Source organism: Synchiropus splendidus, chromosome 2 (assembly GCF_027744825.2).
Source record: "Synchiropus splendidus isolate RoL2022-P1 chromosome 2, RoL_Sspl_1.0, whole genome shotgun sequence".
Taxonomy (NCBI): domain Eukaryota; kingdom Metazoa; phylum Chordata; class Actinopteri; order Syngnathiformes; family Callionymidae; genus Synchiropus; species Synchiropus splendidus.
Genome location: NC_071335.1, coordinates 30119042 through 30366440, shown reverse-complemented (window position 1 = coordinate 30366440; position 247399 = coordinate 30119042). Strand labels below are relative to the sequence as shown.

At 43.1% G+C, this 247399-nt stretch overlaps 9 protein-coding genes and 2 non-coding genes across 24 annotated transcripts; 7 read left to right on the top strand and 4 right to left on the bottom strand.

The window, feature by feature from the left end:
* Positions 1-25666: 25666 nt before the first annotated feature.
* Positions 25667-30866, bottom strand: LOC128753541 (bestrophin-2-like). The gene is made up of 10 exons (XM_053855325.1): positions 30748-30866; positions 29677-29887; positions 29516-29610; positions 28217-28450; positions 27371-27525; positions 27130-27207; positions 26880-27032; positions 26655-26735; positions 26397-26551; positions 25667-26327 (listed from the first exon to the last, which is right to left on the bottom strand). The coding sequence occupies exons 2-10, from the start codon at positions 29826-29828 to the stop codon at positions 25667-25669; spliced, it is 1764 nt and encodes a 587-aa protein (XP_053711300.1). The 5' UTR covers positions 29829-29887; positions 30748-30866.
* Positions 30867-32210: 1344 nt separating this feature from the next.
* On the bottom strand, positions 32211-35997 carry LOC128754292 (ATPase GET3). Its single transcript, XM_053856801.1, has 7 exons — positions 35800-35997; positions 35127-35274; positions 34852-35000; positions 34112-34262; positions 33924-34031; positions 32633-32830; positions 32211-32561 (listed from the first exon to the last, which is right to left on the bottom strand). Exons 1-7 carry the CDS (start codon positions 35940-35942, stop codon positions 32436-32438), a joined length of 1023 nt encoding a protein of 340 aa, XP_053712776.1. The 5' UTR covers positions 35943-35997; the 3' UTR covers positions 32211-32435.
* A 928-nt stretch (positions 35998-36925) lies between these two features.
* Positions 36926-43019, bottom strand: LOC128754999 (target of Myb1 membrane trafficking protein-like). The gene is made up of 15 exons (XM_053858079.1): positions 42854-43019; positions 41584-41668; positions 40603-40681; positions 40218-40367; positions 39925-40059; positions 39731-39865; positions 39519-39635; positions 39324-39457; positions 39211-39253; positions 39012-39147; positions 38424-38490; positions 37864-37939; positions 37718-37777; positions 37605-37644; positions 36926-37530 (listed from the first exon to the last, which is right to left on the bottom strand). The coding sequence occupies exons 1-15, from the start codon at positions 42924-42926 to the stop codon at positions 37397-37399; spliced, it is 1464 nt and encodes a 487-aa protein (XP_053714054.1). The 5' UTR covers positions 42927-43019; the 3' UTR covers positions 36926-37396.
* A 2344-nt stretch (positions 43020-45363) lies between these two features.
* On the top strand, positions 45364-87316 carry LOC128754998 (G protein-coupled receptor kinase 6-like). Of its 5 annotated transcripts, XM_053858076.1 has the most exons (17): positions 50671-50711; positions 52150-52224; positions 61238-61333; positions 66155-66267; positions 67069-67146; positions 67962-68062; positions 72773-72865; positions 73718-73781; positions 74546-74686; positions 80211-80401; positions 81459-81496; positions 81580-81669; positions 81748-81956; positions 82736-82873; positions 84148-84285; positions 84595-84726; positions 85290-87316. In XM_053858076.1, the coding sequence occupies exons 2-17, from the start codon at positions 52179-52181 to the stop codon at positions 85344-85346; spliced, it is 1725 nt and encodes a 574-aa protein (XP_053714051.1). In that variant the 5' UTR covers positions 50671-50711; positions 52150-52178; the 3' UTR covers positions 85347-87316. The 5 variants fall into 5 exon arrangements, with proteins under 5 accessions (XP_053714049.1, XP_053714053.1, XP_053714051.1 ...); XM_053858074.1 differs by lacking the exons at positions 50671-50711; positions 52150-52224 and adding an exon at positions 45364-45756; XM_053858078.1 differs by lacking the exon at positions 52150-52224 and having other exon boundaries at positions 50599-50711.
* Positions 87317-88546: 1230 nt separating this feature from the next.
* Positions 88547-114261, top strand: LOC128754997 (huntingtin-like). Of its 8 annotated transcripts, none has more exons than XM_053858066.1 (68): positions 88547-88873; positions 90193-90276; positions 90431-90551; positions 90622-90681; positions 90793-90872; positions 90955-91093; positions 91168-91309; positions 91623-91801; positions 91935-92139; positions 92337-92381; positions 93058-93135; positions 93218-93606; positions 93755-93943; positions 94523-94652; positions 95197-95312; positions 95531-95642; positions 95835-95972; positions 96288-96446; positions 96607-96704; positions 96784-96923; positions 97423-97486; positions 97557-97657; positions 98208-98354; positions 98436-98556; positions 98633-98778; positions 98846-99030; positions 99101-99324; positions 99432-99558; positions 99733-99857; positions 99921-100031; positions 100101-100178; positions 100765-100988; positions 101056-101134; positions 101208-101369; positions 101438-101493; positions 101947-102095; positions 102171-102307; positions 102383-102499; positions 102635-102757; positions 102825-103084; positions 103296-103438; positions 103515-103743; positions 103807-103948; positions 104033-104212; positions 104287-104463; positions 104590-104666; positions 104731-104866; positions 104940-105062; positions 105138-105345; positions 105541-105686; positions 106037-106214; positions 106291-106386; positions 106463-106647; positions 106731-106857; positions 107215-107318; positions 107396-107550; positions 107638-107777; positions 107856-107941; positions 108014-108144; positions 108211-108343; positions 108635-108790; positions 108853-109043; positions 109605-109719; positions 109799-110012; positions 111033-111252; positions 111353-111515; positions 112238-112398; positions 112492-114261. In XM_053858066.1, the coding sequence occupies exons 1-68, from the start codon at positions 88776-88778 to the stop codon at positions 112703-112705; spliced, it is 9768 nt and encodes a 3255-aa protein (XP_053714041.1). In that variant the 5' UTR covers positions 88547-88775; the 3' UTR covers positions 112706-114261. The 8 variants fall into 8 exon arrangements, with proteins under 8 accessions (XP_053714041.1, XP_053714043.1, XP_053714039.1 ...); XM_053858068.1 differs by having other exon boundaries at positions 90428-90551; positions 111144-111252; XM_053858064.1 differs by having other exon boundaries at positions 90428-90551.
* Positions 97853-97983, top strand: LOC128755090 (small Cajal body-specific RNA 14). Its single transcript, XR_008414031.1, has one exon. It is a non-coding gene; the product is annotated as a small Cajal body-specific RNA 14 (non-coding RNA).
* On the top strand, positions 100209-100338 carry LOC128755093 (small Cajal body-specific RNA 14). The gene has a single exon (XR_008414034.1). It is a non-coding gene; the product is annotated as a small Cajal body-specific RNA 14 (non-coding RNA).
* A 908-nt stretch (positions 114262-115169) lies between the features above and the next one.
* Positions 115170-154824, top strand: LOC128754431 (regulator of G-protein signaling 12-like). 3 transcript variants are annotated; one of them, XM_053857040.1, is made up of 19 exons: positions 115170-115330; positions 116531-117725; positions 117955-118188; positions 118343-119293; positions 123472-123591; positions 137974-137995; positions 143908-144077; positions 144820-144912; positions 144996-145139; positions 146220-146402; positions 146465-146615; positions 147674-147768; positions 147904-148107; positions 148472-148545; positions 148620-148746; positions 148876-148972; positions 149040-149095; positions 150115-150274; positions 150535-154824. In XM_053857040.1, exons 2-19 carry the CDS (start codon positions 116670-116672, stop codon positions 151101-151103), a joined length of 4506 nt encoding a protein of 1501 aa, XP_053713015.1. In that variant the 5' UTR covers positions 115170-115330; positions 116531-116669; the 3' UTR covers positions 151104-154824. The 3 variants fall into 3 exon arrangements, with proteins under 3 accessions (XP_053713015.1, XP_053713017.1, XP_053713016.1); XM_053857041.1 differs by lacking the exon at positions 115170-115330 and adding an exon at positions 115692-116018; XM_053857042.1 differs by lacking the exon at positions 150115-150274 and having other exon boundaries at positions 150535-150756.
* A 332-nt stretch (positions 154825-155156) lies between these two features.
* Positions 155157-173490, top strand: LOC128753540 (protein Dok-7-like). The gene is made up of 13 exons (XM_053855324.1): positions 155157-156572; positions 156664-156709; positions 157115-157203; positions 157486-157636; positions 158904-159104; positions 162978-163097; positions 165698-165808; positions 166247-167031; positions 168917-168976; positions 169898-169943; positions 170009-170122; positions 170601-170714; positions 170786-173490. Exons 1-13 carry the CDS (start codon positions 156519-156521, stop codon positions 170845-170847), a joined length of 1953 nt encoding a protein of 650 aa, XP_053711299.1. The 5' UTR covers positions 155157-156518; the 3' UTR covers positions 170848-173490.
* On the bottom strand, positions 173220-179591 carry LOC128754183 (alpha-2-macroglobulin receptor-associated protein-like). The gene is made up of 8 exons (XM_053856622.1): positions 179341-179591; positions 178351-178495; positions 176926-177056; positions 176407-176527; positions 175593-175748; positions 174614-174696; positions 173810-173986; positions 173220-173675 (listed from the first exon to the last, which is right to left on the bottom strand). Exons 1-8 carry the CDS (start codon positions 179497-179499, stop codon positions 173610-173612), a joined length of 1038 nt encoding a protein of 345 aa, XP_053712597.1. The 5' UTR covers positions 179500-179591; the 3' UTR covers positions 173220-173609.
* A 57122-nt stretch (positions 179592-236713) lies between these two features.
* Positions 236714-239756, top strand: LOC128754082 (alpha-2C adrenergic receptor-like). Its single transcript, XM_053856415.1, has one exon. The coding sequence runs from the start codon at positions 237058-237060 to the stop codon at positions 238384-238386; it is 1329 nt and encodes a 442-aa protein (XP_053712390.1). The 5' UTR covers positions 236714-237057; the 3' UTR covers positions 238387-239756.
* The last annotated feature ends 7643 nt before the right edge of the window (positions 239757-247399 follow it).

Here is a 247399-nt window from a genome sequence, read left to right as displayed (position 1 = left end):
GACACAGTCTATCAGCATCTTCCTTTGACACGCACCCCGACCACGGTCACACTGGACAGGTGGCGTTGACCCAGAAGCCATCACTGTCCAAAACTAAGCCCTCAAAACTCAACCTTATTATTCCAATATTTTGACTGAACGTCGTGTTTCTAACACTGAGCATCATCTCCTGCCATCAAATTTCACTCTTCCCACTCAAAAACGTGGTGTGATGGATCCATTCAAACAGCTAAACCTTTAAGTGTTTGTTCTTTCTTATAATTCTAAAACAAATACCACATATGCAAAAATTCTCTCAGCAATCACTGACCACATTTACGGGACGCCTCTCCCTTCAAGTGTGTGGTAAATTAGCCAGATTCCTTTTTCCGTGAAATAGACATCTGTTTGATGCGCCGCAGCTTGTTTTTGATGACTCTCTTCACCGGCTTCTGCGTTGTATTTTCCTCCATATTATGGTCAATGGAGTTGACTTCAAACACCTCATACGTGCAATTCTGTCACGCTGTTTGAGTGCCAGCGTGATTCAGGTTGACAGAAGGATGAAGAGCAGAAGCGAGGAAAAGGGGAAAATTACATCACAAAAGAATGGAGGTGCAGTCATGTGGAAGGGGATAGGAAAGGCGACTACTTAGTGGTTATAGGAAGGAAAGGAGCCTGGACCGTTGGAGTCGGAGGCTGTCGAAGACACTGGACGTTGAAACATTTTATGGCCTTCTTACTCTGTTCTTATTTAAACTGCAGTCACAAAGGGGAACTAAGATGAGTTTATTTTTAATCATTTATCTGTTGCTTCTGAGAATCGACTTTCTCAACAAGTTTCAAGACAGAACTCTACTTCTGCTCCACTGCCTGTGACAACAATTGAGCTACTTTTGTCTCATGTTTGCCCTTAATCTAACTGCTTCCAATGCACGTATGCATGGAATTGTGATCATAAAGATCGTAATGTAAATGAATAATCCACAACAGATTCAGATTCACGGTGAGGACCAGCTCTCTTAAAGGCAGGTTCGACCAGTCCACATTGGTGGTGGTTTTTTGGCTCAATTGAAAGCAAATGTGTGAACACGCAATGCAAACTGACTTCTGCGTCATCCTCAAAGTGGAAAGTCCACCTGACAATTGTCAATATTTGGCGCCCTAGGAGTGAGAATGTATTCAGTCCAGAGAACCCTGTCAAGGCCCTCTCCACTGGGTGTCTGGTTTCTCTCTCAGTATATGGGTCCGTGTCGAACCATTTGAGACAGCTTCCCAGGTTTTCCCTCAATGAGGTGTACAGGGCATGTCCAACTGGTCGGAAGACCCGGGTCAGACCCAGGACATGGTGGAAACATCATGTCTCGCTTGACCAGAGGAGGCCAAGCTATCCCTCCAGAGTGACCTCAGATAAGCAGAAGAAAGCAGCTGATAAACAGGTCTCTTCTTCTTTTACTAGAACTGTAATAAAAACAGACAGTTTCCTTAATAATAGTTAACAGGAGTTAACATGAGTCAATAGAAGAGCCCTGTGCGATGCGTTTGCAGCTTCCCTTTTCGAATGATCATGAATCTGATGTCTCTCTCTCTCACCATGTGTTTACCTTCCTTCATCTCTCTCGCCTCCCTCTACTGCTTTCACAGTTTATTCCGGGACTAAACATTGTCCGGCCTCAATAAATGAACCAGAACTAAGTCCCATCCGAGTCCAGGGCAAGGTCTTGGCTGGAAGCTCGATGACCTGGAAGCGGCCTGTAGGTGTGGTGAGTCAGGTAGGGGCGTTTGAAAGCTGGCTGTCCCCTGGAGGAGAGAACAGCTCACTCCCTCACACACACACACACCCCACATAAAGTCAGCAGAGCGTTACAGGCCCTCCTTTAAGTGTGTGTGGGTCACTTGGATTCACACTAACAAGCAGTCAATATTCAACTCTTTTAACTGAACCCCGCCACCCCCTCCCTTCACTGAAAATCCCCTTATTCCATGTCCTCCCGCTCATTGTTATTTGGCTGCCTGTGGGAAAGCGAGCCTCTTTATGCATGTAATCGTTTTAATGAAGGCATGTTTAATCAGCATATTCTTGCTCGGTAGCTCCAAGATAGTGCCAAGGCGCCTCCTAGCAACAAGAGACCTTTAGCACAAGACAGGATGATTGCTGCGGCCAAATGAGTGTGGCAGGAAAAGACGGTCGGACCTAGCTGTCCCCTCTGGCTGACGCGACGCATATGGAGCTGTCCTTCCCGCTTCTCCTCCGTTCCGACGGATGCCTGGCCTCTGCTCTGTGATCACAAAAAAAGAGGCAAATATCAAAGAGTGGCGGCTTCAGCGAGAGCTAATCTGATTAAACATGCCTGTTTATTTTAGCGGCGCTTAACGTTGCTCTTGGGTGGTGATCCAAACGTTGGGGCCAAATGAAGAGATAAAAATAAGGTTGGAATTGACTCCCCACATTGCTCTGTCGTGTATTGTTCGGGTTGAATGTCACCACATTTTCCAAAAAGGTATCACAGCCTCTTGGCGGAACCAATGGTAAACATGTCTAGTATGAGTCTCGTATTCCCAGCATGAGATCCAAAACTCTCATGAGATGTTGCTGTCTTTAAGTGGAAAATTTTAAGGAGAAAGAAAACAAGTGGTGCCACATTCTGACAATGACTTTATTCAGTTGGCTCTTGTGTAACTGCTACAACTATGTCCGATGGCATGAAAGTGTGTCTGGCCTGTGATTTGTTTGAGGCAACAATGCGTCTTGGCAATAAAGCCAGCAGCGTTTCAAACCTCAGGCAAACTCTGAGCACTGCCATCTCCACGGTCCATATAAACGGGCGTGAAGGTTTGCTTTATGGTAAAAGCAATTTCAGCGACGTGACCTTGGGTTTATCACTGCATTATTGCAGCAAATAAAACGGAAGTGGAAAGTGCCAGAATGTCCGTGTCCCAGGCTGTGATGAGTGAAGTGACTGAGGTGAGTAAGAGGACAAGACTCTTTAGAAAAGCACCCAAACAAGCCTTGTCAAGTGAGTGTGGTGCTCATCCACGGAGTTAAATAAACTTCTGGTGACTAAACTCTTGCTCACTTTGGTGTGACATCATCGCGCGGCTGGTGACGTTGATTCTGATGAGCTCGGCAGAAAGGGAATACACTTGATCTGATATCTGGAGATTTTCTTTGACTTCTTTGGCTCTGTGGCAAGAGCTCTGCTGAAAATAGGAGAAGTGATTGTGTTAGATAGCAGGGTCGGGTGTGGTGGGGTTGGGCACAAGTTTTCATTTCCTCTCTACGTTGCTGCAACACTGTGTGTGTGTATACCTGGTTTAACCTCACTGAAGGCAACCAGTTATTGACAAAACACCTCCTTGTGGGGACCTTATGTCTCATTTTGAGGATGAAGACTTCAAAATAACTCGGTCACAATAATTAGGTTTCAGTTTGGTTCAGAGTCCTGGTTAAGTTTAGCCATTTGTTGTGGTTGGTTAGGTTTAGGTGAGAGGCTGGGGCAACGAGAGGTCCCCACAAGGCTAGAGATACAAACATGTCGGTGTAGCATTACCCTCAGTGAGGTACTTTATTCCATTAAAGGCTGACAAAATATATCATAAGATTTCGAAACCTACAAAGTCTCTAAAGACAGGTTGCTGGGGCAGCAGCACAAGCAAAGAGGCCCAGAGCTCCGTCTCTCCAGAAGCCGACTACGGTATAATCTCTTTCCTGTGTCTGCCCTGGGACCATTTGGGCATTTCTGGGAGTGTTCATTTTAACTGCAAATTTCAATTTAGTCTTATTAGTTGAAATCTTTCTCTTGTTTGAGTCGGCTAATTCAGTTGTGATCTTAGTCAACATAATGTATCTCTGGACTTTCCAGTCTTTGGCATCGACCCCCAACCTTTCATGGTATAATGTTCTCATTGTCCATTATGGGCAACAGGAGTGTCACAATATAGGCTGCCTATAAATGAATATTTTTAATCTCGATTAATTAATTATTTTAACTGTTCTGAATGTAACTTAAATCATGACTTAATTTGCGATTAATTGTGTGTTAACTCTTCTTTCGGAATTATAAAAGACAATATCAAAATATTGTTCAAGTGGTTGAAATAAATAACTTTTCTCTCTTATAATAAAAAAAGTAAACGCATATTCATTTCAATAACAAAACTCAAATACTGTATGTTTGCAACACAGAAAATATGTTTTGACAGCACACCATGAAAAACAGTAAAGAAAAATACATTCGACCAAGTCGACCAAGTATTCGTCATAGTCCATCATTGTCTGTGTCAACTCAACTAACTGTTCAGTGAAAAAAAGTTTGTTGAGAATGACAATATCTTTTGTCACAGTCTTCATCAACGAAAAAAGCGGTGCGACGGTACTTTGTCTTGTTGAAGGAGAATGAGCTATGAAATAAAGACTATGCGTTTTTATAATGTAGCCATTAGCCCAACTGCTGGTCAGCTCAAGCTCTCTTCCCAAAAGTGCAATGAGATTCATCTATGTGAAACTATTTTTTTACACATCTATATCAGTAAATGCAGGTGGCACCTCACTATTGGATCAGACGGGAGTCACTGCCAACACCAAACATGCCGAGTAACGGCTAAATTCGAACTTAAAATGCCCGTCGACGTGTCTGCAGTGTTGCGACATGTCCTGCATACCCTCTGTTTCTTCCTCCATTTCAAGTCGGAGCCTGATATTGATTGATTTACTGTATCTCAATGAAAGACAAGCAATGTTCTCGCACGGTCTTGTGTAAATATCTCCTCCACAGCATTCCTTCGCCAGCTACATGCCGTGACCTGCTGGAAATACTTGGAGTGTTCCGTTAATCATAGTGAAATCATGGCAGTGGACTCGATTTGTTTACTCAGGTCGCAGACGAAAAACAGTGGTGAGAGTTTGAGGTCAAAGCTGCTCATCAGTTTCCAAGCAGGTCATTTAAATGAATGTTGGTCTACTTGAGCAACGCTGACACAACTCGAGTAGTAGATCAAGAGGGTGCTGATGGGGACAGGAGGCAAGAAGTCATGGTAAACCCCCTAAAATGTCCCTTGTTTTATATGTCAGGCAACATGAAGAAATATTTGTATGAGCAGCAGGTGCAGAGAATCAGACGGGTTCAAGTTTCATTTGAATGAAGTTGCTCTTCTTGTCAATACAGACGCTGTAAACTTTCCGCACTGTTAGCAACTGCCAGCTGCTCAGTGCGTGTGTTTATAAGAAGTGCGGTGCGGTTGGTGTCGAGCGCACCGCTGACAGTGGAGACGAAACTGTGTAGGTGCCCCAAGTTCGCCCCGATTCTCCCTCAGACTCAGCACTTCTGGCCACGATCGTTTACAGGAATGATAGAAATGAACTGTGAGATCTGTGAGACAGCGTTTCCTTTTAAAAATGAAGGTACGAACATCGTATGTGACAGGAAGCGTGACTGACCACAAACCACACAGCCACTTCTACGACATCCATTCATCAGAAATTCGCTATCATTTGGCACTAACGGCCTTCTTGTTTGTGACTCATCCATGAGTTGGAAAATGATTATTAGTAATATTTATGCCTCCATAACACGTCCTTCTTTTTTATTTTCCATAAAAAAGCCATTTCTACTTCAAGCCTCTATTTCCACAGTGTTACTACCCACTACTTTAACTTATATAACATTTAAAAACATAAATAAATTATATCTAAATTATTATTATTATTATTGTTATTATTATTATTATTATTATTATTATTATTATTATACGTGATAATATATGAATAACCACAACAATAGTTGTTAATATCATCATCTATTTCAGCAGACAAGGCGATTCAAAATGGCGGTACAGAATTGTGCACCTGACTACAAGACCACCGTTACTCCACACCGCGGACTCTGATCTGAGATCTGCTGATAAACTGATAATCTAACTGCCTGCATGAGTGTAGTCATTTTACTAATTAACCTATTTCCACAATTACTCATTCGCACCATCAGAAACGTTGTCAGGGCAAGTCAACAGTCAACAATATTTACCAGAAGTTTTCTCATACTCGCTTACACGCGCAGGGATCTTTGAGGCGCGGAGGTTTTCTTCATAATAAAAGCCCAGCGGGGCAAGTTTTGGTGTCTTGCTTCACAGCTATGAGAAGTGTCGACGTGTTTACCAGCAAGTTGTGAAAGCTGGCAATTTCTCGCGCACTGTTGTGTAACAGTACGTTTTTACAAGTCAATGTAAGTGTCACTCATGCTGTCACACGACTTTCTGCAAGATGCTTTTTGGAAAAAAAGGGAGCTGACCAGCGAGGTGAGAGACGCATTCCACACAGGTGGGGAACGGCAGTGAAGTCTTGGTGTTTGAGGAAAGAAGCTGCTCTAAAAGTAAAAATGTCAGTCTGTGATGTTTATAGAAAGGACTTTTCCAGGTTTGCGCTACAGTTCAGGCCCAATGAGTGAGGAGATCTTCCACCACACGTAGTGTTATTCTATTTATTCATTACGTTTTGCCAATAAAGTTCCCCTTGACTGACAACAAATCATTTCTCCCTACATTCCCTTCTTACTAACAGCCACAGCTTCTGTAAATCGCTGTGTAGTCACTTCCTCAACTGACCATGTGGTCAGTCAGGAGCACGTGAGATGCCTCATTGCAATGGGTCAACAATGAACATAAAGTCTGTACTGCTAATGGCAAACATCAGAGACGATTCACAACTAGCATGGCCAGCGATAGCAACTTGGGATGTCGCAAACTGAAGGTCACCATGTGGCAGATCCTGGTGTTTGTTGGCATTGGCGTTTGCTGTTCACATGAACAAGAAGAAAGTAGTTTCTTCATGGAAAAAAAGACTTAGAATGTGGGATTTATCTTAACAATAACATAGAAGCATGTGCGTGTGGAAACACTTTTCTTTTTCATGATAAAATTGCAGTGATGATGAAACTTCATTTAAATTTTAAATTTAAAAATTTGATCCCAGATTTTGGAGCAATCTAATGTGGATTGGCAACTTCATTGGGACTGTTTGTTGGTGTAGACCATGGTTGGTTGTTCACATAATGAAGAAAGCAGCACTGCAAAGACACATAAGAGTCCAAGGGACACGTTTCGTACCCTGTGAAAAGTGGGATGCACATATGTATATGAAGCTGACTTCATTGTTCACTCTCTGTTGCCTACTGCATCAGTGGAGGTGACACTGCAGTTCACAAACTGAATAATTTTGGTGAAAAATTTGGTCTTTGTGGCCTCCCCGGGCCTGGTCACAGTTTGTTACTCCACCTGCAGCATCCATCTGTGAGGGCCCTCCGACACCGTGGCTCAAGGTGCAAAGACAACCTACTCACTGACAGAACCCCGAAACCCTTCTTCAATCTTGGTGATGTCGCTGCCTCATTCACTGACAAAACCTGGGGGAAAGTCAGAGACGGTGTCGCTCCACTTCAGCGCTCTCTCGGCATCAGAGGACAAGTGTCTAATGTTGAACATTTAGGGGGGTTCCCTCTGAGCTCTAGAATCCTCCAGAGAGCATCTTCTCTGATTGGGAAACCTTAAAAACAGTGTCACTGAATGAGATTGCAAGAATAGCTTGAGGTCATTCCACGAAAACCTGTGCCATTTACACTTTGCATTAAAAAAAACATGAACGCTTAGACCAAAAATCGCCACAACGTCCTGTACAGGTGAGGCACAAGGGGAGGACAAGAATCATGCAATTCTCCTTCTGTTTAAAAAAATGTTGGTATAACAGCTACGACATAATTTTAGTAATAATATGAACAGAATTACTGTTTACAGAACTGAAGTTCTGAATTTGGGGGCTACGGTGGGACCTTCTGGACAAGGAGAAACTGGTCTCTTCTTGGAAAAAAAAAGTGATATTTATTTTAACAATGACATTGAAGCATGTCCGTGAATGTCAAATGGCTTTTAAGACAGTTTTCTTTTTCATATTCATGATAAAATTGCAGTGACAATGAAACTTAATTTAAAACAGGCTTAAATTTGACCCCAGATTTTGGGGAATTCCAATGTGGTATGACAACATCATTGAGGCTGGAAAAACAAGGTGGAAAAGTGCCACTGTTGAGCCACTCCACTTTCCTTTTATCAGCAGTTCATAGATAGACAACCACTCGCACAGACTCATGGAGAGTTTAGAGTCACTTATCTAATCGAAGTTTTTGCACTGTGGGAGGAAACCTGAGTGCCCAGAGGAAACCCATGGGGAGAACATAGATGTGCACATGCTCCCACCTGCGTTTGTGATGGACGTCAATAAAAGTAAGTGAATTGCCATCAGTATTTTGTACCAAGTTATGATCCCTTTTCCAATGCACACATTAATAACTAAATACGTCCAGACAGCTGAGTTGGTGATCCTCCTGTCAACAACCCCAGCTTCATCTGGAAATGCCAGCGCAGGACTCCCCCCTCCCGTCATTTACAAGTGGGGGAGTAGAGAAGCAAGCGCAGCTTCCCAAGCTCAAGCTTAGCAGAAGTGTGGAAGGGCAGGGATCTCCAGAAGACTCGAAAACAGTCACCGTATTTGACTGAGCTGGTCATGCTACACAGACCGGTTTAATATAAATGTCTTTTGTCGCGCTTGAGAAGAGCAGAAGTGAAACTGAGCAGGGGGAGATCGATGAGTCATTAGTCACCAATACTCAAAAAAAAAAAATCCCCCTGTTCTGTGATCTCACATGTGAATTACAGAGAAGAGGCTTCGAGGTGTCAGGTGTGAGAGTAGACAGGCGTAACAGGGCCGGGTCGTGGGATCGTTCAGCACAAGTCCCGCCTCTCGCCACTTAAATACACAGAGACAAGCAGCCGGCGTGTTTTCACTCAGCCAAACCGCAGCCAACTCAAATCTCACCGGCAGCGAAACGGTTAATTTGCACTTCATGATCACTCTTCCTCCTCGCTGGGTGTTGTTTCTGGCAGGTTCCTGTGTCAACGTCCAACAAGAGGTGTGGGACGGCACCGGAGGAACGCCCGTCTTCCCTCACGCAGCAGCCCTTGTTTACATGTGTTTGTTAGGTTTGCTTCACGTGTCCTCGGGCTGTTATCCTTCGTACACATTCTTGGCATAAGCAATTGTTTTATAATTCCAGCCTGGAGCGGCACTTGACCCTTGTTTCTGCTGCTACATGTGCAAACACAGACATGGAGGAGGAAGAACGATTACGATGATACATTTACAGCTGCGGCCTGTGAAATCGATGTCAGACAAAACCCTTGAGTTCTCCATCACCATTGACAGCAACAGAGTTTCTAAAGCGTTAAAGACAAAATGCTAACTAAGTTTGATCTATTTGAGGCTGGAACGAAAAGTTGTCATTCGATCAGAGTTTATGCTGATAAGTGGACATTATCTGACCTTGTGTTTCGCTCTAACCTTGACCAAACTATGGATATAACTGCACATTCTGTGAAAACAGGAACCCTCAGTTGCTTCCAGTTGTTGTGGCTTCCCGGAGCATAGACATTCACTTGGAGCAGCTGCCACTGGCACCTGAACAGGGCTGAAACTCCCACCACCACGTATCTCTGTCGAACTGACCTGGGCAAAGTGCGGCCCGGGGGCCGTATGCGGCTTTTTACCTGTGTTTGTGCGGCCCTCATGAGGTCCGACTAAAACTATACAACTGATAAGTAGTCATGTTTTGTCCGGTTTCTTTTTTACCATTACTATTTCAACAGTATTTCAGATACAGTGAGTATTTTTTGTTCCTTTAAATATACTGAAAGAAAATTGAAAATATTTTTAAAATTAATTTAATTTTAATATTTCATTGATATTTGTGCTATAGTTTTATTATTATTTATATTCGACTGAAATTGCGTATTAAATGGAATATTTTTATAGGTTTCATGCCTTATTTGCACTTCTTCCAATATCCAATTGAATCTTTAATGGTTCATTTTGTCTTTGTTCACTTAAGATTTTTTTTTGTCAGGTTTCTTAGTCATCGCAGACTTTCTTTTGGCATGGCGGCCCCTTATAACAGTCACAGTTTATAATGTGGACCTTTAGGAAGTGTAACTGCCCACCTCTGATGTAGGAGCTCTGTTCCTCTGTGTTTTGTCACCAAACTTAGGCACCATCCTTGTGTCCGAAGGTCTGTTCCAAAGCTTCCTTTGTTTCACAACACAGTGTCGCGTAAGGCATTTCTCCAACATCCACCACGAAGAGCAGCCTCACAACTGAGTTCTCTGCTCCGGCTCTTGAAACATCGTGCTTCTGACCTGCTCCAGGTTGGTTTTGGGAAGGTTTTACTCAGCAGTGGTTCAATGTAAAGCTGCTCAGGACACTGAAGGTTTGGAAAATGTGTGTACCTTATATAAACTACCTCCTAAGCTCAACACTGATTGTCCATCTCCAACATGTTCAAGTGTTTTCTTGAAACCCGTGAATGAAATGTCATGTTGATTTAGCGCTCAGGTGTGGTCTGAAGGCTGATTTCAGAACAATGAAATTGCCTGGAGGCTAAAAATGTTTGCCTGTCGGGAGCGTTGCGAATGTGATGATGTGTTTTAACCATTCGCTGCTTCAATCCTCCAACTGAATTTTCAACAAAAGCTGCCACAGATGAAAACATTAAGAGTTGTTTTGCAATGCTGCAAGACAAAGATGCCAAAGTTGGGACTAGACAGTGTGTCCCATTTCAGATCAGCAGATTTTCCTCTCGCACCAGTGTTAGTCTTTTATTTACCACCCTCGGCATCGCCACATCAATTACCAAAACCAAGTGGGAGAAGGCGCAGCACACGTGCACCCTGGAATAGCTTCGGTGACGCACCCCTCTGGTCACACAGCGCCAGCTCAGTGGGCCTTTTCACGACTCTGTTTCACCATCTTTCCACCTTCTCCTGCTGAAGCCCTTCCACTTCTCTCCTCCTTATGTTCCAACAACACTTCGCCCACAACACAAGAGCATGTTTGCACAAGAGATCAGCATTAGTAACACAACTTACAAGCTATGTCAGGTTTATTTTTACAGGCAGTAAAATCCCACACGGGAGCGATGACTTCACTGGCGCTCTGATTAGTGCTTCGACGTGAGGAGTGGGTGTGGGGGTGGGAGGCTCAGCCAAAATCTCTTCCCCTCGCACCGCTCCCAGGCATCTACAGCCTACATCCAAACACAAAAACAACAAGCTTAAAAATAATGGCAATAAATTAGATGGGATTTGTTACTATGAATTCATTAAAAAAAACTCAGCAAAGACAGTTTTATGAATTATGACATCCTTTACTTAAACAATTTGGAGTACCGGATGAAAAGTGGGTCACATGTCGCCTCCTCAGTGTTGGCGGTTTTGAGCAGCATTTTTTTTTTTGGTTGGAATCTGTATTTTAATTAAATAAACCAACGTCTGCAGGAGCTCGACCACTGGAGTTTGTGGCGTGTGAGTGAGTGTGGGGGCGTGTGTATCCGCATGTGCGGGTTTATGACTCGATCTGAGTCACGGCCAGGCCCCCCAGTGCCCAGCCGGGGCAAAGAAGTGTGTTTGTGTGTTTATATATATGTGTGTGTGTGTGTGTGTGTGTGTGTGTGCTTGACCCAAAACGAACGCCTGATTCTAATGACTCAAAAACATGACTTTGTCCCAAACTGACTTCTTTATCTTGTTCAAAGTCAAATGTTTTGTGATTTCTTTCTCTGACAAAAGTGTCTTTCCGAAATGAGCATTGAAGCCATTGGTAGTACGGCAGTACTAGTGTGGGTGTCCTCTGGGCACTCAGGTTTACTCCCACTGTCGAGAAGAAGGTGCTAATTGAAACTGGTCAGAGGTGTTAGTGTGTGTGAGAGAGTTCCACCTAGGGCCCTGTACACACACACACACACACATATATATATATATATATATATATATATATATATATATATATATATATATATATATATATATATATATATATATATATATATATATATATATATATATTCTTGTTTACCTTCATATATATTTTACCTTCTTCATCATGCATTACAATTTCAATTCTAAATACAAATATATTTTCTTGTCTCTCCAAATTTATTAACAGAAGAAATTGAAATAAATACCTTAAAAGTGTGTCATGGTTATATGTATATGTTTCCCTGAAGTCCTGAGACAAAAATATTCAAATATTTCTGATTTATATTGACGATATAGAGTAAGGAGTAAAGTGTATATAGAATTAAATAACATGTTATCAAAAACATATTTTAGTAATATAATGTCTGGGCATAACATTTTCTCACTTATAATGTTTAAGTAACAAAATGTAAGTTACTTTTAAGACTAGTTTCTTTAGTCCTCGTGTCTTTGGACAGCGGGAGGAAACCAGAGGAAGCCCTCACTAGAAATGGAAAACGCTGAAATGACCCTAACCAAAGCCTGGAGTCATCTCAAGCTGGACATGCAGCACTGACTACACCACTGCGCTGCCTCCAAATACACAATAGAGTAAGACAATGCGGAACCTTGATGTCTGACAAACATTCATGTCTACATACAGAAATATATGAGACCTGAAGCATCAGAGCAGCAGTGGGGATGATGAGTCATCATTATTCTCTAAGATCCAGTGGTACTTGGCTGTGAAAAGCTTTTGCGAGGGAGTTTCCAGACCATTAAAGCCGGGGTTCTCAACGTCCGAGCTGAAGTCGAGGACCCTCACGGTCGTGTCGCGTCACCATCGGAATGCTTCTTTCAAATTAGTCACAGTCCTCCTTGGACTCTGGAATCTTTTCAATTCAGCGTCAATTCAGAAACGTTATTCTTGTATCATTCGCTCCTTACGTCGATGCAGGAGAGTCGTGAAATCACTTATCCATCACACTGGTTCATTGTCGTCATTGACTGAGTCAGTGTGTGAGGGAAACCGCTGAAGAAAGTGAGGGATTGTTGTTTTCCACTGTTTCAAAGCAAAAAAGATTCCTGGCATCATCGTGGTCAATTACACACACAGCGTTTCCCAATATGGGTCGGAACACTGTGATTAAATGTTTGATCAACGCCAGCAGCTCTTGCCAAGGCAGTTAAAGAAGGTAATGAGGAGGTATTGGTGAGTGAGGCTTATTGAGCTCTCACCACAGTGTGTGTAAGGCATCACAGAAGGTGTGTGAAGACAAACAGTCCACTCACAGGACTCAGGGAGGGTATTTGCTCCACGTAGAGACGGTGGAAAATGAAGCGTCTGGAACTAAAAAGGGGGCCGTTTCAAAGTGTTCCAGTGACTCACCGCTCCTTCTCCTGACTTTACGGGAAGGGAATGTGTTTTTGATTTTTCAGGATGTTTGATTCCCTCCTTCTGAGGAGGGTTGGTCGATATTTCTGTGTCTGCTGGTGTCTAAAGTCTAAACTTCGGGTGAGATAGACTAAATTATATCGGTGAGTAACAGCTCGAGTCTGAAATTATTATTATGTTTTTAGCCTCTGTAGAACCAGGTGCCAAAAGTAGCGCTGAAAGTAAAGACATTTTGCTGCAACAGTGCGTCTTAGCTATAAATATATCACTGAATGGAGCCACTTTTTGAGGCATGAGCAGCAGAGCTGAGTATCTGGGTTGTACCCTTTGAAGCTAAATCAAATCAAAGACCTTATTCCGCTGTTTTTATTGACCTTTGCTTTGAGCTTCTGCCAACCCCTGGCCATGTTGCGGTGATGAGTAGGTGCCGACGACCTGCCTCTCAATGGACGACCAAGCCTTACCATCACAGGCAAACGTGTAAGGAAAAGGAAACAATATGTTCCGTTCTATATGGTGTAACCAGAGGCCGTCTATCTATGCCTCTATATTTGGTAGCAGAAAGGTATGGCCTGACTGGGATGACATGCCACATTAGTGCGCAACCTTGCTGCTATCCACAAGAGGAGCAGGTGCCATGTGGGTCCTCCACATGGCACGGCGCCCCCTCTTGGTAAATATAATTGTTTAAATTTACAGTAAGACTTGTTTCAGCACATTGTAAACAAGACTTGATCCAAAAACTTTTTTTGGCTATTTGAAACAGAAAGAATGATGGATGTATTTTAGCTTTTTATCACCAAAGCCATTCGATGTAATGGTATCATGATGATGTTTATACAATCATCTACCAGAGTGTATTTCATTTATTGACTCACTTGCCTTTACATCCAACATTTTTTAGCATCATGGTCTTCTTGTCATGCCCTGGAAATACAATGGCTCAGCGCCATTCAACCTCAAAACTGAAGTGTTGGCACCAAAACAGGGTGACAAGCAACTGGAGAATCTGAATGTGGCAGGAGAAGTGGATGCACCCTTTAGCACCAATTCTTCTCATGCAGTGTATTTCAGTCGACAGGACATGTTTCCAGCCTGAGCCTCTTTCTGTTGACTCATAACAATATAATACTGTGTAAATGTGTCCGACTCTTGACAAAGGTTTATATGTTTCACCTTGTTTTCTCCTAACTTTCTTCTAGTTTGTCTCACATGCCTTCAAACATCAAAGAGCAGAATGTGCCTGTGGTCTGGTGCTCTTGCAGTCGCTCAGAGGAGGCGAGGGAGTTCGGCTTTCAGAAAAAACACTGAAACCACACAGATGTGCCGACACGTAGGTACGTGACAGCGTGAGGTGGTAGTCTTTTGAGGGGCAAAACACCCTCCACATAACCTAGTACCTTTTCCAGTTGATCCGAAAGTCGCACTGCAACGTACAGAGAAACTTCAAATGTGTCACAACGGTGATGTGCCTTTTGCCGCCACAAATTTGAAGGCATAAACATGAAGCACTACTTGCTAAAGGCCTTTCAAATTGTCGCCCAGAATCGTGGGGCAGACTTTAACTATAGTTCAGTGAGAAACGGTATCCACCACCAGTCTTTTCCAGTGACTTGTCAAGTAAATTAAGATATACTTGGTGCAGGTTTGAACAACGAGGCAGGGTTCCAGCACAAGAGGGGTAACCAATTCAGAGGTCAAGTCATGAAAATGTAGTGGCAAAAAAACTAAAAGGAAAACGTTGATAGACGAAGGAGCCATTAAAGCAGGTGGTGCTGCTAAAACGCTGTTTGTTTTGGGAGAAAAAGATACTTGCAGAAGTGCAAAACATGCAGATGAAGATGGTCTTTTACATAGAACGTTTCCCCTCGGGTTGTTTATATGGCACTTATTTACAGTGTTCTGCAACACGGTGAACAAACATGCATTTGCAAACACAAATATGGAAATACAAAAACCTAACATGAAATAAAAATCCATCATTCCATGTATATTTGAGCGGCCCTGTCCAAACTAGGGCTTGCATGTGTTCAAATAGCCAGTGTCAACAGCACTGGCCTAATGCAAACAGATGCTTTTGTTGCCGTGTGTTACGTTTCTGATGTCGGACTGGTTTAGAATTGTTGCTGAAGAAGAGATCAAGAGAAGAAAATTGGGTCTCACTGAGGGCTGTGAGGGTGGATGAACTTCCTTAATACCTGACATCATGATGTGATGGAAGATTGATAGTGTTCCACTGTTTTATCGGACACAACCGGTCTCTTCCTTCAGGAGAGCAGAATATTTGTTGCATGGTGAACGTGGCCATTTTTTTAAATGATGTTATGGTGAACAAGGTCATTTTTGAAAATGTTGTAACTTTTCACTTTAACTGAGTTTATTGACCTGAGTTCATTGGTGTTTGCCTCGAAGGCCACAGCCTGGGAAGCAACTGCTAATAGCCTCCCAAATGGGCTTGCCTCAGAAATTACAACTTTCATACTATTTTAGGTACGAAAATGCGGTTTTAGGCCCAATATCTAATTGAAAAATTGATTCCCGATACTGAGTGAAATATTGTGTGATAAAATCTGTGATATATCCCCCCTTTCAAAGACCAGTGCCATCCAGCAGAGACTCAAATCTCTCTGTGTAAAGGGAGCCAGGTCACCTTCAGTCCGGGTGAGGTTTAAAGCCGACCACATGGTCAGAACTAAAGCTCTGGGGAGACCCTTGGCTCAGAGTCCAGTCATCTTTCATGACACTATTTAAAATTCTTGAACTAGTTTTAGTCGCCATTCTCCCCGCTCTCTTTTCACTCTTAGTAGTAGTGAGAGAAGTACTACGAAGCAGTGCACTCATCTCCGGAGAGCTCGCTCTTGGCAGTAATGGCTGTCTTGTTGCTGTTGTCAATCAAAACCAGACGGGCTTCCTTGGAAACTTGGCCTATTTGTGTTAGTCTTGAGTTGGGTTTTTCCAGCCTGAGGTGGCTATTTTGGGCAGATAAATACAATGCTGAGTGTGTGTGTGTGTGTGTGTGTGTGTGAGGGGTGAGATCACCACTTCGAGCTCCTGCACAACAAAACAACAGGCAAGACAAAACAGGACGATTGGAAGTGGAAAAAAGTAAAGACCGTTGCTGCCTGCCCTGAGGCCCGATATCGAGAGATGGCGTGCCCCGCGAAGCCCGGGTCTTCGGTCCAACAATTTCCTAGTGAAGTAATACTTGTAATTGAGAGTCTCTGATAGCAAACAGACATCTGTAATAACACAGCAGAGCATGTTGATTGGTTGTTTATGTGAGAGTCTGGGGAAAAAACTGTTCATGAGTTCAGTGATTTTTGGGCCTCGGACAGCTCACTCACTTTTATTTATCTGTCTGTCTGACTGCCTCAGTGTTTGTCTGTGTGTCTGTGTTTTGACACTGGGAATGACTTACACTGCACTTTGTCTGATCTACGAGCGCGGGATGTGAGTGGGTGTGTGTTGTCACGTACACTCATGTCTGGCTGTCTATATTTGTGTGTGTGTGTGTGTGTGTGTGTGTGTGAGAGAGAGAGAGTGTGTGTGTGAGAAACCTTTTATTGCCTTGCGGTTGTCTGCGGTTCCAGCCAGGTGTGGCAGTGGTCAGACGTGCGATTGGCTGTGCTCGCAGGTATGACACCTCTGTGAACTCCAGACAACAACAGAGCGTCTCTCCTTTCGCCCAACACTCGTACGTGCCGCAGGTTTGAGCGGAACATTCATCGCAATGACCAGCGTTTTTATTTTTACATGTATTTTACTGAGTATTTGACTTATTCATGAGTAACCAACCAAGCTATACATGTTGGTAGACTTCTATGTGTTGTCTTTACAACAGAGAGACTCGCGTCAATCGAACGGCCGCATCAGAAATTTGCGTGCGACTCACATGCAGCTGGAGTTTCTTAAGGAGCGAGTGGGTGTTGTGCAGTAAAATGAGGTCATCATTTCTGGTGATTTATGTGACACATACTATTAGTTACACTATTCTGACTTCGCCAATGTCTTGGCTGACGGCATGAATAATGCATGTCCCCACACAAACATGACATCCTCCCTCTAATGCCTTTTTTTAAAAGTTTGCTTCATTATTACTGACCGCTGTCATCATGAGGTAAGGGGTTGTTTATAAGTTCGCCCCACTTTTCTCCCCTCTGCCAGCCTCTATGCTGCGCCACGTGTGAGCGCGGTTTAGTGTGTGCAGATGTGTGTCTCAGGCAATTTTTTGATGGTGACCGCCGAACTAAACTGTTGCGAGTCCAACACTGAGACGTGCATCTGTCCTACAGATGACTAATGGTCATGGACGGGTGGCAGATCGCAGCCCAGATGTGCTTTTGACAGCCAGACATTTCACCCCGTAAGAAGCTCCGAGTCAAGCTGGAGGACGGCAGTTTTCCTCAGCAAGGTCAATGTGGCCAGCAGACCGGCACGAGCAAAGGGGGCCGCATGACTGGGAGAGGGTTCGGAGGCAGGGGAAGGAGGCGGGGGTAGGAGGACAGTCCTTACTGTCAGCCTCCATCAGGGACCCCGATGGTGACATGGAAGGAGGCAAGGAGGGAGAATAATGGGAGGAGGAGTAGAGGTCAGGGCCGCGAGGCGCCACTTAAACAAGTACCCTTGTTTGTTGCTCCCCAAACCATCTGTCCTCGAAGCAGATGTGCGGCCCTGCAACTGGAGGAGTGGTGATGTCACGGTGGAATTCTCTCAGTTTGCCTGCTCAAATTTGATAACATTTTTCAAGATGTCACATGCCTGATCTGGCATGTTTCAAATGTAGAAACTCCTGTTCCACAGGAGATGTGACGGCAAACCAACTTCAGCATGGCATGTTTTTCTGCTCAGTGGTCGCACACAAGTCAAGTGGTGAAAATTACGGAGCCTCTCATTCAGTCTTTGTTTTGTCACTTCTGTTCTGTGGCAAGTCAGTGACTGCAAAAAATAAATAAATAACCAAAAGAACAGAGCAAGGCATCATTTGAAGTTGCCATCGTGCACATAATTCTGATCTCATGAAAACTTGTAAAATCCAACTAAATTTGCAGGTTGTTTTGCATGTTTAAAATCTCAAAGTTATTCCTTACTTTTCATAACATAAAGTCAATAATGTAAGGATCAGTACAAAGTGGAACCCGAGTGCGTGTGGCTCCCTGGAGCTCAGACAGCCCTGGACAGGGGGACGTGCACCACTTGCATAGCCACACTAGGCACCAGCCCCTTTTCCCTGCCAGAGAAAAGTGGCCCCGCTGTCGCCCGTTCTTTCCCTTCGTTTTTAAAATACAGAGAGAAATATTCTGTAGTGTTTCAGCAATCCCCTGAGTCCACGGTTTGTCCCCCTATAATAGCTTTACTAAATGCAGCACCAGATGGAAATGAATCCATCTCTCCCAATTCTCCTTTGTGGCTGGCAGCTTAAAATATAAAAATATAATAAAACAATAAATAGGAGAAAAAAAGAAAAACAGTGGCGTACTATATATATATATATATATATATATATATATATATATATATATATATATATATATATATATGTGCGACTCATGCTTGTCATTACTTCTCTCTCTCTCTACATATATATATATATATATATATATGTAGTAATGACAAAGAGCCAATCACAGTTTTTAATGAAGAAATGTTGGAACTTATTTAACAGCAATTTAAGATTGTGATGAGTCAAGCATTAACTGCACCACACTTACGTATAATTACAGTCTCTGCTAGACGGGGAAAATAACACACCTTCTCCGTGTGGAAACAGATTTTAACAAGGCAAACATGTTTTGCGGCAACAGTTGTGGACGGTGTAAACACGAGCGGGTCATTTTGCTGACAGAGGAATGGCTAGCGAGAGGGCGGCGGAACGATCAGCAAGGATCAGTTATCGGTTTCTAAAAACCTCCATAAATAGCAAAAGCCCAGAAATATTGAGCTCTAAATCAACAGTGCAATGGTAGTGGCGAACCAATTCACTGTCGAGAATAAATTCATTTTTGCCAACAGGTGGACTGTGAATGCTACATAGCGTTCTTGCAATGCCATGTTTTCTGTGCTCATAAAGGTGCTCATAAATGTCCCCTTTTTCGATCAAGTAACCATATAAATACATTTCAATACAGGAGTGTTCATACTTGTTTGAGAATGGATCTTTATTCTCACAGAATGTTATACAAAATGCAGCTAACAGCATCATTTTTAATTCTCCTTACTCCTTACATGGGTCACATGATCTCAACTGGTTTACCAGCATAAATACATACAATATCCCTTTCAAAAACTGCATCCGTATTCTGTCACGAGTTCCATATTTTTGTCTTGGCTCCCTCTTAAATCATCCCAGATTAAAATGATTTGGATATTAGCTTTGAAAGTAAAACACATACACACATTTCTGTGTATATATCAGGTGTTAAGGTGTTACTTGTGTACAAATAAGACTCTCAGGGTCTTCATATCAAAGACTTTCCTCCTCCACCCCCGGCTGTTCACTGCTGCCAACACGGGGATCCACTTAGCCCGTGGCCCCCGTAAAATCAGATTTAAATATTAGCGCTTTGGAAGCACATCTGACACTGTTTGTTTATTAGTTAAATATATCACTTGGCTCAAGTGGTTTTACCTGAACTGGATGCCAATCCGGTCGTGAGACACATCCAATTGTCACACAGGGTTTGGTGGAGTCACACATACACACACATCTTAGTGAGGACATACATTGCTTTCTCCAGCCTCTCATCCTTAACTTAACCATACGAAACACATGGCCAACCTTAACCAAGACTCTGAACCAAACAGAAAACCAATTATAATGACCCAGTTGTTTTGAAGTTTTCACCCTCAAAACTCTACGCGGACCTCATAAAGCAAAATGTCCTGATAACATCAGTGCCCTCTCAAAGATTGGCCCCCACAAGACCATTAATAGATGTACACCCCTGCACCATCGCGTCTTTGTACTGCGGCGTGTCCTTGTGTCTGTAAGAAGTCGTCCATTCATTATGAATCTGATAAGAGTTGAAGAAGTTATTTAAACAAACCCTAATCAGTGACACGGAACCAAAATACGCCAGTGTGTCTGATAGGCAGATACAACCAGTCAGTTCACATGCACATGAACTAGAACTAGACAAACAAGTCCTGTACTCTCCCAGAACAAGGGTGTGGTGGACACGGAGAGCGTGCACACATACAAGCACAAGCACCCCTCCATACACACACACACACACACACACACCCCAGGGCAAAAATGGAAGTGCATTGTGTTCAGTGAGAATAAACAGTGCGTGTTTACTTGATTGTGTTTGACGCAGTGCTCAAATATTGAGCAAACATGCACTAGGACTCTTGAGGAGTTTGTGTGAAGTGTGTTTTTGAGGGGAAAAAAAAACACAGTCAACATTAGCTGACTTTAACATACTCTTTTCCTTTGACAGTTGTTGTTCCCAGGGCTCCCCAAGCTTGAAGTGGGGTTTGGATCCCCAACACAGGTGAGTGCTCCATCACAATCGTGTAAGTCAGTTCCCTGCCTTCTGTACTGAAAGAGGAGCTGCCTATGTTGCTGACTCGGCTGCCATCTGTCATCACCGTGAAGCCCTCTCACACTGAGAGTGAGAGTCTGTGTGAGAAAATGTCAGGAATGAACTGTAAATAAACTCGAGAAGTGAAAGTGAGGCTCAGTGGGGCTGGACTGGTGAAAAATTGAAACCATTTTTTTTGTAGTTTTGTGTTTTTGTGTGTCTAACGGTAGTATCATTCCCTAGTACTAATATTTGCCTGGATTCATTTTGGCGACAAGTTCTTTAAGAATCAACCGGAAACCTTTTATTTCAAAAAGGGCTGTCAATAGTTTCAAAATGAACTTGTGATTAATCGCAAATTAATGCATTGATCAAACTGCATAGTTAACGGTACATTTAGAAAAGATTCAAAGTGTGAATAATTGGCGATTAATCACTAGTTAACTTTATTAACAACCCTAATTTCTTCCTACATTGGGCCGATCCATCACACAGGCCTCTCTGACTGTTTCAATCTGCAGCACTGAAACTCTGCCGACATTATCATTGTGGTGATAATAATAAACAACAATTAACAATTCTTGCTTTGTATCTGCAGATGAAAGGGGCTTTTATATTGACACGCACACACAGGTTTGTCACCCTCTTTGTTGGGCCCGCTCTTTGGTTTCCCCCAGCTCTATCCCCTGAACCTAACCCTCCAATACAAATGGCTAACCTTAACCAGGACTCTGAACCAAATGTACACCATATTATTTTTACCTGTTTGTAAGACTTTGGCCCCACAAGGAGTTGTGTTCCCCAAAATCGGTCCTCACCAGGACAGATAAGCATAAACACGCACACAGGCTCACACACTAACTGGCATTTACGTAACCCCGTCCCACCTCGAGAGCGAAAGCCACTGCCCTGAAAACGGAACATTTCCCACGCCTCCTTTATCTTCAATGTCCATCGCACAAACAGAACCATCAAAACAACATGCAGATGAGAGACTCATCACTCGCCACACAAGACTTCCAGAGAAACCCAGTCGCTCTTCTCTGAATCCCTCCTCCACACTTGTGTTTTCACACTTAATGACGAATTTGAAAACCACGTTTCCTGTCAAGTCTAATGACAGACTGAAGCTCTAACGTCTATCTTCAAACCAGGAACGCTTCAGACCAAATTCGATACGTGAAGTGACCAGCAGAAGTGCGCTGCTGGAAAGTGGTTGCGTTGCTTTTGCTTTTGTTTTCATGTACCTGATGTACGCACAAAACTTTATTGTTCATAAAAATATATATAAGACTTTTAATATGTGCAATAATAAAGGGAGCATAGACTGTAGTTCAGAACATCGAGTTCTGTAAAAACACCATCCAATACGTTTGACCCGTTCAAGACAACACAAGATCACCCACCCTGCCTTTGATACAAGAATATTAGTGCCACCGTTTCTTGTTGCTAATGGTGGAAGAAACAGAGATCTGAATGATCAGCTGCCCCAACATAAAACATTTCGATAGGCTCAGTCTGATTCCCACAGTACGTTTCTCATATGTGTCCATTTTCTGTCGCAACACTGAATCCTTCCTAAACTCAACTGAAGTCAGCACGAAAATGAAACTCATTCAGCCACGAGAGGCACACGGCTTCACTTCCTTTGTTTGAGAGGCCAGTCATGGTAATTCTCAGCATGCCATCTTGCTCACAGGCTCATGAAGCGGAACATGAAAATGACTCTCCAAGCAACATTTGGAAGTGACTTCATTCAACCCTCTGTGTGAGGCGCAGTAGCAGAAATCAGGTTCACCAGGTGGCAGAAACCTGCAAATGCAGGTGGCACTTCATTTGCTGTCTGCCACATGAGGAAACGAAGGAGCGAGGGCACACAGATGTAGATGTAGATGTAGATCATAAATCTGGCTTCAAGTTTTATGATTATGACAAAAAAATCGATTGCAGAAAATATATAATAATGTTTTTTTTAATGCATTGTATATTTTAGTATCATATCAAATCACATGCACAAAATAAATTTGGATTTTTAAATGACAAAGTACAAAAAAATTATAATATTTTTAATTCTAATTGACTTGTGACATAGAAACTATATTTTTGATATGTCAACTCTTAAAACTGTGGTAATCTAGAGCTGCCAAATCAGAAATATTCAGCTCATTGTGCTAGGTCAGTAAACTAGCAAGTGGAGATTTTAAATGCCAGAATTTAAGCAAAACAAAACTTTTCTATTTGTTACATGGAAAAGATGGTGGTTGGTTATACTGACCCACCTCAGCTGTGTGTTGAGATGCCTGGTGTTATTATTCGCTGGTGAATTTCTTTCATCATTTAACCGTATTTAGTAGTTGGTTAGAAACGTTATGTGTGACCCCTGATAAAAAGATAAAAGCCCGGCAGTAAATGTGCCCCAGTCAGCAGGACGCCTCTTCAACGGGGACCAGGATCAGCTGAACCATCAGCGACTCTCCACATTGTCCCGTTCGACTCCACAGACCAGGAGCAGCAAGGCAGGTCAGAGGGCTATTGCGGTTGGAATTCACTCCGTTTGGAATGTCGGACAAGAAGAGTGACAATAGTGGTGGAGCCCTGACTCTGGAGGTAAAACTGTCAGACCTTTGAAAATGTGGATTCTCAGTTTTTATTTCTGTTTTCATTTAAGGGAGGTGACTCAAAATCCAAATGGGAAGAGGAGGAAGAAAAGCTTCTGATAGCATGGCAGAGCATGGTGAGACACTTCCTACATTAAGAGGATGTTCTTCCAAGTTCAAAGTTCAGACACAAGCCTTTTTGAAATGTGCCTGCAGGAAACTCATGCACTTATGGAAATCATACAAAATCCACTTACAAAGGACACAAATCCATGACAGGAACTTTACTTATGCAAACATTTGCTGTATAAGAGAGGTGTGTTTTTCCAATAAATCTCCATCTTACGTCCCTATATAGGGAATCGTCTTCTGCGTATAGAAGGGCACCGTTGAGATTTTTTTCTCTTAATCTTGTTCATATAGATCTTGGTATTTCTCCTATTATTTGCTGCCTCTTTCTATTATTTATTGCACTTTAAATGCGGTCACGATTCTGGTCATATTTTTACCCAATGTGATTGCCATTCATCTATTTTATTTAAATCATTCAAATATATTTTCAAGCATTTGAAATTGTATTGATTGGGTGGATCTCAACTGGACAGTAGAAGGCAGTCCTCGCAAACACAACACACACGTACACAATAAGAATAGCAGTTTCAACTCAGCTCACCAGATTCAGATGATAATCCAGGCTAAGATCAATTGTTCCTGGTTCCACTTTGAACATTTCATGATTTATTTTTTTTTTAGATAAGCAATAAGCGGCACATAACCTCCTACCCAGATATATATATATATATATATATATATATATATATATATATATATATATATATATATATATATATATATATATATATATATATATATATCGTGAAGACGAAGCTGGGACTGTTTATTGTAATTCACGTGTGGTTTTCTTCAGTTGTTTGTCTGTTTGACACCAGTCTCCTCGGCAGATCATAGATCAACAAATAAACACGTTTTCCTCTCACAGACACAGCCTCAGCACCATTTCACTCAGTGGTCCAGGACCCGGGGTCAGAACCATTCCTTCCTGTCGAGGCAGAGACTGTCCACCAAGCCCAGGAAACCATCCGGGAATCCACCTCCATCTCGCTTCAAACTTCGGGACTCGTCGTTCTGGACGGAGAATCACTTCGCATCCGATTATGCTTAGAAGGGCTGGTAGTGCGCTATCGCCCCCTGCTGGACACATTTGGAACTCTTCGATAAATCATGCTCTTCGGTGAATCACCCACCTTGTTATCTGCTCCAGCACCTGGACTGGACTCAGATGTCCATAAGAACCGATGTAGAAGCTCTTGAGGGAAAATGTGACGCTCACCTGAATCAGCAATTTCTCCATAAACTCCATAATAAATCCTTATTAGTGGAATACGTTAACCCTGACTTAAGTATTAAGCACAATTTTATTTTATTTTTTTTAGATTAAACCATTATAAACAATTTCCCAATGCATATCTGAAAAAAAAAGACATAGCTAAGTGTCTTAGATATTTGTTTTTAAATCTGTATATCTTGAGATGGTTGCAAATTGAATAATTGATTCTGCACAAAAAAAAGGAAATATTTAGACTAATATTTAGGCTAATAAGTACAGTACATGGAAAGTAATGGTACTTACACAACAGGCTGTGAGCTCTAATCAGAATCACATGTTTACTGAAACGAGGACTTTCTGATTTTATAATATGACGACTGCAACTTTTTGTTCAAGTGACTCACCAACATTTCTGATCACTTCTGACTATCTTAGTCTGGAGTGCGCTATCTGGTGGAGACATATGATCATTGCAGGGAAAGGTGGTCAGAGCACAAATAAGCAGCGGTGCATGGCATTCATTTTCAAAAATTCGTTTCGATAGTTTTTTTTTCCCGAAGGTCGGAGAGTTTGATTTTCCGTCCCAGTTTCTGCACATCCAGTCATGTCACCAGTTCCGGGTAAAACAGCCAGAAATGAGACATTTTTAATTTTTAAAACACAACATACAAGCACATCACTGCAATGAAGCAACTGTTGGTGACAAAATATGAATGTGACCGGCGTTTTGAAGGGTTCACTCCCTGCGGCAGGCCTCTTCTTCTTGTCTCCCCCGTGTCTTACAGCGTTGCTGCCACCTGCTGTCTTGTTGATCTCATTGCACACATATTATATAAATACAATACACTTAGGGCAATTATTTATGGTTTAAAAAATAGTTTAAAAGTGTGTTATTATGTTGTTTTAACAAACAAAGGGTCCTGTTGCATATACACCACCCACCACCATCACTTCATCAAGACGTGGCTCAGAGTTTACATTGGTTTCTCTCCTAGGTCCCGGTGAACTCTGACCCCATGCTGACGCTGCGGAAACGTTGAGGCCTGTCGTACGAGGGCACGGTCAGGAAGGTCATTCTGTTTTTCCCAAAAGGTGGTTTGGGGAACGTGGGCGCAGTTCTACCCTGGGTGATAATGGGCTGGGAGCTGCAGTGCTCCAGACTGGACTGGTCTCCAGGGTGGAACAGGAAAGCTGAGTGTGGTCGAGGGGGAGGAGGAAGCAGAGACACCAGAGACTGAGCCTCTTCGTTTTGACTCTGATCGTCTGCATCTTTCTGCTGGTCGCTCCTCTCCTGATCCAGCCCGAACTGAATCTCCAGAAGCGGCGTTCTGCTGCTCTTCTCCTCTCTGAAGCTGCACATGGTGCTCTGAGTGTCCTGCCCCAGGCCGGACGGCAGAGAGCCTCCTTTGCCGATCTTGCCGCTGTCGTTGTCCTCCTCATCGCTGCTGCATTGGTCGTTGCTCGGAGTGTGGTGGAGCCTCTGGAGCTGAGCGGAGGTCCGACGAAGAGCTCCACCCATCAGACCGGTGGGAGAGGGGGCCACGTTGAGGAGCCGGTTGAAGAGGGCCATGTTTGGGTGACGACTGCGCGACTCCTCCAGATTCTCAGCGATGTCCTCCAGAGGCTGGAAGTGCATCTCCTCCTTAGGAATCCTGAATCCAAAACAGGGAGCGCTCTTCAAACAGCTCCTCTGAAGTGAGACAAACCATCTAGTCACTCACGCCATGTCGAACGTTGAGCCCTGGAAAGACGGTTTGCGGAGGACGAAGAGCGTCGCCGCCGTGTAGGGTGGTCTGGGATTGGAGTCGTTCCAGTAGCGGTCTCGCTCCATCATGGGCAGGTCGCCGTACATCTCATCCACCGCCATCATTGACACCTGCGGAGAGTTGATGGGGAGAATTCACTCTCTTGGAAAAACAAATGCACAAAAACAAGATCACCGAGGCAAAATATAGTTTTTATGAATATCATGGAGAAACCTGAAAGTTGCGGTCGATCAGCCAGTTTGTCTCAAAATCGTCGTCATCTTCTCCAAACGGGTTGATCAGCTGCTCTGCGACCTTCAGAAAGAGACGTGAACTTTATTCTTGGTCTAGTTATGATGGTGGTTAGGGTTTGCTGTATGTTGCAGTACAAATATGAGGAAGTAAATAATCTGTAACATTTAAAAATAAATATATATACGATGGCGATGAAGTAAAAACCTTGAGCCAGCCAGCGTAGAAGAAGAACTGCAACAGAGTGAAGATGGGCACATACAGGTCCAGGTCATGACCTGGGTAGCCTTGACTCGGGTCCAGAAACTGGCGCCCGATCAGACAGACCAGGAAGAAGCTGTACACAGCCAGGGTCACAACCTTCACAGAAGAACAACTCGTTTTACTTTCTCTTTCTTTCAAATGGATTGAAGTAGCTCACCCACACTTAACAACAGAAACATGTCACTCATCTCACCTGAGTGTAGACCAGAGGAACACTGATCATATCGTAGTGAAACAGCATGCTGCATTTGCCTCTGAACGCATTAACTTCCTGTTCACACACAACAACAGATTATTCAACAACAAGTGTGTGTGTGTGTGTGTGTGTGTGTGTGTGTGTGTGTGTGTGTGTGTGTGTGTGTGTGTGTGTGTGTGTGTGTGTGTGTGTGTGTGTGTGTGTGTGTGTGTGTGTGAGAGAGAGAGAGAGAGCTCACCTCCAGCAGCAGCTTGAGTGTGTGGTCGTCTTTGATCCGGCCCTCACAGCGGGCCACGGCAGCCAGGTTGGTGAACCAGACACAGGGGATCCAGTACTTGTTGTAGGGAGAGTGGAGGCCCTCAAACTTCTTCCGCTCCTCTCTTGTCATGAAGCCTGCACGACATTTTTAATTAGCCCACTAACAAGCTCAGGAGTCACATTACATTTGATTCATCCAGTCATTAACACGTGGAAGCCAATTTACTCCTCCAAGAGGTCGAGTGTGGGCCACTGCGAAAGTGAAGCTCAGACTTACCACCGGAGATGTTCCACAGGGCTCAGTCTTGGGCCCTATAGACTTGATATTTTATCTGTCACAAAGATTTTAGTGACATTTGTGTTGTGTTGTCTTGTTTTTGCCTTATGTTCTAGTTTTTGTGAATATACATTTTGTATTATTTACTATTATTGTTTAATGCATTTATTTTATAACTGGATAATATACACTGTTGTTCACTTGCACCACTTGATTATTTTTCCTGTTATCTGTAATCTGGACTTCGTCTTCTCTTGCGCAGCTGCAACACGTACATTTCTCCTCCGTGGAATAAATAAAGCGTGTCTAATCTAATCTAATCGAATTTAGTCTAATAGTTGAACTTAAGCAATACATGCTCTTGCTTGTGCCTCATCCTGACTCAGGCAGATAAGTTGCGCCTTTATCAGCGCTCATGATGTGCGGTCCCAGTGACGCGTTCAAGAACAAAAAACAACACATGCTGTGGCGTGGAACGGAGTAGTGAAGCGCTTTATACTGAATAAAAAATGTGAAATCCTTTCATCTACCAGGCAGCTCACTACTCACCCGCCTCCACCACGTGGTCCATGGTGGGGAAGCGTTTGAAGACGGCTGTGCTGACCGACCGAAGGATGAGCAGGGCTGACAGACTTGCGTAGCGCATCATGGTGCGTCGCAGCAGGCGACCCCGCTCGTCGTTGCCTTGGAGACCGCCAGACAAGACGCACATGAGCTGGTCAGGGAGCGGGATGCTGGTGTACTGGCTCCACCAGCGGTTCACCACCAAGGTCACATAAAAGCCTGAAGAAGAAACAGACTTGCATCAACAGATCAATGCCGACCTGAACTGAGCAGTGGTGGAGCCCTGTCCCACCCCGGGTCTCCCTCCGATCTCATTAAGGAGGGCTAGACCACAGCAGGGGTTTGATGCACAGTGGGTGCAGGTTTTTGTTCCAACTAAACAAGCACACACAGTTTAACCAATCAGGTTTCAGCTGAAACAAGCTGCACCAGACTGGTTGCGATCTTCAGGCACCTGATTGATGAGAAGGTGAATGAACAAAAACCTGCACCCACCCTTTGTGGAAACGTTTGGTGACCACTGCTCTCCATAGCAAGATAAAAAAAAGTATAGTTGTCCACCAGAGGTCAGCTCGATGAAGGAATTTTCATTTGTGTTGTTTGTTTCAGTGTTTGTCGAAGACCATCGTCTGGTTCAAAACAGTTGGATGTCTCCATCATATCTGGCTTAAATGACCTTGGGAAGGGCACTTTCAACATCCCTGGTAATGACCAAGATTCTAACTTGGTTTCAGCTCTCCAAAGTCTCTCCCAAGACCCCAAACCTCTGTGCCAATTACGTTCAGGTTTTGTCTCGACCTGACCCTGAGTCTTGACCTGGTCCATACATTTGAATTGGCCATGCTGAGAGCTAACCTCCTAAACAAATCCAGAGCCCTTAAAGCTGTATATTGTCTTTTTTTCTTTTTTTAATGTCTTCACCTCATCTTCAACTTCCAAAGATGGCGGTCAATATTTGTTTTGATATGGGACACCATCCTTTGAGAGTCCTGAGTCTACACTCTTTCTCTTGTGGTCCAAAATATTTCCCAGCTTTCACAGTCTAACAAAAATAATCACAAATCTTAGCCCCACTCTCTACTTAAAGAATTTGGTAGAACTTGTAAGAGTGGCGGTCTTGCCTTGCTGTACCCTACATATATTGGATATTCATTGGTTGAGACCTGGACATCCGCTTGGTGGGGGGTCTGACTGAGTGGATCCCGTCCCCCAGCTGACACCCAGATGAACAGAACTCTGAGCCTGCCCTCATCATCTCCACTGAGGTGGGATGCCAAAACGTACCCAACACAAAGGACATGGGGATGAGGCTGGCGTAGTGGTTGCAATAAATGGCCAGCTTCTCAAAATACCTCTTCTGAGCATCCTGGAGGAAGAACCTGCATTAAAAAAGAAAAGAAAGAAGTTACTCAATCCAACTTAGTTGATTCTTGGAGGTGCAGTACCTGTAGGTGAGGCTGATGGCGCTATACATGGCAAAGAAAGCCAGGAACTCTTTGTACAACACCTTGTATATGCTTCCTTTCCAGGCCAGTAGCAGCTTGGAGAACCCACAGAAGCGAGCGTTGGCGACTCGGGCTGTGTAAGTGACGGTCATTGGGGACAGGCAGTGGACCGACCAACATGAAAGAGTTCTAGTCACCCTTCAGCTGACCCCTGCAAGCGAGAGTACACAGTAGAGTCGAGCCATCATGCTCTGAATCAACGTCCTCTCAGGGAAAACAACTTAAAAAGTTTCTGTCTTGACTCGTGTCACCAGCACTGACCGGCACTTGACCTATTAAAGTTGCATCGCACCCGACTCGGTGGCCAGATTTAGCTCTGTCTTGGCATCAAGTCAAGATGAGTTTTGACATCCTCAAAGATTTAACAATGAAGCAAAGTCAACTACTAGTACAACTACACATTCTCATTTTGGTTGTCTCAAACCACACGTTTCTTTCTTAACCCCTTGGAGACTCTTTGAAGATGTACTGTGGTCTGAATTTCCTAATCTTTATTTCGCACAGTTGATGTGGATGTATAGGCAAATTAGTTTTGTCTTGGTCCTTTTCTCACATCTTTTCTCACATCTTTGTCCCTTCCTACAGAATGATATTCTTGCTGACACTTTTAAGTCTTAACTAGTTGACATCCAAAATATTGCTACCTTGCCTACTCCTTATAACAAAGCGAACTTGACAAGATGACAACCTAAGTACTATAAAGGAACAGTTCTCCAAAACCCATTGCACAACACTTATACCATCTAATTACTGTGTTTTACAAACTTTGTCACAATTGTTTTTGACAGAGTCAGTGGTCTGAATAACTTTGACAGACGGTTGGCCCCCAGGCCGTACTTTGTTCACACCTGCTTTAAATTGGCATCAGTCATCTAAACACTTGAGCCGGGCTCAGCGCCAGTTTAAAAAACTTTTAAAGTTTCTTAGCAGCAGAAAATAATGATTGAAGTCCCTCACGGAAGTTTACCCGAAATGCGTGTGAAAAGACTGGGCGTTTGCAGTTGGCCCTACCTGTCCTCAGCGACGAACGAGCAGATGCCTCAGTGCGCCTCCGTGCGTAATTGGCACCGTGTCTCCATGTCCCCACGCAGCAGCGCGTCCCTCTTCTCCGTGTGGATGTTCGCCACTGGTGTCCGGCTGAGCAGCGCGCAACACTGATCCGCGTCAGCTCGGTTAAGTGTGGGCAGCATGGCAGTAATCCTCGGAGCCTCCGCGGTGCGTCCGTGGTCAGTGCGCCCCGGGGTAAATCCCCAAAGCGAGGAGGAGGAGGAGCTCGTTAGCGCGGCCCCCGACCGGGACGAGTGGCTCCGTGATGAACCGATACCGACAGATCGCAGTGGACTGGACTGGACACGGGAAAATTATAAAACACGAGCAACTAGACCGTGGATAACTTTCAAGTCATAATAAACTATAAGCAAAACAGGATGGAGAATCGTACGAGCGCAATGGAACTGCAACAGAGCCAAGCGGCTTCGCTGTCAAAATTGTTTTTTGTCAAAGTCAACATTACTGCGCAGGTTTCATTCATTTCCAGACTGTCATATACTCTGCATTAAACTGAAGCAAAAGTCAAGTAAAAGCCCAAATGATGAGCGTTGACTAATTATTTGATTATAATAAATAAACATTGAACTTTTTCGTTATAACAACGATCAAAAAATAGATATAGAAATGTTGAAATTTGACATTCAAATTTTGCTCATATTGTGAAGAACGATCTGGGCTACTAAAAACTATGGTGTAAAAAAAACACAATAATAGAATACATTTGAATTTTTTAGTTCAAAATGTGAGTACGTGATCAATGAAAGAGAAATTCATATTTTCATTCCTTATTTTGGACTCATTCCATCCATGTGGACGAGTGCCTGTCCCAGCTCAGGGATGAGCAGTCCAACAAAGCACACGAGAAGACATCAGTCTTCTTCATTCAACTTTTGAAGGCAGATATAAAGTAAACATAAAATAAAATAATTCCAGGAAATCTTCCATAAAGTAGAAGAAAAAAAATAGAGACAATCATGAAGAGAAAACAAACAGGAGAAGATGGACATAATGACACATAAAACATGTGCCAAAACGGAAAGCGCAGTGAAATAATGACCACAAGAAGGGTGCAGCTGAGAAGTTTTATTCACACCGGTGACATCAGAAAAAGACTGTAAAACTCAATGAGCAATGATGGATGATGCCTTATTTACTTCAATTCCAGGTAAAATTCTGCTGAGGAAGTCCACTCAGTGGTCTCGCAACATTCAATAGATTTGCAATCAAAAGTTCTCCAATTAAGGCTACTAAAATCAATCAACGGCGTGTTACTGTATCACAACTCGGCAAACAGGTTAATGTCAATATGAGAACTGATTTGAAACAAGCAGGCGAAGGAACGGAGCAGTGTCAAGAGTAATGAGAGGAGTTGTATGATCCTGCCCAGCCCAGATCGCATGATGGTCATGTGACCCACACTGAAGCATGGTGGAGGTGTTTTATTGCCGTTATGTTGTCAGGAAAAGTATTCTTTTGAAACCTGTACAATTTATCAAGGATACTTGTCCGGGTGTCCGCACAGGTTTGCAAACATTAAATACATGATGATGAAGGATGAGGTGTTATCGCAGAGCTTAAATGCTTTAAAGATATATGAGTGGAGGTTTTCAGGAAGGGATAAGAAAGAGCAAGAGGGGGATGAGTAATCACTAATTCGGGGGTTTATAGGGGTCCAGAAGTTGCTTCGAGAATGTGTTGACTTTGTCTGCACCTCGAACTTCGTGCGGCAGTAGCGGCAGCTTGACTATGTGGAAATCTTCGTACAGGTCCTCCATCTGTTGGGTGTACAGACACGATCAGCATCACACCGACTGAGCAGGAGAAACAGAACCAACGGCCCACGCACCTGGTCCAGATACTTGGACTGGATTTTGTGGCGGGCTTCGCACATTTTACACGGCCTCTCTGTGTCAGGGAAAACCAGTTGGTTGACGATGATGTTGTGGGTGTCAATTCGACATTTGGCCAGTTCCTGGATCAACCGCTCCGTTTCGTACAAGGAGAGGAACTCTGCGATGCACACGCAGATGAAGGTGGTCTGGTCCTGAAGGGGAGCGGAAAAGGAGGATGAAGAGGTTTCAAACTTGACACTTGTCAACCAACAAAACAAGATCATTGTCCTGGAAGTTATAGATCTTAACTGAACCTACCCAGCCCCAAACAAAAGCGACTAGATGATCACAATAACCATGAAACATGTATTTCACTACTTTACATTGAGACTATTACGACGTTATGTCCTCTTGCATCCAAATGCAAACGGATTCAGACTGACAGGAGAGACTTTCACGTCCATGATGTGCATACATGGAGGAACTATCTTTGTGTATCCAACGCTGTTTGCATATATACATCCCAGAGGGCGTCAGAACGTCCTTGAAGTTATGTCACAGAAAGAGCTCAATGCCACATTCAATGATTATTATAAAGGGTTTGATGCTAAGTGTCAAAGTAAGCGACTAAATTTGACACACAAAAAAATATATATACACTGTAGCTATAAAATGTAGCTACAAAATGCCATTTTCAAATGAGAGTAAACCAAAAACGTTTTTAACAATTTAATCTGAGTTACACAATTTTTAAGTTGAGTGAACTAAAAAAAACAATACATTTATTGATTTAGTGACATGAATATCATAACACCTCACCTATTGCCCTATATGTTGAAGTGGCTAAAGAATGTAACTATTCACGTTTGTGCTCCATCACAGAGCCACTATAATCTGAGACCAGTAGATGGTAATGAAGTGCACAAAATCCACTGCCACATATGCTGGATGTATATTGGAGCTGGTCACCTACATGGGAGAATATTTTCTTATTTTAATGCTTTAGGCACCATTTTTTTGTCAAGAAAATATTGGACTACGATATCAGTATAACAAAAGGCTGTAACTTGAAGGCGTACAGAAGGATCTTCAGTGTGACTGAAAGTGAAGGAAGTACGTTCACTCATCTAATTTGAATATTATGACGCCACCCGGTGGTAGCCATAGCGTATTACACAATTTTGCAACTGGTGCCCAAAGGGTTAAGACTGTTTTGCTCTCTTAGCAGAACTTTTTTTAAGCACATGAGGACAGGTGTACATGAGTCAGAGACATATCCAGGATGAGTGGACGTGTGAGTCTTACCGGGTCCTTGAACTGCTCACTGACAGAGCGGATGACCGGCAGAGTCTCCTCCAGCTTTGATGCCAGCTGATCTGCATTCATGTCACCCAAGCCCAGCATGTTGCACATCTGGATACAATAAATGACATGAGAATAACTAAGAAACGGAATGATGTTATTTCTACACACACAATTCTTTTCTTCCTCACCTGAGAGATAAATGGACTTATCTGGTTCTTGATCTGCATGAGGCGACCGAGGCCACGTTCCACGATAGTCGGGAAGTTGAGCAGTCGCAGTGTATGACCAGTGGGGGCAGTATCGAACACCACCACAGAGAAGTTCATTCCCTTCACCAACCTGAGAGACAACTTTTTTGAAATTCCATAAACCATGGCAGTTTTAATCGCATAATTGCCATTTTTTTAATTCTTTGGTCACGGAATCTCATATTAAGTCTCCTCAGATCAAACCAACATGCTAAATTATTGTATTTATTGAGTTATATTCAGTTAAAGTTCACTTTAGACAACAGAAATCAGTAGCCGCTTTTACAGTATTGACGGCTCTAAAATAGAAAACCCCAGAGCATTAAGAAGCTTAACCGATGGTGCTGTTAATGAAAACAAAGTGATACAATGCAGCATTTTTTTTCTACATGTGATCCCCAAACCTCGTCACACTCCCTCCCAAATGAGATGCTGATGCACAAACTTCTTCTTTTCCCTACATTCTACAGCATGTTGAGCTAACATTTCAATACACTAAAACTGTAAATCACGCTTCAAACATGGAAGAGCACAATAGTGCTTCTTTAAACGATTAATGGTGTGACTTTAAACTTGACTCAAACCTAGCCTTTCATGTAAAGTTATCTACCAAAAAAGTGGGAGTCAATTTAGAATTACTGAATAGAACAGAGGGTGAATTGAGTAAAAACTGGGCCAACCTCATGACTTCGGCGTAGCTCATCGCTTCATCGATGCCCGGAAAGGCGCTCATGGCCTCCTGCATCATTTTTTTGCCCATGCTAAGCATGTTGTCCTCCTCAAAGAACTCATCGGGCAGCTCTGCCACTCCCAGACTTGGGTCGATCTCCTGCAATTTTAAATAAAACCTTTTAGTAATATGCTGCACAAAGGAAAGGCAGTGTAAAATACAGTTCTCCAATGCTTTTTACACAAAGTCAATGCTAGTAAATGCATTTTGCGGGAACACACTCACCATGGCAAAGAGGTTGTCATAGCCCTTGACTTTTGTAGGCACCTTAGAAAACTTTTGGTCAAAAGCATCAGAGATGTTATGAGCTGGATCTGTCGAAATAATGAGGACACTCTCTCTGACAGCAGCAAGCTGGACAGCTAAACTGCAACTGAGGAAAAGTAGACACAAACGTTTGTTATTATAAACTGTTGCAAAGGTACAATTCACTATATTTAAGATAAAACAGATACAGGAGGTCTTAGGTTCTTAGTGCAATTTTGACACTTATTCTCTTCTTGAAAACCATAAAATCTAACAATTGAAATTACTTAAAAATCCAAACACACAGTGTGCATTAATATTTCCAGAAAATCCTCCATTTTGTTGAAAGCAGCCACAACATTCATCTGTTGACAGCTAAATGCTACTTGGCTTGCTGTGACACTATTTTTGTCATATTTAACGAACGTTACCAACAAAATTGTAACCGTTTGACGGATAACATCGGTTCTTCACAAACCTGAATATTAAAGATCCTATCAATGTACTCTTGGAAGTCGCAAACGTGTATGACAGGTGGCTAACGCACGTTAGCACCGCTTAGCAACTGCCTGTCATTTGAATGTGTCAGCACTAGCTCTGCAGGCTAGCGGCATAGCATTTAAGGCTAACGAGAGTGTTCTCGCGAACCCACCTGCACGTAGTTTTCCCAACACCACCTTTCCCACCGACAAAAATCCATTTCAACGACTTCTGCTCGATGATATTCTTCAGGGTCGGTTCTAGCGGTTCAACATCAGGCGCATCTTCGAACTCATCGTCCAGATGAGCGCTCATCTTGTATGTGTACGGTCTGTAACGTAGAGACTGCTTACTTCACTGCATGTCGGAATTTTGAGTTGCCCCAGTGTGACGTCTTTACCGGGTGACAACAGAAAGAAAACACTGAGACATTCACTGAAGCTCGGTATTTTTAAATGTTACAATAACGCTTCAATGAAGCAACAAGAACAAGTTTAAATGGTGTTTTCTTTCGTTCACATTTTAAAACAGCAGTTGCAATGTACACAAATACAAACGCAGCTAAAATTGTAGATACTTTTTAGCCTGGTACAGGTTTTGTCATTCAAAAAGCCAAGGTAGCCAAAGCAAAGGTTGATTTAATTTGAAAAGTGAAACAGTCAATGCTTTTCAATGCAGCATATGTAAATAGCAACACAAACTTTGAACACAGTCCATCCCACTGGAAAAGGAACAACGTCTCTCTTTTCCTGATTTCTTGCAGCGAGTCTGCCTCAGCCACTGGGGCCAGAATGTCAGGCCCAAGTCGACCCATTGGAAACTTAGTGCACAGGTAGTGAAGTCCATCAGCCAAGCTTGGAATGAGCTAGTAACATGGCAACGATCCAAAATCCCTATGTGCTGTTAAGTTCTCAAGGTGCTGTTGCTGTGATTTGGCCCACTGTCTAATCACGGCAGAAGCAATGGATGTCTCTCTGGTCCAAGACCCAGAGATCTCACCTGGCTGATCCAAAGACATCCAGAAGAAGTCAAAGGATGATGCCAGAATCCAAAGGAGGCGTGATCCGTGTCGATGTTTTGGTTCAAGCGTTTTTAAAAGCTCCTAACGTGGCAGCAGAGGGAGAGGACGAATTGGTGGAGAGAGACTGCAAGAAGAAAGAAGAAACCTTTTCTCCTTTCTTTAAAATTCACCTGTAATTTCACATATGAATGAAGACATTGAATAGCTGTAATAGATACTTAACTGTGTGTTGAGATTACTGACATTGATAGAAAAAAAGCAAACATTGGAGAAAACAGCGTATTTTATTTGTGTAAAAAAACAAGCATGGTTCTCAGTGGGTGAAGGGGTGGTGGGAGTTCAAGCATCTTCGGGTGTTGTTCAGGAGTGATGGAAGGATGCAGCGTGAGGTTGACTATCAGTCATGAGGACCGTGGTAAAGGAAATTTTCTCGATCAACATTCCATTGGAGACGGCCCTGGGGCTAACCTGGGACACACAGGAGGGTCAAAGTCTCTTATTTGACCCGGAAACACCTCACCCAAGGGGATCTGGGCCTCTTTCCTTTGAGTGCTGCCCCGTGACCGGACATGGGATAGGCAGATGACAGATGACGGACAGATGACATTACATTACTCAAACTGTTTATCAATCTTGTTTTGTAATTCATAAAAACAGTGACATAACATGCAGCAATACCAACATTCACTAGTTGCGTGTGTGGGAGGGGCCTAATTCAACTAGATTGATTTTGTGGGGGATTCTCAGCTCAGAGTGAAAAAAGCTGGTCATTTGTTTGATCCTGCTGCCGGTTGGACTGCGATGACGTTCTGGACGTAGGAGGACAGTTGCTACGGGGCACCTGGTCTGTCTTCGCCTCATCTTTCAAAAACCTTTCAAACTCTTGAAAAGACAACGGCAGATATTGGTAAAGCAAGTATTATTTTTTAAACAGGTCCTTTAATCGTAGCACCAACCTTGGCTTGACATTCCCTCTGAAACAGCAGACTGGTCTTGCTGCGTTTTCAAGCACACAAACACAAAAATAAATCAATAATATCAAGACTAAAATTTTGATTAAAGATCTCACCTGGTCAGAGGAGAGCCATCTGTCAAGGTCGTTTTGCACAGAGTTCTTCTCTTGTGATGTCTAATGAAGGACAAATGCTTCCATCATTTTTTCCATTCAAATTATTTATTTATTAAGTAACATAATTTATATGGTTTGATACGTACACTTCCGATGACATGCAGCTTTGAATCAAGCGCTCCAGCGAGACCCTCGACAGCACCAGGGTCTTCATATTTCACACTAGAAATTCAAAGGAAATAATAAAGAATGAATACTTGGCTGGACCCTCAAGATGTAGCAATAGTTGTAGCAGCGGTAGCAGCAACACATCAGAGTCATTGGTTTGGAAGCAAAGCTTATGGCCACGTGCTACAGCATGTACATGTCATGGTTATTGCCTGCAATAATGGCAGTAAAACAGATAATTACCGCTGCCGATCACAACGATATTACCTCCAAGATAAGTTTAGATTTCAACTTGAAATGGGAAAACTTAAATGTGACTTAATTTTGGAGGTGTTCTGTCAATTCATTGGGATTTGTGCCTGTTGTAAATATTCATATTCAACTAGTTCATGAGTGGGACAATAATATTGGGTTAAAAAAAATCACAGTGTGGATGGAAATGCGAGACTTGGCGGAGGCCGGCTCTGTCCTGGTTCCCTTCTATGTCCTCCTATTCATGCACACTCTGTAGTCTGTCGCCTAATGTCTCAGACCTCACCTCCTCCTCTGCTCAGCCAGCGAGCTTCCTCTGGTTTGGGCAAACATATCAAACTCCTCTTCAGCTTCTGCAAAAAGGAAAGAATTACATGAGATTAAGATTCCACGCCCCTGCATAGTGTCAGATGTAAAACTGACATGGCCATGGCCAGTTCTGAAAACCAAAAGCTCCCCTGGAAATGGTGCTGGTTCCACAATTTGCACCTGTTAACTAGCTGTTCAACCTGATGTTCTAGAAATAAGCGACAAATCACTGCAGCATCTTCAGTGATGAAGTTTTGGTTGCCAAGGAGCTAACTCCAAGAGAAGCTCAGGGAAGAAGGAGAAGTTCAGACTAGACTCGAAGTTCCTCTGTGTCGAGACGCCTCCTGGTTGTGTTCTTGGCTATTCGCACTGAGGCTCAGAGGCAGGACACACTGGAAGGATTACACCTCACAATTGGTCTCTATATTTCACTAAGACAGCTCAACAAGTTTTAGCGAAATCTGGGCCTCCTGCAGCCCTCCAACCCAACTTGGGAAAAAAAACCCCAATGTATTATAGCTGCATAATCCTTCTTGTATTGGTACACATGAGCAGTTGTACTTACTGTGGTTAGCAGGCTGTGTAGGACTGCTCCACAGGCTCACAGCCGGTTGGCTGCAGGTGGGGATGACAGCCGGCTGATTGAGCGTTGGTGGTTCAGGGTTCAGTTCAATAAGGTTCAATCTGTCCATGGGATTTGGCTGAAATTAAACAAACCAGTGTAAAATCTCCCATCATTATGTTAAATGCATAATCTTCAATACCTCTGGAGTGTTTGTGAGATGGGCCTTGTTCTGCCTGTCAAACCTTTCAAAAAAAGACACACAGGTGTTTTTTAAAAACCCATCATCGACCTCTAAAATCCTTCAGCGGTCACCTCTCATATCGGATAAAAGCATTGTTCAGGTCGTCGTTGATCACCAGTAGCTCCTCTATGAAGCTTTCGTCCACCAGCTGAGGGATCAGCTCCACCACCCGTGTCTGCATGTTCTTACACACTGAGTACAACTGCTGCTTGTCGAGACAGGGAGATCATCAGCAAGGCAAAAACCACCACGCGACACAAATTCACCTGGAGAAGTTCAGTGTCGTCCGCCCCACTCTTCCCCGGTTTCAGCTCATTTAGCATCTCTGACATGACAGTGAGGTTTCCCTTCACGAGTGCCAGCTCACTCCGCAACTTCTGCTCCTGCAATCAACCAACTTTACTGTTTGAAGGTCATGAAATCCATTATCCAGTCACTAAAAAGACTCTCTTACTGCTTTACTACTTTGTGGTCATACCTGTTCTACTGATAGTGTGACCGGTCCATCGTTGCTCTGGACTGGTGGTGAGGAAATGGGAGCGGGCTCACGTGATGGTGGTTGTGATTGGCCAACGCCAGGGCTTGTCTCCTGAATCTCGTTTTCTGGAACACTCTGAACAATAAAGGGAATTATGCTCCTGCTCAACATGTCACTTTGTCTGTCTGGCTCACCCTGCTGGGAGTGTGTATGGGTGAGAGAGCATCCAGGTCTGTCATGGGGAACTCCAGCCCTCGTTTCCTCAGGTCATCGTATACATACACCACTCCTACTAGAGACGGAACGCTGCGAAACGCATCTGCCCATGACTGAGAACAGCACAGAGGACAAGAAGAGTCAATACGCAGAACAGAAATTCACAAAGTCCTGCAGCTGTTTCTGAGATGATAAATGTGTGTGGCATGACAGAGAGGTCAGGGAGCACAATGACTACTTTATACACAGGCTTCTGCAGGCGACAACAGACCTGTATGAGACTGAGCACTCTGTCGTGGAGGGCTGTGGGGGGGTTGTATTTAGGCAATATGGAACGGACTAAAACCCCTTCAACAAACTCCCGTGATGTCACTAGCACATGAAAGCGGTGACCACAGTTCTTCACACAGGCTTCCAGAACCTGCAGGACAGAGTTCCAACAGTTGATGACATCTTCCTTGTGCATTGACTATTAATACAGTAGATATCTTGGTTTGGAACTGTGAGCTTTATCCTGAACAAAATGTTCTGTACGTACTAAATACTTTTGTGTAATTTAAGTAAACAAAAACTCATCACATTTTTTCATTTGATATTGAACATCATTCTGCATTAAAGGTTTTCAATGCAGCAAAAATCTTGAGATATTTACTCACAGTGAGAGCCAGCATTATCTCTCTGAAGTTCTTGCTGCCAACTATTCTCCTCTTAATAGCTTTAACAGCATCCATTGGCCTGGAAGATACGAAACCGCAACAGTCAGCACAGATTTGCTGAATCTTATTTTGGCTTCAAATAGCACTAACAGTCAGTCTTTATAGGACATTGATGTTAAGATTTTTTTGTTTTTAGTTAAAAAAAAATAAAATTAAGTAATTTGCAATTTTGGTTTTCTATATGTGTAACAACCATTCTTATTCGAGCGTTCACTTTTTGTGACACAGTTTACATGCAGCCTCAGACAGATATTGATTTAGGAGATGCTTATCAGTCAAAAAAAAACATTTGAAATAATCATTCATAGTCAGGTAGTCATGTGAAAGGCTGTATGACACACACTTCGAAGTGAGGTTCAATATAGTATTCATTTTTAAGGTGACATACCAATTTAAAAAAAAAATATATATATATACATATATATATATATTTTTCAACTGTACTGATTACACGTTGGTTTTTGAAGCAATAAAATCTAATAGCAATAAACTATTTTGTGTATGTTTTTGTTAATTTTTAGTGTCAAAAATATGAAGCAAAAATAGTCAAACAAGAACCCAAGAAATCATCATATTCTTTTTAAATGAATTTAAAAAAAAAAAAGAAATAGCAAAATGTATTGTAAATTTGAGTATTAAAACAATTCCCCCAAATACAATTCTAGAAATCGACTAAAAAAAGTTTTTAAAAATGTGTCCCGACCTTTAAACAGAAAATGCAACAAATCTATCATGAAAGTAGATATGAAGTTCATGTCCAAATTCAACATTCAAACCATGGACTCAGGTAGGCCTGTCCATCACGTCGATGCCTTCATGAGACATTACTGCCACCATCAAAGCGAGTCGCAGCATCTATTCATTATTTAATATTTACATTTCTGATTCTTCATTTTACAGAAAGGAGGCCGGTTTTCTTACCCCTCATCTGTCTCGTTGATAATGTCACATATCTCCATGTTCAGACCCCAGTCCTCTGACTGCAGGTAGCTGCTGGTTGCTCTCTCTGTAACATAAGTCATGGGATTAATAAAGCAGCAAAAAAGCCTGAGGGTTGCGGGGCGAGGGGTGGCTATTGAAAGTGTCTCACAAGGATGTCTCTACATGTCGACAAGGCACCATCCGTGAGCAAGACTCAGTGCTTTGATTCCTAAAAATCTTGTTCTCAGGTGCGATCATCAGACTGCAGACAGCAAATGTTGCTATACTAGGCAGCTCCACATTTTCATCTTCGTAATCACAGTATGCAGTAGAATCTAGAAGGTGTTTCACCTCGAGGTGTTAGGCTTGGGTTGTCAGGTAGGCGAAGAAATAGTGGACTGGTGTGAATTATATCAAGTTTGACATGTTTGACCTTGGGAGAATCTGCAATTTGATCCATCTACAATCTATAACACAAATACCATGGCTTTTTCTGGCGACCAAAATATCTATGTGCTGGTGTTTTTTTTTTTTAATCGTTGAATGAATTCTGTAACAGGTGAAATCATAAATGAGGAAGTTCTTCAAATGATCCACCTATGTGTGGAAACTTCATGATAAATCAGTGTTATTCATCAAGAAAGAACACCAGCAGTGGGAGCTTAACGTTAACCCACAAGTGGCATTAATCCAAACACGGAATTCCTGCACTCAAAGGTTCTCAATAATCTCATTCCTCCGCACTCCCTGCATCACTCACACATTGTGGTTCTTTCATGTGACTGTCAGCTGCTTCTGCGCTCATTGTTTTGCAGCCTGTTTGAGAACCTGGAAGTGAAGGACTTAAACGCAGGCCTCAGTGCAGCAGTCGTCCAGTTAAGCACACCGTTTCCCCCTATCCATTAGTTATGCTAATCACGAAAAATAAAGTTTTTACAGTTACTTTAGTAACTTTAGCTTAGCATCCAATATTAAGGAAGTGCACACTGGATCCACACAGCAGCCCAAATAACGATCCTGTTTGGCTAAATAAACTGTCAATCACGGCAAGGCAGCCAATCACCGATAAAAGAAAGTTGAGCCCGCAAGCAGCGTTTATCTGCTCACGCTTGGAGTTTTGTCAACATTGAAGTCCATTCGTACTATGCGCGTCATTTATTTCAAAGGCTTTGTTTGTTCCTAAAATCCTAGACGGATATGTTCAAGGCAATGACAACAGTGGAGTGATTCTCCCATGCAGTGGTCAATCCCTCAGACAGATGTGACTCACCGATTCTCTGGCCGACAGGCGTGGAGAAGGCATTCCCAAGAAGAAACTCTATTTTCTCCCCTAAAGAAAACATCCCGGTAAATCTCGGGTGAGTCTTTATCTCGCCGGTATTACGTTTTTCACTCCGCTGGGGCGGAAACTGCGAGGCTTCCTGTTGCTCTATTTTTCTGACTGGTCATGTGAACGCAAGCGCGCGCGCACACACACAGTTAAACCGCTGGTATCAGCTGAGGCAAACAGGGCAGTGTTTAGTTCATGAGGTCCTGCAACTTGCCTTTCGTTTTCATGTGATCACAGATCCCGCAGTCTCCAAATGAATTTATAAGAATAAAGCTTTAAAGTATAGTGTTTAACAAGCGTATTAAAAACTGTAGTCACACTAATACAAGTGGTAACGTTTATTTCGGTTAAATTACTGACAAAAAGGCACTTTTTCATTGTTCGCCATCTAGTGTCTGAACCTAAGCCTGCAAGACTATATAAATTCACATAATCCAACCAGCCTTTTGTTGTTATGATCATTCTAAACGTGCTCTTGTGGGGTGCCTATGGCCTTCGGAGATCAGCAGCTATAACATGTGTTGCATGAAAGGTGATCGACAAGCGATTAGCACAGTAACTGAATAATTCCGTTGACTGCAATGTCATGTATCACCCTTTAATAAGTGGTTGAAAGAAGGTTCACATAGTTCATCTGAGTTCATGAATCCATGCCGAGAGATTCTGTAATAATAGATTTGACCTCTAGATGGAAGTATTCAGTTGGTTACATCTTAATGCAAGTTATACACTTGTACATTTCAATCTCTTTCACCAGTTTGAATGATCTCGTTATTGATGTATGTGCAAGCGGACATCCTGTGAATTCGGATGTACTATGCATAAAAAAAGCAAAGGAGCTAAAATTATATTATAAAAAATGATAGTTTTCAAGTGGCATTGAAATACCAAATAAATATGACTAAAAAATATTTGAGAAAGCGATTTTTACAAACAAGTCTGAAACTGAAACCTGAATAAACATCCTATTAACATCCTACTGTGTGGCCTTATGTTGTTTTACGCTGATGTCCAGTAGATGACCGAGTGCCATAGAGACATGAATTCAAATAATGACATCACTGAGCTCTCGACTTTTTTCTTAAGTGGAGAAGTGGACATCAGTTGAATTGTTCAAATCATTATACTAATTCAATTCTTGTTACATTAGAACTCAACTTTCTCAATCGCAAATCATGGGTTCTGGATGTTGAATTTAATTAACAAAGTTTTGTTTTGCTAATAACTGAGCTCAGCTCCAGACGGTTCATGTGGCAGGACATCCTTCATAATGACAAATTACAGACTAGACAAATGAAACTTGAGTAACTCAGCAAAGACAAATGTTTGCTCAGAAAGTTTGTGTGCATCTCTTTATTTGCTGGGTAGTGATAGGTGCGGTTGTAAGCCAGTTTATTGAGAAATATTTGTGATAAAATCAGGCACCGCAGATATAGTTCCTTCACTCTGGGTGGCATAGCCCAAAATACTAACATGATCCCTACTCCTTGCTATATATATATATATATATATATATATATATATATATATATATATATATATATATATATATATATATATATAGTGTCTGTTTTAATTTCTTTCTTTTGTGTCTGAGTTTTCACATTTTCATGTTTAGTTTTTGCTTTTTTACTTTTCAACATGTTTACTGTGTTATAGTTGACATTAAAGAACAACATATCACATGTTGACAATTTAAAATGAAACGACTGCTTGGTTATACTGATATACATTAGTACAATATACAAAGTAGGAATACTTAGTAGCTACTAAATAACTACTATTAATATTATTATGTTCAAGACAGTTTGATGAATTGGAAATTAATGGATCATTTAAATGGAATTAGACCAAACAAATATGCAGATATTTAAGAGGAAACAATATTTTAGTTGATGTTTTAAGTAGCTGTATATGTAACAGTAACATACCACACAACACAAACACCATGTAGAGTGTATACATACATGTTAACACAACCACTGTTTGGAAAACTAGGGACAAGTGACATAAAAACTACTCTGCTGTGTCAAGTGAGAAGCAAGAAATGTTGACTAAGGTGTTTGCATTGTAACGATAATGAGACCATTTGCAATTTATCGGAGATTGAAATAAATTCAAGGAATTCCTATGAATACCACTAGATGTCACTGTTGGGTCTGACTTTGAAGCAACGGACGCTTCTTTTTAAGTACATTTACTACTAATTCGTGCTCATCATCAACTTGTGGAGAATTGACTTGCGCTAACGCAGCGCTTGAAATTTTATTTGAATACATTTGTGATTCCTGGAAGCCGCGCACATGCGCAAATGCTCCTTTCAGTGCCATCAAACCCAAATGTTTTGGGACTCATGCAGTGTGTGCTGCCATTTGTCCCTGTTGGTTTGCCATAAAAAAACATGGCGAAACGAAATAGGCCATGGTGCGGATCGTGCGGGTTTCCCTGACAGGTCCCTCCTACTCTCGCTGCTCCGTCGTGCAGAGGAGGGGCTGAGGACGAGGAAGCCGAAGCAGGAAGGAAGGCAGGCGTAAGGCTCGGGAGGGCAGGCTGTGAATGCTAACAAGCCCCGTTTCGGTGGCTCCGATGGTCGGCTGCTTTCACTAAACATCTTCCAATGAAGAGAACCGGGCCGCGCAGTTAGACAGCGACTATGCGCCAGCGCCGCTGTCACCCAACGCGCACGCAGCTGCCTCACTCTTCGGCACGTTTGATCCAGCATTGAGAAAAATTAGCGTCGTTTTCCTCCGAGTGAAATGCGTCCTTACTGCTTGGGACTTGTATTGTGACAATGGAGATTGAAAATATCGTCGCCAACACGGTTCTGCTGAAGGCAAGAGAAGGTAAGCGGAGCCGAAAGTCAAGAGAAATGCAGTGCGGGTTTTTTTTTCTTCCTCTCAGCCACCTCAACGATACGGACGAGCCCTGACTGGCGTCTGTCCTTGCCGCGTTCCTTCTCCTGTCAGGTTAATAGTGACTGGGAAAATGGTAGATGTCTTCATTTCTCAACATCTGCTCGGATCGGTGGCTCCCTCCCGGTCAGCAGGCAGGTTAACATCACGAAGGCCCGGCTGGTGGGGCCAAACAACGCAGGGAGTGTTTGCAGCATCGCGGTGCATTGCATTAAAGGACGGTCGAACCATTTCCCACAGACTGTTTTAATCACCTTCTCAACACGCCATGATGTGTTTTTTTCCCCCTCAAAGGGCCGCTTTGCTCATTATTCAGTGTTTGCTTTTTCATCTGTCCTTCAAGCGCTCTGGTTCTTACCCTTTAGCTCGCCTGTTATTTGATACATTTGTGGTGCACATGGCGGTTTTTGAGGGGGGGGGGGGGACACGGAGGTATATTTTCTTGATCTGGAGTTGGAGGTGTGTTTGAAGGCCCCGACTCTGCAGCCCCAGAGAGAGAGCGCTGCTGAGCGGCCCGGTGATCCCGCAGCAGCAGCTGCTCTACCTGGAGCCAGAGGCGAGGTGATGTTTCCAGCAGCTGCAGGCTTTTTTGCCGCAATGTGCCTGCGCTCGGATAGAGCACTGGTGTAAATGTACCTTATCTTCCTGTAGGTCTCCAGGGAGTCAGTCGAATTTACTTCTCAGCAAACTCACCCCTGCTACTCGCAGGTCCAGACTTCATCATTTGGATTCTTTATTTTCCAAAACGGCTCAATGTGTGGAAAAGTAGCGTTGGTTATTCATTGCCATGCTGAGTCAATTTCATAAATGCAACAGCTTCAGAACAGGATTCCTTTTGATGGTGCTTCTATCTTCTCTACCTGTGCTTCACCCATTCATCACCAAGTAGTCCATCTTTAATGTTGTTGTTTGTCCACTGCAAGAAATACCCTAGTTTTGGACATAACATGATCAGTGTGACCTATTAGAGTGTCCCCCATGTATATTTTTATTGCATGTCTGGTGGTACCCACCAGAAAGAAACAATCAGAATACGTAAATAGGGCATGCTATTTATTATTGATGTTATCCGATTTGGACCTTTGGATTGCTGCCTTTCGTCTAGAAAAATCAAGGACGCTGACTGAGCTGTATTAGCAATCATTTCTCATGCTGTCAATAAGTATTTGTAAAGTGCTTCATCTGACATTGGCGAAAATGTTCACACTGAGCTGTTGTCTGTAAATGTTTAAGTCAATTGTTGCAGTTTTTGGCCGAAAACATCAATCTGAAATCATATTATCATTTAAAAATTATTTCAAAACAAAAAAATGTAATCAGTCTTCCATAATAGTGTTACATTTATGTCTTGATAAAATATAAAATTCACAGCTGTGCAACTTGCGTCCCACTGGAGTTGGAGTCGTGCCTGCTCCTCGGAGGGTATCTAGTTTTCTCACATTTTCTATTAAGGACCCTGTGCTCCTCTATGGATGGCTCTGATTCTACCTGACAACCGAAATGGGCAAGGTAGAGAAAGAGGAGGGTAGTTCTTCCTTTCCCTTCTCTTTCCAGGATTCATTGAAAATACAGAGCACGTGTTCCATAATAATACAATAAGAGATGCTTCATTTCCATGTCAAAAACAGGACAAATCTGTGTTTCAATGGGCTCTGCGTCACAGTGAAGTAGCCTGCTGCGAAGATACCATAATATTCCTGCGAGTGTTATTAGCCACAAACTTGCATTGCTGCTGTGCGGCACAGAGGCTTAAAAACGAAATATTTATTGATTTCTGAATGTAAAATTCCAGGCTGAATTATTGCATATTTTTGAGGGTTGAAACACATTTAGTGACTTTGTCATTTTATGGTGTTTTTTCTGTACATTTCGTTTTCCCTAGTAGTGCTGGACTGCAAAACCAAAAAGTGGTGTTCCAGCAGTCTCAAAGCTGTTATAAAGCTATTCCTCGATTATACATTATCAGTTACATATCAGAACTGCGAAGCAGAAGCCATCATAGATCCTCGACAGGTCTGTGTGAGGACACTCAATCTCTGAAATGATTTTGCCTTAAAATTTAACTGACAGAAGGTGTTCTTGTGACTTTGTATGGCACATAAACTACTTTGTATAAAGAGTACTGTAATTTACGGACTATGAGCCGCTACTTTTTTCTCGCGGTCTGAGCCATGCAGCTTATACTACAGCGCGGCTAATATACGGAGGCAATTAAATCGATGAAATCATAGGCTTTTTATTTACCCTTGAAGCACTCAAAATGCGCTGTTTTCCCCTGCGTGTCCGCTGCTCTGTCAACGGGGTTGATCTCCTGGAGGTCTGGAATCGAGAAGCAGCCGCTGAGACCGACTGTGGTGTCGGAACTTCTGGCACACAAGTAAAAACTGTGCATTTTGAGGGCTTTAGTTGTGAATAAAAGATGTGAGACGTCTCAAGCGTTCAGCTCAAAAGTCCAACACATGAAAACAAGCGAGTTGGGTTTTGGCCACTGACATGATCCCGACTGGAGAGCTGCACCTTGTCTCAGGAAACTCTCTACAGGGGGTGAGCTTATCGCCTCAGGCGACTCTGTGCTAGATGCCGGAAACTACGTGTACAGCACGACTCCACGCAAATATGATAAAAGCCGGCCAATAAAGGGTCTGAAGCAACTTTGTAAACTCCCGAAACACTGAGGTGTGCAGCCAGGAGCTGCAGGACACTGGTGCTGTGGAGGAGCGCAGTGGTCACCTGACTATTCATTGATCATCTCCGATGTCTGGATCTGTGCTTCACTGATTAAAACCTCGACTGTCAGTAATCTCACTCACTGTGTTCAACTTGTTGTGAGAGCAGTGTGGCTATATCAAGATGCTCCGTATTGTTTCCGCTAATTCCTCAGCCTCGATGCTGGACCCCGTTTTCTAGTTTTGAAAAACATTTTTACTGCCAGGTGCACCCTGACTTTTCTACAGCACAGCGCCTTATGTATGAACAAGATATATTTTCCTTCTTAAATTTAGTGGGTGTGGCTAATATTTCCGGTGCGCTCTATAGTCCGGAAATTATGGTAAGTAATATGTATAAATATACAAAGGCTTCCAAAATGCTCTAGGTTTGTATTGTGGTCCTTTCTACCTAATCAGATACCATCTCATCTTTTACATGAACTTACAGAACTACCAGTACCGTTCATTTCCACCACGTGGATGAGTGATGACATTTGTCCAAAACATCAGGAGGGTTGCTTGACATGTGTGTTAAAAGATATCTTGCATTAGGCAGTATTGATGCGGCTGTTAATATTTTAGAATGAATTTGGATGACTTCCGTCTGCATAGTCAAGATAAAGGTGTGTGGTGACTTCTGGAACTGAAAGCTATGCTTGATTGTCAGTTTTACTGCTGGGAATGTACAAAATTGAGCTGGCTGAGAATAACATTCTTGGTATACAGAACCTACTCTTGCAAGGTATTGTTGCATTAAAATAAGAGGGTTTTATTTTTTTGCTGCAAGAGCACAAACATAAATCGCTAGTCGCTGCTAAATAGTTCCTCTCTGGGATCATGACCTTTACCACTAAGAAAGTCAGTTGTCTTTGTATTATTTATGGCTCTTACGCCAGTTAAAAATAAACCCCCTTTGGCTATTAATTTGCGACTTTAAGCTACAATGTGGTCTCATTTGAGTTGCGTCTGTCCACTCAGAGACGTGTGTTTGCACCTGTCACTCGGTGGTGATGTTGGTTGTTAACATTTTGTCACTGTTGAAACAAACTTTGCCAGTCTGTCATTGCTTTCACACTTGACTAGTTGACTTAGCTGAGTCAACGCAGGCTGCGGGTCATGTCAAGGATTTGTTAGCAACAACAAGCCGACTACTCCCGACATGAAGTGTTGTTTCCAAAGACTGCATGATTTCATGCTTGTGATGATCATTCTGTTTTGCACGAGTGATAGAATGTTTATACACAGGGTCATAATGGACTGTACTTCAGGAGCATAATCGATTAGAAGCTATTAGATCTTTCGCTCCATTTCATTCTAATCAATGATTCTGCGAACAGATGGTGTTTTATCTTTCAATCTCCTAAGACTCTCAAATAAATCCTTAAGTACTGCTTTTATGGTCACATGAATAGATGACACGAGTGTCAGAAATAGAGACACATCCTGCCTATCTTGACCCGTAAGTTCAGGAGGGCAAAAACTGTCAAAATAAATGTGGAATTGATGAGTTTTGAAAATTGTAGTTCTTCCTGCCTGAACTGTGCAGCACACTAAGCGTCTGCCAATACGTCTGTTGTCCAGTGTTTGACTTAACTATCTTGAAGTGGTATTGATACCTGAAAATCAAATATCTTCGGTTTGCCGATCGGAACTCTCGGAATTCTTGCCACCTCTTGCAGGTAATGGCACTTTTGCGTGAACTGATTTGCACATGATTCAATATAAATTTAGTCCATAGGAAATCAGCTGTGCATTTTATTGATTTCAATTTTAAATGCAAGGAAAAAAAACACTCCAGAAACACGAGCTTCAGTTATCCACCATTGCGTTTTCTATCATGTGACCTTAATTGAAATAATGTGAATGGAGTTGTGAGGCTGCAAATATTTACTATCTTTTGCCAGCAGCTTGTGATGCTGCTTTATTGCGTCATCACTTTTTTTGTCACCCTCAATAGTGAAACTGAATGTTCAGAAGAGACGTGCATATCTGGGTGTGGCAAGGGTAACAGTCGAACAACAAGAGGTGAACTCAAACGACTTCACACCGAGTACTCATGATTGAGTTTCAACTTTGGCAGATCGTCTTGAGCAGGTCGATAGGCTGAAGTGGAGCGGTTGCAGTGTGTCTGGCTGGTTAGGTTTCTCCAATGACAAGATTTAGGTGTGACTTTATAGAGTGAGTAATTTATTTTTTTTCTTCACTGCTGCGTTCAGATCAAACAAGCTGTATTGATCCAATGTTTGTGTCTTTTAGCGTTATCTCACAGTTGTTTGTTTACACAAACACAGTCTCTTAGCTTTCATAACGTGTTTGCTCATGACTCTTTTGTGAGGAGAATGTCCACATAACCCTCCCTATTTTAAGCATTGTTTTCAGCAAGTGTCCCAAAATGTCAATATCCAACATGCAAACAGCACTGCAGACAAATTTCCGCAGGCGAGGCGATTGCTTTTCAGTTCTGTGGAAAAAACTTAAAGCATACCCAGAATTTATTCTCACTGTAAATTCATTCTATTCTATTCTATATTGGAGAACGTCTGTCTGTTGTTTTTTTTTTTTTCTTTTGAAAGGCATGGCATTTGTTTCTAGCGATGCACCTATACCAGTTTTTCCCAAAATGAGTAATATACAAGTACTTGCATTTGAGTCCAAGTACTCATGCTATTACACATAATATTACTTCGTTTGTTTTGTTTTTTTTTCCCCATGTATATCGTTATTTGAACAACATTCCTTAGGATGTTTTTTGTGTACATGAATGAAGGTCACAAGTTTCACTGTAGTACAAACAGAATTTGCCATCATAAATTGACATTCAAAAACTCCACGCTGCCTCAAAGTGGTATCGATTTCATGGTATTAGTGTGCATTCTATGAGAACTGAAGTCCCTATGTGTGTGCCCGATGGGACAACCAAAAACCTGTACCCAACTGAGCCTTCTGCTCTCTACTCTGCACAGCTGATGCCCAATCCAAAAGTTAAATTCGTCCTTCTTTGAAGATTTAGTCGTTAACCAGAAAAGTTCAGTCCACTCATGTTGTGTTACTACACTGTTGAGATGCTGATGCCAGGCCGTCAGATCCAGTGCCAAAAGCCAAGGTGCATTGTCTATTTCAAAATTCTCATTTCTTAAAGGCAGAAATTGTAGACATGAATCCGTTCATGTGATGAAACTGGATCTGTATTCGAGGCAGGCTGAGCACCTTTGATGCTAAATTAGACTGAGGGCGACCCCCGATTGTAACTCTGCAGATAAGTGAGTCTCATAGTCTGGAGTCAGACGTGAATAAGATAAGATTGGGGAAGCAGTAAAGAAGGTGTAAATATTGACTGACTTGTGTGCATTTCTAAATGAGAGTGGAAGCCAGGGTTTTTCACTTTTAATTGAATATGAAGTTATGATTAGTCATGCCTCTCTGAAGGAAGAAAGACCTCCTTGCTGAGGAAAAAAATCCCAGGGAAAACCCTGAAGAGGTTCTGCCGCGTCAATTCTGCTTCGATGACTGACTTCATTTTAAGATGGATTTTATTGCAAATGAAGCTGCATCCTGTGATTACTGCCTGCTGCGTGTATTTAGAATTCTTATAGCAATATCATGTCATTAAATCCAGTCTCCGAAGTGGAGTTCACACCTTTTGGAATGTATTGTTCGAACATCACAACTATGGAGCCTCTCGCTGCAAAAGGTAAGGATCTAGTAAGCCACTTCTGCTTGTAATAACTCTTTGTTCCTCATAAGTCTGATTCTGATCCAGGCGTTGGTGTTTTGGTTTTCACGCATAAAATGAGCTCTGGCGCGGATGTTAATGCATGGGTGTATTTGGCACAAAGACATTGATTCATTGTCACCAGTGATTGACTGTTCAATTAATTCCTGCATAAACTAAATTACTAGTCGAGCTGGTCGCCACTGTCTCCCACTCTGGTCGCAGTTTTACATGGGTTTTAGCTGAGGAGCTTTGTTGCTCATCTTTCTGCTCGGCTATAGTTTATAGTGTAACAGCCGTATCAAGGTGTCGAGTCAGGTATTGGGACTGAAATGTACAGTGGCCTTTTTACATTATAATAGGTACATTTTTATCTTGATAAACTGCATATGTGAAGTAGCACTCATTTCAGAAATTGCACCTCTCACAAAAAAAACAAACAAAAAAACAAAAAGAAGGGCTTACTGGTCATAGGCGAATAGTATTAGAGTACAGAACAGAAATAATTGCACAAGCAGTGAAAATGTCTTCCATAGACGAAACACATGCCTTTGATTGTTCAACCAAAGCTCAAACTGGAGTGTCCTATAGTCTATTATCAAGTGTTAATATTGCACATTGCACAGCCAACCCTGACACTTAAAGTTTATTATTTTATAGCTGAATCACACTTTTATCCAAGGATGTTTTTAAGCCTCACAGGTTACTTATTCTTCACAAGGGAAGCCGTTTAAATACATCTCTGGCACAACATATTGGCTTGTGCGGAGCTACATGAAGCTGTGGCTAAATGATTAATCTTGTATCGACTACATGGTAAATCATCTGCGTTATCATCAATCACGACTGCTCTGTTCAACTGCCAGTTAAATTTTTAACTTGTGGTAGTCGACCCAAAGCCATGCTACTTGCTTGATATTTTCAACAGTCAGTAAATCTCTCTTCATTTCTCTACGTATTCCTTTCCATCGCCAGTCTTGTGCATCATCCAGTGTTCCCACTGAGAACAACGATACGCATAAGCTGTTATTGTGACTCACTTTTCACTACATGTCGACAAAAACAACAGAAAAGACCGATTATGCTGGTTGAAACCTGCCGTTGCCCCAACTACGCTCACACGAAACCCTGTGTTATGAACCTCATTGGTTGTCTTCCTCTTCTCTTTCCTGGTCTCTCTGTCACCTGCCTCTCCTCTCCATGTGTCCAAACCATCTGCCCCCTCTAACCTTGTCTCCAAACCTCGCCACATGAGCTGTTCCTCTGATGCACTCATCTTTAACCTTGCCCTTCCTGGTCATTCCCAATGTAATCCTCACCATCTTCATCTGTACCACATCTTTCTCTCCTTCTTGTCTTTGAATTTCCAGGGTGTCCATCTCGACACTGTCCTATGAAACCGTCGCTACTATTCCGTCACAGATCATCCCTGTCGCTGTCTTGAATTTCACACAACAGATTGTCACTTGTACTTGGAGCTCCCTCTGCTCTTTGCCTCATCTCCTCCATTTATCAAATTGCATGGTAGCAGGTCCTGTCAGACCACTTGTGTGGGTTTTCCTGTGACGTTAGCCAGCGTTGCTTTATTAGTTTGTGGTCACTGCCAGACTAACACTTGTTGTCATCACTCTGGGGTGTTTCCTCCAGCTGAGCTCTATAAAACACATTGCTTTGTGACTGCCCCTTGATGTGGAACTCATTTTACAGTCATTACACCCACAATTGGGCACTGTGCTGAGAACCAGTGAGATGCATATGCATGGCACCAGCAACGGTGGTTAGTTGGATGGCTGGGACATTCATTAGTACATTTTCTTGGCAAGCTGCTGAGGGATGAAGAAGCGCTTTTCTTGTAGATCATCAGGACCTTGTTTTGACTGTCTTATAAAATATCTGCAGGTGATAGTCGTCGCCTGTTTATTCAAAATATACTGCAGATTTTCATTTTGCGTCATTCTGTATTGAATGAAAAAACAAACTGAAAACTGTAAAGTTAAAGCTAATGGATCATCACAACAACATGCTTACATGTTGATGCACTGAAGGTTTCCTCACATGACTGCATGCTAGGGCTCGCACCAATAATTATTTCGACCAGTCACCCACCACCTAAAGGATTGGTGAAGTTATCTGCCTACAACATGCCTTGATTGTAGTGTAGTAAATTGACTAAGTACTATATATTCTGTATAGAACATGTTTGTAAATTGTTGTTTAAACTTGTACTTCTTGGTGTTGAATGTTTTTCAGACTTTTTATTTGAATTTTAATTGCTCCAATGTGTCCTTTGTGGGATGCCTCTATACTTACTTGCCTTGGGTCGCTATGGTTCCGTAGCCTCGGACATTTCTCCTCTTACAGTGGATTGTGTTGAGAGACAGAATGTCTCTCAGTGTTGTAGGGTTATCCAGTACTATCATGGTACTTGCAGTCAGAAAACAAACATTGTCTTCCACAGATCACTAACCCTAAACTGACCTTAAAATGATAGTGTGCATGTGGGTGATGGACATACCAGGCAAAAGAGGAGGAAGTCGAGCAGTGGGGTTAGTGGATGTGGTGACATGATGAGGCGAGATGTGCTTTGGGAAAGAGCGCAAGAAGGAACTACCTGCACCACAGGAGATCCAGATTTAAATATCAAGTCCTATTAGTGGTGTGGCCACCAAATCCATGAGACATAGCATATAGCTCAGTCTGATCTGGGAATTATTACAATGGTAGATGGGAAGCAAACCTCAGAAACCTCAACACCTAATCCGTTCTGACCTTTGGCTTACTGTGTGGCTTTATTGCCTCTAAGCACAGAGGTCTTCCTAGTGCAGTCATTTGGTTAGTTTTGGCAAGTGTGCTTTTGTTTTACTTTATTGGGACATTAGATACAAATGAATGGTGCTAACTGTGGTATAATAAGTTCAACAGTAAAAAGACACTTGTGAAATAGTTAATACACAAAAGGATGCATCAACAAACAGCTGTAAAGCTGTGTACTTCTGGTCTTTACTCAACTAAGTAGGTGTTTACCTGTCACCTTCAGTTTATTGTACTGTTGAGAGTCAATTCAATGGCTGATAATGTGATTGTGGTTTTTCTGTTGGTGGTCACGTGTGTGTTGGCTAACTTCATCTAAAGATTATGACTTATCTGAATGATTTTACATCTATCCCTCCGAGCCTCAAACTCTGTGTGACCTGTGCTGTGTCATGCTGACTCAAGACCACGTTATACTGCAGGAAGAAATGGGCTATCGAGGAATCGATCAGGCGCAGCACGATGAGGGGCCTGTGTAGTCGGTGAAGGTGGGAGCGGAAAGAAACGTGAAGATTCAAGAGCAGCGTTTCCCTCTTTGTCTTCCAGACTGACCACAAGTAGATTACTTTGTTCAAACATCCAGCCATTGCTTTCAATAGAGAGCAGAGATACTTGCAGCTAATGTTTTTCTTATCAAGGCTGGTCGGCCAATCACACGCTGTACACTGTAGAGCCACTGGAAATGCTGCAGGCCATTCATTCATCAGGGATAAATTGTGTTTTGCCAGCATGTGTATTTGTGCTCGTATTACAATAGTGCTAAACTAAGTTCTACCCGGTCTCATTTCCTTCCATTTAAGCCGTGTACTCTGGCGCAGGGAAGCTCCTGTTCAAAGCAAGATTTTTTTTCCTGCGCTGGCAGTCGTCTGTCTGACCAAGACTACATCGCCAAACATATCTGAAGGGCTGGATTGCAAGGGGTCATATCTTGTGTGAAGAAGTGTGTTCTTCATTGCCCCTCGCTTGGGGCTTAGAAGAAGAGTGCTGAAGTGTTTTCTGCTGTCACACTCCCAATAAAATAACCATCAAAGGAAGTAATACCTGATGTTTATCAACTTCACAGCCTCCACCATTACAGTATACTATTCTACCATCACCGCATTGATTGACAATGTGAAAACTTACGGCATGCTTTAAATATCCTTCATTAATTACGCACTCCAGAGATGTGCCTAACTGTTACACACTTGATCACTCTTGCACTGAGAACTTGGTCTCAGCTCTGCATTCTTTGTCATACCCCGTCAGGTAGGAGTGACTCTCTATTTGATCCCTATCATGGACTGACCACCTCTCCCTCTAAAGTAATTTCAGTTTAAATAAAATAGTGTGAGTCTGCGCACTTCTGATTATTTACTTTGTGTCGCAGTGTAAGCGCGGCCTCCTCTCCTCTTTGGCGGCCGCTGACTAGTCAGCCTGTGGCATATGTTCGTCAGATGGAAGAGTGTCTCTTCACATATGATGATGTGAAATGGCCACAAGACGTAAGGGATGTGGAAAGCTGAGAGTCGCAGTGAGAAGTTGTCACTGCTTCTGATTCAGTGTTTTGAAGAAAAAAAAAATCGTGCTATGGGCTTCTTTGGGAATGCATTCCTGGACGTATAGCTCGTGTTTATTCTGTGTCAGTTCTTAATCCATCATCTGAGAAAGAAAAATAAACAGTGTTCAGAACTTGGAATTTATATTTATTTATACTTGTTCAAGCAATTTACCAAGCTCAATTTTCTGTATATTTTTATTATAATTATTGTTATTATTATTGTCCAGTATTTATGACAACTTACAGCATGGAATTAGCAGCGTAAAATGAATTGTATCTAAAAAAAAAATTGAATCTAAAAAATATAATTAAAAAAGACGCTATTATACAATTTAGTTTCGAGCACAATTTTTCCTTAAATTTGTTAAGATGATGATTTTATTATTAGATTACAGTTTTTGGGCTGTTCATTGATTTGTGGAAAGCTTTTTTTATTGGTTCTTAAAATAAAGCAAGGTAGAATGTAAATAAAATTACAATTTACAGAATGAACACTGATATAGTGTTTGGAGCCTTTATCATTCTACATGTCTGAAAAGTATCTGCGTCTCTCCATATTATATCGAGGGCTCTGGTTCTGCATTACTTGCTGGTTGCTAATACTCCACGACTTTCGTCAGCTTTGCTTGACCTGCATACTGCAATCCTCTGTAGCTGTCTACCAATGCCACACTAACACGTGTTTCTCACAGTCCAAAAAATACATCGTAAGATTACAGACTGTTTTACAGACTTCATCTCTCTCAGATCCGCAGCGGTCCGTCTCTTCATATATCTGGCCGGAATGCGTGACTTCAGTTCCGCAAGCAACGGTCTGCAGTCGTCATGAGGTTTCATTCTGTATTTTCCGGTGAAAACCTGCTGACAACCACCACGATCATTTCCACCTCTGTGATGCGTTACGCGTTATCCGCTTGTTTTGATGTTTCACTTCATTTTAACACGTTTGATCATGTGAGATTCCATCTTTAAAAAAAGAGGCCATTTTTTGGAAGGTGTGGCAGCTCTCATTTAAGCCGTGTCGGTGGGAAGTATTTTTAGTCAGTAAGTTTGATTCACAGTCATAAGTCACAGTCTGAGTCATTATAAAGAATTAGTGGAGGGAACATAACATCAAGTGAATGGGAGAACATCTGTACCAACTTCCCTCCACCTGTGGTGGGCTTCTGGGCCCTTCATAGTCCAGGGAAAATCCATGTTCTGTGACAGACCCGGAGATCTTACCCGCTGTGAAGACAGAAATCCCGGCATACAATGTAATTTACTTTTGTAACAAAAGGCATGGCACTTATATTTTGATCGTTGTGGGAACCTTGGGATGAGTCCCATCACATGACATGCGAGATTAGCTATGCTGATATAATTGGGAAACATGAAGACATAATGTTCTGTATGTAATTGGCATGGTGTGTTGGTCACATGGCCCTCATTTCAACATGTAAAATGGAAATTTACTCAAGAGCTGGTCGAGGTCACGGAGTAAAATGGAGCACTGAACTCCGACATGGTGGGCTAAAGTTGGAAATGCTGTTGTCCGTTTGTGTAATAAGATGATCAGATGGGATAACTGCATTCTGAAATCAATTAGAATTAGAACATACTGTCTTCTGCAAACCAAGTTAAGTCACTGCAGTAAACGGAGTTGGAATGTTTCGCCTTTTGACATCTCACTGTCTTCAACCAGCTGGCCATGTTGCGAGGTCATGCAGTTATCATGGCTGTTGGAGATAGTGGGAGAGAAGTTGACAGGAAGCAGGCCAGATCAGGGGTCAGCATGTATGTGAGGCCAGACTGTGCCATTGTAATCTCTTGGACCCCTTATCTGAGGAAACTATTCCTGGAACATAATTTCTCATGAGCAACCGGACAGTCGTCCACCGACGGCATGTGCACGGATCTCAAAGATCCAGCGCGATGATCTCAGTGCTGGCTTCTGTGAAAATGCTGTGAAGTCAGTGTTTATGGAGGGCTCCGTTCTGTTGGAGAGCAGAACCAAAGTAAAATAAATACTTGCTCCATCCTGTCTGCATTAAGAGCCTGCACACATGGCTTTGACGTCAGACTGACATTAAACAGGGTGGGGAGGCCTTGTTACAGTGTGCACGTGCACCCGCCAAGTTTGTCCTCGCGTGTTTTCCTGATTCTCTACCTTTGTCGTTCTGGGACTGTTTTTACCCTGCTGAGTCTGAACAGCTGGTGATGTAGTTGATGTGCGACTATTTTAAGTTGAGTTTTTGGTCAAGGATTAACCATTTTGCGGCCACCATATTGTGCGATATAGCTCAAAGAAATGCAGTTTATGTCTTGTGTTTATGTCTTATTATTGCTATCCATTACACTGGTGGGTCTAGACTTTTCTCTAGAGGTGGCAGAGCCTTTTCTATCAGGGCTTCTCAACTCAAGAACAGTCTGAGAGAGGATTCAAAACACAAGGTGTACCTCCACCATGAAATCTCTGCTAAAACTCACTTCTATCGGCTTGCATTTATGTAAATATCCTCCTACATGTCTTCAGTAGCGCACTAAGGGTTGAGCTGTCCTCACCTTCATGGTCATGCAAGTGCAAACATCCTGTTCATGTTGTTTTGCCTGTACAGCACTTTGTGAACACTGTACATAAACATGCTTGATAAATAAAACGTTATTATATTATCATTGTTTAGTCGCTCAGGTTTTTAAAACCCAATGCATTTTGAGTATAGAATCCTGTTAAATCATTGATTTCTGGAAAATATTTTGAATAGTAAATCACCATGAGACGGCCAACACTCTGGAATGATCAAACACAATAAGTCATAATACATGAGTGATGCTGCTGAGGGTAGATTGAGGATGTGTGTCTGCGTGCTGCATGTCAGCCCATAATTTTTGGTCCCTAAGCTATTATTCCTTCACACCTTGTTGACAATCATGATTTGACGTTTTAGCTTACAGTATGTAGAACATTGAAACACTATCTGAAAGAGGAGGCTGCTTGGCTGTTATTATGTAGCCCTTCTGCACTGAGACCGCCCATATTTGGAGCAGATTTACAGGTGTAGCACCGCCTTATGGTTAGGGAGTTATGCAGGCTCCTCTGTGAAATAGTTCATGGAGGGTGAGCGCAAAAAAAAAAAGCCTCCTGAGAGCAAAAAATACGAAGTTTCCACTAAGGTATGTGATCTACATAAATATTAGCAGTAATAATTGTTGAACTCTGTTTCACTTCACAGTTCACTGAGGAGGAGTGAGTGTTGCAGCATGATATATTGAATCTTCATGACGTTGGAAAACAAGTTTGCTTTATTTAGAAGCCTACTTTGGGTTTGTTGTGTCACATTTCTTTGTGTGAATGTCACTGAAAGCTGTGCTTTGACTTGACATTTAGAATGGGAAGACCACTGGGCTGTGCAGTCCTACCTGGACCGGCTAAACATGGTTGGCGTTGCTCTTTTCATTTGATTGTTAAAAGAGTTAACGTTTGTATGCAAATATGTAGAGTTCATATTTCATATTTAGCAACTCATTCAAGGCATTTTAGTTTTTCGCATGTAGTGAAGTTGACTATCTCAGTTGTTTCACATCTCATAGTATTGTTGAATGACATGTATTGACACATGAAATGTACACACTTGCACAGCTTTATTGCATGAAAATCACATGTTCTAAGTTCAGTGGTAAAAGTAGAGAATGAATGAATCAGCAATTCAGAGAATGGACTTCAGACTGTGATCAAGATTTTTCATTTGAAACTGCATTCTGTTTTCTATTTTAGTTGTTGTTGTTGTTTCCCAAATCAATTCAATTCACAATATTTCAGTCAATTTATACCCATTTTACCACTTACAGTAGGAAAATCATGTTGTATAATAAATAATTCAGATGAATCAATCTTTTTTTCTTTTTAACACCTTCCCTAGTTTGATGTCACCTAACAAACCTCAGTGAATGGCCCTTTGACCCGTTGATGATAAACATTTGTGGCCCTGTAAGATGGCAAGATGACGCCAATGACTACACAGAACAAAACCATAAGTAGTAAGACCAACTGCAGCTGTGGTATCTGGTCATCGTTTGGTCCTCTGTTATGGGCCTGTCAGGAGTTGTGGCTAGAAATAACCGAAGATTCAGACGCAGACACGAGTGTTCTTAAGATTTCTGTCTGCCTCCAGTAGTAATCGTCACTCTACCTCTGTCTGTTTCCCTTCCTCTCCTCATATGACGCCCTCTCCACTTCCTACTCCCCTCACCCTCAGCAGGGTTGCTGGAGTTGTAGCTACTATTGAGCAGGTCTACATGCCTCATGTTGCGTTCCCCGAGTCACAATCACTTTGAACTTCTGTGGAAGGTCATCTCAATAACAGTTAGTCAAAGCAATGCATAACAGTGATCTTAAATCCTACAAAAAGGAAGAAGTGGCTGCTGTTGTTGCCTGAAAGTATCCTGTGATCTTTAAAGCGGACATTCTTCACCACATGCTCTGTCATGACACATGAGGGCGACTGATGAGACGAGCCAGCTGGCCGTGACACTGGTCACAGCAATGTCAACATACTCACACATGCACGCCCATTCTTGGCTCAATGACTTGCTCTTGCTTTTTAAAAGGCCAGGTGGTGAATGTGCGTCCCAATAATGGTCCGGTGTGGTCTGTCATTTCAGGTGGAGGAGGGAAGAGGAACGGTCGCAGTAAGAAATGGAAGGAGATGCTCAAACTCCCCCACATCAGCCAGTGTGAGGAGCTGCGCCGCACTATCGGTAAGAAAGTGGGCAACGCCACCATTTGTGCGTGCGAGCGCGTAGCAGAAAGATAAAGTGCCATGCTGCGCGTCGGGGTGGGTCCGGCTGCTGTAGGAAGTTCAGATTGGACTTCCTTCCTATTTCTACCCGTCTCCACCCGCCGTTACAAGCAGGGGACAGGAAACTGTGCATAAGTGTGTGTGTGTGAGTCTGACTTGGGGAATCTGTTTGAACAGGCATTTAAAACACACTTCTTCCACGCCGAATCAGTATTTCCTCCTGTTCCAGGTTTATCATCAGGTTGATGGGAGTGGGTCTGATCCAGCACTGCAACCACACTACTCTCTGTGCTACACTTGTGTATATGTGTGTGTAGGTGTCTTTGGTGTGTAATAGTGCGTCAGAGCCTTCTCTGCCAGAGATTGCTGTGCTGCCCTCCCCCACATTCTCTTCCTCCTGACTTTCAATCTCTTTACCTCCCCCTCCCACCATCCATCGCTTCGCTGTCTTCTACTTTGTAGAGAGAATAATGAAGGTTTTACTTTACAGAAAGAATGCGAAGCGTGTCTCATGTGTATGCTAGCCTTATTGTGCGCTGATTATACAAAAGTGAATTTGATCACACTGCTGTTTTTTCAAAGCTGTTGACCAATAGTGGGGCCGGAGGTTTCGTCCTTCATTTTCCAGTATTGTCTTGTCATGCATGTGACGCCATCATGGTTCTGTCAACAGTTGGCGGAAGAACACATTTTTCTTGTCTTGCCTTCCCATGATTGTGTTGTCACATTCCAGTCTTTTGTGCCGACGAGTTTCTCTGCAATTGCGCCTTATCCGTCAGTATTTCAGTCAATGTCCCACGTCACTATTTCTTAACTGATCAGTGAGGCCGATCATGATCAGGCTTGTCACAATTGTGACAGTGCTTTCTTCTGTCAATATCTGTGGCATGTACTTCAGTACTGACTGAGTACACAGAGAAGGAAACCTGTGTATTGGCAGCGATCTTGCGATACAATATGTATCCCGCTACAGCAGTGGTTATACGATAAATTGAGACATATTGCAATACTGTAAATTCAGTAATATATTTTTATATTTGTCAGCAGGATGTGGATTTTAAGGGGGGAAATCAGATAATGCAGTACATTATTATGTGCATGAACTAGTCATGAACTAGTCCAGTTAAATTTCACTTTCCCTTCAACCAAATACCTCCAGTGTGGAGAAAGAAAATGTTACTTGTCTAAAATGCATGTCACAATTCTGCAGCATGTCCATGTATTAATGTATTATAAAATGTAATATATCCGACTTAAAATATCAAGACATACATCTTCAGTAAACCACTGCTTAGTACTGTTCACGGCTGTGGGGAACCTACCCCAGCGGTCATTGAGCGAGAGGCAGGAATACTCCATGGACAGGTTGCCATTCTATTCCGCGATATTTGAGTATATCGATATTTGCTTAAACCCCTGTTATTTTCAGCCATCACGGATTATTTGGCCAATCGACTTCTGTGATGTGCTTGCTCTCCATCCAATTGCTTTTCTGTGTTTTTTGTGTATATAAGATCAATAAATTAGTTAAAACAGTACGAGTGACTAAGTGGTTATTGGTTGCATTCACTGTCACAATGTGTCACCTCTAAACATGAATTTACCTTTTAAAGTTGCTGCTGCGACGACACACGCACAGACCTTATCTGAGAATTTTTTTTCTTGGCGCTTGCAGTAACAGCAATAATGTGAGTATTTCTTTGGCATATTTCGTGTATTCAAACTGCTTCTGTTTCAGGGAAGATTTTAAATGCATTTCAATAAAACGGGTTGTGACGCAATTTCATTATTGTTGAAAATTGAATATTGTCATCCACATCTGAGGTTTGATTCCATGTTATTAAAATGGCTAATGGTTAACTAAACAGACCTTTAACGAATTAGTCTAATATTCTCTGCAGCCTTATCTCATGCCGCTGCAACATCATGTAAACATGTCATTTATTGCACTTAACCAGACTGATACGGGATGTTCACCAAGTGTGTGGTCCAACATGTTGACTCAATAATGTAGTCTGTTTATGGCTTCCAAATTTAAGTGTTTTGGATTGCCTCCAGCAGAAGCCAAAGCTTGAAATGTGCTACACTCAGATCAGCTTTCAGTGTCTGCTACTGAAGCCAAAAACTGTCGTGATTGATGAGAATGTGAGGAAAAGTATAACTTGGTGGGATGGAAGCTTAAATTTGGGCAGCCTTCTCCACCTTAACCAAGGGTAGGTTCAGGTGAGGGAGACTGAAAGAAGAAGCTCTGGAAATGCAATATTGCATAAAGTCAAGACAATCTCAGGAGCCGCTATGGACTCTGAGAAGATCTGCTGGGAATTTTCAAAGAGAAATGCTTGGCTAAAAGGCTCCCTGTGTGACACAGCAAAACAGTAGTTTATGATTTTACTATGTCTTTATGGCTCCTAGTTCATGATACGGTCCATGCAGTCAAACATGTTATCAAGTACAGGGATACAGTGTGGCCAAGCATGAAGAGGAAGTTCCGTAAAGAAGAGAGTAGCCGGGAGAGCTGCTGAGGAAAATTGGATTTACTCTTGGAAGTTGTCTGGGAGCTGTCTTCATGTCAACATTTTCATCCATCGTATCCTCCACTCGCAAATGTTTGCACCTGTGTGTGCGGGAGCCTGTGTGTTTTGTCATCTTACAGTCAGCTTGCAATGAAAAATGTTGTGGGGCCTGATCCAAACTTGGGAACAGAAGACAAAAATACTCAAGCTATGTATTTGTATCCTCGTGTTTTCATTGAACAATTCCGATCCGTTTTGCCACATTTTGATCAAACATTGACACAGATGGGCTGATTTGTTTATCCTCCAGTAAGGGGAAACTGAAGAATAAATTCCAATTGTGGTTTCCACCAATATTTTGAATCAGTGGATATTAAAAAGATTGCTGAATAGAAACAAAGGTTTTGAAATTTTTGTCTTTGTCATTAATATAATTTGCTCATCATTCAATATTCATTGTTCTATCCGTTTTAATTGACCAGCTTGTTCAAGTGAAAGTGCTTCATGTAAACATGTCCCAATTGGGCTTCCGTATGAAATTTGGATAGGATCAAGAGGGGCGTTAAACGCTAATCTATGTCGGCGTCCATCTTTATGTCTGATCGTCAGTTGGTGTCTGGGTTGGTTTTCATGTCATTGTTCATGTCAATCCTCATCACATGACCAGTAACTTTATTCGCAACGAACACGAGTCCTCCGGCACCGTCTGTCCCTGTGACTGATGTAGTATGTGCAGCTGCTGTACTTGCAATGTGGACAACAAAAGCTCCAGAAACACTTGCAACGCTAGTGTTGATTTGAATTTATTCAACAAAATTCTGATACTGGACTTGTATAATGTTCTATGCTGGGCGGTGTTGGTCGGTTACGGATGATGGTTTGTTTACAAATGGATCGAGGATGTTGCACGGTGAAAGAGTCTGTTCTACGCTTCCCGCTATTTACACACAGCTTACCGCTACTGCACATGTCAACAGTGGTTGGGTGTGTTCGGATTAAATACTCGCCGTGTGAAGATGCTCATCTGAATTGGATGGCATGTTTTCGTGTCATCTCCGATCAGAAGACATTGATTCAGACTGAGAGAGACAGGACTAGAAGAATGCGATTTTATTGCTGCGTTCGAATCATCAGTCATCTGTCGGTTGTTCAAGCTAGTTCATACCTCCACCGCATGGTGAGTTGTTGTGACCAAATATAATTGCCCTACCTTTATTTATCTATATAATTTGGTCCTTTTTTTTTTATTTATTTATTTTTTTTTGGAAATTCCCAGATGTCCCCGATGACATGGCAACAACGCAGCAAACCTACTTGTCACAGAACACCACCAAAATCCAGGTTTTCCACTCCCAACTGATCATCAAAGTTTCATTGAAATAATTTGATATTGTAACCAGTGACACTGTTTACATAACCTTTACTTTAAATCAAGACTGATGCCAGACTTTTTACAGCAGTGAAACAAAACAGCAGATGTCGACTTGAAAACAACAGTGAAAAGATAAAATGATTGAAAGAGTAGGACAGTGTTTGTCTGAGCGCGGAACCTTGCATATATATCGTCTGCAAAAGCCTTGAGAACTTGGTCGTGACACCAGTGAAAGCAAACATGGCTGGGGGCCTTTGGGCAGCGTATGAGAGGATGCTTTTCCAGAGCAAAGGGAACTGGTGGGTGTAGTAAGGCCAAGTGCAGCATGAGTAGCTTGCATCTAATCTCACGTTCTTCTGTTAGTCGAAGGACCAGCATTGTGTGCTCCATATAACCAGGAACTCCTTGAATCCGTCAGCAGCAATGTTAGTGGAAACAACAGAATTTCCTCAGAATTTTGTTCAGAATTTTCCTCTGAGGGAGCCACGCTCCCTCATGCTCATTGGCTAGCGACTTTGCATCATGCCTATTTACAAGTGGCAGCGTCCAAATCTGACATTCACCAATCAGACATACAGTATTATGGTTTTTCCTTTCTCTGTTTGTATGCTGCAGTGTGCTGACTGGTCCGAATCCATGCTTCTCACACAGCCCTCACGTTTGAACTTCATAATTTCCTTCAAAATTCATCTAATCAGCATTTGTAGTTTGTGCAAAATACTACTGGAGAGAACCATCTGTCGACGATATTTATGTCGTAAATGTTCTCTATTACAGCTTTACCAGGTGTCTAAAACCAAGATGGTTAACCACTGAGTAGGTGTTATGTGATTCACAGCGCATACTCTAACTCACCCCTTCCTCTCACTCCCTGTTTCCTTCTCTCTCTTTTCAGAGCGCGACTACACCAGTCTCTGTGAGAAGCAGCCCATTGGTCGGCTCTTATTCCGTCAGTACTGTGACACCAGGCCGGAGCTGAAGCGTTGCATTGATTTCATGGACGCTGTGGTAAGATGATAAAGCAGCCAGCTCTTCGATGACCTCATCTTTCATCTTCTGTGGCCTGAGCATGACCCGCCAGAGTGATCGATACGGATTGAGGAAAATGGGGGGCCAAAGTCATGACTTGCGGTTGTGTTCTTGGTAATGGCAGTGGGTGGAGTCGATGTAGGAGGGGCAAATAGCTACATAGACAGACTGTCAGGGGAAAGCCCCCCACCCCCATCCCGCGCCCTCCCTCCCTCCCTTCCTTCATGAGATCAAGCCCACGTCAGAGGCAGGTCCCCTGGGTGAGAAGGCAAACACAGGCCCAAGCTTGTGTCTTGGCCCCTGGAGGTATGTGAGCATGGAAAACCAGGCTAATCATACCTCTTAAAAAGTCACTGACTTTCTGTCTGTCTGAGCGTGTTAAACAGAGCCGCAAAAATCTGGGGCTGTCGGTAACATTGATCACTCTTATGGGACTTGTAATCCAACCAGTGCATTGCCTCGTTTCGCTCGACAAAACATTCCAAGCAGGCAAACTCCAGGTGACCTCTGTGCTTGCACACCAGCAATTAGAAAGTTGTCGACTCTGTTTGAACTGTCAGTTTTAGGAGCTGTAGATGCGCAGGAATTTCTCAGTGTCACTTAATAAATCACGTGTCTCTCTTCACCCTGTGTCCTCAAACAGCCCCAGTGAATCCCTTCATGCTCTTTTTTAAGAAACAAACATGGCCTCTTTATCCCTCTTTCTGATCTACTAACCTCTCTAGTGTTTGTCACAGCTGCTCTATGTCATGCTTCCTCACACTTGTGCTCCTCTGACAGGCCATGTACCAGCTAGCGCCTGATGAGAAGAGGAGAGACTGTGGGCTGAATGTTTTAGACACATACTTTAACAATGGGGTAAGATCTTGGACTTCTCTGCCTTCATATGCCCATGCTTTCCAGTAGCTGCTGTGGCTCAATGTTTTATATTGTATTTGGCTTCTAACATAGGCATTCGACATTGTTATTGGCCTGGTTAGTGTTGAGTTAATAAAATTATGATTCTTCTCGTGATGGGAGTCATTTGAATTGTTGACGTTCTATTGCATGTGTCGCTATACCAGGTCTCTGCTGGAACATAGATCAACTGCCTTGTTTACAAGCAAGCAGTGTTGGTGAGACGAGAATGCTATTCCTCCGAAACAAAGTGACAAACAGGACCACATGCAGGTTTTATTTGACAAAATACTGTTACTGAGGAGATGACAATGCTAACAATGTTAGCTATAGGGTCTCACATTGTCCACCGCAAGAGGTCATAACTGAAGCACCATATCAGTATGATTATTGTTGACCAAAGTTAAGCCACGCTTTGTGCCATCCATTAGTGCTCCATTAATGTTTCTCGCAGACTTCTGATGAACCAAAAACAGGATCTAAAATTACAATTTCTGTTGCCGGAACGCCATCATTACTATATATATTTTATGTTTAACGTCAAATATTAATGCTGCTCTTCTAGCTCCATGAAAATGAGTCTAAGTGAATCTAAAATTTGATTTTCGATGCCTAGCCTTATTCGTTTGTATTATGTAAGTTGTTTGTACTGATCTATCTTGAACAGTAATCTGCCGGATAAATCTACTTACCGCTAATGATTTTATTGCTTTGAATCACTTGACTATCGCTGTTATGTGCCCTCACTGACCTGCTAATTCTCTCAAACCCACCAGTCGGCAGCCCATCTGCCCGACATTCCCCAGGATGTGATGGCCGGGTGCCGGGAGCGGCTGGAGCAGAGTCCATGTAAGGAGCTCTTCAACGACTGCACCAAGTAAGTTTCTGCCTTCGGCAGACCCTTTTATTGTCTGCTTTACTTGAAATGCCGCCGGCCCAACCTTCGTCACTGCTTTTTAGTTTTCAATAGACGTGGACCAGTTTAGAGATTTTGAGTCCATCAGTAAATGTGTTACAGAGGAGGCTGTGTGGAGCGTTGTATATGTGCTGTCTGTAGTGGTGATGAGGCAGCTGGCAGCTGGCAAGCTCTGTTACACACCACACAGACGAGCAAATGAACTTGGATGAAAAAAAAAGAGAAAAAAAGCAGAGAGGGCATCCGGAACGCTGGCAAGAAAACAACAGCGACCTCAGTGTTCACCGCATACGCACACACACAAATATATATTGACAAACGCACACCTGCAGGTGTTTCTTTTTCCTCCTCCAAGAGCCAAAAGAAGCAAACAGGACAGCGATTATAACCTCATATACCTTGTATTGTGTCAAGTTTGTGGAGTCTGGTTCATTCCCAGTGAATAGTCGTGCTCTGCTGTACAATGGTTTCTGCTTTTGTTCAGTCCATTTTAGTGGAATTGATTTTGAAGTGGGATAGATGACAATCATTTGGATCCAAAGGGAAGAATGATGACTGTGAAACCCTTCAAATACTAAATCAAATAAACTAGTTTCACTGTTAAGAATAGTCATGAGAAGTAAGTTGTGGTGAACTAACAAAATGGAGCCAACACTCTCAAAGAAACAATGGAAACCTTGAGTGGGTATTTATTCCTCAATTTTCCCCTTTCATTTTTGCCATTGAAACAAGATGCCTGTTGTACAGTACATGTGAAGTGGTCATGTTGCAAGAGATTTTTTCCACACTGAACCTGTCCCATCTCAGATCAGTTCCAATGAAACGTGGCTCAAGCTTGGACCATGCATTTGGAGAAGTACATGTATTAGTTTCCTATACGTTAGGTGTGAAGAATGCTATTGTATTTGAGGCACTTTTGTTTTGTCACTTGGTCGTCATGTTTTTCCATTCTAAACTCACCAAGCCAGAATGTGTGGCGACTTCAATCTGTTTCAAGTGAGTTTTTGGTTTCACAGATGTTGTCTGGAAAAGACAAGGGGAGCATTTGAATCACTTCTTCTGGGAAAACTGGAATCTGATGGAATGAATTAAGGGGGAAAACTGTTCTCAGGCTCTGCTCGTGTTTTCGCCTTGTGGTCGGTGATGAGGTCCCTTTCGCTGAGAGGAATGAATAAAATGTTGAGAAAAGATTGTAATAGGGAAGTTTGATCATTTCTGCTGCAATAGGTTTTTACTGCTTTTTTAAAAGTTTCAAAAATGTTTGTTTGTAGAGGATAATTCTGTAGGAAATGTGGCTGTGAAGGAAAGGGAAATAAAAACGTTGCGTCTTGGCAGGTCATGTATTCCCACACAGAATAATATACACTGGTGTGTTCCTGTTGCTTTAGCGGTCCAAGATATTTTTTTAGATGGGATTCCCATTTGTGCTGGCATAACGCCGTCCTTCCACGTTATTCGTTGCGTAACACTCCTTGACATATTTTATTCCGATGCAAAGTAGTGATTCAGGTTTAGTTTTTGATGAGGTAGTGGTACAGGCGGTAACGTGACTTTGGCACCCACCAACAGAAACACATTGAGGTTTTCCTTTGCAGCAGCAGTGGAACATGCAGTTATGTCATGCCCAAAATATCGTACATTTCAAATCCACCATAGTTTACTGTGCACTGTCAACACAGAATTTTTGTGACGGTTTCTCTCTCTGCTTTTGGTTTAGGTTTCTAATATCTCAGTTAAAACTTTGAAAGTACGACATAATTTTACAGTGGATATGTTTAATTTATTGTATTGAAGGAGGCCCGGCTGGTTTCGACACATAGATCCTAGAGACAAGGGATATGTTGGATGAAGGATGTTAGAGATGGCGCGAACAAAGGTGAAAGTAGAAGAGGAGTACAGCCAGTTATGTTCATGGATGTGAAGATAGGTGTGACAAGGGCGGGTGATCAAACTTGCTGATCTGTCGGAGTGCAACATTTAGTGTTACACCAGTTTTTTTTTAAGGTGTAATATTTTTTAAATTTCTGTGTTGTTATAATAATAGTTGACATCTTTATTGTAGGCAGTAGTGCTAACAATATTTACAAAGGGGCGGTGTAAACGTCTGGCCAAAGACCAGCTGAGGATGGATATTTTTATGGATGGATGGATTTTTATGGATATTTTATTTATTGTTATGTCTACACATTTAATCCATTTGTTCTCCACGGCACATGCTCACTGGTGGCGGCTTGGGCGACAGGTCAGCGTTCACCATGGTCATCAAAAGATTAAGATACGTCACTTATTCTCAGAACATTTGATCAATGAAAAATTGTTTGAATCTGCAACCTACTTGCTGTACGGTAAAAAGGAGTATCCCTGCTAATGCGTGTTCACTCCCAAAGTAAAAGGGCGATCTCACCGGACAGCTGAAAGAAGTGAGCCAGCGAATTATTTCCTGGAACTATTGTATGTCAGCACACCCCTGTGCATGTAGTCTGTTAAGCCCATGAGAAACCCACTACAGTGTACCCTATCAACAACATTGGTAATGATGATAAAGAAGGTGGGTGAGTCTATGTGCTCTGTAATATTGGTAAAATGTTAGAATTGTCTTTTCTTGAGGATATCATTCAATAACATTTTATTTTGGGTAGTTGTGTTTGGAGTTCCTGGTGTCTCACCATGGTTGGGAGGGATTCTTCTGCAACCCGCCGATCCGTCAGATGGACGTTTCAGTCATGTGCACGGCACCTGGGTCTTTGCGATGACATAACTAGGTTTTCATTCACAGCGCAGCAGACCGCCTCATCCCTCCTGCTGCCTCTCTCACTGGAAAATTGCTGCTCTCCAGTCCAAGAACAACCGACCCTGTCCTGCTCCTCAGCTCGTCACTCTCTAGCTTTGCTTCAAGAAAATCTCTTGGCTGACTGTGATCATCAACAAAAAATTTAAGGGTGAAGAAGGAAATTTGGCTGGTTTAAATACACATTCCGTCATTGGTTTCGTGAAGCTGTGATACAGTACATGTGTGGCCTCCCTCAGCAATGTTTGATGCCTTCCTTTTTCAAATATGATGTGATGAAAGCTGATCATTCACGTGTACACTCTGCATTTATGCCAGCGCTTCCCTTGCCATCACATTTAGAGGGGAACTGAATTGTACTGAATTAAGTTTTGGCCAAAAGAAACGAAAATGAAATTGTGACGTTCTTAGCAATGCCCAGCTCTACATTCCAGTCTCATTAGAAGATTTACCTTTGTTGTCAAATTGGGCTAGATGAAATTATTATAGATCAAAATTGCGGTCAGGATTGTTGGTTATGAATTTTTGCAAGGTAAAACAAAATATCTATATTTTCTTGTCTTTACTGAAAAAAGTGTGAACAAATCTAAATGCTAATTGGAATAAAATATGAGTAACTATGAGAAAATTAAATGGGGAATAATGATGCTATCACGGAGTGCATTCACCAAGTGCAACTCAATGGAGACAGAAGAAAGAAAACTAGTATTTCTCCCAACATTTTGAGTTAATGGGACCATTTAGAATATGCAAGTGTGTATGTGGCTAATAATGTGTTACAAAAGTCGTACAAGCGGGTTTGGTTTTCACGTTGTTGTCAGGAATGTGTAATGTTGGTGAATGTTGTTTGATTTTATAAACAATCAAAACTTAAATGTGACCTTTGCTCACTGTCTCTTGGTGAAGTGAATCTCAACCTGTCCGAGTGCAGCTTGTATCGTCTATGTCAGGTACTTTGACCCCAAAGAGGTGATGGTGTTTCGGTCAACGTCTGAAGTCAAAGTAGTTTTAAAGGTCACAAACAACGTCTCAGACGGATGACTTTTTCAGAAGACGAGCCTTGCCCCGACTCTTCCCATTTCAGAAGCTTTTAATATTTTATGGGATGCCAATGGAGCACTCAAGTGACTTTCGTTTTATACTGTGCTTCACAAATTTCAGTTCTGTTCAAGCACAAAGAAGCACCTTGGCTAGTGATCTACGTTTTGTTTAGTCTCTGTGGTCATCGGTCAGAGGTTGCATAGCATGTATTGACTCATAGTGACAGCTAACAGCTATTATATCACCTTAATCTGATCCGATAAGTTGGTTCCACGGCCCGGTCTTCTGTGGGTTTGCTCGTGGTTGTGGCTCATTCCTTTTCCCTATATTTATTGGTCATCAGTTTTTGGGCAGAGATTCATGAAATTCATAGAAGTTTGGTGTGATGCAGGACTGAACAGAACCAAAACCACTTTGAATCAACAGTCAGTTACGTTGCATGTATGTGGAGCAAGAGTTCATCCTTTCACGGATTTAGGTTACAGCCGCTACCGTCCGTGTGCTTCCGTGGAAAACTTTGATTTGGATTGTAGTGTTATCATTCATCATGGAAAAGGGAAATGGAGTGACCGTTGTGTCTTCACCAGACAAACGTGAACATGTCAGATACAGTCAGTCACATGTTCTGCCTGAACGCCTCCACTGTGGAATAACCAGTTTCCCCAAATCCCCTGTTTCCTCCTTGAGCGACACGGAATGTCTCTGTTCAAAGACTCACATGTTCCGTGACAAAAGTTGAGCTGTAGATTTTAAGAATATGAAAGGCATCTTTCCACTGTAGGTCTTACTATCCTTGTTATGTGTTCGTGAAAATAACCACGTCTCAATGTCTGTCCCTGCAGAATAGTTCGTGATTATCTGAGTGGAGCTCCATTTTCCTCCTACCAAGAGTCCATGTACTTCTCTCGCTTTCTGCAGTGGAAATGGTTGGAGAGGTGGGTGGTGTCTGCAGATTACACACTTGATAATGTGAACATGCAAACGATTCCTCTGATAATATACTGCAGGAATGTTCTTGGTGGAGGATTAGTCAGGCTACTTCTCAGGATGTTCAACAGAATGCACCAGTAGCACTATGTTAGGAAAATACTAATGATCTCGGTGACTCTGTTCCTTTTTTTTTAAATCTAGTGAAAACAGCCCTTTGTTTATTGGGACAAGTTGAAACAAGTAGGGGAGATTGTGGATGGAAAGAAATGCTCATGTTTTATTTAAAAAAATATATAGAGGGAGACAAAATGAAACAATGAAGAATAAATAAATAAATAAATGAATATCTCGCCCAAATTGGAGAGTAAAATGGGTGGAGCGGGCTGCTCAGAGCAAAATACAGTCGTGCACAACCGTCAACTGTGGTTATTTTACACTTTTAACATGTGGTTAAAATTTTGCTTAAAATTTGCATTGACTTTAAAGGTAAGTGATAGCTGTCACAAAAGTACCTATAGCCAACTGATGCTCTGTCCGTAAGAAATGGATGGTAACTCGAGTAACTCAGAAATGTCTTCTTGGCCTTCTCTCAACCACTGGTCTTTTCTCAGAGAATCAAATAGATAGTTGATAGTTGTCTCCTGCTTTTCTCTTGAGAGCAGAAACGAGTCTTGGGAATGAAACTAAAGACTGCTTTCTCTTAAGTTCAATTCTTCAGGCAACTGGTGACCAAAACCTATTACTAAATCACTTCTCCTCTGATCCTGATGCCATCAGGACCGTTGAAAGTACTGAGAGTATAATTTATTCCTCTTCATTTTTATTACAGGGCTCATTTTTCTTTTATGTCCCCACAGGCAACCAGTAACCAAAAATACCTTCAGACATTACAGAGTACTAGGAAAAGGTGGATTTGGTGAGGTGAGTGTCTTTTTTGCTGTTATCATTTCCTTCATTCACATAATTGATGCTTTGTTTTTGGTGAGCGACATCGCTTGAATTTTGTTGGTCTTACCCTGCTCAATCATGTCAATATTTAAAACCTGTACACATTATCACAAAGAATTTACTTTTTACATAGGTACCTGTATGAAAAGAAATAAAAGAAATAATAGTTTTATTGGTGCAGTGTTGCAACAGGTGGCCTTGGAATGTCAACATAGTTGACTATCATCAGCTTTTAAATTAGTCACAGGAGGTTTCATTAGTCAGCTTGTCGTGAGGTCATCGTTCTCTTCGCAGTAAGAGTCGATATGGCGGAGACTCTGTGACCTTTGCGACCCAAAAAAGTAAGGGACCATTTTATAAAGGACATATCAAAGGACACCTTTCACACCACATTTTGAGCTTTTAAAATTCATATGTATAGTTTCAAAATGTTTACCACTATAGTAGTGTTTACCACACTAAACACATTCGAGTTTGTCAACCCGTACATTGACTAGCCAACTGATATTTTCTACTTGTAGAAGAGTGGAATGGCGAAATGACTGATTCACTTGGGGAAAAAGTAAAAACACATGACATGGTGTTCATCTTTATTTCAGAAAACTGCCCCCAAAAACTTACACCAGACAAAGGCAAAAGTAAAAAAACTTTCCCTTCTTGGGGCTACTAACTTCATAGGTTTGTGTTGCCTTTTTTTTGTCATGAAATCAAGTCTGTTTTTTGTTTTTTGTCCCAAGGTTTGTGCCTGCCAAGTACGTGCCACCGGTAAGATGTACGCCTGTAAAAAGCTGGAAAAAAAACGAGTGAAGAAGAGAAAAGGTGAAGCAATGGCACTGAACGAAAAACGCATTTTAGAAAAAGTTAACAGTAGTTTTGTAGTAAGTACTACTTTTTTTATTCACTCTCTTTCTTGCATGTGTGTTGCTGAGCTTTCATTTAACCATTTTGGACTATGCATTATTTCATGGGTGGGTTGTGGTAAGAGGTGTACCCTCACATCTTTATGGTTCACGTCTGTGGGGATTTGTATGTTCTGCTCGTGCTTGTGTGGGTTTCTACCGGGCACTCCGGTGTCCTCCCACAGTCCAAAAACACATGGAATCTGTCCCTGTGTGTGTAAGGGTGATTGTCTGTCTATATGTGTGTCCTATCCAGGTGTTTCCACTGTTGTTTGTAAGTTGCCTGGTTTGAAATGTGTTAAAAGAAAATGTGCTCAAACAAAGCTGTTTCTTTCCCGCTCTGTCCTTCTTTCAACTGTCGAAAAGGGAAGTCGGTGGGGAGCATAGTGGGCAAGTGGTTAGTCCAGAAGGGTTTACAGGTTTTATCCAAGCACTCTGGTTTCCTCCCACGGTGAAGAAAATATTCTTCGCAGCAGACTTCGAATCTAGCAAATGATCGCATTGAACAGCATATATTCTTAGGTCTTGTGTTTTCATGATCTCGGCGACACAGTCATCTTGTAAAATATATGACCAGTCTTCTTCAATTTCTAGAGTGTTGGAAGGTGTTTGGAAAGGGACTCGACCAAAGCTCCTCACTGATCTCGATTTGAGCAGCCTTCTCTGCCAAGGTCATTGTTTTGTTCCAAGTGTTCCTATACTGCCCCCATTTTATTTCCTGCTCTGTGCATCCATGACTGAAGAGGTCTCTTGTAGTGGAAGGAACCTCTACTGGAAGCCACTCACCATATAGTTGCTCTGGAGTGTCAGTTGCCCCAGTGTCAGTCGCTCCAGTCCATTTTTTTTCTTCATGAGGAAGAAATAAATATACACATGTTTATACACTGAACTATAAGTTGTGTTTTTGGGGCCAATTTATTTTACAAAATCTGTTTCATCAAATGGTAACACCACGAAGGTCCTCCCACAAAGTCCTTCTTATTTATAATTCCCAATGTTTATTTGTAATTGGCCAATTGAAAAGCGAGCCAAATTAGAAACAAGTAAGCAAAGGTAGAAATGTCGGTCTTCAGGTGTCCGGTGGAGTTTTTTTTATGAGGATGTTTCTCTCTGGATTGTTTTCCACAGTTCCAATAATCACAATCATCATGTTCATTTGCTATGATTGTTTTCCTGTTGCCATGCTCCATGCCAGAAATCTTCTGAATCTGTGGTGGGACGGAATCGGGCTGCATCACATACGTAATGTGATGTTTACGCCTTTTGTCATGCCGTTCTGTGTGAAGTAACGTCTATAGAAGTCGCACGTGGGTATAAGAAAAAAAACAAAAATAATAATCATCCAGAAAACACGGAACTTGATACATCACAAACTATGAATATGGTTAAACTACCAACAAGTTACAGCAAACTATGTAGTTCACAGTTAACAGTTAACACTGTTCCTACGTACAAGAGTAGGCATTAAAAGTAATTCAATTCAAGATGAAGTCGTGCTTGGACCCCACCCTTTCCCATTAAGAAAATGATCATGCCACCGTTCCGCTGTGATTCAGTCTCTTCATTGTCCAGATGTTCGCGGCTAACTTTCCGATGAAGTGTTCTATAAATCATCTTCTTGAAGGGCGGTGTTTCCTTCCATGCCAGTTAATGTCGAGACCTTTTCAGATGATCGCCCATTACCGGGTGAGAAGATATGTTAGCGGAAGAGTTGATGGCCTCAAATTAAGCTGTCGCTCATGTTCATTGGCGTCAGTTCAGTAATAAGGTAAGTGTGCCCCAATAAAAGGGCCGTTGTGGTATATGGGCTGCACACATTGTGGATGCTGCTGGACGTGGTGGAGCAGCGGGTGCCAAACCTAGACACTCACCTGCCTGCAGTTGCTGGCTGGAGAACCAGCAGACTGAAGAGAAACAAGCACGTTCATGGCTCAGTATCGGGGGAGGAGGTGAATGGTTGCTGTGTTGGGTTTGAGTGACAACGTTGGCTAGTTTTTTTTTTTGCCGTATGATACGATTTTTGCTGTGATTTAGAATTTAAAAATCCCAGCAAACAAAAAAGCCTCTGTTCCCAGATGTGTGGCAGGCTTTTTAGCTAACATTTTCATCCTAACTTAAGTTATTAATGCTAAAGTAGCCCAAAAAGTCCAAAATACACCTCAGATTTAATGACTTTCAGTACATTTTACATTTAAACAACTGTTTCAAATTAGCTGCATTTTCTTCCATAACAGCGCTGTTCCGTGCGACATCAACCAATCAAATGAGTGTTGAATTTATTTATGTGAAATTACTGTGGAGAAACATCCTTGTGACAATACATGCACTATTGATAGGACATTTAGGACGGCGTGCTGAAGAAGTGAGCCACTGAAAATACTCCTCCTTATTTAAAGGCCAAGAGTTAGTTTTATAGACGACTGTTTAAAGTTTAGAACTTGGCTGTATTTTCATCCTGTCATCATCATCAGACATTTCACCAAGAACGTCACACTTCCATGTTGCCAGTGTTGTGACTCATGAGACATGGATAACCGCAAGATTTCGCCAGTAAACAAATATGGCACCTGCAATGGCCAAGGTACGGCTGCAAAAAAAACGAAATTACAAAGCGGAAACGCCCTTTTCACTACGCACTAGGAGTCGGGCATTATGCGAGCACTAATAATAGGATGTTTAGGGCGTCCTGCTGAAAAAGCGACCTAGAATTCGTCATGTTTTTCAGTTTAAGTTTGCCCAGACACCCCTCTGCCTGGGAGCCTGAATTTTTACCATTTTATTAAAGCTTCTCTCAAAATGCGGAATATAAATGGTGAAGCACAGATGCAAATCCTTTATTAAAGGGGCGTTAAATTTCCCTTATGTGGCTCGTGACTCCTCTCCAAGGAAGCTGGAAAACAACTCAAAACAGGAGCCAAAAAGAAATCTTTGAGTCTGTATTGTTTTGTGACGAAACGTCTGCTGCATCTACTCTAATGCACCTGAACTAGTAATTGAGGTACACATGTTGTGGTTTCTGCTTTTCTCGGCGTGCGCGATTATCCATCGCACTGAGTAAATATTTACCTGCTCAGAGCTTTAGTATTTATGTTCTGCACACCCTGTTGGACTGCAGGAGCCTGGAGCTCAGTGTTCTGTACTATGTGAAGGATTAGTTGTGGCGGCGTGAGTTATCTTGTGCTTCCCTCTTTTGTGTGAGTCAAGACGGTGGTTAGCTCATGAACACACAAACACACACACACACAGCAATTGAGTCGGTGTGGGTTTCCTACGGAACCTCAGACTCGGGTCTCTTGTCACCTGGGACAGGCACATGATTCTGTGTGTTCGCGCTGTGCGCTACAGACAAATGTGATGACTCTTCATGCGCCTCTCTACCTACAAGAGCTGCTCTGTTGCCTAGCAACACTGACCAAACAGCAGCAGCATCGAGAAGAGTCGAGTACTCTCCCGAAACCCCTCATCGCTTGCTCTTGCTATCGTTCTTTACCTTCCTCAAATGGAGTAGGCTATAAAAGCTCTCTGGATTTGGTGTTTTATTTTAAACTTGCTGGCAAATGGCAACTGTGGAGCACATTTAAGACCATTTCAGCAAGTGATTTGTCCATGTTTGACATGGAAATTAAACACTGTGTTTCATAGAAGTTAGTATTAAAGTTGTTGTGTTTTCTGTTTATTGTTTACTATTTTTTTCTCCAAAACTTCTTACTCTTCAGCAAAGAATTTGTTCTGTATTTGGTCTGCATAGAGCTAAATATGAATGCATTTCAATGTATTCTTTTTCAGTTGTGCTGTTATTTGGGGGAGGGAAAGAAGGAACGCAAGACTGACACACTTGAGTAATTTGTAATTCTTTCGTGGTGAGGAAAGAGCTGAGCCAAGGTTCTATGCTCACCTGTGGTCTTCAGGAATGCAAGCAGCCAAAATGCGTTCAGGATGTCTGGGTTTACCTGCGGAGCAGATTGAAAAAAAGCTACTTTTTGGTGGTCCTGTTCTGATGCTTCTCTCTCTCTCTCTACTCACCCCTCTCTATTTGTCCTGGAGGAAAGTGTGGGCATCTGTTACTGACAACTCGGCATGAACGATTTTTTTTTTCTTTTCAAATTGCGATGTAATAGAATCTCATTGCAAATGCTGCAATGTGAAAAACAAAAACTCCTTGGTAGAAAATCTGGCAACCCACTTCACCATAAATCTGCCAACCTGCTCCACCAATTATACGTGCTGCACTCACTTCGGCAGGAACGGTTTAACTACAGACAAAGATCATCTGTCTGACCCATCTCTGTGTCACTTTTCCCTGTAGTCTTTGGTGTCAACCATGGCAGGCTCAGTTGTTGTGGCGGCGACAACTCTGTTAAGTGTGATTAAAAGTCTGCATACAATGTTGAACTTTGAAAAGTTACCCGATCCACTCTGCTTTCCATCCCTGCTGGAGCGATCCATCATACTCTATGTTAACGTGGAACCCATTCTAGACGTGGAATGAAATAGAATCCCTGTGCATCAGAGTTTTGGGGGTGGGGGTGTCCCTCAACACAGTGACCATGGTTGGGTTTATACTTTTTTTCATGTGTTTTTTTTCCCTTTCTCTGACTTAATTTAAGTTAATGATAATAATACTGCATGTTTACTTTAAGTAAATATTCCAAAGTGATTAAAGGCTTTTCTTTGTACAGCTATATAGTTAAGTAAAGTTACCCTATTCATATAAATGTATGCATCCATTTATGTCATAATGTGTAGGCTCGTCTTCCAGGGAAGTGCTGGTGATGTTGTGTTGGTTTATTGCTTGAGTTAATAATTCCACACAGGTAATATTGCAAAATGATCAATGTTCATTTCACTTCAGTGTTACCAACAATCCAATATTGGATTGAGTGGTACTCAAAGGATGAGTGGTTGGTTTCCTCCAAAGTTATTGAAGTGACAGGCACTTTGATTTACTGTGGGTGATATTTTAGTTAATTCAGTTACAGTGCCCTGAAGTACATTTTTGGAAAGTACTTGACTCATATGCATTACTAAATAATGCATTTGCTTTAATGTCTATTTTAGTCAATACATCGAACAGCAGCAAGACATCAATAAAGGGGGAATGCTTTGCTGATACATCTGAGTTAACCATCAATATTGGTCAAATAAACCCCTGGATTTCCCTGAGTCTTCTGATTTGCCTGACAAGCTTGTGGGGTCCAGTTGCTGCAGTTATTGACCTCATTTTTTTTATGAGTTTGACTCTCGCTAAAGAATTTGTCTCACGTCATAACAACCTTCTCTGCTCCGCTGGTGGTCGAGGTCTGTAGCAGATGGGTTTCCTCTTTGTGGCGGAAACATCCTGCTAAAACACAAACTCTCATAATTCAACAAGAGGAGGTAGAGGGAAGAAGAAAATAGATGAACGGTGGGACACAGGAGAAAGACATGGTTTACTTTTATTCTCTCACATTGCTTAATAATGATAATCCCTCCTAACAAAACCTCATTTCTCCTTTTTCTCCAGGTTAGTTTAGCTTATGCCTATGAGACCAAGGATGCGCTGTGCCTGGTGTTAACCATTATGAATGGCGGCGACTTAAAATTTCATATCTACAACATGGGCAACTCAGGCTTTGACGAACAGAGGGCCATTTTCTATGCTGCTGAGATCTGCTGTGGCCTTGAGGACCTGCACCGTGAGAGGATAGTCTACAGGTGAGCTGCCTGGGCGGCTAAGACCAGACATTTATCTTTGTCCTCAAATGTAATCTCAGCGACCTTCTTTTTTCCCGGGACTGTTTAGTGTTAGTGAGACGACAACTGGGTGAAAGTGTGGTCAAAAAGAATGCAGTGTTTGTCCTTGAGAGCATGTGGATGCAGCTACTGTACATCTGTGGCTGTTCTGAAATGTTTAAATACACGCGTCATCGCAGGGATTAAATGAAATACAAAGACGATGCAAAACTGTTGTTGAACCTGTGGCTCTCCGGAGCGTAGAGAGTAAAACTGATCACATTGGAATCTTTCTGACAATTGTATTTTGTGCAACTGAAAAAGTTTTTTTTATTTTATTTTTTTTTATTGTTAGTCTTTTTATTTGTGTTTTAGGAGTATTTCTTGTACCTTAAAATTTAAATGTAAGAGACACATCTTTAAATACAATATGTTTTAAATGAAATAAGATGCAACATGTGACTTTGATTGATGATTTTAAAAGCTGTCTTTTTGCGAGGTATTTCCTTCCATATCTTGTATTAATTTATTTTGACAGTCAAAAATCCTGTTAAAATGAACATTCAGCACTTCAAATGGCCAACATTGATATTGGTAGCTTATAGTTTATGCATTTGAGGCTGAGCAAAATTCAGCAAAAATGTTGACAACTTTAACAATTATCATGCACGAGAGGTCAAGAAGAAAACCTATGCTGGAGTTTGCTATTCTTCCGGCACCTTCCGAGCCTGCATCTCTAAATTGTTGGGCATCAGCCAGACATTTTGAGGGCGCGCATGTGCTAAGCTAAGCAACAGATTGAGAGTGAGTAGCGTGACAAATGAGTGCAAAAACACACTCACAACAGAAAGAAACAAGATGAAAGCTGGTTTTGTGTGCCTTAAACTACATTATTGATAGGTTTGTTTTTCACCCAGACCCCACAATCAGCTGGAGGTGCGACCGCACGCTTTGTTTGGACGATTTCAAACACTGCTGATAAATGAGTTGGAGGTGTAAACTAAATTTGATACACGGTTGTCCGTCTAATTTTTTCCAGAGATTTGAAACCTGAAAACATTCTTCTGGATGATCGCGGTAAGCCTTTAAAAATCAGTTGCATTAGACCGTCTCCTGATACGATCTTGCTTAGTGTTTGTCGTCTGGTTTTTATTGTGCAGGACATATCCGGATTTCGGACCTGGGACTTGCCGTACAAATCCCAGAAGGAGAGACGATACGAGGGCGAGTGGGTACAGTCGGCTACATGGGTATGAACCTGAGCGTGTCTTACTGTAAACAGGGCGCATGTCTCTGTTGCTGACTCCCTGCGGGTCTGCTCCGCTCAGCTCCGGAGGTGATACAGAACGAAAGCTACACGTTCAGCCCGGACTGGTGGGGGCTGGGTTGCCTCATCTTCGAGATGATCCAAGGGCAGTCGCCGTTCCGTAAGCGCAAGGAGCGGGTGAAGAGGGAGGAAGTGGACAGACGAGTGCGAGAGGATCAGGAGGAATATTCTGACAAATTCTCAGAGGAGGCCAAGGACATCTGCAGACAGGTGAGTGTGGCGTGATAGTTGAAGACTATGTCTAATCTCATATATCTGCAAGCAAACTCGTGACTCCTCACTTCCTACATCAGATACCGCCCCATGGTTAGATTGTGCTGGATTATCACAAATTAGGGGAGGTGCTTCATGGAAGCTCTGAGGGGTTCAGAGTAATTTTACTGTATGTGACTCACGTCACTTGGAGTTGCTTGAGAAACGTCCACCAACTCTTTCCTGGGGATGTAACACAGAGATTCTGGAGAGAAGTATACCCTCAATGGGCTTTTGTCTTGAATGCTGGGTCATTCCAGGTGCAGTTTAGGAAAACTAATAGTTTAACTTTGCTTACAATTTATGAAACTACTGTTTCAGTGCACTGCAAAGTCAGGGGAGGGAGAAGAGCCTGGGCTTTTGCCTGTAAGGGAATTGGACGTTTATTTTTGTGACGCTGTGGAACATTTTGACCTGAAGTTCAGCTGTATCAAAGACTCCCAGGGGAGAGGAGGAGAGAGGGAAAGCAACCAGAACAAGAATTTCAGCGAGAAATCAGGGCAAACTGGACACTCTGCGATGTTACTATCCAAGTCCAGAAATAGATGACTGATGGCACTTTAAAGATTTGAACCCTTAATCTAAGGTCAGAGGAACAACAGCAGGGAGCGCTGTGATGTCAGAAATATGTGTTTCAGAATGATAAAATAATCATAAAACTTTATGTACACAGCGCTGTTTAGAACGCTGTTCACAAATTCTCAATACTTAACCTCTCCACCTTTTTATCCTGTCAGCTTCTAGCAAAGGATCCCAAGAACCGACTTGGCTGTCAAGGTCACGGGGCCACAGAGGTCAAGCAGCACCCCATTTTCCGAAACATCAACTTCAAACGGTTGGAGGCCAACATGCTGGACCCGCCCTTCAGCCCTGATGTAGGAACAGCATGCATAAAATAAACATCCTTACTTACACACACACACACGCAAAACATTCTCAGTTTGAACCTTGAAAAACAGACAAGCTGACATTTAGCCGTTACACAAACCAAATTCCTAAGTAAATAATTCTTGTTCAAACATTTGTCTTCCTTATGGACTAAAACTTGAATAGTTTTTATCTGCTCTACTCTTCGTCAGGTGTTCAAACAATGATCATTACCGCCTCCAAGGTTTTGTTTAGTCTGTGTTGAAAAATAACTTAAACAGTTGAAATAGAATAAATTATTTTTGGGAATGATCCAGATCATATTTTAGCCTTCAATTCAGGCATGCAGTACACAAGATGTACAGACTTTCATGGGCTTCATACTCCCTGGAGGTCGAGAGATGAGACTTCAGCACTCTCACCACTGTGGCCTGGGTGCGATGGTGCGTCTGCACGTCAAGTTTTAGTCGTTTAAAGGATTTTTTATTGGTGAAGGTTTGCACTTTGTGAGTGATTTTCTAGTCTCTGAGATGATGACCATTGTAGCTTATTGTGGTTTATGGCTGCCACCATAATTACAGGTTGTGTGACAAACAAACGTCAACAGTGCAGCTGCTAAAAGTTTAGCGTCCACACCTTGACGTCTTTTCAATAAGATTCTGTTTCAAATGCTTGTATTGGACTAAATGGTGGGTGACTGTGTGAAACAGGTCATTGGCACCTCCTTGCTGGAGATGCGGCTGGGTGGAACTATAAAATAAAAAGCTATAAAAAAATAGCACTCAACCATCATCATCAGGTGGTCATAATGATTTTATGCACATATGTAGGTCAATAGGGACAGTTTGCTTGCTTTATTGATGTAGTTGTGGGCCACATAGTTGCACCAAAACACCCCGAATGATGCACCATAAAGCAGTGTCTGAAAGGTGGAACAGCTTAACCTGTTTGAAGTTGTTCACCTGGTAGTTATAAGCCACTTTAGAATTGTGATGATAGACAGATTGTCATTTTTAATTACATATTAATTTAATTACATATATTTGACAGCTGTTCTAGGTGATTATGATGTCAAAGTTCATTGCCGTGGGTGACATGAATACATTTGAAATTTTGATTTAAAACTTGTTTCTACGATGGCCATGCGTTATTAGTAAGAATGTTTTGTATGTGCAATAATCACAAGTGGCACAAAATCTAAGAGACTTTCATTGATGATTGCTAAGTCTTGGTACTAAGTGCCTGTTGGTGATTTTTCTCCTCTTGTCTTCGTGTATTCCAGCCACGAGCCGTTTACTGTAAAGACGTCCTGGATATTGAGCAGTTCTCCACAGTCAAAGGGGTGAACCTTGACCCCACAGATGACGACTTCTACCACAAGTTTGTCACAGGCAGTGTCTCCATCCCCTGGCAGAACGAGGTATTGCAGGTCGTAAATTGTGTCCACGTTACTTAGATCGATTACATCGATTTAACAGCTTGCCGAAGACTTAAAAAGTGATTATTTCGTGTTGAATGGAAAGATTTGACTCTCTCCAATCTACTTGAGGACACGTTTGGATTCCAACATGCAGCACATGTGGATTTGGAAGTTCAGAATCATTATTATAAGTACAATCAGAGCAAAATAATATGCAGAGATTCTGACTCGTTTTCATGTTGAATAGATGGAGAGGTGATCTGTTGAGAGTGAGAGAGGTTTGTAACCTTTCACCTGTTCTCTTCCTAGATGATCGAGATGGAATGCTTCAAAGAAATCAATGTCTACGAAACAGATGGAACACTCTGCCCAGACCTGGACATGAACCGGCCGAACCCTCCACCAAAGAGAGGCTTCTTCTACCGCCTCTTCAGAAGAGAGGCAAGTTCTAGTGCTCCGGCAACTGTCCGAGGGGGTGGGGGCTAAGGTACTTCCTCTCTTTTCTCTCCCTGCCTGCCAAAGTGTGAACATCACACAGGGAATCCTGCTGCATGTCAACCTTCACCTCATTCTCTTCCCTCTACTGTCCTCTGCCAGTTTCAGTTTCCTCCATCCTTGCTGCTTCCACGCTGATGTCTGTCCATGCGGTCCACAGTTGTGCCTCGATGAAGTTCTCTAGATGATTTTGAAAGAACTTTCCTGAAACTGTATCTCTAATAAAACAAATGATGACTCTATCAATACAGCAAGGTTTTAGGCTGGAACCCAACATCAGGTTAGAGATTAAGGGTGGGAATGTTGACTGCTCAAAAGAGACTGGTGTTGATAGCCGACTTCACATGTCGCCGGATGGTGACAGACCAGCTGCCACTGGAGCAAGTCTGTGACTTCATTTCTAACACTGAATCGCTTAATAGCATGTGGCGCTTTAAGTGGGCCAAAGTTTTCCAAAGTCTTGCAGCAGGTCCGATGAATGCTCACGGACCACGTCTGACTCTCCACAGGTGTGTTTCAAGAGCGGCTACAGCGACGATGAGACGGAAGAGCCCTCGCGACTTTGAACCACTCCCTCCACCTGTTTCTGCTCCCACAAACTCCAGCCGAGTGCAAATCTTAGAAACTCAGTGAATGTTGACCTGTATTTATGAGCTGTATTAAAAGTGTATTATAATTCAAGAAAAAAGTGAGTTTAAAGATTTTGTACATTTGTACTTGAATTTATGTCTAGATGTATATTTTCACTAAAGGTTGTATTGTACAAAAAGCCATAAAAGTACCACTTGAATGCATACATGACTTTTTTTTCTGTTTTTTACATTTCTTGTCTTTTTTTTTCCTTCTTTTTGGGGGTGGGGAGGTTTTTTTTTAAGAAGCACAGTAATTGTCTTTTTTTTATGTAGCATACTGCATTTTGTCTGTTTTTGCTTTCGATTTGGTCACTGTGACTTCGCACATCTGTCCCATGGTAGCCCCCTCTACAGGGTTGATATGAATCAGATGGAAAGTAAATCCATTCTGTCCATTGCTGCTCCACCTGTTCTCTTTTTCTTTTTTTGTGAAAGCCTGGCCTGTAATTGCATCTGAAAAAGCCCCATTATTTTGTATTAGTTGTACACAGCCGGTCAGTCACATCATGGAGGTATATATATATATATATATATATATATATATATATATATATATATATATATATATATAATCCTGTTGTTTTAAATGTCTGTTACAGTTTCCACTCATGCAGGGACTCTTTCCATTGTCCAGCAATTCTTTCAAAATTTAGTCTGTCAAAGTTGACACTAGTTGACAAGAGTGAAAATGTTGGGAACGCCGCCACTTTGAAATCAAATTCTGCTCAACACCTTTAAATCTCAAGATGAGCTTATGGATGAGAAGAACCAGGCGCTGTGTACAAGAGCACCTGCCCACCTGTAGGACCATTTTTTTTCACCGCCATTGTTTTGCTTGCCTTCTATATGAGATTAGGGTTGGTCCTGATCAGTGCTTTTTTTTTCTCTGTTTCTGCGGCAGTTTAAGCTATTTGACTTAGAGGAAGTCACTGTTTACTCCCCTCACATGTTTTTAATGCTGTGAATACCCAGTCTGGACATGTGTACATAGTAAAGTTAGGAATCAAGTTCTTCTTTTCTCCAAAACCTTCTCAAGTGTCTGCCTTGGTCTGTTGGGTCGTCATGTTTGAACTTGAATGTCACTCCGCTGAAGTTCTCTCGTATGCATGTGTGAGATGGTACACATCGTTTCCCATCCAGCCCAGAGCTCTTCTTGCAAACATGATTTCCTGTTGCACATTCCTTCGCCCAGATCAGGAATCGATCATCTTGCTTTCGCCGACTTGATTTCTCAGTGTCTTTTTAATTTCACTCTCAGGCACATTTTGGAAGCGGAGTTTTCTTGCCTTTGTAGATTTTAGTCTTTTAGCCTCAAAATCCTTGTAAATGATGTTAACATGTAACTAAGCTCAAACCCTTTGCAAAGAAGCCGTTTGTCACGCCTGTTTATTACCCTACAGCATCTATCTTTTTCCTTCATTGCACTATGGTGTGTTTTGACAATGACCAGAGGTAGTGTCTTCTTAACCTTTTGCCAATGATACCAAAAGCAACACTTAGTGAATCAAATGTTTATTAGCGAGGAACGACTGACAGCCTTTATTGTGCCAACTTCATTTGTGACATCACACTTTTGCTCCTTCCGTCCATTCTCCGATTTTATTTAACATTGAGGAACTTGGACTTGCAGTTTTTGAATGTCCGCACTAAGTGCATTGTAACACCTAAAATGAAATACATATGTCTTATTACTCAAGCATGTATTGATTTGTAATATTTCAGGTTCCTTGTATATGTAAATGATGACCTACTAGTGCCAACATATCTCACTGGTATCTGAAGACAACTTAATCAATGGTGAAATGACCAGTGGAGCGAGCCCTGTTTGAATACTTCATTTTTCATTTGACTGTGTGTCAGGCGGTGACAGGAACCTGCTGTAGAGGACAAAAAAAAAAAAAGAATTTATATCCGATGAATCCTGAATAAATCGGTTTAATCTCCCCACTTGGGATTAAAGCAGGCCTTTGCTGCCAAACTTGACACTGAGAATGATAAAAATTCTTCTTATTCAAACGGGGGCCTGGGACCTCTTGATTTCTTTACTTTTTTTTTTTTTTTTTTTTTTTTTTGTACCTGTACAGTCATGTCGTTCAACCACTGCAGTCATTGTTTATTCTTGTACAAGTTGTATCACTGGTTGTTGTACCATATCTGACATTTGTAATTATGAAATAATACACTGCCATTTGTATAAAAACAGTTGTCTGCCGACTTTTTTAAACATCAGGTCAGCTTCAGAAACCGACTCCATTTTGGAGCCTGTGGGCGGCTGTTATACCTGAGTGTCTTCTGGATAACTGAGTTCCTCACCCTGACCAAGCTTGAAAGGAAAGATTCATGAGCTTGTTCTTTTAGTCTCTGTCCATTATTTGTCCGTAGGAGACGGTAGAAGACGTTCCACCCTTTTCTAACTGAGCATCATGGCTTTTGAGTTAGAGGAGCCGATTTACATCCCAGGTGCTTCACATTTGGCATGGTATTTTCCACTGAGAACTGAGGGTCTCGGGCTGAAGGGGCCATCGTCACCACATCATCTATAAGAAGCAGTGAGATCCTGGGGCCACCAAACCAAGATTCTCTCCACCCTGCTCCATTAATAAAGTGAGCAGAACTGGTGTCAAAGGTCAGCGACTCATGACTACGAGGACCAAACTCCGACACCGGTCCAATGGGTCGTGAATTTCCTGTATTAAAATACTTCTGGAGCACCTCCAATTCGGTAGTCTTCAAGTTCACAAAACACAAACAAAAGCAAGGTGATGCAGACAGTTGTTACAAAAAATATACTTAAAATAAATATGCTTAAAAATATTTATGTTCTTGCCGAATAAATTATATGAGGAAATTCCACAAAATCTTCTTAAGTCAATTAAACGTCTTTTAATTGACTTAAATCCATGTGAAATCAACCGTTATTCGAAATAAATGAAGACATAGAAAGTATGGTATATATGGTGACGAGTAGTTTTTACCCGTCCATCAACAGCAGTCTTGTGACAGCAACGCCATGGGAGGAGAGGTCAAATGACGAACAGCTATTGGCCTCGTCTCTTGTCCATCAAATTAAATACCGTCTTCTCATTGGCTCTCCTGCCACGCACGCCTATCGCTGCGTTGTTGTCACCCTTATCACTTCCTGGTGTGGTTCCTCGGGCTGCATCAAATATGTCATCGATTTACGTTTTTAGTTATGTATTTTATCCAGGCTAATTCCATAAAAGAGTAGCGCATCTGTTGTACGATAGATAGACAGCCTGGCCAGGGGTGGTAGTTGTAGCGAGAGGTGCGAGCTCTCTCGTCACACCACCACAAGCTTATATTGTAAATATCAGGCAGCCGAGCAAAGCTTTGCATGCTAAAATGGCCACCATGGAGAAATTGATGAAGGCCTTTGAGTCTCTGAAGTCGTTTCAGCAACAGCAGGGACCACCGACCGCCGAGGAGATTGTCCAGAAACAGTAAGACATTTTTATACGGCAGCCATGCGGATGCAGAACGGGACGTGGAGCCTAGCTCACGGCTAGGTTTCAGTTAGCTGCAGTCCCGTGCTGCTAACTGTGGCTGCAGCCTGTTTGAGATAGTGTACTGATGCAGGATTCTCTCGATTTGAGGACCACACAGGTCTCCCCTTCGTCATCCTCCCTTTAGCATAACGCTACGAAGTGACCCATTACGCGTGCTTGAAAGGCATTCACCATATAAGTGGGATCCCAGAGATGCTGGCATCGCAAGCAAAAATAAAGAACCATTTAAGCCTAGTAATGAACTGCCCTCTGTAATGCAGCACAAGCAACTTTGTGTCACTAAAAAAAAGAGTATTAAATTCTGTTGAGGCTCCTTTCAGCAAGGCATTGGGTTTATGCTGACTGATAGCAGTTGTGTGTTTAATAATTTATATATGTGGTGGCTATTTATGTTCTGCTATGTAAAAGCTGCAGCACTAACCAGATCTCTGTAGTCTATCTATTTTAATACCTAGAATACGGTAGCAGCGGGAAGATACCTATTTCCATAAATTTCCATTCCATCACACGTTTTGAGTACACATCTTGATGCTTTCAATCTGCAACGTAAATAATCATAAAATCATAGCAGTAAATGAGAATATGTGTCCAAACTTTGACTAGTAGTATACATCAATCTTCCATGTCACTAAATCTAGCTATCTAAACTCTGACTTATGACACAAAAGACGCTGAGCTTTATCCTGGAAGTACAAAGATTCACTTTCCCACCTTCCTCAAATTGCCATCCTTCTAAATTAATGTTTAAATTATTGGAACTTTCTCGGTTCATTATTATCACCAAAAATAAGAAATGCAGCTTGTTGAGCTCCAAAGTTGAAATGCTATATTTGTTCATGTCAACATGCGCCGCAGGCAAACTAGTCTTTGGTGGGCTTCAATGTAGTATTGCGGTTACTTTTGAACCATCTATACACATTTTAATTCTCATTGGCCAATTACGTTGTTAACTAGTTTTGGCCAAGAAGAAATCAAAGGGGTGACCTCATCTGTGATGATGTGTCTGTTGGTGCAGGCCGTAGTTGCCACCATCGTGGTGATGAACATTTGACCCTCATCAGTTCCATTTAAAATGACATCCCACCTGCAAATAGGATGATTTATATGTTGACAAAAGTAAAGATGACAACAAAAAAATTGTGCAACGTTTTGGAGTTATCTGTCAGTTGATGTCTTCTGTGAAGTGTCTTCCTTGACATGATACACTTGTTATTTTATACTTGTTCATTGATCTTATTCTATTTTTGTGTTAGGAAAAAGGAACTGGCAACCACCAAGAAAGACCGTGTGACCCATTGCCTAACAATATGTGAAAACATTGTGGCACAGTCATTGAGGTGTGTATTTAACTAATGTCAAATTTGATGTGAATGTTTCTTAAAATATTCCTTTTACAATTGCTGTGAGTTTGCAAAGTAACATTTATTTACTGAGTTACTTCTATTGATGATTTAAGTTTCTAACTTTGAGTTTTGTTGTCGTTGAAAGCAGGACATCTCCAGAGTTTCAGAAACTGCTGGGCATTGCCATGGAGATGTTTCTGCTCTGCAGTGATGACAGTGAGTCAGATGTCCGGATGGTTGCTGATGAGTGCCTAAACAAAATTATCAAAGTAAGAATGGATTTTTATGAACTTAAAGTGTTTTGAAAGTCATATTTAACAAAGATGAAATTACATTTAGGCACTGATGGACTCCAACTTGCCTCGACTGCAGCTGGAACTTTACAAAGAAATTAAAAAGGTAATACAAAAGTGCTTATAGCATTTAAGCAGATGTTTTTACGTTTATTCCTCACTGACAAGAATTATCACTGACTGTCTTTGTCTTCCCATCTCCCCGTTTTTATTTTAGAATGGTGCCTCTCGCAGTTTGAGGGCTGCTTTGTGGAGGTTTGCTGAGCTGGCCCACCTCATCAGACCTCAGAAATGCAGGTGCCAACATGCACACATCTTCTTTCGAAGGAATTGTTTGTGTTATTTAATTCCCTTTCGTTAAACCTACCTTATGTTTCAGGCCCTACCTGGTCAATCTGTTGCCGTGCCTCACCAGAATCACCAAGCGACAGGAGGAGATGGTGCAGGAGACTCTGGCTACCGCAATTCCAAAGATTATGACAGCACTTGGAAACTTTGCCAATGATGGCGAGATTAAGGTGTGAACGATTTTCTTTCTTTTTAATCATTGAACTCTTTTTTTAAGAAATGTATTTTCTTTATTTTTATTCAGGTGTTGCTGAGATCCTTTGTATCCAACCTGAAGTCCAGCTCCCCCACCATTAGACGGACGGCAGCCAGCTCAGCTGTCAGCGTGTGTCAACACTCGAGACGCGCCACCTACTTCTACACCTGGCTGCTGAATGTGCTTCTTGGTCTGTAGCTCATAAAATTATCCCTTTTTAATTTAAAAGTAAATATATAACTTCCTGTTGGTTTCAGAGTTTAGTTGGGTTCAAAACTTGAATGCTTTTTTTATGTGGACATGCGTCAGAAAATAAGTTTTACAGGCATACGTTAAGGGCAACAATTTTCCAATTTGAAGGTCACAGCTGCAGTCTTTGTCTGAGATTTTCTGTCTGCATGTGCCCTTCCCTGCGTATCCCCCTCCTCTTGCCCTAAATTGCTGGGTTTGTTTTTGCCTGGGAAGCTGCACTAGTGTCTGACTGTCTTCATGTCCTGTTTTAGGTCTGGTGGTCCCAGTTGATGATGAGCACCCCAGTCATCTTATCCTTGGAGTGCTCTTAACCCTTCGCTATCTGATGCCTCTGCTACAGCAGCAGGTCAACACCACAAGTCTCAAAGGAAGTTTTGGGGTCACTAAGAAGGAGGCAGACGTGCAGCCAACACCTGAACTTCTTTTACAGGTGAAATAGAATTTTTCCAGATTATACAGTTTCTTCTGATAGTGCTTTATGACAACTTACATTCATGGTCTTATGTAACCTTTTACACGCAAGATGAAGGCATTTTATGTGAAAACCCTGTCTCTGTTTGGAGGTGTACGAGCTGACGCTACACTACACGCAGCACTGGGATCACAATGTAGTGACTGCGGCTCTAGAGCTACTGCAGCAGACATTCAGAACTCCTCCACCAGAGCTTCTCCACATGCTCATCTCCACCGGCACCATTCCAAACGCCACCATCTTTCGGCAAGACGCAGAGAGCAGAGGACGCTCCAGCAGCATCCTCGACCTCATAGGTAATCAGCCGCGAACAAAACCACTTTATTTCATGATCATCAACTTCTCTTGGCTTTTGCTCAGATTTTCTGCTCCTTTTGCTGACTCATATTTGTGTCTGTCAATAACTCAGTAACAGCACGAGGCTGTGATCCCTCCGCTTTGTTTTCGCCCTCACCCTTTCGCTTTGTTTCCTGTTTCCTGCTCTTTGCCACAGGGGGAGGGTCTTCCTGCAGTCCACTAATACTCAGGAAGCAGAGAGGTGACTAGTCTCTTTTCTATATTGACCTGCAGCCCAAGTCCAATTTATTGGAATCATTTTAATGAGATGTACTTGAAAGTTAAGCAGCTGTTGTGTACCATGTACCTCCATGGTGAACTTTAATATGGTTTCTGTTGACAGTAGGCACATATTTACAAGTAAGCTTTTCATTGGAATTAATTATTTCTAAGACGTGATAACCATATTTCCAAATGAAAGTTCTCTGGCTGCACTGTTTCTGCACACAAGGTTGCAAGGGTTATTTCCATTTGAAGAGGATGTGATTAGAAGTGTTGATAACTGAATGCTAGCTTCAGCTTCCGTCTCATGTCTGCTATTTTGTGGCTCTTCTGCAGACTTGCCTCCATGTCTCCCCATGTTGTGTGTGGCTCTGAAGTCACGTACTGATTCTTGTCCTTTTTCATGTTTTGGTTATTAAAAGTTCAATATGTCTTTCTATAGCACTATTACTCGACATATTTTGTCAAAGCACTTTACAAAAAGCAATTGCATGCACGACTGGAATGAAATGGAGTTCAAGAATTGATTTTAATTTTCCAGACCTGACCTATTAAAATGTATTTTGCAAATCATAAAACAATTTTCATTAATGGGTTCAGACCAGCTGTAGCAATAGCTTCTCCTTTATTGTTTCTCACTGTTGTTGTTCATGCAGGGAAGATGCTCTCTGGGGAAGAAGATGGTTTGGAGGATGACCCTGAGAAAAATGAGGTTACAACTGGACAGTTCACTGGTAAACAGTAACTTTTCTTAGTGTTGCTGCCATTTAGTTGAAGATACTGGCGTTTACAAGCTTTGTGTTGTTTTCTCTCCAGCATCAGTTGTTGCTGACGGTTCCTCTGTAGCTCAAGTGGACATCATCACAGAACAGCCTCGCTCATCCCAGCACACTCTGCAACCGGGTGACTCTGTTGACCTGAGTGCCTCCTCGGACCAAGGTGGTGGTGGTGCGACTTCAGCCTCCGACACCCCTGAATCGCCCAATGACAATGAGGAGGAAATGTTGAGTCAGAGCTCCAGTGGCGGAGCCAACATCACTCCTGAAACAGCTGACTACACTACACCTGAGAATGTGACCCCTGATGGAGGACCCTTAGGAGACATGCTTGGAGCTAATGATCCCTCGCTACCACCCAGTGACTCCTCCCAGACCACAACAGAGGGTCCCGACTCGGCTATCACCCCCTCAGATGTCGCAGAGCTGGTCAGTGTTTTAACCCAGATTTTTCAATTTCTATTATCACTTTAACTGCGAGCTGTCCATGGCAAACCTTTGTTTTCAAGGTGCTGTCTGTTCTAACAATCTTCATCTGTTGTCTTATTCGCTTTTCATCCTCACCCTCCTTGCTCAGCCACAGTCACGTACTCCATTGCCACAGGTGATTGAGCCGTCCCCTCCATCTCCAACATCCACTGAAGGTCCCGATGCTGCAGAAAGCGATTCTTCTGTCTACATAGCTTCCTCTTCTTCGTCCTCTTCTTTCTCTTTTTCCTCCTCTTCTTCCTTCTCTGCCACGACTTCATCTAACACTAGCGACAAGGTCAGCAGACTGGACCCTGCAGGAAGAGCTTGCTTTTCTGTCGTCCCTGCTTTCCTGCTTGTTTCCTTATGTTTCCATCCGGTTATGTTTGTTAATAGCCGATGCCCCTGCAATTCTCAAGTGGATCCATTTTTGCACCTTTCACAACCCAATAATAAAAAAAAAAAACGTCTCATTCAGAAAGAATACCAAGCATGACATCAACCCATACCCTTTTCATCCCTGAAGAATTTTCCCAAATATTTAGAGACTGGTGGCTAAGTCTCATCAATCTCTGCCATACTCAACAGAGTAGGTACTTGTTAACAGATTCACATGACTGTTCCAGCTTCCTCCAATGATCTGATATGAAGTGATTCATGACGATCACTTGGGATCCAAAGTGTCCTTTTATATTGGATTGTGAAGAACACAAGGAGAACTGCTCATGGCTGTGTTTCTTCCCTGTTGCAGTTGATTTGCTGCCACATTTTGCAAACAGACTAGCATGGTGAACCTTGTATGTGGAAATGTTGTTGGAAGTGGTTTTGTCTTGGCATATTTGTTAAATAAAGCTCTGCTTGTATTTATGTTCACAAGGTGCTGGATGGCAGTGAGAGTCAGTATTCTGGGATGCAGATCGGAACACTGCAGGATGAAGAGGAGGAAGGTGCAGCCCCACTAACCCAGGAAGAATCCACAGACCCGTCATTCCTCCAGTCAGCCCTTGGTGTGTTTGTTTACAAAGCATTAGTATTTTGGCTTCCAAATCAGTGGTTTGTTTTCTGAGATGTGGGACCACTTGACCAAAATCCAAAGCGTCTTTCTTTTCCAAAACACAGTAATGGCTCTCATTGATAATTCCACAATAATGCCAAGTTACTTGACTTGGAGGTTCTGTCAAATTAACAAAAAATAGGCATGTTGTTCAGCAAGCTTTGCAGCAATCAGACATTGAACATTATCTAGAATGTTGCTGCTGGTTAATGAGTGAATCGGGTGTCATGTAAGTGAGAGCTGCTGATTAATTTCCTGGTGGTGTTGACACAGTTATTTTCATAAATAACATGAGCATTTCTAATCAAGCCGCTTGTGTTAATTGGTGTTATATTGCTTTGGTTGACTGATATATTTCGTAGGAGATGGTAGCAGAAAGAAATGCAGTTGCAAAAACAGTGCTTACTGACCAATAATTGCCAAAATAAAACTTATTTGTTATATAAATCTATCTACTGCCAAATCCTAAAAATATTTCATTCTTTCTTTTGGTGCAGCTTTGAGCAAACCTCACCTTTTTGAGAACAGAGGTCACAACAGGCAGGGTTCGGATAGCAGTGTAGACCGCTTCATACCAAAGGACGAACCAGCCGAACCAGAACCAGACAATAAGGTAAAAACACACTTTTAGCTGATTTTATGGCAAGACAGATGTGTAGTTATGAGGAAACCTGCTGCGCCTCACCAATGTCCAGTACAGAGCCTGGGTCACCTCCATTTGCTGAAGACTGAGGTCATGTGGCATGGACACAGCCTTACTTGGGCCTTTTGTTCTTTGGCATGAACTTGACCAAAAGTGTTGTCTTTTTTTACTTATTTTGTTTTCCCCAGCCGTCTCGCATAAAGGGTCCAATTGGACACTACACTGACCAGGGAGTGGAGCCACTGGTTCATTGTGTGCGGCTTCTTGCTGCCTCCTTCCTGTTGACGGGACAAAAAAATGGTAAGATGAGTAACAGAATAAGTTAAAGCAATGAAAGGGACACAATCATTATTCGTGACTAGGCCCTACAGGAGGAAATGCAGAAATTCTGCAGTCATGCTACAGGTGTTTTAGGGAATATCATGCAGGATTTTGTGTTCAATTTTGCACAGCTGTCTGGTTTACAGTTGTCTTGTTGTGATATTTCACCAGGTCTAATCCCTGACAAGGAGGTCCGAGTGAGTGTGAAGGCCCTGGCGGTCAGCTGCATCGGTGCAGCAGGAGCCCTGCACCCTGAAGCTTTCTTCAACCCGCTTTATTTGGAGCCGCTGGACGGCATTCCTGTCGAAGGTATGCTGCAATAAAACAAATGGGCATAGAGGAATTTTCAACCTTTTCTTTTGTAAATATCACACTAAACTCGCACAGATTCTGAAGCGCTATAGTGGGTTCTGCTTCTGTTTGCTGCCAAGTTTTCTTTAGATGATTTGCACACATACGTGGTGTGGAATGCAGCTTTTTCAAAAGCTGGTGCACACTCTCGCGGTTAGAAATCAGAATTGGTCCTGGTTTTGTAAGACCTTTTATTGAAGTGCTCAAATGTTGACCAGGTGTTCACCTCAAACACACCAAGCTCTATTAACACCAACGTATTGGTTGTTTCAGAGCAACAATATGTGAGTGATGTTCTGGGACTTGTTGAACATGGGGACCCCCAAATCAGAGGGGCTACAGCCATCCTGTGCGGAGCCATCATCCAGGCAGCGCTCACCAAAAGCCGATACAACATTCACAGCTGGCAGGCCAGCGTGCAAAGTGCAACAGGTTGGTTTCTTTTCTTTTGGCTACCATCTACAAAGCAGCCAAGGAGCTACAATATGGTTGCTGGGGAACATTTTTTTTAAACACAAGCATTGTTTATGTGGAAATGTCATATGTTTGATGCCTTCTACAGTAATTTACTCTTATTTCTGCTGGATTCTAGGTAACTCTTTGTCCCTGGTGGATTTGGTACCATTGCTCCAGAAAACCCTCCACGATGAATGCTCAGTCACCTGCAAGTTGGCTTGCTCTGCAGTCCGGGTAAAACAGTCCCAAACATTCAATGGAAGGTTTACTGGAGACATTTGAGTCGTCTTAACGTTTGTCTCCGACCTTTTAGCACTGCATCATGACTCTGTGTAGCAGCACCCTCAGTGAGATTGGCTTGCAGCTGCTCATTGACCTGCTGTCTTTGCGGAACTCATCCTATTGGCTAGTCCGGACTGAACTATTGGAGACCCTGGCTGAGATGGATTTCCGGTACAGAGATTTTTTTTTTTTGCTGGAATATTTCAAGGATCATTTTGCTATTGTTGCTTTCTCCTCCTCCATTTGTCTGTGGTTTGATGTTTGAAACATACATTCTCAGACACCAGAATGATATTTGAATTTCACTTATACTACAGTGGATTAAAATGGGGTTTGCAAATCTGTGATTAAGAATAGTGTTTATGTTGGGCATCTTGATCCTCAGGTTTTTGCTCCAACCAATCAAGCACACATGGTTTAGCCAGTCATTTGTCTACTGAAACAAACAGCACCAGATTCTCGGTCAACTGATTACGGCCTTCAGATATCTGATTGGTTCAACCATGTGCACCAGATTGGCTGGAACAAAAGCCTGCACCACCCACCCCTTAAAGAATCCAGTTGAGGAACACTGGTGTTTGTGCTTCTTAAACTGCTGACTGTTTGCTTTTCAAAAAATTAATATTTTTACTTTTTCTTTGGCAATTGAAACCTCTTGTCTATCTTTTAGGTTAGTTAGCTTTTTAGAAAGAAGAACAGAGAATCTACACAAAGGAGAGCATCACTACACCGGGGTAAAGTCTTATTTCATCTGCTTTTGATGTCTTTTCTTCCATTTGTGTGCTTAAACTTTTCTCTCAACAGCGTCTTCAGCTGCAAGACAGAGTTCTAAATAATGTGGTCATTCAACTGCTGGGGGACGATGACCCCAGAGTCCGCCATGTTGCAGCTTCAGTCGTCAGCAGGTACTATATTGTCCCGCATGTGATGGTTACCTTTTTCATGCCTTTGGCTTCTTTACTTTCCCTGCTGCCCTCGAGTATCAAGAAAATAAATGCCACATAAGAATAGGGGAATTTGTCTCACTTCTACTGTGTAAATCTGAGTAAAAAGAAATCCTAGGTAACCAATAAAAAGTTTATTTTTGAGGCGATAGTTGTGTGTGGTTTCATTTCTGGTTGCAGCACTGAGCAGTGTGCTGCATCCACTCAACTGCACACAGAGTGAAACTGGTTCCTGCCGACAGGAACCCAAAAGGCATCGGGTGTCCTGTGCGATGGTTCCGTACATGCTTTCAAGCTGTGAGGCAATGCATAAACAGTTCTGTTTACTTGTTCTTTACTTTACACTTCTCTACTTCTTTACTGCTTCCGTTTACTATATGAATTTGAATTTGTTTGCTTCTTACTTCGATTTGCCTTTGAACATGCAATGGATTGGGGTAAAAATCTTGAGGGTGTAAGCACAGTTATCTGCTGCTTTAATATTGTTTTTTCTCTTCTCATCTCGCTTAAGGCTGGTTTCCAGGTTGTTCTATGACTGTGACCAGGGTCAAGCCGACCCAGTGGTGGCCATTGCCCGGGACCAGAGCTCGGTCTACCTGCAACTGCTCATGCATGAGGCACAACCGCCCTTTCAGTTTACAGTCAGCACTATCACAAGGTGCATTTATAGAAGGAGCTCATTAGTTAAACACACATATTGATACCACTCATTTTAAGACATTTTTTGTGTCACTGCCAGAACCTACAGAGGTTACAAATTGTCCAACACTGTACCTGACGTCACTTTGGAGAACAACTTGTCCCGTGTTGTGGCTGCCGTCTCCCACGCACTTACATCATCTACTTCAAAAGCCCTGACAGTAAGTCAGTCGAGCAGAACGTGCGGGATGCAGGTGAACCTTATTTATGCTCTTAATCTGTGTGTTCTTGCTGCAGTTTGGTTGCTGTGAGGCCCTGTGCCTCCTGGCGTCGAATTACCCAGTATGCACTTGGAGCACAGGCTGGCACTGTGGCTATTTCAGCTCTAGTAGCAGCTTTTCTTCCCGCACCAGCTTCAACCGCAGTAGAGGCAGAACTCACAGGTTTGTGGATGCACGATTGTGATCATCAGCCTCTAATTTTATAACTGATTTTCTGTGTGGTCTACAGTCTTTCACAGTCAAGCAATCCTGCAGCCTCCATTTCCACCACCTCTTCTACACCTGACATTGATCGAAGGACTCTTACTGTGGGAATGGCCAACATGGTTCTGTCTTTACTTTCATCTGCCTGGTTTCCACTGGATCTCTCTGCACATCAAGATGCTTTGCTGCTGTGTGGCAACTTACTTGCTGGTCAGTGACTATTATCCCAGTTTACTGCTATCTATTGCAGCTTAATATTGACACTCTTTCATATGTGCAGCTGTAGCACCGAAATGCATGAGAAACCCATGGACAGGAGATGAAGAAGGGAGCAGTGGCACCACAAACTCCAGTGGAGGGCTGAATAAGATGGAGGAACCGTGGGCAGCTCTGTCGGAGCGCAGCCTGGTGGCCATGCTGGACCAGCTCTTCTCACACTTGTTCAAGACCCTAAATATCTGTGCTCATGTGTTGGATGACAATCAACCAGGACCAGCAGTGAAGGTATGTTATGAGGTTTGAGCATAATAGTTTTCCTCTGTGGAAGCATTATGTTCTTTTTTCTCTGTTTATTTTGCTGATCAAATGCCCTTGCTTTCCTCTTTCCTCAGGCCACTCTCCCTTCTCTGACTAACCCCCCTTCCCTCAGTCCTATTCGACGAAAAGGAAAAGAGAAGGATTCTAATGAGCCCAGTGTCGCCCCCTTGAGTCCAAAGAAAAGCAACGAGGTCAACACAGGTACATGCTGAGATGAATACTAGAGGAAACTATGCTCAGCTGTGTGTTAATAGTTATATATGTGACTGTTATGATTCTTGTATGCAAACATGTTTAAGTGTTCTACTGTAACATGGTTTACTATGAACTCAACTACACAAAAAATGCAACTTTTTTTGTGTGGCTTGTGTACAGGAAGACCGGCTGACAACACAAGCTCTGCAGCATCAAACAAGTCCACCACCCTTGGAAGTTTCTACCATTTGCCACCCTACCTCAAACTTTATGACGTCCTCAAAGCGACACACTGTAACTACAAGGTGAGGATCAATGCTACCAGTTTGGAGTAGTGCACATATTGACATTGTCCATTTGTCTACTAGGTGTCGCTGGATCTTCACAGTAATCAGGATAAATTTGGTAGCTTCCTACGATCCATTTTAGATGTTCTTTCTCAGCTGCTGGAGTTAGCGACACTACATGACATCAGCAAGGTGGGACATTTAAGCGGCACCACAGACATTTCGGCTTGTTTTGTTCCTGATGGCCATGTTTTCTATTAGTGTGTGGAGGAGATACTGGGATACCTGAAGTCCTGCTTCTCCAGAGAACCAACTATGGCCACCGTTTGTGTGCAGCAGGTTGGTGATATGCTTTGCTTGTTTCTATGTGTGGCAGTCCTGACAGGGTTAAACTCCGAGCAGTGAGCTTCATCCGTGTGACTCCACATAGAACGATGCTGGTTCCTACCGACAGCTGCCTACAAGGCATTGGGTTACCTGTGCGATGGTTCCATACACTCCAAACCTGCAATGCACTGTAGCAAAGTTGCTATGTGTCTCAATTCATCCTCGCAGCCGCTCACACTGTTTCCATTTTCTGATATGACGAAGTTTCAAACCTCACAATGCACTTTGGCACCCTTGCTTTCTCATGCAACCACAAATTAACTCAAAAATAATACTGGCAGTGATGTTATTAGCACAACAGGATTGTACAGAGTGCTAATGACAATGTTGGCTTGATACTACTTTGTTCCCCCCCTTAATTTTACCACAAAGCTACGTTTTTAAATTTAGGCCACATATTTCTATTGTTGTATTAAGTTTATACCATGACATTTTACCGTCACAAAAACAGTGATTTTGGGGGAAAAAAAAATGTACCATGTTGAAAATAGATGAATCTGTAGGTTGTGACTTTAACCATTTCTCTCCATGATTTTAGCTGTTGAAGACCTTGTTCGGGACAAATCTGGCTTCCCAATATGAGGCAGTCCTGAGTGGGCCAAGCCGCTCCCAGGCTAAGGCTTTGCGTCTGGGCTCTTCCAATCTTCGCCCGGGTCTTTACCACTACTGCTTTATGGCACCATACACACACTTCACACAAGCGCTGGCTGATGCAAGTCTCCGCAACATGGTGCAGGCAGAGCAGGAGCAGGACACTTCAGGGTGGGTATCTGTGACGAAAACTACTGATAGGTGAACATTTAATTGGAGGATCTTTCATCACCTTTAGATGGTTTGATGTAATCCAGAAAGCTTCAAACCAATTGAGATCCAATATTGCCAATGCAACGCGGCACAGAGGAGACAAGGTAACGTGCTGCCGGATGCCCAACTTTCAGGGTAAATGAGTTCAAATGTTAGATCTAATGTTTGATAATGCAGAATGTCATCCACAACCACATCCGACTCTTCGAGCCCCTGGTGATCAAAGCATTAAAGCAGTACACCACCAGCACCTCCGTGGCCCTGCAGAGACAAGTCCTCGACCTCCTCGCTCAGCTCGTGCAGTTGAGAGTCAACTACTGCCTGCTAGACTCCGACCAGGTTTATATAACAAGTTCAAGAAAACGGTCAGATGATTTGGTTGTTATTAACATGCTTCTCTGTTGCAGGTGTTCATTGGGTTTGTCTTGAAACAGTTTGAGTTCATTGAAGTCGGGCAGTTCAGGTACTTTTATTTCTTTTTCAAAATTTCCATTTTATTTTTAGTCACTTGTTCCTCATATTCCAAGCTAATTACTGGTTGTTTTATTTGGGATCCGAATTCAGAAACTTGACTATTAATTGATTGTGTAATGTAGATTCAGCCCGATGCTTCCGGTGTCTCACAGTGTCGTCATGCTAGTTGTATGACAGTAAGCAAAGAAACTGCTGATGTCACCGAGTTGCAATCGTTCCACCCACACTGCACTCTTTTCTCATTAAAGCAGGGGTCTTAAATTGATTCCTCAACCAGACTGACAAGCATCTTAGTACAGGCTTCACACACCTGATAGGTGAAACTGTGTGTGTTCCTTTTGAGGAACATTGTGAGCGTATTTATATCACAAACAAGATTTTGAATATCGTTGTCAAGTTTGAATTTTTTCACGTTTTAATACAATGCAAATTTGTCTCCCAGAGATTCAGAGGCCATCATCCCCAACATCTTCTTCTTCCTGGTTCTGCTGTCTTACGAGCGCTACCACTCAAAGCAGATCATCAGCATCCCAAAAATCATCCAGCTGTGTGACGGCATCATGGCCAGTGAGAGGAAGGCTGTGACACATGGTGAGGCAGTACACTTGGATTGGCAGGCATGCTAAATGATATTCTCTCTTATTAATGCTGAGAGTCTCTCTTTAGCGATACCAGCGCTGCAGCCTATAGTTCATGACCTCTTCGTCCTGCGGGGGTCAAACAAAGCAGATGCCGGAAAAGAGCTGGACACTCAGAAGGAGGTGGTTGTCTCAATGCTGCTCAGACTCGTGCAGCACCACCAGGTGACGGATTGTTCTTCTCTAAAATCACAGCAGGTGTTTCCTTATTTGATGTCATACTTTGTGACTGCACTGTAGGTTCTGGAGATGTTTATCCTTGTACTGCAGCAGTGTCACAAGGAGAATGAAGACAAGTGGAAGAGGCTGTCCAGACAGATTGCTGATATCATTCTCCCCATGATTGCTAAGCAGCAGGTATGTTCCATCATTTCTAAAGCATAGATTTATTCTTATTGCCAACCAAGTGATCATTATTTATAATAATGGGTTGATAATCTGTATTGGTTGGTTATTTTGAGCAAATATAGACACTTGTTTTGGGCTTCACAGATGCACTTGGATTCTCCCGAGGCTTTGGGAGTGCTGAACACTCTGTTTGAGATTGTAGCCCCTTCCTCCCTGAGGCCAGTTGACATGTTGCTCAAGAGCATGTTCACCACCCCAGTCACTATGGTGAGATCAGTGTAGCTCAGAATGCTGACCTAAATGAGTGTGTCCTTACACCGTCTTTATGTTTCAGACGTCCGTCACAACTGTTCAGCTGTGGGTGTCTGGTATCTTGGCCATACTCCGGGTCCTTGTTTCACAGTCCACGGAGGATATTGTCCTGTCCCGGGTCCATGAGCTCTCCCTCTCGCCGCATCTTCTTTCTAGCTATACAGTTCGTCTCCTGCGTCAGCAGACACCCTTCACTGGCGACCAGCCTGCTGCTCAAGTGATTGGCAACCAGGAGGTCAACTGTGATTCTCCGAAGGCTCTACCCGAGGAAACTTTTGCAAGGTTGGACCTGGAAGAATTATTAAGGAGTAGCTCATTTATTGAACTTGTGAAAGCACACTGAAATCTATAAGTGGCTCCAACAGAGCATGTAGAATCTTTCTGTGTTTGTATGCTATATATATATATATATATATATATATATGTGCTAAATGTTTTCAGTTCTTTTTGTGTCAACATATGAAATCTTTATTGTTGTCTTGGCTCACCGCAGATTCTTGCTGCAGCTGGTGGGAGTGTTGCTGGATGACATTTCTTCCAGGCAGATAAAAGTTGACATCACGGAGCAGCAACACACTTTCTACTGTCAACAGCTGGGCACGTTGCTCATGTGTCTCATCCACATCTTCAAAAGTGGTGGGTGAAATTGTGGCAACACAACACCAAACTCCCTATCAGCAGCATGACTGGTTTTGTCTGTCGCGCCATGCAGGAATGTTTCGTAGAATCACAGCAGCAGCCAGTCGTCTTCTGAAGTGCGAGAGTGGCACCAGTCAGGTCTGCGATGAGGTTGGTCTTTTCTATAGTCTGGACGGTCTGAACAACCTGGTGCAGTGCCTGATCACCACCCACCCTTCCTTGGTGTTGCTCTGGTGTCAAGTCCTTCTTGTCATCGACTACACTAACTACTCTTGGTGGGCGGAGGTCCATCAGACCCCAAGGTAGGTTCTCATCGAACTACCGAGTTAGGAAAGAGTGTCTTATATTTTTTATTTTGCTATCAGGAGACAGAGTCTCTCATGCACAAAGCTGCTCAGCCCCCACTCCTCTGGGGATGGTGAAGAGGAAAAGCCAGAGTCTAAGTTAGCGATGGTCAATAGAGAGATTGTACGCAGAGGTGCTCTCATCCTCTTCTGTGACTATGTGGTGAGTCTGTGAGCGGACAAAAAATATTTAACCTTACTTTTCCCATTTAATAGAGTTCTTTCCTTGCTCTTCTTGTTTTTTAAGTGCCAGAACCTCCATGATTCAGAGCATTTAACCTGGTTGATTGTGAACCATGTCCGGGACCTTATCAGTCTTTCCCACGAGCCGCCGGTGCAAGATTTCATCAGCGCTATACACAGAAATTCTGCAGCCAGTGGCCTTTTCATCCAGGCCATTCAGTCTCGCTGTGACAATCTTACAACCGTGAGTGCCAAGATGGCTTCGGTCTTCTGTGTGGTATCTGAATCTTCTTTTCAATTCATTTTGTGTCTGTTCAGCCCACCATGTTGAAGAAGACCCTGCAGTGTTTGGAAGGCATCCACCTGAGTCAGTCTGGGTCCCTGCTCATGTTGTACGTGGACAAGCTGCTCAGTACTCCTTTCCGAGTTCTGGCTCGTATGGTGGACACTCTGGCATGTCGCAGGGTTGAAATGCTGCTGGCTGAGACGCTACAGGTACAGTGTGACATTGTCATATAAATGGTATATAATAATAACTGCATCTGAAATTACAATTGATGCAGTTAGCCAACAGATATCAATTTTAAAATACCTACTGTGTTGTTTCTTTCACTATTTTAGAACAGCATTGCCCAACTGCCAGTGGAGGAACTGGACAGGATCCAGGAATACCTCCAGACTAGTGGTTTGGCTCAGAGGTAACTTATAGCAGCTGTTTTGAAGAACAATTAAAAGTGGACACAATGCTTTCCTTCATTCCAGACACCAGAGGTTCTATTCCCTGCTGGACAGATTCCGAGCAACTGTTGCAGACAATAGTGGTCCCTCTCCTCCCTTGACATCACACCCATTAGATGGTGATCCTCCTCCTGCTCCTGAATTAGTTGTTGCTGATAAGGTGGGTGTCACCACAGCATAATGGTCTTTTCTCATTTTCGCTCAGCTGTGAAGATAACATTCACATTTTGTAGGAGTGGTATGTGGCTCTTGTGAGATCGCAGTGCTGCCTTCATGGAGATGGTTCCCTGTTGGAGACAACAGAGCTGCTTACCAAGCTTCCTCCACTTGACTTGCTCAACATCATGAGCAGCAAGGTGATACCCAAACACTTTTGCACCCGTGGATATTTGTTGTAGATTCCTCATTAACGTCGTCTAATCTGTCACCAGCTGTTCAACCTGAGTCTCCTGTGTCCGTGCTTGAGTATGGGAGTGCAGCGACTGGCTCGGGGCCAGGGGCCACTCTTGCTGGAGACCTCCTTGAAGGTGACTTTGGAGCAGATTTCAGGGGTGTTGGCGTCACTACCTGAACCGCATCAGTCTTTCCTGCCACCCCAAGAACAGCAACCCTACTGGGAGAAACTGGCTCAAGTGTATGGTAAGACGGGGTATCATCTAGCTTCTTCCATATTTGGCCCGACTTTTGTTTCTCAGTTAGGTCGTTGTTGTCTGTTGACTTTCAATTTATCTTATTGGGAACTCAAATAGATGCAGACATTGTATTGTTATTTTTGGGTAGTAACACACATTCTCTCTATTCTCTTTTTAATATGCATCATTGGTTTTATTCCAGATCAACCAGGTTTCTACTCCAGAGTTCTATCACTGTGTAGAGCTTTGTCCCAATACCTGCTCACAGTGAACCAGCTCCCCTCCTCACTGCACATCTCCTCAGACAAAGAAGACCTCATCACTACATTCACATGCGCTGCGATTGAGGTATGAGATGGACTTAGTAGTTTCTCTTTATTTAGACCTGATGATAATGACTCTGTCGCATTCTGTGAAGTAGCTTTTAGTAAAAATTGAACTTTGTCCGATTGCCCCAATGCTTTGGACAGACGTGTTTTTTGACACATGAAAAACTGACCCAGTGTGGTGCAAGGGAAGAACTCCAACTTGTAGAATATGTCTACACACATTATTTAAATAGTGTTCTGGTTCTCAGGGATTCAAAATCAAAAACATATGGTCATTCCTCTGAACGTTAGCTTGTGTACACTTGGTGAGCAGTTTCCAGTTTGTGGTGCAGACAAAAATACCACCATCCATCTTTTGTTGCCTCCAAGGTGATCGTGTGGCGTCTGCTGAAGGACCAGTTGCCCCTGAGTGTGGATCTTCAGTGGGGTCTATCTTGTTTGTGTCTGGCTCTGCAGCAGTCCTGCATCTGGAACAGACTCTCCACCCCTGAGTACACAACACATGCATGCTCTCTCATATACTGTCTTCGCCTTGTTATAGTTGCAGGTACTGTACACTTCTCTTCTCCCAATGACCGTTGACATCTATGACTGACATCCTGTCCCATCAATGTGTGTTTCAGTGGCAGTGAGTCCCGGAGACCAGCTCCTGCATCAAGTAACAAATAAGAAGGCTGTAGGCGATTTGGATAACCAAGTGGATTCACCTCATGGGAACCGTGAGCAGTTTTTAATAGAACCTGTTTTTAAAGAAGCTACCTCACGTGGAGGGGTAATAATACACATGTGTTACAGATGAACATGAATGGAGAGCGTGTGAGATCATGGCTGAGCTGGTCGAAGGCCTGCAGAGTGTCTTGTCCCTGGGCCACCATAGAAACAGCGCTATTCCAGCGTTCCTCACTCCCACCCTCCGCAACATTGTGATAAGTCTATCACGCCTGCCGCTGGTGAACAGCTTCACCAGAGTTCCTCCGCTGGTCAGTTGTGACTGAGAACAGTTGGAAAATCTGCTTCATGCACTCTTTGTACCAACTTCTTTTTATCACCATTCACTTTTAAGGTTTGGAAAATGGGCTGGGCCCCACAACCAGGAGGGGACTTTGGCACAACATTACCTGAAATTCCTGTGGACTTCCTTCAGGAAAAAGATGTTTTTAGAGATTTTCTCTACAGAATCAACACTTTGGGTACGCTACTATCTATATTTTATAGTTTGTTTTTTTTATTATTTTTATGTAAAGGAGCAAAAAGAGAGCATCTGCAAGAGCAAGTAGAGAAGTACTTTTTGCCAAACTGTAGTTGATTTCACCCTGACCTTGTTCACCACTTTATCTATTTATCGTGTTTGTTGTTAAAATGTTTAAGATTAGTTAAGTTGATCTGGGGAGTTTCTTTGTGAGCTTTCACTGTTCACTTGGCCTTTAGATAGAATTTATAGTTCTAGCTGTCTGTGAAATGCTGCTCCCCCAGACAACACAACGCCTAGAGAGAGATGCCACGCTAAATTGATGTGATGTTGTTTTTTTAACTTTTGTTTCTCTCAGGTTGGAGCAGCAGGACTCAGTTTGAGGAGACTTGGGCCACTTTGCTTGGGGTGCTGGTCACCCAGCCGATCACAATGGAGCAGGAAGAAGAGACACAGCAGGAGGTATATTTCATTTCAAGTAGACATGCTTAATAATGTTGCGACGTAGAAATCACTTATAATTTGATGTTGGTCTCCAGGAGGATCTGGAGAGAACTCAGTTGAATGTGCTGGCAGTGCAGGCCATCACCAGCCTGGTGCTGAGTGCGATGACCCTGCCCACTGCTGGCAACCCTGCGGTCAGTTGTCTGGAACAGCAGCCGCGCAACAAAAGCCTCAAAGCTCTGGAGACAAGGTCATTCTCTAATTCATGTTTTGTTGAGATTTAGTTGGGTTTGTGGTTTGCTTCAGAAGTGTTAAAGTAGCTATTTGTGTACATCAGGTTTGGAAGGAAACTGGCAGTCATCAGAGGTGAGGTGGAGAGAGAAATACAAGCTCTTGTATCCAAGAGGGACAACATTCACACACATCACCCCTACCACGCCTGGGACCCAGTGCCCTCCTTATCAGCTGCCTCTCCAGGTTACTATTTCCTATATAGAGCATGTTTAAAACACCTACCCCATGTATATATTTATTTTAAGTTTGATTCTCCTTCAGCTGGAACTTTGATTAGCCATGAAAAGCTGCTCCTCCAGATCAACACAGAGAGAGAGATGGGCAACATGGACTACAAGTTGGGGCAGGTAAATGTGGCTTAATGAATTCTGCTCTGAAGTCAGTTTGTAAAAGAGCTATTTTCCTTTGACTCCATGTAGGTATCCATTCACTCCGTGTGGCTTGGCAATAATATTACACCTCTGAGAGAGGAAGAGTGGGGTGAGGATGAGGAAGATGAAACGGACACACCCGCTCCTGCTTCTCCACCACTTTCCCCCATCAATTCAAGGTCTGAGAGAAGAGTTGTCTCACATCCCCTCAGTCTTCATTACTCTGTCTCTGTCTGCGATTTTAGAAAACATCGAGCTGGTGTGGACATCCACTCGTGTTCCCAGTTCCTCCTGGAGCTCTACAGCCAGTGGTTGATCCCTGGCTCCCCAAGCAACCGGAGGACTCCAACCATACTCGTCAGTGAGGTGGTCCGATCGGTGAGCTGCGTCAATATCACATTTATACATAATTTGTTTTATAAACAAGTCATGCGATACATACTGAATAATCTCACTGAATTTGTTTAAAGATTATTTACTTGACATGCAAACTTTTTTATTTAGTTTGTTCAGTGAGAGACTAATTTTGTTCATCCCCAGTATTGACCTTACTGAATTTCTGGAGTGAAATGTATTTTATATATTCCTGAACTCCTTTTATTTCAATAGTACTGGAACTCTGTACGAAGTGGAGCTGATGACTGACATGTTTGCGTTTCACTTTGGTAGCTGCTGGCAGTGTCGGACCTTTTCACTGAAAGGAACCAGTTCGACATGATGTTCTCCACACTGATGGAACTACAGAAGCTTCATCCACCTGAGGATGAGATCCTCAATCAGTATCTAGTGCCTGCCATCTGCAAAGCTGCGTCCGTGTTGGGAATGGTGAGCGGACAAATTTGCACCACTTCCACTTGCATAATTCTACATTGACTTAACTGGTGCAGGACAAAGTGATAGCCGAGCCCGTGTGCCGCCTACTGGAGGCCACCCTGCGCAGCACCCACCTGCCCAGCCGGATGGGAGCCCTCCATGGAGTTCTCTATGTGTTGGAATGTGACCTGCTGGATGATACAGCCAAACAGCTGATCCCCACCATCTGCGAGTACCTGCTCTCCAACCTACGCTCCATCGCTCAGTCAGTATCTCACCATCTAAGATTTTCACTCACTGGTTCACTACAAACCAGTGATGTTCTCAGTGAATGTGGGAAATTATATGAGAGCCGCATCTTTGAAAATATTTCTCACGTTTTACAAGCCTTGGCGGAGAACAAAACCAGAGATTCTTGCTTTATGGCTTTTCAGTGTCTTGAGTGATATGAGCTGAAAACTCAGAGGGTGATTGATTGTGAACCGGACTTGGCTCTGTCAAGAACATTTTATCACTACCAACAAAGAACCGAGCTTGCTGAGAGTGATCGCATCAATGTGACACTGTCATGTCAAAGGATTTTATTTCCCTTTCGCCACCGTCGCTGTTCTTATCTTGCGTACGTCTGGATCCAGAGAATATTTCTCTATTTTTTAAATATGCCTCTGGTGAACAAGCATTTTTCTCAGTCAAGTGTGACAAATTTTCGACACTATTAATTGTTTACCTCCTTCAAAAGTTGAAGTACATTTTTGGGTCAAATCTAATTTGGTGTGATTGGATGTCAAGTGTTCTTCAGCATGAGTCGTCTGTCTTCTTTCTGCAGGTGCGTGAACCTCCATAACCAGCAGCATGTGTTGGTCATGTGTGCCGTTGCCTTCTACATGATGGAAAATTACCCTCTAGATGTCGGCTCCGAGTTCATGGCCGGGGTTATCCAGGTGACATGAAGGCTGTGGGCAGACCTAGATGAATCATTTGTCTGAATCATTGCTAATATAAGTCTTCCATTTTCTTCAGCTGTGTGGTGTCATGGTGTCCGCCAGCGAGGATTCCACCCCATCTGTAATCTATCACTGTGTGCTGCGAGGTCTGGAGCGCCTCCTACTGTCGGAGCAGTTGTCTCGTGTGGATGGTGAAGCGCTTGTGAAACTCAGTGTGGACAGAGTCAACATGCCTTCGCCACACAGAGCCATGGCCGCTCTGGGCCTCATGCTTACATGCATGTACACTGGTGAGTGAAATGAGATTCACACGCTCTTTTTGTTTGACTCTGCATTTCATTCATCAATTGACCCACTTCAGTTTGTGGTAAACATGAAACACTTTCTCACAATTTGTATTTTTTATAAACTTTAAAAGCAAAAACCTCTAGACCATATCACATGTGTAAAGTCTGTCTCTTAAAGTTCCTGCATTTCCAGTCTATTTTTTTCTTTCTTTTGGCATGTGATAAGTAGTAGCCCCGCCCTCTTCCACTTCTTTCCTACTGTGTGTAAAAGTAGTAGTTATTCTTGATGGTTTGTGATTTTTAATATCAATCTTTCTGAAATACTACAGAATCATTCATTTCAATCCTTCATTACAGTGATTTAAAGAAAATGCAGATGGAGATGCTGGGCTCAAATTGAGATTTCAGTGTGTCTGGAACATGAAGTGTAATGTGTCATCTGAAGTCTATAGCACTTCTAGTAGAATATTTTATTTTATTGATGTTTTTTCTCTGCTGTATACTTATACCAAGCCATACAATAAGCCAGTATAACAAAGTAACACCTAAGCTGCTGCTGCATGTGTATCTGAATCATCTCAACTTGTCTCTGTGATAATGACCTCAGTCTCTGATGGTTTTTAGAACCTACCTGTCTCCTTGTGCATGTGATTTTATTTTATTCCATACATTCTTCTGCGACACCTCTAACCCCGACGTCGCCCAACTAACGCTACCAGTACTTCACATTTTGCTTTCCCTATCCGAACCGGTTAACCCCGAGCCTGCCCGCAGGATCTCAGTCAGTGTTTACACTTGTGCTATGAAACAGAGAGCAAGCTCACTCCCTATAAGGATAATCTGGAATATAAGATACCCAGGGAATGTGGACTTTGAGATCTCTCATACTTGAAGTGCTCTGAGGAAACAAACTGAAATGTGATTCTGTTTTGAGTTCAACCAAATTCCTCTAAAACAATTTTCCAATCTAACCTCTCCCTCACTGGTTTCACCCGGTGCCCACCTCCCCTCTCGTCCTCTCAGCGGTGCTAGCGTCGGGTTCAGAAGTGACAGGGGTTAGAGGTCATGTTGACTCTGGCTCTGCGGTAGTGGAGGCGCCGGGCGTCACTGCGGGTCATGTTGGTTTCTCCTCAGGCAAGGAGAAGGCCAGCCCCGCCAGCCGCCCGGCCCACTCTGATCCCCAGGCTCCAGACAGTGAGTCCATCATTGTTGCCATGGAGAGGGTGTCTGTACTGTTCGACAGGTATATACACTCCCACACAGCCTTCATACACCCCTCCCAAACCCGAAATGTCACTATTGGTCAAACATATTAACTTTGTCCCGGTTTTATTATTGGTCAGGATCCGAAAAGGTTTACCCAGCGAGGCCCGAGTGGTGTCCCGGATTCTGCCCCAATTTCTAGACGACTTCTTTCCACCACAGGACATCATGAACAAAGTCATCGGCGAGTTCCTGTCCAATCAGCAGCCATATCCTCAGTTCATGGCAACTGTCGTCTACAAGGTCAGCTGATGAGGGCGAGTGACTTGTGGCAACGTGAACGGTCAATGAAATCCACAGCACCTCAATAACTGTGTATCACACTATTGCTTTTAAATGCATCAAACCGTGGAGTCATTTCTCTTTTATGGCCTCTTCGAGTAGAGACTTGAAACGGCCATCTCCATGCTAAACCCAGCAGTGCTGGAACTCTGTCCACCACTAGTCTCCATGGTGACTGGAGGACTTGACCCATGTCAGCCCACTGATGCATCCACTATACTGTGGAACCATGATGTCATCAGCAAGCGCGGCGGCCTGGATTTGTTTTCTGGGCCAGATGAGTTTACACGTTCATCTTTTTGTGGATATAAAGGTTTGCTGTGTAGCAAAAACACTCATTTGAAGTGACTACGCCGACCTCACCCCATTTGGGTGTTGGAGCAGCGAGAGCCTGTGTGCTTGTGCCTGTGTGTAAATATAACACCCGTTGCACTGTTGTGGTGAGTTTATAGATCAACCTCACATCAGGTTTCAGAAGCCTCACCCAGATTGCAGGCTTGGAAATCCCCACATGAGGTGTTTGTTTCGATATGGAGCGGTCAGAAAACGTCAGGGAATTCTGAGAAGAGGTGGAACACACTTTAATAATCAGACCTGAAAAGTGATGCATAGAGAACTTTTTTTTACATATTGTGAGGTTGCTCCTCACAATATCTATCTCCTCTGTTGTCCTTCATTCCCAGGTGTTCCAGACTCTCCACGCCACAGGCCAGTCCTCCATGGTACGAGACTGGGTCCTGCTGTCTTTGTCGAACTTCACCCAGAGGACCCCGGTGGCCATGGCCATGTGGAGCTTGTCCTGCTTTTTTGTCTCTGCCTCCACTTCTCAGTGGATCTCGGCATTGTATCCTTGCTCCCCAGTCATAAAGGATAATGTAGTTTCCTATAGTTTTCACAAAAGGTGAACATTTTTTCTTTAACACCTGCTGTTTGCCAGATTGCCACATGTTGTCAGCAGAATGGGCTCCAATGAGGTAGTGGATGTCAACCTCTTCTGCCTGGTGGCCATGGACTTTTACCGGCATCAGATAGATGAGGAGCTGGATCGAAGGTCCTTCCAGTCTGTTTTCGAGACTGTGGCAGTGCCGGGGAGTCCTTATCACCGGCTGCTGGGCTGCCTGCAGGCCATCCACCAGGACACAACACTCTGAGGGCATCAGACCAAGGCAGGGGCGGCGCAACTCATTTTGCTCAGCGGAAAGTTAGAGTGACAGGAACAGAGTAGTCAGTGTGAGTACTCCAGTTGAGAGTAGTCCGTTTTCTCACACAAACACATTCCTTACTCGACACTTTGGTTTAAAAAAAAAAAACAAAAACCAAAAACAGGTGATTTCAGATCTGCTTCTTTTCTAGTCACGGCTTCTGTATTGTGATGTCCATGAGCTAAAAAAGGTGACGCTAAAAGCCTGTGGTAGGATCCTGACTGAACATATACACCTGCTTTTAAGTTGTTATTGAACGCGTGTTCTGGCGGTGGAATATTTTGATATTGAGCATCTTGTCTGCAGAATTTTACACTGACTCACTTCTCCACTCTCAGCACAGTTGATGAGGAAAAATACCAAAATCATGTTGTAGCAGAGAAGGGGGGCAGGTTGGGGATGAGGTGGGCAACAGTTCTACATTTTTAGTTTTTGATTCTTGTTTTACTTCTCAGGACGATGTAAGATGTGATTAGCGTTGTTTATTGAGACTGGAAGTCAAATTTAAATATTGTAAAATGTCATTGTAAAGTAATATAAAGCCATCGTGCATGAATTTATCGTGTCAATGACATGAGCTGTCACTGTTCTCTGAAACACACCGACATGGTCACAGTTCGCAGAAGCGTTTTCTCGCGGCTCTGTTACTCTTGTACATACACTTGCCTTAGATACTGACTCAATATACTCATGTCCTGTACAGCTTGAAAGCATGCAAAGCTTCTATTTCTTGCATTCTATTAGTGCTGCGTCACTATGGTTACAGTCGCTATGGATAAGATGCAGCGCAATCCGCAGTCTTGTGACCTTAGCAACCAACCGCAGCTTCGACAAATCATACCAGGAGGAGGGGGGGGCTGTCCTCAGGACGCTGGAATTTGGTTCTTTGTTGAGCTTTAAATATTTTGTCTGTTAAGGATTAGGCAAACATGTTTTGTGCAAAGTATTTCACACACATTTAGCACTAAAAAAAACAACTTGAAGTGGTCATGATGTTAGCTGCGTTCTGGATATGCAATAAATGCTGTAGAACAGATCTAGACTTTTCTTTCTCAGTGGTGATTCCTGCTCTTCCAATGTTGCATCCTGACATGTTTTTTTCTTTCCCTTTTTAAATTAAAATGGAGTGATGGAATTCCCTCCATAGAAAAGGGGAGGGGGCATTGTTGCGGGTAGGTAATCCGATTACACAACCACTAGAGGTTTGGGTTCAGGGGTGAGCTGGTCTCGGACTCTGCCGTCTTAAACACGCTAATGACACAATAGATCGACTCTCTTTCCATTACCGCCGAGAGCAAATGGAGTTCTGGTCTCATCCTCTTCATTAAAGTCTCAAGGCTCATTCGTGTCTTAATTCCATTGATTTACAAGAATTGACACACACTGATTCAATCTTGGTGCAGCCCATAGGTCTCACTTTCATTCCTTTGCCTGTAAAAAAAAAAAAATGTTTCGAAATTTAATGAGATTATTCATGCGTAGTCCAATGTAAATTTGAATAAATTATTTAAAGATGTTACTCTGTGTTTTGTCTACTACTTGTTGCTTTTTGTTTTATTATCAGTCACTTATTGAGCTCTGACTTTGATGGAATGGCAACGGTTTGTTACAAGACCTCGAGCACACAGAGAAACAGTGTAACCATGGTAACGCCATTGTTATTGTCTGCCTGGTGAAGACACATAGTAGTGGACTATCTTGCTGCTGCATGTTTACATTCTTCAATGAATCATAAAAAGTACATCTACCCCCTCAATTCTGAGACATGCTGCTACCAACTGTAGATTTACAGCAACCATTAAAGTGGTGGGCTACTGATTAAAAAGAATTAACAGGATTATGTGGCTGCTGCCATCTGGTTTATCGAGCAAATCGTGAGTCGGTGGCTAAGAAATCATATTGTACACACATGGCTTCTGATCGCGCCTCAATCTTTATCTTTTGAGGAGGTGTTTTAATCAGTTTGAGTGCCTGAATTTCATTTTTTTTTCAGTCAAATGATGGGATAAAATTCTAAAATTATGGATTGTAGTAGACTTGTGAGTTTAAATTCATAGATTTTACATAAGATTTTAGCATCTCTACGTTTTTGTGGTTCATGTTGGTCTTTAATCCTAATTTCTTTACGACCGTCTGCACGCACTGATTGGCACATTGAGTACCAGTGCTTCCGAGTTTAACTTTGTCGTTCAAGGATTTTGTCAGCATAGATACCGATATGTTTTATTTCCGATTTCACTCCTTCATTTGTCGAGCAGTCATTCAGCTGTACTCATATTTCACTTGATCTTTATTTTATTCTTTTCTGAGGCAGCGGTACGATCTTAAACCAAGTGAAAAAAAAACAACAACACATGACATGAGTCGGATTTGTTTTGTCATGAAGCCTTATGTGCGGTGATCTTAATAAGAAGCGGATGGATCCTCTCTTCCTGAACGCTCCCCCCGTCCTCCACCTCCCCACTCCTCCTTCAGGCCACTTCACCAGATGGTGCAGCCTTTTCTTTTGTTTACTCATCCTGCTGGACTTTTATCTGGCCATCCTCATTCTCTGAAATGGAAACTGCGCTACAGGTCAGTCTTTGTTCAAACACAACTTCACACACGCCTCCATCTTTCCACCGCTGCATTGCAACTCAAATATTTGCTTTTGTCGTCTTTAAGTCTCTTTCTCCGCTCCAAAACATACAGTAGCCTCTGCTCACTTTGACTGTGGCCCGTTAACTACTCAGCTTGCCTCTTTTAACCCTTTCATTATTGTGTTTTTAAGCTTTTTAAACACCTGTAGAGTTCGCTGCGGTACATAGTTTTATTTGTGATTTCTCAAGCTAACTTTGGCCAATTTCTCAGCATAACTGTCTGGCTTTGATCGACGGCTTGGGGGACCAATGACACGCCGTTAAAGTGTGTGTATGCTGTCGTTGCCAGAGCTACATCCATTGAACATAGAGGAGCGATTTGTGGGCGGGGCAAGATTCCAGCATGGAAGGATGCACTTGGGCCGCTGAGTAAAGAAAGTTTTCAACTACGTTATACTCTAATTATTCTGCGTGTTTATCCTAATGATATATTGCTACACACTTAAGATGGACTCCTGTTATTTTGCAGCTTGTAATTGTTCAGTGAACTTATCTCCGTTGTCAACTATCAGTCGAAAAATACGAGGATAAACTGTCTTTATTTTGGCGAATATGTCGAGCAAGTGTCGGTTGTTTTTCTAAAGTGGAGTGTGTATATTGAGTGGAAGACTGACGTCACTCAGGTGTGGCATCCGTGACGTGCTTAGCGCGACTGTAACAAAAATTCTTATTTTGTTTCATTTTTTTCGTTCATATTAGCTATTTTTTAAGCGACAGCAAAGAGTAATAACAAATAGTAGGTGACATAATAGTGCTTAAAAAGCCAGCTAATTGTTTTCTTTTTAATGCTTCTTGTAGGTCATACGAATTATGGCTGTGTCGTATACAGATATTTGCTTCTATTAACTATTGTAAGTCACTTATGACATAGCTCAAGTGAGGATGTGTGTGGAGGCCAGGAACATTTTTACATGTCAACAATACAGTATATGTATTACCTATTTTATATATATTTTTTAAGCTGTAAACACATTTTAATTTATTGTAGAAAAGCAAGGCAACAACACTTCAAGTAATAGGGTTGGTAAACCACATACAATCTCATTACTTTACATCCACTTTGCTTCTCTTCTCTTCTTTGTCAGCTGCTGCCTCTTCATATTTTCATGATGATTACTTCTCCTCTGTTCGACAGATAGCCGGGTCCAGTCTGGAAAAATGACGCCTGGATAGGAATGTTTCTGTAGCAATGCTCAGACACATCTACTGGTTCTGACAAGAGGGCAACCATGTGGGACATTCAGAATTGATGGACACAATAAAACGTTGCCAAGATGTATAAACAAGTGGATTCTTCTTCAAGGAGGCGGACTAGAGGTGGGAGTGATCCTCACAGGCCACAGTCTCCTTCCACCTCCTCGTTCCAGCAAGGTCGTATCCGTGCTGTGGAGGTAGCCAGAGGACGGACGGGGTACGGATTTACTCTGTCAGGTCAAAGTCCATGCGTCCTCAGCTGCATTCTGAAAGGAAGCCCGGCTGACTATGTGGGTTTACGATCAGGCGATCACATCCTCTCTGTCAACGACATCAATGTCTCTAAAGCATCGCATGAAGACGTGGTGAAACTCATTGGACGGTGCTCGGGCATCTTAAAGCTGGTGATTGCGGAGGGGGAGCGTCACAGGCGACACCCACATCATCACCAACACCACCACCATCGCAGCATCGGAAGCCGTCACCACAGCAGCAGCGCCATGGGAGCAGCGTACCTGGATTCCTGTTCTAGCGATGAAGAGTTTGACAATTTCTACGACAATGGTGGCTACTACAACAATAGCAGCAAGACTGGTCGTGGTTCACAAGGCGCTTGGATGAAGCCCAAGATGGATTCCAAGCAGCTGGGCATCAACAGGGCAGAGAAGGTGGTGGCTGAGCTTCAGTCCGGTGGAATTTTCAACATGATCTTCGAGAACTCCAGCCATTCGTCAAGCAGCTCGGACAAAGATAGATCATCAGCCAAACCTCGCCCACTGTCTGAGCCAGACTACCCACCTTATCGGAAACCTTCCCGGTCTCACAGCAACCCAATACTTCTTTCGGAGGAGGAGATGGCTCAAGTTCTAAATGACGATTCAGTGTTTTTGGACTCAGACTTCCATCATCTGAGCCTTCACCACCACGAGCAAGATGCGGATGTAGGAGAAGGAGGTGACTTGATTCTTGAGCCCAGCGAGGGCATCCTCAACGTAGGCATGATTGTGGGCTACCTGGGCTCCATTGAGTTGGCTTCCACCGGTACAAGCCTGGAGAGTGACAGCCTGCAAGCTATCAGAGGCAGCATGAGACGCCTCAGAGCAGAGCAGAAGATCCATTCACTGGTCCTCATGAAGGTAAGACGTTCTAAAGTGGTGTGTGGTTCTGAGAGCTAAACACTTTGTCTCAGAGTGTGGCAGAATGAAAGAAGCACTGGAGTTAGAATTTGATCTGTAACAATGGCTGACAAACTCAAAATGCATTTTGTGTATGTTGGTTTGTGTCTGCAGTTCTCAGTAATATTTTTGTTACTGCTGATCCAAATAGATAAATGTCATGATAAGCATCACAGGTTTTCGTCTTCAGGTCATGCACGACTGCGTGCGTCTGTGCAGCGACAGGGGGCAGATTCTAGCAACTTACCCTGCAGAGAAACTGGCTTTCAGCGCCTGTTGTCCTGATGACCGGCGCTTCTTCGGGCTGGTGACCATGCAGGCCACCGATGATGAGTTCCATTTTCTTCATGGGATGTATGACGACGGTGGGTTGAGGACCTCCTGCCACGTGTTCATCGTGGACCCAGACCTCTGTCACCACCAGGTAATTAAGTCAAACTACACATTACCAGAAAAATCATGATCAAACTTGATCAGACCCAGCAGAATTCATTCGCTCATCATTTTGTAATGGAATTAAAAATGGGTGATTTCAAGGTTTTAAGTAGATGGAGCTCTTCCTTCCCTCGTTTCCTCAGGTTCACTCTGGAATATCCAGGAGGTTTGGCTTCGAATGCACCCCTGATCCTGACACAGGGGGCTGTCTGGAGTTCCCCACAAGTTCTCAGCCTCTCCTTCAGTTTGTGTCGGTCCTCTACCGGGACATGGGGGACAACATTGAAGGTGTCCGGGCTCGGGCTTTCCATGATCCTGACAACGATGCTCAGCAAAACCACAGCACGAGCAGCAACAGCGACAGTGGGATCGGCAACTTTTTGCCTGAGGAGAAGAGCAACAGAGTGCTGTTGGTTGACCTTGGAGCTCCCCTGAACCAGCATGTCTCCGGGGGGTCACGGCACTGGGAAAACTCCTCAAACTCACAGCAGGCATGGAGCCCCACCCTCGGAGCCGCACCTTCTCACCCTCAGCCTGGTCTGAGAAATGGCCACTTCCACTATGAATCCCACCAGGATGAGATCCTACAACCTCTCCCCCTGGTACACTCTGATGTCCAGGGCAGACACTCCCGAGGGGTGCACCCTCATCACTACCCTCCTGGACTAAGAGGAGGGGCCATGGGAGGAGGAGAGAAGAGAGGGGCTGTAGGAGGAGTGAGTGCAGGGGTGGAGTCGCAGCGCTGGCTGCCCGTCCATGTGCTGCGGGACTGGCATCAGCAGCAGCACCACCACCACCAGGGCCTGAACAGTGATCAGGAGTCGTATGCCGAATCCACTGACGGATGGTCATCAGCCAACTGCAGCACCCTGCCCCCACCCATGAGTAAGATCCCAGCTGACCGATACAGGGCCCCGCTGGCCCCAGGAGACCACCTGCCGCCGCCTCCGGGAGCCACACATGCCCCGTCACACACTCAACAGCGGTTGACGGCGATGAAGGAGGAGTGGGCCAAGAGCCTGTTTGGAGCTGATGAGCGGGACAGAGAGAGGAGGGCAAGAGAGAAGAAGCGTGGCAAGACAAAGGAAGGAAAGGTGAGTCCATAAGCAGAGTTGTGTATTTTTCTGATGTGTCATGCTACGTCAGACGTTTTGGAAAAGCTGTGTCAAAACGAGAAGCTCACACCCCACCTTCTCTACCCCCATCACATCCACTTGCTGTGGAAATTTACTCTGAGCAGAATCTGTCTGGCGTTGCATTTTATTGCAGCTATAAATCCAGCCTGCACTCATCCTCACACCTGCCGCCTCTTAGGGCTCGACATGAAAGTCCACAAGGTCTTCACTATTCTCACTAGGCCGACAAACTTTCCATCGCTGTGAAAGTTTCTCATAACATTCTGAGCAGCTTGGTTGCCGAACGCAACATTTGTCCTCCTCCACAAAGCTCAGCGCAAGTAGATAAGTTATTTATTTCTGGTACTCCAGTATCAGATCATGAATTATGCATGATGCTCCTACCTGGAAACCACCTGTTTCCCTCCTCTCTGGCTGGATGCTGCTGCTGAACTATCTGTGCTGTATGTGGACGACATCCTTTATTACACATCATATTGTAAAGATTCAGGCTATGATAACCAGGTGGCTCTCTACTAATTCTTACAAAATCAAAGTTTTTTTTTTCCGTCCAACTTTCGGGCGGTCTGCCTGCCGAGATAAAACTGCCAGAGTCTGTGCCTTCAGTAAACCCCTTTTAAAAACACATTTTTACAGACTGGCTTTAATGTAATACCATTTATTTGCTGGATTTGTTGTTCATTTGACTTTATTGACATATTACATTAATTCTGTTTAATCTAAACTTCTGTTTCATGGTTTTTGCTTTTGGTTTTGCTCTATTATTATGATGATTATTATTATTATTATCAATACTATTATGATTATGATTATTATTATTATCATTATTATTAATAATAATAATACTATTATTATCATTATTATTATTATTGTACCATGTTAAATGTATATATATCCTTGTAGATATAGCTGTACTCAATAAATAATATACAATCAAATTGAATCCAATTTAAGACTGAAGCAGGGATGGCAGGATGAAACAGTCTAGTAACGGTCTAGTAAGTATAAAGAAATAGGGGTGACCTCTGATTGATTTCAGAGAACTGCAAAGTGCTTGAAAACATTTTTGTAAGAGCCCTGGAATTAGGCACTTTAACAGTCACATTGAGGATAAGATATTTTGAAATCTCTTTGAAAATGTCTACTTAGTGGCTCATGTCTTCATATCTACCTTGCAAGGCAGGGATGGGGCGTCACCAGTTTTTGTTTTTTTTTAGGCCAAACTGCTTTCTCCTTGACAGAGATTTTATACAGCTTATACTGTGGCGGGTTCCTTAGCTTTGAATAACCTGTCCCTTTCCTCTATTCATCTTCATTCAGTCGATGATCAGCATTTGTCTGTTGGTGGATGACAACAAGCCTGTTTGCTTTTCCTTGCGTTGACCTCACTAGCTATTTATCAGCTGACGCATCAGTGCAATACAATGCAGTCAGTATTTGCTCTCTCTTTCACGGATCCTCCTATAGATAAATAACAAACAATCCTGTCATAGTAGAAGAAGCTGGTACTTTCCAAGGAAGCCCCAACTATGGTGCTGGACCCCTGGGGGACAATGAGAGGAAGTGTGGACAAGGCCAGCTCTTGCTGATAGCCACCAGGAGGTGGACCTCTCAGTTGACACTGTGTGTCCCTGAAAGCCATGTGTAGACACTTGTGCGTTCAGTAAAGAATGTTCTATATGCGTTGAAAAATATTTTATGGCGTCACGAAAATATCGCTTCTGCCACATGATGGCGCTACTTCTTCATCTAAAAACTGCACTCTTCTACACATTTTATTTTCGGAAATTAAAGATTAAACTTGTTAACGTTAATTTTGAGACGCATTTTAATGGTTCACGTAGGAAAATATGCTTTTAAAAAAATCATTTTTTTGCTTTTAATGTGATGATTAATATCTATTTGCCTCTGCCTTTTCAACCATGTGTTGCTTTGCGTCTGTGCGTTTTCTCCATTGGTGGGAGCAACAATGATCCTTGTGTGGTCCATTTCATGGGTTTCTTGTGACGGCTAATTCCTGGTTTTTGCCTTTCAAAATAGTATGTTTCTGTGACATTAGAAATTATCCAGTAATGAAAACGACAAATGTATGGATTGTAGAACATAGGATGAAACAGTCATGCTACTGTACTGTTGCATGAAGCAAATTGGCTCAGGGGTAGGATTCTTGCTGGCTCCTGAAGGCAGTTTTGGGTCAGTATATATGTTGCATTTCCAACCTTTCTGTGAAGTGTATGTAACATTCTTAAAATGTGATACACATGCTCTATATAATGTGTCAGTAACAGGTTTTTAATTTTTGAGTTTTCAAAATTTGTTGTTGAACCTTTTAGAGTCCATTGGAATTGCAAGAGAGCAAGTGGGGTGGGTGGGGTTATCAGTAAGCACCGGCTTCTGGCAGTCAGATATTTGCCTTTTGGCAAAAACTGACAAAAAAAGAAATTCAACTGACCTAAAAAAAAGCTTGTTTCAATGCTGCAATGTTGCCTGTCGTATGACATAGTGCTAACACCTAAGCAACTATGTGTTTTTGTGCAATCCTTTCCTAACTCGAGCCTCCAGTGTGACTGTCCACTTGAACACAATCGCTTTACTTATCTGAGACCTCATCGCCCTCAGACTATTCCCACCATAATCCATGTTTTATTCAATGAGTAAAAGGTCTTATAATTACACTAGCTTATTCCTACATCATTAGATTTATTTATCTCACATAAGTTGCTGGTTCACCATAAACATTTTAGTGCAAGGCCTCGGGTGGCCACAGCATTTTTCCTCTTAGAACCACTGACATATTTGAAGGTTTAAATCGTACGATAGTATTTGATTAGAAACTAAATACCACCACCATCTTAGGTCAAGCCGCGAAACAAAAGGTTCCCCACTGACCTTTTGGCTAGAAGTGGACTTGACATTTGTGACTTCACTTGACGTCAGTAGCAGACACCCGGCAGCAGAGAGCGATCGATTTTCAACTTCTTCCCTGTTAAAGATCATAATCCTAGAAAGTGCTACTGCAAGATGGAGCATATAAAGGCAGTTTAAGATGCTTTATATCTATTTGCATCAGCATTTATTCTGTCATTGTATCCAGAGAGGGCCTCCTTGTACTGGGTTGAACCAAAGTGCAATGTGGCCCAGAAAGCAGAGCGATATGATGGCACATGCTTGTGTCCAGCATGTGGAATTTAACATCTCAGTGAAAAAGGGAACCCTCTTCAATGGACACGCATGTGTGAGTGGGAGGAGTTCAAGGTCATGTTTCCTCGTAATTCCAAAACATTTTACACAGCTTCCAAAATCAAGATTTTTTTGTGTGATTTATTTATTTATTAATTTATTTTACTATACAGACTGAGACTTAAAAAAAAACAAAAATACAAATCCTATTCTACACAAGGTCTCACTAGGTAGAAAAATGATTAAATAATAATAATAAAAATAAGAATAAGAATAAGAATCAAGGTAGAAGAACAAAATATGTTGTTCTGTGCACTTGGTCCCGCAAAGTTGGCTCGTCACTGAAGCACTTCCACCCTGATGTTTAAGCTAATGCAGACAGACCCTAAGTACATTTGATCATTCTGGTAACAAATATGAGAGTGCTATTAAACTTCTGATAACTTAGAACGAGATCTTTTTCATATAAACCATTATGGGGATCATTCTTGTGTAAACAAGATTATATTTTTGAACAGAGGTGGATCTTTTTTAGGACGTGAAAGGCTGCAGAAATGACAGAAATGTAGGAGTTTCGTTTGCTGGTTATTCAGACATCTGGGTTCATGTATTGTGAGACAAAAATGAAACAATATTGACTTCATATTGAACTGGTTTAGCTCCACGCTGTTTACACCTGTTAATGTTTCCATCAAGGTTCAATGATTATTGATTTCACGTCAAAATCTACTTGGTTGGAAAAACACCTTCACGGTTTGGCAAATAATTAATTATTTATTATTGAGTTAATTGAAGATTGTTTTTCTGTTATGGTATTATTAGAACTGTCTATTTTGTGACAAGAAAAAAATAGTCAGTTAGTTATACTTTATCTGGTTGATGCTCTACATCAACATCTTGTTAGTTTAGTCTTAATGATTGGAATGATGTTTTCATCATGTGTCTTTCCTTTCAAGGGAAGTCGATTCCGTGGGTTGACCATGGGTTTTCCTGCGATCCACCCGCGCTCCTCAGCCAGGCGCTCCTTCGGTCGCTCCAAACGTCTGAGCATGGCACGCTCCCTTGATGACCTGGAGGTAGGAGCTCATTCTCTCATTGTACATGGAGACAAACTCCACGCTGCTCCTCACCATTTGCCAGTGTGTCAGCCACGTGCTCTAATAATAGCGTCCCATGTGCATCATATGCCCACATTTCCTATCACCACGGCAACATACATATATTCACATACACATATATTTGTGTGAGCATCCGTTTTTTTATTTCTGCGAGCTGTGTAGTTGATTATAGCTCCGTATTTCTTGTTGCTGTGTTTGAATACATCTACGTTGGGGCACAATGTTGGGAGGTGCTTTTCCTCTTCTTCAATGAAAGCTCCTCCATCGTCCACAGTCCAAAGACACTCACCTTTTAGCGGTTTCTTTTACCTGTGATTGCAATCCTTCTTCTAGCCATCAATCTGTTTAATGAATCGTGATCATGTGTAAATCTATAGATCTGCACGGGCATCGCTGGTTCAATACTCCCCCTGAAAGAGGCGATGAAAACAATGTGACCACACTTATTGGTGGTGAAAATGAAATTTTTCTCAGTGATGTTCTCAGTGGAAGACAACAGGGCCTTGAGTCAGAGAAATGAACCGCAAAATGGGAATGTGTTATGCTTGTAATGATTCAATATATTTCCCAAAAATGTATAATGGTCAGAGAAATGTTCCTCTGGGAGGACAAGAACCATGGCGTTCCACATGAACTCACAGGCGACAACTACATGAAGATACTGGATGTTCACGGAAGTACTATTAATAACGGTTCTTTGATTTTTTTTTTTCCTTGAGGTGGTTCAGCTGCTACAGAACAGTAAAACAATCCCTGTGTTTTTATTTTACAAAATTGGGTCACACGATTTATTACCAAATAAAGTATATATATATATATATATATATATATATATATATATATATATATATATGATGACAAAGCTAATTCATGTTAACAGCCTTATTTTTGCTGCTGGTACGTAGCATTTTTTGCCACAACTAGAGTTTTTTTTTATCTATCTTTGCTCATCTTTTCATTTTCTCACCAGCTTTGCTCTATCTTTACCTTTTTTTTCCTTCCGGTCGTGAGGCTCTTTTCTCTTTGAGATCTAGTTGATATCTATGAACAGAGACTGCTTTGTACTGCTTTGTGTGAAGGGAGGAGGGGGAGCTTGATTTGTGTGTGTGTGTGAGAGGATGAGTTTTTGTGGTGAGAGAGCAGGAATGAGGTTCACAATTATCCTCAACTACTAATGAGCTGTGATGAAAAACAATCTGGCATTCTTCTTGTTAAGTCTGGTCGCAACACAAAGGATCATACGATGCACATTAGCGCCGCTCAAAATTGGACATAGAGCTGCTTAGTGTTGCGTTTTAGCCTATTTTAGAGCTGAATTGATAAAACGTTTCTAGACATTTTTCACTGGGTTTCAGAAGTCTTTGTCATGCAACCTCAAATCCAAGTTAAAGATCAGAGGTTTGGTATAAAATTTGGAGTACTTAGGAGTCCCTTATATATGATATTACTATCAGAAAATGTTTTATTTTTCAATGATATTTTAGTTTTATATAAATGCTCCTTCCTTCACTCTTCTTCTATAGTTTTAAAGCGCTTTCGTGAGTTTCTTTTAATAAAGTGAATCTCCAATTACAGTATATACAACTCTTGGTGCTCTTGGTACACCTGCGTGTCCGAAGTTCCAACACCACAGCTGGCCTCAGCTGCTTCTTTTCATCTCCGGTCCTCCAGGAGATCGACTCTGTTGGCGGAGCTGTGGACACGTGGGCGAAAACAGTGCATTTTGAGCTCTTTATGGTCAATAAAACGCCTGTGATTTCATTTGTTTCATGTGATGACGCTCAGTATTTTGGCAGCATGACGCTCCTTAGCCTGTAAAAAAATCTATGTATTGGCTGTGTCATTGTATAAGCCGCAGTGTTCTGACCACGAGAAAAAGTAGCGACTTATAGTCCGGAAATTATGGGTAGTTATTTTCGCACGTTTAAATCTTGAAAACTCCTCCTATGCTCTGAAACCCTTTCCCACGCTCCGCTGACCTTTAATGTCTCAAGGAGATTCACCAGGATCTTCCTCTAGTGCTACCTCACCCACAGGAGAAGGAAAGTTAACCCATCGTGAAACAGAAACTGCACAAACTACATGAAAACACTGCATGGCAAGACTGTGCGCAGCGATTGCATGTGAATTTCAGCTGAATTATGCTGAGATAAGCGTCTCATTGATTCTTCTTCTCTGAGACAATCTGAACAGCATGCTTTGTTTGTCATAGAATCCCACGATAGTATGAAAGTCATGATGATATTATGCCTGCTTTACTTCTGAGCAGATACCTGCCTTGATCTGGTGAAACCTGAGTCTGTATAATTATTGAGTGTGTATTCATAATAGATTCACCCTGTATAATTGTCCTGCATTTATTTGATCCATCTAGCTAGGCACCTGAGACCATGCATATTAATGCGAGCGCTTACTAATCTCAACTAATTTTCCAACGCCTCCCCCAGGCACTTCAGCCCTCCAAGTGTGTGACGCGGACACGTTCACCCTGTCATTATTATTGCGTAAACCCACTTTCAATTTCAAATGCTGGGCTTTCGACGGGTGAAAACCTCCGTTCCTCGAGCATGGAGTGGAGCCCATGATTGTGAGGGAAATCGGTGGGAGCCAGACAGACACAGAATTCAGCCCGAGATGTCTGAGTCAAAAGACCAGTTCCAATAGATGCATCTCAGTGTCAGCCGTCGTCACAAATGGCCTGATTGCAAGGTTGATTACTGACCTTGTTTCCATTATGCATGGTATATTTTAGGATGCAGATTAGATCCCATGTCTTTTTTTTTTCTGGGACTTGTCTCCGCAGGAAACAAGCAAATGAAAATATACAATTACAAGTTCATTCTTTATCTTATGTGATCCATATTGACTCCATATCCGACAGAGAGAGTCGCTTGCTGTGGTGTTTATTAGGAAACAGAAAAGAAATATGATTCACTCATTTATGGAATATCAAAGGCATGCAGTTGAATCTCAAGAAAGGGCATGTAACACCCTTTTTTGTGTCACGACATGCAGTGGAATGCTGCTCGGTCCTTTCCACAGCCATCAACCCCTCATCTGCTGCTGAAGTTAAATCGGTATTGACACCTCCTTGCGAGCTTCCATGCAGTTTCCCCGGAGCTGTTAGTTTACTCTGTTTGCTCCAGACATGTGTCCGGCATACTAAGCAGATGACACGAGCACGGATAGGCACAACACCAGCCATCCCGCCTCTGTGTCTGTGTGTGCGTCTTGTAATGGCAGGGGGTCTCATTCTGTTGCTCTGCTGCTGCATTCACCGTGAAGCCTGCGTGTTCACGTCGCTAAGACCACAGTGTGGGTGGAATAGAAATGAAACAGGGGGTGGGTGGGCCAGCTTAGAGAGAGGAGGAGATAAGGATGGGATGGGCGATCCAGAGCGAGAGGAGGGAAGGAAGATGACAGACATCGTGAATGAGAGAAGGGGGAATCTGGTGACGTTCTGGAGCTGTTTTGACAATTAGCTATCAGGCTTTAGCGCTTCATTCCACTGCACGTGCAACAAACGTCGGGTCACTGATGACCATGTGCGCTTCTGGGAGGTCTGACACGCACTGCTGATGATTACTGCTCTCTTCCTTCATGGAGAAACTAACTTCCAGTGTGAATTCTGAGACGTCGACCGAGCCTGTGAGTAGCTGTCAGCTGTGTGTATGGAGGAATGTTTGCAAGAGTCTGCCCCAATTCATGGGCTTTGTATCTCATCTATAGGCTGCTTAGTTCAATGTGTCTGTCGCAACCTCATAGTTTATGACCTATAGTCATTTGAAATACATCTTGTCGTCTATTTTGTATTCTGTTCTGAAACAACGGTTTCTCATCTACACTGTTATCAGATTTTAATACTTTAATTTGCACACGCCAACACTGGAATGACAAATCACGTGACCGGAAAAGGCCAATCAGAATGCAGTTTGAAGGATTAGAAACCTGTTGATTCTTTGCCTCTTTTCTACATAGAGATAAGGAGTTACATTTATTTTGCATTTATTTACATGAATTAACTTCTTTTTGGCGTGATATGACATGAAGTAAAAGTTTTATTTCTCTTCCAAGGCTATTCTAAAAATTATTTTATGGTCTCAATTATATTAAACCCACATTAAATGTGTTTTTTTTAAACAGTAAAACAATGCCAACTGAAGGCTGTGTGTTTTGTGTGTTGGTGTCGACATACGTGAAATGCCATGTTACTGTTAGCATACACACGTGAGTGAGAAAAGAAGGGCCCACAAATTCTTATTTTTGTGCGCGCGCACACACACTCTCGGGAACATGCACACACATTTTCGTGCGCATGTACTGTATGTGTACTTTCCTTGTGATATCCCCAGGGGAGAATTTGGTCTGAAAAGGCGAATCAGATGATGAGATGGCATCAACACTGTGCCTGTACATGAAACACCTCAGGAGGGCAGAAGTCACGCCAGCATGTGGTGTGACTCCTGGCATAATCAAGTCGCTGCTTTTTGTACTTTTTTGAAATGAATCTATCTTTGACACAAGCACACAAGACCTCCTTTCAAGAGTTTATCTTTTGTCCACAGCCTAGGCCTAAAAGCAGAAGTTTAACTGGTGCTTTCGCAGTGATTTGTTGACGACAGATTAGATATACACAGGTTTCGTTTTAGATGAATGTTTTTGTATTTATCCTTCAGATGCTTCTTTTGCAGTCTCTATGTCTTTTAGATTGTCCTCAGTTGATATATTTGGTATGACTATTAGCTTGCCCTAACTGACCAACTACATATTGCACAACTAGTGGTTTCCAGGGAACCAACAAAGAATTATGGAATTAAATGATGTAGAACTTGGCATACTTTTAACCAGCTCAATGTAAAACATTGAGAAATGAGGGCTAAAGTTGTAGGTGGGGCCTAAAAGGTGAACCTATTGCCACCTTCACCAAGGTGCCATGCTGCATCATCAGGGTCGAGCCTTCTGGCGATTGGAGCGACTACTTGAAAGCCTGATGCTTGTCTTTAAGGTCTTTAAGGCGTATTAAAGGCCTGTTAAAAAATTCTACATCAATTATCTCCAAAACTCAACTTAAGTCCCTGAAAAAAAGTCCGCTGTGATCTTTGGGAAAAGGGAGTTAAAATAAACCACAATAATCCTTTTCGGATTTGTTAAATAGCCAATAAAACTGTAACCTTTTCATCTTATGGCTTTCTGAAAGGTATATGTGTTGCAATTTCATTGACATAGCAAGGGTTTTGGGGGTCATCCCCATGTTTCTTCGAGCATTTATGAAGCTATCTGATCATGCCGTTCCCTAAAGTGAGCAGCAGAGGGCAATGTTTAGATTTGCTCAAATGAACTGGTACGAGACGCATTCATTTACCTGTCAACCTCTGCCAATAACTCCCCCGATAAAGCGGTGCAATTCCCCTTATAAATTGAAAGGAAACCTTACAAACACATTCGCGGCGCATTTTAGTGTTTTATTATGACTATTTACTTCACAGCAAGACAGACAATGTACTGGAAAATGATAACAAAGATAACATATATAAAAGCTCTTGCATTACATTTACCATGTGCATCATGTTTTATGACAAATAATTCTTCCATAGTGTCTTTCAATCTTCTATAGTCTTCCATAGTGTCTTTCAATCAAAAAATCATAGAAGTAAGCCTGGAAGACTCGGAATCTTACATGCTTACCTTTATGATTTTTCCCTGAATGATTCCTCTTGCAACACAATTCAAAACAAATGATATCATTGAGAACAGAACCAATCTTCTGTGAGGTGCGATAGACGTCGGTGCCCTCAATAAGCAGATACCTTCTACTTCTTGCAGCTGTGAAATGAGGCCATAACTTGCAGGTTTAAAGAGATACGCACCATATTATTTCAAGCAGTCCAGGCAAACGTTGATCAGCACACATTTTTATGTGGTGTTTTTCTGCTTGTTTCAAAGGCAAGATGTTGGACCTGGAGATAACCTCCCAAGAAACATCATTCCAAAAGATTAGTTGGTATCAGTTCTGGCCTTTGGGGTATTTACTCAGCCCATGTATCTGTATTTTGATTGATGCATTCTGAGGATCGAGGCTCTTCCCACCCAGCGTGAAGTCATTGGCAAATATTTCACCACGCACCAACACTGGCACTTCCTCTCTGTTTTGTTAGAATTGAAAAAATAAGCTGCCAGTAGGACAGGAAATCAAGGGAAATGGAGTTTAAGCTCGCGTCCAAAGGAACACTTTCAAATGGCCCGTTGTGTGTGTATAAAGGAAGGTGTGTGTTGCACTGCCTGTGACGTGTCTTTGTTGGTTTTAGTTGGTCTCTCAGTGATCCTGCTGAGATTTAATTAAGCGTTTCACGGGGCATTTCAGGTAAAACTGTCCTCATTCTCCAATACTTTGATTGTTAAGTCAAAAGAGGAAATCACACACAGCTGAAGTGCAACTTCCCTGAAGTGTGATTTGAACTCTGAAGGAGGAGAGACGGAGGAATTTCTTCTCTTGGATTGGAAGAAGGATTTTTGTTCCCTCCCATCCTCAGGAACTGTTGGTTGGTGGGGGTGTGTCTCTATGGAAACGAATAATGTGTGTAAGAGAAGTCACTTTGTCAGGTCGGAGTCTGTGATCCTGACGGTGTGAGAGAGTGAAATGAGGTTAGAAATCTCACTTGCTTTTCCATAGCCAGAGCATGTGTGGCGTTGAGAAAATACCTACGTATGAAGTTGATCCAGGAGAAACTCGCGGACCATTCCTGCGAGTGTGACTTTTCAAACTGTTCAACATGTAGTTCAAATTACTAGTTTTCTTCTCTGAAAGGAGATCAGAATGAGCCTGAGGAAAAGGCTTTCCTTTAAGCGAGTCTGGAACTTCAACACAGTGAGTAGCTCCCTGTCACACCCACGCACACTCTTGTACATGCATGTTAACTTGAACTACTTTTTAGCAGCCTCTCTCTGATGAATTATTCTGTGTGCAGGGAAACAGGATGGGGTGATAGGCAAGTTTAAATGTTGCGCAGTCATCAGCACAGAGAATTTTCAACTTGATTTCTTAAAACTGGAAGGCAGAAAAGAGGATGGACTTGGATTGTTGACCTTCTATAGATGAGGGTTGTATGCAAGGTTGAGAATGAAAGAGCTGTCGAAAGTGGATGTTGGTTGAAGTAACACAGAAGAGACAAGCGGCGTCTGCAACCCCCAACGTTTCTCTCCCCAGAGCAGGATGGAGCAGGGGTTGGAAACAGATTGTGGCTGTTGTTTCTCTGTTTAGATTAGTAGTGACTGAAAAATGTTCTAGTGTCTTTTTTTGGTGGCATATATGTTTAAAATGCAGTACAGCTACTGCAAAGTGTTGCAAAGCCTGCGTGACAATATACAAATAGAAAAATAGTTGACAGTTTTTATTATTTTATTAGCTTGACAACCACCCTGTGATCGCCAGACGTTTCCGGACATGCTAACTTTGTTAATACAGGCAACGTGGATGAATGTATTTCAGTAAATTGTTGGTTGGTTGGAATGTAAAAGTGATAAGATTACTGTCGATTTGTTTGGATTGGCCCATGTTCTATTGATTCCTATTGGATCTGCTCAATCAATCAACTGCAGAGCACATGACTGGGACTGGAACGACTAGAGACTAGCTGTGCTAATGCATCTTAACCATGACAGCACCAGGTTCAGAATGGTGGTAGTTTGGAATTTAGACTGCATGTCTGTCGAAAATGAGCGAGCTGTGAGTGCTGTTAGAACCAGCTGTGGTAACCACATTGGATAGCTACGATGTTTACAATCTTCAACAGACAAAGTGCACCATGTTGCTGCAACTTGTTTGTATCGTTTCGCTGATGTATAAGCTCTTCTTTGTGGACCTGCCACCTTTCATTGAGCTCATTGTGAGTTACTTTGATACATTGAGTGCAGCGATGCTCTATTTTTGGGCTATCTTACATTAGAGGAGTAAGAAAATCATTCCTCTCAAATATTGCAATTTTTGATTTCGTAATATTGTATCAATATTTCTCCTTAAATATCGCAATATTTGATTGTGTGGTATTGCCTTCATATTTTACATATCCTTAATACAAGTGTTTTCTTTTCATTCACTGAAGTTATTTCGCTCATTGAGGAAGCGATCCCGTTCCTCGGTTGGACTGCGAATATTTTCATGCACATAATATTGTACTGCATTGGCTGATTTGCATACCCATAATACGGTGGTTCTTATTACAATATATTGCTGAATGTACAGTATAGCAATATTTGGCAATGTATCGTATTGGGATATGTATCGTATCGCAAGGTACTTGCCAATACACAGCCCTAGCTTAGGTCAGAAAAAAACATGTTTACATTCTTTCAAAGCATTGAATGATTCTTGAGAGTCCCAGGATTTCAGAGGATTTCATGAGTCCAACTCAAAGTCCAGGGGCCAAATTCAGCCTGCCAGGTTGTTTTATGTGGCCTGCTAAAACTTTACCACGTTACTACGTAAACCCAGCTCAAAAAATTCAATTTAGGTAAAATGTTGTAATTCACTGTTTTCAAACAAGGTGAGATTGTAAATGCCAACGAATTAATCTGGAAACCTACAAAAAAAATGACAAACCGATGTAGACGGAAAGGAATTTGATGAAACATGGAAAATGTGTGCTTGAAACATTTCTTGTCTTATGAGGCGGTGGTGATTCGACACAGCTAATGTATTTTGACTATATCCACAGGTATGCTCTGAATCACATCCCGATTATCCTGTCAGTATGCTGTAACGTAGACTCTTGAGTGTATTTAGTCCCAGAGACTGTGTCTAAAATTTGGACCTTTTTGTGATCAAGTGATCAAAATCACTTGCAAGAGTGACCCAAATCTTTTCAGTTGAAATCAGACCTGGGACACTTCCATTTATGACTCTGTAATATTCTACTGGCAAGGTACACGCAGAAGATTGGGTTGGACTGAGTGTGTAATTTTCAGCCTCTCGACAGAGTCATATGGTGTCGGATTATCATGTTGTTCATTATTGAATCCCTCCTTTAAATATGTGTCCCGAAAGTTTTTTTTTTTTTTTTTATCAACTTCAAGTGTCAATTTTGAAAATTAGCTGGAATAATTATAGCACCCTGATCCACTGTGGAAGCACGGAACAAAAGCAAAAATGGTTTGTAATGTGTGGGATTAAAAATTCAAGGGACACCATCATCTTAGCGAGCACAGCAAGGTGGTAAGTCACTGTACTATAGTGCCTTCTTATTTCTTCTGTTGTTTGCATTGCAGCCACAGCTGGTCCCTTATTACTTAAATTGATATAGAAATTTCATGTCTGTTTTATGAAGCATCCGTGTTTGAGTGGATTTGTCTCTCCATATTCCAATATTTGAATTACGATGAGAAATAATACTTGTGACTGCTGGCTTGTGCATTTTTCCTTGAGGAACCACAGCGAGTGGGGAAATGGAGGACGTATTTTGACTAGACTGACTAGAAGACTCAGCTGTTCACCTCACCTCGCCTCCCTACAGCAATTGGATTCGTTGCTTGTCGATACTGGCAGAGTGACTGCGCTCCTCTCAATAGTGACTACTATTCACCTCATATTCAAAAGTAAACACTCAGGCACGCACATGTTGAGGCTGTTGGTGCCGCAGCTTCCTCCTCAGCTGGAGCTGTGCGTTCGAGAAGGGTGTTGTGCATTCTGGAGAGTCACCTCTTTAGGGGTCAGCCCCTGTGTGTATTAACTGCTTCTGTGGTGATGTCAGTGTTTACATTTCACACGTTCAGAAACTTGTGGAACTTTGTGTTACACAAAAGTTTCACCTTTGATTTGCTCATGTATGGAGAGTGGCAGTCGTGGCTGCAGTGATGGAATGAGAGACTACACTGCTCGCTCTGCTATAGACAGTGCATCCTTTGTGCTTAAGCGTAATTCCTTTACTTCACCTGCGACTTGTTTTTTTCCACATATTATTTTCTAAATCCATTCAGATCTGCTATCGTAGTAAAACATTTACACTGTCAGTTGCACAATGTTTGATATCGATCAGGTCCATGTTTACAATCCCTGGAAAATGTAGACCTTTATTTCACCCTGCTCCCGCCTTATGAAGAATGTGAGTGTCGGGCACATGGTGACCAACCCCTCCCAGTACTCACAACAAACATAAACAAATGGTTTGTGTAGCCACTCGGTGACAGGTTATGTTCGGGAAGCTGGTCGCATGCAAATGGAGTTGTGGGGGGCCATCAGAATTTTTCTGTGAGACGCTGAACTTTCATCATCAGGAGTCGACAACTCATTCAGCCACTTACAGTATATCAATGTATTCTCTCTCTTTAAAGATGATCAGCTTTTGACTTTTTGAATCATGGGCAGTCTCTCTTGACTGCTCAGGTTTTGGTTGAACTATTCTCAAGCTTGGTCAAATCCATGAGCTGCATTATGGTTTTCATATACTCCCCAGCGCCAGGAGGCTTTATCACCAGAACAAAGTCCCAATGTGTTTTGAGAGTAGCTCTGCTCTGCTGCAAGCCTCTGTTGTGTTTGTTAAAGCCAGTTTCACACCGCGTTGCAGTCACGCCTCCATACATCGCCCGCAGGCCGTAAAACCCCTCGGGCTGTGGGGTGTTTTTCTAAGATGGAGATGAAACAATTATCAAGCAGCACAACTAGGTGAATATGTCTTTTCTACACATGTGAGCTGAATGTCATATACATTATGAACCATCATGTAGCCCTTGATTTTGTAATCCATTTTGTCAAAGTCATGATCGTACCACTGGGTCGGTACACCCTGTATGCTCGGATGGCCTGTGCGCTACATTGACGTAATGCATCACAGAAATGGAAATAACCCAAGAACAGTACACTTTCAAGACATCTTTATCTTCAGTTTCTTCCAGTAATTTGACATATAGTATGTGCATGGTTGATACTGAAGCCTGCTGTGCTGAAACTCACTTCTCCTTTCTCCACGGCGACTGGATACCTGCACTCCATGACTGTCCGTTGTTCTGCCTTTGGTATCTGTTCTGCTCAGTTCAGGAGCATGCATATGATGAAGCAAATATACTGTTACTTCTGTGTGGTTGAGTGAATCTTTTAAGACTGTATTGCCTTGAATTGTATTGAACCATGCAATGTTGACCTGTAATGGCTCGCAAACTTTTTGGTTCAATACTTGTGTCAAGCTTTGTTCGCTGCGGTTCTTTTTCAGTAAGTAAGTAAAGAAAAGAGTCTGTTAATGTCTTTGATTTATGTCTATTTTTTTGATGATTGATAAACAGATAAATAGTAAGAACCAAGTAGTACCAAGCTTACTTAAGTGACTAACAACCTGGGTTTTACTGACGACTCTAACATCTGCAACCTGGAATCTGTAGTCAACAGCAAACTGCAATGATGGAGTACGCTCTGATAGGTCTCCCTGCCATGTTGACATCATAACTTGGCTGCTACCATTATATATAATCGATGTGCGCGTATGCGTTATTTTGTCAGTGATATCCATTAAAATCATATCTTCATGCCGGATCTATTGATTAGGTTCTTCTTTTTGTGGCTATAATTGTTTCATGTGCAGCAAAAATGTTTTTAAAATGTAAATGTTACTTTATTTAGTGAAGAATAAGAAGTAGTTCCGCATGAGGAGGCTGTGTTTGATGTGAGGCTTTTATTGACAACAATTAAAACAATCACAACACAGATTTTGTTGCAGAACACATGGAAACCATTAAGTGTTCCGGGCTTACGTTGGCTGCGAGACAAACGCTTGATGGTATAGTCCATTATTATGAAGCTCTGGATCACAATGTAAGGATGAAAACGACAAAGTGAAATATGTGATGGATGTGGAAAACCCCTAGTTATTCCTTGTCGGCTGTCAGGAATGAACAGTGTGTGCCAAAAGAAAAAGAAGAGATTGTAAAAACAAAAGAAAGTTTGAGAAGAAGGTTTGGGAAAGGATGAGAAAAAAAGAGATCAGAAACTGACAAAGAAGCAAAAACAAATGGAGGGAGTCCGAAGCAGCATACTTGGAAGAAAAAGTAAGCTGTTGCATGCTGGGGCCTCGATCAGGGGCCAAACCACTATACCGCAAACGAGGTCTGGAAATGATCACACTGGATAAAGATTCTGGGTCGCACACACACATACACTAATTCAAAAGAATGCACCCCACATACAATATTTTATCTGAAACAGATGTGGACCACAAGGATACATACGCTGCACTCATGACTGATGCACAAAATTTCCTGGAACACATGGAGAAGCCAGATTCTGGTGGTCACAGCAAGGCAACATAACCTAGCTTGCAAATGAGCAACCAAACCATCTTGCTGTGGTTTGTGTTTAGTAATTTATGCTGCTGTCTTTGACGTGAACTCGTCACTGCTAGCGACTTCAGCCTGACTGTCATGAAAGATTCCTTGAGAGCGAGGTGAGGAATCAGCAAACACTATCGTCCAATACATACTGCTGTGCTGCAAGTGTCTCAGTTACTAACAGTTTTGGTGAGCAAATCTGTCCATAGCTTTTTCAAGTTCACTCTGCTGTGGTAAAACAGCTTTATTGTTTTGCAGTATTTGGTAGTCTATCGTCTTCTTCTTGGCAATTCCCATCGGAGCAGCCACAGCAAGTCGACCACCATCACCCGAACCTGCACATCCTCTGTAGTCACAAATATCTTTGCATCCTCCTTTACCACATCACCTTCATTGGTCGTCTTCCTCTTCTACTTTAACCTTTTAACTCAAATCGTGTCCACAGCAGCACCAGATCGGCCTTTTTATTCACTCTGATTCGGCGTTTTCGGTCACCATATCCAATTTTATTTGAAACTGGGACCCGATCAATTAAAAAAAAAAAAAAAAAAGTATGTGTGGACACCTGAGGTGGAATTGGCAAGTGTCCATTTGACATCTCTTTCTTTATAATGAGCAGCAAACAATCATTGTGAACACAGACATGCCACAGATATGTCATCTAAAATGCTAAGAAGCATGGGAAACACATGACCTTTGTCAGTGTCTACTATATTTGTGTGTTTTTTATCCAGTGTAACTCGTAATAAAAGCTCAATCTCGCCAGTGCACATCATCTATTTTCACACTCGGTTTGTTATGCTACTATATGGAATAAGTAGTACATCATTTCAAGTCCTTTCCAGTTTATTAATGTGGAATCCTTTTTGAAACCAACAGGGAAAATAACCTTAAAATGATGTAGCTGAATGGGAATATGGAGAGGATTTGTAAAGACTTAAAATATACTGAACTAAAACATATACACCTTTTCTACAGTGCAGATGTTCGTGAAGCATTCTGGCTTCTACTAGATGACTGACAAAAGTCAGCTGCCTAAAGTTACTGGTTTCGGGAAAGTCTGCTAAGCAGATTTATTTGAGTTCAGATGTGATTTACTCGCTCAGGTAACTGTATGTGAGATTCCCATTATGAGAACTGGGACGCAACTGTCAATAATATCTGTAATATACTCATTTATCTTGATAATACAAGTTAAAATGTTGGCAATATTTATTCACATTAATAATTTTAAAAGACAGTTTTTTAGCTTTTAGTTTGGGAACCTGATATCACACGATAGTTTTAACTTGTGTACCATTTTTCAACAGGCAAAAATCTCAGTGAAGTTGATAACATTATGTTTAAAAGATGTAATTCCTATCTTATTCAGTGAAAGGTCATGGAAGTTGACTGCAAAGTGGTCATGATGTTGAGTATCAGCCTGTTATCTTGAATCACACCACGGCTGCTTTCAAGCACATGATATCTCGTGTAAACAAGCACCCCAGAAATCATTTCAGAGTTGTGGTTTTGATGTCTAGCCTTTACTGTCTTGCAGGATTTTCTGGAGACAGTTTGTAATAGATTCATCAGTGATGTTAGTTATGTTGTTAACAGTTTGCGTTGCCGTTGCCAGTTAAAGGCTCAGCTTGTGAAATAACCACACATCACAAGTCATGATTTCAGATAAGCCTGTGGAGCTCACAGTTCAGTGTTAATTGGGGGCACGATGAAGCCCTGTTTTCTCCCACACACTTACCTGCATGCACACAGACACACACAGTCAGTCGGGGGGAGGGTTTTCTCGCAGAGCAAGCATGGCCAGTTCACAGAGGTCTCCACCCACACAGACAGGAGTGGAGGCGCTGACTTGAGTGTGTAATGATGTGAAAGTGTGAGTGGGGCCAAAGCTGTGAGAAAGACTCTCCATGTGAGCCAAAGTGCATGTCTGGGCAGCTGCCTTCTTCACCTCATCGATGAGCTCATAAGAGTCTGTGTCATTCCTGTGATGAGGACAAAACCTAATCCATGTCTTTCTGTGCTTTTTCACAGTCTGCTGCAGTCTCCGATGGAGGTGAGTTTGTTTCACTTTATTTTTATGAGGAATCGTGTGGCAATTATGATTCAGATGTTTGACATTTTCGCGGCCACCAACCTTTTTGGGAGGTGACTTCAGGTTGGTTTAAAGGAAATTGTTGTTGTTTTGCTAATATTAATGGGTCATGGTCATGTTCTTTGGTTGTCTGTGACTGGAGCCCTCAGGGTGAACAGTCAGTCCGGTTGGGCCTGCTGAGGATCCACCACACCTCTGATCGTGCATGTTTCATGGGCTGCACGTTAAACAGTCCAGATTTGTAAACACTATTAGATCTTGTTGTAGCATGTCATGTGCTTTTGGTTGCTGTGATTTCATTGGACGAAGTCGTTTCAACTGTCTCTTCTTAATCATGGCCTACCATTGTTGCATGTTACGTCATGGTTCATCGGCAATGCTGCCTAATTTGAGTTGTGTGCGGAATGAATCGTCTCGATCCTGACTGGAAGTCACATGCCTGAGTCTCCAGGAAGCATTTTGTGTGCTTAAATTAAGTGTACACATCTTAGCTGATATTTTTAAGCAATATTTAACTTCCATTTGCAATAACACCTGAAATACACAGTCGTATCAAGGAAGCTTTATACAAAATTCGTTGTTCATTTCTCAGTATTTTCAGTCATCTGATCTGTTTAAAATAGTTATCCAGTTTTGATGCATGGGATGTTTGTTACCAAAATTCAAAAAAAGAATTTGTTACACAGAAGTTTTCCCTTTCCCTTTTGTAATGCTGTGTATCTACGTAAGGATGAGTTTACATTTCTTCTCTTTATTGAGAAATAGTGACATTTTCTAAGTTTAAGTTTAAATGGTACAAATATGGAAATGATCGCTGCGTGAACAAGTTCAGCTGAAACATTTATGTATAGTAACATTTTAGATATGTGGGAGCTCAGCTGTCATTTAATGGAAACATCAGTCCATTCAAAAACATTTATTGTATTTTAGTATTAGTCCTGAATGAAAAAACTGCAGTTACCGGGACCATGTGTGGACATTTACCATCGTAAAAAAAAAGAAGAGTACAAACTATTAAAAGACAACTTTGAAAGTAAGGAGAAACAGCTTCAGTTGCTCAGACATAAAAAAATTGAAGACACTAATTAAAAGGAATAATTTCAATGCGTTCAAATACATCCAGAAGAGCCTCGACACAAGAAACTCTGAAGTGTATGGATATCAGTGCTGCTCTACCTTCTAAGTGTGATTAGCATTAAGCTGTGGCACTAGATAGAGTTTTTCACACCCTGTACTTAAAAGAGAGTTCTCAGCTTGTAGTTGACAAATGGGGAAGAGGAGGTGTGAAACAACAGAGGGGATGTGGAATCACTGGCAGACATGTTTGTTTATGGCAAATCATAGCAGTAGCCACAGTGCTGTAAATGGTGTTTGTTGTTTACTGTGCTTGTTTACCACTGTAGGGTAGCGTCGCCGATTACAGAACCTGTACAGCTCCCATAGTACCCCATTACTGGAGTTTTTTTGTATTTTATAAAATGACTTGGGCTGCAACAACTAGTCAACACAGTCGCTCGATTATTAAATTAGTGGCTTATTGTTGACTAGTCAACTGGTCGTGACACTATCATTCTCTTTTGAATGGTACACAGTCAGAGTGTCCCATGGCAAAATGTCAGGGGGGTATGGGTTTCACAAATGACACATACCTTTCACACCACATTTTGAGCAATTAAATTTCAAATGTGAAGTTTCAAAACAACATTTAACATCAAACGCTTACAACACTGACTGTTCATTTTTTTAAACTCCACTTGGTTTTTCATTTTGCTGCTTACGCTGCTTATACCCCGCACTACAGATAGCGAGCCAGACATAATGGATGGAAGGATAAACATTGCCTATTATTAGGTGTTGACATCTGTGCTTCTTTTTCATTTGAACGCTCACTTGCTAACTGTTTGCTGACACAGCAGGTGGTGGTCAATAATAAGAGTCCCCATGCGCCAACTTTGTTGCCTTTTAGACACAGTTCAGCGATTGGGCACAGAGAAATGAAATAGTTCAGATGTTGGACCTCCTGATTCAGAGTTGTAATTACAGCATGAACGGCATGTAAGGACAGTGTTGTTCTGGATTGTTGCTGCAACAATTTTCAGTGGTCATGCTGTCTTCTGTTGAATACAGCATTTGTGTTAAATATGTAGGCTGTGCCTGTCTTCGGTCTGTTGTAGTGAAATATAGTTTTTACTTTAAAACCCATGACAAGGAGCGTGACACCTGGACGTATTTATTTAAGATTTCAACAGAATTTTGCACATCTATTTTTTATTACCATGTCAAGCCCTGCCATATGCATATACTTCTCCATCTTTCACTTGTCAACAATCATTTCATTATTTAATAAGAAGTTAAAAATTGACTCTTTGTTTGACCTTAGAATTTACTTCATAAAGAGTTTGACTTGATTCTCTTCATTGATGATCAGTATGTGACTCTGATCAGGTCAGGACGTTCCAAATTCGTGTGCCTGTTTTCAGTGACTCTGTTTTATCGTCAAATTATGTTCAAAATACGTTAAATGTAATTTATTTATAATTAGGTTCGAGTGAGTCAGCGTTGTCTCTTCCTCTGCGTGTTATCAGCAAGAAGGCAGGCTTTGTGCGTCTGTAATTGCGTGTGTGTTTTTCCTCTCCTCAGTCGGCCCTAAATAATGCATCATCTCAGGTCCCATGTGTTCAGGTTTCACCCAGGTGTGTGTGTGTGTGTACTTTAAAGAGCAAGAGCCTGAGAGTGTATCTAGGTTTGTGTTTGGTTGCTTCTATTCTCGATTACTTCCTCTCATGCTGCACGCTGTGAGGTGTGAGTCAGTCACACCTGGTGTTGCTTGGATTCTCAAAAAGCCCTTGTTAGGGGGAGAATGGATGAAGGGGCTTGGCTACCCCTCAAAATCCGCTACCTTCCCCGCTGGCATCACACTGGCTCTTACCAGCTTTATCCAGGTGAGCAACATCAGAGATTATTTCAGACAATTGTCTTCTTTTGGTCACTAAAAATGTGTTTCTGTTCATTACCTGTGTAGTATGGACGCTGGTGATTGTTCCATACTTTATATACCAAATAATGTGTTTATACTATTAGTTTAGTATCAGTATTAGTTTATATTAGTTTCTTTTCTTTTATTTTGTCAAAAAGGAACTTCTAGTATCTCCAGCAGAAATTTTTGCTTGGCTTCTAGAGTTCATCCAAAAATGTCAATTCAATCTTGGTCTCTGTCACAGGTGGAAAAGGTACAAGAAAATGTTGCCTATCTAAATGTAAAAAGTAGTGAAGGCTCTCTGTTTATGCTTGAGTAGTGGAAGTGGAAAAAATAATCATCCGTAACCATTTCACTGGTGTTTTCAAACAAAAAAGATTAGAAGTATCTACAGCTCACATTTCCTGGAAAAAGAAAAACAGCATTGGACTTCAAAGTGTCTGTAGCTATTGTATCCTCAATCAGCTGACTGAATAAAGTTAGTTCAGCAACACAAGAGGATGAGCAGATTTAGACATGAAAACTTGATTTATTTTCTCTCTGCTGATATTATGATAGTCACCATCTAGCTGATGCCTGGAGAAACTTGACGGAAGGGCATCCTTGCAAGCTGTCACACAGTAGCTCCCCTCAGCTAGACAAATCTCAATTGTCAACTAGCCCCTATTGGTCCCACTTGTGGGAAGGTTTGACTCAGGAAGCGCTGTCCTCTGACTCTGCTACTGTTTTATCACAATCTGATGGCCACTTAATAATCCTCCAAATTTAGCATTTTGTACACAGTGAGACTTAAAGACTTAAAGCTAGCAGGTCCATCACTGGATTCAGTGTTGTGTCCGACATTTTACTTGATAAACTGGAAGGAAAGGGAAAGAGGCCAGATGTATACGTGGCTTGTGTGTTTTACGGAATTGGGAAGAGGTTTGGAGATCACCTCTGGATGGTGGAGTCAGGAATGATAAGTGAAACAAAGTGGCTTTTATAAGAAGGAAGGTGCGATGGACTTCTAAAATTTATATCTATCCATTTTTTCCCACTTATCTGAGGTACGGCCATTGAGACAGCTTCCACAGCCTCGACTTCCCCCATCCTACCACCCGTCTTACCCAGCTACATTCTGGGGAGATAACGAAGTGTCAACTGAGAGATCTTGGTGGTTTTGACTTGAACACGAGAGAGACATCCTGAAACACCACCTGAGTCACCTCAACTAGCTTCAGCTTGTTTGTATCTATGTTCACATTCTATCAGTCACTGCCCAAAGCTTGAAGGACCTTGAATTAACAGGGTCTGTGTTTACCTCTGCTCCACCTTTCAATCACATCGCGGCACATTGTAGTCCTTTTTGTCAGTGAACCCTGATCTCTGACTTAGAGGAGCTGAATCTTCATCCTGGCTGTTTCACATACAGTAGAACTCAATCCTGAGCCTGGTGGATACCATAAAGTATACCAGCTCTTAAAGCTGATTTTGCAGCATCCTCTTCATTTACACCGAAAAGCTCACTCAGAAGAAATGTGATCATGTGGTCACATGTGTCATGTGGATCATGTGAAGGTCATACCTAGGTGCACTGGTGTCATCAGGATTTATTCTGTTTTCAAGTGGTGTTCTTTGTTTAACTTGGTGGGTCTATGATCTGTGACATTGAGCGTGTGTTGAGTTCCATTTCAATAGAAGAGTCGTAGAGCGAGACATCTGTTTTGCAGGTAATTTAATTTCCTGTTTTTTAACTAACTCAGGTCACTTTTATGTAAATAACTTGAAAGCAGCAACTTATCCTGTCCAATGTCTAAAAAAAGTCACTCCATCCTCACTGCTTTTCACAGTTTATCAGCCTTTCCAACCAGCCACATGCCCCCTCTTCATTAGCATTTTCTTTTCTCTCGCTCCATCTCTCTCGCTGTTTTCTTCAGCTCAGCCGGTTAATGAGTGACCGTCTGACATAATGATGCTTCTCTCAAAGTTTCTGCCTGAATTGAGCTTTTTTTTCTGCCAGTGTTGCCATAGCACTGTGTCTTGCTGGAAGTTCAGGCTGCACGTGATCAGGATAAAGATATGATGTGCAGTGCTTTGTGTTGTCTTTAACCTATTGTTTTTTTTATTTTTTTTTACGGGGAGGAGGGGGCTATGTAGACTATGCAGAAGCCTGGGAGAACTTTGGTTAGGTGGACGTATAAGATATTTATTAACACATCAGCCATGTATAATTGTATTATAATTATGTTATGCTCAGCTTTGACCGAGTGACAAAGTTGCGCCTACTTTTTTCATGAAGTAATGCCGTAATGCAACACTAGATAACCTCAGGCCGTTCGACCGTACACCCTGCAGCACCATGGATCCTGTGTGCTCAGGACATCATTAATAAAGATTTCAAGCAGAGACAGCTATGTATGATGATTATACAAGACCACTGTTAAAGAAGGACTCAAGGGTGTGACTGTGTTTTGGTAGCTAAATGTGATCACAAGCTTTTTTTTTTTTTGAAGTCACAAGAGTTCAATAGCCCCAAGACAAAAGCCCTGGTAACAATCAGTGTTTGTTCACTGTTGCCATGGAAACTTGTTCCTTTGAGGTTGCTGTCCAAGTACAGTATATGAATAAGTCTTCAGTGCCTACAGTTTTCATGAACCCATACATTTTCAACAATTTTCAAATTGAATTACAAACATGGACGTGGTAATATTTGGATATGTACATGAAATAAAAAGAGTCTGCCTCTGCTATGGAGTGGCAACCAATCCTGGGTCCTCCTGTGACCTTTCACCTGACGAGGTTATGCTGTAAAGTCAGTTCGTCTGGACTGGTAATTAATTATTGAGACTTTAAACTGACTGTTCTCTGTATGTGTCCTGTAGCTCATATTGAAAAAAATGCATGGTGTCTTCTTCAGAACTGAACAGTGTGGAACTGCAGGGCTGCAGCAGTGACAACAGCCTCAACAGTAATGCCAGCCTCCCCAGTGTCCAGAGTCACCGACGGCACACGGAGAGGAGAGTGGCCAGCTGGGCCGTCTGTTTCGAGAGACTTCTGCAGGACCCGGTGGGAGTTCGCTACTTCTCGGTAAAGCCTTATTTTAAATGTCATTCAAAATGTATTCTCCATGTAGAAGAATGTGCTGAAATAAGCCACTCAGCTGAGTAGAGGATAGATTTGATGGGACCTAAACTTCCCTCGAGCTGCATGTTACTGCATCACTGGAACTCTGTTTTACTGCCGCTGTAGTTTCCTGAGCATCACATGGTGTCACCAACGATTCCAAGAGGTTGTTAAAGATGTTTCACCAGAATTTAACGACTGTCTCAAACTGCTTTCTTTACAGCAGTCATTCCTTCTGCAAAACAAATGCACCCTTTTTCAATTCTGTTCCTGCAAACACTGGCATGAATATATATGTCCAACTTTTGTTCTCCAAGTACTTGCAGACCTTCTGTTCTGTTCCTATGGATGGATATTTGACATTCTCAGGCCTTGTGAACATCTCAGAGTGGGCGTCATCACTAGTTTCCTGCAGATCTGTCTTCTACTCACTGCTGCATATACTTTTTAAAAGAGTTGCTCAGATGTTTGGTTGCTCTAATCTCTCATGTCTAACCCAGTGGCTGTAGTTATGATCACCAGATGCTCAGTCTTATACTCTGCTGGCCAAAATATCAACAGTTGTATTTGACACTGTAGCATGTCTTTCAGCCAATAAAGGGAAATTCAGAGTTTTTGTATATACATTAGGAATATGACAAATATGTGTCTACATTTTGGCTGAGATGAGGCAAGTTTCAGATGCTTCTGTTTAATTGTTCTCCAGGAATTTCTAAAGAAGGAGTTCAGTGAGGAAAACATTCTGTTCTGGCAGGCCTGTGAGTTCTTCAGCCACGTCCCTGAGAATGACACCAAGCAGGTACTGTAGCGTTCAGATGACTTTTTTGCTCGACCTGGATGTATCTCTTTATTCTCCGCACTTCAATGCCCTCACGTGTGCAGTTGTCTCAGCGGGCTCGAGAAATCTACAACAGCTTCTTGTCCAGTAAAGCCACCACTCCCGTCAACATCGACAGCCAAGCTCAGCTGGCGGATGATATTCTCAACGCACCGCAACCTGACATGTTCAAGGAGCAGCAACTGCAGGTAAGACATGTAGCTGAACCGTCCGTCAGCCTCCTCCAACTTCACCTGTCTTCTGCCTCCTCACCCCTGACAGTCTTCCTCACCTCCCTTAATGATTGTGTTTTCATTCTCCTCACTCCTTACTTACTTCTTTTCCTCAGTGGGTAACTTGCCTCTGCTCACTGATGCCGACTTCACCTATCAGCCTGGCCTCATCAGCTTTTTCTCCACATCTTCTTCGGGTGACTCACCAACTTGACCCCTCTGTGGTCTGAGCATCTCCAGTGTTCTTAAAACATAGCACTGAGAACACTTCTCCTGCACTCACCAGGCACCCACTCAGCCATCCAGATAGTGTTCAACAGCCTGTTGGAAAACTCTCATACAGAGCGGCCCGACCTTGTTTGTGAAATATATCCACTTGAGTAAAAGGCTGAATCATAACACAAAATAGGAGCTTGGGCAGGAGAGGTAGTACTACAGCTATCCAAAATCATATTTTAAATCAGAAAAGGGTAACAAAGTAGGAAAGCAGTTGATGTGGTTTTGAATACAAACTGAATGTTTGTCAGACTGAAATTAGTTAATTTCTACACTAATGCAGTCAGGACTTTTGATAATAAGATAGTTACACTTTCCCGCTTTGAGATCTCAACTAAACCTGGTCCCAAATCTCATTAACACGAGCTGCTACCCGAGATAGTGAAAGTCATTTTACCACATGAGCTCAGATCAAACACTCAAGGGATTCACAATGTCTTATTAAGTCCATTTGTTACAACACAAGCCTTTCCAGGTCAGGCATTCATCGAGATTCGTCCCTTTTGTTTGTAACCTCTTCTCCTGCTGAACAGTTATTTCTCCACATGAGAACGGCTTGATTATAGGTAAACAAAGCAAATCTTTATCTCAGTCACATTCCAGAGCAAATGATAACAGATGTGCGAGCAGAACACTATTGACTGTTTGGACACCATTGCATGATAATGCCCTCTGAAACTGTAAGAAGTGTGCTCCAAGTGTTTTCAAGTCTGACTGTGCTCTCTGCTGTCTCCACTATAATTTGCTTGTCCTAATGATCTTACTCTTCTCTGTTGCTAGATATTCAATCTGATGAAGTTTGACAGCTATACGCGCTTCCTCAAGTCTCTTCTGTACCAAGAGTGTATGTTAGCTGAGGTGGAGGGCAGGCCCCTTCCGGATCCATACCACATTCCGAGCAGCCCCACCTCCAAACACAGCACCACCGGCTCAGACCGCTCCAACCTGTCCACTCCTAAGAAGGTGAGCGAAAGCACTTTAAGGAAGCTTCAAAAACTCTTGTTTAATCGCTGCGTCTCCTGCAGGAAGACAAAAAGAGCAAGTCGGGGCGATCGCTCAACGACGAAAGTCGAGATGAAGGAGGAGACAGGAGGAAGGGAATGTTCTTTTCCTGGTCTCGCAACAGGAGCTTTGGCAAAGGACCCAAAAAACGAGAGCTGGCTGACCTGAATTACAGTCAGTGGATTATTTTGTCACTTTTATGTAGCACACTAATGTTGTTGGTGTATAGTTGAATCTGGGGTAACATTCCAGAACATCCACGAGCGGGAAAAATTGAAGTACAAATATTTATTTGAAGCCTGTAAAGGGCCCGTTTTATGCTTGTTTCAGGGGCTTTTAAGTTGATGTTAAGTCCCTGCGGTGTTCTATAGTACAAACTCATTTTTATATCTTCAATCATGTGCATTAGAAATTCATGCCCTCATCATTGGTTCAGATGAACAAGCACATAAATATGGCTCAGTACTGTATTGTTTGTTCCAAATTCAATATTGCCCAAAGGTGGTAATTATTATAAATAATATAGTGATATATTGTAGAAATTAATGTGAAGGACAACTGTGTGTTTTGATATCCTCTACTACTAATAACGTAGTTAAGCTGTGTTTTACAATGTCTTGGGGTTGACTTTTTTAGCCCCATCATTTTAATTTTTCAGATAGCCATCATCAATATTTTATGTATTTTAAGCAAAACTGCTTACTTTTTCAAAGGTCACGGGGCAGTCAACTTACTTTCTACATTTTATTGTGTTAATGGAGGATTCCAATTCTGACAGGTCGCTACAGTCGAAATGTTACATGGTCAAATCAGGGGTCAGCAGTTAGATTCTACTCTCAGACATGATGTCAAGACTAATAATCACAGTAAATATGAATACTCTGAATACTGAATTAACCTCATTTTTGTGCCACAAAAAGACTTAATTTAAATGTTATAGTTATTTCAAAATTTGGATATACCTGTTTAAATTATAAAAATACAGTATTAAAGTTAATATATTTGTGGAGTAATTAAATATATTGTTGGTATGATCAAATTGTGAACATATGTTGAGATTATATCGCACAACACTGTGATGCACAGACTAGTAATAATATACTAATGATTTTGGATCCCAGCTCACTTTTTTGCGAGTAAGTTTAGGCGCTTTGCTGTAGAAATGAACAGATATTATAAGAGCTCTGGCATGTAGCTGTGTTTTGATATTTGCTGCTCAATGTTTTTTCCAGATTTGTCTGGCAGCAATGGTAGGCGTGAATCTCAAGGTTCCCTGTCATCAGGAGCCAGTCTGGAGCTTGCAACATCAGGCTCAGGCAGAAATGAGGTTAGTGTAACTCATCAATAAACTAATGAATGAAGTAGTTCAGGCTTCATTTTCATGATAACAGAAAAGGAAATGATGGAGTCGCTGTTTCTCCCTCTCCTCATCATCCTATCTATCTCTTGTTACTTCTTTTAGTGTGATGGCGCGGTGTCTGCGTCAGCTGACCGTAAAGGCAGCAGCGCCACCTTAAGGCAGTGTAACATCAGCCTGCCCGACGGGTCCTGTTGCTCGGTACCACTGAGAGCCGGAGTGTCCATCAGAGATCTGCTGCTGGGCCTCTGTGAGAAACTCTGTGTGAACCTGGCAGCTATCGATCTCTTCCTCGTCGGAGGGGAGAAGGTACAACACCAAATACTGTTTCCTTCACAGAAATGTCTCTGTGGATTAATGCTGTGTAAAATGAGCATGCCCGATTTACAATCCCTCTGGGATCAAGTGATCATCCCAACAGCCGAAGTGCGTCACACACCCAGGGCGTCGGAGAACTAACTGACTGTATAACATCCTCACAAAAAAATGTTGAAATGTATTTGAACCCGACCAAACTGTGGAACTCATTTAGCAACACTATTGCTAGCATTGGCAATTGTCAAAGTAAATTTTCCAGGAAAATGACCCAACAGAACTTTTTTTCTGTTCATAATTGCTATCTTCCTTTTTTCAGTTTTTGTTCTGTAACTCAAACTTTCTCTAACTCCCTCAGCCACTTGTTTTGGACCAAGATTGTATGACGCTTTGCTCAAGAGACCTGCGATTAGAAAAACGCACTCTGTTTCGGTTGGTCACCTTTCATTTCTTTTACTTTCAGAGGAGACACTTTTTTAAACCGGCTTTCTTTCCTCCTTCTCCAGACTGGACTTGGTTCCAATAAACCGGTCAGTGGGCCTCAAAGCAAAACCCACCAAACCAGTGACTGAGGTTCTGAGGCCCGTCGTTGCCAAATATGGCCTGCACCTCTCAGATCTGGTGGCACGGATTGTAAGTATTTAGGAGACCTCTACTGCTGCTGGATTGTGGCGGTCTTCATTTAAATGACTTCCATAACCCGAGAAGTCTGTCGGCATGTCCTGAGCAGCACTAACTCTTTGTGTGTTGTGTTTAAAACAGAGTGGGGAGTCAGAACTTTTAGATTTAGGTCTTCCGATATCCAATCTGGATGGGCTTCGAGTGGTATTAGACAAAGCAGAACACACTTCTGGAAAAGGTAGGATATCCTTTGTTGTGTTCGGAGAACCAGTGTTTTGTCATCGACAAGTGTGCTTCCATCACAGGTGCGCCATCTAAAGGCCACGGTCAGCCTTTCACAAACAGAAACCAGTCAACAACAGTAAGACCTTCCCGCTTCGTTCCTCCCTTCCTGACTTGTCACCTTGAATGTCCCATAACCCACTGAATGTCTCCACTTCCTGGTCGATGACATCACGCTACTAAGTGTCTTCCGCGCTGTGGCCCATGTTTGTTTGCAACACGTGGTAAATTTGCACAAGCATTTGATTTGTTTGTGTCGCTGTGATCAGGCTGACTGAGTACATGTGCATTGATATGTTGGGCCGATCGCCCAGATCACACTAAAGGATCCTAATTCTCCATTTTCGACATCTGCCTGTGGCCGAATGCTACATCAACCTGTCTCTCTGTTTTACTGGTTCTTTTTCCTCCATAACATGTCCACTAGTCGAGGAATTACACAGGTGTGTGATAACAGTCGAAACTTCAGGACTCTGATTGTGATTTAGTAGTGACGCCTCCTCGTGATGGTGATATTTTTAGACTCTCTTGCATAGCGCACACTAGCAGGCTTTTAAAAAAACGATTTCAAGATCAAGATTTCAGACCTGCTCAGATCGGGAGAGGTTGAAACAATGACCTGCCTGTCAGTTTATCAAAAGCCTGATCAACAAAACACGTTTGTCTCCTAGTGCAGAGTCTGTTATCATTGATGTTAAAAGTGAAAATAATGCGGAAAAGTGGAAATAATGCTGTTGTTCTTCAGTAATGATGGTCACTGCTGCGACTGCTACTCATTGTCCACTGCACAACAACTATTGTGCCCACAGCTATACAGTACAAGAATGTAGCAACAACAAATACTTAGACATTTTTCAATTTCCTACGCTCACTAGTCTTTTAGATGGTTGTAGATCAGGATGTCAGGCATTCATGTTGCAATCATTAACGTCATGTTAGCGTCTATGAAACCCTCCACCTGTCTTAGAAATGACGCCCTCATAGTGTCGCACAGTGTGTTAATGCCCATCAGTAGCACTAGTCCACACATGTTCCTTTCACCCTCATGATCCTCTACAGGGCTCTAACGCCCAGCTCCGCTCTCCTTGTGGCCCCCAGGGCGAGGACAGGCCAACACAGAAGCCCGGGTCCATAAACCCTCATGGGGAAAACGGCAAGGCTGGCCCCAGCAGCCGGCCGTTACCAAACCACTCTGTCTCTCTCCTTAAGGCTCCGGAGAAACGAAAGCAGAAAACCATTAATATAGATGAAGCAGAAGGTAAAAAAAAAAGACATGGCTCTCTTTCATTGTTGAACTTTGAACCTCTCGTCCTGTGATCACACTAACACTTCTGCCTGCAGAAGCAGCACTGGATGCTTTCTGAGCGAGCTCGCTACCTGAAGCACAGTCACCTCTGCTTTGACTTGTCTAACTGACTAATCCCCTCCTCAACTGCATGTCGTGTCATGTAAACGTCTGGGTTGTCATGTGAATCCGTGAGGTGGTTTTCATTGGTGTGTCTGTATGTGTATGAGCAGAGTTCTTCGACCTCATATCCAAAGCTCAGAGCAACCGAGCCGACGACCAACGAGGCCTGCTGAACAAAAGTGACCTACAGCTCCCAGACTTTTTGCGTCTGTCGCCAGTAGCAACGAACCAGGCGGCACCTCCTCCCTACTACGCTGAGCCCAGTTGCTCCACCCCTAATTCCCACAACCATAACAACGGCAGCTTCCCCAGCAGCGGTCGCCAGGGCAACAGCATTGACAGGGGAGGAGGAATCTGTTTGCTTAATTCAAGCCATCAGTCCCAGAGTCTAGATTCGGCCATGGACAGCCGAGGGGGGAGGAACGGCAGACCCTCTCCGCTATTCCCTGGGACGATCTCTCCCATCCACTCAGCCCGGGATGCCTGTCAGCTGAGGGACTCGGGCAGGGGGGAGTCATGCCAGATGCTGGAGGAGGACACGCTCTCGGACCTAACTCTAGTGGGAGAGGGGGACATCAACAGCCCCTGCCTCAACTACGTCACCCCGTCGTCGCTGCCAAACAAATCCCAAGCACGAGCGCAGGATAGCCGGCCAAGCTCAGGTACCTCCCCTGTGTGAACTTTCCTCTCCACCTAATTGCAAGTGGGACCTTGCAAGTTCACCCCAGAGCGTGAACGAATGCATCCACCAATCCGTCATTGGTCCTGTCAAACACCACGTCAAAAGATCTCAAGACGATTATTGGATGCATTGGTAACAACCCGCCACCAAAATTCCCTGAGTGGAGTGTTTGAGCTCAGTTGCTGTGGATCTTTATTGAAGTTGTTTTCTGGAGGGTGAGAGGACTTCAGTGCGAAGCCTTGCCGTCCTCCTTGTACAGAACTTCTCAATGCACTTTAGCCAATTAGAAGACAAGTTGTATCTTTTCTCTTCTGTTAAAATTCAACAAAGTTAGTTCTCTGCTGGCAAACTTATCATAATCAGCCAGGCAGCGCGCCGTGACGGACCCAGCGACTGCTCTCCGGTGTCCTTGCCGACTCTTGCTTCTGAAGGTGCATATTTGCTCAACCGCGTCCTCGAATCTTCTCCCCCAGTTTCTGACAAAAATCATTTGCTCAACGGGATGTCTCCAAAATCTTATTCAATAAGACACATTTACTGTCTTTTTTCCAAACTTTTTTAAAATTGTATTTATTCATTTAACATTCATGTCCAGACTGAGAACTGCGTAAAATTGGTGTTGCTCAATGCTGTATTTATTTATTAACGTTTGCCCATCGATGGTAAAGGTGATGCAGAAAAAAAAAAAAACAAACTTCATGCCATTCTGTTGGCCATTTTGCCTCAAACTCGACGCCATATTTGTTATGATGGAGGAGCGTGATGTTGATTTGGCGACCATGAAACACACCTTTGTCCGATTAGTTTACACCAAGTTTTGGTTTCCTCTGCCACCTGCACGCCAGCTAGCCAAAGCATTTTGGGAATCTCTTTTTTTCTTGATCCAAGAGCAGCTGGTGAGGTCACAGCTCATGAAAGCTGGAGTGGCCTCTCTGGACGATAACATATCCGAGCAACAGCTCATGTATTTGAATGCTAAAAGCCGTTCAGATGACCTTCCAAGTGCTCTGGTAAGTGCGATCCACCCTTCATGTTCCATTCATCTTTTGTGAACCTTAGACGTGCAAGTCCTGCGAATGCAAGGGGTTTTCAAGTTCATTCGGGTTAGTTGCCGTGATAAACATTTCTAGCACTACATCGCCTTCTGTATTTTCTGTATAATAGTCCTGAGAACACATTAATTTATGATTAACCTGTACTGTATGAGTTAACAGTGTTTATTTGTACATAGTGAAGATTGTAAAAAGCAGTGTTACTATAGTCACCATTGAAGCGCAGCGCTGCCAAGCCACCTGACTTCGCTGTTGTGTTGGAATATTCTCTATCTATGCTGTCTGTACATAGAGCAAATAAATGTTGGAGGTGAAACGTTTCTCTTAACGTCATGTGATCGCTTCAGTTCTTTTCTCCATTTCCTCTTTGTTTCCTTTTTCTTGACTGGAAAATATCGTGATACCTTCGATGTCTTCAACTGGTGTGTACTAGAATTAACCCAGCCCATGTGGTTTTCTGTCCGTATGTGGGTGGACTGACCTGTCTCGGCCCGAGTCGCTGGGATACCTCACGTTTTTGGGTCAACACTTTTACGATAGCTGAGCAGCACCACTGATGGAAATCCTTTGTTTTCCATGAGTTGGAATGTGATGAGCTCATTTATGTAGCCCATTTTTTGTTATCGTCTTCCCCTTGTTTTATGATGGAGTACAATTTATGTACTTTGACGCTCAACCCCGACGCGTCATGCTAAAATTAGCCGCTAATAATGACATCATTAAAAGGGAGCTGTGCCATGCGTCAAGTCCGCTGTGTAAGACGCTTGATAGAAATGCATCAATTACCCACTAATGTCCTCCACAGTGTGTGTCTGTGGGGCAGGTCTTTTGTTTTGGGGTACAAAGGGACCAGGCAATTAGATATGCATGGGTTCTCTTCTGCACCGCGCCTTGTTAGGCAAGCTTCATCATGCTGGGCTCTTTGAAAGCCCCAAACAAAACTGTCCTCTGTTTCCTTCCAGCACACACACACACACACACACACACATTTGTTTCACTATTTTTGTGAGGACATCATGCTTTCCGCAGCCTCTCACCCCTAACTTAACCATCTAAAACTTAACCAGGACTCTGAACCAAACTGAAACCCAATTGTAATAAACTAATTTTACTAGTGTTTTAACCATCTAACCCTTGTGAGGACAAGCCAAAATGTCCTCACAGGAAGGTGGCTTGTCAAGATTTGGTACTCACAAGTATGGAAAAAACACACACATTCAAACACACTTGAATTTCTGTCCTTATAGGGACATTGTGTGGTTTCTCATTGCCATAACCCTTTCCCCAGCCTCTTGAGGTTTGGCTTAACGTCATGGGGTCCAGGCAGATGTCCCCTCAAAGTCTTATGGCCTTCACAAAGATAGTGTTATGTCAAGAATTGGCTCATACAAAGTTGGATAAACAGGCACACACACACACGTGTTCACACCTTTGTATTGTAAAATGAATCTTAATATACAGCTTAATCCATCGGAAACGAGTGTGTAATACACTGGTTTCCTGTTTGAATTAAGAAGTGTTAGATCTCTGATAAAACAATGAGGAGCTTCTGAGTGTGATGGCACCAGTGTGGCTTCCGCGGTAATTGCATGGGAAATCCTGCGACACGTTGGCTGATCTGGTTTATTTTCAATTAAGGGTCTCATTTCTGGGATCAGTGCCCACATCCGCTGGCCGACCAGCAAGTCCCGGAGAGTGCAGCGAAGCCCTCGCTGTAGATGGCTCCATCTCCTTCTTACATCTTCAGGCTGCTCTTAGAGAGAGAAAAATGACGTGTCGCGTCGTGAGCGGGTTTTTCGACAAAATGATAGAGCTGTTAAAAGACTAGGCTTGTCTATCACTGCGTCTGGATGCCCGGGGGGTTCCGGCAACGTAAGAGATTTGAAATATCTGAAGAACTACACATTATATTCAATAACCTTCATCATCGCATTCTGCTAGTTCACACCTTTTAAGTACAGACATGCACCGTGAAGCATCACTTACCAGTGGAACCGAAACTTGAAGTTCTTCTATCTCCATGGCACCTGATAACTCAACATAACTCTGGGTATTGCTTTACTTTTGACAGACAACTACACTGTTACTCCACACGTACTGTATTTACAACTATGAGACATGCATAGCGTGACATCATAAACAAGTGACAACGCCAACATACAGGTTGGATTCAATCATAAGGTTCATCTTTTTATGTACCTAAGTGTTTCATGTGTAACAACAGCTTTTAAAGCCTTAATTTTAAAGTGTCAGGTGGTCATGAAAACGTAAAAAAATCCCAGTGCAAAACTAGCGCAACGTCATCAGAAGGTGTCAGACCTCACATATGCTTATAGCTTATATAGAGACGTGTGTTCTACTCTCTTTGCTGTGTTGCACGTTCTCCCTGCATATGTGGCAGCATGCTGCAGCGCCATCATCTGACTCCGCTCTCCCACATGTCCCACACATGCAGAGACTCAACGTGCAGCATATTTGAGTGTTTTCCTCTAGTGTGGAGTGTTTGCCGTGACAGTGAGTGTCGTCTCCGTCCGTCTTCTCAGTCGCGTCTTTCTCCTCAGGAAGAGACAGGTGGAGAGGAAGGGAAAGTGGAGGAGGAAGTTCGGGAGTTTCCAACCGAAGGACCACATCATCGGCCCGTTCCTCTCCTCCTCCACTTCCACCCAGACCTCCCATACGCTCTCGACGCAAATCCAAGTCACCGTCGTCCCGCTCCAACCGTAGACCGGCCAAGCAGGCCCTGGACATCGACAAAATCACCGCCGGCTCCAATCCTGATGACGGCAGGCGAGTCAGACGGGGATCTCAAGGGTCAGAGTTGGACAGAAAGTGGGAAGGTGTGGCCTTGGAGCTGCGTTGCCGTGGTGGCAGGATGAGGTCAGGGGTTTACCAGACGTCAGACCTTCCGACCATGGTGAAAGCAAAGAGACAGTCGGAGCAGGCCGATGGCAAAGGTCAGACGGACAGGAGTCAGTTGAAAGCAACATTTGTATGAGTCTCTCATTCGCTTACTCATCGGCTGCAGCAGCTGGAACATTTGCCTGTGAGTCGAGGTTTAACTCTGCAGCTGTTTCCTTCTGTTACTACTTTTGGAGGATGGAGACACACACTTCAACACACACTTAACATTTCGCACTCTTACATTCCTGACTGCGCCTCCACACTGTTGCCTTGGGAACAGAAGAGGGAAAAACAACACCTTGTTTTATCACTACGGAGCTGCTGAATGTGGACGTATTTTTCCTGTAAATTAAAGGCAAATGTGATTTTAAATGACAGTGTGACACCTAGTGGTGACTTTTTAGTATCACATCTATTTAACTCAGCTGTTTCCTTTCACGAGGAGCCTAATCCACACAGCCAAGGACACTTAATCCCAATTATATTTGAGACCATCTTCATGTCTGCGAGTAAAAATAAAGAAGACTCCCAGGCCAGAGATGAAATATTGAACAGAAAAATGTCTAAATTCTCATTTAGGTCATTAAAAAAAAAAATTAAAGTAGAAATTAAAAACAATTCATATAAAAAAAAAGTTGGCAAAGGTTTTCTGAAAGGATTTGGAAGTGATTTCATGAGAGAGACATGGTGGAGTGTTGTCATCTTTGGCACACACTCGTAAACCTCCTAAAACCAGTGAACCAGAAAAGATGCAATAAAGAAATAAAAGAAAGGAAAAAAAGGTGGGATCAAAAACTGACTGAAAAAGAAAGTAATATAAGTTATGGCATAGAAATTGAAAAACATATCAGTACAAAAAAGTATTTTCATTCATCCTTTTATTCACAGCACCACCAGAACTCAGGTTGCCTCCCACTGTCCATAAACGGGCAGAGTTGATTTGGTGACTTCAGTCTCACCCCAAGTACTGTATCCTCTGTTTTTGGTTGGAAACTGGAGTACCAGGAGGAAACCCATGCATTTGCTAGAGGCCTGACAAAGTCCACATGGCAGCCTCATGTGCGCCCCACTAAACATGTACTCTGGTGCTGTTTTCCTCATCACTAAAGCGTTTTAGCGTCGTCCATGTGCTTTGTTTTGGAGACAATCTTGACAGCTTATTGGAGGGATTTCCAAAAGACGGAGTTGATTCTTCACCGATTATCTTTAATGCAACGTCTGACCCTCAGCTCAGTCTCGCGCCATGAGTTAAGTGAACGCTCCGACAGTTGTGCTTTTTAATCAAATTATCTCCAGTCTGGACAATGAGCTGCGGACGCAGGGCGACAACTGCTCTCAGTTCAGAGGAGGCCAGGGGGTGAGGCTATTTTGAAAAGTGACCCCCCGACTGCAGACGTGAAGAAGGGCGGGGAGGGAGTCATACACTCTTACACACAGCTGCTCGGAACCATGACAGAAGATGACGGATACTGTAGTATCGGAGGGGCAAGTCAAGTTCCGCGATGGAAAGAAGGTGATTTTCCGCTTTCTATTCAACCCCTCACATATTTCATTCCTGAGGAACATGGGGACTAATACCCTGGTTTCTGTGAACCTTTCCACAGTGGAAGTCTCGCTGGGTCGTCGTCCAGAAACCTTCTCCAGTGGCAGGTATGTCAAGACTTTTTACTGATACTTGAGTGGAATTGGTTGTTAGTTTGCAATAAGATCATTTATATTACTCCATGAATGAAAATAACATAAGTTCCACTTTATTTGACATTGGATTCATTTATTTTTTTGAAAGTAAATTATATCACAACATGAAAAGTCTACTTCATTTCAAACTTTGTTTTGCTTTTCTCCTGCAATAACGCTTTGAAATATCGATGGTAAAAAAAATAGTGAGTGAAAATGGGGTGTTAAGAATGTAAGCAATACTGAGCATTTGTATGAGCTTCTCAGTGTAGACACTAGCGCAGTATTTGTCTGGCACTAAGGGAACAGTGTTTGTTGGTTTGGAAAATTAATCCGAACCTCTTCCATATTATCTACATCCTATGTGTGCGTCCCCAGACTGTCTGTCTGTGCTGGTGTACAAAGACAAGAAGAAAGGGAAGCAGAGAGCTGTCGGACGGAAAGATCCTCTCAGCTTGACTCTGGAGGTAAAGGTTCACCACACAGACAAGATGGTCACACTTCCACTAAATCTGAGGTGACTGCCCCAAGTTTGTCACCACCGACGGAAAGGGTGCAGACTTTTTATCCTCCATATTTGAGTTTGCGGCAGGAGTGAGGTCTGAATGAGAAGACGTTTTAATGGAACTTGAATATGACCTCTAACACGTTGTAATTAAGGTATTGCCTCTTTGTAATACCGGTCCAACAACCAAGGTCAGACTCAAACTTAGTGGTGTGTCCAATCTAATTTTGAATTCTGTCCTCAGGGGATATGTGGAGTTGAGCCCGGCCCGGGCTACGACGGCGTGTGCTACACCCTCTCCGTCCTCTGCCTCGCCCACACACTCATCCTGGGCTTCCGCAGCCGGGATGCGCTCCAAGCCTGGGACTCTCGACTCCGATACAGCCTAGGAGAAGGTTGGTCACGTCCTCTGGACATGTGATGGTTCTGTCAGGGCCGTTATTAATGTGGTGTGTAAAAGACATGGGCTGCAGGAGAAACTCCAGCTGTAGTGGGACAACACATAAACGTGTTTTATATCCATCGATGGAGCTGCAGTAGGAAGACTCCGGAGAGAGACTGAAGCAGTGCTCCGAGCTGCCTGACGCAATGAAGGGCTGGAAGAGTTTCATGCACAGAACACCGCTGGTTACATTTTTATAACAACGATACAACCTTAGTGCATTATTTTACTCCATACATTGTATGATTCCGTATAGGTGTAGCCTTTCTCTGTGCCGGTAAACAGTAAAAGTGCAGCAACAAGTCACAGTCAGAGGAAGACTAGTTTCCTTTTCATTTTATTGTTTTATTTCAGAGCCCAGTGAGATCTTTCCACAGTTTTTTCTTCTCAGCCAGCCCTTACAATCCCACTTCTGACACCACACAGGAGCAGTGGACAGATTTTCCCAAACAATATTGGTTATTGAAATTTAATAGGTTGCATAGTTTCACTGTTTTCACTTGACTAACACAGTGTTTTTCAACCTTTTTAAACCAAGGCACACTCACACATTTTTTTTTACATTTTGGAACGCGTTTATTTGGTTCTGCATTCAGTTTTCAGCCAGCTACGGCTCAAACAGATAGCTTACGAGTGTCGATAAAGTTTTGAAGTGAGACATTGCGTTAGCCGAACCAAGCGCTGCGAGTGATGAATGAGTCAACACATCAGCATAGATCTATAATGTGTAGACAGAATGTGACAGTGATGGCTGAAAAACAATGCTTTCACCTGTGAACCTTTCCTATTTAGAAAAAAAAACAACTTTGTGCCTGTGATCAACTTTAGGTTGTTGTTATAAACAAATCCCACATTCCTTTATTCTCTGGTCAGTGGTGTCAGGTGAGTATTTTTGTTTCGACCTGGCTGATTTATGTGGCACATTACGGTTCAAGCCCATTTAATAATTGTCTTTTACTTGAGCTGCGTTTAGGATTAAATGCCCTCTGAAAATGAATGCAGCAGGAATATGCTGACGCTGCAGTATTTGTGGGAAAGATTAAGTACTCGGTGAAAAGTGATTTTCTGTACACACCGTGCCAGGTCAACCATCAGCGGAATGTGGTCGATGTTCAGTCACATCTACCTGCGTCATCACATTCACCTCCTCAGCTGATGTTGAAGTCCATTCCCTTCAAGTTGTGAGTGACTTGTTTTTGATCTTGTCTTCGTGGCTCCAGTCCACAGCTTCAGCATCAACGTGGAGCCTGGTACCAAACTGCAGAGCGGGCCGGCCACGCTGCACCTCTGCAACAACCTGCTGACCCTCAGCAGGAGCCTGCCGCCCATCGTGTTCGGATATTGGAAGTTATCGGCGTTGCGGCGGTACGGAGCCGTGCCCAGTGGATTTGTGTTCGAGGGAGGGACTCGCTGTGGATACTGTGAGTTCAAGTCTCTTTTTTAACAAAGAAGAAAGTGCCTGATCATCTGATGGTATTAATTCCCAGAGCTGGGAAAAGATCTATTATTTTTCTTGGAATATAATGGAACTTAACTCCTTTATTTATTGATATACACCGTTCCAAGTAGAGACCCGCTTGGAGCGTGTGATATGTGTGTTTTCAGTGTAAAAGTGCCTTTATTGCTCCGCATAATATGGCTTTATTGTCATGGAATGCCTAGTTATTTTTATACAAAATGGATGTAGAAAATCCCATCACCCATCTGATGCTGCCTGATCGGGTCGTGGGGTCAGCTGCCAAAACGTAGCGGCCCAAACCTTCTCAGGAGAAACCTTCACCAGCTCTTCCAGGTGAATATTGAGGCATTCTGACGCCAACCGAGAGGCGTAGTCCTGGTTTTTGTCCCTAAAACAGAGTGGAACAGGGGTTTCTGGGTATCAACGTAACTGGGGACAGTGTCTAGAAGGATGAGTTGTGAACGAAAGGACAAGTGGCCGAAATTAGTTTCATTTAGTCCGCATGGTGTCTCGACTCCATTTTAGAAATAGGGTGAGAAGCTCCACTGGGAGACGCTCCAAGTAGATCTGCCGCTCCTTTTGCCAGGATGTCTCCCGGACACCTCCATGTTGGGGGATCCCTGGGACAGATCCAGAATTGGTCTTGGTATGGCTCCACAGGAAGTGGAGAAAGTGTACGGGGTGAGGCAAGACTGGGCCTCGGAACTTTGGTTTTTGTGACTGAAAATGGATAGATGGACCCCAAAAATGAAGACCACAGTGGACCTGAAAGGGTACCAGACCTTTGAATGAATTTATACCATGGACCTAGTTTCTCCCCTTCACTGTTGTGTCAGAAACAACTAGCAACTTCAGATGGACGATTATCCTCCTCAGTGGATGCCATGTTTGTTTTGTCGCAGACCAACATGAAGGTGAAGGATTCAGCCACAAAAGAGTTGCAATCAAACTGCATCAGATGAAAAGCGGGAAGCTATTTGATTGATCCCTGTTTTGTAACAGCACCTGCGTAACTCACCAAGTCCTTGAATACACAACAAAGCGAGCCGAAATTACCAATGGATTTCAGGCTTTTCTTCGTGTGAGAGAGGAAGCCGACCTGTGGCTCCAACAGGAATAACGTTGAGCTGTCCTGTCTCAGTTTCAGCACTCTCACAGCAAACATCTATAAATACATCCAGCCAATCGAACGCCTCCTGTTCGGCTGCACGGCCTATGGCATTCTTCTCCTCCGACCCGTCTGCACATCACCCTACGGTGACCCAGCTGGCTGAACGAGAGGTTTAGAGAGTCAACTATGGAAGGGTCATTCCTGGGAAGATTTAAGAGCGTCTTAGTTTCGCATTTGACATGTTTATTTGCATTTGCGTCCGTCATGGTAGTTTGTTGAGGTGTGGATCTGCTTGTATCCATCAGATGTTCACCCCTTCAGAGAGGTTTTAACAAAGAAGACAGTGACGCTAATTTCATATTCACCCACCTTTAGTAGTTGTTAAAAAAACATATCTGATATTGTATGAGGTAGTGCCTTGGTTGTACCACTGCAGAGCAACCATTTTGAGGAAACAGTTTGATACTGTGGACTGAAGACTTTGAATTCTACAGTGTCCAGTGTATAACACAGGTTGTGACAAATCTAAATAACTTGTTGCTCAGTGCAAGTGTCTTATAGTCATTTGGGAGTGTGCTGGAAACTTCCTCACTTTGGGGCTCGAGTCCATCGCCTCCTCTGTCCTCTGTCCTCCTTACATGCTACAGTGGATGTTAAGATGTCGTATTTGTTGTTACCTTCACAGTCTCACATGGATTTTAGTTGGATTTTGTACATGTATGACGGGTGATGATAAGTTGCAGGTCATCTATTACCTCTTGTGGGCCATGTAAAATGACCTGGCAGGCCAGATTTGGCCCCCAGACCTCTGGTTGGACACGTGACTTCTGTAAACAAATGTGTCTTTCCAGATCAATCTTCTGCTGCTTGAGAGAGTTGCTGAGTGGCACAAACAAAGTTCACCCTTGACGTCAACAGCGATCTAGGACTGTGGTGCTGCTGAGCATCGCCGTAAACGCTTTGTGAAGTTGATGTGGGTGATGAGGTGAGGACCAGTCCAGCTGGTGGAGGATGTGCAATATAAAGCACTGCTGCCGGGTGAATCAGGCCACGGTTTGACTGTGCTGGATGTGAAAGAGCAGGGAAATTCAAGCGGAGATGCTTTCAAAACGAAGGACCTGAGGGACTGAACGAGTGTGGGATCAGAGGCGAAGTGCGTTTCAACACAAACAGGAACATTTGTTTTCGGTGGATGGTGGTGGGCACATGTCACACTTGTTATTGTTGTTGTTATACAATCTGCAATTATTTAGTTTCCTCTGCGAGAGGCAAACCGACCGCACAGTCTGTCCGGACGCCACAGAGAGCGAACAAACCTCATGAGCTGGCACCATGTGGGCGTCTTGTGCATTTTGGAAGCGCAGTGAATCACGAATGTAGGACCCTGAAGTTGCCCTCGACACCTGTGTCAGCAAGAATTGCATTTCCATGAAGAGGGATTAACACAGTGTTCTCGTTTCACTTTTAAAGGCAGAAGCAGCGAGTGCTGCAGGCAGGAAAGTGTCGGGTTTGAATCCCCCTGGAGTGCGTTTTGTCAGAGGTTTCTCTGTTTCATCACGTCTGTGTGGTTCTTCTCGGTGCTTGAGTGACATCTAGTTTTTGTTTTTTCTTCTGAAAGTAATTGATAATTCAGTCTTCAAATGCTGGTGACAGATGTTGCTATCTAAACTAGCTGAGAAGATTTGACTATGGACTTTTGAATTCTGGTCTTAATCTGAACATTGTAATGTAATTTTTAACTTGAACAGTCGCGTCTACGCTGCAGCTATCAAGGGTCAAATACTTATTATCACAGACACGGTGAATTTGAATGAACACCAAAAGTCGCAGACGAATAATTTGATCACCATGGGGTCCACAGTGAGGGTGGTGCTGGTCGCCCTTTCAGCCCTCTGTGTAAATGAGGTCAGCGTGTTCTATAATGGCTGATGTTTGGAGCGGAGCCGATGTCTTAGCTCGGCAGATATTTCCTGGCTTATCAGGTCCACACGTGTTCATCCGCAGGCTGCCAAGACGCTCGCACACACACACACACTAGGCAGCCGCTGACCTGCCTTTCGGAGAGTGGTCAGAACGTAGAAGTGCTTTCGCACGCTAACATTTGTGTGGAATGGCAGCAGGATGATGGATCGTGTATATGCCTCGTGTGTCATTCCAGTTTCCTCGAACTCTCATTCACAACAGTGGCAGGTGCTGAATCAGGTCAAACTTTATTGAAGCCAGCTGAAGCCTTTGGAACACATCGAATGATGGGGGCAACTTTTAACATGCGAGTGACTGCACCCAAAACTGCGGGAGAATCCACTGCAGTCAGCCTTCGTTCACTCAGGAAAGAGGTGAGGTGATTCAGCTAATAGAAAACGTCGTCCGATCCGATGTGAGCGTCTACCGAACAAACATCAAGGCCTTTGTGAAATCATTTCTTTTATGCTCATCAGTGACAAAGAAGTTGAAATGACATTTAAAGTCTGCAAACTTTGCAGCTTCTCCTGATGCTCTCATTAAAAAGCCGTCTCTCTCCGCTCCACTTTCTCAGCGCTTTTGCTTTTTAAAGCCGATATTTCATCCTGTCTCGGCTGCGAGTTGCCAGAAATTCAAAATTTTTTGCTGGTGTTTTTCGTCTCCCACTCTCACCTGTGTGGGCTTGACAGACATGTGATCCAGAGGAACAGTTTGATGGAACTCTAACCGCTCACCTGTTTGCCCTGGTGTCTCTTTTCTCAGGGGCGGGCGTCTTCTTTCTCTCCTGCTCTGAGGGAGAGAACATAAGCTTTCTCTTCGACTGCGTCGTCAGAGGGATCGCGCCCAGCAGAGTTCCACGTGGACTGCAGCCCGCCCTGCCAGGTACACACTCATATTCCCAACCAGCCCGGTTAGTTTGACTTTCAGCCAAGCCTGCGAGAAGAAAGGATGTGGGATGAAGCTGTTTGGAGCTGGCAGCTTGTGTTGATTTGGTTTTTAGCTTCAAGCCTGAGATGAAAGTCAAAAATCTATTACATCTGCTTATTCTCAAAAATTCAAAGTTTGACAGCAGACTTCAAATACTGAATTCATTTCCCTTTTTACCACCCCAAAAAACTTAAAGTACCAAAGCTGGTGACCAAATGACTGAAATTAGAAAAATCACACCTCTTTCTGTGGACTCGTCCTTTTTTTTTTCCGGGGGTCGGCAGTTTTCAAGGCCGATTTGAGTCACGATGTGGCTCATCAGTCCACTATCATCGTTCCTGACGTTGGAACTGTTCCACTTGGCGATCCAAAACTTCATTTAAAGTTTGCCTCAGAGCTGCTGAGTCAGCTGTTGGGGGTGTAAAACAAATGAGGCCATCTGGTGTCTTGTTGTAGGGAAGGTTGATCATCTGCATTATTAACTTTAGACTTACACATTTACTCCAAAAGAAATCCATCCATCCATCAGGTCGTAGGGGCAGCTGAAGCATCTGAATAGGCTCTCAATAAATGGTGGTTTACAGCATCTATAGAGCATCTTTACATTGTGTCAATCCTGTCTGAGCGATGGGCCCTTGGCACCTGCATTTTTTTTCTCCAGTAGATTTGGTGGGCGATTCCATTTCCAGTGGGGCTGTAAAGGGGCCGTCAAATAATGAGATTCTTTCTTTTGTTAATAATTTGTTATTAAGTTAAAATGACTAAAATACTAAATACTAAAAATAAGTAAATATCAGTGAGAAAAAAAAGACAAAATAGTAAATATAAAAGTAAAATAAAATGTACTGCAGAAGTAATTTGTTCTTTTAACCTTACATGCAGTTTAATTGTTGCCAGTACAACTCAGTAAATATACATGTGAAAACAGCACTTCATAGATAAAATGAATAACAAAATAAGCAAACAAATAAATAAATATTATTTCATAATTTTAAAGAATGGCAAAGGTGATGACAATTTTGTTCCCCAACACGACTCAATAAACACGAGAGGGAATTAGTAATAAATAAATAAATAAATAATGGACAGCAACTATGGAAAGAAAGGAAAACAACGCTGAAAGATTAACATTTCTTTAATGGTGTGTAAATACGCAAAGATCACTTGCCCCCCGAGCCACACTTTGCCGAGCTCAAAACATAAGAATTGATTTAGGGACTTTTTCATTGAAAATTGGTGATGATTGACGTCGATGTGTTGAACCATAATTCACTCTGCGACTTTCATTCTCAAACTTGCGAGGTCCGGTGGGGGGTGCCATACGTACGGAACCACACACGCCTGCAGCCGCTCGGGTCAGTCCGCGGATTAGCAGGTCGAGCCTTCGCGTGTGACCTGTGTGTTATTGTTATGTGCGGCTCATTGCAGAGGCATGTTGAGGACATACAAACACAGGAGTGAGTCATGAGCACATGCCGCACCCATGGCAGCTCGAGTCAGTCTTGATACAGACCCGGAAATGAGCCTCTTGAGTCTGGGGGTTCATCACCAGACTTCACTGCATCTTATGCTGGATATCAAGCAGCTCAGGACGCAGTGGTGCAGTTGTTATTCACTGCAGCAGGAGGACCAGCTCCAGCACAGGGCGCCGGCGGCTGGTGGCCCCACCAAACACCTTTGTGTATAACAAGTGGGTCAACAGCTGAGTGTAGATGTATTTGTGAGATCAGCGTTGGAATCCATCATCACACTAAACGTCCCGGAGGAAACATGCAGTAGCTAAACTTGAACTTCTGTGAATGTGCCAACCTGCATGCGTCTGCAGCAGGGGCCCGCGGCTAAAATTAGCGGCGGCGTTAGCAAATGTTAGTCGACACCTGACATCGTAGTGAGGAAACTTGGCATCCTCATGTTGGCCTCTGTGGTCCAGAGGCCACAGTCCTGTGGGTTCGATTGCCGACACTCATACACACACACCGTTAAGCCGTGTACACACTAGCGGCTACACACACGACCCAGCTCGCGTATATATGGCGGGCGTTAGCAGGGTAAGTGGTGCATTGCACACTGAATTGATTTCATATTAAATGGTTATGGCGCCTCCTCTGGGAGATGTTGTATTTACAAGCCTGTGTGTCTTCTGGTGCGTAGAAGTCATGAATTCTAGAGTGTACTTTATGTGTACAACCACACTTGCACTGTAGAAATGGTTATAATTTGAACACACAAATGCTGAGGCGGCAGATTGCTGGACCGTTGCTTTCCCGCCACATTGGGGAAGTTGGGGTCTGAATTTGGTGGAATACTTCCTGTTTAGTAACTCTGATCATGTGGAGATATAAATATATTTTTATTAATATGTTAACAGATTTTTATAGACACTTAATGGAACTTTCTGGTTTGTTAAATACTTGAATGCACTTTTAAATTTACGAGTACGAGGAAATAATTTACTATTTTGTGGCACTCATTTTCATATTTGGGGTAGCTGTGCTATGATTAAAAAATATTTTGCCTGGTGACTCTGGCTGTTCGGTGTCCGCTCTCACCTTCAGGAGATCCCACTGCAGATCCACTTGCAGCTGAAGAACGGATTAACCAGGAGGCGTCGGAGCTGGAGAAGAGACTCAGCATGTTGTCGACCTGCAGCCTGGCGAGCAGCGCTGGTACGTTTGTCCGCTCGAACTTGAGCTCAGTGTCAGAAGCTACAGACAAACTCCACGCCGCAGTGAAGCCAATATTTCCCCCCTCACCATGACGGCGCACGGCCTGGGGCCAGCTGTCTGTCAGTGCTCCATATTCATGAGCTTCTTCCGGGGGAGTTTTTGTTATAATTATGATAATTTGTTGTCACAAGTCCAATAAACCGTCAGAGCTGACTCATGCAGAGGCTCAGCGGAGGTTGTGATGCCTCTTCTGTGTACTTATGTTTGAACATCACCTTCAAAAACACATGTTAATGGAGCCAGCTGTAGGGGCGAGCTGTCGCCCACAGTGGAGGCTCTGTGGAGCAGGTGGCCTGGTCTCCTATCTGCTCCATGCTCAACTAGCCAGACTGGACTTTGTAGAACTTCAGCTCCTAAGTTCCAAATTGTTCTCTTCAGCATCCACCTACAGCTGCAGTACCTCGGTTGCCGGGGACGACCACAGCAGCATCTCCAGCTCGTCCTCCAGCCAGTCGGACACCAGCTACGGAAAGAAACTGCCGTTCTGGGCAGATCCCTTGGCGAAGCTGCACCTTTCCTCCGAAACAGCGTCCAGCTCCTCCACACTCAAGGCCATGACCAGCTCGGACGACCGGCTATATGTGGCGGGCGGGTCTGTGACCCGACCTCCGTCCTCCCATCTGCGAGGTCTTCACGACAGCGGGAGGCAGAGCTCACTGGACAGTGGTATCGGGATTGCAACGGGGAGCCAGTCGTCCTACACAGGCAGCGTTTCCTCCTGCACTGGGAGTCAGGACATCACAAGTCACGCAGGAGGCGAGGAGTTCGGCTCGTTCGGCAGCTTACCTGCAGCCCCCCCGTCCTCACCCCCTCCTCCTCCTGCCTTCCAGTCCACGCTCGCAACATCGTCCTGCTCTTTAAGGTCCAGCTCCAGTGCATCTCAGAGGCACGGTGAGGACTACAGAGTCCCCAGCCTGCTGGGCCTGCACTATGACACCCCCCGCGGCGTGTCCCAGAGGGCCTCCGAAGCAGCCCGAGGAACAGCAGATCTGAGCGGCAGCAGGTGGAGGGGGGAGGATGCAGTGGAGAGTCAGGGTCAGAGATTACTCAGTAGCCTCACAGGAACCCAGCAGCTGCAGGCTGGGATGCAGCGCTCGCTCTCCTGGGGCAGTGAGAGGGCGCCACCACTGGACCCAGAGAGGACCAACACTCTGTTCACTGAGGTACCGCACAAGTACACAACACAGCACAACCATTCAAGCTGTATCACATCATGGCAGAGAGGCAGTGAAACACCTGAAGAGACAGGGACAACAACGAGTTGCACCAATGTACAAGTAACTAAGTTATTTAGGTAGGACAACACAACAGACAGCTGTGAGACCTCAAGCTTCAAGTCTTCCAGGATGGTGACATGTTGCTTCCACATAAACTATTTATATATATATATGCAAATACAGAGGAGATGATATACTCATGGAATTTAAAGTGAGTGGCGCTGTGCTGTTTTAGTCACTAGATGTGTCTTGAATAAATCATTCATTTTGTGTGAAATATGAAAAAGAAGATTTACAAATCTGGCCTCCCAATGCCATGGCATGAGAAAAAAAAGAGAAAAAAGTAAAATAAATAAATGAAGGGTAGTTTAGCAGCCATTTTTGTTGTTTATCTGGTTGTTTAAAGAGTTTAAATGTCAAATTTAACTTCCATGATTCAATAAAAGGGGGTGACATGACTCGGGAATCGAACCCAGTCTGCTGCGGTGAAATCGCTGTGAGAACGGAAGAGAATTAATAACGCTAACACAGTGTTCCACATTGTGCTGCCAAAGGACAGACTCCGACTGAGTTCTATTTACAGTGCACTCAGATTTCCTCTCAGAAGAGAGGCAGTCATACGCTTATGCTTGGCCTGTAAATTCCGCCGACTGCGTTTGACACCCCTGGTTTCCACTATTCTCTCTCGATTGAAAGTATTGCTACCATTCCGTGGTGAGCCCACCTCAGCACCTCTAAAACCCTTGGCAAATAAGACCACTTCTGTCTCACGACTCTTCTCACATAAACCCGACTGGAGAGAAAAGCCAAACCATATTAGCACTGAAATTCAATTAAAAACCCAGTTCTCACCCCCCGTTCTCGATGATATTTTCAAGGGGAATGGTCTTATAAAAGCGGGTTTAGATGAATATTAAACTGAGTGTCTGCGCTGAACATTCCCAGCATCACTCTCCCTCTGGGAGTCTAATTTGGCGGCTAACATTTGCATTCGGTAATTCGCCTTAATCTCCCAGTGTTTATTAAGCCCCCAGTGGCATTCAATCTTCCGGATCTAATAAATGGGGCATTTCTCCGTGATCCCTCGCGAGGACGTCTTATGCTGAAGTGCGATCGTGGGCGTCTTATGTCACTCCAGTAAGTCATGCTGGAACAATACTTGATCTTAGCTCGCGGGAACTGAAGGCTTCTTACAGAATATTGTATAACCTGCTTTGATTCAAGCAGCTTGTTTGGTTGTTGTTTGGAATCGGCTCTTTCAAGTTTCAACTCTTCACAACTCTTTCACACGAAAGTTGGACCTGGTGGTGCTTCAGTAATCGTGCGGTAAACCAGCTCCTGGCTCAGCAGCTGACCTCCCCAGATTGCAAAACTTCAGGAGTCAAAACCACCGAAGCGGCTTCCATTAAACGCCCGTCTGGAGCTGAAATTGTTCCCCGAGATACGTTTTGTCTGAACCGTCTGATGAAACCTGCCTCTAATTAATTTCCTCTGACTCGCGCTAGTCTGGTAGCGATCGCGCCGTCGTCGGAGCGGGACCAGACGCCGGCGCTTTTGTGAGTGCTGACACCAGTGTAATGATGGCGTGCTTGGTAATTACACAGCAGAAGTGCGCGGAGGAGAGGAGACCTGCGGAGGTAATGAGTTGTGAAGGCAGGTGCCAAAAGTCTCAACAGAGGAAATGATCTCCTCATCCTGATTATAGAAATGATATTTCAAGCTCTCGGGTGGAAGTAAATAAATAAGCGGGTATCATCCTCAATTGACTCCCATTGATCCACATGTTTTGTGCTGTCTGAGCTGTAACAGATCCTGCTTGTCTCTCTGTCAGGAACATGAGAACTACATCACGGCAGAGCAGTGGAGGCTGAGGAGTGGAGGCCTGCAGCAGGTGAGGAACAGTCACCAGGATACGAAGATCACACTTTTGAAAAATGATAATCGAAGGATTCAAGGCCCATTTATGCTCCGTCTACGTACGGAATTGCACCCATCCGTTTCAGATGATCACATGCTTCCTTACGTTCTTTGCATTGGTATTGCTGTTCACCCATATATCCACCAGGGGGAGCAGCTCAGGGTCAAAAGTTTTTGACAAACAAACTCCAAAACAAACATGGCAACTGTGGAATATTGAAGATTCAGGAAATGGAGGCAACGTTGTAGGAGGCGGTGGTCGGTGAGGGAAATTAAAAAAATTACAATTTTTTATGATCTAATGATTGAATGATCCATGTTTTCCAATACATGATCCCAATACATGTAAATTTGTAACATCTGCCGATACCGATATTTCTCTGATCCGATACCAGAGCTTGGTTTGCTTTGCTGTTTTCATTGGTAGGTACAGATTGTATGTTAGAAAAGGTCAGTATGAGAATAGGAAGTCAGAAAAAAACAGTTCTGTCAACAAGAAAAATTCATTTCAAACTTTCATCTTTCACACTGACAGTTGATATTTATGGAATCCAATTCTAATATAGAAGGTAAATAAAGCACAAGATGCTGCTTCATTTGATCAGAAATGAAATACACTTGCTCTTGTAACATAAATATTTTATTTAAAAAATATATTTGAAATGAAATGGGTGTATTGGAGACCTGTAGCACGAGGATGGGGAATTGGTTCTGGTGTGTGGATGCTGACGGATGGACGTCAGGATCTGGTGTAGAAAAGCTGCACCTGTGTTGTGCAGCACTTAATCCTGCAGTGATTCATGAGCTCGCAGGCGACAGGTGAGGCGGCTCTGACTCTCAGCTGCTGGACCCGCACGTCCTCGTAAATCAGTGAGTCACTGCTGCTCTTCTGCAGGTGGGATCTCCGCCGTCGTCCCCCGTGCCTCCGCCGTCTTCACCAGGTGAGTGTCTGTCATTTCCAACGAGAGCCAAAACGGCAGCTAACTTCATCATGTTCTGAGCGCAGACCCGCTGCTCTCGCTGGCAGAGGAACGCAGAGATTTGAGAGAGGCTGCCAGTCAGAGGAGGCCCCTGTCCCCTTTCCTGCCTCTCTCTCTGAGCGCACACTGGTCTGCTGCAGGTACGAAGCCAGAAGCACCTCCATCGTATTCTAGCTTGCTTGTATCCAGGGGAACACTGTGTGTCACAGTCAAGGCCTGGGGATTAGAGGAGTTTTATGTGGTCCAAAGTGGCCGAGTTGGTTTCTATTTTGATATTGTTTGCTTTAAAACTTCAGCCATTGTGTGTTTACGTTTGTACGTATACAAGTATTAAGAATTTTTGTGTTTATTTTTTTTAACATTTCGTGTGATTTAAGTCGTATTATTACATGATTAAAGTCATGACATTTAGTTACTCTGATGCTGTACTGCTGTTACCCCAGTGACGACACCCAAGTTGCAACGTGGCGTGACGTCCCCTTCACACTTTCATAATATTACTTCTTTAATCACGTATAGTTAAAAATGTTCGTAGTCCTAATACTATGTTGTTAAGTTTGACCCCGATGGTTTAGATCTACAAGCTTTACCCCTCAGATTTTCTTCACTCCAAAACAGGAAATAGAGACCTCAGGCCTTATGAAGAGAGCGACTCTGTCTACGTCAACATCGCCAAGGTCAACACAGCGATGGCAAACAGATGGCTCTCCAGACCCCACAGTGCCAACAGAGGTGAGGAACTTTCTCCACCAATCTGGCTCAGTGGACTCCTACTCTGGAATCATCCACTTCGTCTCCACCAGGTGACCCGACGGCCCACTCCTCTGCTCTGCCGCCGCCGTGGAAACCTCGAACGACAAACTGACTCACCTGGAGAGTCGACGTCGCTACAGCCATTCCTATATAAGCGCTGATCCAGCAGCTGCTCTGGAAGTCAGTCTTGTTTCTTTGGCTCATTTCATAGTCACTTAGAGCTATAGGTGTTTAGAGAAATGACCCGGTCTGTCGAAGGTCAGATCGAAAGTGATGCGGCGTCACAAAACAGCGCCCTCTAGCTGGCAGTCTCTAGTCTTTAAATGAGACCTCATCACTAGCGCACCAGGGTCTGAGCTTTGGACACAAGGCTTCGTGAAGCTCCATCAGGCAACTGCCACCAGCGACGCTGGGGGGGGGGCGATATTCCCTGTCTCGTAGCAGCACGACTAGCTTAGCTTGAGCAGTTTCAGTGTTGACCCAGCTCCGTCTTTGGGATCCCAAGATGTTCTGGAGCCAGAGTAGAGGTTGCGTCTCATTTCTCCTCATCCTGAAGGATCAAAAACCCAGTCCGTTCTCAGACTTCTGGCTCTGTGCCGAGTCTCTAGTGGACGGTAGAGCCACTTTGAGGAGGAGTAACTTCAACGCTTGAGGACACAGCAGCAGCTCTAGCTATGACAGAAGCTCAATACAGTGTTAAGCATGTGGCCATAAGGTCAGAGCGCATGATTGTATGCACAACTCTGGAGAGGAAGAACCACCACAGGAAAATGGAGATTCATGACTCAAACTGATGATTTTTGCGCTGTTATATTCCAATTTGCTTTCCTCAGGGTTAAGGCTACGTATCAAACTGAAGGCCCAGGGGCCAAATCCAGTCCGCCAGGTAAATTTATAAGGCCTGGAAGGGTTTTAAATAACTGATAAAGTTTAACTCGAGGGAAGATTCAGGAAGATTCATAGAGCATGTGTGCAGGCTCAAGTAGATGGCGCTGTCTGCTCACCCATTTCTGCTTTGAATGAACTTCTGAAAATGAGAGCAACACCTATTAAAAACCTATTAAAAGTCCCAGAGCCGGGTCATGTCTGCACAGCCCTCATGGTTTCAGCTGAACGACAAAATACTCATTTCTTCAGTTATTTAATTCGTTCCGATGTGGACAAAAGCGCCGTGTTTGGAAGTTTGAAGTTTCATGCGTGAAATCAGCGGAGATTGATTGTCGCTGCGTTTGTAATTGAATCGCCGCGACGTCATTGGTTAGAAACTCTCCCGTCCTTAAACAAATCACATTGAGTTTCAAATGTAATTTCAGCCACAAGTGCGGCCGGACTTTCCCCACAGGGGCTTTATTTACACCTCCGCCAGCCCACGTTTGGAGAGGCAGCGCCATTCATCACCAGAGATGGCGGCGCAATGAGATCACGGCCTCCGTCTCGCGCCGACACTTCACAATCAGCTCTTATTAGACCCTGATTATTTGCCATCAGCGCCCTCTGTACTCGGACTGAAAGCGCCACAGTCCCGGGCCTGTGCTGCAGAGCGTGATGGAGCCTCATGGATACATTACTCCTGACGGAAATCAATGTCACCGTGAGAGGCTGGCGACTGAGCGATGGAGGAAATCTCAATATTCTCGCCTTTCTATTTCCTTCTATTACCGGCCTTTTTCAACTTGAGTGCCAGTTTGAGGAGTTCATGTTTTAGCAGGAGTGGCAGCTGAGATTCATCAGTGCTGTGCTGTGAAGTTCAGCAGCAGCAGCACCAGGCCTCTGACCACCGGTCACCGTCGCAATGCTACAAAGTTTTAAGACGTCATTATTTGCTTTTCTGCAGGTGCATTGTTGTCTCTAGCATGTGTCTCGTACCAAGCAAAGAGAGGTCATGTCCTCCAGTCAGCCACATTACAGGTAGCTAATGTAGTGAAACTCCACTACAAGCAAACCTCCTCCAGCAGAACAGGTGGTGACGTGACGGGTCCTCAGTTTCAGAGCTCAGTAGGTGGCGCTCTCACTTCAGAAATATTGTGAGGTTTCATTGAAATGGTTGATAGAGTTAGTGATGAGTAGAAGAGGTTTCATGACACAGTATTGAAGAGTAGATTTCATGAATACAGTATCCAGATTTCAGAGGCCACCAGGTGGCGCTGTCTGCTGTAAAATGTTTGGACAACTAATTCAATGAAACCTGACAGCATCTCCAAACCAAGAGGGCCATCTAGTGGTAGGTACTGTTTCATGATACCGCATCTATTTTTTTTTAATTCGTAGTGACACAAATGAAGGGTTGAAGCTTCATGAAGCACGATGCTGTTCAGAGCTCACTGAGTGAGGTTTCCCCTCTCTCTCTGAAAGTGAGCCATGAAGCTTCATGATGCACCATAGTGATTCATGGTGGAGAATTGAAGTTTCACTACGGCCAAAATCTTAGACTGGAGTGGACCATCGAAAAGCACCAGCAACAGAGAGGATGTGACGCTACAGCACTTGTGGTCACCAACTTTATTAAAAATGTTAGAAGCACAGTTGGATGTTTGTCAGTAGCTGCTACTCTATATACACTTTACTTATCTTTGAAGTTTGTGCTGTTGAACAAGAGTGTTTGTCAAATCATTTGTCACCAGCTCCACGACTCAATTCCTCCTGTACAGTCGTCAACATGAACTACAGAAAACATTTTTATTTGTGTTGTACAAGAGCTGACATTTTTCCAACCGTGAGTTTTCCAAATAAACCTACCTGGACCAGACCACGTGTCAACCAGTCTGTGAATCACTTCAAGTGCATCGATTGTTCTTTCCTTATAAAAATCAAGAGCAAAAATGTAGAAAATGGTTGGTTGTGAGTTCATCAGGTGCATCTTTCAACATCCCTCCTTCAGAGTTCGTTGTGGACCAGGCCACGTGAGATCTTGTTGTTCAGATCCTGCAGATGTTTCTTCATCTGAAAGGCAGAAAGAGTCGCGTGTCACTTCCAGTTCCCCGCGAGCATTTGTGAAGAAAGAAGCCAGATTTCTGAGGAAACCCTCCCGCAACACAATACACACTGAGCTCCTGACTGGTGGTGGTGGTCTTCACCTTGTAGCCCATCTCCCGGGTCTTCTCCGCAAGGCTGTTGTACTTCTCCTGGTTCCTCCTGATGTGGTCCTTGTCTCCCAGTGACTCCACGTGCTGCAGCTTCTGGTGCGACAGCTCCAGCTGCTCCTTGTAATGACTGTGCTTCTCCACTTTGGTCTCAAAGTGACGCAGCTCCTCCTGAAGTGAAGCGGTGAACGTGTCAGTGGATCTAACCTCCAATTACATGCACAGCTGCACCTCCAGTGGTGACGCGAGTGAAAAGGTCACGGACCGAAATCCACCAGAAACACGTGCGCCAGGGCGCCATTGTGCTCGTGCTGGTTTTTAAATTCACTTTCCTTTCAAAATTGAAATGTCCAATGTCCGTCCTTGGAAAAAAATCTTATCGTAAAACATTTTACAAGCAAATTTTTGGCAGCCAAACTCATGACGTTGAATCAAACTTTAGTTCAAGACGGAAAGTAGTCGAAGCTTTGACACACAAGATAATGATATCAAACACTATAAAGACTTACAAATAATAATAATAATAATAACTCACAAAACTTCCAAGTAAATAAAAGGTATGACTCATTATGAAGGATGAGTTCTATTTGAAAGGCAGACAAGAAAAAAAGAGAGAAAAGTCTGCTACTGACACTCAGACCTGATGGTTCTCACTTTCACGTAACCAGTCAAATATTGCCCCACAAAAAAATGGAAACCTATAGCCAGAGAGGTCGCGGTGGACAGCGGGAAATTTTGGCTTGAAACGACTCAAAAACACAACAACAAATGAGACTTGAATTCATTCAAAAAGGCTACCTTCAGGGAGTCCAGCTCGTCCTCACTCAGGTTGGACTTCTTCGCCGCCTCCCACAGTTCGATCACACGAGGCTCCCGGAAGTCTACAATGACACCGTCACCGTCAGTCGCGGCAAATGCAGTCACGACTCAAACTCTCATGTTGACCATGCACTGGACAAACCTGAAGCATCTCACAGACTTTCAAGAAGAAGCAGATCTGCCTGCACTTCCCCCTCCTCCTTCCTTTAACTGGCCGACGATTGATCCCACACACGTGACCCTCAACCTCCCACTGCAGATCACTATATCATCCGCAAACATCACGGTCCATTGAGACCCTTTTTAAATCCCCGAAATCTCTCCCCTACATCACACTTGTCTCCCACAACCCTTACACCACTTCCTCATCCATCCTTCGATATGGCACTCAAATACTTCCCTCCACTGAATTCTGCTGAGGTGTCACTCTGACTAATAGAAGATAAAGCTGTAGAAGTTTTGGAGGGTTTTATGTAACCAAAAGTGGCTCAGACAGCGTTGTTATCCTCAAAAAGGAGAACTAAAAGTCACAACTATCACACTGAGAGACTGCACTTTTCAAAACAGACACGGCTTATTATGGGCTGTTCGACCAGCAGCGATCGTAAAGGTTCCCAAAAGGAGACTAACATTATCCTTCGCACGCTGCAGCTCCGCCATTGAACAAGCTGTTTTCAGGCCGACCCGACATCTCTTACGAAAGTGTTTGGCCTTGAGTCTACAAGCAGATTCGTCCAGACTCTCTAAAGCTTTTCTCTATTGAGATAACACTGAAGTGAATGAGGCCCAAACCCAGCGGCTCAGCGGTTTTCTAAAACACTCTTGTCCGCTGAAACAAAGCACTGCTGGATTAGACCGGTTTGGCTGCTGTCTAGTGAACAAGCCCGTCCTCAGCAGTTACAAACAGAAGGACGTGTTGTCATAAATACACTTAAACGGAGGGTGTTTTTTCTCTCACCGCTGTCTTCGCCGAACCCTTCGTGGCTGATCTTGCGTAGCCGCTCGAAGCCGTGATTCAGGTCCCTCATCTTCTGCTTGAGCTCGGTGTGCTTCTGCGGCAGCGTGTGCTCTTTGGTGTCGCCCTCCACGGGCGAGATCACGTTCTTGTGGATTTCTGTTGCGAGAAACAAGATGGCTGACCGGGAGGCGGAGTCAGCAGAAACAGAACAACCTTGGGATCTTTTCTTTCAGGAGACAACAGGGAGAAGTTGGGAGGCAGAGAAGAAGATCCTGCAGGTCCAACTGAGTGGCTTCATATTTAACATTATCAGACAGGCAGAAAGACGCCCGGGGCTCGTTCGGGATAAACGTTGTGATGCGCGGCGCTGACAGGCAACAGCTGCGGAGCGTCAGCCGCGTCAGGTGCCGTGTCTCTCCCCGGCACAGCCAGGGCTTGTCAGCCTGACTGAGAGTATGACAAGGTACGACGGCTGAGGATGGAGAACAGGTCCTCTGAGGAAACTTGTCATCAACGACCGTCAGAGAATCGACCTGAACCAACACAATTCCACTCTCCGGATACAGCAACAGCAAAGTGGATACAACAGACGGTTTCAGAGAAATGAGTCATGTCCAACTCACTCTGGCATTGAGTCTCAAAACACCACGCAATGTTAAAGAAGCCGAACGCCTGTGTCCTGAAACTGATGTCACAATATCTTAGCAAATTTATTCCCAACTAAAACAACAAGTACTCCTTCTCACTGCAGCTTTCTTGAAGGACTCCGTACATTAGTATGGACAAGAGCGGACGAGACTTCACCACGACTCACCTTCAGTTCTGCTCACTGTGTCCATGAGGATGTTGTACTCGTGGATCTTGTCCTTGTGGTGCTGGAACTCTCTCTTCAAACTCAGCAGCTCCTCGCTGGAGAACTTGCCAGACGTCTGGGCCTGAATGTCAAAAGGCTTCTGTCAGAAAACTTGTGGCAGGTATGAAGAGGGGGGTCAACAGGATTAAAAATATTCCCTGGGACTGCATGCTAACCGCAAAGATAATTTATATATATATATATATAGCTATGAGTTTGGCAGCTCTGAGTTTCCATAACATTACTAAATAATTATTACATAACATAACAAAGGCATATGAGGAGACGGAAGCTAGCTAGTGGATGATGGAGGTCGATGGATAACGCAGCAGAGTCAAAGCTGCGCTGGTGAGTGAGAGCTTTAGCGGTTTAACCCTCCAGCCTGCAGTTACCCAACACCAGGTGGGTGGACTTTACTCCTTCATAAAAGACTCCTCTCTACTCACACAGTACACTGCATGAGACGGAACTACTGCAAACCTTGTTCCAGAGTTTGTCCAGTTTGGGGTCGTCAAAAGAGTCTCCTTCTTTGACCTCGTGGTCCTTCAGGTAGTTGTTCTCCAGCGGCCGCGTGTCTCGCTTCCCGTCCATCCCATACTTGGCAAGGATCACTGCAGCACAGAGGAACGTCAGTTTCACTCTCGCTGTGGAGGAGTCTTTTCTAAGGGCCCAGACAAACCACGAGATCATGTGACTTGACAACACTTCAGTTGATGCTGCCGCCACATTTTTTTTTTTTTTTTGCTGACTTGCGTTATTCAGATATGCAAATGTGACACTTCTCCATTTGATCCGTTTTACTCGCCTGAGAGATGAACTCACAATTCAACGTTACTGCAGCTGCTGAGTCAGCACCAGCCAAAGCATCGTCAGTGTCACATGCTAGCAGTTAAAGAGTGAGCATGAAGAGTGACAACATTATATGGCGGTTGTTAAACACCAGGCTGCCAGAGCAGGGAATCGTAGCTACTGCAGGGTTCTTCAGTTCCACTGAAGACCATAAAAGGTGTCAATCCTAACATGTTGTTATCATATGTTTTCCTTTACTTGTGTCATAGTTTGACCCTGTTTTTACCTAGTTTTCAGTGTCTCTCTGTGTCTCTGTGAGGGTCTGAAATGGACCCCCATCATGAGGCCCAGCAGAGAATCCACCTCCGGCGACTAAATGGATCAGCTCAAGTTTATTTTCACTCCATCACAGTCTGGTTTGGCAGGACAAGAACAAACTGCGCCCGATTCTCCCACAGCCCACGGCCTCTTCCCTCGTCTCCCCTCTGGTGGGCACTATAGAGCACTGAAAGCCAAAATCAATAGGCTGTTACCCAGCTTCTTCCCTGAGCCAAAATCAATCATGAGACCATATTGGTCACACCCTCTCTTTCCCCTGCTCCTTTCCTCGGCCTGAAAAGAATCAACTGTTTTGAAGTGAAATATACGGAGAGCCAGAGGACACGGTGCCACTATAGGTTGCGTATCACACAGTCTCACTGGATCTCTTCATTCATGTGGAGTTTTTAGAGCAGGAGGGAGGAGAAACTGGCCTGAGTTTGAAGTTCAATGACCGAGTGGAGCGTGAAGGAAGGAGACAAGAGTCATTACGGAAGAGGCTGCTGCTTCAGCTGCAACTGAAGTCAAAGATTTACTGGCTGCAAAACAGACTGAAGAGTTGCTTCACAGAGCAGCTGCTCAAGGCAGTGTGTTGTGCTAACTCAGGTTAGTATTCACTTGGTTAGTTTCCCTGCCATGTGGCAATACAGAGAAGCAGAACGCCACTGAAACGGCTCTGCCCCCGACTCTCCTTGTGTGTGTCAGTGTGTGTGTGTGATGTTGCTGCTGACAACCAAATTTCCTCTGGAGAAGATTAATAAAAAGTAATCTTATCTGGAGCCCAGGTCGCCATCTCACCATTAAAGTTGCGCCTCAGCTGTGCCTCCTTCTCGCCGTTATTATCCAGTCCCTCCACTTTCATTTTCTTCCACTGCAGCTCGTCCTTCTCCTGGATTTTCAGGTCACTGTGCAGCTCAGCCAGCCGCACCGGCGCTAACTGCATCTGTGGAATAAAAGACCAAGGCGCAGTTAAACGCGTAGCAAAGTACAATTGTATGGAAAGACTATAAAAAAAAAGACTGGGAAACTGTGAAATATTAAATGCAGGGTTAGATGAGTCAAGTAACACGGGTACTATGATGCATAAAAGCAGTCATTTTGCAGCCTGAAGCGATCGTGAACAACTGCGCACACAGATGTAGGAGCCACGTACATGAACACATTAGATATGAAGCACTTCCGCTCAGTTCAGTATGCTAGTGTTGTCACGTTCGGAGGGTTAGTTTTATAGGTATTTTATGTTTCCAACTGACACGCATATTCAATAGTCGCAAGTGAGAGAAGACAGGAGGGTTTAATAGCTTTCTATGTGAGGGTCAGTATAAACAACAGGGCGGCCATTGCTGACACAAAGCACACACACGTTTTATTCAGACACAATTGCCTGAAAATGACTTGTAATACTGTATTATTTATACGTAACATGTTATACTATAAGAGTACGCATATTTTTGCAACTTCGTTTTAAGTCATAATAGGGTCTAAATTCATAGCAGACTCACTCCAAGTGGACATGAAAAACAAGCTACAAATGCCTTCATATTTTACTGACTATTTTACCTAATATTACAAAATTATTTTGGACCAAGTGCAGCGTAAACAACGTAGCTTAATCTGTCGTCTCCACAGTTTATTTAAGCGACACTGTGAAGCCAGGCATCACTAGTATTCAAAACACAAGAGGGTGATGCTGCATGAGTAGCAACACAACACCTAACAGAAGAGCACGCAGAGCTCGGAGTTACTCCACACATGGCACATTCCACGGACAGTTTTTCATCCACGCACCCGCTTGGCTTTTTCCCAGACCTGGTTCACCTTCGCGATCCTGAATTCCACCGCCTTCTCATCACTACTGGGCTTGGGTTCGTTCACCTCCCGGGAGTATTTCCCGGCCAGAACACAAACCCGCAGACACGAAAGGAGCAGCAAACACTGGAGTTTCATGTTGACGGACCGCAGCTGGAGACACTTTCACCTCAACAGCGAGGAAGAAACCGTCAACAGGGACTGTTGTTCTAGCACTTGGAGGACCAGAAGTCATGTGATTCACACGGGGCGTGAACTTCCGTAACACTAGCATTGTGGGAAATGTGGTTCCTTTTGCTTTGTAACACAGCATTCGTTAACCGGGGCGCTGTGGATTAAAGACTACATTACACTTCTCCACTCGGGTGGATGCGCCGTGTTGTTGCCAGGTAACAGAGGCTGTGCGTTCCGAGCAAATAGAAAACCTCCACGCAGATCCGAACCTGGATGCTGCGTTTTTCCGGCGAGAAACTATTATTAAAAGACAAAGATTCTGAATATAAGCAATACAATAGTTTAATTTATGTTTAAAATGGCTACGTTTTATTTATGTTAACTATGTTAATGGCTATTATGAACAATGCAATTAAAAAAACAAACAAAAAAAAACAAATTATTTTTATTTTTATTTTTATTCATTAACAGCACGATCATTAAACAAAGTGTTCTTTTTGTTGTTGATGCAGACACAGAAGGACAGTGAGAATGGATCAGACTGGTGACCATTTACTGAGGCGATTTTCTAACCCTGTTATTCTGGAGGTGGAGGCTCCATGGATCAGACCGACTCGTGGCATCTGGAGGATCTTCATGCTTATTGAGGAATAATTCACAAAGGCGTTTGAAGGTCTGCAACATCAGGCGGGTCAAGTGAAGTCAACAAGTGGCCTTACCGGGTCAGTGCCTTCAGAAATGCTTCGACTCTTTGCAGGCTTTGAAACACCCCCGGAAAGCCATTTGTCTCAAGGCTTCATGTTAAACCACATCAAACAAGGTGAATCTTCAGTGACTGTATCTCACACTCAGCCATGTGAGGGTGAAATGGAATGTAGCACCACTCACTCATCTCTCTGGTGTCGGAGAGAGACTATAATTGGGCCACCCAAAGACTAGCCACGTCAGGAACTTGTCGAGTTTCTCTCGTCACTTCAGTGTGTTCTTTGTTAATGGGTAAAAACACGGCAGCTACAGATCCATGAGGGACCCACTGAGGCTGTGTGTCTCTCAACATCAGTGAGTTGTTGAATTTAGGATGCTGACAGAGGCAATCCCCTGGTACAGTGGAAATAAAAATACAATACTGATGTGGCAAAAGGAGTCCGAAGTCACCAATTGTCAGATACACTTTCGATCCCAAGCTCACCCTCGGGGTATGAGCAAGAGGATTAAGGTACAAGCAGGCCGAAACAAAACCCGTATTTTTGCTGAAGAAGAAGACGTTTGACTTATTCTATTTGACCACAAATAGATGAAGGCCTTCAGTGGGCTGCTTGGTTACAAAATAGTTCTCTTTCGCTACATTGATCTGAAGACTGTGAACCATTGGGACTGAAGTACAAAGTGGCTAGTGGAAATCTCTGGGTCCCAGGGCTGCATGAATAAATGAATAAAAAACAGTTACAACATCTTTTCTCATCTGCAGCAGGTTTTGTTTGCATTTCTCGGCTTGATAATTTTTAAATGATTGATAAAACTGAGTCGTTAAGGGGACAACGTGGTGAGTGTTAAAGTCTTGGATGTTGTACTTTAATTTATTTCGCTTATTTACTTGCACAGATGATTTTTAAAATGTTGCTTTATTGTGATTGTGATTTTTTTGCATTTATTTTGTACTTTTTTGAGATTTTTTTTTTTTACACAGAATTTTATTGCGCCACTGTTGTCAAGTTTTCACTGACAATGTAATGATATTCATTCTTATATAATAATAATAATAATAATAATAATAATAATAATAATAATAATAATAATAATAATAATAATAATAACAGGTTCAGTGTAAAAATAGAAATTCATCATCTCAAGCTTCAAACTCTGACGAAACATATTTGCCAAGGTTAGTTAACCAGGCAATAACTGGTAAAAGTATCACTGTCATGAATATCAAGATACCTCTGTGTCTTTTTGGTCTGTGGGATGAAAGTGAAGTTGCTGTCAGGCAGCCTCCAGACTTCGATGACGCTTGTCCTCAAATACCCCTCTGCCTTTATTAGCTGTCTCACCCCCCCTCCCAGTTTTGACAGTCATTCCCCTGCCCTCAGGTAAAACGTTCCGTAACACTCGGGCCCAAACCACCGAAGTCCTGAGCAGCTTTGACCACCGAGCTGTCAGGATGCTGACCGCGACTGGCTGTGTCCGTCCTCTGCCCCCTGGACAGAAACAGATCTCAGCACAAGAGTTGTAGCTCCGTTGTTGCCCTTTGAATTTGCTCCTCACTTTTTGTACTAACTGCACTGCATATCGGGGAACTATTTATTTATTTCAGTGTGTGTTTCGTTTTTTATTTATTTATTTATAGAAACACCTCATTTTGTTTTCTGAAACAAACTGGCTAGCACTTTTGGAGAATTTTATTGGAGAAAATGAATTGTACTTCTGACATGAACAATTCCACTTTGACCCAGGGATTAGAGGTTTGTGGGAGAAAACCACTCAACTTTTCCATGTTTTTCCTGTGTGGTGAACTGAAGGACAGGTCAGATTGATGAATGTTTCTGCCGACTCTTGTCGCCGTGCTGCGCTACAGTGGCCCCTCTCCTCCGAGGCTGAGCAAAGAGTGTGATATTACTTTGGCTGGGAAACTTTCCTGTGAACAGGAAGAGAATATTAGATCATCCGAAGACTGCGGCAGTGCTGACGGCCCACGACACCACAACAGTTGCATAATCCCTGTTTGATGACAGCGTCATTTTGCCTCCCCTACGGCGTCCATTAAGGCTGACGGAGACATGAGCAGGAAATATAGAAAGAGAAGAGAGATTGTCTTTGTTTTAATGAGCTGGCTGAGCGATGGGGGCGAGATCCAGTCTTAATGGAATAAAAGGATAAATCCAATGGCAAACCAAGTACATAGTCATTGGGACGAGCCAATAGAAATAAACAGGCTTCAGTCATAGAAGCTAATTTGACTTTTTATTTTTAAATATTGTGGAAATGATTTCCTTTTTGGCAGTTCCTTGAGTCCACAGAGCACCGAGTTTCGTCCGACCGGTGCAAGAATCTCTTGCTCTGACAGCAGTGATCCACCAGTGTGTTGATGTGACACATCCAGGAAGCTGTTTATCAACATATTGTCACCTGCCATCTAATCCTCCATAGAGTCACTTGTGAAAGAACTTTCTGCCACGTTCCAAACAAAATGTACAAGTGCGACAAGTTTCCTAACAGGACTGGCTCCTTGACTTCATTATCACGTGTTGTCTTAAATATTTTAAGCAGTATACATATACTGTATAAGAGAACAAAACATGCTCCTTCAAAACATGGATTTCTTTACAGTGAAAGCGGTGGGAACACACAGTCAAGAGAGATTTTCTTTCCGAATGTGCTATGTATTGCTGCTGGAAAACTGACCGTCTTTCAAAATGTCCCGCTACTTAGGTGCGTGTTTGGGTCATGCTTCTTTGTCCTGTCTTCCAGTAGAACATCCCTGAAGCCCAGCATTCAATAGCTGTAGCCACTGTCCAATTGAATTATTGAGCATCGAAGCCGTTCAATGCATCCATCTACGCATGATAAAGGGCAGCAGGACACACTGACCGCTTAGCCTGTCATTACGCGAAGGTCATCTGTGATGAAATGGAGATGAAAGTAAACATTGTGCCTGGGTTTGTTTCCACTGTGCCATGGCCGTGTTCTGTGTCCGCCATTGAAAGTTAGGTGACGTAATTGTGCTACACTTTGTTGTAACCAACTATGTTCAAATTTTGGTGTACAGTGGTGCCTCGGTTTTTGAACGTGCCGAATTTCAAACAAATCGGAGTTCGAACAAAAATTTCGAGATTTTTTTGCTTCTGATTTCGAACGAAAATCCTGAATTCCAACACCGGAAAAAACATAACGTGCGCGGACCGATCAGCTGACCCACGACGCGCTTTGTCATTGTGTATAACGCAGCCTCTGTATGCAGACGTGTCCCGTTAGCTACATTTACTGACTGTTTTTTCTTCATATTGAGGTGTAAAACCTTTCTTGTCTCTGGACCGTGGTAGAGTGTCACAGGGGAGGTGCTCGCTCTCCACACCTCCGAGGCTGGAGCTCACTCCAGGGTTTGATGTCCTGTTGTGGGCTGGAGCTGGGACAGGGATGAGGCGAGTCTGGGACAGAGCGTGACTTGGTTTATGACTCTGTCACAGCCAAACTGCACAGAAGCGCACATTCAGAGCTGGACACGCACCGGGCACCTCTTCACTTCTGGAGAGACGTCACTCACTCAGCAACCCCTCCCACATGCAGCGGCCACACACATAGAGGAACAGCGCACCTGCAGCAGACACTCTACATTCACTCCTACAAAAGATTATTTTAAGGCTTGGAACGCATTATTATTTTTTTTTTTTTTCCGAATTTTCCAACAAATCGCTTCTCGAACGGCCGTCTGGAACGGATTGTGGTCGAGAACCGAGGTACCACTGTAGCTGTAATACCTTTTCCTGTTTTATTTTTGTCGGTCAAAAATTGTTAACAATCTGCAAATTTGGCTTGTAACACAAAATATTAGTTTTTGCCATCTAACAAACTTATGATGTTGTTAAATATGTTTGTTAAATCGCATCTACTGTACAGAGCTGCTGAGGACCGGAGACTAGGAGCAGCAGCTGAGACCAGCTGTGGTGTCGGAACTTTGGATACGCAGGTGAAAATAGCACATTCTGAGCACTTTATGGCAAATAAAAAAAATGTGACAAGTTTGTGGTTCAAGTTCAGAACTGCTGAGTTTGTTTCATGAGTCACTTTAGCTGCCGGAACCTGTTTTCAAAACTAGTTCAAAAGTGATCCTCCTGCATTTTTAAGCAAGTGCAACCACTGACCTTCCTACAACAGTGAAAAAGTAGTTGCTAAATCTACTTATTAAAACAATTTTTCTCCTGGGGCAGAAATGTAGTTGAAGGTTGACTCACATACGATGACTTACTTTTGTTTCGGTACTTAAATGGTATGGTGGACATAATAATCGCTACTGAAAACTGACACATGTGGGCGAGTTGAACATCAACATCTGATTGGTTGAACTTGTCAGGGGGGACAAAAGCGCTGCTTTTCGTCCTCAAGAAATCACTTGCTTGCAGGGCTATGACATCGTCATTTTAAAAAGGAAAGTTTGATTTAATCGCACAGATGAAAACGGATATTTTGAAATCGGTGACTTCAGAGAAGAAGCAGGGGACCACTGACTCTCATCCTGCATGGCTCTGTGGTTGTGATGGTGAGCAGCAGCTGGATATGTCGGACAAACACAGTGAAATAATGCCATTTTAAAAGCCATCCACCCAGGATGGCAGTGTCATTGAGCGTACCGTTTGGACCACACAGAGCGGACACTGCCAACACCGCCTCCGTGTGGGTGGACCCTTAATGAGTCGGCCATAATGAGGGGACGTTGTCGTGGCGACGGGCAGGGCTTTGTTTCGACTGAAGACGTGATGAATCTCTTGCTGTTGTGCGGTTATTGGTTATCCACAGCTCATGATGCTCTCTAACTACAAGTCTGTCGCTCCATTCAAGATACTGTACGACCGGAGAGAAGGTGTGACCACGACCTGTGGAGTCCCAGCTGCAGGTGTGTGTTCGCGGGTGAGAGAAGTCCATAGACTCAATATTCATTAGATGTTCTCAGCCTGCTGACCTTTTCCCGGCGCCTTCCTGAGGTCCATGTTTCATCTGATTCAATAAAAGATGTTAATTTTCAAAGCAGCTCTTCACTTACCGATTTATGCTCTTGCCTTAAGCTGTGTGCTCAATGAGTTAAGAACAAAAGGGACTATGGATTTTTGCTGAGGAGATGGATGAGAGCAATAGAGCCCAATGAGTCTGAAGCCTCTTAAAGTCAGCGCAGAGGCAAAACAATTGTTTCTGCGTGGCAGAGTGCAGGTGTGCCGGTGTTTGCAGCAGTAAATGTTGAGCCACTGAGAATCAGCGCATCAACTGGAACAAATTCTTTCGGGCAGCAAACATGAGGGGGACACTTTTGTCTAACCTTTGACGACGACTGGTGTGTTTGTATGCTGACAGGCTTCTGTTTTCACTCTATTGTGGATTCATTTATTCATTAAAGAATCTGGCTTTTGCCTAGAATACACCCGAGTGAGGCATCTGCATCTCAATGATCCGTGGAAGATTAATGAACAGTGTTTTTCTGGAGTTTAGATTTCACAGAGACGGACAGAAACCAAGCTGTGTGTGATGTCAGGAGGCCGATGCTTGTGCCTCTGTAGGGTGAAGGATCCGTCCTCCGCCAGGCAGCATCTCTGTCCACCCAAATCTGTTTATTAAAGAGCAGTTGTGGCTGCAGGGCTGGCATCCTGCACCCGCTGTTTTCCTCCCCAACATCAGTCTTTCCTCGCTTGGATGTCAGACTCTTGTCTTTCTTTACGACTTTGTCTTTTTTCCCCAAAAAAAGCCATTGACTCTGACTGAAAGGAGAGAGATGATGGGACCATTTACATGCAAGTCCAATGTCAAGTTGGTCGCAGAAGATGATAAAATAAAATAAAATAAAATAAAATAGAATAAAATAAATGAATTTTATCAGTTAAAAATCTGTTTTACAAGGAAGGAGAATCATGGCAACGCAATCTCATCTCTGCTATTGTGTTTCACAAAAATTTCAGATTATATGGGCATAAATGCATTCTTTTTCACAAAGAACAACAGCAATGTAGGCGCTACTCTCAACCCACTTCCATGTTTGTTCTGAAGCACCACAGATATCTGGCAAATGTACACTCATTCATTTAGCTAGTGAAAAACATTGTTCACATCGTGATATATACTATGAATAATACATTGGTGTTTTTTGTCACAACAATTAGAGAAACATCTTTTTAACCCAGTATATTTCATTCATTTCATCAATATCAGGCAAAATCTTTTTAGCATTTGAAAGATCATTGATAACAATAGCCTCGATGGAGCTCACTCACACAGTACACACTCAGTCTGAATGCACTGAATTGCACTGGTAGAAATTAAGGTGCGAAACTGATAACTTTAGTTTTTCATTGAGACAATATTTGTTGTCCAAAGAAAATGACTAGAATTAAACCCCAAATTATTGATTTATTTGTATAACTCACAGTATTTTGTGGCACCACAACCTCCAAATCACCTGGAGGGGCACTTTTTGTTACTTCACTTTTTCTCGATAAGGACGCACCATTGCATCAAGAAAAAAAAAAGGAATAAAGAAACAGATCAAACAGACAGTCGACCTGATGAAGCCTGCCTTTTTCTTTATTTTTTTTGCTTGCAGACAGACTGCTGAACGCAGATGATCACACAGGCTCCTTGGCGGCGGTAAAAAGAACATCACTATTTACAGAAGACTCTGGGCTAACTGGATTAGTTGGTCGTAAAAAATAAGCCCGTCATATATCCGGGAGAAACGGGGTCAAACTGACAGATGCTGATGTTTTTCTTTCCTCTCACTTTATCGCACACACTTTGCCTTTTACATTTTTCCGACAACAACACCCTGAACTATCATGATATAGCACATCTGTCACGAGGAGGAGCAGGGTGACTCCATTCACACAACTGATACATATGAATGAGTCTCACCCTGCAGACCTGACTTGGAATTTAAAATCAAAGCAGTGGAAGCCAGTGAGACCCAATGAGTCAGCGGGTGTCAGATAAACGAAAGGACAGAAGCTGAGATGTGTTTCCCTCAGGACTGCGTCCCCTGAATGAAGTAAGAGACTTAGGAGCCACTGCAAGCCGGAGTCACGTGTGTGTTGCATGTAATGCAGCTCATGAAGACAACTCAAATGGATTTGACTGGAGCTGAACAAAAGCATCAGACATAGAAAAAGTTACGATCTTTTGTTGTCTTTGCGTTGTCCGTCTGCTGACACTGTGAATGTAGAGCTAATGAAATGACATCAGTTATATCCAAGCACGACAAAGGGGCCGCAATGGACACTCCTGACACAGGAAGCCAACATAACCACTCTGCAGGACAACTTGGCTTGGTGGTTACAATACTACAACTCAATTTGGAAAGTTCTAAACTTGTATCTCCCGGGTTCACTTGCTTCTGTGAGAAGGTTTTGAAGCTCTAAAGCACACACTCTCACCACCACAGCCTTCTCCATGAGTCCACTATACCTGCACTCTCCTCTTCACTTCAACCCTCAAGTTCCAGTATCTTCATTCTTCCTCCTCCTCTCACAAACATGAATAAAAAAATGTATGTACAAGACGAACAGTACTGGATAACTCTTATCTAACCGATTGACTTCCTCAGTGGAGCACAAGACTCACTTGCCTTTGGTGATTTAGAGGGTTTGCGTTCATTTAAGGCATCTTCCTGGTGAAGGAAAAATAGATGCTTTATTGCATTCAGTTTTTTTATGGCCCAAAATAGGAGGGGGCTTGGATCATCCCATTCTTGGCCTACAATACCTCTTTAAGTGCAGTAACTGGGCATGATGCTAAAAAGCACCTTGTTGAAGTGCTATACTTCTTTTTCTGGAGGAGAGCCACAGCTCTCTCAATTGGACATTTGCAGCTCCATTTCACCATCCACTTCCCGAGCCAGCGGATCGCCGAGCCTAATTTGTTTGCAGCCTTTATACTTGACCCCTTCTGATGGCTGAGTTTGCAGATTGTCAGCGACACTTATCTCAGCCTCCACTCTTCCACCTGTATCTTTTCCATATTACGGTCATGGGTCCAGCTTTTAAGGGTCCGGCGCACTGCTTTTCAGCCATCTTTCATGATGTTGAGGTGAAAACTGTTTGTTTGAGGCCACTCTATCAGCCTCTAGGTCAAGATGGAACAATCTATATATATTTTAAAATGTGAGACTGAATCTTTGATGGTGAACACAAACATAAATTGGAAGAAGTGAATTGAGACTGAAGGGAAGTAAAAGCTAAGGGGTGTCGCCTTTTCTCATATGATGCCGAAACCAATGCTGTAGCCTTGAGGATCCGTTCTGACACCTTCAACTCTTCACTGTAGAAGTTGATAATCATGTTCATCGGTGTGAACTGCATATTAGTGACACCAAAAAACACCATACCACTGAAGTTGTGCACATCTGCTTTGGATTTCATGAAAAGGTAAAGCTTTTAAAAGCAAGTAAAAGTGCAACATGGCAAAAAATACTGAAATAATTCAACAAAAATATGAGGCTATTTGAGTTTATGGTTTTTCTTCAGGTGTTTATTGAGCATCACAAAAATGCAGTGGAACCACATTCTTGGGTGCCACAGGCCTTGTCACGATCCTCTCACAGAAACCCCGTTGTTATGTTTAGATTTTTGTGTGGTTTTATTTTGTTATTTCCTGTGTTCCGGTTTGTTGTTTCCTTTTCTCATCCCCTCGCTTCCAGCCTGATGGCGGCGCAGCTGGATCCCATTCCGGTGATCAGTCTTCACGGATTTCTGCACCTGGGCTCCAGTCTGTGTTGCCAGTTGGTCACTTCGTGTTCCGACGGTAATACTCTCCCTCTGGATCCTCTGATCTCTTGTAACTCCTGTTTATATCTCTGTTTTCCGTGTGCGTGTTTGTACATTTTCTATAGTCTGTTTAGTTCTTCTCCTCTTCTTTTAGCCTTCTTTTCTGTTTCTCCGCGTTATGGTTTATCCTGGTGTGTGTGTGTGTGTGTGTAGAACCACCACCGAGTGCTTTGTGTTATTTGGGCCTCGTGAGTTTTGTTTCCGAGCGTTTTTCTGTTGACCCGTTATTTCAGGTTTGAACTTAACTTACTGAGCGATCATGATGCGTCTAAATGTGTCACTTATATTTTTCTGTAGATAGTACACTCCAAAAATCCATGGTGAGAAGACATCAACCGTGAGTTGCAGCAAATGGGTTCTGCTGTTTTTGACTGTAAATGTAAAAAAAAAACAAAACTTGTAAGTTGTTGTGGGAATCATGATATTTTACTTATGATCATATTTATCAAGTATCTGCTATTGAATAAATGCTTTGTCTAATGAAAGACTGAATTGAACAGACGCAGTGATAATGGGCAAGGTAACCTCAGTTTGATCCAGTATGAGAGGTGTGTATGATAAGGATAGTGGGGAAAGATGCCTGGATGGAAGCGTGAGTTATGAAAGGTAGGAACCACCTGGTACCAGGACCATTGAGGAACCCAGGAGAGATCTAACCCAGAACCGGTCTAAACAGCTTGAGCTGAGCCTGAGTTTGTGAGGGCAAACATCTACCTTCCCCCAAGTGAAGGAATGTGGAAGATAAGGAACCTCTGGCACAGCGATGGGTCAGGAGGATGAATTATGGACCCAGGCAGAGCCAGGCAGAGATGGGACGAGCCAGTCCACCAGCAGAAGCCAGCCAATCAGAGGAGAGGACCGGATCATCTGTTTACAGCTTTCAACCCAAAAAAGGCCAGAAAATGGGCAACAACAAGAGGATTCATCAACGTTGCTCCAAACCAAGGGGTGTCGAAACCAGATCAGGAATGTGGCGCCATGGCAACGGGGACCCCAAGAGACCAGGACCAATGAGTGGAGACTCCACCTCAAGATGAAGTGAAATGTGTAATAAAAGGGTCAGGGCCAGAGATCGTCTTGGTCACTCTACACCACTGGAGCTAAGGCTAAGTCAGGCGTAGTTGTGGACTCAGAGCTCTGTTAGGGTAATTAGACTCCTCTGTCAGGGAATAAATTCTTTTGGATTTTAAGTTGTTTTTTTGTTTTTGGTAGTCATTCTCTCGAGTAAACGAACACGCGGAAGATACATTAAAGGTGTAGATTCCTACATTGTCAGTTGTTGGCGTAAATGGCCAAGAAAACAATTTACAGACACTGTAAACTACAACATAATATATTATTGTTTTGCGGTACAGAACGTATGTATGACATCATCAATAGTCGCCTGCAAAACTATAGAACATAGCACGTGAATCTGCTGCTGTGGACACAACGGTAAGTTGAAGCTGTTTTGTCTGATGACTTTATTTTGAAGCCTGAGGCCATTTGGTCTGACTTCCTGAAACCTAAAACTTTACTCTGAGGCCTGAGGATGTCCTAAAATGTGGCCTAGAAATATGGCTCACCATAGACAGCTGTTTGGCCGCACTTTCATTTCCCACATGAGGAAAGTCTTGGTGCCTGTTTCTGCATAAAAAAACAACAAAAACAAAAAAACACTGTCTTGTCTTGTGGTTATTTATTGCCATGCTAATTGTTCATTAAGTGCCACAGTGTTTAAGGCATTAGGGTCACGGAACTGAGTTTAAATGGTCATTTGTATGAGGTCTGCTTCATCATCCGCACATAATTTAAGGTTAGAGAAAAGCGGTCGATACTTGGAGGTTATTCAAGATGTGCACTTACTTTCACATTGAGGCTGTAATGCTGTGCATTTCATGCATTTAGCTAAGTGACAAAGCGACGTCCTCTGAAGATGAATATAACCACTACTGCGACTAGTATTTACACACAAAGGACATGAGCATTAGTGCTGGCAAAAGTGGCTTCCTTTTTTTGCCTCATGAGAAATGAAAGTGATTATCGTTCACTCATGCACGTGCACATCATCATGCATTTTTAACAGCATCAAACTGGCCTTTGTGAGGTCCAGGTCTCACGGTGTCTGCTTCAGACTCACCTCTGGTTCCTGGATTTCAACCTCATTCATGACATTTTGTTCAATAAAATGTTGATTATAGCTTACTGCGTTTTGTATTTGATCATTTTGAATATTTCCCGACTCCACGTGTATCATATTTTTGGCTTTTCAGAAACATTTTGAATGGTTGATCATTTCAAAGAGAATGTCACTGTTAAATGAACGATGAATAAACATGGACATGTTTTCCTTAAATGGAGTCATGGCCCCTCAGAGCTCGGGTCATGGATAATTGATAATCATGGGATAATTCTGAAAATGTATTCAGATCGCAGGCTTTTTGCTGAACTGAAGTTACCTTGCCCAATAACAGTACCATAGCAACCTGTGAGGAAAAAAGTGCTATTTATACTTGTAAAGACTTTGATACCAGATTTGACTACGTGATTGAAAGCACCTTATAAAAGCATAGTGCAGATGGATTTAAAAAAAAACAACACTGTTTTGCTGACTTGAGTGACAGATGACAAAGTGAACATGAACGAAATACTGACGCTAAAGGCAGCCTTCAGCGTTACATGTTGACGCGTTGGAAGCAGATGTTCCACCACAGGTGGGCCATGGGCTGAAGCTCCAACTATTCTGTGTGACAACAGCTAGTTAAAGGGTGTGGTCACTAAGGAGGAGAGCTGTGTACATAGCAACTGACATCCATTATGATTCATTGAGGAGAGCTTCCGTGCGTCTCCCAGTCCCTCGCTCCCGTGCCTTACACTTTACCACTCTTTGACATGAAATCCACAACCCTGCCTGGAGTGCTATATGGGAAGTAAAACTTTTTTTTTATAGAGGTCAGAGCACAGCAGAACGGTACTTCTCTGCTCTGTCATGCAACAATGGTCAGTCCCACTTTACTTTGTGAATTGAAAGAGGATTAAACATGTGATTCGATCTTTAAAGTGTGTCTGATGTGTCATTCACGAAGCGCAGACCAATAAAATGCTTGAAGAGAGAAGGAGTTCAACCACCCTGTCCTTATTTGTCCCACCTCCAAACACCTGAAATCCATTCGAATCCATTTTGAGTGCAATGTGTTGGAGAGGAATCCTCCTCACTGGGAAGAAACAATATGAAATGATAGTAGGCCTCGAGATGGATCAATGGTCATGTGAGAGCCTTGCGTGGATGCATGTGGATGTGAGGACAACAGTGTATGTGGTTCATCCTCCCACCGGCCATCTGCACCTGCTGTTCCCACTCTCTCCTCCATACAGATCGATTCCCATACTGACCCGACACGTGCAGGCTGGCTACGTGTTGCTGTCTGGCTGTGAACGCTCTTGTAAGCCAAGAGTGCGATAAAAAGAAATAAGAATGTTTGACCTCCTCCTCAGATGAGACGGGAGCAACTGTTCCTCACGTATGGGAACATGGGGAAACAGGGACTCATTTTAAAAGAACAATTAAATAGATAGCGACTGCGCATCTGTAACCAAATTCGTGCCCGCAACCATCGTCCCCTTCAATTCCCCTGAACGAGAAGATCTAAAATTAATTCAACGCTTTCCAACTGGTCTCATTTACAGCAATCAAAGCAGCCGTGTTCACGCAAGTCTCTTTGGAGTCGATCAGTCATCTAACACGTTTGTGAGCGCATGTGACGCCAGGCTCCCGTGAGGCCCTCTGTTCATTTATTCCCTTTTGTCTTTTGTCATTTCATAGCGTCTGCGCCGCTCTATAGGGTCGTTGCTGTAGAGACATTGTGCAAATGTGAAAATAATTGTATTCAGACCAAACTAAACTGAGCGGAGTTTTCGGCTCCTCTGTATTCCCACTAGAATCGCTGTAATCATTGGCCTCGGAGATTTGCTGCGGAGGGATTTTGAGTGTTATTATGGAAAGTGGGGGATCACAACAACCCTTGTTTTAAGGGCTGCGGAGCTTTTTGAATGCTGAGGTTTTAAATTTGTGGTTTAAAATATGATTTTTTTTTTTTCATGAAAGTGAAACTTCTGCGTTTTCTTTCTGTTGCAAATGTACATAACCACATTTTTTCTGTTCAGTAATATCGCAGCTGTCATCCTCCCTATGGCAAGGGGGTGCTTGTATTTGTGCTACCATATATTTAACCACCGTTTTCACTGAGAAACTTCCATCCAAACTGGAGATGGGATGGAGTGGATGACTGAGTTCAATTCAAGTGTGTTTGCATGGAGAGAGAAGGTGGAGGAAGGCGATTGTTTGCCTCTGATGGAACATTGCTGCATTGGATGGAAATGATGCTCTGATATTGGAAAGTGGAAGAGCAGCCCTCAGTCAAGGCAACATGAAACTGAGAGTGGGAAGGACCTTCACTTCGTTGAGGTTGGCAGGTGCTTCTGGAAAAGATATGTAGCTGAATCAGCACTTTTAATCTTTGCTGTACTGAAATAAGCTTGGTGGCCTGGTGACAAAATCTGTTTATTTATATATTCATTGTTATTCTCGTTCAAAAAACGTGACTGAAGTGAGATGCTCCCAACTCTTGGTGCTATTTTTGAGTTAGCAACCAGGTCCTCTGAGACCCCTAACATTGGAACATTGTTTCTTCTTGATCTCGACTCCAGATCTTTGCATTTACTCTCCAACTTGGCAAATTTGACATTAATGTGCTCATATTTATTTCTGAGCTCCACAATTTCGTCTGTGCAGGGGGAAACGGACTCCTCCATTGCGCTAGCAGTAGCTGTCGTAGCATTTAGCTGCTCTTCAAAGACATCTTTGTCGTTTGTGAGTTGCCTTTTGATGAACTATAGGTCTCAGGTTGGTGTTCAAATCGTCTCCCAGTTTGAAACATCTCGGTGCTTTCCTCAGATGGTGGTAGCCAAGGGCTTCTCGGTGGGGTTGACTCACATGAGGCCTTGTCTTCCACCGGCAGTGGGACTTTTTGGCGCATTTGCTTGCCATGATGCAACAATCCAACGTGATGTAACGTTGTAAGAACTTGGGCAAAAACGTCCAAAAAGGTTGTTCAACAGCAGTTTCATCAAATTCCACAGGAAACTTCGCAAAACAGGTCCTGCTTTATTTGCGCCAATCCATTCGTGGATTGGAAAATAAATAGAAATAATAGATTAAATACAAAATATCAGAATCATTAAGGAATAACACAGAAACAAACATGACAATATAAATGGAAATACATTTAAATAAAAAAAAACAAGTATCCACTATCATTTCTGTTTATTCTTTATGAATTTCCACATTTATTTTGAGCCATTATCTTTCCAAATCTTTCCTGTCTCTCCTGAGTGTGCTCTATGGATATGTGTGTTCTCATTGAAACAAATGTCCCATTTATATCTCTTAGTTTATTCCCATCTATTTTTCTTATGTGCGTCCACATTTATTTCCGATTCATTTCATTTATTAGGCATGATGCATTTATTTGGTTGAAAAATAAGGATCCAAATGAGAAATAAAAACCAGACCAGTGAGAGAGTATAATAATAATTATTATTATGATAATAATACAATCGCAGTCTCCTTTGGGAAGTATCCAATGGTGTTATTGCCATTCTAATTATTTATTTATTATTTATTATGGGAATATTAATATATAGTATAGTGTAAGCAAGCAATATTTCCACTATGGTAAAAGAAAAAAATGTTTTTTTTCATTGGGATGCCCAAGGTTTTAACACAAACAACAGAATTATAACACTTTCTTAAACAGTACTGACTAAAAACCATGTCAAAAATAATAATTATTGGAAGCAAAAGAAGAGCTCTAACTGAATTTATCAGTAGTTTCTGCCACTACAGAGAAGTGCCCCTCTGACAACAGGTTCCTGAGGTCCTGACTGGATGAATGTCTAGTTCCATGTGACCATTTCATGTCTGTGTCATACAGTATGTGGAGTACTGTATGGAGAAAGTGTATAACATCACACACAGACAGTCACAGTGCCACCAAACTGGCGAACTTCAAGTAGAAGCGGCAGGTTTATTCCCTCTTGTTTCTTCTTGCCGTAGGTTTCCTCCGCACCTCTCTTCAAGTTTCATTCGAAAGGCTTAAGGAATTTTCCCACAAAGGTTAATGATCTGTAGAACAAGGACACAGGGAAGGATAATGGAGCGAGGGCAGGTGCTATATGGCGATGAGCTGGCTGAGAACATAAACACCTGAAGAAGCCTCATGGATTTATGATGAAAAATCTCAAAGGCTGAGGACAGACAGATTGTCTGTGAAGCCGATAACACAAATGAGATTGTGCTTTCGCTGATGCTCATTATTGCTGTTATTGCAGGTGTTCGAGCCACATCTGCTGCCCTGATGTCGACTGCGTGCTTTGTCACGCGACTCATTTAGTCCGTGTGTTGGCGTGCGGAACGCAGACCACATTCAGAGCTCAAAACTCATCTGGTTTGAGCAGTTCAGAAGAGCACGGCTGCTCTGGGGTGAACTGAACATTATGACAAAGAAAAGTATCTTCAGTTTGCCATTCATCATCCAGAGCATGGCTATTCATTTCAGCACCCGATTCATTTGACATGCGATTCTATGTGCAGTAGTCAGATTCACTTGAGGAAGTCAGTCTGCCGAGCCCCGCTCTTAACCTGACAACTGTATTAAGCAAGATCACACAACAGTTCCTCGAGGTTCTGAGCCCACCAGAGTGTGGGTCTCTGCACGGCCCCTGGCCAGCAGAACTATCACGCAGTCAGCAGGGTCATTTACAGAGCTTAAGACTTGGCATGGCAAAGTCATCCAGGGATCCCAAGTGTTGTAAATGCTTAAGTGTGTGTGTGTGTGTGTGTGTGTGATCAATGACCAATTATTGTGTCCCACTGATCTCAGATGCACAGCAAGTTCTAGCTAATGCCAAATGATCGATGTGACCCATCCATTGTCACTGATTCCTGCAGTATAATCCTCCTGAAAAACTCAAGTTAACACACACAAATTGTTTCTGACAGCTCTGCAGAGCCCTACCTCATCTCTCAAGCCCCTCCCTCTACAGAGCCCTACCTCACCTCTCAAGCCCCTCCCTCTACAGAGCCCTACCTCACCTCTCAAGCCCCTCCCTCTACAGAGCCCAACCTCACCTGACAAGCCCCTCCCTCTACAGAGCCCTACCTCACCTCTCAAGCCCCTCCCTCTACAGAGCCCAACCTCACCTGACAGGCCCCTCCCTCTACAGAGCCCTACCTCACCTGACAAGCCCCTCCCTCTACAGAGCCCAACCTCACCTGACAGGCCCCTCCCTCTACAGAGCCCTACCTCACCTGACAAGCCCCTCCCTCTACAGAGCCCTACCTCACTTCTCGAACCTCATGTCTTAAGCCTCTACCTCTGTAGACACAAAAAGAGGTTATGCATTTCTTCTTTTTATTATTATTATTACATTTTAACAGCATAGTGACAGTTCTCTCATCTCTGCTTTGACCAGTGTAGGATAACAATCAGAAAATGAAATTTTTCTGCTGCAATAAGCGAACACCACCCACCTGGCGACACTGGTTACCTCTAACAACGCGGTGTCGTCTTCAATCACGCGTCACTCGCACAGATGCCCGTCAATACTTACTATATTAAAAATCGGACGCACTACATGGCGTGACCAAATACAAAGTGGCACACTTAGATCTGTGTCATGCATATTTATGAACAGCCGAGTGGGTGGCTATTAAACTGCTGTCAGTTATGTTTTGGAGTTGCGTATGTTTCAGCAATTCCCTTGAAACCGTGAGTCAAAATGTTGATGTCAGAGGATTGATAAGACAAAGCCTGGGTTTCAAGGAGCATGCTCACCCTCCATGCTTTCTATTGCAATCTATTATTTAAACGGGTGCAACTCTGCGGATCAAAATACTTTAAAAGCTGTCGCACAAAGCCAAAATATCAGAGCTATCGATTCGACCCAGATGGAGAAATGAAACTGGGTTCCAAATCCTGCTGTCTGGAAATTGCATATATACGGAGTCAAGCCAGGATGATAGAAGGTTTTTTAACGTCAAACCTAATTTGCTCATATAATCCAACCATCTGGTCGGATTTCAGTGAGAGGAATTGCTCAAATTTGCCAGCGCACACAATGTGATTACACATGCTAGAATTTAAAGCAGGAACACTTCTGCATATCGCACAGAAACAGTTCAAATGCAAACTCCAATGACTTCGTCTCGACAAAGAAAGCATTTTGCAACTCAGGACAAACGGGAGTCATCGATCACATGGAAGCCATTGTATCAGCTCCGTAGTGGCTTCTCGGCAGCGTGGGCGAATGCGATAATCACTTGAGCTGTGATCACAATGGCTTGTGGAAAACTCCTGCACTAATCTGACAGAGAAAAGGCCAGGTTTTTTTTTATTTACATTGTTGTGTCGTCTGGGCCAGGTACTGCATAGACCAGTGTTTTTTAAACCACGGCTCCACTTCTTTCACTGAAACAATCAAATGGCACAAGATACCTCGGCCAAGGTGCAACCGCGCTTAGCAGAAAGTCCTGAAGAAAATCCCTTTTAATTTGTAAAAACATTATAGCTACTGTCACCTGACTATTTTGGCATTTATCTATTTAAATAACTGTTTCAATTCAATCCCTTTTGCATGATTTTATAGTTCTAGTTCGGGGAATTACCGAACAAATCTTTAAAATTCTACGCCTCGGCTTTATAACAACAGCGATTTTTTTTCTCTTCACATTTTTATTTGGTTCTGCATTGAGTTTTTAGCCAACTTTTAAACAACGAGGCAAACTTTGCTGTTCTACGAGCGTCAATGAAGTTTTGAACTGAGACACCACGTTAGCTCTGTTAGCTCTGCGGTGTCGCCGCTCAGTCTTTGGCGTTGCGGGTCAAACAAGGAACACTCCATCATTCCGTTGTGAAGGTGTGTGGTCAAGTTAGAGGCACATGAGGTTTAAAAACAACTCGGAGTTGGACATTTGACCGGCTTTTTCTCTTGGACTGAGCGTGGGAAGAGCTATGGATGAGTCAATGCATCTGTATAGAGCTATTGTTTATAGAAAAAAATATGACCAAATCCATGTACCTTCCTCGTGTTGGTAGAACATCAACACATTTGAATTGTTCATGATTTAACGTCATCATATCGCCCACCTCTATCTCCACACAAATATGGTGAAATTGTTTCATTTCCCACGGCTCACCTGACTCTCTCTCACGGCACACTAATGTGCCAGGACTCACCCTGATATCGACAACATAGTATGATTCCAGACACGTTCTTCGAGGGAAAACAATACCAGTTTAAGTATAATTTAAAGGTTCACAAAGTAGTATTCGTCTTTGCCAAAGATCTCTCAAAACACTTTACAAAACACTTGATATTCAGAACACTTCAAAATCTCTAGCATTTCTAGCCTCTAGCGCTCCAATTCATGGCCTATTGCCCGGTGATTCATCACAGCAAATATTAAGAAGAACATGGACACAATCCAATTTCTATTTTAGCCACACTGCACACTTATTGTCCCCAAATTGTGTCATATTTTAGGAGGATCAGAGTAGCATGTAGGCATCACAAGTCGACTTGTTCACGGTGGGGTAAGGCCCCCACAAATGGACTGAAATGAAGGGAACAAAACTGGTCAGAAGAAGAAAGACAGGTGGCAAATAAACCTTAAATGGCAGAGCAAATGTCACAGACAAGCCAACCTGCCTAATGAGGCCGGCGGTGTGGCGGGTGTGCTGATAAATGGCAGGGCGCCGGTGCGACAGAGAAAAAAATAACTATAGTTATTAAAAGGCACGGCTAATGTTCCCGCTAGAAAAAAGTGGTCATGCTATGTAAAACTGGGGAATCATTGGTTGGTTTTCCGGACTCCATAATAGACACACCAGCTGCCACCATGAAAGAATGGGTATACAAAGAACAAGTCACCTTCCTTTGAAATAAAGATGGGCAGATGACTTGTCGTCCCTCACCATGCTGACTGTCCCTGTCCATCACCTCCTGCCTTCCAAACCCATCTTTGCCCTTCTCTTCACTTGCATCAGTGATCAAGTAAAGTTAGCTGGTGATACTGTGGAATCTCTCACCCGCTTTTCACCGGCGACCTCATTTCACACCTGCACTCTTGGGTGATAAAATTATCTTTCGCATCCTGAAAGATGAGCAAAAGTAGCACAAGTTCTATTTTCCATGGCACATTCTTACGTAAGCTTGACACAAGAGAAAAGGTTGCACAACGATACTTCAGGCAACATTTTCCTCTTCTGACTGAGCAATGTTTGGGTTCTGAACTCCAGTCGTATGTTCCTGGTTACATTTACATTTTTAATCTTTTCCATAAATGCCCCTCTGAGCATGAGTTCCAACGCTCCTCGGGCACCAGCTTCATTGCTCAAAACAGAAACAACAATACTGCTCAATGAATGAGCCAAAGTGCTGTTATATACATGACTGTTTGTTGAAAGTGCTGAGGAGAATCTGTTTGCAGCATTAGCACGTCGTGGTGGGACCTTTATGTATTTTGCAAGTGTTTCACATCACCAGTATCGCGGCCAGTAATGGTTATGGAGAGTAAGTAGTGGGGCCGCAGGGGACGGCCATAAGCGAGCTGAACCAAATGGGTGTCTGTCTGGTTGGGAGCTGAGCCATCAAGCTGAGCCAATAACAAAAATGAAAGCTGCTTGTCTGTCAGCAAAAATCTGCGCCAGAAATATGGTATCATGCAAATCCACACGATCAAATATGTCAAAAGCATGAGGGTCAAATCCCGCCCATTTACATGGCAAATTTGGGGGTGCCAAACACTATAGGGTGACTGAGAATTACATCACAGTGCTGGGACCTGGGCATGACAGGAAAAGCCTTCTCTATAAGGAGTTATTCTTCACTCCAGATGTAGCCACAAGCTTCTCCAGTTGTCCAGGAATCACCTTCACCATGGACTGTTAGGGTTAGAAGGACTCATATTCGCCCATAGTTTTGGTGCAGTCGACTTATTCTCTTAACCAACCCCAAAGATAGGGGTCACAGGTTGTAACGTCGGGTCTCCTGGCTGCCCCGTTATGAGGACCACAAGACTGATCTATCTGCAGCGGAAGGACATTCAGCCACTCATGAGTGATTGGAGCAAAATGGGATGCCATCTTGCGTGACAAACAAATCTTTCGACATTCCCCCAAACACTTATCTTGTAGCATCGTGTTTCTACCTTCTACCTTCCTTGATGGACCTATGACTCCATCTCATGTCACACCATCACTTTGGGTCAATTTTGCGTTTTTTTCTGAGGTAACACTGGGACCTCCTTCTGCCCACTAGTCCCGATATCCCAGACACGTACATCAGTGAGTGGACGGAAGATATGGGCAGGATCCTGCCGGGAACCGCAAATGACCAGGCAAAACCCAAGCATATTTAACTTGGTAAACAATTGTTTTCCGAACAGATGTTCACTTAAACAACTTAGTAGATGGAGCGTCAAGCTTTTTCTGTTGCTAAAATGCGCACAATGGTGAGACTTCGGTCGACCGATGCATTTCCTGTTGTGGCGAGCCAATGATCCGAACTTCCTGTAGTGGTGCGTCAGTGATATCTGCCAGTAGAGTTCCAAAACCCAGATGAATTCCCAGATGAGTGTTAAAGTGAATTTGAATCCATATTTAATGTTTACGTTTTTTAACTTTTTATTTCACTTCGGGTTTCAAAATGTCAGAGTGAGAGAGATCTGTCAAAGATGGAGGATCCACAGCAGTGAGCAGCTAAGTTTCGCTTTTATTCCACGGAAGTTCCTTAAAGTCAAAGAGACGAGAAGGTGGCAGTTTGATAAGAGTCTCCACCAGACACTTGCTTGTCTTTGTGGACCTATTTTTTTTTTTGATCCCCGTATCGATGAAGACATCACCTGGCTCAAGGTTCAGGTATCCATCCCTTTGGACATTTCAGTGAATCTAAACCCTGGCCTCTCAGTGGGGGGTCGAACTGTAACGCACACTCACACCTGCCAACAAATGAGAGTCATTAATAAACCTGTTTTTGGAGGAATATAGCTCATCTATCGACAATCGTCAGAGGAATTTTCAAACAAAGACTGCGGTAGGGAAGTGGTTCAATAACCCATCGCTCAATTATTCTCCTCACGCACACTCCTACAGTCCTGTTGGTGCATCACACACCACTTTGTCTCTGACCACTCTTTTTTTTTTTCATCTCCTCGGTGCTCCCCGGCTGGTGTGAAGCTGTAGAGTGGTGCTTACTATGGCAGAATTCTGCTGCGCCAGCTAGCAGCTCAGGTTGGATGAAATACCTCTGTTGAATCTCCTCCAAGAACATTTACGCTGAGCACACATTCATGGCCAGGCTCACACGCACACACATCAGGCCTCCTTGTGGGGCCCGGCAAAAGGGCCCCACAAGGAGGCTTGGTCCCCACATGGCAGTACACACACGCAGTTTCACGTCACTGCTTGAGCTTCATTGCAGACACAAGTCTTCACAAGTGTCTCGCCCTTGACTCAGAGTAAATACGACAACAGTTACACAGGAAGTGACTTGGAGGTTTCCGTGTAATTACAAGTCCCCTCCGTTGTTGCTGGCATGCCGCTCATCTCAGTACCCGATGGAAGCGCTGGGAGAGCACACCATCAGCAGAGGGAACTCATTAAGGGTGAGACCTCTGCGTTAAGCGTGTGTCCAGATGTGACAAATTGCTTCTCCTCTCAAGCCAGAAGACTCTATTTCCAGCGCACGTCGGCATTAATATTTATAGAAATAGCTTTGTAGTAGCTAATTAGATGAAATCCGGATCACTGGCCTCTGGGCAGGAAAAGTTGCTTTAATAAGCTAAGTGTAAATGACAGCTGTCTACTGTTTCACCAGATCCTTTCATGAGAGTCACCTCTCCTCCACATCCTTTATCCACTGCTGTGATTCCCTTGAGCCGCTTGGCAAGTACCTTGCACTTGAAGTGGTGAATGATCTTCTTGTTATAGATTGAGGTTTACTTTCTGGTCTATTACTGGATATGAAGCTCCTGGTGCCATCGATCCCTGCCAACCCTGAGACTAACAGGCTCCTGTGAATCATCGCCGCCATCGCGCTTCAAGGACTCAGGCTTTCTTGTTAAGGACCGGACGAAATGCCAGAGGTTTGGCAGAAGGACTTCAGGTGACGGTAGCTGTCAGTCTTATTCTCTGAGGATATTGATCCAGAGTTTGAGTTAGCCAAACAGTTAGCATGTTTAAAGCAGCATCTTCTGTTACATGAAAACTTGGAGGTGTGATCGCTGCTGACACCCTCCTGTTGTTGGGGGATGAAAAACCAACCCATCCTCATAATATTGTATATTTTGGGGCTTTGATGTCCTATACTGACAACAAAGGCAGCGGACAGCTTTTAGGTTTTCAGTGGAAGCACATGTTCCACCTTCCACGGCCACAGGACATATAAAAAAAGTCAGCGGTTGGAGTTAGGAAAGGCATGGAATTATGCTGAAAACGTTTTAAAAAATAAGTTGAAATGCCTTTCGTATGAGTCAACATGCAACACAGAAGGCTGCCTTTGTTGTCAGAATAGGACACAAAAGTCCACTTTCCCAACATCAATATAGTGCACCACAGGAGTGAAGATGGGTTGAAAAACAGGAGCTATTTTTGGGTGACAACATCATGGTGACTGCATCTATTATTAAATGCATTCATTCACTGTACTGCAGTTGCAGTGGAGTCTATCTCTGCAGGGGGAAGACGCTGCATCATTGGATTGTCTGGGACCCATACAAGCTCAGAGAGAACCCTCAAACTCCACACAGATACGGACCAAATCCAGCATCGCCTGAAAGTTCAGCCTGGCATCTGGCCGATAGGGGGCGCTGAGGAGACTCCCCCACACCTCATATTGCCTACAAATAGCCAAATAGTTGCACTTCAAGTCTAAGTCATTATATATGAGAGGAAACTGCTCCTTTTCCACAACATACAGTGCTGCTTGTGGGCCACTGGTAGAAGTGCCCCTTCAGCACAGCTGCTTCAAAAATGCCTGAGGGGCACCTTTATAGCAAGTTTTCAGTGGGACACTCCATGCAAATTCAGCTCTGCCCCTACTTCAAATACCAAGGAATAAATATTTATGACACTATCTTTAATACACACTTTATTCTTTCTAATTATAAGTATTCAGATTTTTTTCCCCATCTGCTGCCACTGTGCAGAGCACCATTTTCCCACATCAAAACTTTCTGTGAAACTGTGAAAAAGCATCTTTGAGAGGACTTTCACAAACCTTTTTAATGATCAGTAACGTTCACTTCTTTAGGCCAATATTAGCGGAGAAGCAGCAGTTGTGGCAGCTCCCTGTTGCTGCAACTGTCCTCCAGCGACATGATCAGTCCGGAGCTGTTCTATTCTCTTTAGAGCTTAGTGGCGCTATGTGGCGCGCTCATGACATGAAATCTCTATGATCCTGATGATGCCTCATCCCCCTGTTATGTGGTAAAACAAACTCGACAAGGATGACTGCGTTATTGCTCCAAGTGATCATTTATATTTCATTATAAAACTCAAGCTTGTTTTATAGGCAGGAAAAGGGGCATTAAAAAGCAAAAAAAAAAACGTTTTATTAACAAAATATGATCTTTCTCCCCATAAAAACTGAATGCGCTGTAAAATATTCAGAAACACTCCATTAAATTTTATTAAACTTTTTTTGTCACTTGTTGCGAAGGGCAACAACTGCGACACACTCTTGCTCTTGACACCTGCTGCTGCTTGAAAGCAGAATGTCACAATTCTGTCGCCAGCAGAAGCACAGCAGTGCATCAGTTATATCACTGGCAGATCTGAGAGGCATAATTTATTGCTGCTCATAGCAGATCTGCTGCAGCCAGCGTCGCCTGGGCTGCTTAACTGGACATCATTTCTGGATCTGTGCTGACAAATGAGCTGAGAATGTGGAACTTATGGACTGAAGGTAGAGTCTGGACTTGATGTGCCAAGTTATTCCCCAGTCGTGCTCAAGTCAGTGGGTTTTAGAATCTTAATGTGCGGAGAGAAGCTAACACGTACCTGAGCACTTCAAAGCCGGCTGCTCGGTACGGCGGTCGGTGAGCGCTGGTCTGCCACAATCCCTTTGGGGATGGAACCCACACACTTCATTTAGCCGGTCGTGCCGTACATCGCGCCATGTTACAGGCCAGTGGTTCTCATGCTTCACCAGGAGTGTCAAACAGATTCACCCAAGGGGCCGAAAAGTTCAACTCAAGTTGTGAGTGCGGGTGGGCAAGCTGATCCTCAAAGGGCCGCGGTGGTGCAGGTGTTAGTTCCAACCAGTAAACATGTCAGACTGATCAAAAATATCGATTCTCTTTTCCCATCTAGACAACAACCTCAAAATCCAAACCCAGTATGTTCAATAATGAAACAGGGGCTTCAGGCCTTTATTATTATTTTTTTTTGAATGTTGTGTCGCATGGTGACATGCTACATGTTGTTGGCTTATAAGTCCACTTCACTCTTGACAGCTGACAAATACACGCATTTCCTTCCTCTATTTTAAGACTTTTCTAACCTGGTAGCGGAACAAATTAAGTACTGGAAGATGATGGATGTTCTACTCTTTGGTCCGTCATTTACTCTGGCAGAGGTCGGAGTGATGGTCAAAAATCTTGGCAGTGTAGAAGCTGCTGGGAATGATGAGATCCATCCAGGAAAATCGGACGGCTCTCGGTTTTGATGGTCTGTGATGGCTGACTCGTACTTTATTGCCTGGTCCGACAGAGATCCCTTGAATTCCGCCGCTGCAACCAATCTGAAGCGAGTCTTGCAAGTAATCGAATCAAGAATTGATGCTATTGGATATTATTAGATCCTGAATTGAATTGTGTGGAGGAAGAGCACTGTTTTCTTGGGCAGTCAGTTCCTGAAATACATGAGTGAATGCAAGTCCGACCTTGGAGAGTGGGCGGTGTCCGAAATGCTTTACCCATGAAAACAGTTCAGGCAGAACCTCGGCCTATATACTATAGAAAATAAAGTACTGAGAATCCTATTAAGAGAATAAAGTTGGTGTAAAAGGTTGCAGCACTTGAAAAGGGAATAATTGCCTTCTATTGGCTTGGTTTCTATGGCAACCTGACCTCTTAGATTCCTCCCAAACATCGCTGAGAATGACACTCGGCTGTGGCCAGAAACAGCAAAGACAAAAACAAATAAGTCTCGCCATGAATCACGATATTAACAAGTCTGTCTATTGTCATTCTTTGCGCTCACTCTCTCATGATTGGCTCAGGTGAACTGACCCAAGTGCTAGGTTGTCACTGGCTTACAGAAGGCTCGACACAGACAAGGTTAAGTTTTAACAAGCTTTAATATTCAATAAACAAAAATAACAGGGCACAGACAGGAAACGAAGAACTAAAGACGTCACTATACAAAAACGCGGAGCGAGGCAAACACCCAAGGACGGGGAAAAACCTGAAACCAGAAAACCGCACTCGGATACTACACAAAAAAAACGCTTGGTGGTGGAACACTCAAACACGCAAGCGAGGAAGAAAAAGCCAACAACTGAAAATAAGGCACGAGGAAGAAAAACTCTAGCACAACGCACAATAGAAGGCAGAGAATAAACTAGAAGAAAAACAATGAAGCGGCAGAAACAACACACATGATAGAAGGCTTACAAAGAATGCAGAAGATACATATTTCGAGAGGACGTGGAACAACCATCTGGCAGCGCAGACTGGAACCCAGGTGGAGAAATCAGCGAGGCTTGATCATGGGACGACCATGAAGCTGGGGGGAACTAGGGAAAACACAGACAGGAAATAAGCAAAATAAAAGCACAAGAAAACATGGAACATAACACAGCATCACGAGAGGATCCAGAGTAATTGCTGTAATTATTTTTCAAAATGGAGCAGAGATGACTTCATCTAAATTCAAGGGAGGTAAAGTGAACAAAGATGATGATCTACATAAAGTCATTTTCTTATTCTCGTGGCTCTAGTCCTTCATTACTCCCGTGCCATCAAGAGCAAATATGCTGGAGTTTTGCCAAGGCAACATGAGTTGACACTCATGTTGCCCTGGAGACGCTATGAGTTTTAGCTTTAATGAAATGACAAGTCTCCCTTTTCACTAATTGATTTTGTTTCCCATCCTCCTCCATGGTTATTAACTCAGGGTCTACAGAGTCTGCTGCCGTGTCCCTGCTTTCATGGATGGTTCATCCATCTTGTCCATCTAGGAGCTGCTGAATCCAGGTGTAGATACAGATGCTACATCACCCCGGCATGGACACTGATCCCAGGTCAGGGAATGGTTGGCTGGAATCAAATGAAAATAAATGAAACTGAAGATTCCTTCAAGAGTCAGAGGTGAAGATACAAAGGGTCATTGGGAATTACTTTAAAAAGAGAAAGAAAAGAAAAGAGAAGAGAAGAAGGCGACCAATGAGGATCATGGATGAGGTAAAGGTGTGACTGGGGAGGATGACCAAGATAGGGTGAAGTGGATCTGGGGCCACCCGGGAAAAAAAAGAAGATTCATTTTGCTTTTTAAAAAGTTGTGTTGCCTGTCCTGACCTTTTGAGGTTTTCCTGCATTTATCGTCTCATTGCAAATCCCCACTTATTCTTTTATTAAAGAGCTTTATTGCTGATCCAGACTGTTGGTGTCTCCGAGTCGGATGATGCAAGTCGACTTGTCTGGAAAATGAGATGACTCATTGGAGGAAGGTGGAAAGGGCCAGACAGAGGACTAGCAGTGATTTAATAAACTGGGAATAATAAACAGCCTCTGTGACTTGACAGGGTGGGAAGTCACAGTAAACTGTCAAGCTACATCTGGGGCCGCAGACTCAGCGGCGACTTATCACCTTGTTTATTCCCGAGCGTTCAGCCTGGGAATGGAGAACCTAAGAGTCTCCGCAAAAATAAAGAAAGGAGACAGAGAGTAATGTGCTCCTTAAATTCGGATGTTTTCCCCTCCATATTGTGAGGAATCCCTGAACAAAAGCAGACAAAAGCAGTCTGTTTTGTTCAGGGATGTTTTCCACTACACAATGGCCAGTGCAGAAAACACTACACTATTTTCCACTATATATATATATATATATATATATATATATATATATATATATATATATATATATATATATATATATATATATATATATATATATATATATAAAATGAAACACAACAGCTGTACTGTAATTTGGGATAAGTCCCTTCGCTGCAAAGATGAAATGCAAATATTTAAAAACGCACATCAGACAAATGCAAACACAAGGCGAGTAGAAAAACTGGGATGTGATGAACATGTTCCATCACTTAGGGAGATGGCCTATTAGACTGAGCGGCAGAGACATGCACTAAATTGATAACTATCCATCTGTATAGAATGAATCGCATTTATATCTGCAGTCAATGATGCTTGTAATTGGTTTCCAGCAGTCGTTATGCATCCGCGATAATATCGAGCCCGAGTGCTGTACAGTGGGATTCAAAGAGAAGAGAGAGGGGTGGAAGACGAGCGAATCAATACTTGAATATTTTGATTTACCTGGTTGGATTTGCCCTCGTGTCCGACTGCATGTCAACAATTGGTCGGTAACTAAGTTTTCCAGCATGAAGTAGCAACCATTCTCAAAATGTCAGAATGACAGGGACATGTCAAAGACAGTTGTCACAGTACAGAAGATGCTTGCTAATAGCCAGAGTACAATATTGACTGAGAATGGAAACTTTATTATTATTAAGCACTTTACTGCTTTTACTGTCACACTGGTTGCCAGATTAAACTCGACACTACTTTACATAAACATTTTTTTCTGTCAGAAAATTTATCTTCTAGCTTCATAGCTGCTGCAGAAGTTAATGGCTGGAATTCCTTTAATTTGTTTTTCTGTAATCTGTAGAATGTAGAGCAGTCAACCAGCCAAGAGGCGCCATTAATCATGATGAAAAGCAGCTGCAAAACACTCAGATTTACTTTTGAAAATGGTTTGAGGAGTTGGAGTCTTAGTAAGAATGTTCAGCATTATGAATTTACGTGGTACAAATTGTTACAAAAGATAAAAAGACAGTAGTTCATAGCACAGGGGTCCTTCTTTACCCAATATTATTGACCTACATGTATTTCACTCGTATCTAAACTCGGGACTGCTACCCTCCTGATTTCCTGATACTGTTTTATGGAAACAAGTCAGTCCGTTATAGAGTTATTCTGCTCACAACCTAATGACCTGACCTGAAATTGAGGTTAGAAAGACGTGACAAAAAATATATAAAATATAAAATCTTAACTATGAAGGTGCTGCACGACACACGCGTAATGAGATTGTTTACACTCACATGAAAGAGGATTTCTTGTCCTCCATCAAAGCCTGTTATTCATGGCGCTTCATTGAAAACAAACAAAAAGCTGACTCACCATGCGAGACTAAATCTTGGAGCTTTGGCTTCATCAAACAGATGTTCCGTCCGCCGCCTAAATAAGGTAATTTACGCTGTTGTCACAAACTAACAAGGAAACAGATGTGTAGAGACACTGAGCCCAAATTAAAAAGAAGTGGTGCCACAAGACTTGTGAGTTTTAGCAACACGCACTGGAGCGCTGAGCGGGAGAGATATCACCCGACTCCGCAGGGCCTTCCAAGGACAGACTTGTTGTTGCAGGTTTGATGTCCAGATGTGTGATCTCGATTGGAATCCAGGTGTTAAATCGAAAGTGTCGCATCATCTGTTCCCTGTCAGTAGCTGCAGAAACGATGTTGAAAGCTGCCTTTGAAAATAATCCAATGACTTGCCATGACTCAATTTAGTCTGGATACGACTTCAATAATAATTCATTTGCTTAAGTTATCACTGCTGTTTCCTTCCTCTTTGAACCGTGAGCAGAGAAAATCTTAGACGTGCCCCTGTTGCCAGCCGCACACCAACCACGGAAGAGCAGGAATAAGGCGCAACAGGCGGCGTTCAGCTCAGAATTCCACCATATTCTACTCATGTAATCCACGTTCCTTGCAGGATCCTGTACGACCTGGAGTCAGCGATTGTGATGTCGACCTTCAACATCATCATCCCAACATTTCTCAAGGACAGCTTTATATATTAAAATGAACTCGCTGATAGCACCAGCTATTGAGCCCTAAAAACAAGGACACCCCTCCTTTCATTTTCATCAGCCCATCACTGGATTATAGACTTCCCCTCAGGCAGGAAGCAGAAGGTCAAACCATCAGCTCCTGACCAAGAGCACTGGTGTCCCCCAAGGCTCTGTCCTTGTTCCACTTTCCCTCAGCATAGACACGCGATCGTGGTTTAAAGACACACTCATGTAATGAGTCAGGTGACTAAGCAGGAGATACCTCGATGGACAATTTGGACTAAAGACGGTCAAGCCCCATTATCGATGATCATACTGTAAATATTAAAGATGCTCAATATTTTAGACCAAAAATCTTCAGGAGTGTTGGGAGAGCCGCTCGCTCCCGCCCTGAACAGTGACATGGAACGGAATCAAAAAGCCGTCCGACAGAGAAACAAGGAAGCAAAGACGTTTTGACATGATGACAATAAAAAAAATCTATAGAAGTGCACCTTGCTCCAATCCTCAGCTGTCCTCGCCCGGTCCATTCCTTCAGGTCTCCGGTAGCAAGCTTTACTTCCACGAGTGGCAGCTGAGTTCCTATCATTTCATTATTATGGCGTTTCTTTTTTGTGGAAGAGAAAACACCATCAACTCGCGCTCCTCCACGATGTGTTGTCCACTTGTTGTCACTTTTTTATCCTGTGATCTCTTGCTTGGAGGACGACTTGCTTGCTAACCAGCCGGAACAATCTGGTGCTCAGCACCAAAACTACACTGGAGACAATGGTCGACTTCCAGAAACCCCTTTCAGCCCCTTCACCTCCGCTGGTGACCTGTGGGAGTTCGCGCCACAGCTCCTTCACCTGAACTGAGAGTCAAGTCGTGTCCATCATCACTTCCTCCATCACTCTGTGGTATTCAGCTTCCACCGCCACACTGATGTGCAGGAAGGCACTTCTTTCAACCCTTTGCATTCCTCATTCCTCTCCCTCACCCTCCCCCGACACTGACCTGGACAGATGGTTGTTCACTCTGTTGAGTCTGCACATGACACATTAGACTTTCCTTCTCACTCACACACTGGGTCAGAAGTGTAACTTCCCTCGGGCCTTGATGGATCAAAGGTAGAGCTGGATATGACTCTCTGATGTGCTGATTCAAATATTGAATACTGTTTTCAAACAATGCCAGAATGGGTGTGTTTCAGCCCAGAGGGGGCGATAATCCATGGCATCTATACATTCCTTCCGGAAGATTCACCATTGTTCTTTGGAAGAAAGATCTCCACAAAGAGAGGGTTTCGTGTACAGTTATGTAAATCAAGAATTCCCAGAGGAGCCGTGGATTTTATCGGCTTCTTCTCTTTGGCCTGCTGAGTGAGCCAAGAAGTATTATATAGATTAGTAGTACGTTTTTCTCCAGCACTCTCTAGGAACATTTGGCGGGAGAAACAGTTTTCTGTTTTGCCAGCTGGACCTAGTGTGTACCTGAATGCAGAGGTCGTCCACCATCATAGAATCAAGACAGTGGTTGTGCACTATGTCGGTTCCAGGCCTGGGTCAAGCCCATTTTGCTCCCACATGTGAGACCACAACCAAACCAGAACTGGACTTAGGGAGGCTTTCACACCGTTGGGTCCCAAAATTTAGCATGTAAACACAAGCAAACTGGCTTTAGTTCACATCTTGAAAGTGAAACACAGAGGCACTATAGTAGTGATGGGTAGATGAGGGTTCATGAAACAGTGTCCGGATTTTCAGAGGCCACCACATATTTTCTAAACCAAGAGCACCATCTACTGGCCTCTGAAAATTAGGATACTGTTTCATGAAACCTCATCTACCCGTCACTACACTGTAGGCAATCGTTTTTTACCTTGTATTTCATTGTTAGAAAACTTGTGAAGCCATCTTGGATTGTGTACTCAGCGGTGGATGCACATACAAATGGGATGCACCATTTGAAGGGCAGCACAGGTGTGACACTCTGCGGATGTAACCGGTGTGATCTGTAGCAAGAGGATGTTTCTTCTGTCTGCTGCGGGCATGTACATACTCCAGATTACAAACATAAAACAGACCATAATACTAAGATTTTTCCCTGTGTTGGTTACCTTTTGTTGTATCCCTCACCGTGGATCACAAGCTAAAATTCTGTGGCCACAGCTGGGCTTTTTTTTTCCCCATTAAACAATTACGAATATGTGAATACACTGCGGTATTCATGATGAATGATGGCAATAAAAGCGAGGTCATAAAACAAGACTGCAGCGAAAGTAAACGTGATATCAATTGGAGGCCAGAGGCGATAAGAGTAGGGTGATGGTGCTCGCTGGAACAAGGCGAATTGGAGAGACCAGCGTTGCTCTCACGCACAGGCAAAGTACAATTTCACACTTCACATTACGATGTAGAAATACATGAAATCGTTGTCCAGGAATTCATCGGCAGCCCGACAGGACAGAAACAACTATTTACACTGATGAGATAATCCAATACGTTCACCCTCCGTGAGCTGCTCATTATCAAGGCAGCACACTTTCATAGACTCTCTGTCACGTCTCTTCATCAATACTGTGTAACTGAAGAAGTGCGAATTAGCGGACGGTAACTCGGACCGGGGAAATCGCCAGTGAGCCGGGAACAGCTTGGATTGTGGAGCGGCCATTGAGAAGACGAGTACCTGCTGCAGCCATGTACAGACGATTACGAAGCTCAGTCACTTGTCATCGCGATGGCGCACTTCTGTTGTGCGGATCAACTGGTGCTGAAGTTCTAATCTGTCTTTTATTTCTTGTAATACCTTGTTCAAGTGAGAGTTATGTGGATAAATACATTTTTTTTCAATACCATGCTGTGCTTTATGACTCCTTCATAGATGATCCAGGGCAGGTAAGTTTGATCATTCATTCAGCTCAGCAAGAAATGTATGTACAATTTAACCACAGCTGGTTTTTAAATAACAGATTACTGTCTGAATAGTTTTTTTTTATTCACTTTTAACAGTCTCACATTTTAGCAGAGGCTTTTCTTGTTTTGAAATCCTCATTTCTGTTTGATGCCTTGTTAAGTTCTTACCTGTGAACTTTATCAGCTTTCATGCGTTTCATACCTGTGCTGTGTCAAGGTTTATCAAGATGTGGTCTCAAACAGGGCCTTCAAACCCAGTAGCGCAGTGTGTCAAAACAGTCCAGGGCGAAATGAGTTTTACTGTCATAGTATTTTATTGCGACTGAACTGAAGCGATGAACCGCCATGAAGCTATGTTCTCAATTTCACAGCCCCCTTTTACAGTTTAATCTGGCTTTGAACAGCAATTTGAATAAAACCTTGGATCATTTTTGAAAAGTCCAGGAGTCAAAGGAGTCCGTATCGGTGTGAAATCACCTTATGCCTGTCTGGGCCTGTGAAGTCCTGCTGATAACCAGGAGCGTTCTCCCGAGCCGTCCCCTCCCACACCCACATATCTCCGGGCTTTCAATGGCGACATTGAATTTGGGGTGTCCCTTAAGGATGCGGGAGACTTTCAGATCACAAACTGGCCTGATGAAGCAAGTGGCAGCTACTGTGGTTATCTATAGTCGGAGCACCAGGTAAAGCAACACACTCCCAAGGAGTCAAATAGTGACTATTTTCAAATGGACTTTTGAGTTATATGCTGACGCCCAAGTCAGTCATATGTGTTACATGTGGATGCATAGGTGTTTCAATGGAATAAAGTTTGTCCCCTCTCACATGACATTCCCGAAGGAGGGTTGGGAGTATGATGTGCTCCGCTGTACGGTCAGTGCCCCAGTGGTTGCTACTGAATGCGTCACCATTGGAGGCAAATATCCGTCACGGGAGGGAGAATGTGTTGGATATATGATGCGATAAGTCCCGCTGTGAAGGGTGTGAGGGACAGATTTTGATACACTTACACAGAACAATTTTTATTTCTTTTTTTTTTCCCTCATACATTCATTTGAGATGTTGATCTATTTTTCTTTCGGACTTAAAATGAGTTGCTGCACTACATGACGCCCCAGACATTGTGAGAAAAAGACAAAATTTTGAGCCCCAGCACACCCCTTTTCAGCATCACGGAGCATCTCCTTCTGGTTCCTCACATTGCCTACTGAAGTATCTGCCATCAGATCGTGCGAAATGTCAAGCTGGATGTCATTATAAGCAGTCATGCACTCACAGTTTGCCACGGTCACGTACACTTTTACAGCATGGCTGCAGGCCAGCGGGGAAATTGAGCGATGGGATCCATGAGATCTAAATTTGTACCGACATTCATGTGGTGTGACTGTGCCTTTATGGAGACAGAATATCTGTCGGAAAGCCGTGGCAACCTTGAAGCGCATTTACATTTCAATCAGGAGTATGTTCTATCTGGTGTGTGATCTCCCATTGGGGATGAAGTCAATCCAGTCATCAGGTGCGTGTGTTTGCTCGCACCACACACAATGAGGTGCCTGTTCCAGCCGCTACCTCGAGAATACACGCTGTCACGTCCTGATGGTATTGATGGAAGGACCTTATCTATTTGCTTTGATGCACCCATTAATCCAAGTTTCCAAGCCAACTGCAAACACCAAACTCCTCACCGCGCCACACTCTGGACGTGTAATCCATGTAGGTCAACGATTATTGCTTGTTTCACCGAGACATGAAAACAGACGCTCAAAGGAGACATCATTATATTTTGGATGCACTTGTGACTATGGCACTTCCCCAGAGTAGTCATTAACGCTCCATCTCCACCGGCTTTCAATATATGGAGCGACGCTCAAAGGAACATTTGTGCCGCTGCAGATGTTTTCTTGACAGTTGTGAGTGAAACTCTGGACTTCTGGAGTTCCTGGCCACAGAACATTCGATGAGGAGTTTTGTAATTCCTGTTTTTTTGTCCTGTGAGTTGCATGTTTTGGTTCGGCAAGATGGCGGTGTCATGTATTGGGCGTGAAAGTGGGTGCCACTTCACTCCTGCTGATGGGGGAACGATGCCGATTTGAAGATACACTTAACTTAGAGTGTTGGGACCTTTTGCTAAAAGCTGCTGGAAACTGTGAAGGAGTGTTTTCCTGGTGCTATTTGAGTAAATCCGTGCAGTAGATATGAGAGGTGAGAGGTGAGATAGTGGGTAATCTTATTTGATCTGTGCTCAACACACTTCTTCTCCTCCGTCCTCTTGAGTTACGGTAAGAGATATTCAATGATCATCATCTGTTGGTCCATTGTTCTGCATGGAAAAATCTTTCAAATAATATTCAGTTAAACATGTAAACTTCCGTCAATGAATTTGATTTCAAAGTAGAAATTCAACATTTCATTGAAAAGATATCTCTCACATCCCCTGGGACAAAAGTGCTGACTTAGCATCCCAAGGCCACTAGCAAACTGGTACCATCGTAACAATATGGGGTGAATTTCACCTCAGACTGACAGCAGCTTGCACTGATTCAAATTCATTTTAAGTTACAGTTGAAAAAAACAGCAACACAGTTTTGACAGTCTCTCGTGCTACAGGATGAGGGTGGGGTTTGGGGGGCAGGTTTCCGACTATGAAAAACTAACTATGAAAGAAGACCAAATGGACTGTTTGGGAACTTGCTTGCTTGAGACTTTGGCTTTTGTAAAGGTTGGACTGTCACTTGAAAACTGTTTCATGCAATAGATAGAACATGCTAACATGACAAGGTGGTACGTAAAAGTTGATCTTTAAGACATACGGACTAAGAAAACACGATGTTTTTTGGGGGGAAAATGAAACAAAACATATAGCATCAAGGGAATCACTTAAATCTATGTTTAAAAAAAATAAGAATGATGAATTTACGTGCTAGGTACTAAGCCTATGTACGACTTTCCGGAAAATGTGGAACTCATCCTTGTTCTTGGTTGAAAAGTGACTGGACACAAAAGGACTTGGTTTCCTAGAATGAGTTGAAATAATTAAATAAAATAAGAATAATAAAAAATAGATTAGATTAGATGTCCTGTATTTATCCCACAGTGGCGAAAAAAATAGATAAGATAAGATAAGAACCTTGCTGAATTGCACATCAGAACCTCGCTGTACATTGATCTGCCCTCACCAAATGCTGCCGTCACTGACCCTCAATAGGCTTCAATCACAAGTGTAAGAGGCTGTGACTGTGTCTATATTAAAGAGGCCATTGTGAAAGTCACTGCTCCGTATACGTCAGAGTTTCCTTCAAATGAGTATCTTCAAAAGACAAACCAGACCAGACAAGATGATCTAGATGTATGGCTGCCTGGAAGTCGCTCTCCTTGAGGGTTTTACTGCTCCGATGATAAAGAACCAGGTGCAGCAGCCTCGCACTATTCCTGGGAAACACACACAGCAGCGTGTGTGAAGAGGACAGACTCTTAAATCAGGCGACCGTCCTCCTCACTGTTCCCTGACTGGACACATATTACAGGGATAATCTCACTACTCTTGCCAGCAGGAACCTACTCTCTCGCTTGAAAACCTAGCCTTGGCATTTTCTCTCCATCTGTCTCTCTGTTTTGATCCAAATTTCACGTGGTGCTCCGTTATGCACCCATATCACCTCCCTCGCCTGCCGACATCACTCTCACATCTCTTTTTCACAGACCGGTTCACTCGCTAATGCTCAAATTATTGCATAGATGCTGCTAATATTAGCCATTAAAATACTTTTCTTCTTTTTATTTTTGCATCACCTTTTTATCGACATTCTTCGGAGGGTATCTGCCGTGATGACCAAGCCTTTTCAATCTCTTAATCTTTCCATGGAAACTGAAGAAAATATGTAATATAATATAATATAATATAATATAATATAATATAATATAATATAATATAATATAATATAATATAATATAATAGAACCATACTGTACAGTACAATAAATAAATGAATAACAGCTGAATGATCATTACTTTGTTTCTAGAATAGGTTGAAATACTTCAATAATAGATCAGAAAAGAAAGTGGAGGGGGGGGGGGCTTGTGAGGATTAAGGAGGCAGTATCCCAGTGAGAGCGTGGACACATCACAGCCATGTTTCTCTCCAGCTCCCCGTGTTCCTGCAAAATTGAAAATGTGATTTCCCTAATGACACGCCATTGCTATGGTAATACACCCCCACCTGAGCAGAACTGTTGCCTTGTACTTGTTGAATTCCCAGCCTGACAGAGGTGTGTGGACTCACTCAATGAATTGGCTCTGATCTGCATATTGGCAGAAAAGGTACTTTATGGCTTTTTGGAGTGGACGTGAGAGCTCAAGTGGCTGCGCAAATGAATCTTTGTTTATGTTATAAAAGCCTTGCAATGGTTCGACCCTCGTCGTGCTGACTCATGCTTTGTGGAATGGTGGTGAAGCTGATTCAGGCGAAGGAACTGAAAGAAAGGGAGAAAGAAGAAAGTCGCATTTGTGAAATTACCGAATCACATCTCCTCGTATTTGACTTGAAGTCAGGGGTGTCTGTTGGCAAGGGCCAGATTTGATGAAGAGAAAACCTCTAGCCTGTAAATTTGTACTGTAGAGGGCTTTGGGAAGGTGGCTGCTTCTGGGCTGGGACCCTAGCGGGGCCCACAGGTGGGACTGGTCCAAAACATTTTTACGCTATGCACAGTGATGCAACAAATTGCATCGAACTATGGTACATAAAAACTGTGGTCAAAGCTCGTGTGGGTCGGTTTAAAATGTTGTAAAGAGCTTTAATGGGCTCGGTCTTATACCACGCTCCTGGCCAGCGTATAGACGTTCCTCAACTGATGGATGATAATAAACGCTAATAGCAAAAGAATCATCTTCAGGTCTGAGGGCTGCAGGATGGTGTGCAAATGGCCGCTGAGCTTGACTTACAAGGTTTAGGTTCCCATGTGAGTAGCTTATTCTTGTGTAACCCCTGGTTTCACAGCTGATCAGTCCAATTCTCATCAAAGTGACCCGGCCAGGGAGGAAGACGAAGTCAGGTACTTGACAAAGTGGACATGGAGATGTTTATCATAGTGGCGGAAAGTAGCACCATTTGCGTTATCCATGCAACAGTAGAATGAACTTATCGATTTATTATTCCATTTACAGTATGAGCAGTTTATTTGTTTCCCTCCCAGCACAGTTCCAGCACAGTCCCAGCCGACTCCCAGCACGGTTCCATCTGCTGGAGTGACCCCCCTCTTCTTGAGGGCGTGTCTTTGAATAATAAACTCCACCAACTCTACTCTATTGCGTTACGAGGTGCGAACTGAAGCTGGCGCTTTCTCTTCATACACAAATTCCACAGTAACTAGTTGGTCTCACACCAAGTTCTGTGACATCGTGGCACTTCACTGGAAAGCGTCCAAGTGTGTGACAATTCCGCATCGACTTTGGGCAAGACAGTTGCTATAGATATGAGAAAACACTCACCACTGAAGCATTGGGTCCAAGGATGCCCCGACACAAGGCTCACGGTCTGCTCCATGAAAGCTTATGATGATGCACAAAGCAAGCAGTGCTTTTTGTGCTCATACCAGTCGGATTTAGAGACCTTGCCCCACAGATAGTGATGGACCGTTGAAGCTTCACAAAGCAAGTGCCTACATTTTCAGAAGCCAGAAGACGACACTCTCGTCCACATAGGCTGCTTCATGAAGCTTCATCGGTACATGTGGCATTCATGGTTCTTCCAAGTAGTTTGAGAAAACTTTTCCAAAGTTCTCTCGGGAATAAATAAAATATGACCACCAAAAATTGTGAGTCTGGCTGAGATGTTTTTCACTCACAGAAGGAGAGAGTCCTGAAATCTATTTAATCTGCAAGAGGAGACAGTGTCAAACTTCATGTGCAGCTTCCTGACTGAGGCGAAGCCACAGCTCCAAGAGTTTCACCTTCGTGTGAAGGCGCTGATAAATAAATGGATGAAGAATTACTGGCTTGTTGCGAAGGGCAACTGCTTCTTTGTTTTATTTCCAAAGCCAATAAAATGAAAATCCAATATTTATGAAACTATAAATGATCAGCTGACAGACAAACCTTCAAACTTCGCTTCTCACGACAGAGATTTACATTCGACCCTATTTTTCTTTGCTTCTTTGCTCCTTCTACAGTCCCTGCAATGAATTCCCAGTTTTTAATCACCAGATAGTGAGTCAGGAAGACGTGTCTATTTCCATCTTGACTCTTGGCCCCAGTGGGAGTGAAGGAAGATTACGGTAGAACAGACAATGAGGAATTATCATAATAGGAATTCTGAGGGAAGGGTGGGAGATGTTTCTTAATCCACGCTTAAATCTGAAGAGTGTGTCCGACACTCAACTTGTGTTGACCTCACGTTAAATTAGTCTTTCATTGTTTTCATTTTCTGAAGACTCATATAGCAACAACCATCCAGTTCATGTGTTTTCCCTGAGCATGGGCGGCTCACAGTCATCCTACATAATCTTCTAAAGCGACCAAAGCAGTGTGTGCTTGTTATGTTTTCTGGAATGAATGATGCCTGTTCCCGCTTCAAGGAAAACAAAGCTACCATCCATGCCTTTTTCGCATTCGAAATGTCATTGAGAGCAGGGGGACAGCAGGTGGCGGTAGCATTGTTGAACCTGCCAGCACAAGAGACACAGCAGCCCACCTCTGCAGATGGGGGAAAAAAACATAAAATGAAATCAAACTGGAGCTGTGCTAATGGGCGATTCAGTGGCCAGAAGACTGGAAACAGGAAATGAGCTGATGTGACCTGTTGGCTTCAGTGATGTGTTCTCATGGTAGAGATGTTTCCACTCCACTGGTAACTGTGTTGCTTCAAGTGTTCTCTAAGCCCACCATCCTACGCACACACACACAGTCGCAACTGCTGCTGCTTCTCCGACTTCTGATCCTTCATTTTCAACAATACACCTGTCAATCTCCTACATCTTCTTCAAACTCTCTTGAGTTCAACATGTCAAATGCTGAGTGATCGGTGGAGCGTCTCTTAGTGGCAGATGACAACCAAGTTACAACAAAGACACTGAAACCCATTATATGTAGGTGTGTGAAATATTCAAGTGTATATATCTGCAGGGTTTTTTTTTTTTATTTGAATGTTTTGGAGCTGCGCTTAACATCATTAAGAAAAACATTTATTATTTTCACAAAGCCAAGTCATTGTCTTGAGGTCAAAAAGTCGGGAATATTCCGATTTTTTTTGCTGTGTGACCACTACCATGGATTCCGAGACAAACAGAAATGTCCATTTCCAACACCTCCATTGTATTTGTTGTGTTGTATGGAGCAGATTACTTGGCTCCCACCAAGACCCTGGCTGTGTCAGTAGCTAGCCAGACAACTGGGAGGTGTGGATTGGCACCAGAGTCCACACTACTTCCACAGGATTGAATGCGACATCCTCCTGCCATGTTAAACGTTCAACGTCAACGTTAGAGCCGCAGACAGGAAAGGGTCGCCAATGGATTAGTGCCATATCTGGCACCAAGTGTTGGCACAGACACAAACTTGAGAGGATGATGATGATAGATGTGAATGAAGACTTCATCCCACTGTTTTCTAGCCAGTTCTCTGAAGGAAGAGCATGCTTCCTGTTAAAGTACTGGACCTGATTCAATAGTGGCCTGGTAGGTAAGTGATGGGTCGAGGAACTTGCATAACTAGCTGTGCAAGGGTGAAGGAGAATTTGAGCAAGATGTAGACCAGAGGAGCTGCTTCATTTTAATTGAGATGAAGAGACATGGCGGCTCAAGTTGCAGTAGACTAGGACCAAAACACGTGACACATAGGTGCAAGGAAGCATGAATAAACATGAGTGAGTTGAGGCAGCGGGGAGGGACTGTCGTATAGCAGGACTACAAAGCCCTCCATCAGCGTGGGGTTTCCAACTATGTGTAGACATCGGTTAAAAATGTCCCTAGGGAATCACGCCTTTCTTTTGGATTCCAGAGGCTGTGATTGGTAACAAAGCCATTGTGAAATCAGACATGACATGAAAAAATCAAAAGGCATCTGGGCGAGAGGAAAATAATTCCCCAACAGGAATACATTCATGTAGAAGCGTCTGTCCCAGAAGAATCTACATAATTGATGCGGCTCCTCGAGCGCAGCTGATTCCTTTCTGTGGGTTGACCTTGAGCAAGAATCCTTGACGGTCCACTGAAGCCTTCTCCTCCCACAGTCCATTTCATTCCAACAGTTTGTGTGAATCAACGCGCTTTCTTCGGTGCGACAATAGTAGCTGATGAAATTGCTCTTTGGAGCGTTGTTTACAATGTAGACACTAAACTAGAGGTGGAGCCTTTCCATACATCAATCGCCAACCTCCCTCTCCAAAAAAAAAAAAAAGGAAAAAAAGTGATATTTTTGCTCTTTCAGTGTTATTAAAAAAAAAAAAAGTTATTAAAATTGAATGCAACTGAAATTTAATTGTGGACCACTTGTGTCCTCTAACATTACAGAACAAAAATCGAAATTTCCAAAACATCAGGAAGCATTTGTTTTAATATTTATTCTTATTCAAGAACGCGTAAAAACCGCCACCCTGTGCTCACGTGTATACTCGTACTTTGTTGTACTTTTGTCCATTCGTGATGATGAATTAAAGAGGAGCAACTGACACTGCAGGTGCAGAAGACACAACAAACTTTACAGAAGAGAATGGACCCAGAGGAGGCTGCAAAAGTGTGAAACCTATTGAAACAAAACCAGTTAATTGCAGTATGCTGTATACTATGATGTTTTTCAACCATATTTATTATTATTGAATGGAATTTTTGTGTGTTTTGGGGGTGGCTGAAGTGGATTAATGGCATTGCATTCACATCGGAGGGGAAATTAATTCGGCAGGTGATTCATTGAATAACATTCTGTGAGGCAGTTTTGCTAAAAGAAGATAAAAACACATGGACTGGATCATCATACTGAGAGTTTTGTCGTTCTGTAGTTCAATATATGAAGAACATTTATCTTAAACAGGTGCGGTGAGCCATTGACAGCAGGCAGTGTTTTCTGACAGAGGCCGCAGGGCATATAACCATGGTCACAAAAGGCCACCTGGGGGGCCCTACTTTGGACATACGCACTAAAAAAAAACTGCTGCCACTCAAAACTAGATGAAAAGAAGTTGACATTAGTGGACTTTTCTGTTCCAGTAACAATAGCCTAATGATTGATATTCGCTAAAAGCATCACTGAAAGTGGTTCCTGAGGGCATGAAACAAAGAAAGTGTCAGGTGTGTGTCACTGCCCTCCTTTGTTCTGAGCTGCCAGAGAACAGCAGCGGAGGAAATGAGTCTTCTTTATCTGCGCTCTATTTCAGACGAGGGCCTTGAGAGAAAACCATGCCGAAATCTTGTAAACCGTTCCCATTTCTTACGCGACACCCAAGTGAGTTATTAATGCATATTGACATTCACATGCCTTTTCGGTAACACATATGTATGCTCCTGTCTGGTTGGACGCGATTACCACTGCAGTCTAAAGGCAATTTCCGCTTCGAAGCGAGAGCAGGAGAAAATTCGGCTCTGCCTCAATTCGGACTAAATTGAAAGCATTCATCGCTTGTCAGGTCATAGGCATTACACGTGCATATATGGTAGATATAAATAAAAGGTTTCATTCAAAGCAGGAAGACAGACAGGAGTGAATTCCCCTCAAACTTATGCGTATAATTCTGTTTTGTTTATCCAATAAACATGAGATGACACCAATTCAAAGGCGAGGAAATTCAGTTGTGAGAAGAGATGAGGCTGCACGTGAAGGGAGCGAAACAACGTCACAGCACAAATGATAGGCATGAGTCAGTAGTCATGTTACAATTATTTTTATCTTTTTTTTGTTTGTTTATTTAACTCCTCAGCTGACTCTTAAACACCTACATTTAAATGGAATGTCTATGTGAAGTATTTGTCGCTCACTAACTGAAGCAACTAGCTCATTAAAATTAGAGCGGACAATCTGGCGCCAACTGCTTTCTCTGTTTCACACGCTTTCATAATCGACGACTGTTAAACACTCGGCTTTCTCGCTCAGTGAAATCTTGCTCATTCTGACAGACACAAAATAAAAACATCAGCTGACACTTGAGTGTCCCCAGCGACTGGCTGTTAACATGGACAACAAGCTCATATCCAGATAGGAACTGCTGTGATGCAGGATGCAGCATCAGTGCAAGAAGGTTGTAGGTTCAATGCCAGTTTAAAGCAACTCCCGGAGTGATGCTGAGCACATTGTTTTTGGAGTTTTGCATTGTGGATGTGTAGCTTTCCTCTGGGGACTCCTTCTACCGTACAGTAAGAGTTCAAATTGTGAGGTTTGCTGATTCAGCACCTAGGACAGCTCCAGCAGCTTAGCTCGGGAAGCTTGGGAAAACATGGACATATTGCTGGGATAGCAGGTTCTTGATACACACACACACACAAACTAAGATCCACACGCAGACTCTTCGACCTGTCACTCTCCATCTCTCTTCAGCCCATTACTTCTTCTCAGAGATGAAGCGTGGGATAGGCCTCTCTGCCCATGTGCCTCTCTGCCCTTGCTGGAACAATTTGCCACTTATATTTTGACATAACCAGATTTCCCATCCCACTTCCACCTACCCATCCACTGGAAGGTTTTTCCTTTACGATTTTCTGTACCGCACCAATCCTTCAGACTCCAGCGTGAAGAGGGATGAGCCTTCTGTTTTAGTGCCTCCGTCGGCCATTCTCACCATCGCAGTCGCTGAGTTAAAGCATTGCTCAGTGGAACTATGGATTGGCCATCACTTCCTCCTCACGCTCTCCCAGTTAATTCCTTGCCTCCGACTTCATCACCCTGGCTTTCGCTATCTCATGCTCTGGTGGTCTGCACCTATTGAAAACCCCTGACAGATAATGCAGGGGTGAGCGTATGGCCACATCCGTCTTCACAGCTTTGCTCATTTACCTTGGCGTTCAGGCTCATATTCCTCCAATGGGCTATCAGTTGCTCCATTGGTCCATACTGGATGACTGGAATGACGGATTCTTCTAATGCTGCTTGACTCAGAGGGGTGTTTGCATGTGTGTTAGTGAAGGAGAACTCAAGCCACAAATTAGTAAATAGCTGGAGCAGTAAAGCAACTCATCCTAATCCCATGTTATTGTAGGACTCATCCCGCAGTTATAGGACACACACTTGGATGTTATGCAGCTTCAGTGGCCCTCTGAGCCCTCCAGCGGTTTTCTTCCCAACCCCAGTGTCACTCAGCAGCTACTATGTCTATATGTGTGAAATGAAATAAAAGCTTTGGATTGTCTATGAACTGTATAGATTTCTCAAAACATGTTTAACTGAGTAATAATGTATTATTTTCAAAGTACATGATCAGAATATTCACATACAAATAAACTAAATGTTCCATCTTGATATCACATTACACAGTTGAAGATGCTGGACATCAAAGAACTTAAAGCAACTTGTTCGAGCTCCAGTCGACATAAAACCCTGGAGTCACAAACAGTCAGTAAATGTAGCTAACGGCACACGTCTGCATACAGAGGCTGCGTTATACACAATAACAAAGTGCGCTGCGGTCCGCGCGCGTTGTGTGTTTTCCACCTTTTTTTGTGGGCGTTCGAGTTCTGGATTTTTGTTTGAAATCAGAAGCAAAAAAATCGTGAAATATTTGTTCGAAGTCCGGGACGTTTGAAAACCGAGGTACCACTGTATATTGTAATGAAATCTAATACTATTGCCACCTCCTTACCATTGCCAATGATAGTTCATAAGGGTATTGAATATTGTAGGGTTTTTTTGGGTTAAACAACATGTGGGTGGAATTGAGCAGAGGTCTGTGCTCTCTGTGTGCTTTATAGTATGAGATGTTATTGTCTTGAAATTCAGTAGGATAGGCTATAAGCAGCTACCTGCTCTACAATGACTTTGAAGAGAATGCAGTCAGGGTGGCAAAGGTGGAGACGACCTTCAGGGGTGACCACAGTTGTGAGGGTCAGAAAACGGAGTTAGAAGTTGGACATTGAGCGACGGGTCATGTGGTGTCATTTGAAGACTCAATTCTTGAGAATAATTTGTTCCTGAGCTGAGGAGGTACAGCACATGTTGGAGGACAACCGCTGCCGATGCAAGGTAGAAGAAGAGCAAGACAACCAATGAGGTTCTTGGATGCACATGAAGAGGACATGTGTGAGCGGGGAGGATGATGAAGAGCCCAACTTGAAATGTTGAAAGACAAATACATTCATTACCATGTAAATAATGACAGCTATTTCATATTTATAAAGTCCAGATCATCAAAGCCTGGAAACAACATGTCAAGAGATCGTACTGTGTTGGATTGACAGTGATATTAAACTGTGTGAAAATTGAAAAGCTGCTCTCTGTCCACATGACATCTCACCTCTGCGCTCTGACTCAGACAGTGAACTTTCCTCTCTCGTTTTTTTTTTCTTTCTCACTTTGGAATCTTTGCAGAAAAGCTCCCGCTAATGCTTCGATGCCGAGCAACTAAGGAGAAGAGCCATTACCATCAACATAAAATCATTCCCAGCAGCAATTGGAGGAGAAAGTTGGACTGAAAGTGAGGAAAACAAGACGGGAATGAAAAATGACATCTGTCTGGATGTTTCTAAGCTAATCGAGTAAAGTGGCTAAGAGACGCCCGGGAGACAAAAAGCAAGCAGGACAGAATGAGATGGAGAGATAAGGAGATGTGGGCGGATGTCAGAGAAAAGACAATAGTAACCACGTTAGAACCTTGTTGCCTCAAGCCCTCGCATTATTACATCTCCAGCCGAGATAAACAACATCAAACCAGGCCGGTGAGTAAAGGAGAGGGGAGTCACGGCTCTGACGCATGAAGAGGAGCCGGCCCACGCCCACCTGCGTGGAACCCCAGCGCCGCTGAGATCCACCGGCTGCTGCTAAAACTCTCGCCGTGAAAATTCAAACACAAGCCGGAGGGCAAATATTTATCAAAAAGTCACTCTCCAGTTTGTGGGATGATCTTCTGAACCACTGTTTACATGACTAAATGAAGGCGCCCAGACTTCGGCGTGACATTTTCCTGAGTCCAGTCCCCCTTATTAACATCCTCCGGGGGCTTCTAATTATCTTCCCAAGATTAATTGGTGACACGTTCTAATCTTGATCTCTTGTTGCAGACGTGATTCATGGCTGCAAAGATTCCAGAGGACAGACCTATAAGCATAAATCTCTTCCACCCATGCTGTGACCTTGTACTGCTGCATCACTTAACAGTAAAATCCTGTGGTCACCAAGGCGTCAAGGACACTACATTTCTCCCCAAACCACAAACAGCAGGACTGAAACACACTTAGAAAAATGTCAGATCAAAAGGTCACTATTTTATTTGAGCTCCTTTCAAGGCTTCCGTAAGTCAGAATTCACCAGCTGCGTCTTCTCCTCCAGCTTGAAGGTTGGATGGAACATTGTTCAGCGAACTTCTCATGAGAGTCTGTCCGTCTGGTCTCACACTGCTGAGCGACGTGTGGGAACAACACTGCAACGGAGGTGTTAATGTTCCATGTCAGTCGCCGCAGAAGAGCGGCACCAACAGAGGACTTCATGTTCCACAGCATAGTTGTCAGTGACAGAAGTAGCAGCTTCATGGGGATTCAGGACGATCATACATCAGCTTCCACGCTTCCTCGGCTGTGACAGAGCAATATTTACTGCCTGACTCAAAAGGTCAATAGCTGCAGCTCGATGCTGTCTAACTATACTCATTACTCATCAGGCTGGTTATCTCACCAATTATTATCAGCGTCGCGGTGGTAAATTACTAACTGTCTTACTCTGCTTTCGCCTCCAAACTTGTCCCTCTGATGTTTCATTTCCAACCTTGTTCTTTCCCTAAACTTCCATTGACAACATCCATATCGTTTCTGTCATCTCCGCTTCCAGCCTTTTGGTCGCTAAACCATACGTCATGGCCCGACCGCTCACTACTGTGCTATTAAGTTCCACCTGTCATCTCCACCTGTTCCACCCTGCCTCACTCTCCTCACTAACTAATTCCCTCTAATGGTCAGGATTGGACTGACAAATAAAAACTCAACCTGGGACCAATATAAATCTACCTTCACTACACCCTGTTCTGCTGAAATTAAATCTTATCCTACATAGAACTACACATGTAGGTAAGGACCACTCTGACTCAGGACACGATCATTATTTGTTTCAAGTAAAAAAAAAAAACGTTCCGAGCTAGAAGAAGTCTATGGTCCATGTTAAATGTATGGCTACCACAATAGCTGTGACAAAGAGTGTGAACTCTCTCTCTCTCTCTCTCTCTCTCTCTCTCTCAATAGAGTGTGTGGGCTGATTCGGTTTCCTGGGAGATGTGGATTTGTACAGTCAGTGATGCTTTCGTTTCAATCCAAAATCTCCACAGAGGAACAGTTGAGGATGATCTCTGAAGAATCACATATTATAATGTGCATTTATTTTTTATATTTATGGTGGCAGTTTTCACTCATAACTCATTTGTCATTGCAAGTGATATGGTTGTCAGGGTTGTCAGATGGATGCCTCAAACTGTGAGGCAAGACCTTTCGGGAACAAGCTGCTGCTCACTGTGAAAGTAGTTTCGAACTATCAGAGTGAGAATGTGTTGCTGACACAAGGACAAGTTGCTGAGTTAGAAATGTCAGAGTTGAAGGCTTTCATTGGAAGATGGAGGCTGTATTTCGGTCTCGTGACAGATCATACTTCTCAGTAATCTCTCCCTGCCTGCACTCTCTTCCTCACCTCCCTTGAGTCCAGATACTCATATCTCCCATTTCTTCAACAACTCAGCCACTTTTTCACTGATACTCCTCCCTGAACAGAGTCTGTACAAACAACCCATCCTCACTCCCATGGCCTTATATTTTGATATTGGGAAGTACACTTTTGCGTACTATATTGACGCTAAAGATAGTGTTTCAGTGGAGTAAAAAACTTGCTCCAAGCGAGGGGTGTGGATCACATGCCTCGTGCAGGGGCGAAGCATGAGGCGTTGGGAAATGTTTGGAGGCTCTGTTCACTGAAGTACCACAGATGTCACTTGCCGTATACTTTCCTACTGCGACTGAAACGCATGCGCTGATGCGCTGCCCACAGCGTGAGGAAAGTGGAAAATATGCTTCAATTGAAAGCCATATGCCTCACATGCATCACTTGAATGCTGCCTTCAGTGTCAGCGCAGAACCAAAACTCCACTTCACAAAAAATATAAAATATGCACATCCCTGTTGTAATCCAATCTCATCCCTCAGTCACTCCTACAGCACTCCTCAGCATTGTCTCACTGTCCTTCTACCCGTCCAGCACCACCCTCATACAGGCTCTCTCTGGCGATGGTTTAGCATTTTGCGCGTCATCTGCATAAAGAGCTGACTTTGCAAATAGTTGAGTTTGTGTATTTGCGACGGTGAAAAAGGTTACAGTCGATTAAAAACTGGCCGTATGAGGAAAATAAGAAGTTGAAGAAACTGCAAGTGAATCGCTTCTGGATCAGACCTGCAGTATCCAACCAATTCAGTCCACACTGCAGAGCTGCTTGTTCCTTGGGTCTGTAACTTGCATCTTCACACCAGAGAGGTAAACCACAGCCTGGTGTCATTGGGTGTCTGAATAAATCATGCAATATTCTACAACCTTCTGTTACACCTCGATTCACACACTGATCGAATCGTCTCCCATAATGGCAATAAATCACACGGAGAATCATATCCAGAAGTGTGTTACGAACACGCTCGCGTGTTCTTTTCCCGCCACATTTATCCCCAACTGAGTGATGAAACCTGCAGCAGGGAGTCAAGACAACGAATGAATGGCCGCCAGGCTTTGCAATTCATGTGATTACATAAATGGCGCACAAACCTGTTTGGAAAATGTACCTATCAATTCAAAGCCATTTGCGTTGAAGAGTTGTGGTTCAATTATCTGTGGCTCCAGTAATGTGTCACGGCTTGTAATTAGCGTGTGTATTTTCTTTTGTTGAGTGGAGTCGGATGAATGTGTGCGCAGAACAGCAGCGCTATCGTTCTCTCCCACCCTTCCTTACAGTGAATAGGCATGGTGTGTGTGTGCATGTGTGGATGGTTTATGTGGCTATCGCCTGGTTATTTGTTGCCTTTATTGCGTAAGTGGCGGCGGGGTAATCGCGTGCTTGACTGTGGACTCTGGGTGACAGTGTTTAATGTGTGTGTAAAGGACAACTTGTTAGCAACCTGGCTATTAACGCTAATGAGAAAACGTAGGGTCGACTTCTCTTGAAAACACTTCTTCTGGTCACGTTCTTTGGTCTCTGGTCAGCCAGGGGAGACCATTCAGCTGCTCATGATATGAATTCTTATGACGCTCCCGTGGCTCCCATAGCTACTCTAGACCAGGAGGCCTTCAGTGCTTTCTGTGTAAGGCTTGTATGTTTAGCGCCAGACACTCCGGTTACCTCCCACAGTCTGACAACATTACCGTCAACAGGGTGCCCACACTGCGACAATTTCACAGTAAATGTGAGCCAGCTGTTCAAAGTTTACTTTGAAATTTTAGCCATGTTTTTCCCCTTTGGAGGATCTTAAAGAAGCTTCTTTTTTAAAGACGATTGACATTGTGATATTTGGAGTGCGATTACGTCAGTCACCTCAGGACAATTCTCCTGGCTGGCAAGCAGCAGACACCAGAGCCATCATTCATGCACTCTTTTGAGATTAGATAGAAGGGAGCGGTTGAAGCCCAGTGTCGAAGCTTGGAAATTTCTTTACAGTCAGTGTCACTGTCAGTCAGACCGAAGTCTGTTTCACGCCACTGTGATGCCTCTTTGTCAGAAGCGAAACAAACAAACAAAAAAGTCTGTCAAGCCGACAATACCCTTGTAGAAAAACAGAGCGTTTACAGCCCTGTAAGTGCCTACTCCCAGGCCGCAGCTACAGACGCTATACTGTGCGCAAAATATATATGTATGTTCCTCAGTGCCAGTTTCTTGCTTGGTTTGAAGTAGCAGCACTGCATAGATGTGGTTCTGAAATAGCTTGTATGTCACTTTGGCTACTACAGCAATGGCTGTGCTCCCCTCCAGTGGTGTGATTTACAATGTCTGACCTTCTGTTAGTGATGGGCTCATGAGGCTTCATGAAACAGTGCTTTGTGGGCAGCGCTCTTGGCTTAAAAATAACAACAACCATTAAATAGTTGTCTTTAAATACCAACAAATGAGAGCAGGAAGTGACATCTTGTGCACGGTGAAATTGAGGACACTGTTTCATGAAGCCTCATAAGGCTAACATTTCCTTCCACACAACGCATGCTAATTTTAAAGTGCAGTCACATCAGTAACCTAGCTCTCATTTTAATTGTTTTCCAGGTTTCCTCTTATAATAAAGAAAAATGTCTGCAATATATATATATATATATATATATATATATATATATATATATATATATATATATATATATATATATACCAGCTGGGACAGACTTTTTCCTGGGAATAAAGTGGAAGATAAGAACTAAAAGAGCTGCCTGTTGTTTTGCTTTCTCTCCTGAGCCTCTCTCTCTCTCTTGCTGTCTTGCTCTCTCTCTCTGCATCTGACCATTAGCCACACCGCTTCTGTGCACCACATGGCAGTCTGTTTCTTCTGCCTAAGTGGGAGGTGGGTCGGAGCTGCCCTGTGGCTGTGCTCACACATGTAGTTTACCTTCGGTGCCTTCACATGGTTTAGGGGTGTAATGTGAAACTGTTTTCTAGTTAGACAGAAAATGTCTCCTTTATCTTCTTTAAGGTAGCTGCACTCCCTTTTCTCCCTCTGAACCCTTTTATCTGGCACCAACATTCCTCGGTCCCCACATGAATTTGCTTTTGCAACTTGTGGTATTTGATTTGAGAGCGAAAAAAAGAGGGTTGTTGCCATGTCCATTTTGCTATCTTCTGGGATGAAGCACTGTGGATCAAAGAACCCTTTTTGAATTGTTGCAGATTTTTTGTCATTTCCCACGGGGCTGCTGCAGCTAGTCAGCTTTCTATCCTGTCCTCTATCCTCCTCTATAAACGTGTCCTCATTTACCTGACTGGCTTCCTTTGTCTCCAAACTTTGGAAACAGAGCATTGTCGGTTGTGATTCCCAAACAATGATATACCCTCAGCAGCGGATGAGTCCAGCGCTTTGTAATAATTCATATGCTGTACCTCAGTGTTCGATGGCAAGAAAAACATGCAATTGAAACCATCCGTCGGCAGACAGTAGCTTTTCAAACCTGCTGTGGCTTGTGTTATTTTAATCCCTGGCCACAGACAAATGCATGTGTGCTGTGTTCTCTGATTCACTGTTCTTCACCTGCACATTTATTACATAGAACAGCGCATTATTCTCCCTGACCACACCACGGTTGAGAGGCCATTTTTCTCAGAGGAAAGTACCCTCAGTCCCCTCACTCAGGATTGATGTCAGAATTCCTCAGGATGCCTTTTTTTCCTAGTTGACAGACCAGAACTACAGACTAGTTGTCATAGATAATCTGTCATTCTAACTGGTCGCTGGGTGACAAATGGGTCAAATTGGGCGGCACCACAGATGGAGCGCTTTCACAGTCTTGTTTATCTTATGCAGGGATTATAATGTAACACAATTCTTCATCCTGGGAATAGGTCAAAAACAGGAGTTTAAACTCAGCTGATGAATGTCTGGAATCCATCACCACTGCCTCTCTGGCATCAGTGCGTGGTATGCTGCTGCAACTGAATGCAGTAGAGAAGGTGAGCAAGGGCTCGCCTTCATTTCTGCACAACCTTAACATCTATACCAAGTGTGCAGGTGCAGTAGGATTCTAACATGAACATCAGAAGTCCACAGCTCCCCTACAATACGAGCCAAAACCAAGCTCTCAAAGTACTCACTGCATCACGTGCAAAGACTTTTTGGATGCTTTTAGGACGTATTTCTCACCACCCTTTTTTTTCACACCAGTTCAGTTCACATTCCTTTGGACATTGATTCTTTCATCATCGTACTCTCTAGACACCAAGCTTTTCATTCCGTTGCGGTTGAAGGATCCTGCTGAAGTTTTGATTTTAAACTTTGTCTTCCTTTAGGTCTCTGTTTCTCCTCCACCAACTTTGACTTTGCTTTGCAGGACATTGATGCCAAGCTTGATTTGCATTGTTCTTGCTGCCAACTGTGAAGCGTCCTGTTACGTACGTATACGAAATGGTAGTTGGTATTGGCACAAATTGTCCTCTCCTGTCCCCGCGGTGCGGTCAGATGTGTTTGTGCTAAAGGACATTGGTCGTGACGGTTTTATGTGATTTTTAACCTGACATTTTTTAATGTTTTACTCCTGCAGGCAAAATACAAGTGTCTCTCCTCTGACTAAGCACTTTGTGATGTTTTTTTTTTTCGGCACAGAATTATTCCTGCAGGCTCACTGCAGCAAAGTTATGGTTTTGAACACAATTCACATGAATTAAATCTTCCACTTTAAATGTCTAGTGGGGAAAAAAAAGAAGAAATATTGGTAAGTATCAAATTTGGGAGCGCTGCCGACGCATCCCTCCTGCAGCACTCATTACAGCACGTCCTTGTGTCACTCAGATGGATTGTGATGGCTTTGCTTCGGCACATACAGAACAGCCATTCACGTGTATCAAGGAGTTTTTTTTTTTTTTTAATCATGGCTCCTTTTATTACTGTTACATAACCTTCATATCTCCCCTGCAGCTCGCTGGATGCACTTTTCTGACTCACATTTGAAACCTCAAGGCTGACATTGTGCTGATGCCCTGGGAAGAACCTTAGGTTCCATGTTCTTACCCCTCAACCAGCTGGACTTCTAGTGGAGTTTGTATGTTTTGTTGGACTCCTTTCCAGGGTGTCGCTTAAACACCCCCATCAACAGCAGAAGGAAGTGAACTACATTAATGCACTGGCCACATCAAAATCTATTTATTTTTCTCATGTAAGAGCTGTTCAAACCTCAAAGAACTCTTCAGTGTTGAAAAAGATTGTTGTACAAAGCACCGCCTCTTTTTGAAGGCCCCTTTGACCACCAGACGCAGCAAATGAAACGCTCATATGAAAAACCACAGCTGAAAATAACTTTGTCAAAGAAATTTAAAATAGTGGGCTGAAAAAATACTGCTGCTCATATTCCCTCGAGGCTCTTGATACATAAGCAAGTCCAGTCAATTTCTATTTGGGTCATCAAACACATGTTGTGGCTTTGGATGTTTGAAATTGTTTTGCAGGTTACTACAGTGCAGCTCCCAATTGTTTGAGGCAAAAGCCGTGTAACTCAAAGCTGGATATAAATGCTATAGAACAACCGATCTATCGAATAAACTGTCGCTCTTGTTTCCCTGATTCAATTTTGTTTTTCCACCAAAAAGGTAATTTGTCATGAAGGCGTGGCGCTAGAAAAGAGGCAGTCAGGTGATACTTGCAAGAGATAAACTCCCCTGGGTTGGGTGTTGTTTCGTGCAACTATTTGTTGTGCGCTCTCTTGTGTCTGCACATAACGCTTTGCCATTTGTCACTGTCACACTGCTGCCGGTCTATTCACTGCTATGCAAAGGGGTCTCATGCCGGGGCTGCAAATTAGCCTGGGCGGGAAATAGGAGGTGTCTATCTTTGATTCGTTTGACCTCTTAGCATGTGATAGACTTGGCTGGTGATGAATTGGATCATACTCAAGTGGTCGTGTTTGAAGGATGAGCAGGAGAGAAGATTAAAGAGATTTGAGTTTACGCTCACGGGTCACCTGTTCTGTAACTGTAGGTATCTGGCCACACACGCTGAAGTATTTCAAAAACTGCTGACGTTGTGATTTTCACTCACAACCATCTCTGAGCAGCTGAGCTTGCGAGAATGACTTGTTGATGTCAGAGAAGAATCGGCAGATGATGGGAAGGCGACCGTAACTCAAGTAAGCATTAAAGTATCTCTGGACTCAGACTGTGTTGAAGTGTGCCTCAAAGATTGTCTACAGCAGTAAGAGGCCGCTGTCACTGAGAAACGATGGTTCTTCATGACTGTTTGGACAATAGCAGAACGACAAAATGCTGATGAGTCAGAATAGCATTACTTTCTGAGGTGAAATTTAGATGGTTGGAATTTGGAACGAAAAATATTGGTTCAGATGGAGGTGTAATGGTGAGGGGGTGATTTTCTTGTCACCAGAGCTGAGTCCAACAAGGTTTTGAAGGCCTTGTGAGGCTTCATGAAACAGCTCAGTAGGTGGCACTCGTGCTTTAAAAACACTGCAAGGTTTCATTGAAATGGTTGCCCAAATAACAACTGAGGGCGACATCTAGTTGACACTCCAAATGAGGACAGTGCTTCATGAAGCCTCATCACCCCATCACTATCAGTACCAGTCACACGCATCAAGACAATATGGAAGAATTATCTGAGAACAGCTTGTTGAATCTAAGCCACAAAGAAAGAGGGTCCATCCTGGCACCAATGCTGGATTCTCAAGGAGAGGGATAGTCCATGTCACTCCATGTGCAGTTCCAACTTGGTACCTCACTCAGCTCTGAAGTCCACCTTCCTTTCAGTCGGACCTATTTTGTCTCATCCCACTTGTCACTCCTGTCTCAGGGCCCCCGACTTCTTTGTTGTCCACCATTCTACGTCTACCTTCAAACTCAAACCCAGTGACTACACAGAAATCCATTGAAACAAAAGACAAAAACTGCTTAACTATTCATAGGAATGATCATTTAAAATCTTGAAGAAATAACCTCAGAAAAATAGGACCTGGAGTGACAGTGACTAAAAGAAGTAATACAAGGATCCACTCCCAAGACTAATGCACGATGATGGGTTGACAACATTTCTAGCTCAGTGGATGTAAAATGCTGGTCGTGCTTGAGAGTGCACAGCAGGTGTTGCTTGGGGAATCACTCAGAGGTTTATATTGCCTCTGCTCTTTCCAAAACATCAGTTCCCCAAATGTGTCTCACCGGCGTTTAAATTGAAGCAAACACAACAGCGAACTGCAGCGATGACTCCAACTGTTAAAGTGGACGAAATGCGTCTCTTTGCTTCAGGAAACAAAATTACAATATAAAAAAACTCGAGTGACAAAAGTAGTCAACACATTCTCTTTGGCGCAGCTTCCGACTGGATGTAGGAACTGGCTTATTTCCGGCGATGAATGTAGCAGGAAAGAGGCTCAGTGATACTTGGAATTTCTCACCGTCACCCCAATTATGTGGACGGAGCCGGTGCCTCGGGAAGCAAGTTAATGACCGTGTTAAGCCTTGTCTGTCTGCTGAAAATCAGCTTAGAGAACATCCACACCGACCTACAGCATCACTGCGCTAGTTCAATTTAAAGCAGACAGCATCTGAAAGTGGCCGGCCGGGGTGGGGTGGCTGCTGCTGGGAAGCTTGGCGCTGTCACCCCGACTGTGTTAGGGAGATGGAGCTCGACCCTACAGGCACGTTGAGGATCAATTTAGGTTTGAGCTTTTGTTACGGCCGTGGCTGCTTTTTAATTCAGCTTGGCTGACCACTCTGTGATTTATGACAGGTACTTAGCAAGGAGACACGGTCAATAAACACGCAGGTCCAGGGAGCTTAATACCTGGCGAAGACACCCAGCGGGAGTTCTTGTGAGGGGGGTTAGAAATTTGAGTGAAATAATATTTTGGTGGCGCCAATTCAACGATGGATGGACGTTTGTCTCTGTGGTAGGGGACGATGGACACACCAATTGGGGAGTGTCATGTTGGTGAGCCAATGTTGATACATCAGTATGTCCCCAGAAGAGCTGAAGGTATGGCAGGTCTAGGCCTCTTTCGCTCCTGCAGCTGCCCCCGCAACCTGATCCCAGATAAGTAGTTTAGTAGGATTGTCTCTCGAGAAAACTTGCTGTCTTCGACTTTCCATTGAATTCAAGGTTAAGTTACCCCAGGATCTAATGAACTGTGGCCTCCACAGCTGATCCAGGGTTCAGTAGCCCACCAGGTCAACCTGCACAAACTGTCCCCCGGCACCTTTCTGCTCCCTTCGCTGACTTTCAGTCGTTGCCCGTTTCAGTTTCATTTGCCTAGTAAAGCATAAAGTCGTGTGTATGTCTGAGACCTGATTCATCCTTGCACTCTGCACAGCAACAGGCTGGTTGTTCCATCGCAGGGAGTCGAATCCAGCACAGTTTGCTCTTATCTCGATGTTGTGCTCACTGAAGAAATGCTTCAGATCTTCACCTGAGCTAGGCTGATAGAAGAAAAAAATCATTATTGGTTGGATTAATAGATATTTTCCCAGTTTGCCTGAGATTAAAAGCTCTCTTAGATTGTCAGTGAACAATGGAGCATCTGCAACCTCCAGTTTTCTGAAATTTTGAACTCACAAAGAGGTACAGCGTGGGCTCTTCTAACTTTCATCTGTGTCTGAGTTTGATCTGGAACACTACTGCCACCTGGCGTGCAGTTAAACCAATTGGACTATTGATGAAATCAATGAGATTTCAAGTGGTAGAAGAGGTCTCATCATATAGTTTTAATGAATACGGGATATTGCCATTGCCTGGGTGGGAGAGGTCTGTGCTCTCTGAGTACCTTTCAGTGATAAATAATATGACAGCTTGAATGCTGTGTCTGTGTCAAGGCTGAGCCTCTTGACAGCCGCTGGAGAGGGAGCTTCATTTTCACAGCTCCCCCATTGCAGTCACATGATGCCACAAGCATTCAATTCCAGTCTCAGCGAGGATTCCCAACTGACGGAAAGTCAAAGGCATATGGTGGATACTGTATGTGGTAAAAGCATCATCTTTGTGAGCTGCAGATGTCAACAATCACTCACTTTGTCACGACACTCTGCAGGGATCAGTCAGTCAGTCTATGAAGCGACTTCCATGATGAAAAGATAAGTTACACTCTGTCAGGTTTGCTTTTATGTGGGGGGAATAATGTCAGTCACATACACTTCGGACTTGCAGTACTGACTTCAGATCTTAATGGTTTTTTAAATACTCTGTTCACTTTGTCCTTTGATCCCGGCTGGAAATAGTGCTGACACGGCAGCAGTCTCCTTGTGTTATTTTGGAAAAGGCTCAAACACGTCCATCTAAAATAAAATCCTTCAGTCATCAATCTATTTTCACTTCTTCAGAACATTTTTTTGTGTGTTACATAAAGGTAAAGGACTTCTTTTTATCCTTCAAATCGGGATGAGCGCCACCAACACAATAAATATTTCGAGTTTGCTCAGTAAGGTTAAGTGGATGAGGCGCAACGAACCCGATTAATTGATGATGAAAAATGGGCGCGCTCGCACATGAGCGTGCCGTTGTGCCGTTACAATACTGACCTCCAGCGTGCGCACGGAAGGACCGTCCTGTGCATCTGCGGTGCGCATCTCCGCTGCTATCTGTCTCTCCGACCTTCCGCGAACATTTTATCATCCATAATGTTCGAGATCACCTCCTTTATTGCGCTATGTGTTTGACAGATGTGCAAATGGCAGCGGGTTTGGCGCTCCCGCAGCTGCGTCATGATCCGATACAAACTTAATCTTGCGCGTGAATTTCACTTTATCTCCTGCTGGAACTGTACATTTCTCTGACGGGAATAACGGAATTTTTATTGGAATGTGATGTTAAAGACACGTGGTTGGCACAAATATCTGTCAGGACGCAGAGGAGAGGCGGAGGAGGAGAGAGTCGAGAGGAGACTGAGGAGGGAGACGCGCTCTAACCTCACTCGGATATTTGGATGCTGAGCTGCGTGCATCTTCTCGCTGAGCGGATTTATGCCTTTTCTCTTTTCTTCCTCATCTGCTCCCTCTTTTCTCCAAAGGAAGACGAGACTTGCGCGCAGGATGTGGATCATCCGTGGAGGGGAAAGGAACCAATATTTGCTAAAGTCATGATGGAATGCTGCTTAGGTGAATTTGTTTGTCTTTTATTTGTTTAAGTCGAGCCAAACTCAGCTATAAAAGATGGATTTCCTCAACATGTCCGATGTGGAAGAAGGACTGCAGACTGAGAATATCTCTTGTAACGCCACATCCGCGAGTCAGTACTCTCCGCTGGCTATCTGGGGCTTGGCAGGACTTGTCAGCTTCCTCATACTATTTACTATCTTCGGGAATGTCTTGGTGGTCATCGCAGTGTTGACCAGCAGAGCTTTAAAGCCACCCCAGAATCTGTTCCTGGTGTCTTTAGCCAGTGCCGATATACTCGTAGCCGCCCTGGTCATGCCCTTTTCTCTCGCCAATGAGCTCATGGGCTATTGGTTCTTCGGCAAAATCTGGTGTGACATCTACCTGGCGCTGGATGTGTTGTTCTGCACTTCATCAATCGTACATCTGTGTGCGATTAGTCTGGACAGGTACTGGTCAGTGACACAGGCGGTGGAGTACAATCTGAAGAGGACCCCAAAAAGAGTGAAGGGGATGATTGTGGTGGTGTGGTTGATCTCAGCAGTCGTCTCCTTCCCTCCTCTGATATCCATGGACAGGAACAGCAGTGAGACCAACCCACAGTGCATCATCAACGACGAGACCTGGTACATCCTCTACTCCAGCGTCGGATCTTTCTTCTCGCCCTGTGTCATCATGATCCTGGTCTACATTCGGATTTACCAAGTTGCGAAGACCAGAACGAGGACGATGTCAGAGAAGAAGAGGGATTTAGAGAACGGCATGGACCCCGATGAAGCAGGAAAAGCCGGGTCTGTGAGGTCAAACAGAAGCGGCAAAGAGCAAGATCAGGAAAATGGCCACTGCAAAGAGCATGCCGTCCGCTCCCCGTTATCCAAAGAGCACAAGCAACCATCCACAGACCACAACGACGACTACGACGACAGCAGCTCCTCAGACGAAAAACCAAAAAAAGGCTCCTCAAAACACAAACAAGACGACAAAAGAGAAAGAAAGTCCAGTCGCAAAAGCAGTTCCGTCTCCAAATTTTCCAGCAGGAAGTCATGCTCCAGCTCCAAGTCCCTGGAGCTCTTTTCCTCCCGCCGAAAGCGTCGTAGCACCGTCAACCGCAAAAAAGTCTCAGCTGCCCGAGAAAAGCGCTTCACCTTCGTCCTGGCCGTCGTCATGGGCGTGTTCGTCGTGTGCTGGTTCCCGTTCTTCTTTTCTTACAGCCTCTACGGAGTTTGCCGCAAGGCTTGCCAGATCCCAGAGACTTTGTTCAAGTTCTTTTTCTGGATTGGTTACTGCAACAGCTCGCTGAACCCCGTCATTTACACCATCTTCAACCAGGACTTCCGCAGAGCCTTCCAGAAGATCCTCTGTAAGTCATGGAAGCGCTCGTGGTGAGGGACGCTGAGTGACAGTTCTCCTTGTGGATATGTAGTCAAAGTTTCCTGAGCTGCTGGATAAGCTGCCGGCCTACGGTGCTCTCCCACCTTTCATGTAAAAGGCTGCACTTTGGATGATCACCTGATCAAAGGCGTTTCAGAACAGCGCTGGAAAGGGGCTTAAAATAATGTGCTGCGATCCCATTCACGGTGGAAGATTTGATTGATCCATGGGCTCCTGTAGAACCAGCAGCTTCAGCTCTTCCAGGATTCGATTTCTAAACCTCCATTTAAAGGATTGCAAGCAGACTGCACGCAGGCTGCAGCTACATCTCCACCACAAACGGACTTGTTCAGCGACTTCACGTGACCTCATCGCTTGGATTCTTGACCACACACACGTGGTCGAGCACCATCTTCTCTGTCCTTCTCTGACGCCGTCGTGAACACAAGGACCAATGGGACGAAGGGGCTTTTTGCTTACTGCTTCAGTAGCAAACCTGTTTCACTCTTAAAAAACAAAAAGAAAGTAAGGAAAATCAACACTGTACAGCTGTATTTTTAAAGACATTGGGATCGTGAAGAGTATGATGTGTGGCACATGTGGTTTAAATGTGGGGGCATTTGTGTGATACCGTGGCATCATGGGTTGTTTTGTCCTGCAGGCATGTTTTTGCACTTTTTGCCCCCCTGTGTGAAAATAGATGAAAAACAGAAGCATTGCTGTGGCAGATGGGCACCCACAGAGGCTTTCCCTGCGTGTGCGAGTCTTATGTGTGTGTGTGTGTGTGTGTGTGTGTGTGTCGGGCCAGTGTGTGTGTGTGCACTTGAAAGACATCACAAATTGCATTGCAAGTGGAACTTATGATTAATGGAGCTGCATAATTAGATGACTAGTATACCAACTTGTAGGCTGTGTGTGTGTGTGTGTGTGTGTGTGTGTGTGTGTGCGCGGCGGGGGGTGGGGGTGCGTGTGTGTATTTGAATACATGTGTGCTGCTCAGTCTTGGCACGCTGCGCACCTTTTTCTTCTACACATCTCTCCTTGTACGACAAAACAGCCGCAGACCCAGAATTCCACAGGAGAAACCAAACACATCTAATATGACACACACTGAAATAACCTCATAAAAAAAGAAAAGAAAAAAAGATATTTTCATATCTGCATTTGTTGCCCAACGGGCTGACGCTTTGGTCCTTTCTTGTATATAAGTGGAATCTATTGAGCGTTTTGTGTGGTGCTTCATTTACACCTATAAATAGTCTGTTTAATCCAAGACGGGACGTTTATGGCACTGCCCTCGGATTCCTGTCTCAACTCTCGCCTTTAAAGAAAGTGTTTATTTCTGTACTGTGAGCACATTTGCCAAGAACAAATAAAGAGATTATGTCAAGTCACCCGACCGCCTGATCGTATTCTTTGTAATGAATTTACAGATGCGTCACAACTGAAGTTGCAGGTTTAAATCTCACCCTTCTCTTTGATATTAGCAGAGGAGAGTGGTCTTTTATTCCCTTCTGAATGACTAGTGAAGAACTGCAGCTGTTTCACTTCTTCATGGTGTAGTAGCTGTGTGGTGGCTGCTTTCTCCCGGCTCCTCCCTGCTTCTCCTCTTGTCTGTGTAATAAAACAAGCTGGTGGTCAGACAAAAACAGTAGGTTTTGGCTTGCAGTTAAGAAGCTTCAGCATTATTTAACCACATTGAGCTTATGAGTTTATTTTAGGCTTTGCTGGAGGGTGGCACGGAGTAGCAGCTGAAAGAGTCAGAGCCAGAGAGTCGAAACGAGGAGCTGTCCGAGGTCCTGAATTATTCCAAACACCTTCCAACCTGCCTGCACTGGAACCCCCCTCATGGGAAACACCAGCTGGAGTTTGAGTTTTGTCAGGCCAGTGCACAGACAGAGACCGTACAGTGAACCTGTGAATGTCCCTCCTTCAGTTGCTGAAGCGATAAATTCTTCTTCCTTTTGTGCTACTTGCTGCACCTTACTCTGCCTCTTGAATAATGTTTTGCCTTTATGTAAAACGCTTTGATGTTTTTAAACGAGAATATGATCATTTCAAAGCCAAAAGTTAAATATATATATATATATATATATATATATATATATATATATATATATATTTAACTTTTATATATATATATATATATATATATATATATATATATATATATATATATATATATATATATATATATATCTCAAATTGTTGCTGTATTGTAATCGGCGGATATGAGTCACATTACAGGCCTTCAATAATAAAAAGCTAAAACAGGCCTTTCTTTGTGGTTATTTCTTTATTTATATACTTTTCTTTAACTCCATAAATGTAACAGGTACTGTCGAAACCATTTGCAGTATTTTTGGGACTAAATACACAACTATTTTAAAACTGATAACTAAATTCTAATTTATCTTTTCATTTGTGCTATATATTTGTTAAATAGTAAAGTGACTTTATGGACACCACATGCTTTGTCCGATAATAATATAATAAACAGTTTATGATGAATGTAAAACTCTTTAAACCCATACCTCTTCACTGAATATAAAATAATGCAGTGAAAGAAAAGTGACACTCTAGTGTAGCGTTTTGTTGATGCAGCAGTGTCTCTTGATATTAAAGCTTACAAAGCATCTCTGAAGGGTAAACAGCACAACACAGTACGAGTTGCAGCCATGAAGACGTCTCCTTCGACAATGGATGACACTTTTATTCTGATCATCTCACTTTTTCTGAGCTTCCCAATCCACTTGTGTGTGTGCCCTCGATGTTCCAGGACTCTGCATGTCACGGTCAAGAGTGTCCAACTAACAGCTACTCTGTCGATCCCTGTTCGGACTTGAAGGTGAAGGTTAAAATAAACCGATCAATCAGGACAAAATATCTTGATTTGTTTATCACGTTCATTTGAGCCAGAGTTTGACTGAGGAGACCAATTCAAAAGTTCTCTTTGTGATAGAGACTGATGTCAGCCAATGTGCTCCACATGAAGCTCATTACTCAGCAGCTGTAATTGGACTCGTGCAGTCTCTCTTCTGTCTCATTTTCCTCAGTAATGTTGAAGGTTTTTGACTGTTTCAGGCTCAGAATGAGAGGAGTTTTCTCAGTCACTGTTGAAGAACGCAAGAAAAGTCTTTCCCAAGTTTCACCTGAAGAGAATAAGAAAGTCACATATGTCGGTGACATTAGCGACAGCGTGGATTTGGTTTGCTTCTCCGGCTGATGCATGGCTCCAATCTGATGCCAGCGATATTATTTTGGGACAGTGGTTTCACTTAATTGTGTTGAGGTCAGCGGTTTGTTTAATACTGTTTTTCAGATGATTCAATTTGAGTGGAGTCAATTTTATATAGTCCTGTTTTCAGTGAGTTAGGGCCACAGTGCTGGAGACACAGACCATCATTCATGTTTACAACTGTGGGCAATTAGAGAGACGCCGACGTAAAACGGGAACATGCCTTTTTGGATGGAAAGGAAGAGCTGGATATAATGGGTTCTGCACCATTTACTGTGATTTAAACTGCATACAATGGTGCAAGAAAGTGGCAGGTTCAAAACCAGCTGACATTGGGGTGAACACGTGTCCTTTAGTGTGGTGTTTGCAAGCTCTGCTAGAGGTTAAGAGGAAATAATCTGTCCCAGCAGAGAGGTCAAATGAAGGTCGAACTGAATGTCTGTTATCCAGAAAAAAACCCCAACAATGAGTTTGATATAAAACAACAATCGATATGACATGACATTTATTAAAAAAAAAGGCAAATTAAATTGACATTGTTTTGAAAAGTCAGTGAAAAAAAAACTTTGAGGAAAAGACAGGGAGAGCTGGAGGTAGCAGAGATGAAGATGCTGAGCTTCTCTCTGGGAGTGAGCAGGATGGATAGGATCAGGAAGCAGTAGATCAGAGGGTCGGGTGTTTAGGAGACCAAGTCAGAGCGGCTAGATGGAGATGGTTTGGACATGTACAGAGGAGAGCCAGTACATTGGTAGGAAGATGTTGAGGTTGGAACTGCCAGGCAGAAGGTGGAGAGGAAGGCCAAAGAGGAGATTGATGGAGGTGGTGAAGGAGGACATGAGGTCTGTAGGTTTGAGAGAAGAGGAAGCACAGGACAGGGGGAGATGGAGGAAGAGGATCTGCTGTGGCCACCCCTGAAGGGAGAAGCCAGAAGAAGAAGGAGAAGAAGAAGAAGACAAAGAAGAAGAAGAAGAAGAAGAAGAAGAAGAAGAAGAAGAGACTTGACAGAAAGATTCTTTATGGGACTTAAATATCAGCGCGCAGCTCCTCTAGTGGAAAGATGGTGAGGTGCAAGGATGCATCCAACCGTGACACACACTCAATAGAATGGTGCGGCACAAAGTGAGATATTCAGTTCTGTGGAATTATTTTGTGTCACAAAACCTTCCATCCATCCATCCATCCATCCATCCATCCATCCATCTATCCATCCATCCATCCATCCATCCATCCATCAACTTTCTTCTGCAGAACCTCCACCAGCATTCGAGGTGAATACCGTGATGCTCCCAGGGGATCTAGCTCCACCCACCTGGATATTGCCCTGAGCATCTCATTTGGAAGGCGTTGAGGAGTCACACTGACAAGTTGAGTTGAGAAGCACCCCACAGAGAAAACTCATTTCCTCGGCATGAATGTATGGTCACATTCTTTCGGCCCAAACTTGTGTAGGAAAGTGACGGAACATTTACATTCAATTACTGTGACTTCACAATAGGGCGAGATGTGTTGTACTTTGAGACAAAATAAAGCATATAATGTCCGTACCAACATGTGGCAGGTGCATACAGCTTGAACAGCATCTGTGTTTTCACTTTACCTCTAATCCCGTATCACAGTATATTAGTCAGTGGCCAAAATTTTTGCAACCCAGTGATAAAAAGCTGCAATGATCAATCTTCTAAATATTTATTATTATTCATTATTCATAGCATTTTTCACCAGTTCTAGTACAGATTATTGAGAATCTGATCTCTTTTATTTTGCCTCCGGTCTGTGTTCCCCAATTCTTCCTGCGCCGCAGTGCTCGGTCGGTCCGCATGGAGCGGCGAGCTGATGCTTCGTCTAATGCGAAAATGGGCCGTAATGGGTGTGATGGAAACACAGCTCAGCAGAGACCTCATTCAAAGCTCCAATTTAAGAGTTTACCGGGAAGCCCGGAAAATTTCCGCTGACCTACAAAAGGTATATTACGCGCCCCCTCTCTCCTGCTTATTTATTTATCTCCTGAAATCTGCCAGGCGTCACCTCCATGACCAGGCAGAGTGCAGTCTATCATCCCCAGCCTTCCATTGGCAAAATATATGCTTTGCTGCGTCAGCAGTTCACATTCAAATTTTTCTGGTAGTAAAATATCTACTGATGTGGACAAGCAAAGATGGAAATCTTCTCCACAGCACCGAGGTCAACAACTCAGAACTAATTCCTGTTAATGGAGGAGTTCATGTATAATTTACATTTACTCACCAGCGCAACATCCTGGTGGGGACTTTCGTTTGATTTTACTTATTTTCTTTTTTGGTTGTGCTCGAGAAGTCGATGCCAGGTTCACTCACTGGCACCTCAGTTAGGGTCAGTTGAATAAAATAAAATAAAATAAAATAAAAATTATTTGCTACATTTATAAAATACTAAAATAACAGGCAAAACAGATCAATTTTTCAGGGGAAAATACTGTGTCTACTCGTACTACGTACTATTACTAATAATAATAATCTATCCTGACAGAAAAATAGTGCATTGACAAATACTGGTGATTTTTAATAAAAATCACAAATTAGACTTTATTTTCCTTTTGAGGTCATTGTTTTCCACAGCACCATCACCATTTGACACACAATATTAAAGGACAAACAAACAAGCACGGTCATCATCAAAAAGTCCACATAAAAATGAATGTAATATAAAAAAATAAAAATAAAAATGAAAAAGAAAAAATATAGTAAGGAAGGGAAATGACATCTTTGGCTTTAAATTGGCATAGGAACTTTCTAACGTATGAGAATAAATTTCTTAACACAAAATGTTTCACTTAGTCTTCTGTGACTTCACACGGGCTGGATAAATACAGAACTCTTGGCTCTGGCTCTGTGAGGCTTCATGAAACAGTGTCCTCATTTTCACAGCCCACTAGTTGTTGCTCTAAAACCTTCGTATTTCAACAAACAATTCAATGAAATCTTCCATTATCTCTAAACCAAGAACGCCACCGACTGAGCACTGAAAATGAGGATACTGTTTCATGAAGCCTCATCATGAGATGCAAGTAATTCCATCTTGTGTAAACTTTCAAAGCACCAGAGCTACTGTATGCAGCACGCAGTTCAGGACAGACATAGTCATGTGCAATTGACCTATAACCCCTCAAAGGTGAGACAAACCAAAGGGAACTTCTGGTCTAATGATGTTCATTGCATGTGTCACTTGAAAGCGATACATTATCTCCGCTTCAGCCTGACCTCCCGAACACACCCGCCTCCTGCATACATGACATAACTAATTTGAGCAGAGCAGCCGGAGCGCTCAGTGGGCGAGCAGCTGACTGTGGAGAGGCTGGTTCCAGCCCTTGTATGACATTATGCAGTCAGTCTAGCAAGTGTTTCAGCTGGAGTTACAAAGTTGTTGGTATTTAAAACGCTGGTGGAAATTATGAAGCCATTAGGGCCGGAAAACCACCACAAATCATATAGAAAGAGCGTTACTTTTTTTGGTTGGAGGTGAGGAGAGAACTTAGAAAACCAAATGAGTCACCAGTGGATGTAGTGTAGAGTGGTAAAGAGTTTTTTTTTATTAGAAAGAGAGAAAACAAATGAAAAGAAAAAAATGCTGATGAAAAAGTGTCATAGTACATATGGTTCTGGAGTCTTTGCAATAACATTACTTTGAGCTATGAGCGCTATAAATGCCTCCCTCACAGCAGCCTCTCATCCTCTCACTGAACATAAATGTGAAGGCGTAATATGGTGCCTGCAAAATATTACGTCTCCCTCCTCAGGCACACCTGCCACCACGCCCTGTTTATGACCGCCTGCTTTTCATTTTCACAACCCAACGCTGATTTAGCCCTCTAATGTCTGGATTGCCTTGTAAAAGGACTCAAATTTCTTTTTTACACTTTCTTTTATTGGCCAAGACCGTGAGGTACATCATGTACCTGGCAATGCAGTGTGATCTCGGAGGAGAAATGCCACGGCAAAAGCCAAGGAAGTGTCATAAAATGAAAAGGGGGGAGTCGAAACTTGCATCAGTGTGGCATGAAAGGCGCCAGGATCAGCCACAAGAGGGTGTGAAGCTCCCTGGAGGTGTCACTGTCCCCACAGAGTGAACAGTCGAAAATATGGTCGAAAAAGCAGGCAAGTTTTGAGTGCTGAAAAAGGTTCTTGTTCAAGTGCTTGCTTGCATGGATCACTACAGCATCTCTATCCTTCCGTTCAGGGTGGAAGTCCATCCATCCATTCTCATCCACTAATCCGTTGCTGGGTCGCAGGGGCAGCAGCTTCAGAAGCTCGTGCCAAACGCCCTTCTCCCGGGCGACATCCACCAGCTCCGACTGAGGGATCCTGAGACGCTCCGAGGCCAGTGAAAAGATATAATCCCTACACCTGGTCCTGGATCGACCCCCTTGGTCTCTTCCCAGCTGGCCGTGCCTGAAACACCCTGAAACTCAACTGACTCCATTCAAGTTACAGAACTTCTCACCCTTTCTCTAAGGGAGACGCCCGCCACCCGTTGGAGAAAATGCATATAAGCCGCTTGTATCCGGGATCGTGTTCTTTCAGTCATGACCCACAGCTCATGTCCAATGGTAGGGAGTGAGTGAATAAGGGCACAGCCAAAGCATTTGAGGTACTACTCCACACAAAAGTCACCACAGACCTGCGCTTAGAGAAAATGGCAGCGCCAGCAACGCTCAGTCTGACAATCCAATATAAAAGGAATGTAATAAATGGCCGGCTCTCATGAACTGTACCATGGAAACCAAAGACAGGAGCAGACCAATCTGCCAGAGAATGTTGAGGGAAAATGAATATAGAAGGCTGCGGAAAACTGCAGATTGGGATAAATGGAGGGAAGCTGACACTGCGGTAGGCGATATTCAGGGCACGACTTTCCTCATGTCAAGTGGCCGCTTCATTGATGGTGGTGGAGGACTGTCCATCACGTATGATCCCTGAATTTATGACTTTTAAAGCGGCCATATTGTGTAGTCTTCCACAACATAGCTACTAATCTTAGAGTTCAGTTGAAGTTTACAAAATGTTTTACGTTGAGCAACAATGGCTACACAAATGGCAGATGTCCTGCGCCTGTGACTCCATTTGGTTTTGCTCTTTATAGAACAAAATCGACGGACGTGCAGGGCTGCCAACTCAACTGAGGCTTCTCACATGCCGTGTCTGACTCAGTTGTAGCCGAGCGGCTGCGTGATATAAGTACTCCGCCATGTGCTCCACCGCAACATGAAGAGTTTCTCCTCGTGCTGCGCTGCGCTCCACTGCCGTCTCGTCGCTATGGTCGCTTACCACCCCCCACACACGTACACACACGCACACACCCCATGGAGAACAACAAGTGTCTTTTCAATCTAAGACATTTGTTGCTGCATTTTAACCTCGAAATTGTGTGACATCATACATACAGTGTTTCTGATGTGAAGTATGTCTTCATTTTTATTGGGTACAGCATCAACGTCACAGTGCAGAGTAAACTCTCCACTGTCCACTGCGCTGTTTGCTGCACAAGGAGAGCGCGAGAAACCTGGCTAGAGCTTTGAAAAACACAGAGACTAACTACTTCACCCACTGAGCCTTTGCATTCAGGGTCTTTAGGAAAGGGGGGCTCAGAGGAAGAAACAAAACACTTAACACTTTAATCTACACTTTCATCACCTGGATCTGGTCTCAGCTGCGTCCTGGGTTATTTACTGTAAATAATTTACTTTCATTACTGCAAGACAGCATCTCCAAAAGCTTTTATCCAAGGTGATTAACATTCATAGCCTTCTCAAATATT

Bases quoted from the DNA above. Each gene is read 5' to 3' on its own strand.
- LOC128754997 (XM_053858064.1), top strand. From the start codon at position 88,776: ATGGCCACCATGGAGAAATTGATGAAGGCCTTTGAGTCTCTGAAGTCG. The intron at 91,802-91,934 runs GTGAAATAGAAT...CTCTGTTTGGAG, and splicing joins CACCTGAACTTCTTTTACAG to GTGTACGAGCTGACGCTACA. The intron at 99,325-99,431 runs GTATGTTATGAG...CTCTTTCCTCAG, and splicing joins AACCAGGACCAGCAGTGAAG to GCCACTCTCCCTTCTCTGAC.
- LOC128754999 (XM_053858079.1), bottom strand. From the start codon at position 42,926: ATGTTTTCTTTAGGGGAGAAAATAGAGTTTCTTCTTGGGAATGCCTTC. The intron at 41,669-42,853 runs GTGAGTCACATC...CTTATGTTACAG, and splicing joins GCCTGTCGGCCAGAGAATCG to AGAGAGCAACCAGCAGCTAC. The intron at 37,778-37,863 runs GTACGTATCAAA...GTCCTTCATTAG, and splicing joins AGCTGCATGTCATCGGAAGT to ACATCACAAGAGAAGAACTC.
- LOC128753541 (XM_053855325.1), bottom strand. From the start codon at position 29,828: ATGACCGTCACTTACACAGCCCGAGTCGCCAACGCTCGCTTCTGTGGG. The intron at 27,526-28,216 runs GTGAGTAGTGAG...AATGTCGTGCAG, and splicing joins GGACCACGTGGTGGAGGCGG to GCTTCATGACAAGAGAGGAG. The intron at 27,033-27,129 runs GTGAGATGAGTG...TCTTCTGTGAAG, and splicing joins TTCCTCTGGTCTACACTCAG to GTTGTGACCCTGGCTGTGTA.
- LOC128754082 (XM_053856415.1), top strand. From the start codon at position 237,058: ATGGATTTCCTCAACATGTCCGATGTGGAAGAAGGACTGCAGACTGAG.
- LOC128754998 (XM_053858074.1), top strand. From the start codon at position 45,705: ATGGAGATTGAAAATATCGTCGCCAACACGGTTCTGCTGAAGGCAAGA. The intron at 81,497-81,579 runs GTAAGCCTTTAA...TTTATTGTGCAG, and splicing joins CATTCTTCTGGATGATCGCG to GACATATCCGGATTTCGGAC. The intron at 84,286-84,594 runs GTATTGCAGGTC...TTCTCTTCCTAG, and splicing joins CCATCCCCTGGCAGAACGAG to ATGATCGAGATGGAATGCTT.
- LOC128753540 (XM_053855324.1), top strand. From the start codon at position 156,519: ATGACGGATACTGTAGTATCGGAGGGGCAAGTCAAGTTCCGCGATGGA. The intron at 159,105-162,977 runs GTGAGTTCAAGT...CTCTTTTCTCAG, and splicing joins AGGGACTCGCTGTGGATACT to GGGCGGGCGTCTTCTTTCTC. The intron at 168,977-169,897 runs GTGAGGAACAGT...GCTCTTCTGCAG, and splicing joins GGAGTGGAGGCCTGCAGCAG to GTGGGATCTCCGCCGTCGTC.
- LOC128754292 (XM_053856801.1), bottom strand. From the start codon at position 35,942: ATGAGCGCTCATCTGGACGATGAGTTCGAAGATGCGCCTGATGTTGAA. The intron at 35,001-35,126 runs GTGAGTGTGTTC...TTAAAATTGCAG, and splicing joins ATGACAACCTCTTTGCCATG to GAGATCGACCCAAGTCTGGG. The intron at 34,263-34,851 runs GTTGGCCCAGTT...GTTGTCTCTCAG, and splicing joins AGCTACGCCGAAGTCATGAG to GTTGGTGAAGGGAATGAACT.
- LOC128754183 (XM_053856622.1), bottom strand. From the start codon at position 179,499: ATGAAACTCCAGTGTTTGCTGCTCCTTTCGTGTCTGCGGGTTTGTGTT. The intron at 178,496-179,340 runs GTGCGTGGATGA...TTTATTCCACAG, and splicing joins TCTGGGAAAAAGCCAAGCGG to ATGCAGTTAGCGCCGGTGCG. The intron at 173,987-174,613 runs GTAGCCTTTTTG...GCTTCACTTCAG, and splicing joins ACGAGCTGGACTCCCTGAAG to GAGGAGCTGCGTCACTTTGA.
- LOC128754431 (XM_053857040.1), top strand. From the start codon at position 116,670: ATGTATAAACAAGTGGATTCTTCTTCAAGGAGGCGGACTAGAGGTGGG. The intron at 137,996-143,907 runs GTGAGTTTGTTT...TGTCTTCTTCAG, and splicing joins TGCTGCAGTCTCCGATGGAG to AACTGAACAGTGTGGAACTG. The intron at 146,403-146,464 runs GTGAGCGAAAGC...CGTCTCCTGCAG, and splicing joins ACCTGTCCACTCCTAAGAAG to GAAGACAAAAAGAGCAAGTC.